Source organism: Leptonotus elevatus, chromosome 16 (assembly GCF_054856555.1).
Source record: "Leptonotus elevatus isolate MCC_2025b chromosome 16, RoL_Lele_1.0, whole genome shotgun sequence".
NCBI classification, from domain to species: domain Eukaryota; kingdom Metazoa; phylum Chordata; class Actinopteri; order Syngnathiformes; family Syngnathidae; genus Leptonotus; species Leptonotus elevatus.
The window spans coordinates 10,605,987-10,887,254 of NC_141254.1; the positions used below are offsets into that span (position 1 = coordinate 10,605,987).

General features: G+C 42.0%; 19 protein-coding genes, 2 long non-coding RNA genes, 1 other non-coding gene and 1 pseudogene across 53 annotated transcripts in view; 10 read left to right on the top strand and 13 right to left on the bottom strand.

Annotated features, from left to right (window-relative positions):
- Nucleotides 1-361: 361 nt before the first annotated feature.
- capn5b (calpain 5b) lies at nt 362-37,254 on the top strand. Its single transcript, XM_086099072.1, has 13 exons — nt 362-556; nt 5,755-5,928; nt 10,363-10,494; nt 15,867-16,075; nt 23,290-23,482; nt 24,035-24,228; nt 26,610-26,687; nt 27,888-28,083; nt 28,271-28,393; nt 28,521-28,717; nt 29,649-29,770; nt 29,907-30,043; nt 30,761-37,254. The coding sequence occupies exons 2-13, from the start codon at nt 5,764-5,766 to the stop codon at nt 30,941-30,943; spliced, it is 1,929 nt and encodes a 642-aa protein (XP_085955198.1). The 5' UTR covers nt 362-556; nt 5,755-5,763; the 3' UTR covers nt 30,944-37,254.
- ompb (olfactory marker protein b) lies at nt 13,788-14,306 on the bottom strand. Its single transcript, XM_086099157.1, has one exon. It carries the CDS (start codon nt 14,304-14,306, stop codon nt 13,788-13,790), a length of 519 nt encoding a protein of 172 aa, XP_085955283.1.
- A 2,334-nt stretch (nt 37,255-39,588) lies between the features above and the next one.
- myo7ab (myosin VIIAb) lies at nt 39,589-62,968 on the top strand. Of its 4 annotated transcripts, XM_086099067.1 has the most exons (51): nt 39,589-39,804; nt 40,892-40,966; nt 42,139-42,206; nt 43,106-43,219; nt 43,323-43,475; nt 44,514-44,531; nt 45,004-45,188; nt 45,599-45,720; nt 45,923-46,065; nt 46,336-46,449; nt 46,551-46,704; nt 46,989-47,065; nt 47,149-47,268; nt 47,625-47,770; nt 48,551-48,761; nt 48,833-48,968; nt 49,255-49,361; nt 50,361-50,402; nt 50,717-50,854; nt 50,927-51,085; nt 51,169-51,261; nt 51,514-51,608; nt 51,725-51,809; nt 52,425-52,643; nt 53,565-53,882; nt 54,055-54,264; nt 54,354-54,530; nt 54,914-55,003; nt 55,117-55,244; nt 55,352-55,478; nt 55,621-55,740; nt 55,837-56,010; nt 56,117-56,344; nt 56,481-56,651; nt 56,712-56,829; nt 56,916-57,042; nt 58,239-58,408; nt 58,479-58,669; nt 58,735-58,859; nt 58,941-59,098; nt 59,571-59,724; nt 59,795-59,950; nt 60,029-60,134; nt 60,665-60,778; nt 60,842-60,929; nt 61,009-61,115; nt 61,217-61,402; nt 61,467-61,583; nt 61,657-61,740; nt 61,901-62,020; nt 62,426-62,968. In XM_086099067.1, exons 3-51 carry the CDS (start codon nt 42,189-42,191, stop codon nt 62,516-62,518), a joined length of 6,606 nt encoding a protein of 2,201 aa, XP_085955193.1. In that variant the 5' UTR covers nt 39,589-39,804; nt 40,892-40,966; nt 42,139-42,188; the 3' UTR covers nt 62,519-62,968. The 4 variants fall into 4 exon arrangements, with proteins under 4 accessions (XP_085955193.1, XP_085955195.1, XP_085955194.1 ...); XM_086099069.1 differs by lacking the exon at nt 50,361-50,402; XM_086099068.1 differs by lacking the exon at nt 44,514-44,531.
- A 1,594-nt stretch (nt 62,969-64,562) lies between these two features.
- On the bottom strand, nt 64,563-75,801 carry gdpd4b (glycerophosphodiester phosphodiesterase domain containing 4b). 2 transcript variants are annotated; one of them, XM_086098841.1, is made up of 15 exons: nt 75,705-75,801; nt 73,907-74,101; nt 73,721-73,824; nt 73,541-73,634; nt 72,304-72,363; nt 69,863-69,961; nt 69,680-69,773; nt 68,225-68,370; nt 68,025-68,107; nt 66,878-67,028; nt 66,495-66,719; nt 66,206-66,363; nt 65,985-66,132; nt 65,132-65,214; nt 64,563-65,061 (listed from the first exon to the last, which is right to left on the bottom strand). In XM_086098841.1, exons 2-15 carry the CDS (start codon nt 74,030-74,032, stop codon nt 65,013-65,015), a joined length of 1,620 nt encoding a protein of 539 aa, XP_085954967.1. In that variant the 5' UTR covers nt 74,033-74,101; nt 75,705-75,801; the 3' UTR covers nt 64,563-65,012. The 2 variants fall into 2 exon arrangements, with proteins under 2 accessions (XP_085954967.1, XP_085954968.1); XM_086098842.1 differs by having other exon boundaries at nt 73,907-74,067; nt 75,705-75,796.
- Nucleotides 75,802-77,047: 1,246 nt separating this feature from the next.
- On the top strand, nt 77,048-80,682 carry LOC147160685 (aquaporin-11-like). Its single transcript, XM_086098843.1, has 3 exons — nt 77,048-78,004; nt 79,108-79,224; nt 79,304-80,682. The coding sequence occupies exons 1-3, from the start codon at nt 77,413-77,415 to the stop codon at nt 79,408-79,410; spliced, it is 816 nt and encodes a 271-aa protein (XP_085954969.1). The 5' UTR covers nt 77,048-77,412; the 3' UTR covers nt 79,411-80,682.
- Nucleotides 80,683-81,781: 1,099 nt separating this feature from the next.
- Nucleotides 81,782-95,116, bottom strand: rsf1b.1 (remodeling and spacing factor 1b, tandem duplicate 1). Its single transcript, XM_086099010.1, has 15 exons — nt 94,955-95,116; nt 93,432-93,523; nt 93,223-93,315; nt 92,909-93,114; nt 92,750-92,847; nt 89,046-92,395; nt 88,662-88,946; nt 87,625-87,729; nt 87,468-87,547; nt 87,331-87,385; nt 87,069-87,252; nt 86,784-86,997; nt 86,000-86,208; nt 84,344-84,523; nt 81,782-84,252 (listed from the first exon to the last, which is right to left on the bottom strand). The coding sequence occupies exons 1-15, from the start codon at nt 95,106-95,108 to the stop codon at nt 83,717-83,719; spliced, it is 5,841 nt and encodes a 1,946-aa protein (XP_085955136.1). The 5' UTR covers nt 95,109-95,116; the 3' UTR covers nt 81,782-83,716.
- A 589-nt stretch (nt 95,117-95,705) lies between these two features.
- LOC147160687 (F-BAR and double SH3 domains protein 2-like) lies at nt 95,706-115,250 on the bottom strand. The gene is made up of 20 exons (XM_086097783.1): nt 115,021-115,250; nt 112,508-112,605; nt 111,299-111,344; nt 109,237-109,313; nt 107,875-108,019; nt 107,363-107,496; nt 106,559-106,613; nt 106,358-106,486; nt 105,503-105,625; nt 105,328-105,423; nt 102,495-102,611; nt 101,389-101,487; nt 100,958-101,110; nt 100,750-100,884; nt 100,418-100,501; nt 99,460-99,643; nt 98,113-98,342; nt 97,340-97,556; nt 97,206-97,270; nt 95,706-97,051 (listed from the first exon to the last, which is right to left on the bottom strand). The coding sequence occupies exons 1-20, from the start codon at nt 115,039-115,041 to the stop codon at nt 96,968-96,970; spliced, it is 2,292 nt and encodes a 763-aa protein (XP_085953909.1). The 5' UTR covers nt 115,042-115,250; the 3' UTR covers nt 95,706-96,967.
- Nucleotides 115,251-115,832: 582 nt separating this feature from the next.
- Nucleotides 115,833-120,935, bottom strand: LOC147160688 (solute carrier family 22 member 4-like). Its single transcript, XM_086097784.1, has 11 exons — nt 120,701-120,935; nt 120,189-120,371; nt 119,844-119,947; nt 119,603-119,757; nt 119,104-119,275; nt 118,476-118,608; nt 117,018-117,112; nt 116,735-116,949; nt 116,377-116,559; nt 116,159-116,294; nt 115,833-115,973 (listed from the first exon to the last, which is right to left on the bottom strand). The coding sequence occupies exons 1-11, from the start codon at nt 120,905-120,907 to the stop codon at nt 115,904-115,906; spliced, it is 1,653 nt and encodes a 550-aa protein (XP_085953910.1). The 5' UTR covers nt 120,908-120,935; the 3' UTR covers nt 115,833-115,903.
- Nucleotides 120,936-122,129: 1,194 nt separating this feature from the next.
- Nucleotides 122,130-127,894, bottom strand: LOC147160689 (solute carrier family 22 member 4-like). The gene is made up of 12 exons (XM_086097785.1): nt 127,617-127,894; nt 127,097-127,279; nt 126,744-126,847; nt 126,503-126,657; nt 126,192-126,363; nt 125,571-125,696; nt 125,266-125,269; nt 123,490-123,584; nt 123,204-123,418; nt 122,860-123,042; nt 122,624-122,759; nt 122,130-122,346 (listed from the first exon to the last, which is right to left on the bottom strand). The coding sequence occupies exons 1-12, from the start codon at nt 127,821-127,823 to the stop codon at nt 122,277-122,279; spliced, it is 1,650 nt and encodes a 549-aa protein (XP_085953911.1). The 5' UTR covers nt 127,824-127,894; the 3' UTR covers nt 122,130-122,276.
- A 191-nt stretch (nt 127,895-128,085) lies between these two features.
- LOC147160690 (solute carrier family 22 member 4-like) lies at nt 128,086-133,784 on the bottom strand. The gene is made up of 12 exons (XM_086097786.1): nt 133,578-133,784; nt 133,060-133,242; nt 132,708-132,811; nt 132,467-132,621; nt 132,156-132,327; nt 131,535-131,660; nt 131,241-131,244; nt 129,434-129,528; nt 129,148-129,362; nt 128,804-128,986; nt 128,568-128,703; nt 128,086-128,290 (listed from the first exon to the last, which is right to left on the bottom strand). Exons 1-12 carry the CDS (start codon nt 133,782-133,784, stop codon nt 128,221-128,223), a joined length of 1,650 nt encoding a protein of 549 aa, XP_085953912.1. The 3' UTR covers nt 128,086-128,220.
- A 1,617-nt stretch (nt 133,785-135,401) lies between these two features.
- Nucleotides 135,402-143,953, bottom strand: LOC147160691 (solute carrier family 22 member 4-like; annotated as a pseudogene).
- Nucleotides 143,954-154,980: 11,027 nt separating this feature from the next.
- On the bottom strand, nt 154,981-155,052 carry trnae-uuc (transfer RNA glutamic acid (anticodon UUC)). Its single transcript has one exon. It is a non-coding gene; the product is annotated as a tRNA-Glu (tRNA).
- A 954-nt stretch (nt 155,053-156,006) lies between these two features.
- Nucleotides 156,007-159,004, top strand: alox5ap (arachidonate 5-lipoxygenase-activating protein). 2 transcript variants are annotated; one of them, XM_086098822.1, is made up of 5 exons: nt 156,007-156,185; nt 156,262-156,328; nt 157,433-157,503; nt 158,031-158,112; nt 158,725-159,004. In XM_086098822.1, exons 1-5 carry the CDS (start codon nt 156,116-156,118, stop codon nt 158,888-158,890), a joined length of 456 nt encoding a protein of 151 aa, XP_085954948.1. In that variant the 5' UTR covers nt 156,007-156,115; the 3' UTR covers nt 158,891-159,004. The 2 variants fall into 2 exon arrangements, with proteins under 2 accessions (XP_085954948.1, XP_085954949.1); XM_086098823.1 differs by having other exon boundaries at nt 158,733-158,853.
- On the bottom strand, nt 158,924-162,802 carry medag (mesenteric estrogen dependent adipogenesis). Its single transcript, XM_086098821.1, has 6 exons — nt 162,642-162,802; nt 161,804-162,102; nt 161,004-161,107; nt 160,800-160,918; nt 160,572-160,724; nt 158,924-159,170 (listed from the first exon to the last, which is right to left on the bottom strand). The coding sequence occupies exons 2-6, from the start codon at nt 161,995-161,997 to the stop codon at nt 159,156-159,158; spliced, it is 585 nt and encodes a 194-aa protein (XP_085954947.1). The 5' UTR covers nt 161,998-162,102; nt 162,642-162,802; the 3' UTR covers nt 158,924-159,155.
- Nucleotides 162,803-166,667: 3,865 nt separating this feature from the next.
- On the top strand, nt 166,668-213,666 carry fryb (furry homolog b (Drosophila)). 9 transcript variants are annotated; one of them, XM_086098053.1, is made up of 65 exons: nt 166,668-166,806; nt 180,882-181,075; nt 181,701-181,754; nt 181,862-182,001; nt 182,908-182,998; nt 183,078-183,157; nt 183,341-183,421; nt 184,398-184,566; nt 184,636-184,728; nt 185,067-185,165; nt 185,967-186,068; nt 186,154-186,257; nt 186,636-186,744; nt 186,821-186,907; nt 187,176-187,480; nt 187,920-188,027; nt 188,273-188,513; nt 188,871-189,035; nt 189,166-189,252; nt 189,339-189,598; nt 189,785-189,974; nt 190,131-190,255; nt 191,167-191,224; nt 191,300-191,391; nt 191,631-191,803; nt 192,076-192,236; nt 192,326-192,436; nt 192,561-192,715; nt 193,077-193,176; nt 193,349-193,520; nt 193,685-193,947; nt 194,149-194,295; nt 195,699-195,867; nt 195,976-196,066; nt 196,138-196,220; nt 196,379-196,529; nt 196,950-197,053; nt 197,435-197,526; nt 198,165-198,258; nt 198,334-198,553; nt 199,158-199,309; nt 199,611-199,798; nt 199,879-199,973; nt 200,383-200,581; nt 200,642-200,863; nt 201,067-201,265; nt 201,333-201,430; nt 202,461-202,631; nt 202,702-202,842; nt 203,038-203,223; nt 203,320-203,484; nt 203,986-204,060; nt 204,140-204,313; nt 204,999-205,007; nt 205,662-205,856; nt 206,764-206,904; nt 207,088-207,296; nt 208,053-208,257; nt 208,365-208,514; nt 208,586-208,684; nt 208,925-209,008; nt 209,475-209,492; nt 209,623-209,733; nt 210,435-210,673; nt 210,749-213,666. In XM_086098053.1, the coding sequence occupies exons 2-65, from the start codon at nt 180,956-180,958 to the stop codon at nt 211,005-211,007; spliced, it is 9,030 nt and encodes a 3,009-aa protein (XP_085954179.1). In that variant the 5' UTR covers nt 166,668-166,806; nt 180,882-180,955; the 3' UTR covers nt 211,008-213,666. The 9 variants fall into 9 exon arrangements, with proteins under 9 accessions (XP_085954179.1, XP_085954173.1, XP_085954177.1 ...); XM_086098047.1 differs by lacking the exon at nt 166,668-166,806 and adding an exon at nt 175,336-175,925; XM_086098051.1 differs by lacking the exon at nt 166,668-166,806 and adding an exon at nt 175,336-175,925 and having other exon boundaries at nt 199,188-199,309.
- Nucleotides 213,667-214,474: 808 nt separating this feature from the next.
- On the bottom strand, nt 214,475-216,281 carry zar1l (zygote arrest 1-like). Its single transcript, XM_086099024.1, has 4 exons — nt 215,571-216,281; nt 215,021-215,113; nt 214,773-214,847; nt 214,475-214,703 (listed from the first exon to the last, which is right to left on the bottom strand). Exons 1-4 carry the CDS (start codon nt 216,171-216,173, stop codon nt 214,560-214,562), a joined length of 915 nt encoding a protein of 304 aa, XP_085955150.1. The 5' UTR covers nt 216,174-216,281; the 3' UTR covers nt 214,475-214,559.
- A 1,467-nt stretch (nt 216,282-217,748) lies between these two features.
- Nucleotides 217,749-236,816, top strand: pds5b (PDS5 cohesin associated factor B). The gene is made up of 35 exons (XM_086097896.1): nt 217,749-217,874; nt 222,073-222,200; nt 222,270-222,473; nt 222,547-222,633; nt 224,452-224,549; nt 224,636-224,762; nt 225,137-225,217; nt 225,292-225,432; nt 226,478-226,593; nt 226,675-226,769; nt 227,006-227,151; nt 227,225-227,376; nt 227,858-227,971; nt 228,048-228,129; nt 228,221-228,269; nt 228,363-228,502; nt 228,595-228,710; nt 228,776-228,881; nt 229,897-230,057; nt 230,276-230,399; nt 230,542-230,700; nt 230,967-231,035; nt 231,898-232,034; nt 232,106-232,229; nt 232,297-232,501; nt 232,566-232,680; nt 233,697-233,829; nt 233,929-234,048; nt 234,167-234,229; nt 234,286-234,431; nt 234,507-234,579; nt 234,747-235,156; nt 235,638-235,718; nt 235,833-235,932; nt 236,274-236,816. Exons 2-35 carry the CDS (start codon nt 222,093-222,095, stop codon nt 236,304-236,306), a joined length of 4,215 nt encoding a protein of 1,404 aa, XP_085954022.1. The 5' UTR covers nt 217,749-217,874; nt 222,073-222,092; the 3' UTR covers nt 236,307-236,816.
- A 725-nt stretch (nt 236,817-237,541) lies between these two features.
- On the top strand, nt 237,542-246,074 carry kl (klotho). Its single transcript, XM_086097897.1, has 13 exons — nt 237,542-238,478; nt 239,332-239,762; nt 240,944-241,023; nt 241,103-241,265; nt 241,790-241,895; nt 242,332-242,478; nt 242,569-242,804; nt 242,890-243,085; nt 243,747-243,925; nt 244,444-244,551; nt 244,628-244,733; nt 244,817-244,943; nt 245,349-246,074. The coding sequence occupies exons 1-13, from the start codon at nt 237,651-237,653 to the stop codon at nt 245,681-245,683; spliced, it is 3,042 nt and encodes a 1,013-aa protein (XP_085954023.1). The 5' UTR covers nt 237,542-237,650; the 3' UTR covers nt 245,684-246,074.
- A 1,103-nt stretch (nt 246,075-247,177) lies between these two features.
- Nucleotides 247,178-249,755, bottom strand: rfc3 (replication factor C (activator 1) 3). Its single transcript, XM_086097898.1, has 9 exons — nt 249,583-249,755; nt 249,078-249,215; nt 248,923-248,990; nt 248,593-248,690; nt 248,341-248,522; nt 248,086-248,222; nt 247,812-247,910; nt 247,508-247,577; nt 247,178-247,431 (listed from the first exon to the last, which is right to left on the bottom strand). The coding sequence occupies exons 1-9, from the start codon at nt 249,667-249,669 to the stop codon at nt 247,240-247,242; spliced, it is 1,071 nt and encodes a 356-aa protein (XP_085954024.1). The 5' UTR covers nt 249,670-249,755; the 3' UTR covers nt 247,178-247,239.
- Nucleotides 248,019-250,035, top strand: LOC147160700 (uncharacterized). The gene is made up of 3 exons (XR_015097354.1): nt 248,019-248,227; nt 248,306-249,016; nt 249,105-250,035. It is a non-coding gene; the product is annotated as an uncharacterized LOC147160700 (long non-coding RNA).
- A 431-nt stretch (nt 250,036-250,466) lies between these two features.
- stard13a (StAR related lipid transfer domain containing 13a) lies at nt 250,467-271,303 on the top strand. Of its 8 annotated transcripts, none has more exons than XM_086098577.1 (16): nt 251,298-251,413; nt 252,065-254,358; nt 260,051-260,093; nt 261,567-261,638; nt 263,871-263,952; nt 264,019-264,082; nt 264,533-265,776; nt 266,248-266,418; nt 266,942-267,101; nt 267,240-267,438; nt 268,220-268,433; nt 268,538-268,652; nt 269,135-269,395; nt 270,012-270,229; nt 270,354-270,536; nt 270,603-271,300. In XM_086098577.1, the coding sequence occupies exons 6-16, from the start codon at nt 264,050-264,052 to the stop codon at nt 270,706-270,708; spliced, it is 2,904 nt and encodes a 967-aa protein (XP_085954703.1). In that variant the 5' UTR covers nt 251,298-251,413; nt 252,065-254,358; nt 260,051-260,093; nt 261,567-261,638; nt 263,871-263,952; nt 264,019-264,049; the 3' UTR covers nt 270,709-271,300. The 8 variants fall into 8 exon arrangements, with proteins under 8 accessions (XP_085954700.1, XP_085954703.1, XP_085954699.1 ...); XM_086098576.1 differs by lacking the exon at nt 260,051-260,093 and having other exon boundaries at nt 251,344-251,413; nt 252,065-252,095; nt 254,111-254,358; XM_086098575.1 differs by lacking the exon at nt 260,051-260,093 and having other exon boundaries at nt 251,347-251,413; nt 252,065-252,095; nt 253,210-254,358.
- On the bottom strand, nt 264,072-269,332 carry LOC147160702 (uncharacterized). The gene is made up of 3 exons (XR_015097397.1): nt 269,117-269,332; nt 268,202-268,444; nt 264,072-266,415 (listed from the first exon to the last, which is right to left on the bottom strand). It is a non-coding gene; the product is annotated as an uncharacterized LOC147160702 (long non-coding RNA).
- A 2,776-nt stretch (nt 271,304-274,079) lies between the features above and the next one.
- The window catches only part of nbeaa (neurobeachin a), a 65,052-nt gene continuing 57,863 nt past the window's right edge, over nt 274,080-281,268 (top strand). For 7 of the 12 annotated variants that reach the window (XM_086097907.1, XM_086097909.1, XM_086097913.1 and 4 more), the window contains exon 1: nt 274,080-274,729. In XM_086097907.1, coding sequence (XP_085954033.1) covers nt 274,448-274,729 — 282 coding nt within the window. In that variant the 5' untranslated portion in view covers nt 274,080-274,447. The remainder of the gene's footprint in view (nt 274,730-281,268) is intronic. The other 5 variants (XM_086097908.1, XM_086097917.1, XM_086097910.1 and 2 more) reach the window with 1 other exon arrangement.

Below are 281,268 nucleotides of genomic sequence, written 5' to 3' on the forward strand. Positions count from 1 at the left end.
TGGGTTAGGGTTAGCTAAGCAGGCTAGTTCGTCGACACGGTATTGGTTTGACTTTATAAAATATTATTTGGGTGTTTATAGATTTATTCTCACTAAAAATACAATTCTTATTATCTTTCTCGCCTGAAGATGGGAGTGTTTTACACAGTTTTGCATGGGTCCTTTTTCTACTGCGTCTTTCTTTACCATTTTTTTTCAGGTGGAATGCAAAGCTAAATTGACTGGAGAGCCACGGTGGAGCCAACTTCTGTGTTTTGTACATTAAAATGTTTTACATTTTGAAAACGCAGCAGACTTCCGGTGTCACCGCGGAGTGATACACGCCGGCTTGACTCAGGCTTTTCGGCGGAGGAGGAGGAGAGCGGTGCTCCGGCGGAGGAGAGGACCAGGCAGGCAGGGAGCGAGCGAGGCGAGGAACCCCGGCCAGCCCCCCTCCCCCGCCCCCGGAGAGAGCGAGAGTCGGACCCGCTGGACTCCCCACCACCCCCTAACCCCCGGAGGAGGACCCGAGAGAGAGAGAGGGAACCGCGTTGCCACGGGAGAGGCCTCGGTGCAGGTAACCGAGCGCTCGGCGTCGCGCGCCCCGGGGGCGCAGGTGCTCGCGAGGGGGCAATGCGACGGCGGAGCGGCTCGGTAAATCTCAGGAGAACCGCGATGCTATTGCTTGATGCTTCATTTTTTGGTACTTGCTACAAAAACAAAACCCTAAAGCATCCATCATACATACACTGCGCATAATGTAGCGGAATATATGAGCACTAAGCTATCATTTCTACGCATCATATGATGTTTTTCGAGCATACGAAAAAAACCACACACTCATAACACACACTCTCATGATATATTTTTGCAAGCACATATTTTACAAGAGAGAATATCTCACCACACACCGCCGAACAAAAACGTCACAAAAAGTACTGTTTTTAACCTAGCCTTCATTTATCGCTGAAATTCTTACCTAGTTGCTGTTTTTGTGCACAATCTTGTGACATCATGAGCCAAGGAACTAAGTTGAAGTGAGTTGAGGAGGGTGATTCAGACAGCTGTAGTGCCTTGCCGCCATTTTATGACGTCATGGTGCCAAGGAGCTATGTTGAAGTGAGTTGAGGTGTTTCATTCAGACAAAAGTGATGCTTGAGTTGCTTGAGTTGGCTTCATGGTGACAATGAATTGTCAGAGTAAGCAGTTGTTAAAAAGTAGTGCTTTGGTGCCTTCTTGTGGCTTCATGTTGCCAAGCAGCTATGTTGAAGTGAGTTGAGGAGACAAAAGTAGTGCAATCGTAAACCTTTTTAGTAGTGATGGGAAAATGAAGCTTCATGAAGCACTGATGATAATTTTTGAGAGCACCATCTGGAGGAGTAAAACAATAATATTGCAAGTGCTTCATGAAGTTTCATTTTCCCATCACTACTTTTTAGTGGGGGTCTTGCGAATAAAAAGTCATTTTGTCACCCACTTTTTGTAATGTCTTTATTGACCTACCTGGTTAAATGATTTTTTTTTATTAACTTTTTTTTTCTTCCCCTTTTTCGTTTTGTCTTTCACTAAAGGATTTCTGTGATATTTTGCAGCCACCTTCCTCTGTGGTCCACAAGCAATGAATTAGTTATTCCACTAAGTAAGTGTATTGTTGTGCAGAGCACTGAGAGAGGAGAGGAGAGGTAGAAGAGAGGGGGGGAGGACAGAGAAGACCCATTTAGACCATGCGTAGAATTACGAGTACGAGGAAGGAATTCGGCATTTGGCTGCTGAGGATACTTTTTAAAAAAAAATTATCTTAATTTCATCAGTGAAAATAAAGCTAAAATGTGTTTAATAATACGAATAGAACAAACAAAAGGATGCGAGGGCTACACTCAAAATACAAAACATTATGAAAAATAATATTTAAAAAAGTTATGATAATATAGTTCACATTGGTGGATTTATTTTTTCTTGGTCTCATTTCATTGAGCGATGCCCCGTTTTTGACGCCGCCTCCGTTTTATGCACCCGGGGTCCCTAATTGCCATTTGATCCCATTCATTAGGAAAATATCAAATTGAAATGCCCCCAAAGTTTAATGGCTTCCACTTTGGTCTATAATTCATTGCCTGGCCGACTTTAGTGACTATCGACCGGTTAGTTTTTGTGCCGCAAGAAAAAGTGTTTGTTTTTTTTGTATTAATGAGCAGTTTGATCAACTCTGGCATGTTGTTTCTTCTGTTATTTAAGAATTCCTCTACCAATAGCCTCTTACACAGAGATCAGACTTGAGGAGAATAAAGTTGTAATTTATGAGAAGTACATAGTCATTTCTTTTGGGAGTTTAGGGATCAAAATTTGTAATTCTCCTCATATTATGACTTTTTCGTTGTAACAAGAAAATGTAACGAGAACCATTTCAAATGTTCATGAAAAAAGCTGTAGTACGAGAAATACGTCGTAATGCTAGCTTAGGGCTATCACACAGTACAAAACGACGGGCTAAAGGAATATTGATGTTTCAGTAATTATTTGGTATTAGTGGTACTAGATGCAGACACATTTTATAATAATTAGGGCTGTAATGAAAACTGATTCGAATCTGAAAATCGGTTTTGTTTTAATCGATATATCGAGATAGATATTAACCGACTTTTATTGGAGAGATCTGCACCCCTAATAACAATAATACTTACAGGCATATATTCTTTATCCTTTGTGAATAACGAATAATATAATTGCAGCTTTTGTGTTTCATCATCAAATCTGTGTAGAATGTTTGTATGCATCATACTGCCCCCTGGTGGCCAAGATGCACACTCCAAATGGCCACCACTATGCCCATTGAATTATCATGATGCACAAACTGTTTGAAAAAATCTTTTAAATGATCTTATCACGACAGTAAGTGGTGAGCTCTGTCAAATGTTGATATTAAAATATGCGAGGCAATTTTTTATTTGCTATAGTGCTGCAGTACAGGGTCACGTACGCGACACGGGTCAATAATGTGAGGAGGATTTGAAGGCCCCCTCTGATAATCAACCAGATCGGTTTTCGGGATGAATTTGGCTTTGGCTTGTGCGGGAGATCACCGAGCAGCCAGGCAGTTTCAGGGCCAAGCCTGCAGTTGGGGAGATGATGATGCTGCAGAGGGCGGGAGAGCTCAGCACGGTGGGAGGATGGGAAGCCTGGGATAGCCCACCTCCTCCTCCTCCTCCTCCCTCAGTTGCGGGGTAGATGAGGTATGATTTGCTAGAACCCGCCTTCATTCTCTCTCTCTCTCTCTCTCTCTCTCTCTGTCTGTGGTGCATTACTTCTCCCTCTTCACTTGTGTGGCTTTAATCAGTCTGTCAGCGGAAGCAGACTCAATCAGTCACCCCGGCACCACCACTGTGCACCCCCCCCCCCCACACACACACAATTAAACAGCAGAGCACACTCGTCCCTGATCTCTGACCAGCCGGAATGTGACGCTGCCTGCTGTGCGCAGTTTTGATTTCACATTTGTTATAATCACCCTTCCCAGCGGGGAAAATTGCCGTTACGCAGTTTTTTGTTGTTGTTGTTTGTTTGTCACGAAAGCACCAGTCGCGGCTTTAAGCCTCCGACACTAGTTGTACTGTAACGTGACCCGTTGGAATATGCTTTGTCGTTCTGTATCGATGGATATGAATTATTTGTGTTGTGTAATTTGTAATTTATGTATGATTTTGTGGATGCAAATAATGAAATCATTAATTCCAACAAAGCAAAAAAAAAACTGACCGGAGCATTGATCTTTGCGGGACTCCACATGTCGACAGTTCTTGTCTTATTAAGCATCTTGGTATTCACGAGGGCCACATTACGGAAAATGTACCGATTAGTTGTACTTGGCTGATAGCTTCAAATTCAGTTCACTATTCACGAGACTTTTAAGAGCTTTACGATCTAGCAAGCTCGAGTCACACTTTGTCAGAGTTGCGTGCGCATCTCTTGATTAACGGCTGCCGTCTGACTGGCTGCGTTGCACTACACTATTATGTCCACCGCACGGAAACATCTGTTCTCTGAGCACTTTGATTCCTTCTCCTGACTTCCAGGTTCTATTGATTATTGATGGAAAGGCTTAAACGTCCACTTTGATCTCTCTGCATTGCAGCAGGCTGATGTTTTTTTCTCTTCTCTAAATCACGAACAGAGAGGTTATTTAAAGTGGAGATTTTTAAGGGGAAAATAACTAAAAGGATGCAACAAATAGTCAATTTGTAAGTTCAGCCTTTTAAAAGGCAATGGATTTTCCGATTCGCTCTTCGCAGGTGATGTTGTTGACCATAACGACAGCATGCTTCTCCTCCGTGGTGGGCACGAGCCAAAGCAGGCACTCAGCCATCTGTCAGATTTAGCCTACGACTACAAATCTCACTAATCTCGCAGGGAAAATACTTTATTGGCCAGTATAGGAAACCGGGACACACACTTGCTGATTTATCATTTTTCAAAGTCAGCAAAAGTCAGATTTTCAAATATTTCTAAAAGATTATTCTTACTGATTATCTTGTGGCGTGGAGTGCGTTAAGAGTGTCTTTTTTTCCTCACCGAAAAAGCAGTGTAAACCACACAATCGGACCAAATTTGAACATTTAAACTCCCTCGAGATTAAAGTCGGCAAAAAATCTGATGTTCAGATGTCTCTAAAAGATTATCCTGACGGGTTATCTTGTGGTGTGGGGGCAAGTTAAAAGTGACTTTTTTTTTCTCACCAAAAGCAGGACACGCCAGACAATCGGGCCAAATTTGAACGTTTATACTCCCTTGCGATTGAAGTCGACAAAAATCGGATTATCAGATGTATCTAAAAGATTATTCTGACTGATTATCCTGCGGTTTGAGTGCTGTTAAGAATGTTTTTTACTCCATAGGTTCAGAAATCGACAATTGTAAATGCTAAACAAGTTCAATATTTACGATTGCAAATTGTTAGTCGTGTGGTCCTACTGGTCAGTCTTGGTATTCATATATATAAATATCGTTATAGGTATGAAGTACCCATTTTTGGGGGGGGTCTCATTTATAAATCGGATAAAATGTTATCCACTTATCCTAAACAATGTCTTGATTGAGTTGATGGATTATTAAATGCACTAATAGAACATATAAATAAACATCATGGCGGTATCCAATGAATTGTCCGGTTGGAAATCCAATCTTGTTAGTATCAAATTGATCCGCCGACGCAAGCTCGATCATCCAGGTATGACATCAATATTGAAATTCATGAGATTGACCCATCGCGTTTGCCGGAGACGAATTAGGTGAAATGATAGAGAGGTTCGTCCGTTATCGATCGGGGACGGCTCCATTGTAGCGCAGGCCGGCCCACATTCCGCCTCGTGTGTGTGTGTGTGTGGGGGGGGGGGGGGGGGGGGCTGATCAATGCGGACACGTCTGCCTCTCTGCATAGCTGTGATAATTAGGCCCTGGTGGACGTCCGCAGACAGATTAATCATCGGAAAGCCAGAAGATTCAGGTACTTTTAGTTCCCGCTGTGACGGCTCACTGTGGAGGTGTCAGTCAGGGAAAATGGCAAAGAATAATGCACAATGGGGGGGGGGGGGGGGGTTCTGTGGACGGTTCTGGGCATGTGGGATATTGGGCTGTTTGGAGAAACTGTCTCATGGTAGTCTTGGAAGAACCGGACAAAGTGGAAAGGGAAGTCTAGGATTTCTGAACCCGAATAAGAGAAAGAAGATGTATCCAATCATGTGACTCAAGTCACCCAACTGTGCCTGTTGATGATTCTTTCAGAGCTGCAGTATGTTCGCGTCGGTGAAGGCCTTCGAGGGGCAGCAGTACTCCACCCTGAAGAGGCAGTGCCTGCAGAGCGGCCTGCTCTTCGAGGACCCCCGCTTCCCCGCCACCGACGACTCGCTCTTCTACCAGGGCAACAGGATCGGGCGCGTGGTGTGGAAGAGGCCGCGGGTGAGTCGCTCGAAAAACTGCTGGTAGAAACAGAACCATGTTTAGAAAGTCCATCTTTCTTTATACTGCAGTTTTATTCTCCACATTCTCCACTTTGCTATAGCGCTCCTCTCGGATAAAATTTGTCTCCTTACCTTGGCTAACAGACCCAAGATGCTCTTAGCAAAATTAACTCGTTCACTGCCATTGACGGCTAAATACGTCAAAAATTCATTTGAACTATTTCTATTAGTTTCATATTTTTCCACTTTTGTTAACAAGAGTATGAAAACCTAGAAAAAAATGTATTGTACATTTAGAACAGATGTAAAATTTGTGACTAATGTTGAGTTAACAAGTGAAGTCATGTGATTAATTACAATTAAAAAAAAATAATCGCCTGATGCCCCTAATGAAAAAATAAAATAAAATATTATTAAAAATTAGGGGCATCAGACGATTAAATTTTTTATTTGTAATGAATCGATTAATCACAAATTGTATATCTGTTCTAAATGTACAATAAAACAATCGAGGTTTTCATACAATTGTTAACAAAAGTGGAAACTAATAGAAATAGTTCAAATGAATTTTTGACGTCTATGGCCGTCATTGGCAGTGAATGAGTTAAGCTTGTCAACGTTGGCTTGTCCTGGATGCATTTTAGTACTCCACTGTCTCCACTTTGCAGCCGGACTGCCCTCTGTCTTGCTGCCCTCAGTCTCCTCTTGAATAAAATGTATAAAAATGAGCACACATGCCAGTGTTGACTTATCTAAAACTACACGGCAAAAATAAGCACGCACGCTAACGTTAGCTTATCCTGCGTCTTAGCTGTGGACGCTGCAGTCTTATACTCCGCTCCCTGATTACCATTAAGTCAGTCACCGTCAAAACAAGCTCCTGCAGAAGTCCTATTTTTTCTCTACGTGTTGTGGATGGAGTAACCTCCTTCTGCAGCGGCGACAGGCAGCGTGCATTGCCATGGAAACTGGGTCACACAGATGATATGTTTTGGTCTGCGCGGATGTCAGTCATGCGGACTGAACGCTGTGAGACGAGTGCAAGGAGAAAGAAAAAGAAGCAGGAGGAGCCTAACCGAGCACATTGTAGCATTTTTACATGATAACATTACACGCAGTTGATTTAGCCTGGCTATTTACACGCCATGATTCCCTCTATTCATTGCTTAGATTAACTCTCGCACGAGTAGATAACGACTGCACTCTAGCAAGAAGGTTAGACTAATGCACCTTTTAATAACAAAACCCATAATGAGCATCATGACCAGAACAATAATGGATATTTACCACACGATTTCACTCCAGCATGCATTTGTTCCTCGGGAACCATTAAGCACGTTTCCTCGTCTTCTTCCTAATGGCCAGTGAAAGCTCGCCGCCGCTGCGGGAGGGCTCGGGGAGAGTGCACAATAATCAACTTTAACAGCAAACTACTGTAGCAAGTTGCAACCCAAAGAGAAGCAAATGTTACCAACACTTGGATTTGAAAATGCATTTATTTTGTTACATTTAAAATGTAGTACTTATCACAACAGGGGATTTGCAGTCTGAGAGTCTTGATGTCATCTGGCCTTTTGTGCAAAAACAAAAAAGATGTATTATTTTTCATAAAAGGTGAGTGAAGGCAAGAATAGTATTTTTTTTCATTAAATTGTTTTCATTTTTTTTAATGATTTTTTCAGGGTGGATATCTGTGAAAAAATTTACTAAATTAAAATTTGAGGAGTGGATTTTTTTTTAGAAAAACTTATAGTTTTCATTTAAAACATGTTTTTGAATTGTTGTTTTCATGAAAAATTATTTTTGGTGAATTTTTCGAAATATATTTGTTTCATTACTTTTTTTTAAGTTATATTTTTTGTTACGGGTTTTTGGGGGGCTGAAAAAATTGTTTTTTCCCCATTACGTTTTAAATGTGTGAGAAAGGTATTTTTGAAAGATTTTTTTTGACACTGCAGTGTGCTAAAGAGGTCTGTTATCTTTCTGCTCTGGATGGTACAAGACTATTATAGACCACAGTCTCCACTTTGCTGCGGTGTCCCATTGGCTTGCTGCCCTCAGTCTCCTCTTGGATAACGCCTGCTAACATTACCTATCCCGTTCGTCTACACTTTGTTACTGTGTCCCATTTGCTTGGGTTTTAACCACCAAAACCTTTTCCACACCCACACTTTACCCCACTCTTGGTCTCCTCTCGGCTAACTGTTCTTCTTTCCATGGCAAACTTTCTACAATGTTGTATGGTACCAAATTAATCAATACTGCCAGTCTTGGTAATTGAGGCGGATGTATGTGCCATAAAGTTGTTGTCCATTCCAAGCTTGTCCTCCTTTATCCGACTGGTGCCCTTTACAAATGTTTAATGAGCACACGACCGCGCACAGTTGTTTTGAAAGAAAAAAAACTGCCACGCCCGAGTGGGAATATTTAGCTATTTTTTGCGAGTTGAATATGTGGTTGGCACTTCCTCTCCACGGGGCTGATGGATGGCGCCAACTGCAAAGCCGCTCGACAGCTTCTCAGCCGGCGGGTAAATGATTAGACGGCGCTCGGCCGCAGTGTTCGCATTACTTCACTGTCTACGGAGGCCGCGTTTCGATCGATACTCTATTACTCTTCTACCTGAGACGTTATCCCCCCCCCCCCCCCCCACCACCGGATGACGGGTCGCCGGCCATGGGGAGCCCCCTCGTCTTGCCTTGCTTCACTTCGCTTCCGCCGCACCGCGACAATCAATGCTGCTGCAGACAGAAACCTTAGCTGTTCTACAAACATAGTCATTGTTAGGCTGAGGGGGTTCAGCAGGGTTGGCGGGGTGTGCCTCGGTTTTGCCGAGTCAGCGAATGACCGACCTTGGCCGCGTTGCTCTTTTTTTTTTTGTACATCCAAGCACATTTACATGCTCTTTGAAGGCCGGTGTCGATACAGGGATAGCTTCATGTCACACTCACCTTCAGTCCGCCACTCTGTCGTCATCTTCACCAGTGTGCCAACGGGAATAGCAATTACCTGTAGCAAATGGTGAACCTTGCATTTTTAAGTAGCTTTAATTTTAGAACAAGAGTGCTGCAGCTTTACAGTATGTAAGATCATCAGAAAGGAAAACTATAGAGTAAGCCGAAGACATGTTTCATTTTGTTAAACATAGTATTCACCCCATCTGTCTGTCTGTCTGTGTATCTGTTTGTCTGTCTGTCTGTGTATCTGTTTGTCTGTCTAGGTTAGCTAACAATCCCGGTGTCTAGCTAGCTAGCTAGTTGTCTGTCTGTCTGTCTGCCAGCCAGCTAACAATCTAGTTGTCTAGCTAAGGACCTATCTAGTGCTGTCACTATCGAGTATTTTTAGAATCTATTAGTCTATCAATTATTCAGTCGATTAATTGACTAATCAGATTCATCTTCATTTTGCATTAATGTGCATTACAAAAGCATTTTTTCCCCTTATTACTGTTTCTTAATCAGTCATTGGTGGTTATTTCGTACTTCGTATTCGTATAGTGATTATTATTATTATTATTTTAAAGGGGATTGATGTTCTACTATGTTACTGTTCCGGTCATTGGTTTCCAAAGTAAAAACAGATGTTTGCAAATGTCTTATTTTGATTAAACACTGAAGATAATCACTTTTCTTTCATGAAGGACTACGGGAATCATTGAATAATTACTGTTGATATGCTGAAACCAGAGGATTTGGACACTTAAAAAAAAAAAATGGCTCCAAACAATTACTTGTTTATTAAAGTAGTTGATTAAATTGATTATTTGTCGATTAATCGATACATTTTGACAGAACTGTCTGTCTGTCTATCTATCTATCATCCAATTTGTATTACTTTTGGTACCCCAAAAATGTTCCTCTTCGGACGTTCCACCACAAATAACCTCGGACCCCCTCCCACCAAAATCCAATATCATAAATACATTCTGTACACTCAACACACAAAAACAGCATGGAATGTTGCGGACAAAAAATGGAGGACTGTGTCTCTGCGAAATGGCGAGGTTCTGACCCCAACTGGCACATTTTGTGTGTGTGTGTGCGTGCGTGTCGGTGTGTGTGTGTGCTTGAGAGAGAAAAAACGCTGCAGCAGCTTACTGAGCACCACGTTGTTAGCTGTAATGAAAGACAGCGTGTCCGCACAGAGGCTGAAAATGGACCCGGACACGCTCAGTAAATGTGATTTCACAAATGCATTTAAGGTCTCCTACACGTCAGCATAAGACGCACAATGGTCTCGCTCGCCTCCATTAACAACCCCCCCGCTACTCCCCCTTGTTCGCCTCAATGTGCAGTCGGACCTCCAAATTGGAACGGCCCAGAAGTGGTACAGAAATTTGCCATATATTTGCGGTTCACTCCTCAAATATTTGCCACGGCATAAATATATACAAAAACAAAACTAACATGTTTGCATGTGTGTGTGTGTGTAGGAGCTGTGCGAGGACCCTCACCTGTTCGTAGACGGCATCAGTGCACATGACCTCCACCAGGGGCAGCTGGGGAATTGTTGGTTTGTGGCGGCCTGCTCCAGTCTGGCCTCCAGAGAGTCGCTATGGCAAAAAGTAAGCACTGCCTTCCTTTGAGTCCTACTCTACTACAGTGTCAATAACAATTACGTATTCTAACTGTACACATAGTATTTTATTGTTTTTAAAGTGGAAGTCCACCTTAAACATTTCTTGGCAATAATATGTTATACGTCACCTCACTAGTCTAAACATGACATTCATATTTATATTACATTTGTGGAATATGAGTTATGAAGCAAAATCCAATAATTTTTATCCATCTCACGGGGCGGCCATTTTGCCACTTGCGGTCGACTGAAGATGACATAAATGTTGCTCAGGTCTCAGGTAACAACCAATCACAGCTCAGCTTCAGAAAACAGGTGAGCTCTGATTGGTTGTTGCCTGAGACCTGAGCAACATTGATGTCATTTTCAGTCGACAGGAAGTGGCAAAATGGCCGCCCCCTAAGATGGATAAAAACGGCTGGATTTTGCTGCTTAACTCATATTCCACTAACACAATATTAACCAGAATACAATGTTTAGACTAATGGGGCTGCGTAGAACATATTGTTGTAAAAATAAAAAGGGGTTGACTTTCCCTTTAAGATTTGTTCACTGATTGTTTATCCGGTAAAAAAAACAAAAAAACATTATTTTTCTTTGTTATTCTGATTAATATTCCTGTTGTGGAATGTTAATAATCAAGCAGCAAAATACACCCGTTTTTATCCGTCATGGGGGGCGGCCATTTTGCCACAAAAAATGACATCGCATTACCTAAGGACTCAAATTGCGAACGTCACCTGACCAAACGCAGAAAACAGGTGAGCCATGACACTCGTCACTTGAGCCCAGAGGAACTGTGAGGTCATTTTCAGTCAACAGCAAGTGGCAAAATGGCCGTCTTGGGATGGATCAAAACGGCTGCATTAGAACATAGAACATATTTTAATGGTAAAAAAATATAAAAAATTGAATTGACTTCCCCAAGGGTAAAAAAATAGCTGATTTTTCTTATTGTTGTCATGTTAAAGAACTACTAAACAGCAAAGTATCGTAAAATAATCAATTGTTCTGCCTGTAATTCATATCTTTATCTTTAAATATGTTTTGGGGTTATATATTCTATAAAAGAATCGTCCGATTGATCCGTTTTCGGAATTCTGTTCTACCAAATGTCAGACTCGACATCTGCCTCAAACAATTCATAATGGTCAGACCCTTAGGACATGTGATGGTTACTATCCATCCGCACCCTGGGAAGAAATCCAAATGGGAGGTGCAGGGAATAATTTGTAGAGCAGATGAAACCATAAATTCTAACCGGATCATAAAAAGCCGAGTAATTCAAAGTATTGGATTCTCTTTTTAAATGGCGACCGGTCCGCCGGGCATCTTCTTGCTTAATAACAACATTTTCCAAAAACACGGCTCATTTGTTTGGCTCCTGCTCATAAATTATAAATACACACACACACACATTGTGATGTGAAAAAATGAGACCAAAATAAATCATTTCAAAACTTTTTCCACCAATAAAGTGACGTATAACCTTGATAATTGAAAAAACTTTTTGTGAGGGAATTGAGTGTGATTATATAAATGAAGTAAAGTTGTTCTCGGAGGATTCCCCCCCCCCAAAATTCCCCTTTTTATTGCCTATTTACATATACTTACTTATTTAGTTACATGTACTTTATTTACACATACTCAATTGGCACACATGGCTTTGTTCAAAATTAACCACTTAAATCCAAACCCAGCAAACACTTGTCATCATTTAAACATGCTCAAATAAAGTTCAGATGTTTTAGTAGGCTTTTCCTGACATTTTTTGGCTTACTTTGCTCTGGCTACTCAGATACATTTAGTTCGTCACTTAGTTCCTTAAGTTATAGTTACTTGAATACAGTTACTCGACGACATGTCTGGGTCTTGGCGGACTTCAAATTTAACCAATTACATTTAAACATGTTAACTGGGACTCAGCACACACCTATCAAGTTCAGAAGATCTAGGAGGCTTTTCCTGACGTAGATAAATACGTAACAGTCGCGTCACAGGGAAATCCAATGATAGTCCAATGCAGTACTTCGAAAACTATTTAAACACTAAGTACCAACAAAAAAAGTGTTCAGTGTTCACAGAGACACAGGTTTTACTCCTAAAAGTGTATTTAATGAGAAAGCCATTGTAACATTATGCACCGTTTGAACAATTAAATATGGGTGGGGGGGGGGGGGTGACTTAAATAGTCATTCAATTGTTAAATACAACTGAACTGTACTTGGGGGCAGCCTATACCACACTTTGAAAATCAGTGATCTTAACTAGTTAGTAACAAAACGCACACAATGGAAGGTTTCATTGCTTTACTTAATTACAGTTACTTAGTGAGTTAATTAACTCATTCACTCCCAGCCATTTTCACTGAAGCAACCCCCTTCACTCCCGGCTGCTTTACTGGATTTTGACTGATTTTGCAAGGCCCACATAATATTGTGTTCTATTGCTATAAAACATGGAACCTACCAAAAGAAAGATTAGAGTCTCTTCGTTCATCATCTGTTTCCGTTTTGCAGCAATTAGCAATAGAATATAGCTAAGTTTCATCATTATTCACAAACCTGTTGAAAACACTGGCAAAAAGAGCTTGTTGCAACATAGCCCTGGTTGATCTCTTATACTCTGCTGCCACCTGCTGGCCGTTTTTTTGTAATAACTACTATTGCTTTAAACTGCATCAAAGCCTTCTGTAGGCTCTAGCGTTAAAAACGTATAAATACGTTTTTGGGAGCAAATTAGTTAAAGATACTTGGTTACAAACTGGGGACGTGGCTGGGTTCAAAATGAATTATTCACATTCAAATTACAGTTAAACGGGAGTTAGCACACACCTGGCATTGTTCAAAGTGCCTCTGATTACACCAAAATAAAGTTCAGCGGTTCTAGTAGGTTTTTCCTGTCATTTTTGTTTTGTTTACTTCCTATAGTGACTTGGGTACAGTTCTGAGTTAGTTACTTAGTTAAAGGTACTTAGTTACAGTTACTTGGTTGCAAACTGAGTGTGGCAGTCTTTAAAATGAACCAATCACATTCAAACTCATGCTAAATGAGAATTAGCACGCACCTGCCTCTGATTAACCCCAAATAAGGTTAAGCTGTTCCAGTAGGCCTTTGTTACTAACTTTGCTTTAGTTATTTAGTTATGAATTTAAAGCTACTCAGTTACAGCTACTATGTTATTTACTTAACTAAAGCTCTGTGGTAAGCTACCGTTACTTAGTTAGAGTTAGTTACAGTTACTTGGTTACAAACTTTGCCAAAGTTCCAAGGAAGGTTTCAGCAGTCCCCCGTAAAGGTGATGGCGCAGTCCATCGTCTCGGGGCTGCATCCCTCCCCAAAGCTAAACAGGAAGTACATGACCTTCCGCACCTTGGCCAGCTCGGCGATGCGCTCGCCAAACTCGTGCGCATCGGCCTCGTAGCACTTTGTCCCCGCCTGGCGGGCATCCCCCGCCTGGCGGGCGTCCCCCGCCTGGCGGGCGTCCCCCGCCGCTCTCCAGAAGACCCCCGGGGGCTCCAGGAGCTGCCGGGTCATCAGGTGGGTGAGGTCGGGCGTCCACAGCTGTGACGTGGCGGTGATGGTGAGGGAGCCCGACTGAGCCAGGCTCACGGTCCAATGGGAGAAGCGCAGCGACTGCTCGGTGAAGTCCAGGCGGTACACGGCCTCGTTGGGCTGCAGCAGGCGCTCGCCGTCCTGATGTTTCTGGCCTCGCTGCTGCAAGGACTGGACCCGCAGGCGCATCACCTCGGTCAGCTGGGGGTCCGGGCGGAAGGGCAGCTCCAGGGTATTCGCCATGAATGCCAAATTAGATTAGCGGCTGAATAACAAGCTCCACTTCGGAGAGCTCCTTTGTGTGCACTAGATGATGACGAAGGGCGCGTCTTAACTCGCAGAGATGCCTGGCAACAAGATCTAATGACATTTGGGTTTTGTCCTCAGGGGGGTAGGACGCTGCTTGCATTTGTTTGCTTACTCATTGGAATATGTGACACGTACACCAGAATACAACTTGGATTGTCAATAAGCCATCAGGAAATGTTTAGTATTCTGCAAATTGTTGGCTCGGTTTGGGTCACAAAACCATCTTGACTGACTTCTGCCTTGGCGGTTCTGGGTTAATCGCGGTTTGGAGGCAAAGCTTAGTCAAGCAAGGGTAAAAATCCAGCAGGTTTTGGTGCAAACTCCGGATTTGTATTAATCTCCCTCGTAAGGCATTTTGCAATTTTCTTTTTATTATTTTTATCGAGAATATTTGTTATTCAATATTTACGTATGTGCTTGATCTTAAAAAGGAATGGATGTCCGTAGTGGAAGTTTTCATTGTAGAGTGTCTTTTGGTTAGTTGGTTGGCTGGTTGTTTGGTTGGTTATTTAATAAATTAGATTGTAGGGCTGGGCGATATCGCCCAAAAATAAAATCTCGATTTTTTTTCTGTCACTCATGACGATTACGATTTTAATCAATTTTAACCCAATAAATCCAACAAACATTTATTTTTAAGGTTTCAGTTATTCAAAAACAATTACTGTGCAAAATGTTCAGACAACAATAATGCATACTGATTCTGAGTCCGTTTTAACATTCATAGTTAACGCTTAAGCCACAATTAAGTAATTGGAAGTTATTGTAAACCACCCATCCAGCATACTGTCACTTGTGCAAAATTACAACTCACAATAACATCTGCATGCAACAGAAAAAAAAACGTTTTTAATCATCCAGAAGACAAAAATTTTCAATGATTCGATTAATCAAATTAATTTGATTTATTGCCCATCCCTATTAGATTGTTTATTCATCTGTCTGTTATTATGTCATTTTGACACCTCTAATTCGATACATAGTCAGTCAGTCAGCTGGTTTATTAATTGGTTGGTTATTTACCTTTTTTTTTTTAGGTTGTACATTTTTTGTTCGTAAACCCAATTGATTTTATTACTTACTATACTTAATCAGTGTTAAACAGGCCATTTCCTCATCTTAAATACTGCAAGGAATAATCACTGACCAGTAAGGCTCCAGACTTGGAATTTGGTCTGAGAGACTCTTCGATGTTTCTTTGTTTAGCAACAGAGCTCAGCAATAAACTACTGTTGGAGCGAGGCATTTATTTGTCTCTGCCTGCCATCTAATTGGGGAATGGCATCTATTAGAGGAAGTTTTGTCTTTTATTTCAGTTCAGATAGACAATTTGTTTCAAGAGAATCACAACTACTAAATGGAGGCTCCGTTATTACCTTTCAACCTGTTCCAGCTGGATTTATGAGTGATGGCTGCGAGGCAATAAAACTCTGACATGATTCACGATCTGTATTTATCCGTTTGGCTAAAGCGAACTCCCCGTTTCCTCTTCAGGTGATCCCCGACTGGAAGGAGCAGGAGTGGGACACGGAGAAACCCGACTCGTACGGCGGCATTTTCCACTTCCGCTTCTGGCGCTTCGGCGAGTGGGTGGACGTGGTTATAGACGACCGGCTGCCCACCGTGGACAACCAGCTGGTCTACTGCCACTCCAACGACAGCAACGAGTTCTGGAGCGCGCTGGTGGAGAAGGCCTACGCCAAGTTAGTCTACTCAACATACACTCAGAAGTGGACAAAATAAAGCACTCCCTCCAATAGACACCTCCCTTTTATCCTTCATTAGACACAAAAAAAATAATCGCTTATTGTTATCGTTTATTGACATGCTGGACATTAAAAAGTTAATTGCTTTGTTAACTGCTGTTTTGTTGCTAGTCAGAATAGCAATAGCAGATATTTCAGATGGATTGAAGTGCGGATATAAAAAATTGTTGGTTAGTTAATTTGTTTTTCTTTATTGATGTATTTTGGTTGTGTGTTAGCTATTTAGTCCATTTGATAGCTTATTAGTTAGTTAGTTGCTAGGATATTGTTAGAGTAGACAATATTAAGTATTGTACTCTTTGCGTGTTCAATTAACTGAATGGTGAATTTCTGTTGAAGAAGTTCCTTTGCAAAGGTATTAATTACCAGAAGCTTCTGATTCACATAAGACAAGTCACCCAAGCAGTGCTCTGTTCAAATGTGATGCTTTCTCTCCAGCCCACATCGTTATTTATTCACAAAGAGGGTTCATAAAAAGGTCAGCCCACAACACACCTGGTTACAACTAAATGAATACAAGAGAATCCGTTCCCATGGGTATAAATCAGATTAGAAAAAATACAATAATAATAAGCCTGACTCCCTTCCGACATAGCAGAATTCCCGGGACCTCCCTTTAGATTACGAATGAATAGACAGACCCGTTGCTCTTTCTCATGAAAGTAACACAGATAAGAATATAGGTCTATTCATACAGCCATACTGAGTTAACTAAATCTAAAACGGCTAAAATATAATTTAAAACTAAAAAACAATGTTAATAACTCATCATTCCCTCATTTGAGCTCTTGAGAGCTCAACACATTAAAACATTTTTTTTTTTCAATGGTTGTGTGGTAAAAATAATTATCCTTAAAACATCCCTTTAGCAGAAGAGGAGGTAGTTTAGCAATCATATGACATTAAAAAACAATTTGATACATTTAAAAGATTTTTAGTGGAATAAGCATAGCATATGTGAGGCTTAACATAAAATGTTGTTCATTAAAAAGTGTCGCAATATATCGGCAGACGAATATGTGTTCTTTGAAGCCATCTTGTGATGAAGTTCTTTGAAGGTCTTTTTTTTTTTTTTTTTTTTAATGAAAAGAATGTCGCAATAGTTCGTCTCTTCTTTAAGAATTTGGGGTAGACTACCCAAATTCTTCGATTTGTCACGGGATTATTCTGCCCGAAAAATGTGACTCTTCTTGGAATGATTGCCCAAGAAAAGGCACTTGACTTGATCCGTTGACTGATGTCCTCAAACGGTGTCGAATGATGTCGAAACGGCCGCTCCAGAACGATCACTGGGTCAGCTGACGTGGCTCCAGGTCGGAGGTGATAAGATTGATGATCATCAGTTGATGAGATAGCCGAGCCTGGCACGTCTCCGGAAGCCTTGTAGACCAGATGTGGAATTTTCTCTGTGCAGAGAACTGCACAAGATTTCCTCACCAACCCCCTGGGGCCGTTCTCCTGAGTGCAGAAACTTTTCATTTTTAGTTTCTCATAAACTCACATAAATTTTATTTGGAGGAAAAAACCCTGATAGTTTTTGTTAGTTGGGATTAATAAATGTTATTTGATTAAGATCCGTAGGTCCTGTGCTGTTGGAACAGGAAAAGATCTATTTTTGTGACATTAAAATAGAGCCCAGCCCTTGATTGAGTTAAATGACATTCGCTCATTCATTAATATAAGACAGAGCTTATAAATATTTATCTTTCAAATAGGTTTTGTTCAATAATAGGTAATTTTTTACCATGACTAAATTTGTTCTAAATTTGCATAACTGTGCCTTTCATATCTCTTATTCTCTTCCCAGAATCCCATGACCGGCCGAATCCTGGCATGCTGGGAAAAACTCACATATATTCATATTATCTATACTCTTTTGCAAACACTGGGCTCCAAACATTACATTTTTCACATGTGATTCTGAGATAAAAGATATAATATAATATAATTACCTTCATTCGGCAAATATGCATTATTGTCCTTGCTTGCTTCAGACTTACTTTGCGATCGATTTCCTCTGGTAGATTTCTTCATATTCAAACTGTGGATTATCACTTTCAAACTCATCCTGTCAATTGGAGTGTAGGCCGATACCCCACAACCTTTTTAATTTCGTTTTTAAGTTTGATTTTAATTTTCTAACTCGTCTACATTGGTTAAATTCTTAAACATAAACTCCCTCATTTGACAAAGATCCACTGATTTTTTCAAACACGTCAAGATAAAGGGAGGACAAAATAGAGACCTCATAACTCAAAAAACGTCATAAATAACTCAACCCTCTAAATCAGGCTATGAGATAAACAAAAGAGCTACAAAACACTATAAAACTAAACATAAGCAGATACAACTTAAGACACTAATATATGATGACTTTGGGACCATAAAAAATAGAGGTAACCATATTACTCTAATTCTCCTAGAGTCCCGAAAATTATTTAAACTGCCAATCAACCTCACCTCTTTTATAGATTAGTGGGGCTGAGGATAAAATCACACAAAATTCACAAATATCTACCATTTCCTAGATTTAATCAAACTAAAAATCATCTTCAAACTGCTAATCTTTCACATATTAGCGGGGCTCATAAAAAACACAGCACACAAAATATTTCTGGGATTTATAAATCACAGTGCTGTTAAAAAAAAAAATCAAACTTAGCCATCAAACTCTTAGTTAGTCTTTTACTTGTTACTACTCATTTTATTCTATTATTTATTTTATACTATAGCTGCAGCTGGACGAAGTCCAAAAAAGTTCCTCACGGGGAAAATAAAAATATATCATATCATAACATATTAATAAAATTCCCATTGTACCAATTCAGAAACTGATTCTCCCAAAAATATAGGCAAAAATTTAGTAGGCTATAGATTGAAATAAATTTTCTCAATCCCTCATTTCAAATTTACATATGTCGTTTTCAATTTCCTGAAATATCTTGCTATAGATCACAGTTCCCCACTCAACACATTAAAAATGCCTTGCATATCACTATGTAGCATTTTACTGAATGGATCACATCTCATTCCGACCACCAACTTTCTCAGTCCAGACCCCCAGCAAAAGGCAGGACGGCAGCTGTTGTCAATGTTCAGTCCTGGCCAGCATGGCGGCTGCTGTGGCAGCAATGTTCAGAGCAGGCATTTAGATTTCCTCTGGATGCAAAACAGCCATAGGGGAGAAGTCACTAGAATGAGGCGTATACACAGTCACTGGGCATTGAGGAATTTGAACATCATGTTTTTCTTAGGCACAGGACGAGAAGACTGTTGCTCTGCGGCTTTTGACCTTTGATCTCTGCCACATCCATTCAGACGCAGTCTGCAATGTGGATCCGATGACACACAGTCTTTCTGAGAGCTCACCTGATCAAAAAAAATGCACACTCGTTGATACAATGCATTAAAAATGCCAGACTGAGGATATGGGATCATAGCAAGACAGTTCACTCCCTGCTTTCTCAAAAATGTTTCGTAAAAAACACAGCCTCTTTATTCATTTCTTTTTTCTTTTTTTTTTTTCAATACCCCTTCAAATAGCTACTAGCCATACAACGTATCAGCAGCTGGGGCGCATCAGTGAAGGCCATCAAACCCTCATCTGCCTTGGAACTCAAACATCAGTTTCTGAAATGACACACTCAGAAAAAAAAAATATTAAAAATCATTATCAACATGTCAATTCCAAAAACATTCATAACTCCTTATTCAACTATCTTACTTCCAGCCACAGCTATAAAGATGTAGGCATAATTATATCAACTCTCAAACAAAATGCCATTATTTTATCATTACTCTTTATTCATTTGTCCCGAAAAGGGAAAGTTAACAAATTAACCATCGTCATCAATCATTAAAGTGTAAAGATTTATTAGCTCAGTCACTAAAAAAAAATAAAAAATAAAAAATAAAAATAAAACACTAATTTAATATTCTTTTTTCAAAAACTCAACAATATCTTTCAAATACTATTACTTATTTTATATTGTTTATCATTCCTCTCTTACCATTTTGACAAAAAGAGTCCCATTACGAGGACACATTATGCTCACAGCGCACAGCCCAGCCCCCACCTTTTTTTATTCTAACCTAGAAACGGGGGGGGGGGGGGGGGGGGTCTTAACATTATAAATCGCAAAACCTATTTTATCCCATTCCCATTAATAAAACAAACGCCACTATCACAACAGTCTCATCTCACACAAAAACAACACCAAACTTAGTTAAAAATATCGATGAAAAACAAACAAAATCACATTTATCACTCACAATGACAAAAATAGCCCCCACCTTTTTAGAAGCTAGGTCACACACTCAAATGCATACGCACACACTCTTCAGTCATTATAAAATAATAAACGGTGTTATTCCTTCAATTCGTTGTCTACAAATCTTATAGCATTTAAACCGCAGCTTCGTACGGTAATTTCAATAAACGGGTTAACTTCAAACAAACCACCCGTAAACAGCTCCAAAAATACTGGAGTCATTTTAGCATCAAATTCAGCCTTTTTTCATTACCAACAAAGAAAATACAAAAGTCTGACATACCATTTTGTCCAGCGAAAGCTTTTTATACAATCGATCCACAGTTCGTTTTTTCATTGTTCATCGACGCTTTTATTTTTCCCTGAACCGGAAGCGCATTCAGGACAAACCATTCTGTATCCGGGTCGAAATCGCCTCCATTTTGTTTGTAGTTTTTGATGTATACATTCGGTTTTAATACAGTGACGTCTCACTTTTAGTATTAATAGTTCAATATGTTAACACATATGGCCACACACAGACAGACATAAGAATTACGTGACCTCTCGTTTATACACAGCAGTTACCCAATCCCGCTGAGCTAAACTGTTCTCCCTTTATTGCAAAATTTTTGCAAGGCGCTTATTTTTCAAAGAAATTGTCACGTACCATCGAACTCAACCGTGGAACAAAAGGAATTCAAACGGGAATCCTGACCTCAAAACTACATATTGTAGAAGCGCCTACAAAATAAAACAAAAGTTACACGTAATCTCTCGATTGCAAATACAGTGATACAAAATCCAATCATCGCTGTAATCAACCTGGACCCCTTTCTGTTCAATTTCAAACAGGCGCTTTTTCAAATAAAAGACATATTACGTGATAGGACTTTTTCAATATGAGCCATGAACAAATATGATACTCGTCCCCAAATCGGCCAAAACTGCTTAAAAAACAGAAGCGCGTACCATAATCTTCGCGATCCTTAGTAAACAAGAAAGACTTGTTACGTCATCCGGCAAACCCTTTTATTCAATATATATTATGGTCTAAGGATTCTTCATAGCGTTGACGAAAAACAAAACAAATCAAAAAATTAACCGCTATTTCTTCCTGTACAAAAAAAGCTTCATCACTTCGAGTCTGCATCACGTCACCTTCAAATGCACCACTCCACGACGTGTTTAGTTCAATATCGTCGGAATTATCAACTCTCTAACGACATCAAACTATAACTTATTCACACAGATCTCATTTTAAAATTTAGACAATTTGGAAGACGAAAAAAACAGCTGCAGCGGACCAGACAGACACAACCTCTTCTACGTGGATAACAGTCTCCACTTACCATACTTTATTTATTTAGGCCTAGAAGTTCCGCCCGTCCTTGAACGCCGCAGCTTGTTCCACGTCAGAATAACACCATCCGTTTGGTTCAACGGAGGAGACCATTCGTTATAATTCAGCGTCGGCGGTCACCATTTGTTAGAGTAGACAATATTAAGTATTGTACTCTTTGCGTGTTCAATTAACTGAATGGTGAGATTCTGTTGAAGAAGTTCCTTTGCAAAGGTATTAATTACCAGAAGCTTCTGATTCACATAAGACAAGTCACCCAAGCAGTGCTCTGTTCAAATGTGATGCTTTCTCTCCAGCCCACATCGTTATTTATTCACAAAGAGGGTTCATAAAAAGGTCAGCCCACAACACACCTGGTTACAACTAAATGAATACAAGAGAATCCGTTCCCATGGGTATAAATCAGATTAGAAAAAATACAATAATAATAAGCCTGACTCCCTTCCGACATAGCAGAATTCCCGGGACCTCCCTTTAGATTACGAATGAATAGACAGACCCGTTGCTCTTTCTCATGAAAGTAACACAGATAAGAATATAGGTCTATTCATACAGCCATACTGAGTTAACTAAATCTAAAACGGCTAAAATATAATTTAAAACTAAAAAACAATGTTAATAACTCATCAATATTTACTTTGTCTAATAGTTTGTTAGCCAGACAGCTAGTTAGTTAGCTAGCTAGCTAGCTAGTTAATTCATTTCCATATTCTGTTAGTTTGACAAATTTAGCATGAGTTAATTTGTTTTTTCCCCCACTTAGTTTGTTCATTTGTCCGTTCGTCCGTTAGTTTGTTGGTTTGCAAGATAGTTAGCTTGTTTGTGGGCAAATTTTTGTGTTGGTTAGTTTGTTCACTTGATAGTTAATTTGTTTGTTGGTAAGTTCATGTTTTAGCTTGTTAGCTCATTTGTTTGTTTGTCAATAATTCAGAGAGTTAGTTAGCTAGTCATCTAGATCAGGGTTGGGCAAACCCGGTCCTCGGGGGCCGGAGTCCTGCAGGTTTTGGCTGTTTCCCTTCTCCAACACAACTGAGTCATATGATGTCATGTCTGGGAAGATCTGGTTTTGGTTGAGGGTCCCGATTTGTCCTGAGTGGGTTCCAATCCGGGCCCTCAGCCACTTGTGCCTGGCTCCAGGTGTGGCTAGTTACCCAATTAGTGTGGGTGTATTTAGTTCCCGGGTGGTGATCAGTCGGCGTGGGATCATTGCCGCTTGTCACGGTCACCCCCGGAGTTCTGGCTGTCATTTTGATTTTGTATCTTTCAGTTCGTTGTTTAGTTAGCATTAACCAGTACCCTGGTTAGTGTTTTCTGTCAAATAAAGCACGCCAGTTTCGCCCGCACTCCTGCTGTGGTTCTCCTGCCTCCCTGCATTTTGGGTCCTCCACTTTACACGCCGACAGACACCACGCCGCTCCGTGACCACACTGTAACATATGGTCTGCTTGTCAGCAGGCTCGGCATAAGTTTGCCCACCCCTGATCTAGATAGTTAATTAGTTAGAAAACAACAAACACCCTGAATTGTTTTTATGTCAGGGTGTACGGCTGCTACGAGGCTCTGGACGGCGGTAACACGGCGGACGCTCTGGTGGACTTCACGGGCGGTGTCTCAGAGCCCATGGACCTGCTGGAGGCTCAGATGGCGACGGACGAGGCGGCCCGCAACCAGCTGTTTGAACGAGTCCTCAAAGTGCACAACCGAGACGGCCTTATCAGCTGTTCCATTCGGGTAAGCGTGAAAGAACGAACGCTTTTAATTTCTCTGCAGCCTTATTGTGCCTTCCGACTTGTGAAGTTGTGTTATTGTCTAATGCCAAACATGTCAGAGAATTCACATTATTGTGATACTGACTGAACTTGAGGTGAATTGCAAAATAATAGTGCTCTTTGATATGCATGAGTTTTCATGCCACCTTATTATTGAAGACTGCGAAGAAATGTACTTTTTCCCATTATTCTCATTATTGTTATGCACAACGTGACTCGAAGGTGGAGCGTAATCCATGAATTTCCCTATTCAATTTGGCTAATTTCTCCCCAATTGTTTGAAATGCACTTCACCTTTCACAGAACAATGACACAAGGAGAAAGTAACTTCATTGCATAAATAAATAAATAAAAAATGATGGGTCCAAGTAGTCATCCTTGCTCAGCAAACGAGCACCGATTTCTTATTTTGGTCACGTTTGGCCATGCCTTCTTCTGTTTTGAAGGACTATCTTAACGCCTCAAATTGAAACTTACAACGGTTAATTCGCTAATTATTTTGGTGGTTTCCCAGGCAACCACGGTGGAGGACATGGAGGCGCGGTTGGACTGCGGCCTGGTGAAAGGCCACGCCTACGCTGTGACCGACGTCCGGAAAGTGCGGCTGGGTCAAGGACTGCTGGCATTTTTTAAGTCGGAGAAGCTGAACATGATCCGCATGAGGAACCCGTGGGGGGAGAAGGAGTGGAGCGGCCCGTGGAGCGACAGGTAATTGGTGGGAATTTTTTGTGAGCTACTTATTTCTGAGAATTTGTCGTTTCAAATTTTGCCAAATTGTGATGTCACAATCTGGCTAATTTACAAAGTACCTTCCCATTATGCCAAAACAAGAAGGTAAGCAGAGCTGCAGTGACTTTTTTTTTAGATGCACCGATTAGTAACAGTCTTTGCTTCTGGTAAGCAGAATACATTTAATTGTTTGTTGAGGTTGTCAACATCAGTGTTTGGAATGTGTCCATTGCATGTGCCATGTTTTCAGATCTGCTAATAGGCAATTGAATGAAGTGGACTTGAGGTGCTGCCTTAATGAGTGAAAATTGTGGGATTGCTAGTGGTTCCTTTTTTCATGAGACAGCACCAACTCTTTGGCTTAAAAATAGCGTGTAAATCTTGATGGTCTCAGCTGTGCTTCTACAAGTATAAGCTTCTCGCATAATCACAATACCCTAGCTCCACCCTGAAAATTTGTGTCAAAATAATTGTTAATCCTTGTGGTAGTTTGACAAAAGTATTTCCAGGAGCTGTTGTGAAAAAAAAACCCCACTACATCACATTTTTCAAGCTTTTCCTGGCAGAAGGGGAGAAAGTGGTTCAAATTTCCATCTGCACTCTGCAGTAAACAAAACATTGATAAATGAGCCTGCAGTTGAGCCATCCATCCTAATCGCACCGCCCTCGAGGTGGGTCTGACCAGACGCATGTCTCCAGCGGCACAAACAAGCTCCTAATCGTTTTAAACGCGACCTCGTTTGGACCCGCTCCAGCTCCACCGATTCCCCTCATTCCATTTTCACAAATGTCAAAAGCGCCCTTGCTGCCTCCAGTTTGACTCCCCTGTTTGCCAGCAAAAGCCACGCGATCCATACGTAACCCACACTGTACCGGGAAGCGAATGCTGGATAGACCATGAAAAACGGCAAAGCAATCAAGCTAATGGGTCACAACCGCACTAGACTGTACACTCCAGCTCAGATGCTATTCCCCCCGTCACGCCACTCCCAAAACAATTTGGACAAACTTTGTCAAAGCCTTGAAAGTAGTGGTAAACAACCTGTGGGCTGAGGGGCCATTTACGGCCCAACATGCAATTGGAACAAGGGACTGCTAAATTCATTTGTTCTAAAAACTACAACTTACTTTGACGTAGAGTTGTTATCATATCATGTCTATGTAGTTTATATTTAATTTCATTTAAATTTTGATGAATTGTTTAACGCTTTATTTTGACAAATTTTTTTTATTTAATTTGGATGTAATTAATGTTTCATTTAATTTGGATTAAGGTTTGATTTACTGTAATTTTTATTTAATTTATATTTATTTTGATTCACTTTAACTTTGATTTCATCCTGTTTATTTGGCAATTACAATTTCATACATTTTATATTTTATTTTATTTATACAAATTTTAATTTGTGAAGAAGAGAGCATAAAAATTCATTTTAATTTTATTATAAGTTAAATTGGATTAAATTTAATTTTAATGTAGTTATTTGGATTTAATTTAAGTTGATATTTGAGTTCATTTAAATTGGAATTAGTTGTTTAGTATAATTTTGAGTGAATTAATTTTTTATTCAGTTTTGATATGAAGTTAATTTAATGTAATTTTTACTTAAATCACAATTAACAGATTTAAAATATATATTATTTCATAGGGGAAAGGGGGTTGTTGAAAACGTGTATTGGTAGTATATCCCAACTTATTCAAGAATTGAATGCAATCATAATGGCCGTGAATTATTTGTAGATTTTTGCTATTTGCGAGTTCCACGGTATTAATTCAAATTTCAAATCAATGTTATGGTTATATTTGAAATATATTTTTTAAGCACTTATGTCTCTTTTAAAGCAGCCACACCAACAACATTAGCGCCTCAACCGAAAGCGGTTTTCCCTCCGGAGGAACTCCTCATTCCGGCTTTTATTTTCCGCATTTCGCCCCCGCCCGCCGCCCATCTTGAGGGAAACGAGTAATCCCCGAGATGGAAGTTGTTCCCTGGACAGCGCTCTGTCTCAGAATTGTTAGTTACCAACCTCTCGCAAAACAAAACAAGGCGTCTGGTAAAGTGGGATAATGGAGTCTGAATAATTGAAGAGGTCTACAGACAAGAGGCTTATTAACAAAGACGGTCGGCGTTCCTCCTGCTCACTGGCGCTCTCACGGAATAATCTATGTGCGCTTTGATGAAAAACCTGTTACTTAAGGGCTGTGAATCATCACCGTCGAGCTTCCACACAATTGCCCTTGATGCTTAGCGACGACGCTCTTAATAAACTCGCCCTGGCCGTCAGATTGAAAACATTCACATGATGCAATAAAATGCAACTGAACGTCTTTTTTTTTCTTTTTTTTTTCATTGTTGCAGTTCGGAGGAGTGGAACAAGGTGAGCAAAAGCGAGAGGGAGAAGCTCGGTGTCACCGTGCAGGACGACGGCGAGTTCTGGTGAGGAAAACAAACAACCCTACAACTTGTACAGATCCCCCCCAAAAAATAAATACGTGCCACTTGTGCTATTATTTTTCTCAGTCCATTCTGAAAATATTGGAGTATTTCTGCAAGAAGATGAAAGGCAAGCTAAACAAATGTGCGGTGGATATAAAAAGTCTACACACCCCTGCTATTACTGTGACCTATAACCTGTTCAAATGTGGTTGCACAAGTGTGCACACCCTTTTGTAACCCGGGATGTAACTGTGATCACATTAGCCAATCACATTTGGGGCTGTTTTTCTGAGTGGAGAGAATTGTGTTCCAAATATCAGTCAGTGTTAAAACAAACTCTTCAGGCTTCTGATAGAAATAAGCAAAAAAATAAATTAAAAAAATAAAAAAAAAGTCAGGAAAAGGCTTTTTTTGTTGACTTTTCGTCCCTAAAAGTTTTTTGTTGTTTTTTTTCAATTCAGTTGAACCAAGTTTGGTCACATAAATGGTGGACAAATGTTGATGTTTTTATTTTGGTCCTGGCATTTGAACAGGGGTGTGTAGACTTTTTATAGCCACTGTATTTGCATGGTGTCTGGGAATTTCTGTGATATGCTGTGAATTGCAATTTTAAATTATTATTAGATGTCCTGATCACATTTTAAGTTTCTGCCGATATGAAAGGCTGCATCCAAATTGTCTTAATCCGTTTTTTTGTTTTTTTTTAATAAAGATATCCCAACATTAGAACATTTTATATTGCTGTAAGTTTGCAGTGGATTTAAATCAAGTAAATAAATAATATATTTCATTCTTAACGTGAGAATTTAAATACATTCAAAAATCAGAACTTTTTCAGCCGATACCGATCATCTGAAAATCACGTGATTGGCCCCAATTTCAGGACAACTGTAATTATTATTTTGAATTATATTGGATTTGAGTTTCTTGTTTAGCAATAAGAGCTGAAGTTTTCCATACAACACTCAGTTCTCTCGCCATGTTTCGTTGGAAGCAATTGTCACTGTCCGCCAATTATTAAATTAAAATTCCGATTTTCTGGATGACGTGTTTGCTGTGTGAAACTCACAACATTATGCAAGTGGATAAGTAGCAGGTTCTTTGTTATGAATCTGACGTTGCAATTTTCCAGGATCCCTTGAACTTTCCTTTGCTTGCTGGGTTCTATGATCTTGTTTTTGCCCTCTGGGCTCTCTGCAGGATGACGTTCGACGACTTCTGCCAGTACTTCACCGACCTGATCCTGTGCCGCCTCATCAACACGTCGTACCTGAGCATCCACAAGACGTGGGAGGAGGAAGTAATGCGGGGCTCCTGGCTCCACCGCCAGGACCCCCTGCGCAACCGCTCGGGCGGCTGCATCAATCACAAGACCACCTTCCTACAGAACCCTCAGGTGCCGTGCATTACATCTTATTTCCTGCCATTTGCTTTTCATCTCATTACCATGTCATGTTATTTGGATTTCATTTTAGCCAGCATTCTGATTTATTTTTATTTTTTTTTCAAAATGGTTCAGCCCTAGTTAAGAATCACTGCACTCAAATGAAGCATTTTGTATGTTACCTCCGTTCTTCCTCTAGTACGTGTTTGATGTGAAGAAGGTGGAGGACGAGGTGCTGATCTGCTTGCAGCAGAAGGAGAAGAGAGCCACGCCCAAAGAAGGGAAAGGGGAGAACCTCGCCATAGGCTTCGATATCCACCAGGTAAAAACAGATCACGAGCAGACGAAAGAAAGCGATCCCATGTAAAGCTTCTGCAGGATTTAACAAAAAAAAAACATATATGCACTCAAAGATAAATATTGAACATCCTTGTGCTTTGGTCACTCAGGTGGAGCTGAACCGCAAGTACCGCATGCACTCGGCCCAGCAGAAGGTGGCGGGCTCCATCTACATCAACTCGCGCTGCGTCTTTCTCAGAAAGGAGCTGAAGGAGGGCCGCTACGTCATCATCCCCTCCACCTTCGACCCGGGCCAGCAGGGAGAGTTTCTGCTCCGCGTCTTCACTGACGTGCCTTCGGACTGCAAGTAAAGCCCACGCGCTGAACTTTCTTTGGCAAATTAAATCATTTGGAATAAAAAAAAAAAGAAGCTATCTTAACATCCATCCATCCATTATCTGAACTGCTTATCTTCTAATGACATTTTTGTTTTAATGTTAACCAATCGTAGAATTGTTTTTTTTTGTTAAATTCAAACTAATAGATTTGATTTGTATTTCTAATAATTAAATTATAAGTAAATCCCAAAAAATAGTTATATTAAACCAAAACTATAAATAACATTGAAAAATGAAAAAAAATTAAATTACATTTGTCAAATAAATACATTTATTATGTTTTATTTAATTTTTTTAACTATTAGTATTGTATTTATATTACTGTTATTTCTATATTTATTATCTATTTTAATATTATTTATTAATTACCGGCTTTCATAAAATATTTAAGTGAAATTACTCAATTTTAATTCAAATGAAAGTTGATTAATAAAAATGGATTGTTTAAAAACAGCGAAATTAGTCATGAAATTTAGTTAAATCAAATGTATTACATTAATCAATTTGTTAAAAAAAAAAATCCAATTTTAGTCCATTTTTATTTAATAAATGTAATGACTAAACCATAAATTAATGGTCCCACTTTGAGTTTAGTTTAACACATTGCACCACATTGGACCTCCAGAGTGGAACACCCTAAAACTTTATTTTTACTCAGGGGGCACCTTCAAATTAGGAGTGTTTTGCTATTCTTTTTTCATTATGGCATATAGCAAAATAGTGACAATAACCGCAGATCCGAAAATGGATCTTGACATTATTTCCTATGGGTGTCAATGATTTTTGAAATCCAAACAACTTCAACATTCCAATGACTACCATTGTGGCCAACCTTAGTTTAGAGTGACCTCTGCTGGCCGGCTGTACAATGACACACATATTCCCGGTTGATGGCTTCAGAGAGCTGACCCTGGACGAGCCTCCTCAGACATGCTGGACGGGCATGTGTGGCTACCCTCAGCTGGTCACCCAGGTCCACGTTCTCAATGCCCAGGGTCTGCAGGGACAAGATTCCAATGGAGGTAAACACACTTTGGTCCATAGTTCATTAAGTGCGGTAAAAAGTTAAATAGACCTGAACTAAGTCATTGAGTATGCAAACTCCATTTTGACAAAAATATGTGTATAGACTATAAAATCTCTGTCTTGTTTCTAAAGTGGTGGACCCGTACGTTATCATCACATGTGAAGGCGAGAGGGTCCGTTCGCCAGTTCAGAAGGACACCCGGTGCCCCAACTTTGACATCAAGGGTCTGTTCTACCGCAAGAAGCCCAAAGAGGGAGTCCACATCGAGGTGAGGCCCGACCCCTTGGGCACTTTGTCTTTGGTTGAGTCCGACTATTAGCTAGCTAGCAGGATAGGCTAACGTAGAAGCCTATTCTTACTTACTAAATCCTACAACTTAAATCAACATTATAATTATTATTATATATATGATGCTGGCAAAAATGATGTATAGTAACTAGCCATTCAGTGGCTAGCATGATATGCCATTGCTAACGTAGCAGTCTACATTTTCACTTGGCGCTCCTTCTTGTCCAATGGCACTATGGATTCTCACAGTAGACATTGGTCACAGAAGATCCAAATCACAAGCATATGGCTGCTAGCTAGATACCTAGCTAGCAAGAGAAGCAAATGATTAGCCTCTTTAGATTCTAGTTTTTGCTTACTTACTTTTCTTTCCTATCCACGCAGAAGTACTTGGATGTTGGTTGAGGTTAGGAAAGGCGCCACGATGAGATTTTTTTCAAAATCCTTTGTTTGGTCGATACTGGCAATGGCTGAGAATCCTGTCAACCTGACAGGAAAGGGAAGGAAAAAAAAAACACAAAAGAGTGATAATTACCATATGGCGGCTAGCTAGCATATTGACATTCTAGATCTTGACTTACTACTCTTGGTCAGTGTTTCTTTTTCAACCTGAAATTCCTCCTAAGCTTTCTCTCCTTCTTTTCTTTGCTTTCTTTTCACTTCCTGTCTCTCTCTCTCTTTTTTCACTCGGCGTCAGATCTACAACAAGAACATGATCGTGGACACCTTCCTGGGTCAGGTGGTGATGTTCAGCGACCCCAACGAGCGTCAGGAGCAGCACACGCTGCACCTCCGCGACAAGGGCAGTCGCCAGGACAGCGACCTGCCCGGCACGCTCACTGTGCGCCTCATCACCTCCACCATGCTCACCAACATCTGACTCACCCTTTTTTCTTTTTCATTCGCTTTACGGCCGTTTCTCTCGCCAGTTTTTTGCTACCCCTTTTTCTTTTTTTCTATGGAGCCCCTAAAGTGACATGGGTGGGAAAAAAGGTTAAATATGTTTCTCATTAGGACGAGAAACTTTCTCATCCTATTGAGAAAGTTTCCCGTTAGAACGGGGGGAAATAAATTCCTAATGCGAAGCATATTTATTATTTTGTACCCCCTATATCACTTTAGGGTCTCCGCAGTTTTCCCCTACCTGTTTCTGCCCCAAAAAATTCCTCCTTCCATTTTTTCTTACCCGTTTTTCCCACCAATTTTTCCAACCTTTAAACTGACATTTTAATGGCCTTTATTTACTTTAATATCTTTCTTCAGTGTTGCCGCTTGTGTTGCGTCGTAAGTTTTGCAGCTGAAAAAAAGGCCAAAATGGAACGCTTTATCTCTCTTTTTAGTTTTTTTTCTTTCAATTATTGTGTGAAATCAAACCCACATGAGATGCACATGTGCTACATATGCAGACATTTGTGCACTCGCATGCATGTGCCAACGTTTTCCAAGGGCTATGCATTGCCTTAAGGCTGCGTCTGTCTTGTCTTTCACGTGGATTTGGGTTGGTTTTTGGCTGTCAGTCGTCCCTTGTCTGTCTTGGTGTTGACGTGGCCGCCATGTCTGTTGAGGTCAGGGTTTCCCAAACCTTGGCGCAGACGCCGCAATCTGCCAATTTGAGCGTGTAGCTACGCCGATTTTACAATGTCGGTCAGACTTTCGGGAACTTTTTAAGCCCTCCTGAAGGCCCTTGCGCACCACATTTTGGGAACCCTTGGATAAGAACTTTTGACTCTGCAACTGGTTTTGAGTTCCCCTCAGTTTGGGAAACCCTGGTTTCTATCAAGGCAGCATCCCTCTTCAACCTGTATCTGCTGACACTATATTTTGTGTCCAGTCTTTGGCGAGCATGCGCCATGGTCCCCCGGCCCCCCTTTGGACGCAAGCCAACAGCCGCAATTGTGAAACCTCGCTTTTCCCTGTCTTCCTTCACTCTCAAGCCGAGACACTTCTCTGCCCAATGCTATGGACGACCTTTGAACCACATGGCCTGGAAAAGACATTTTTTTTCACCCGTGCTGCACATCTCTGCGGTCGTAGCTTAGCAGCCGGCGCCTGTGCTCGGAGTTGTCGTCTCCGCCCCTCCCCCTTCTAAACAAGTGCTTTACGGGACTAAAGAGCAGCCAGTCAGACCCTCGCTCCTTTGTAACCCTTTCCAACTGGCACCCGGGCCCGAGCCTCGCGACGAACCGCCACCCCCTGTGCCACATCATCTTCTTAACGGCAACACCACTGCCTGACACTGTGTGCGTGCAACTTAATCTTGTGTCTTTGGGCGAATGTATATCTGTTGATGTGAGCAAAGGTGTGAAACAGGCAGAGTTCCCATTATTGGGAGTGCACACCTTATACTTTTGTTGTTTTTCACTGGCGGGAACCATGAAGAATCAACACAGAAGGAGAAAACTTGCCAAACAAACTGTGCCATGATGGTTTCAGTCCTGGTTTGCCTCAAAAAAAAAATGCAAGTTTGTGGTCCTTTTCATGGATTTTGCATCAATACTTTGAATCCTGATGATTTATCCTAGGGATGGGCATGCAATTTAGCAATCGATTGATTGATTAGAAATGATTTCAAAGGGGACGAGAGGATCTTTAGGCCCTTTCACATTTCCTGTATTTCTGACGTGATGGTTTTACCAAGACTAATCTGGCATCATTTCATAACTGGCCCTTTAAAACTGGATGGAATCTTTTTCCGGAAGATCTGAAATTTCCGTGGCTTGAGAGGTCGTATTCGAGCTGTAACAAAGGTGGGACAGACACCATGTCTGTAGACCCTTACACTGCTATCTATCTAAGCTGTCTTTTTTCCTTGTCGTTGTTCAGACGCGGAATGGAAGTCGACCCAGCAATTTTCCGGCTTCTGAGGTAGTATTAGATGTTGTTGAAAAGGCAGGACTGCCATGTTGCTGTTCTATACAAACAGACTCGACCGGGCAATTTTTCCGGCTTCTAAGGTAGTATCAAGGCTGTAACAGAGATGGGATGACGTCTGTAGCCGCTTTTACTGCTTTTTATTTTTTATTTTTTATTTTTTTACCCAATTATGTCTTTGTGGTTCTGGCACAATGTCTATAAATGCTGGTAACATTTTGCCAATTCAACCTGGCACGTTTCTATTTTCAGAGATAGTATTCGTGCTGTAACAGAAAAGACAAGATACAAGGAAGAGATGGATAAATGTCTGTTCTTCTGTTTACGTCAATTTACTATTGTTGCGGTGTTTTGATGGAATGAAAGTCGACCAACCAATTTTTCGGTTGTATCATAGCTGCAACAAAGGCGGGACGACGTGTGTAGGCCCCGACACACTGCTTGTAAACATCGGCAATTTACAGACTACTTTCGTGCCTTTAACAAAATTACGTTCAACAGCAACATGGATTAGAAGTTGACCAGATGATTTTCTGGCTTCAGCGGTGATACCAAATCTGGACTACAGGCTTTTTATAAAAGGCGACAGCGGATACATGTCCGGGCTTCACTTTGCTGCAATCTTCCGGCTTTTTACACGGAATACAAGTGGCAATTTTATGGCTTTGGGGGGTAGGCAGGACATATCCTGACTCTAAAAACATATAACTTTCCGTCAAATGTAAATCACCACAAGAAATGTGCGTTTTTCGAGGTAGTATCCAAGTTGTCTCCAAGTTGAAGGCGGGTAAATGTCTTACGTGTTGACGGTAAGCTCAGAAGCTGCAGTTTTGCGAGATTTGTTTGGAAGTGGCTCCTTTGGAATGTTGGAACTCCTGTTTCGATGTCTGCGTCAAGATAATCAACAATCAATGCTTCTTAACAACCAATCAATCAATCGATCTCTTTGCCCATCCCTAACTCTCTACAAACAGAAAAATGAAAGTGTTTTTTTTTATGTTGAATGTAAGACAAACATTTCCATTTCACTCCTTACCAATTTGATTTTTTTTGTACCCACCCGCCATTACTTGAACTGTTAAGACACTTGCGCGGCATTTATTGTACGTGAGCGCACGCGTACACACTTTTGCTGTACAGCAACTTTACAAATGCATGACTCGTTTTTCCACCATATCCACAGCCTTGTACTGTACCGTCAAAACTGTATGATGATGCTTTTTTCTTTTTTTCCATGCGGTAATGGTAGTTGTCGAGCATCCAGCATGGCCGCCGCCACCGTCACGTGATCATATCAGCGGGCTGGATTGATGCCATGTGCATAGCGATGCTTTCGTGATGCCGTTTAGGTGCTAAATCATCCCCCCCCCCCCCTTTGTCGTCGTTATGTTTAAAAAATGGACGGAAAATGAGGGTTCCGGCAACCAATGTTCTGAGGCTGAAGTGTCCTTGAGGAAGGTGCGTGGATTTTGGGTGCCAAAAAATTGATATATGACAGTTGGCTTTGCTTTAGCCAAATAATTGCCCTACTACCAATAATATAAAAAAAAAAATGGAGGTAGATTTATTTAGTGGTTTACATTACAGCTGGGTAAAGACTCCAAACAGTTATTACAGACTGGGATGTTCTGCAAATGTGGCAGACTCAACTGCAGATGGCATGAGGCATTTATTAGTGGCAAGGCTTTTATTATTTTAATAATGTTAAAGAATGTTGCCGGTTTATTATAACCCGCTAAACTGGAATTTAAAAAGAACAACATTGTGGAGCGACCGCCTATCAAACTGCTGGAATGCTTGCTTGTCTTTAACGTGCCATCTTAAAATGTTATTTAGTTTATGGAATTCATGTATATTTTTATATTTATTTGTATTTTTTTGTGTGTGTATCCTTTTCTTGATTTGTATGGATGCGATATGCCAATTTTACAGCTAATACAAAGCGTTGTTGCACAGGAAGAAGTATAAATGCCATGTTGGCAAGATGAAAAGTTGTGATCTTATGATTATTAAGTTGTAATCTAATAGTTGTAAAATATTACACGAATAAAGTCACAATTTTACGAGAAATTTATTAGAATATTATGGGAACGTTATCACAGTAGAAAACCAAGTCATAGTAATGAATCTTGGAATTAAAGTTGCACTTTTAATATTACGTTGCCATATTGTTTTAGTTTAGAGTAATATATTTTGCTATAGTCATTTCATTATTATTCTGTGATCACATAATATTTTTGACTTGTTCTCTTAACTTTACAACTTTTCTTCTTGTACTCCTTCGTAGACGTGTACGATATTTGGACAGATGGAGAAAAGTACTCATCCCGATCTGAAAAACTAAAAATGTGAATTCTATTGTTTTTAGTTTTGACAAGATGTTTACGACAATTTGTTCATTTCCACTCGTCGGCCGCATTGTGAGTGGTCAGGATTTCACTGTAATGTATAAAAAATTGTCGGGACTTTAACGTACGTATAAATCTTGCCGCCGTGACTTTTTATACGAGAATGCCACTGCATGTAGCAAAATCAGCTTTGAATCCATTGCAAAATATCTATATTTATATTTTGGGGCTCTTGAAAAAAAGCTACATGGCAGTGCGCTTATTGCTACTTTAATGAACACAGCAGGCTCGTGTCGCAGTCTCGCATGCATCCGGACGATATCCTGTTTTTGTAATTTGTTTTTCTATTCAATAACTGGTCGTGTGTGTGTCATCGTAGTAGCGATTATCCATGTTTTGATGGATGCTACACAGGCTAGCGCTGATGCTGTTTCTCAATACCTCTGCTGGTCATTCAGAGGAAATGCGGACATTGCTAGCTCGAGTGATCTTTGTGGCTTCTTCCCCACTCGGTTGTTACATCTTGTAAACAATAGCCACGATGCATCCTGATGCATAACAACCACACAAAACTGACTTGAAATATTTGAAAAGAAAAATGTTGTGATTTTAGAGGAAATATAATACAATAAAGGCATAATCCATCCATCCATCAATATTACGGGACAACATAACGTGTGTTGTTACAAGGAAAGCAAGTCATAATTTCAATTGTTCATAGATTTTTTTTTACTTTCCTCTACGTTTATTTGAAAAATTTCAAGAGAAATGTCACTAATTAAGTTTTAATATAATGAAAAAACTGTAGCATTATTATGAGATAAAAGGCAGTCTTACTTTTTATACTTAATATTGTAATTAGAACTTTTAGTATTACGACTGTTATAAACAAAAAAATTCTCCGGTTAAGATAACAAATAATTTTCTCTTGAAACCACGACTTTCGTGAAATTACATTTCTCGTAAAATTACAACATTACTGCTGCAAAATTACATTACTGTCTTGAAATTGTAATATTTTACTCGTAAACTGACATGCGAAAAATATTTACGACAATCCTTGAAAAAGTACATATTTTTCTTGTAAAATTCTGATGTATTTTTCTTGAAATATTTTTGCTCTTACACGATTAAGACTTTATTGAAATAACAATTTTTGTCCTATTGAAATTATTAGAATTACCCCCCCCCCCTCCACACACACACACACAATTCATTCTCTTGAAAATACTACTTTACATTCTTAAAATTACCACCACTCTCAAAAAAATTCGACTTTATTCTCTTGAAATTATTTTGTACAATTGCGACTTAATTATTTTGAAATGTTGACTTGATTACGCTGATCTCATAAGAGGACACGCATTGCTCGCTCGCTTGCGTGCCGGAAAAGGGATTTTTGCGGCTTTCGTCCCTCCCTGTTGTTCATCCTGCTGCACTAAAACCACACACACAAAAATGGGCGGTGACGTCATCGTGTTGGCTTTATCATAACGGGAATGAGGCTTGTGATTGTTCTTGTACTTTTCTTCTCTGAGACTGGAAAACTTTACTGCATGGTGACACTTCTAAAAGACCTTTTATCAGTATTTTATAGCCTTGATGATTTTATATATCTCTATTCAGCACATATATAAATATATATATATATATATATACAGTATATCTCTATATCCATAGCCACTTTACCTTGCGTTAAAGCCGGTATGATTAGCTATCTAGCTATCGGAGAGCTGTACTTGTCCGATGTGTATTGTATGCTTCTTTGTGTCGTCTCTGTTTATTTACTCAATTATTTATTGTTTTGGCCTTTAAATCGATGCCCGTGCTTTGACTTCTCGGTTACACTGTGCTCATTTTATAGCTACGATCTGAGAAGGAAAAAAATCATGTTTTTTTTTTGTTTTGGTTTTTTGCATTTGTATTTAATGTCAACTTGTGGCATGACTTTGAAATAAAAATGAAAATTGTATTCCTATGGCTTTTTTTTTTTTTTTTTTTTTTTCTTTTTTTTTAGAGCTCAGTATTGTTCATTCGGAAATGTCATCATCATTGCTCTTTTTTTTTTTTTTTTTTTTTTTTTTTTTAAATATATATATATATATATATATACACATATATACATACATATATACATATATACATACATACATACATACATACATACATTTTTTTTTTTTGTGTGTGTGGGTGAGTATGTGTGTGTGCGTGCGTGCGTGCGTGCGTGCGTGTGTTTGTTAGCTCACCAGAAAACCTATTAGGAAAAAAAAAAATCTCATACCGTTCACCTAAATCGAACACCAGGAGACCCGAGGGGACCGAAGAAAACCAAGGAAGGTGAAATCCAGCACCGACCAGACACCCCCCACCAGAACTCCTCCCCAGCCCAAGAAACATCCAGACCCCAACAAATCCAAAAAACATAAAATCAGGGAGGCCTCAAGAGACCAACGGAGAGACCGAGAAAAGGAAGGAAGGACAGACGAAGCCGCGTGAGATCCGAGACACCAGCCTCCACCGATTCAATAACCTGAGGAGGAAACAGATTGTGTCTGAGTTTCGGTAGATGCTGGTGTGGTGGATCTGGCATGCATGAAAATCTCCACCAAAGAGGGGAGCCGTCGACCCCCGCCGGAACAGAGCAAGCGCAACACCTCAGGGCCCCCCAGGCCGCGGCAGCGCCAAAGGACGACCCCCGGGCCCCACCAGGGCCACCGGCCGGAGAGCAAACCCAGGAGCAGGAGCGCCCCCCGCCCCAACCCGGCCCGCGCCCCCGGCCCAACGCAGCAGGACGGGGCACTGCAGGCCCACCAGGCACCCCACCGGCCCCCAACCCCCGCCCCCCCACAACCCCCCGCCCCCCATCCACCCCCGCCACCCACCCCAACCCAGCCCCAGCCGCCCCCATGCCCCCAATCCCCCAGACACCCCCCACCCCCAGCACCCCCCACCCCGCAACCCCCACCACCGCCCCCCCCCCCAACAAAGCCGCCCCCCCCCGACCAACCGGCAGCCCCCCAACCCCCGACCCCCAGCCCCCGGGGACCACCCGCACCCAGGCACCGGCGCCGAAGAGGGGCCGGGCAGCGGAGCGGAGAGGGCAGCCGCGCCCACCCCACCCCCCGCCGTGTGGAAGGACGGAACACCGGGGGCAGAAGGGGGAGATGGGGGCACCGGAGGGCGGCCGACACCCCCGAACCCCAGGCCCAGCGGGGGAAGGCCCCGGTCGTCACCCCAGCGTTCTTTGTGAAAATTAACCCCTGTTACTGAGTCCGCCAGCTCGCGGACTGGCGAACTCTACCCCTAAACCGTGAATGTGACCCCACCCAGTGTATATACAAGTGTGTGTGTGTGGTGCATTAAAATTAGGAGCAGGTGAACCGGAGCCGATGGAAATGATATTCCCACGCTCCGATCCACCCGCCACCCAAGCATGTTGCTGAGTGTATGTGGTGCATTAAAAAAAAATAGATAGGGCGGGGGGGGGGGGGGGGGCGGGTGGCGACACGGACAGGGGACCGCAGCACTGCTCTATACTGCGGCCCCCAACCGATGGCACCCCCACAAGCCCCCCCCCCCCCACCCACAAGTTGTGTGGTGTATTAAAATTGGAGGGGAGTTGTAGGGTGAAGACGGTGTTTCCACCCTACCCCACCCCCCAAAGTGTGTTATGTGCCCTATATGTCTATAAAAGTGTATTGTGCAAACCTAGTGTAGTGAGTTAAGAGGTGTGACCAGCGGGGCCCCCCCCCAACCTATGGCTTTTTTAATTGTATTTAATATTTTTGCTTGACCTGAATTAAGACAACAACAAAAAATGCAAATAATAATAAACATTTTTAGGTTGCGCTGTCCACAAAGAATAATTTGCAATGTTGACCAGACAAGATGATGAGAGTACCTGAGTTGTGGCTAAAAGTTCAAGCAATAATCCTCCCAGGTGCTAGCGTGTTATTTAGGCTTGTATGCTAGCTAATACTATTGATGGGAAGGTGGTTCGTTAAATAATTTAACAACTGAATACAATTGTTTATGTAACATGGGTTTGTAATTGTGTACATCCTAGATGCATGGTGTTGATGCTTTATGATCCTTTAAAGTGCTTTGCTGCCATCTTGTGGCAGCTATACCAAATTACAAACCACTTTTGCGTAACATTAGTACTCACTTTGTGACTAAAAAGTCAATTTTCAACAAAACGTCTAAGTTTGCTTAACAATGTTGTACCCTCATCACCCCGCCTCCTCCTCCACCTCGTCCTGCAGACTCCACCCACCGCCTTCCTAATCAGGATCAGCAGCCATGAATGAGATTCAGCGAGAGTCTGGAGGACTCCTTCGCTGACCTGCACCGGAAAACCACTCAAAGGACCCCTCAAAGGACCCACCGCAGTTTTCCAAATCGGATTTTTAGCACAAGGTCCCGTAAGGCAGAAACCATCCGTCTTCTCAACTGGGACTGTGCTTGTGGATAAACCAGAGCCCACCAGAAGTGACGGCAACAGGGGTCTTCATATTGAGAGGTTAGTGGAGGGATTTGATGATGTTGGTTTGTTGGGTCATGACTGAAGGATTTCGCTCACCACCATGCCACAACGAGCAGTTCTCGCCGGCCTTGGTGGCCTCAGCTTTAGGCCAAAGCCTCTTATGCTGGCTCTGTGCTCATTGGCCAGCTCTTAAAGGAGACTTCAGTAAACTGCATGGAGGCCTCCTGTAGAACTGAAAGAAACTGTCTTTTATAATACACAAAATGCTTTCCAATTCAATAATGAATGTTGAGCCGTCACCAATTGCTACCGAACGTTTTGATACAGTATATGAACAATCCAAACTGATATTAGCAGCGAACAACTGCAATTTTCTAGTTTTAAAATGCAAAAATTTTTGTGTTTTATGTTCTCCTTCACTGCACCCACTCACTCCGGCTTGGAAAAAAGCTGGGCCATGATTAGCCAGCTTGTGTCATGTGGAAAGACTCAGAATGCACGCGATTGGCCTGCGCCTTTCCTGCACAAGATCTTGAAAACGTTCAAACAAAAGTTGCACATTTTGGTATACTGTATTTATAATTATTGTGCATATAATATTTTATAGACAATAGTCCTGTTCTTTCAGTTGAGTGTTTTAATTTTAGTTTTTATGAAGTAGAGCTAATAACAATGATGATGAAATATTTACTAAATGTATAGTATATGTTGTTTCCTCCAAATCACAGCTGACACAGCACATTTGCTATTAAATGTTAAAATAACCATAAATATTATGATGAATGGTATGTTGTTGATAGACTCCAGCAACCCGCAACCCTAAACAGGACAAGCGATATTAAAAATGGATGGATAGATTGATAGTTTTGTTTCTTCTCAAATCACTGACTAAACATCCTGTGTGCAATGACAATAATTCTGACAGAAACTAAGTTCACCATAATCCTCAACATTGTGACAAATCAGAGTAAACACATAAATATAAACATACACAATAAAGTAGTTTGCCATTAATATTTTTAGATTAATTTGACTTGGGTTTTTTTACATCTTAATAGAGCTAAGCTAACTGTAACAAACATCACAGTGTTACTTTTTTTCTTCTTCTTTTTTTTTTCTGCAGAGGCGCCCATGGACGACAATGGAAAGTCTTAAACTGGCTCAGTCAACAATGAAAGTCGCTCACGCATCCAGCCATGTGAGTCGCAACTCTTCCACATACTTGTCATCATGTGTTAGTGTAGCATCACACACTCACACGCAGATTAGTTGCTTCGCAAGATGCCTATTGAACATATATGATTGATAATAATTAGCATGTTGCTAACTATGGAATGGCCTCACGAGCTGATAATAAAAACTAGACAAATCCCAGCAAATATTTTTGAAAGGTTTCACTACGTGTTGCTAACCTAAAGGATGACATTTGTGTGTACAACTCTTCCCACTTTGGCCACAATTAAGTGGAAAATTCTGACAATGCTGAAAACTAGCATGCTAACACCACCATGGTAGCAATTCTTGCCTTAATGGACAGGTGCTAAAGCGCCTGCTAATGCTAGCAGAGGGTATGCTAACATTTCAGCATATCCGTCTTATTCTAAGCCGTTTCAAAATTAGACAATAAGTGGCAAAAATAGATTAGCTTTTAGAATTCTTATCAAATATTACCACTGCATTTTTGGCACTTGCAATTGTAATTGTTTAAAGTTTTGTGAACATAAAATTGAAGTTCATGTGCATTGATAATAATAGTAATAGCTTAGCTTTCTATAACGCATTTTAAAGGAGCCAAAACATTTAACAGCAACTCATAGAGAGCTAATTAAAATATTGAATATGCTAGGAGTGCCTTGTTTGTTGAGAGTAGCTAGTGTTAAGTTTTTAAAAAAATGGCAGGAAAATAGGATTTGGTTTATTTAAGACGATGTGCATTTATTCGACATTGTTCTAATTTTTTCTTAGCAAGAGTCCAATATTTCAGAAACCTACACGTTTTATTCATTTTTAACTGTTATTTACGGAATTCCTTGCTCACCCTTGCATGAATACTGACCAACGCTAAACTTAAAAAACATCACTTGTGTTGTAGTATTTATAAGTTTTCTATATGGCTTGAATGGGGGAGCAAATCATTGAGCAGTCATGCTAATGACTGTACAGTAAACTATGCTTGCTGCTTAAGTGGTAGGATTAACTCCAGGAATCCAATAAGCCCGTGGTGGCGCCACCCCCCCCCCCCCACCCCGTCACACACACACACACACACCCCAACACACACAAATGTTTTCTTCCACTTCTCAGTCATGTTTAAAATGTTATGTTTCTAATATTAAAAACCATCAATATTAATATAAGTGCACTTTGCAGGGTCCGCGCATGTGACGTCTGATGTCCTGCAGTCAAGCCGACACTGAGCCATGGTCATTCTGCAGCAGGTACGTCAGCAAGGAAAAATAAAAAGTGAAAATGTGGTCACCCATGGCGCTAGCATTAAAGGATGCAGTATATTTCATAGTGTTTATTTAAAAAAAAGAAAAACTCAGATGTTTTACCCGCAAAAAATAAAAGCACATTTAAAAAATAATAATAATAATATTCAAAAAATCACTAAAATAACTTTGTTGAGGTGATTTGAAGAGTTTTATTTTAAATCTTTTTATTCTGATTTTTGATCATTTTTTGAAGAACACAGTCATATTGTCAAACAATTACCGTATTTTTATCTAATAAATCCAAACGGTCCATAATCGCCGGTGTGTTTGACTTTGAGATGGCTCTTTACTTTGGCCGACTGCGATCCTAATCTCGAAGTCAATTGAGTCCGACTGAAGCTGTCGCTCACTATTTTACTCACCGTCACATGCACCTCCTGCCCACCCTGAACCTCCCCAAACAAAGCCAAATTTGCCTAAACCCCGATAAGCACGAACCAATTACGCTATCAGCCAACGATAAGATAAAAATATGATAAAGTCGGATGACGTTGGCTACAGGGAAGGACAAGAACAAATGGAAAGATTACGAAAGGGTCCTTTCTCTTACAAGAATTAGATCAGAAATCTCAGGATAAAATCTTTGCAACATAATTGACAATATTCAGTGATGCCTTGATATATGAGGGACCTGCCTTTTTTTGCTTTGACTTGCGACAAGAATTGTGAGATATGATGGCAGTGATCCGTATGGACAAATTTGAAATTATGAACGTTTCCAGTAAATTTCCTTCAATTCACATTGATTTATATTAATTCAAATGGTTTTTTAAAAATATATTTTAAAAAAATTTCTGGAGTTTGACATGACATTTCGTGTGTAACCTGACTGTCTCTTCCAGGGCGACTATGTGTGGTTGGACCTCAAAACGGGACGGGAGTTTGACGTCCCTGTGGGGGCGGTTGTCAAACTGTGCGACTCAGGCGAGATCCAAGTGCTGGACGATGAAGGCCGGGTGAGTTGTTTTCAATGATCTTCTCAAATATGTTTAATGGTGTTTACTGCAGTACTTTAGAAAGCATTGCTACAAGAGGGTAGTAATCCCTCCCTCCTTGCAGGAACACTGGATCTCCCCTCAGAACGCCAGCCACATCAAGCCCATGCACCCCACCTCCATCCAGGGGGTGGAGGACATGATCCGATTGGGCGACCTCAACGAAGCCGGCATCCTGCGCAACCTCCTGATCCGCTACAACGAACGCGTCATCTATGTCAGTAACAACCCCACATACAATTTATGCCTAATTTCATATACACGTAGCACATAAAAACGTTTGTAGTCGCTATCTGTTAGCCGCCCGACTACATTCACTACAGCTGCTAGCCTGACTATTAAGCTCTTAACTCAGGTTAAGCTGTTTACTTGTGTCCACGATGCCCTGCGGTTAAGTGTACTTGCTACTATAAATAATTGACATGAAGTACGCCCGCACTATATAACGATAGCATATATGCGTTTGTTTAAAAAGCCCGTTATTACTACAAAGGCAATTAAATGCATGATATGCAAATCCTAAGGAAGGAAAAGAAAAGAATATAAAAATACATCTCAGTCATCATTTACAATATGATTATTTAGTTCAGTCATTCAATTCAAACCGTGAAACTCATATATAGACAAATTCAACAACGTAAAAATTCTTTTCAGAAGACCAATTTACAGCTAATGTCTAAAAATTCCTTTGTTATTTGGTGTATTTGTACAATTATTTGTAATACTATGTTAGCAGTATATTACAATTTATGCTAAGTGAAAGTGGAATTTGCAACTAAATAATAATGATTATTATGTAAGCAAGAATAGACGACGCACACAACTGTCGTTCTCGAATCCTACTATGCCAAATGCACGTAATGTAAGCTTGACTTTGATACTGTGCTTTGGTGGGTGCTGCTGTTTTGGTTAGTAACAGAATTTAAATGGGCTCAGTAGTCAAAAATAATATAACAACAAATGGCAGTTATATATATAAATGTTCCATATGTCAAAAATATGACCTGAGATCATTACACATTCTACATGGGTTTTTTTCCTGATGAGAAATGTGAGGTTTTTATTCGAGAGAGGTGCTTATTATTCGTCTTATATAAATGATGATCTTATATGATCGTATATTTACATAGAGTCCATTAAGACTAAGGTTAGATTGTGTACGTTGTTTCTAACTAATGAAGTCATTGAATATCTTCAAGTAGAAAATGTATTTATGTAATGTGTCTCTTGGTTGTTGTGTTTTCTCCTCATGTAGACAAATTGCGGTGGAAGGGTGAGTATGAATGGTCACACCGCGCGTATGCTAATCTTTAACCTTTTTGCCAGCTTCGCCTCCTCCTGCTAATGCCTTGATTATCTCATGCTGAAAATTTTGATTTCCCTGTAGTTGAATCACATAAAATTGAGGCCTTTGAAAATGATTTGTTGTTCGCGCTAATGCCGCTTTAAAGAATTGTAGCTCATAGACATGACAAGCTACTGGAATTAATTCACGTCATTTTATGATGATTTACTTTACGAAGTATACATGGTGTATTGCCCTGCAAATGACATTTTGCTACCCATTGAAATGTTTTTGCTAAATTGGGGTGGTATGGGACCCCGGGGTTTGCACGCCACTTACAGCAACACAGAAAAAGGCGGGGTAGTTATATATTTTACAGATAGTAATCTTTGTGTCCCATCTGGGGATTGCTATATAATATTATATGAAAAAAATTAACTATTCCGTCCTGTGTTGGCAGACGTACACCGGTTCCATCCTGGTGGCTGTCAACCCCTACCAGCTGCTGCCCATCTACACGCCCGACCAGATCCGTCTGTACACCAACAAGAAAATCGGCGAGATGCCGCCGCACATCTTCGCCATCGCCGACAACTGCTACTTCAACATGCAGCGCAATAACAAGGACCAGTGTTGCATCATCAGGTGCGTCTGTCATTCAGCCTCGATGTGTTTCCATGTCAATCTAATCTCCCCGAGGGATTCAGAATCTGTTGTATTTTAAACTGTACCCAATCAGATTACAATTTTGTCCTCTCGTTAGTTGGTCAGGGCAAAACTGCACCTTTGTATAGTATAGATGGTTGCTATAACAACAACATGATAATGGTGGAATTTAGTGTTAATTAAGTCGCATATGTCCCCAAAGCCCAGGTACCAAATGTACGGGCCACGAATCATATAACCCTTGACTCCCAGTCAGAATCCTGAAGAAAGGAATTTTCGGAAAAGGCCATTTGAGTTGATCAAAAGCATATAAATCCTCAAAATTAAGTTAAAATGTGGAATAAAAATCTGTAGTGTGGCTATGGCCTGATATTTTCTGCCGGTGGCAGCGGTGAGTCCGGAGCTGGGAAGACCGAAAGCACCAAATTGATTCTTCAGTTCCTGGCGGCCATCAGCGGTCAGCACTCCTGGATTGAGCAGCAGGTCCTGGAGGCCACGCCCATCCTGGAAGGTAAGACCGGCTCATTTTAAATGCCAAAGTTTTGAAGGAGCGGTCCTGTGTCATATGAATCAGTTACTTCTTACCACGCACCTTCATCCACCAACCACAAATTGTATTTTCACTCGTGGAGGCACCACTTCATCATCAAAATGTTAACTTGACATGCATTTTTTTTTATTTATCTAGTCTAATCTAGTTTTTATGTATTCAGCCTTCGGTAATGCCAAGACCATCCGCAATGACAACTCCAGCCGCTTCGGGAAGTACATCGACATCCACTTCAACAAGCGAGGGGCCATCGAAGGAGCCAAAATAGAACAGTACCTGCTGGAGAAGTCCCGTGTGTGTCGGCAGGTGGGGAAAAAACACATTAGAAATCATTGTGTAATCTCACTCACATTCACGTTTCACTATTTGCGAATTTACGGTTTTTATTTGTGGTTTTATTTTGGAACTTATTCTCCATTATCTACTGAAAAACTCAACAATGTTCAATTTTTAGTGCTCTTTTTTAAACGCCGTCAGATGCTATATGACGTCGTTGTTTTTCACTATTTCTGGAAGTTCATTGTAAACTTAAAGAATCAGCTTGTGAGTTTTTATCTTTTTTTTGGGTGTCTCCAGGCACCAGATGAGAGGAACTACCATATTTTCTACTGCATGTTGAAGGGCATGCTTCCAGAGATGAAGGCCAAGCTCGGCCTGGGTCTGGCCACGGACTACTCCTACCTCACCATGGTGGGTCTTCATTGCATTCCTTGACAGATCGATGTTTCCAATCCTTCTGATCCAAACCTCATAAATTCTGTACATGTTTAAAAAATGTTTCAACCTCGCAGGGTCAGTGCACCAAGTGCGACGGTCGCGACGACCTGACCGACTACTCCAGCATCTTGGCAGCAATGAAGGTGCTCATGTTCACCGAGACGGAGACCTGGGAGATCTCCAAGTTACTGGCCGCCATCTTGCACATGGGCAACCTGAGATTTGAGGGCAAGTCACCAAACTCATAAGCCAACTGTTGTTGTCGTCTATGTGAATCTGCATTGGGGGTCTTAAGAAAAGTGAGACCAAGTAAATGCTGTAAGGAGTTGAGAGCAAGACTTTGAGGAGTGGAGACCAAGTCATGGCAAAAACTTTGGGTGGGCGGCAGACCAACTTAGGACTTTAAGGAGTCAGACAACTCATAACAGACTTTGATGAGTTGAGGTCAAGTGAAGACCAATATTTGAGGAGTTTTTGACTTAGAATTAAGTATTTTCTCCTGTTTCCATCAGCTCGTACATACGACAACTTGGACGCCTGCGTTGTCGTCAGATCACCTGACTTGGTCACGGCTGCTTCCCTCATGGAGGTGCATAATTTACCAGCGTAAGCAGATGTGAAGTTGTAATGATGTCGCCGTTTTAATTTCCGCTCTCTGCCAATGGTCCCCAGGTGGAGCCCAAGGATGTCATGGTGTGTTTGACTACTCGAACCCTGATCACACGCGGTGAAAGTGTGGCTACACCTCTCAGTGTGGGACAAGGCCTGGATGTACGGGATGCCTTTGTCAAGGTTTGGACCTTTAACGAATGTAAAACTCCCAAAGGTGGAGGAAGAATTCAAACTCTTATTTCGCCGGCTTAGAAGTCCTCAAGATCTCGATCATAGTTGACTATACACCTCTTTGTCATCTTTGCATCTTGTCGTCTTCTTCTGAGGTTGGAAAAAGTAACGGGCCTATCTTGACAAAGTAATGACTAAAAAGTCAGAATCAATGCAGTCGAAGGAGTAAAAAGTCATCAGAAATACAAATACTCATTTAAAATACAGTAACAAAGTACAGTGTTTGTACTTCAGAACGTCCCACCGATGAAAACATCACAGCACTGTATAGATGGTCTGAAGTGCTTTTTTTTTTGGTCCTGTAGGGTATTTACGGCAGATTGTTTGTGTGGATTGTGGACAAGATCAACGCCGCCATATATAGACCGCCGTCCTGCAATGACAGTACAATCATGCGTCGGTCCATCGGCTTGCTGGACATCTTTGGATTTGAGAACTTTTTCGTGAACAGGTCAGTTTGACTGGAGGAAAGGTTTTTCATGACATACGCTTTGAGCTGTTAAGTCTAAGTAAAGACTGAGACTTTGAGGAGTCAAAGTCGGGATCAAGACAAGACTTTGTGAAGTTGTGATGTCAAGGCCGAGGTCAACGCAGGTCGAAACCATTGAGGCTAAATAAAGACCAAAACCAAGGATTTGAGACCAAGTCAAGGACCACATTTTTAAGGTGTTAAGTCCAAGGTATAATCAAGACTTTGGGGAGTCCACACTGAGTCCTGACAAAAACTTTAAGGAGATTAGACAAAGACAAGAATTTGTGGAGTTGAAACCAAGTTAAGGCGAAGACCAAGGCAGGTCAAAACCATGACTTTGACGTGTTGAGAACAAATTGTGACCTTTGGGCAATTGAGGTGAAGTCGAGTTGAGACCAAGATGAGATCCATTGAAGCCAAGTCGAGAAGTGTTGGGACAAATCAAGAGTGGAGGAGTTGATACCAAGTCAAGACCAAGACTTTGAAGAATGGAGACGAGATCAAGACTTTGAGTCAATGAGAACAAGTCAAAACCAATAATTGGAGGAGTTGAGACTAAGGTAACGCCTGGAACTTTGTGGTGATGAGTTTATGAATAAGTTAAGACATTGAGACCATTGAGACCAACTCAATACTAAAACTTGAGTAGTTGAGAGCAAGTCAAGACTTTTAGTCAAGATATGACTTTGACAATTAGAGAGCAAGAAAAGACTCGGACTTTGAAAAATGTTCACGCTTTTGTCACGACTTTTATCGCAGTTTTGAGCAGCTGTGCATCAACTTTGCCAACGAGAACCTGCAGCAGTTCTTTGTGCGTCACGTCTTCAAGCTGGAACAGGAAGAGTACAACCTGGAGGACATCAGCTGGCAGCACATCGAGTTCACCGACAACCAAGATGCGCTGGACATGATTGCCAACAAGCCCATGAATATCATCTCCCTCATCGACGAGGAGAGCAAGTTCCCCAAGGTTCAACAAAACCAAAAAAAAATCATCTGATATGTAGTAGAGTTGATTGACGAATCTTTTTCCTCTGCCAGGGAACTGATGCCACAATGTTGTACAAGCTCAACTCACAGCACAAACTCAACTCCAACTACATCCCCCCAAAGAACAGCTACGAGAGCCAGTTTGGTATTCAACACTTTGCCGGTGTGGTGCATTACGAGACTAGAGGTAAGTTCGGTCTTGTTGAAGTTTTGTTTTAGGATTGCAACTTCAGCCAAGAATTAGCTCTGTCTTCAATTTTGGATAACTTATAGGAATATTTGGTAGAGCAAACAAATGAAACACAAGTGCACAAGAAGTCCTTTAGAACTATCTTTTTCTTAAAAAAAAAATTAAAAAAAGTCAAATTAATCAAGAAGGCATAAAAATAATGTCGAAAATTATATATTTTTTTCCCTAGCAGGTTGTCCTACTATAGTTGTGTTTCTGTGATTTGTTTTTGTTCGCCTTGAAGGCTTCCTGGAAAAAAACCGTGACAGCCTCCACACGGACATCATCCAGCTCGTTCACTCGTCCAAAAACAAGTTCATCAAGCAGATCTTCCAGGCGGACGTAGCCATGGTGAGAAGAAAAAAATATGTCTCCCAACAAGATTTCTTATGACCTCCTTTTTCCCCCACTTTTGAGCTTTAGGCAGATGCTGTTGAAGCAGTGGTCCTCAGTTAAGAGGCAAAGAGCTCTCAAAAGTTGCGCACATTAAAATAAGACTACGGTAAAGTCTTCAAGAGTTGCACAGGGTAAAATAAGATTAACAGAAAATCCCATAAAAATTGCGCAGGTTCAACAAAGACTTATGAAAGCCCCCAAACGTTGCTCATGTTAAAGGTAAGACGACTATAAATTCATAACCATAAAAGCAGCAAATCTAGCACAGAAAATAAGACTTTTGTCAATACTCAAAAATGTACACAGCTTTAATGTAAGGCTAACAGAAATCCTATAAAAATGATTCAGGTAGAAAAAACGACCACAATGAAATTAGAAAGAAATTCCATCATACCTTAATGTTAATCATGCATTTCCTAAAAAGTTATGCGGGGTTCACAATAAAAAATCTCCCCAAAATTGTGCAGGTTAACATATCGGCACCCTCTTAAAATAATTGCCTAAGTTTGCAAAAAATATATTTTTTGCCTAAATCATCTTCTCATGATGCGAATGGTTCAATTTTTGGTGTTTCCAGAAAAATCTAAAAAAACAAAAACTTTTTTTAGGCGATTATCTTAAGAAGGCGTCAATATGATGTTACATAAATCCCCTAAAAGTCAAGAAAATCCCTTAAAAATTGTGCCGGTTACAAGCAAACTACTGTAAAACTCCCAAAAGTTCTTCATACTAAGTTTATTAAACTTTTTTTGAAAAGTTGAAGAGAAAAGAAAAGACAAGTTGTGGACCTGCATAGAAAGAAATCTGGGTCCAGATCCAGACCAAGGACCTCTGTTGTATCGTCTCTAGTGACTTTTGCTTCCCTTCAGCTTTTCTTTTCTTTTTCTTTTTTGTTACTAATACCGCCAATCCCTTCCTCCATCAATCTGCTGTCTCTTCACTCTTTGCCATCAGTTTCTGTGTGGCTATCAGCAGCCCAGCACGCCTGCGCCGAAGGTAACATCAGTTCTCTAATGCGTATTTGATTCTTTTAAATAAAGTCCAATGATCTGTAGCCCCCTTCTTTATTTCACAGGTGGAAGTTGGTGTTGATTTTTTTCCCATTGAAATTCCCAAAGAATTTTGCAAACTCTCTGACAGACATTTTAATTTTCTATGACAAGCTGTCAGAGATTTTGTTGTATTTCCTGTGTTGTGAATTGTAGCGTGTTTCTACAGTCAGCGTGTCTTCTTGTATTTTGTGATAAACACAAACAACAACATGCGGAATAACAGCTGCTCAGTTTTGTTATACTTGTGTTCCTACGCAGGGCGTGGAGACCAGGAAGCGCTCACCGACGCTGAGCAGCCAGTTCAAGCGTTCACTAGAGATGCTGATGCGCACGCTCAGCGTATGTCAACCTTTTTTCGTTCGCTGCATCAAACCCAATGAGCTCAAGAAACCCATGGTGAGTTGTACAAGTCTTCACTCTGTCCTTTGTCATCAATCATGTTGACGTTTGTTGCGAACTCTCTTTCAGTTGTTCGACAGAGAGCTGTGCATCCGTCAGCTGCGCTACTCTGGCATGATGGAGACCATCCGGATCAGACGGGCCGGCTATCCCATCCGATATTCCTTTGCAGAGTTTGTAGATCGTTACCGAGTTCTTTTGCCTGGCGTCAAACCCGCGCATGTGCAGGTGGTTAGCATTAAAACATTGTAATGTGGACACAGCTTTTTTGGGGGGGGATAAACCAAACCGTATGATTTTTTTCCATCCAGGAGGACCTGCGAGGAACTTGCCAGCAGATAGTCCTGGCCAGATTGGGAAGACATGGAGACTGGCAGATCGGTAAAACCAAGATTTTCCTCAAGGTAATTAAATACCTGAACGGTAGAATTTTATCGCAATTATTGGGACGGTGGGTTTTTCGTCACTGTGACTGGCGTTACAAATGTGCTTATTGGCTGACAAATTGGAAAAAATTGGATTCAACATTTGGCTTTGTGCTTCAATTGAGGGTTGTTTTTGTTTTGCTATGAAAAATAAAAGCGACACTAAAAATGTTGTTGTAAGCTTCACTTTCTTCATTTTTTTTAATCGTCTGACGTCCTGTTTCCCATCAGGATCACCACGACATGCAGCTGGAGATCGAACGGGACAAGGGCATCACCGACAAGGTCATCCTCATCCAGAAGGCGGTGCGCGGACTCAAGCAGAGGTCAGGACTATGCTGGAAATGCTTTCTCTTAAAATCCATTATTATTATTATTATTCTCTTCCTATTCCACATCAACATTCCTTTTTTTTTTAATGCTTCTTCCGGCATTCTATCAGGACCAACTTCCTCCGACTGAGGAGTGCTGTGACCGTAATCCAGAAGCTGTGGCGCGGTTATCGCTGCAGGAAGGACTACAAAATTGTAAGTGGGATAAGTGACGAATCAGCAATTTTTTTGTGGACTCTTGGAACATGAACAGAGGAAGGTGTTTGATATATTTAGATTCAGAACAAAAATCAGTGTCGGAGTTATGTATATCCATGGAACATAAAAATTGTTGAGTGACCGTGTCTAAGTCTACTTGAATGCTATTTAAAATTTTCCCTCCATAATCACTAATGCATCATTCTTTAATCTCAATGCGATGTGAAGTCACTTGTAAGATAAACGGCATTTGGCGCAGAATCAATGAGGTGGAGAAAGAGGATGGACAATGAGAAGGCTCTGCCTTACTCTGTTAGGACCCTCATAGCTTCAGGTTTTCTCTCTCTCTCTCGAGGACGTCTGACTGATATTTTGTCAACTTCTCGCCGCGCCCCTAAGGTGCAGCTACTTGTAGCATTAGCAGCCATGTTTGTTCCGGAGACAACGAGCACTGACAGTTCTTTAGTGGAGTTTGGCTGGACAGTGTCGAAAAGAAGAGCTAGACGGTCCAGCAGCTTTTATCTATTCTCTCGTCCGTCCACATGTTTTTTTGGGGGCATTCCTATCACTCTCCAATCAGCGCTAACACGCTTGCTTCCTCACACCTTCCAGATGCGCCGCGGCTTCCTGCGCCTGCAGGCCGCCTACCGGGCCAGGAAGTACTTCACGAGCTACTGCGCCACTCGCCGCTGCATGGCCCTCATCCAAGCCCGCTGCCGGGGGTTCCTGGTCCGACGGATGTTCTGGCAGCGTCTGCGCGCCGTGTTGACCATCCAGGCTTACACCAGGGGCATGATAGCCAGACGCCTCGGCCAGAGGCTCAGGGCGGAGGTAAAAACACATCATTACGTTTACTACAGCTATTTGTTTCACGTTAGAGTGCCGCAAAGACCCGCCTATTACTGCTGAAGGGACGTTATGTCCGAAAGCCAGACTTGTATTTGCTTTGTGCTCATTTCCAAAGTCACATCAAATACCTTTCATCTATTGACTTCCTTACAATAGTGATAATTCAAAACATTTGATTGATTGTGAGGCTTGTTTGTAACATGAAAATTATTTCTTACACTTGCACAGCAAGATAAAGGGCAACATTTTGTACAGAAAAGCAGAGGTGACATAGGCAGAAGCAAGAAAACCAAAATCATTCACATAACTACACTAGGGGAGGTATCAGAAGTGTTAATTAAAAAGATATTTAACCAATTTTTTTCCATTTTTGTTTTTAGCCCAGAAACCTATTTTTGCTAAAACGTCATTTGACTGAACTGTGAATGTGAATTTATTGCATTTCTGTGTTTCTATGAAGTTTTAACCAGTGTTACGTTTTATTTATTTATTTGGCTTTTCAGCTCAGTGACGACATTTTATTTTCTAATTGAGTCAGTATTTATTTTTCAATGCCTTTCTTCCTTGTGATTCTTGCACGAATCTTGGTGTGTCACCACATAACCTTATTTTATACCTTTTTATTTTTATTATACAGCAACATTTTGTATGTGAGCCACAAGTGTGTGTTGATTTTCCCAGTGGACAAATGCCTCTTTGTTTCCTGTTATGACATCAAAGCTTGAATAAATATTGTGTACTTTTTTAACCGTGGTTTAAATGTCCGTTTATTATCAAGTGGATCATGAGTAGCTTTTAGGATAATTGTTCCGAGAGAGGCAGCGGCGCTTTTCCAGTTCCGGCACACAGGGTGAGTTTGGCGAGTTCCTGATATTGAGAATCGTTTCAACCCTCGCCGCACAGCTGCAGCATCGCCTGGAGGCCGATCACCAGCGCCTGGCCGAGGAGGGGCGGCTCCGCAACCAGATGACGGCGAGGCGCGCCAAGGCCGAGGCGGACCGCAATCACCAGGAGCGCCTGGTCCAGCTGGTCCAGCAGCAGGAGGAGCGTGACCGTGAAGAGCGGGAGGAGACGCGCAGGAAGAAGGAGCTGCTGGAGCAGATGGAAAGGGACCGCGAGCAGCCGGTGGATCACTCGGACATGGTGGACCGCATGTTCGGATTCCTGGGCAACCCCGGACCGCTGCCCAATCAGGACGGACAAGGCCCCGCCGGCTTTGAGGTATGGAATCGGTCAATTGTTAGTTCGGGGACGAATGGAAGCGATTATTTGAAGTGAGGTAGATATGATGAGGATGTGATTAACTTGAGCGAAAGAAACTGTAAAGTGGAGAAAAAAAACCATCAGGTTAAAAGATGCAGATGGAATTTACTGTTCTCTACCTTTTGCGCAGGACTTAGTGAACATGCCCCGTGGCGAAGACGCAGAGGTGGAGGTGGTGAACGAAGCTCTGCCGTTGCCCGACGAGGAAGATGAGGATCTGTCGGAGTACAAGTTCTCAAAGTTCGCGGCCACGTATTTCCAAGGCGTCTCCACCTACACCTACATCAAACGACCGCTGAAGCAGCCGCTGCTCTTTCACGAGGACGAAGGAGACCAGCTGGTGAGACTGGAATTGCACACGGAGCAAAAGTCACATCTGCCAAATGATAACTTCCCTGATGTCTTGTCCTGTTCTGTTCTGTCTGCTAGGCCGCATTAGCCGCGTGGATCACCGTGCTACGATTCATGGGCGATCTGCCCGAGCCCAAATGCCAGCTGGTTCTCCATGACGGCAGTGAAAAGATCCCCGTCATGACCAAGATCTATGAAACCCTCGGCAAGAGGACCTACAAGAGGGAGCTGCAGGAGCTGCAGTTTGACGCAGAGGTGAGGGACATGTAATCCAAAATGTCGGAGTAGTAATAAGACGAGCGTATTTTTATATATATATATTTTTTTTTAATATGCTGAGCAGATTCTTTTTATTATTTTAAGTCAAGCATTTTGTTATATAAATTGAGCAGATATTTTTTTTTATAAATTGAGCAGATTTTTAGTTTTTAATAAATTGGGCAGATTTAAATAAGTCAGGCAGATTTTGTTTTAATAAATCAAACTGATTTTTTAAAAATAAATTTTGCTGATTTTTATTTTTTAAATAAATCAGGCATTTTTGTTGTTTTTAAAAAGTTAGCCCATTTTTTTTAATTTTAAGTCATGTTGATTTTTTATTTTTATTTTACATTTGTCATTTTTCATTTTAACTACAGAACAGCTCCATAGACAGCCAGAAGAGGAACAGTGTCCGGCACAAACTTGTGTCTCTCACTCTGAAGAGGAAGTCCAAGATCACTGAAGAGGTGTGGACAGTTTGCAGGATTGTCTCATCCAGGAAGTGCAATTACGGCCACAGATGCTTATGAACACATTTGACATCCACAAATAAATGCTTGCCGGTTTTTAAATATCGTAGGTGACCAGGCGGCTGACCGAAGGGGACTACAGCCTCCAGGGGAACAGCATGCTGGAGGAACGACCTACCTCCAACCTGGAGAAACTTCACTTCATCATCGGAAATGGCATTCTAAGGCCCGCCCTCAGGTGTGACCACTCTCCTCTGATATATGTCTGATGCACCACTGACATGCCATAAACAAATAAAAAGGGATCCGTTTGATCGATTTCAATCTCAATTTGTTCCCCTTTAGGGATGAGATTTACTGTCAGATATGCAAGCAGCTCTCTCAGAATCCGTCCAAAAGCAGCCATGCCCGTGGATGGATCCTCTTGTCTCTCTGTGTCGGCTGCTTTGCACCCTCGGAGAAGTTTGTCAAGGTATGACATGAAAACCAAAAAACAATGGTTGGGTGAAACGGTAAACGGGTAGCGGTTCCCACGCCTTATGGACCAAGCAATCTCTGTCACGATCAATTTGAACTTTTAAAGGCTACAACAAACTTTCTTTGGCTCTTGGCAGTATTTGCGGACATTCCTGGTGAACGGCCCGCCGGGTTATGCTCCGTATTGCGAGGAAAGACTGCGGAGGACGTTTGTCAACCGCACACGGACGCAGCCGCCATCTTGGTTGGAGTTGCAGGTAACTGAAGAAGTAGACGGAGGCTAAAAAGCAAATAATAGTTTGGTTGGCGGTTCATGTTTTGTTAGAGTGTCTGAATATTTCTTTGTCCCGCAGGCTACAAAATCAAAGAAACCCATCATGCTGCCAGTAACATTTATGGACGGAACCACCAAGACTTTGTTGGCGGACTCGGCCACCACAGCCAGCGAGCTTTGCAACGCTCTAGCAGACAAGATCAACCTCACAGATCGCTTCGGCTTCTCCTTGTACATCGCTCTCTTTGACAAGGTACAGCGCTTACTTGAGACAAGCCAATGACAAAAACTGGAAAGCCTCAAGGTCAGACAGACGACGATAAAAGCTGAATATCAAAATTATGAATCTGCCGTGTCAGGTGTCATCGTTGGGCAGCAGCAGCGACCATGTCATGGACGCCGTCTCGCAGTGTGAGCAGTACGCCAAGGAGCAGGGCGCCCAGGAGCGCAACGCCCCCTGGAGGCTGTTCTTCAGGAAGGAGATCTTCACTCCCTGGCACGACCCCGCCAATGACTACGTGGCCACCAATCTCATTTATCAGCAGATCGTGCGAGGGGTGAAGTTTGGTGAATACCGCTGCGAGAAGGTGAGCGGCTACCGGCCTCATCCTCAGCATCTTAATCTAATTCTTATCTCTCAGAACTGATCTCATAGTTATCCTTCAAAAGTCTGGATCCTTGTTTTGGTCTTGTCTCCACAAGATTTTGTGCTTTCCCCATAAGGAGGAGGATCTCGCCGAGCTGGCCTCTCAGCAGTATTACGTGGATTACGGCATTGATATCCTGCACGATCGCCTCCTCAGCCTCATCCCCTCCTACATCCCCGACAGAGAGATCACCTCCGCCAAAACGACGGAGAAGTGGGCTCAGCTCATCGTCGCCGCCCACAAGAAGGTAGCGCTCGACCGAGGTGACGTTGCTTTTGCCGAGTCATAATCGTGAACGTCCGTCCAGGGACTGTACAGTAAGAGGAGGCCCAACACGCAGAAGGTGAAGGAGGATGTGGTGACGTTTGCTCGACTTAAGTGGCCTTTGCTCTTCTCACGTTTCTACGAGGCCTTCAAATTCTCGGGTCGGTCACACAAAAAGTTTGCTTGACCACTCTATGCGGAGGATTTCTCACTGCGCATTCTTGCGTCTTCATGTTTGCGTTCACAGGGCCAAGCCTGCCCAAGAATGACGTCATTGTTGCCGTAAACTGGACCGGCGTTTATTTTGTGGACGAGCAGGAGCAGGTCCTTCTGGAGCTTTCGTTTCCAGAAATCATCGCGGTCTCCAGCAGCAGGTAGCATGCAAGAAATCTTCTGATGATGGATGGCGTCTTATTCTCTTGAGCAGTGTTCATTTGGACATGACATTTTTATTTAGTTTAGTTAGTCTTTTGACTAAAATTGATGAAAGTTTTTGTCACAATTTAGTCATCTGATTGTATTTTAGTTTTAATCTAATTATAGTAGACAAAAAAAAGCGCAATTTTAATCGACTAAACTGACAATTTCGTTGATGTTTTCCTTCAGCATACATTTAAACTTTTATATAGAAAACTATAACTAGTGATAGACCGATATGTTTTTTAAAGCCAGTTGCCAATAATTGATATTTCAAGCCGATATTCATTTACAGTAAAAGAGAAAATATTGGTGTCAAAATTTTTTAAAATTATATTTTCTTTTAATTTTAAACGTATAAAGAACTGACAGCTTTGTTTAAAAATTATAACAAAAATTGCAGGGAGCTTCCAGGGTCATCAGCATGTGTTAAGCTAAATTAAAAACTAAGCAAATAAAAAGTTCCCTAAAGTTTTCTACTGTAAATAGTTTTCCAAAATGTCATCATAATTTCTTAATTTTATTTTATTATTTTTATTTTTTAATAAAAAGTGTAGGGAGTTCCCAGTGTCATCATCATTTTTTTTTAAATAAAATGTTCATTTAAATAAATCCGTAAATAAAAAGTTTGGCCGATAATCGGTCTATCCCTATTAGAAAACAGGTGAGCTATCTATCCCTATTAACACATTGACATGACATTTGTCACTGTAGTTAAACACACTAAACGCATTTGACACAACCGTTTCTTTATTAAACTTTGTTTCAATGAAATACTTTGAACTGACAATATTATGTTTTAAAACTTAGTTTTCACCTAAAAAAAAAAAAAGTATAATTGCCTGAGAATAATCTTACAGCTGCACAATGAATGGAAACATTTGAACATTAAATTTGAACAGTTTTTGAGTGGCTTTTTTCTCCCACCTGTTTCATTCCTTCTTCTGATTGGATTTTGTGAATTTTTGTCACTGTGTGGTTTTCGTTTTCGTCATTGATGAAATTGTCAGTCAATTTAGTTAGCGGCATCGTCTAAATGACTGGCTTCTATTTTGCGTTCAATTTCATTTTTGTCAGAAAAAAATGTTTGCGATGAAAAATATGACGAAAATTATCACTGCTCTTGAGGTTTATGATGTGCGGAAACTTGCAGAGGAGGAAAACTCCAAGGACAGAGTTTTACGTTGGCCACCATCAAAGGAGATGAATACACGTTCACGTCCAATAATGCAGAGGACATCAGGGACCTAGTTGTGGCGTTCTTGGAAGGTCTGAGGAAGCGGTCCAAGTTTGTGGTCGGACTAATGGACTGTCCCAACCCTGGTGAGAATCCACAAGTGCACATCATCCAACACATGCTAGCTGACTGCCACGTATATCTTTCATCTCCTAGCAGGTGCGGAGTCCACATTCCTGAGTTTCTCCAAAGGGGATCTCATCATCCTGGATGAACACGACGGGGAGCACGTGATGAACTCCGGGTGGGCTCACGGGATCAACGACAGGACCAAACAGCGAGGAGACTTCCCGGCCGACTGCGTCTACGTCCTGCCCACCGTCACCCGACCTCAATACGACATTGTGGTGAGTGAGGCCAGACGAGGTGACGCCGATCCAGTCTGATTGTTTGCCGCGTTCATCGATCAAAGGCGCTGGTGACCATGACGCCGGATCAGCGGCGGGAATCTGTCACGCTGTCCCAGACGAGCCTCGCCGACAGCGAAGACAAAAGCAAAGCTTACACCTTGGAAGAGTTCTCCTACGATTACTTCAGGTTCCTGACTTTTCGCTTACGTCATTCATTTTTCAAGACACACTTGTGATCAATCATCCTCGTCATCCGTGATGTCGCCAGGCCTCCTCCGAAGAGCACTCTGAGCAGGGTGATGATCTCCAAGGCTCGAGGGAAGGAACGTCTGTGGAGCTGCAGCCGGGAGCCTCTCAAGCAGCCTCTCTTCAAGAAGGTCATAGCCCACGAGGAGCTTTCCCAGGAGGCCTGCCAGGCCTTCATGGATATCCTTTAATCGAGGATTACCTCCATCACACCAAAACAATCTAGCGCTAGCCAAGAGCTAGAGATTTTTTTTTAGGATAGTTTGACTGACAGTTTATATATATAACTACACATACAGTTCAAATGGTACAGGTAACATCAATTTCAATGCACATAACCTAAAATCACAAATTACATTTCATATTGAGGCACTTCAAGCCTATTTGTGAAGGAACTCAAACATGTTGCGTTCCACTTCATCTGGCCATTCTCGTGGGTCTTAAACATAGCTGGCCAAAAACATGCCTAATTATAATTAAACCGCATTAAGAATTTAACCACCAGAGGGCGCTGGAACTGCACAAATGGAAAACAACCTGGTCTTTTTAACAGATGTGCTGCTTTTAATATCAACGACGACATTGTGGCAGTTTTAACATTGCGGATATTGCCGTAATGGTTACATCGTTACAACCTTGACTGCAGCCCTACCTGTGATGAAGTACATGGGCGATTATCCCTCCAAACGAGCGCGCTCGGTTAACGAGCTGACCGATCAGATCTTCGAGGGAGCGTTGAAGGCCGAGCCGCTCAAAGACGAGATCTTCTGTCAGATTGTCAAACAGCTCACCGACAATCACATCAAGTAAGTTCAGCCAACAATGGCCGCTGGCGCTAAGAGTGCATTTGTATGGACGCGGCGTCACGTTTTCCAGGTACAGCGAGGAGAAGGGATGGGAGCTGCTGTGGCTCTGCACGGGTCTGTTTCCTCCGAGCAACATCCTGCTGCCTCACATCCAGAAGTTCCTCCAGGCTAAGAAGCACTACCCTCTGGCTCCGGATTGCATGCAACGGCTGCAGAAAGCCTTACGGTGAAACACTCACTTCAATTATCTCATTTCCGATCCTCCTGCTCCAATGGAGCTCACTCGCTTTGTAATTTGTGGTAGAAACGGGTCAAGGAAATACCCTCCTCACCTGGTGGAGGTGGAAGCCATCCAGCACAAAACCACTCAGATCTTCCACAAAGTTTATTTCCCGGATGACTCGGACGAGGTGAGTGTTAAGGTTTTAAAATAAGCAAATATCTAATGCTTGGCTTGTGCGTTTGATAGCCAAAAATGTTGCTTTTAAGTGGAAGTCAACCTTAAACATTTCTTGACAATAATATGTTATATGTGACCTCACTAGTCTAAACACGACATTCGGATTCATATTACATGAGTTATGCAGCAAAATCCTGCCATTTTTATCCATCTCAGGGGGCGGCCATTTTGCCACTTGCTGTCGCCTGAAGATGACATCACAGTTGCTCAGGCACCGACCAATCATAGCGCACCTGTTTTCAGAAGCTGAGCTGTGATTGGTTGTTACCTGAGCAACTGTGATGTCATTTTACTCAACAGCAAGTGGCAAAATGGCCGCCTTCTGTTATAGATAAAAAACTCATATTCCACTAACACAATATTAACCAGAATAACATATTTAAACTTGTGGGGCTGCATAGAACATATTATTGTCAAGAATGTTTTTGGGGGGGTTGACTTCCCCTTCAAGTGTTCATTTTGGTCCGTTTACATTCGCAGGTGTTTGAAGTGGAGTCGAGTACCAAGGCCAAAGACTTCTGCCACAACATTTCAGGACGGTTGTTGCTTAAATCATCGGAGGGTTTCAGCCTTTTCGTCAAGATCACAGATAAGGTACGATTTTCCGGCGTGTAAAAAGCTTTGAAGTTGCGATCATTATTCCCCGTTAATTTGTAGGTCATCAGCGTGCCGGACGGCGACTTCTTCTTCGACTTTGTGCGCCACTTGACCGACTGGATCAAGAAAGCCAGACACGTGAAAGACGGTAGAAAAAAGACATTTGACCAACTTTACCAGCTTAAATGAAAAACGACATAACAGTGTTAACCCGTCTGCGTGTGCAGGCGTGGTGCCTTCACTGACCTACCAGGTGTTTTTCATGAAAAAACTGTGGACGAACACCATGCCTGGCAAAGACTCCATGGCTGACTCCATCTTCCACTACTACCAAGTCATTAAACTCTCATATCTTAATTAGGGTTCAACAAAATTATTATTTACTCGCTTGAGAAATGCAGTTTCTCCAATGTCAATTCTTGGTCTTTTGTGTAGGAGCTGCCAAAGTACCTGCGAGGTTACCACAAGTGTTCCAAGGAGGAAGTGCACCAGCTGGCGGCACTCATCTACAGGGTGAAGTTTGAGGAGGACAAGTCTCACTTCCAGAACATGCCCAAGATCCTCAAAGACCTCGTCCCTCAGGACCAGAGCCGGCATCTGTCTGCCGATGACTGGAAGAGGGTGTGTGGCAAACCCCATTGTTTGTGTTTTACCTTCTGATTGAAGTTTTTTTTTTTTTTCCCAGTCTATCATGTCGGTGTTCAACAAACAATGTGGAAAGACGAGAGAAGAAGCCAAACTGTCCTTCCTGAAAATCATCTACAAGTGGGCCACGTTTGGTTCAGCCTTCTTTGAGGTCAAGGTACAAACTTGCCAATCACTGAAAGGTCAGACCTTCATGGAATGCCGCATTTAAAACATTTGTTTTGATGCAGCAAACCACTGATCCAAATTACCCAGAAACCCTCCTGATCGCCATAAACAAACATGGAGTCAGTCTGATTGACCCAAAGTCGAAGGTAGGTCCCGTGCTTTTTTTATTGAGGGCCATACCAAATTTGGGTTTGGGATTTTTCAAAAGACCTCCTCTTGGAGTTTTGTTTTTAGAATTGGATGATGAGAAATGCTCTAGTTTTCACACCTGTGTTTTTGTTTTTTTTACGGGGTTGCTTCCTGTAGGACATCCTGACCACACACCCCTTCACCAAGATCTCCAACTGGAGCAGCGGCAACACCTATTTCCACATCACCATCGGCAACCTGGTGCGAGGTAGCAAGCTGCTGTGTGAAACCTCATTGGTAAGTGTCAATATTACCTCCACCAAGGCTCAACCGTTAACAAAAAAGTGACTCAAAAATATTTCTATGTGCCACAATTTGTGTGTTTGTGGTTTTTCATTCATGTTATCAGACTACACAGAAGTGTAACGTTTGAGGAAAATAAGTCATATTTTTGTTTGTACGTTACGAATGGAGTGTAAAAAAAAAAAATCATAAGTTGTGTTAAATAGCAGACTACTTCCCAACTCCAAAAAAAGAAGATAAGTTATAAATAGTATAAACACAATATTAACTTGACATTTTTGTTTTCATGGTTACATGAGCCAGTTTTCTAGGGTTTAGATTAGCATTAGCATTTCAATTGTGAAAAATGCTAAATGTTAAATGCTCATCCCAGCTCATGTCAACTTTGATCACCCCCAGGGCTACAAAATGGATGACCTGCTAACATCCTACATCAGTCAGATGCTAACCACCATGACCAAACAGCGAAGCTCTCGAGGTAGCAGCAAGTGAACGACCGGTGACGCCATTTTGGCCCTTAACACTCACTAGTTGCCTTCCACTTAGCTTTTTTTTTTTTGTTTCCGTAGGGCGTGCGGCTAGTTGACATTTCATGTTACACAATGGTATTTATGTAGCTCTTTTTCAGAACATTGGAACGATTTTGATAGTTTTGTTTTTAGCAGCCTGAAGATGTTTTAGGAAGCTAGATGGCTAGCTTAAATCCGTGTTGCTTCCGGAAGCTAGCAAGCTAATCCACTTGAGAGGTAAGTCAGTTTTGTTGACAAGGAAGCAAACATAACGCGTGCCACAGACTTCACCTCCACATATCATGATATAGATAATCAGTTTTATATATATTTAATTGTTTAAATGTACGTGATTAGCAAGGTGTTTTAAGCCCCCCCCCCCCCCCCAACATGTTCTCATGTAGATGTCAATAAATGACTTCGTAACACATCAGAGCATGTTTTTGTTTCTAAATGAGGGCTTATGTGTAGTTTACTTTTATTTGCCAATTCGCTGCGTCTTACTGTATTGGTAATATTTTTGATCTTGTGTCGCTAATAAAGCCTTAGTCACATTAAATGCCTTAGTAAAAAATAAATTCTAATTAACCTCATTTGTAAATTGATGACATCGGCACATCTTAGTTGCCATTGAAGGAAATTCCCCTTAAGAAAAATACAAATGTACGATCAAATTGAAATAATTTAGCAAATTGTTCTGGACATTGATATGATTGCTTATTTACTACAATTTAAAAGATTAAATGACTAGAATTTGAGGACCACTTTTGTCCCTGAGTTTTTACTCGGTCCGCGCGACAGTCCACAGTCCCATTAAATTAAAACATGGCTGTATTTCATGTATTTGATATTTGCTAAAAACCCACACCAGTTTCTTTGTCCTGTCACTAAAGATCAGCCAATAAACATTTTGAGTAGTTCAATATCTTATCAAATTTGGAGCTCAAATTTAGTTTATTTCGAGTTACAAGCAAAAGGCATCTTTTCTTACAAATGTAAAAAATCACTTGGCAAATTAAAAAAAATCCATTAACAAAATAACACTCAATAAAGTGAAATGAACATATGAAGCACACAATGAAATGAAATGTAGGACTTAAGCCGGGCGGTTGCAAGGTTGGTTAAGGAGCCAGATGGGCTGGGTTTGCGAGGATGGATATTTGCCCCACTGGTGGAGTAGCGACGCTGGACACGGACCAAATGTCACACAGCTCTGTAATATTCACACAATTTCTGTAACAGTACAAACGTTAATACAACATCATGTTATTTATTTGGTTTTATTCTGGAGACACATCGCATGGCAGAAAATGACTGACCTGATTTGAGCTGAATGTACTTGTCTCCTTCCAGTGACAATTTGGCTACGTTCACACTGCAGGGCGCGATGCCCAATTCGGATTTTTTGTTAAAGCCGTGTTGCGTTCACATTCCATAAAAAGATCATAATCTTTTTATGGAATGTGAACGCAACACGGCTGTGATGTACGGAAGCATTGCATTCACTTAAAAGAAAAAAAGTCCTGGTTTTTTTTTTTACACATTTTTTGGGGGAGCTTTGTTTTTTGGAGTATTTGTATTTTTTTCTGTTTTATTGATTACCCCCCCCCCCCCCCGTCCCGTTTTTTTGAGTATTTTTTTGTTTTGTTTTAAAAAATATATATTTTCCTCTGTTTTTCTGAATCTTTTTTTTTTCTGTTTTTCTGAGTAATTTTTCTCTGTTTTATAAAATTATTTTTCTGTTTTTCTGATTTTTTTTTTAAAAGGGTTTTCCCTCAGAGATTAGAGAACAAACCACAATACAGTATACACATTCATTCCTCTATTGAGAGCCGGTAAGTAACATGACCATCTTATTGCATATGGAGGTATGCGGGGAAGTGTCCGCTTCAGCTATTAGGGAGTCTGCAACAAGTCACTTGGAGTTCAGAGGTAAAATAAAAAAAAATAAAAAAATAAAAATTTCAGTTTTTGGGAAAAAAAAATTGCCTGTTTTTGAATAATGTTTTTCTGAGTAATTTTCCCTCCTGTTTTTCTGAATACTTTTTTTCAGCCAAAAATATTCAGTAAAACAATTTTTTTTTTAAACAATTACAAAAATTATCAAAAAACAAAGCTCCCCCAAAAAATTTGTTAGAAAAACAGGAGTTGTTTTTTTTTTTTCAAGTAAATGCAATACGCTTCCGTACAAGTGTGATTAAATTAAAGACAAATAAAAAGTTAACACTGTTACTCAAAACAGCTTTGTATATTCACAGAGCGCATATCAGGCTTTTGATGACGTATGAATCGGATGCGTGCGGATGAGCTTTCACAGTCCAGACGCATCGCATACATATCCGATTTATATCCACATACGAAAGAGGCCCAGGTCGGGTGTGAAAAAAAATCAGAATTGTACCGTTCACACTGCATGAAAAAATCAGATTCTTGTGAGAAAAAAAAAATCGCAATTGAGCTGCAGTGTGAATGCAGCCCTAAAATCCTGAGTGGAGATCAAGGTCCGCCAGTCTTGTCGCTCTGTGCCTTTCAGTAAACACAACACAACAACGGGTCAAGAAATATTTTTTAAATAAGCTGCAAATAACAATTTTACCAGTGAAAGGTGAAGACGGTTATGACCAGCATCAGTGACAGCACGTCAGTGACCAGCCACATGATCATATATTCATCAGGAGTCTACAAATACACAGTAGTCAGGTAAATAAACAATTTAAATATTCAGCAATCGTGTTTAATTTATTTTTATTTTTGATCATTTATTGATTTTGTATTAGATTTTTCAATGCCACATTCACTTAAGAACCGTGGTTACGTTTTTTTATTATTGAAAAAATGGAATGCCTCAGCTGAATTGACCAAAAAAATCCCATTTAAAGGCTTTCTGCGTTTCCATAAATGTAACATTTTTATACATTTCTCCAACACTGTGTGATTTTGTAAAATGTTTAACCATTTTACAGAACATTGATAACAGGGATGTTTATTATTGTTCTCAAACTGGCAGAAAAAAACAAGATGGGGGTTTTGACCCTATTTCTGGAATATTAAGTGAGGTGCATCTAATATAATTGAGTAAATAAATCAATGCCTTACACACTGTTTGTGGTAAGTGGGCAGTGTTCAAATTATTTAAAACCTACATTATTAGTGTAATGTTTCATATTTTGCACCCTCAAATGTGAAAAATTAATAAATAAAAACCCTTCAACACTCTTTGCTGAAATAGTTATTTAAAAATATATATTAAAAAATTGCCCCAATTTACATAATAGTTTAATTTTGTTCCAAAAATAAAGATCTCCTTTAATACATAATTAATTTAACGTATTTTTGTAATTATTTTGTATTATGGTTACTGATCAGCTTCTCATGTCAAAAAAATGTCGTGTATTTATCTCGTGAGCCTTGTTCCCATAAGTGAAGTGAGATGAGTGCGTTTGAATGACCATGAGGAAGAGGGGTTTCTTCATGGCTTTAAGACGATGCGGGTCGTTGGTGGTGACCGAGTGGGCCCCCGAGCACCAGGCCAGCGAGTAGAGCCAAGCCTCGCTGATCACGTACAGGTTGGTGGTGATGTTTGCTGCGGCGTAGTGACTGCAAAAAATATTCATTTTTTTAAAGTGATTTAAAAATAATAATAATTCAACGTGTCACAGCACGTACACACCTGATAAGCTGGACCGACATGGAAGTGTAGTGCAGGTTAAGCCTGGAAATGTTGTTGCTCTGGAGGTCCATTATGGAGTACGCTGAACCTGATGTCTGCTGAAAATCAACTTCCTGTTCCTGTACGAAATTGCGACGCTCAGATTGCAACCACAGCACCTGGTGAGTGGACACCAAAAAAAAAAAAAAGCCTCAAAGGTGAAATTAAATCGAGGTTTTAAAATTATTTTGTGTATATGTACAGTCCTCTCCAAAAGTATTGGAACGGTGTTGGGTTTTGGGCGCGTCACCTGCGAGGGCTTAATAGACGACTCGTGCAGGATGACGTCCAGCGTACGTTCAATCCACTTATTCCGGTACGGGTGACCCTTGGAGGGTTTGTAGAGGTCAAAGATGACCAGCTTGTCAGTGCGGGCCGCCAGCTCCAGGAATTCCAGAAGCGTGCAAACGGACTGCTCGCCCGCCCGCCGGCGATCCTTCGCTGCTAGCGAGCTCACCGTGCCGTACGGGTCCGTCTGTTTCGGGCCCAGAAAACAAACAGAAGAAACCGATGAGCTTTTCCGAGTTTACTTGCTGATTTTATTTTATTTTCAAGAATTTTGGGGGGTTAAAAATGTAATATATAAATGCATTGAAATTTGTCTTTTTTTTATAATTTTTTATGTCGACTCACGGAAAGGAACCAGGCGCCCGCGTTGAGTCTCCTCAGTTCCAGCCACGAGAACATGTCAGACCCCCGGTCGGCGTGGTTAGGAAACACCTCGTCAACATTGGTGGTCCGCTGTAATGTGTGGTCGTGCATCAGGAACGGAACGCCGTCATAACTGACAAGAACATAAACACAAAACGAAAGTGCGTTTGGATTAACCTGTAAAGTGGATTGGGATCAAGCCCTGCCACAAAAAGCGAAAATCTGCAGGTAACTTGACGCCTCCCGAAAATTTTTATTTGGCCTTGATGCCAGAAGATGGCGGCAAAGTACTTTTTTCTATTAGTCATGGCTTTGGCCTGACTGCATAAACAACAGTTGATAGAAATGTATTGTTTTTGATGTACCCTAAAAAAAAACAAAAAAACATATTAACTCATTCACTGCCATTGACAGCTATAGACTTTAAAAAATTCATTGTAACTATTTCTATTAGTTTAACTTTTTTTTTCCATTTTTGTTAACAAGAGCATGAAAACCTAGAAATATATATTTTTGTACATTTAGAACAGATATAAAAATTTGTGATTAATCGTCATGCGATTAATTACGATTACAAATTTTAATCGCCTGATGCCCCTAATTTTTAATAATCTTTTCTTTAAAAAATAAAATAACATTTTTGTTTAATTTTTTACAAATCTTTTTTTTTTTTAAGATTATTAAAAATTAGAGGCGCCAGGCGATTACATTTTTTTATCATAATTAATCGCATGACTTCACGAGTTAACTCACAATCACAAATCTGTTCTAAATGTACAATAAACATTTGTTCTAGGTTTTCATGCTCTTGTTAACAAAAGTGGGGGAACTAATAGAAATAGTTCAAATTAATTTTTGACGTCTATAGCCAGCAATGGCAGTGAATGAGTTAACATAATTAATCCGTTTTGACTTCATGATTTTATACTTCAATCCCCATTGACATTGTGCTGTTGCTGATGTACATGCCATGGCCACAGGGGGCAGTAGAATACTGACAATACACAAAAAAAGGCCTTATGTTCATTATCTGTAAATTCAGTAAAGTTGTTTTTTTTTTGCCATTATTTTTCACATAAAAAAACAAGCTGTATTTTTCCCATCAAACTCATTAGAGTCACAAACTGACCTGATGGTGACGTCCGTCTCCAGGCATTCACATCCTGCCTCCACCGCCTTCTCGAAAGCCATCAGTGTGTTTTCCGGAGCCATCTGAGCGCGAAGAATAGAATACATATTCAAAGATATCAGTGTTGCTCAAACTACAAACCAATGGCCTGCCGTGCCTTTGTTAAATTTACACATCCAATTAGCGAGGTCCACGCTCACCATGGGGGCTCCTCTGTGGCCGAAGAGCGCCGGCGGAGGGCCCAGGGTGTTGCGCTCTCTGATACATGGTGAATACATACCGAGAGGTATCAAGTAGAGGGCCAGCAGGACGCTCAGATACACCACCAAAATCAAGTAACGCTTTACTGTCAAGTACACACACATAAAATGTCTTTTATGCAGTCATGACGTGTTCAAAATTAACTTGAATTCAACAAAAAAACGTTTTGTTTTTTTTATCTATTGTAAAATCAGAACATTTGCAATTTTTATACTTTACAAAACCATACAATAATTAAAAATTTATCCTTAATGATTCAGTCCACGTTGTGCTGCTAGTGGATTATTTATTTATTTTATTTTTTTATTTTTTTGCAGGTTGACCTGAAGCAAGGGTTTTATTATATTAAACAATAAAAGTATGACAATATTTTAGTTTATATTTACATTTTACCCAGGCACTTAAATTAACTGCCAATGACGGCTATAGACGTAAAAAAATTCATTTGAGCTATTTCTATTAGCTTAACATTTTTCCCACTTTTGTTAACAAGATTAAGAAAACCAAGAATGTTTTTATTGTATTAGAACAGATATAAAATGTGTTATTAACCGTGAAGTCATGTGATTTATTACGATTCAAAATTGTAATCGCCTGATGCCCCTAATTTTTAATAATAGTTTCTTAAAAATAAAAGATTAAAAATAAATAAATAAATAATTACAATTAGTTTATTTATTTATTTAAAAAATAAAGTATTTTTAAAAATTAGGGACGTCAGGCAATTATTATAATAATTGTAATTAATCACATGACTTCACTAGTTAACTCACGGTTAATCAAAAATTTTATATCTGCTCTAAACGTAAAAAAAAACCATCTAGATTTTCACACTCTTGTTAACAAAAGTGGGAACAAAATGTTAAACTAATAGAAATAGTTCAAGTGAATTTATGACGTCTATAGCCGTCAATGGCAGTGAATGAGTTAATCAGCCCCTTGCTCAGAACAGTGGGACAAATGCAGAGGTGAAATTTGGTTTACATGACAAAAAAGACACTTTTTTAAATTTCATTTCATTCCAGTCTTAAATGCGCTCGGGGTGCGTCAATCTTAGGTTAGCTTAGCAATTAGCATGTCTTGTAGCTTATCCGTGGCCATGGGGGTGATGATTTTAATATGTTAACTTTAGCCGCACTAAGTAGCTAGCTGAAGCTAGTTGCTAGCTAGCATAAGTAGTAAGCCTCCAGACGTGCTTTGAGATTGGTCATTGTCCTTGTAACGTGCTGTTAGCCCGTGTTTCTATAAACTTTACGCTGTATGTTAGCATAAAGGTAGCAGAGGCTATGTGGTGGTGTTCAATAACATTAGGTCTATTTGTGTTTGTTTTTTGTTAGTTTGACTGTAAGCTTCTTCAGCTAAATGTAGCAAACAATTTGGAGCCCACAACTTACTTATCTTAATCATGTTGAAAAAGTGCAACGCCACCGGCCAAGCCAGCACCGTCATCAGTGCCACAGCGCCAACATGAAGGTACGGCGCAGTCACCTGTTGGCACAAACAGATTAAAAAAAAATTAAAAAACGAGCACTAAATACATCATGGCACCATGACGGCGGCGGATGACGAAGGGTCACCTGGAAGGAAAGTCGCACCGTGAGCCATTCCAGGGCCCACATGTCAGACAGGACGGCCGTGGCGGCGATGGCGAACATCAAGCTCAGCATCACGCCGATCTGACCCAAGAGGACATAACATTAGGGACAGCGAAGCGACGGGCATGAATAATTGACGTTACAAAGTGAGGCATGAAAACAGAACTTTTTTTTTTTTTTTATTAGGCAGGCTATTATGAGCCATCCTGTTTTCAGTCAGACAGACCAATTTAATTATGATTATTGAGGTGCAGCCATATTTTCATATCTCAGAATTATTCAAATATTTGGGCAACAAAAAGCACACATAACTTTATCCTCTTTTTGGTGCTCAAACATTTTGATATACATCAACCACATTTTTTTATTTTATTTTATAAAAATTCTATTAAAACTTCCCTGTGTCAAAGACAAGTATATTGTCAGGGTTGCGGGTTGTGGACCCAAGTGGAGAGAAGCAACGCAAAACCGGGATGAAGTCACCAAAAAAATAAATAATGATTTTATTCAAGCAAAAGGCAAAACTGTGTCAAGAGACAAAATCAAAAATGTCCAATGTCAAACTTGTGAGGATACATTGAAACTGGCTTTCGTGTGGGCGGGGCCTAAATACACTGATTGACACAAGAAGACACACCTGGGTGAGACAAGTGGCTAAGGGCACTGATTGGTCAACACACGGGGAAGGGAAGACACACACAGGTGGAAGTGGTTGAATTTTTTACGTCTATAGCCGTCAATGGCAGTGAATGAGTTAATCACAATTAGTTTGGTAATAATTGATCATTTAACGAAACGATCATTTATTTTTGGGTACAAAACAAGAAAAATGTTTTAATGATGAGACAAAATAAGTAGCTAGTTAGTAATAGTTATTTTTGAATGAAACAAAATGTATTAAATGTTATTGGTATTTTAAAATTTAAAAAAAGGTGCAAATGTATATATTTAAACAACTCAAAATTTGCATTAATCTTTTTTTTTTTACGATTATGCTGATTTTGTTATTGTGGAGTGTAATAATTGAAATTGGAATTCAATTTCAATGACTTGCACAGCACTATTATTTTATTATATTATAGGCTAGTATTTTTCATTACATTTCCCTGCTTCAAAGACAATCAAATACATTGCATCTGAAAAGATTCTAAAGATATAAAAGGTATTTTAAACTTTGATTACATATCAACTATTATTATAACTATCAATAGCAGTTAATGAGTTTCTCAATTAGGTTTTCTTTTCATGTTTACTGCGGTGGTTGTCGTCCAACCGCTGTCTGTATGGAAGCGACATATTCTCATCTACTCATCACTATGCAGCCCGAGTGTTGCCTAAAACGTCAAAATAAGTCAACCAGTTCTGCTCCGGTCGTGATTGGGAAGCCTGGACCCATCGCGCGTCTCGTTTCAACCTCACTTTCTGGTTAGCTGATAAGAGTTCCATCTCAGCCAGGTCATCATTTTCAGCTCTTTCTGACAAAAAAAAGTGTTTTCTCTCCTGATGTCACATAAGAATGAAAGTGATTGCACGCATCATCCGCAAGTCATAAGACTTCATAGATTAGAGATAAGAGGTCCTTTTATCAGGGGTCAGCAACATGTTATCATATAGCCCCGATGACCCCGGGTCGGGCGGCCATGTTGGAAGAAGAGCTTGCCTGTGATGGGACGTTCGGGTGAGTCTGTTTTTTTTCGTCTTGATTTTGTTGTTTTTTAAGAGTGAGTCAATGTTATGCAAGTAGCAAATGTTTCTCATCAGTGTTCGCTTAAGGGGACAAACGGTCACAGTGACTCCAAATGTCATTGTTAAACTGTGAGTGAACATCTGGCTAACATTTGCGACCTCGAACGAACCCCGACGTTCGTTTCCTTCCAAGAATGGCAAACTGTGAAACAAGCGTCTTTCGAAGTGTTTTGAAAGTGAGGTCACAAGGTCAGGTCCCGTTCACTCGGTAGTTGAAAAGGTCGTTGACCCCCTTGTCCTAACTGGTCCCCTCAGACTTGGGTGACAAAAACAAGGAAATGAAAAAATCCTGCTCATCAAAAAAAAGAATTTCTTGACTTTGACTTAAGTAACTGAAATTGAGGTCATTGTCAATTCAATCCTGCGTTTATTGTTTGCCATTTGCAAGATAAGTGGGCGATGTTAACAAATTACAAATACAAAAAAAAAAATTGAGTCATTTGAATGACACATTTGAAAAGTAGTGAATCATGGAGCTAAAAATAAATAAATAATATCGGGAACAAGACAACAATGAGAAAAAAAAATGGAACATTGCCTGCGATTGAGTTTAAAACGGTCAAACAATTTGCGGACTTTGAAGTCCTCAGTCACGTGGCCTGATAACGAAATGTTACAATCTGGTGTTATCGCGCTGCCGTGATTGCCAGGTGAGCGCTTTCGTGCTGTCGGTGTACCTTGTGACTCCAGTGTAACGAAAGTCGTTGGCGCCGCGACAGCAGACACACGGACAGCAGCTGCAAAGACATCGCCAGACGTTATTGTTTTTCTCCAAGCCTTTAGCTTGAGTTTTTTTACGCACTTATATGGACTTAAATATTTAAATACAGTATATGACTATCCATCGGGGTCATCCAAATTTGGAGCGCCCTTATTGGGTTTCAAAACTAGGATTAGGGTTTCAATTTGGGGTTTCAAACTGGGGTTGGGGCTTCAAAATTAAGAATTTAAACTTGGGTTAGGGTTTTAAGAAAGGGATTTTAACTCAAGTTAGGGTTTTAAACTAGGATTGGGGTTTCAAATTGAGGTTTCAAATTAGGGTTGAGGTTTCAAATTAGGGTTTATAACCCAGGTTTGCCTTTTAAAGTAGGGTTTTAAATTGAGGTTTCAAAATAGACTTTTAATCTTGGGTTGGGGTCTTAAAGTAGGGTTTTAAACTAGGGTTAGGGTTTCAAACTCAGGTTAAAGTTTAAAATTGGAGTTTCAAACTATGGCTAGAGTTTCGAATTGGGCTTTACAACTCAGTGTGAGGTTTCAAATTAGCGTTTAAAACTCTGGTTTGTGTTTTAAAGTAGGGTTTTAAATTGGGGGTTTCAAATTAGACTTTTGATCTTGGGTTGGTGTCTTAAAGTAGGGTTTTAAACTAGGGCTAGGTCTCAAACTAGGATTAGGTTTACAAAATAGGGTTTCAAACTCAAGTTAAAGTTTAAAATTGGAGTGTCAAACTATGGCTAGGGTTTCAAATTGGGGTTTACAACTCGGTGTGAGGTTTTAAATTAAGGTTTCAAAATAGGGTTGGGGTTTCAAATTAGCGTTTAAAACTCAGGTTTGTGTTTTAAAGTTGGGTTTTAAACTAGGGTTAGGGTTACAACGTAGCTTTTCAAACATTAAAATTGGAGTTTGAAATATGGCTAAGGTTTCAAAGTAGGGTTTTAAACTTGAGTTAGGGTTTCGAATTCAGATTACGCACCAGGGGTGTGCAAAGGGTGGGGCAAGAGGATGAGCATCGACTTGAGTGGGAGCTTCCATACCAGCATGCATATAAAAAAAAGTTGAATAGAAATAGCATAGAAATAAGTCATGATGTATATTTTCAATTAATCAGATGATTACTCAGTTGTGGGTATTTTATTCTGCCAAATATCAGAATTTGCACCAGCCTCAAAAATCTATTTTGCAACGTCATCATCTCACCATAAGCGCCGCCATGTAGGAGAATAAGACGGCAGCGATGACCAGCAGCACCAGCGACCACGCCCACCAGAAGCCCAAGTTGCCATAGGTAAACCTACCAATTACACACACACACACGCACTTCGTCTCCGCCAACAGGAAGTAGACCGCATGCATGCAGGAAGCTGCCATTTGCACTACCAATCAAAGTTATTGTAGTCATTCTTTGCTTGCGTCCAGAAGTAGAGGAAGAGCAGAGTGAGGCAGAAGGCCGCCGTCAACGCGGCGAAGCTGGCGCCTTCCCACTGCACACAAACAGGAAACAGGAAGTACACGTTGGCGGGCTGGTAAAGCCGACGTATGCAAGTGCGCCGGCGGTCCGCTGACCTTGCTGCAGCAGCAGTCACCGGGCCGCACCGGGCTCCCCTGCCGCCGTCGCCACCGGCAACTGTACAGGCCCAGCAGACATGAGGTCAAAGGTCGCCGCCGCTCGACGCGCGACACAGACGCCATCGGCCTCAGGAACTCGCTGACCCCGTGGCGGCCATCTTGATCAAAAAATGGTTAAAATGGGACAAAAACCTGAAAAGGGACGTAGGATGTAAAACTGACGGCTGATATCAGCACTTTTATAAAATCTGCAATTGGCTGATTTTTTTGCCCTTATTGTTTGAACAATGAACACATTGCGACATAAAACAATAATGAAGATATTGGAAAAATGGGCAAAAATTAGCCGACAAATATTGAAGGACAAAGTATTGTAAAACAGTCAAATGGGCTGCCTGTAATTCATATTTTTTTAAATATAATTTGAAAAAATAATAATCGGCCATTTAATTGATTAGCGGAATTTTATGATGCCAAATATCAGGATCAGCATCGGCTTGTTGGCCCAGAAGTTTTTGAGAAATTTCACCAGAGCAAGAAATATGCTGTAAAAGTCTCAAACTCTTAATCCTATCAGATATTTTTGACAAAGGCGTGCGACATACATTCCACCAAGACACTTGGGAAACTTTTTTAAATTTGTCGTATTTTGTTTCCCGACTTGTGTCAAATAAACACATAATAGGAGATCGTTTTTCCATTTCCAATTTTTCAACAAAAAACAGGCGATGACTTGTTTTGTTCGACGGGGAGAGCAACACTGCCCCCTAGTGGAAGGAGGAGGGAATGGCGGCCTGTCCACATCTTGAAAGCGGAATGGCGTTTGATTGGCTTATACACAAACCTACATTCAGTATTTCACAAGCACAATTCAATATTTAGAATTAGTCATGATTACTGAACGCGCAGCGTTTAGAAAAACATGTAAATTGCAAATATATTTGTGAAAATCTTCGATATGTGAATAATTTTGAGACAAAACAATATAAGAGGGGGCTCCTGGGATTTAAACAAAATAATACTCACATAAAAGCAAAGCCTTGATTGTTTTTTATAGAATTACATATAATAATAACAACCGTTTTGTCGGCCACTGCTTGCTGCAGAGTAAAATATTTACCGAATGTTACGTTGAGTCACTGTCAATTTGAACGTCATACATACGTAAAAGGCTTTTAGGACAACTTCGCATCAGTGCTGGTGCGATCAAGTTAGTGGACTGCATCCCTGAATGCACATTAAATAAAAAAAGGACATACAAGTACTCAAATACCTGTAAGGTTCCTCTTATCTAAATAGTCTGTGCAGTGCAAAAACGTTTTATAGCAGATGTGAAAGTTGAAACTGACGTCATAGTTCAGATAAGAGTTGTCACATGGGGTGGAACATAATGGATACTTTATAGCCGCATGAAGTGTGTCAAATGTTGTCAAATGTAATCATTGTCGCTGCTTAAGTCACCAAATTCCATCCAAATGTCCGTCATTTTAACGCATCACTGAAGCGGACGCCCATAAGCATATTGGTCGTCAAATGAAATGTTTCGACTTGTCGAGCCAACCTCCGTTCTACTTTTCATTGTTCTATTATGTCTAAGCCGAAATAAATTCACAATGCTTGTGAATACATATTTTAATCTGTTGCCCTCGAACGCTTGTTAGTTTAACGCAGAGTTGCCATTCTTTTTAAAATAACAAACTTTTTAAGTGCGAGGTTTGCTGACTAGGCGAGGTAGAAAATGACCCTAAAGGCGCAGTTTATTAGGAAGTGGACATGATTGAGGACGTGTTCCTACCTTTTAGGCGGTCGTCGCCACTTTTTGCAGCCGATCGGTCGGATCCTCTAATTTGGTTAGCGGACAAGTCCAGCAGACGATGCTGCGTCAAGCTCACGGAGGTAACACAATACCGGAAGTCGAAAAAGCTTCGTCGGCTACTTGGTCAAAGGTTTCACTATAAAAGTAATTTTTTTATTTTTGAAAGTTAATACCAAATACGATTATACAGCATGACAAATGAATCTTTTCAAGGTGAGACATAAAATTAAATTTCCTTCTTTCTAATCATTCCACCATAAACCTTAACTTAATAGACGCCGTCTATGCGATTTGGGTGGTATCAGTCATAGTGAAGTATTGCTAATAGAACAAGCGTTATAACACACGTAATAAACAGGACACAATTTACAACCTCTTGCTCATCCTACCTGTTTAAACAATACATCAGCTTTACAGATACTAACCGAGTGCGAGTGCTATCAGTCATAGGAAAGTAATAATAATGGTCACTAAAACAGCATTATATTTGGTCCCTTCACAAACACTTTTTTTTGGGGGGGGGGGGGATTATTTCAGGAAGCTGAGGACATCCATTCACGGAAGGAGATATCTTCACTGCCTCCTTCATGTCAGCTTCATCGACGGGTATCCACGGTTGCTATCAGTCATAGTAAAGGTACTGTAATGTGTAAAAATGTGGCGAATAAGTGCCTATTTGAGAAAAGGTGTTTTATCTATTCAAGTGGATGACACACCTGAATGATAAATTGAGATTGTGGTTAGCCTCAAGCTAGTAATCACGTAGACACGTATTCCTGTAGGAGTATTCCAAGTATGCATTTTGCTTGTCTCAACCACACTTGGAAAAAAAAAAGGTGATCAAGTTTCAAGTATTGCACAACAAATAACACAACTTCCTTTCAGCGTTTACAAAAAAAATCTTTCTTCACTCTGTGTTTTTGTCCATTTTAATGTCGTAACGTTTGTCTGAAATCCTGAAGATGAATAGTTGACCAACTTCCACAGCGGAAGGCAGTTATGTTTCCAGAAATCTAGCCGTGTTTTAAGCATTTGAAATGCTATTCAAGTGTTTTGGGATCATAGTTCCATGGTACATTTATAGTTTGAACCAGTCACTTACAAGTGTGACTACTAGTGGTACTCAGGCTCCCTCTAGTGGTATGCAGAAGAACAACAACCCAAGTATAGTTCAGTAGTATTTTAATTTTTTAGTACAATCAGAGGTGTCAAATCCAAGTGAAGAAAGTAAAAACCCTGCCAAAGCTTGGAAAATTTCAGTTAATTTTCATGCCTATAGAAGCATTTGTGGCGACAGCCAAACTGGGGCAAAGTTTTTACTGGACTTGGATTTGACATCTCTGTTAGTAGGGTTCTTTTTTTTCACCTTTCTTTATTAATTTCACTTAAAAAGAACAAGTGCAGTTGGCACACACACGGGGAGGGGGAGTATTAATTTAGATAAGTCGCTAGTAGTAAGCATGTTTCAGGAAAAACGTGTGTGAATCAGCGGGTGCCAAACCGCGAGCAGGCGGGGGTCCACTCTAATTAAAGTAGCCAACTATCTTTTATTTTGAAAGTCTTTGCCTCTTACTTCCCGTCACTTAGAAAGTACCGTGGCGGGACTTAAGTTTGCCATGTGGAGGAGGGGGCCGTGGTTGTGCAAAACTTTACAAACTAACCGATGAGTTGACCACAGTCGACAGGGATGAACGACGTGTGGGTCTCCGTGGCGGCGCTGGCCGCCGCGGTTCTCCTCAGCGAGCTGGTCCGCCGCGCAGCCGCCCGCTACCTGAGCGGAGTCGCCGGAGTTCTGGCGCTGGAGGCGGCGTCCACCTTCCAGCTTTGCTGCTGCACACACGAGCTCAAGTTGCTGGCGGACTCGGCGCGGCTGGAGCCGGCGTACGGCCTGACGCTGGGCTACGTCGTCACGGTCGCGCACTTGCTCTCCTTCCGCGGCGCTTCGTGTAATCCGTGCGGCGTTGCGGAACGCGCTTGCCGGGGGACCTACCGAGTCGGCGCGGCCTCAGCGTTGGTCGCCGGCCAGTTCGGCGCCGCGTTGGTGGCGCGCTACGCCGCCGCCTCCGCGTGGTCGCTGGGGCTTGCGGAACACCACGTTCGCCACCGGCGCTTCGGCTTCAGGTGTTTCGACCCGCTCGGCGGCACCATGCTGGAGGCCGCCGCCGTGGAGCTCGGCTGCGCTTTCGTCATCCAGGCGGCGGCGCTTCACATCCACAAGGTGGACGACAAATTGCGCGTCCACGTCTTTGCTGCGCTAATTACTGCGCTGGTATACGCAGGTGAGTGCTGGTGACGTCACGCGCAGCGGTGAGAAATTTATACCATTTTGAGAGTTTAAACACGGGACAAAAATCCTTAATTTGCCTTTCGACATGTTTTGTAAATAATTAATTTGTGGCGCTGTGTTGAAGAGCTTTGTTTGGGCCGTAGAAAAAAGTACTTTGGCAGCATCTTGTGGCTTCTATAGAATATTTCGCTTTTTGTGAATAGCGAAAATCCTCAAGTATTTGATTTCCTTAAAAAAAAAAAAAAATTGCAATTGCCCCTTGAAGGTGCAAGATGGCAGATCTGCACTACCTTTGTCTAAAGTCGATGCCTAATAACACAATTGTTAAAGTCATCTTTAACAATTAAATCGTTTTTCAAAAATATTTAAATATGACTTGGCCCTAAAAGGCTAATGAAATGAAACTCCTGAAATTTACTAATATACACGTGAAGTTTGGGAGGTTGTTCTTTCCCCTGCTTGTTTTTAATTCGATTTAATTGATTGGAGCATTCATTTGCACTGACTCACTTGAGCACTTACTCATTGTTTCTTTCGGGTGAAATTCCCCAAGGTGATTTCATGTAGTTTCACTTTTACGCAGGCGACACATTTTGAAACCTAAAAACAAACGTGTTGCTTTCTTTTCAAGCTTTCGTCTTTGCTTTTCAAAACAAAACCAAAAGTTATTTTTTTGTCTAATACAATATTGTTGCAAAGTAAAATGATTTTTTTTTTACTGCAAATTTTATAAGGTCGTTAAATCTCTTGTGGAATAAAAAGATGACAAACTTGGCAACAGGTAAAAATGTTCAGATTTAATGTCTACACTGCAATAAATAAATGGGCAAATAAAGGTGAAATTAACATGCCAAGTTATTGTTTTTTATGTAATATTTTATTTTCTATGAGCATTTTTATTTATTTTTGCCATCTTTCTTAGGCGAGCTATGTTGACATTTTAAGGAATCTTGCCAAGTCCAATTTTCTTGTGTTGGGCTAAGATAATTTTGTTGAAATAATATCATCTTCATTTCATAAATGATGTGTATTTTAAAACCAGTTTTTTTTTTTTGCAGTGCATTAATAACAAGCTCCTTGTTTTTTTGTTTTGAGGTGGAAGCATTTCTGGGGCCGTGTTTAACCCGGTCCTGGCCTTCTCCATCAACTTCCCCTGTAGCGGCCACACCTACCTGGAGTACTGCTTCATTTACTGGCTGGGACCCGCCTTGGGTATGCTAAGCTAACAGCTCATTTGTTTGTTGATGAGTTTTGCTGTTTTGCTACTTAGCAGTTGTGTTGTCGTCCTCAGGCGTCGCCAGCTGCGTCCTGTTCTTCGAAAAGATTCTGCCGTTCCTCTCGGGGACAAAGACGGCGGGCCGAGGCGTCAACGTTGCCCACAAGCACAAATCGCACTAGGCAAATGTTAGCACTTTGTCGTACGACAGGTTTGACTAGCGCGTTCAAATACACGACTGTGTACTTCGAGCTACTTGGGAGGATAACAGTTGTGTTGTCATTGTTGTAGTGGGGTCAAATGAGCGATAGTAGTTGTGCTAACCTTCTAATAGCGCTTTAGCTGCAAAAACGTTAGCTACGAAGTTAGCTGTATTGGAACTAAACTGTTTTATTTACACAAGGAGAAAGGAAAACATTCACAAAATGTACTTTTGACGTCACAATAGTTGGAAAAGAAAATAGTGGTTTATCGTACTTTCCTGAATTTGAGGTACTTTCTGGTCTGGTTAAAATGTTGAGTTTTCTCTCATTTGCAATCAAACATGTTAATGACATTTATGTAGATTGCAATAATTAAAAACAATTTAAATTTGAGATGTTTTGATTAAAATGAAATATTTTTGTTGTTCACGACTCGCATTCTGTTTAAAATTGAGATTAACTTGGAATGAGGAACGTTTTGAAAATCAAGCTTTAGTTTTCTGTACTAAAGTGGAAACTCGTTTTGATGCCAAAGTTGGCAATTTTGTGAAAATCCAACGTTCACACAAATGCTTAACGTGAACGACATGAATTTTTTTGTGAAAATTAATTTATGGGACTGAATTTAGCTTGTGGTTTTCTGACTTCTGTGCATATTTGGAATCTTGCTGTTAAAATGTTTATTATTATTTATTTTTCTTGTCAATTTGTATACCTCTTCTTGTAATACTGTTTTTTACCCCGCAAAAGGTGAGCCACAGTAGTGGAAACAAATGTTGTACTACTTTGTAAATCTAACTTTTGACTTGCTAACATTTTGGATTGGCATTCAGTTTCAGTCAAAATGAGGATTTCTTCGTTTTGACTCACTCAGAATCTTATGGTCAACAAGATTTTTCTTTTCATTTCAAAATGTGTCAGAAGATTAATGTGAAAGTGTCATTTAGCTACTTGAAGTCAGAAGTCTTTTGCCTACTAGTGACTCTGAGATGAGAAATTTTGCCCCGAAATCTAGTAAGCACCCGATGAGCCTTTGCCACTAATTGCTTAGTTTTGCATGAGTATTTTTTTTTAATCAATTACTTTTAATTTTTTTGTTTTCCCACTGATTGACATGCCAAAACGGTTTTTTTTTCCAGTTGGCTTGTCCTCGTTTGTGTGCAAAGTGAGTTTATGATTAAATGTTTTACTCTGGAAAATGCTTAATTCATAATTAAAATGTTTACATCATGATCATTTCATTCTTTACCACCCTATTCTGCCGCCGCCTCTTCATTTATTGATATAATATACTCTGTCCCCAAAGATCTCAATTTCTCCAGTGACAAAATAGATGTTTTTGTGTGTTCTGTAGGACAGAAAGGAAAAGGTAGTCAAATGTCATCTGCCTACACAGCATCTAACGTGGTTACACAACGCGACCTTTACACCTCCGTGCTGTCCTCGACATTTAACACGTTAACGACTTTGGACTCAGAGCTTCACAAAAATCTGTAATGGTTTTAAAATGTTTCTAATTATGTTTTGTATGTCAAAACAATCGTGCATGAATGCTGTGAGCCACTGTTCGTGCTAGGCTAATAGTTTAGCTTAGCGTGCAAAAACACAAGTGAGATGCTTGGCAAATTCCGATGACACGTTCTTAACCCCTAGTCGACAGCAATAGAAAGCATGGACTTTCACTCGCACGCACGCACGCACGCACATACACATACTCACCCACATGCAAAAAAAACAAAACAATGATGATGACATTACCGAATGAACAATACTGAGCTCTTTTTGAGAAAATAAATAAAAAATAAAGAAAGCATGGACTTGCTTTTTTCTTTATTTTTTGCAAATTATTTAGCAGATAAAAAAAGTCATCAAAGTGTAAGAATTTTGGGAACATTTTCGAAATGAGTGCTTTTCATTTTCATTGGACATCAACAGTACGAGTTATTTAATAACTTAGAATTTAAATATATGTATTTTTAAGTAAACTGTAAAAGCGTTTTTTTATGCTTAAAAAATTATTCTAATAACTTAATTTATTTTATTTATTTATTTTTAACAAAAAAAGTATACTGTAAATGCATTTAAAAAAAAAAAAAGCTTAATAAAAAGAAATACATTCCTGCACTGAAAGAAAATAAGAATAAAAATTGCTGACTTAAAAATTCACGGACAAATTCCATTCAATGGACAGCAAAAGTATGAGTTATTTAATAACTTAGAATTTAAATATATATTTTTTTTAAAAAAAGGACAAAATAATAACAATAAAGAAAACCTCTGTGTAATGAAATAAAAAAACAAATTGTGCAATATTTTTTGAAATAATGCGGTTGTGGAGAAAAAAAAAAGGTAAGCTTAGAAGCACTTTTATTATGACAAATGTACAAGATCATAAGAAATAACAGTTAACAAAAAGGGGGTCCGCTGGGTTCTATACAGAAGGATTTCGGTACTTTTTCTCCCACATTCAATATGAGGTAACGGGGAAACAAATCCACTTGTCTTTTTCATCAACTGTGTTCCCATGCAGCTTCTGCTTACTTCAAAGATACAAGTTTAAAAAAAAAATAATAATTTTTTGTTTTCCTCTGCATGTCGTGATGATAAATAGCCGTAGCAAAGACCATGTTGGTCCTTGGGCCGTAAATGCCCCCCCAAGAGCATTTTCATCCGCCCTTGCCCATGCAATTCGAAAACGAGGTACTCTTATATGAACATATTAAAAAAAAAACACGAAACAGGAAGACAATAATACAAAGAAAAACAAAACAAAATGGAGTTGGTTACTTATTAAAAAGTTTATACAAAAAAAATAATACTCTTGACTTCTTTTTTCTTTTTTTTTGCCAGACCACACGCAATGAACACGTACATACAGTAGAACCTGAGAAGTTCACACACACAAAAGCATTGCAATTTGGACCTCCCACTCAAAATCTCTGCTTTTTCTTTGGCTTTTTAGGCATTATGCCACGACAGAAGAAGTGTGATGATACTCATCTTGAAATGGAAATTAACAGGTGTCTGCTCAGTTCACATGACCAATGGGGTAGTTGCCACGGACTTTCGCGTTTCACGCAGCGCCGTTTCCGGCCACTGCTGGCCGCGTTCCTCCCACCGCGCGCGCTCCGGCCGTTGGGCGTCTCACCTCTCTGAAATGCTTCGGACAACTGAGACACACTAACTACAAGCTCGCACCCGTCGACAGGAACGTGCAACCTAGGGGCACGTACTGGGACGCGGCTCACACGTCGCAAACCTGAACCGGAAATACAGCTGATGTGTGAAACCAGGAACTCCTCTGTGACATTAACCCCATAAAGTTATAGATTACATACCTACAACGGTACCTATAGAACACCACTTACATTTAAAGAACACATTAAAAATGAATACTTATGTGGGGTAACTAAAATTTCTTTGCCTCAGCTAGCTACTAGCACTAGCTGCTAAGGGCTCGCTGTTGCACTCATTATCGTTCAATTAGGCAACGAAGAATGAAAATAAACACTTGTAGGGACTTTACATGGTCTTCTAGTGGCTCAAAGACTTCTGAGAGGTGTTGAATATAAGAAAGAAAATGACTTATTTGGGTACTGACGAAAAAGTGCTAACATTAGCTACTAGCCCTACCCGCAAACTAGCTTACTGTTATAGGCATTGTCATTTTGTTAGACAACAAATAAAAAGATGTCTGGTATGTAGATTATAAGAAATGCTTTGGAAAGAAAAAAAGGTCTGGAGACAGGTGTTAGCTTTAGCTGCTAGCGCTCTTGGGAAAATGGTGTGCTCCACTCCAGAGGTTCCACCGTATACAAAAATATCCATTATATAGTAGAAAAGAACATTACGAGAAGTATAGATAGCATTATTGAGATTGTGTTTACTCTCAAAACGTTTACAAAAAAACAACACAGACAACAGATGGCAGTTAAAATATTTTGTGTACAATATACAAAAAAACTAGTCATCTATCATTTTATATCAGCATGAATACATTCACACCTTCACATATATGCATGACACCTTTTTAATATTAGCGTAGAAAAACTAGGGAATAGTGTGTTTTTTTCTCTCTCACCTTTCCTCGTGGAATAACTGGAAACCGGAGGTGCGGGAGCATGTGGAGAACAGGTGAGAGGGACCTTTGTTTTTTTTTTACATGTTGACTTGAAGAGGGTACAATAATAATAATAATAATAATAATAATAACAGGAATATAAAAATACAATAGCACAAAAAATGAAATCGTACACCTTTTTTTTTCTTTTTCTTTTTTTTTTTTTTACAATTGTTCATTATTGCAGACATAGTCCACGAGGTCTGTAACGCCCAGCAGGTCGTCTTCGTCTTCGTCCTCCTTGGCAGGTTGTCCGTTGCTACAGTCCATTTGGTTGGTTCCCTTCGACTCCTCGGTGGGCTTCTCCTCGGAAACCTTCTTCTCTTCCGGAACCTTCTCCTCGGCCGTCTTATCCTCTGTGGCTTTCTTCTCTTTTGGTTTCACCTCCTCCTCCTCCTCCTTCACTTCCTCCACCTCCTGCTCCTCCTCCTCCACCTCCTGCTCCTGCTCCTCCTGCTCCTCATCGTCGTCGTCCGAGTCGATGCGGTTGACGCGTTTACGGATGGGACGGTCCTCCTCTGAGGATTCCTCTGAGTCATCGTCCGAGTCTTCTTCCTCTTCCGACGCTCTCCGGCGTTTCAGGGCCAGACGACGGCCACGCTGCTTCGAAGACTCTTTGTCCCCGTCTTCATCCGAGGAGTCAACTCGCCGTTTGGACAGCCGGTCTCTGGAGCCGTCCTCGGAATCTCTGGAGAAGCTCGCTGGGAGATAAAAAGCAAGGAGGAGGTCAAGAGAAGCAAACTTGGTTGACTCACATGATTATCACTGATGCCCCCCACCCCCTTTTTTTACCTTCACTTTGCGAACTTTCCAGGCGTCGTTTGGGTTTGTTTTTCTCCAGATTGGTTCCAGCCTGGGATCCTTCCGATTCGGACGTCTCGCAGTAGTTGACCTGAGACTTGTGACTTCGCCGCGAGCGCCGCCGGCTCACGTCAAGGTCGCTGTCGCTGTACTCGCTGGAACCTGCGCTCGCTGCAGAGATACACGAGGGTTCAAACAGTTTCCGTGTCCATTGATGGTCTGCTAAACAGGCTCCTCCCTTTATGACTGCACCAACATGCTAGGTTTCAAACGCCATAGACTAGTTACTTGAGTGTCGTAAGATAACAAAAAGGGTAATTACACAAATATTAGGACAAGGATACAAATGGATTAAAGAAAAAAACAAGACAGAAAAATTGTATTATCAATATTTAGCCCGCAGAGGCGGTGCGAGGTTGGGGTCCCACCTAATGACGTCACAAAGTGAGCACCCGCTCGTTTTCTTGTAGAATTTGTCATAGGGGGGCGAATGGAGGAAAACACAACTTCTGTGATGGTTTTGATGAGGAATTAGCATTTTAACATGGCGACAAGTTCCAAAACGTTGATTTTTCACATTACTGTCCCTTTAAGTAATGTGAAAGGGGGAAAAAAGTGGAGAAAATATACTCAAATAAAAAAAGAAAAATTAAGGAAAATTACATCTTATATACGAAAATAGAGATTAAACAATGCATTACAAAAATATTTTTAAATAATAGCAAATCTTATGTAAAAATCATGCAAAAACCGGTACATTTTTACTTTTTTAAAGACACTTTTAAAAAAATTACATAAAAAAAACAAAACGTTTTTTTATTTTTCAAATGTCAGACTTTTCATCCAATATGGAAAAAATACTTAAATCCATAAAAAAAATCTATGTGTTTTGACATAAAATACTAGTGCTGTCAAAGTTAAAGCAGTAACTGATTAATTAATCATAAATTAATTTTGACCATAGATGATCCTTTAGCGGATGGCTACATTTAAGGTAGCACAGGTTGTGTTTGAGCAATAAACATAATTACATGCATTAAGGTAAAGCATTAAATAACTGCTTGCGTATCACATTTAGAATATTTGTTCACGTCAAAATATTGGGGTCATTTTTTTCCATTTAATATTATGCAAGTAATTAACTGATTAGAAAAAGAGGAGGATATGTGCAGTGGATCAAAAAATATTGAAGACGTCCTCATAACATTAAACGTCAAAAGAATTAACACATAACCGGTCGCTTCAAATTTGGCGGGAAAAAAATGTTAATAAAAAAGCGATTAATCGATTCAATCAAAATTCTAAGATGTGATTAATCTGATTAAAAAAATAAAATTGACAGCTCTATAAAATACACAAATATGAAAAATACAAGGGTTAAAAAAGTTACAAAGAATACAAAATATGACAAAAATATTTAAAAACAAAAAAATGTAGACAAAAAAAACTTTAAAAACATGAAATACAAAATGACCATATTTGAAAATGATATAATATGGTATAAATGTTTCATATTATTCATATTATTTTTATCCAATAATTTATGTATTTTTGTTATAGTTTACATTTTTAAAAGTGTTTTTTGACTGTAATACTAGCCTCGTGACTTGTGTTGTTGTGAATGAGTGCCACAAAGCGGGTTCGTACCAATTTCCTCTTCGTCGTCGTCGTCGTCCGTCTCCACTTCCTCATCGTCCGAGTAGCCTTTGGGTCTCCGCCGCTTTCGGGAGCTCCGTCGTCGCTGAAGCGATTTCTTGTTGCGGGACTTGGACGAGCGGCGTTTGCCGCTGCTGCCGCCGTCGGAGTCCGTCTCGGCCGGCGTCTCGTTGCCAGACGCCACGAATTCTTCCTCCGAGCTGGAGGGAAACAAAACGGTTGAATAGACATAATGAAAATTGAGACCAATTTGAGAATTTGCTGCTTTTAAAGTCAGAAAAGCACAATTATTGGATGTTTCGAAAAGATTGTGAACATCCTGTGATGTGGTGTGTTAAAATAGATTTTTGTTGTTGTCATGACCTGCTTGAAAAAAGGCCGCACATTAAACCTGTTGAATATCATTTAAACTGGTAATTAGGCCATATGTGAGCATTTTTCACCCCTTTCGATCAAAATCAGCCAAAGCCCGATTATTGGATGTCTCTAAAAGACTAGCCTCAGGTGTGTTTAAGAGGTTTTTTTCTCAGGAAACCTTGTTTTTAGATAAGCTAACAGTTCTGCTACTGCTCTTCTTCTTTGTATTTTCTTATGGCACAATGCTGCCTCCCACAGGCCAGTATTGGTACTACAACAACACCTAATGAGGTAAATGTGGTTGTGTGTGTTGCGTTTGTCGTCTGGAATACACACAAGGGGATTTCTCCCGCCGTCATGTTTGGCTTCTCTCCAATTTTCAAAAATGGGCCGTAAGTGCGCGTGTAGGCCGCTTTACCTTTCACTGAGGCAGAACTCGTCCTCGCTCTCGTCGTCGTCCGCGGTGCTGTCGCTGTCCAGGTCGTTGAGGCGCCGCCGCTTTTTCTTACGCTGGCCGCTGTTGGGCCGAGGCGGTTGACCGTTCTCCTTGGCTTCCTCCGACTGGATGATGGTGGCCATGTCCTTCCCCCTGCTCCCTGTGATGTTGGCCATGTCTTTGCCGCGGCCGGCTCCTGTACACCGTTGGCACGTTAGGACATCAGACACGAATCTCGCTGTCCAAATACTTTTGCGGAAAGCTCACCTCCTCCCTCGGCTTCTTTCACGTCCTCTTCGATGGCCTCCTCGATGGCCTCGTCAAACTCGTCGAATCTGTAGCTGATGTTCTTCTTGGCCCTGGTGGAGCGTCGCCCCCAGCTCTTACGCGGCTTGGCCTCCTTCTTCTTCTCCTTCACAATCACCTCCTGCTTCTCCTCTTCCAACTCCACCTAAGACCAGAAGAAAAAAATAATAATAATCAGGTCAGGGACTCAACCGCGAGTTTGGCGGCCTCGTTGCGTCCTTACCGAGGGCGTGATGATGTTTTCCAAGCTGATTCCGACATAAATGAGACGCTCTTTCCTGGAGAACGTCAGGAAAAGCACAACATCAGCGACAGACACTTCAAGTTTGATGAAATGCCAACGCAACAGGGAGGTGTCACCTTCTCTCCGCCCGTTGTTTCTTCTTCAAGGCGGCGTCGAGGTTTAGCAGTTGCTCTTCCAGTTTGTCACACAATTTTTTCTACAGAAACAGTCACAGTTTAGTACAACAACAACAAAAAAGCACCTAACATGCTCTTCTTTGTCATTGAGACGTACATGTTGGCAGGGCGGGCAGAACCATTCTCCGTCGGGGATGATCATGAGGGGCGGCCTCAGGCAGGCCGTGTGGTAGCCGCTGTCGCACGAATCACACAGCAAGATCTGCACAAAAACAAACAAATAAAAATCATGAAATTGCACATAATGACAGACTTATTCAGAAAGATTTTAAAATCAATTGAACATTATGCATATTGTATATTTTATGTACTATATATTAGAAATAATATTTTATTATACTTAAAACATTTTCATTATTTTCCATTAAATGCATTATTTTGGAGTGTAAATGTATTCAGTAAAATCAATTAACTTAAAAAATGGCTGCATTATTTCCATTAATTTAGAATTTATTAAAATACAATGTACCTGTAATTAAAATGTGTTCTGTATTTAGTTATTTACACGTGTATAATTTAATACAATTATAACAATTACTAAATAGGTAAATTAACGACTTAAAAAAAAGGTATTCTAATATTTAATTGTAATTGGTATATGTTAAATTATTTATACTAATTACAAATTAGTCATTTAAATTCCATTTTAGTCTTTTGCCATGTTATATATGCTATATTTATTTAATTTCATTTCACATTTAGTTTTTAATTATTCAATTACAATTAAGAATTTATTAAAATTCAATGCACAAAATATTTTTCTTTCTTTTTGTATTTCATTGTTAATTAAAATCCATTTGATTTCACTTTTATTTTTTACAGTTTGTTTTACAATTCATTTAAAATTGGTGTATAAATAAAAATTCTAAAACATTTCATTTTATTTTATAATTAAATTGATTACATTTATCAAATTAAAATGCACTGTCAATGTTTATTTTTATTTATTATGTATTTTCAAATAATGAAACTAAATTTGTTTACATTTTAAAATTAAAATGAGCATTTTCTTACTATGGAAATGCTAAAAATGGCAACGATGTCATTATCCTTCCCATTGTGTGTCACTATCACTTCTAAATGTCACAAAATGGCGGCTTTGGTTGAGCTGGCAGCGAACGTGCGTCTGCTCACCAGTTCTGGATGGTTGGGAAGCCCGCAATGTTTGCAGGGGTCGTCGTTGGGCGGCAGGTCGTCGTCGCTGGACGTGGACGAGTCAGAACTGCGGCGTTCTCGGTTGCGTCGGCGCCTCTTGGGCCCTCGCTCCACCTTGTAGTCCTCGTCGCTGTCGTCCTCTTCTTCCTCGCTCTCCTCGTCCTCGCTGGACTGCTCGTCGCTGTCGTCGTCGTCGTCTTCGGAGCCTTTCCTTTTGTGGCGGCTGCGCATGTTGGACCAGCGCGCCTTCCGCCGCTTCCGTCCCTTCACACCGAAACACAAAACGACTTCAATCAGCAAAGGCGTTACAATTTTATTTATTTATTTTAATAAATGGGAAAGGAAGTGAGGAGGAAAACTCGCCTTCGGTTTGGGCTGACCGTCCTGATCCACGTTCTTTTCTTTGGGCTTCCGCACAACAATCTTCACTTCTTCCTCCTTTTCTTCCTCCTCGTCTTGTTTCTCCTGAAGCTTGTCGACCTTCTTGTCTTGGACCTCCACAGCCTTTTGCGTGGGTCTGGAGATCCTGGGCGATCGTCTCAAGGACATGCCAGTGCCACCCGCGTTGGTGTCCGATTCCGAGTCGGCCTGCTTGTCCTCCTGCTGAAGTTTCAGCCAGCGTCGGTGGGCCGCCATTTTGGCTCGACTCCGGCCGCCGCTTTTGTCCGACCGAGCTTCTTCGCCGCCATTTGCCGCATCTTTCTTGGACTCGTCTTCCTCGCTTTTGTTTTTAGCTGCCTGGTCGGTGTCCGCTTCTTCGCCGTCACGTCCCGCCGTCGCGGTTTGATCGTCGGGTTTTGTCGTTTTGGATTCTGTGTCTTCTGAATCGTCCTTTGGGCCGAGTTCATCACTTTGGAACTTTGCATCAGGCGAACATTTCGACTCATCGTCTATATTTTTGCTTTTATCCGTCTCATCTTTCTCTGATGTGTTATCGTTTTTGGAGAGTTTTTCCGTTGTGGAATTCTTTTCGCTTTCTTGACATTTGCTGACGGTCTCTTTCTTGGACTCGCTTTGTTTGTTTTTTCTTTTAGCTGCCTTACTTTTGTCTTCCGATCGCTCACTTTCCACCAGAAGCTTTTGATCACTGGATTTCAGATTTATCGTTTCATCGTTTTCTGTATCGTCTTTGGGACAAAGTTGATGTGTTGTGGGAACCTTTTGGCTTTCTTGACATTTCTGTTTTGTGTCTGGCAGAGCTTGGTGGCCATTTTTCGTCTCCTTCCCGTCTTCTGATGGCTCGGTTTGTGCTGACGTTTTGCCGTCACTCTCCTCTGTCGTCTTGAGGTCACCGAGTTTGGCCGTTTTGGATTCATCAGAAGAGTTTTTCTCCGTCGTCGTGTTACTTTGGAAAAGTTTTTCCGTCTTAGAATCCTTTGGACACGTAAGCTTTGAATCTGATGGACTCTTGTCTTCCTCATTTTTGCTTTCCGGTGGTGTTTTGCCGCCACTCTCTTCCGTCGCTTTTTGATCTTTGAGTTTCGTCTTTTTGGATTCATCGGCAGCATCTCGCTCTGTTGTTTTGGAGGAGAGCGTTTCCATTTTCGCCTCCTTATTGGATTCTTCCTCATTTTTGCTTTTAGTGGCGACGGGTTCGTTGCTTTTGCTCGGGTCTTCTTTTTTCTCCAGAGTTTTGTCGTCATTTTCTGCAATCCTGTTTTGGTCAATGGGTTTCACCGTTTTTAATTGATCAGGAGAATCTTTCGCCATCGTTTTGGAGAGTTTTCCGGTTTTAGATTCCTTTTGAGATTGAAGTCTTGCGTCATGTTGAGCTTTGTCATCACATTCTTGTGTCGCCTCAACGGGTTTTGCCGTTTCAGATCCATCAGCTGCATCTTTCTCTGCACTTTTGGAGAGTTTAGCCCTTGTGGAATCCTTTTGACATTCAAGGTCACCGTTTTCTGACTCATTCCTGGACTTGTCTGCCTCGTCTTTGCTTTGCGTTACCTCATGAACAACGGGTTGATCGCTGGTTTTCGACATAGCCCTGATGTTATGTTCTTGGGTCACACTTTGAACGTCTGGTTTCATCCTTTCGGACCCATCAAGAGCGGCGTTCTCAGACGTATCGCTTTTGGAGAGTTTATCACTCGTCAATTCCGTTTTGCTTTCTTGACATTTGACGTCTGGCAGATCTTGTTTGACGTTTTCCGTCTGTGTCTTGGACTCGTCTTCTGCACTTTTGCTTACAGCCGCTAGAGTTTTGATGATGGCCTCTTCGGTCACGTTTTTGCCACTATGTTGTATCGTTTTAGCTTTTTCTGTTTTATCACATGTGGTTTCACTTTGGCTTTTGCCCTCTCGAAATTCAAGCCTCTTGTTGTCATCCTCGTTTTCCGCCGATGGGTGCTCCACCTCCATTTTGTCAGCCTGTTCAGAGTCCGGGTCCATGATTGAGTTTTCGGAAGTTTCAGGCGCAAGCGTCTTAGGTTGCTCATCCTGATTTGATTTGTGCTGGTCGTCTTTGGCAGCGTTCACAGTTTCTTCTGCGGATTTGGACGGCGAGTCGTCCATCTTGGCAGCGTCACGACACCGGTTGTCTTCAGAGGTGTCCGACATTCTTGGCTTTTTGGAGTCAGTCACAGAAGCGCTACTGGTTTTCGCACTGTCGCTAGGAGCCATCTCCTGACACAACTCCACCGTGTTCACCTTTTTGATTACAGACGACTCAGACGATTCTTGGGATTTCTGGCTTGCAGGCTTATCTGCCTTTTTAATGACTGTCAAGTTTTGGCTCCCCGCAGCATTTTTTTGCCACTCTTCCTTTTTGGTCACAGATTTGTTCTTGTGCGATTCCTCCTCAGCAGCCTGCGACCAATCCATTTCACTCTCACACGTGTGCTTTTCGGATTTGCTCGATTCTTCTGTTGACGTGTCCACACAATCCAGATTTATTTGAGCATTTTCTCTATCTTTTGAATCACGGTCTTTGACCTCTTGATTTGATTTGTCCTTATTCTTTAGAGTCGTGTCCATGTTGTCCTCCATTGGCAATTCTGTGCTTTTATCTGTTGGCTTGGGCGCTTTTAAATTCCTGTCTAGTTCCTGATTGGACGATTTGTCATCAGCTTCTTTAGAACAAGATGTCGCTGCTGCCTTCTCTGTTGCTACACTATTTTCCTTGTCAAGAAGCGTAACTGTGTCCTTCTCCGGACAGCTAGAATCCTTCTGTTCCTTTGTGGATGCCAAACCCTTTTCACTCAAACGAGGCTGGAGGCGTTCTGACGTGGGCTGAACTTCACCATTGACGTGGTCGCGCCCACAGTGTGTCTGTTCGGACACGGCGGCGGGTTTGGCGTTGTCCTTGAGCGGAGACACCGGCGTGAACTTCATGCCTCTTTTTTTCAGTGGGATCTTGGCTTGCTGCTCGTTCTTCATCTGCTGGATTTCATCCACGCTCTTCCGCTTGGCCTCTTCAGGGGAGGACTTTGGAGCAGGGTCCCCGCTCTGCGTCTCCGCCTTGGCTTCCGACGTGTCCATCGGCTCTTCTTTGATAGTCTGGACTTCATTTACTAAACCGTGATCCACCGACTTCTGTGACGTAGCTTCCGCTATGCCGTTCACTGACGATTTTATCTCAGACGTCTCAGATTTGAGCTCATCTGTGTGATCCAGTTGTCCATTGCTCTCCGTCTTTGGTGACACCTGGAAGGCCGCCTTGGTGGAGTCTTTGCTGTCCTCATCAGATGAGCTCTCATCTTTTTTTACTTCACCTGAAAATAGAAAGCTCAGCTTGATTTTTTTTCTACTTTGTTCCACCAAGAAAATAGGTTTGTGTGGTCCAACCAAATTCACCAAAGTCCAGGTCAATTTTTGATCTACATTTTAGGATTTTCCTTCTAAGATTTAGTGGTCAATCAATCATCCAAGACATGATTTTCAAAACAAGTCAAGGATATGACATTCAAAAGTATTTAATATACATTAAAGTACATAACTACATATGTATTTAAAAAAAATAGGAAATTAAAAAATTTTAACGTTTTTGGAATTTGATCCATGAGCCATAGAAAAATATTATTTTTTTCAAAAAAAAAAGTTTCATAATAATAATAATAATAATATACCTGCTTTGTCCATTTCACTTTTGGTGTCTCGCTTCAAGAGCTCGGGATCAATATGCGTCTTGAGTAAAGCCACCACTTGAGCCAAGTCATTGCGATCTCTACGAGAAAGAACCAAACAACCATCAGCATCAACTAAACACCGCCTCTTCTTCCTCGTACCTGACGATGCATTTCCACGAAACGCCGTCCAGGTCGTCCTGTTCCTCCACGTAGAGGCGAACGTTGTTGTCCTGGTCCAGCTGGAACCAGTACATCTGGCCGTCCTTGTCGCGGCCGATGGGCTGCAGACGCATCTTGTCCGGGTCCTCCTCATTGATGGCATTCTTGAACTTCAGGTTGTCGTCAAACTGACACTCGCACAGATACTACACAGGCAAAATATGACATTTTTTTATGCATCGTTGCAGATATTTGCTCTTGGCATTTTTTGTGGAACTTGAACAATGTTTGTGTGTTTATATTTGTTTGTTTACTTTAAGGATGGCTGCCTTGCTCTCCCATGTCATGCTCTTGTATCCTTTTTCTTCCAGCTCCCATGCCCACGCCGTGTTGAACTCTTGGCATATCTGCAACGGAACCGCAACAAAAACATTTCTACTTGCAGTTAGATTGTATTTTTTCTTTTTCTTTTTTGTGTGTGGACATTTTCACGTCAGTTTAATACTGCTTTGTTTTTTTTTACCTTGACTAGATATTTTTCCCATCTGTCTGCTGACACTGACTTCCCGATCTTTCTCAGCAACTTGACGTGAAGATCAACTAGCAACTTAGGAACTAAACAATAACACATGTTTAAAACCAATACAGAATTCACATGTTGCTGCAAAGCTCTACATTCTGAGGAATTATACAATAAGACTAAAACAAATTTGTGAATATTATCCAGTCATTTTTGAATGTGACATGAGAGAATGCATATATTCAATTATTGTAATTTAAGACTGGTAGTTAAAAATGGAAATCTGACTACTATACTCATTTGTGACAAAATTGACAATACATTGAAATAAGAATGAATGTACATTGATTAATGTAAATGCTAAATATGAGAATTAGTCTAATATTTAATCAAAAATATCCACAAATGTAATCATTTCAAGGCTCTATATAAAAATGAATGTATTCATTTAAAATATATTTAAAACATTTCGAAATGTAAATTAATTAAAGGTGAGATGTACTAGTTTATTTTATGGTATTAACAACAACAAAAAAGGATATTTGACTAATAGCAGAATAACTAGAAATAAAACAATAATATAGGAGGTCCCAAACTAAATAAAAATTCAGAAATTAAATAGGGACAATTTAACATTCAACTAATTAATAAAATAATTATTTAGGCAATTATAAACGAATAAATAATAACAAATATTTAAAGTACTGTACAGAAAATAAAATAAAATAATTATAAAATAAATTACAATATGATTTAATATAGGAAGATTTATTTACTCAATATTTAAAAATGTACAGATAAAAATTTAGTAAAAATATTTCTAGATAATTAACACTTTCATATTTTTGTTACTTGGCTCTTACACATCATTGAAAATATATGAACATAATCACGTTTTCAATCAAAAATCCCTTTTGTAGTTCGCAAGACCCGTCAATTTCACCACAATGTTCTCCACAGGAAGTCCTTTCACTGCGTTAGAACCAAACGCTAACGGCAGCCTTTAATTTGGCGGCACGCACCGGAACTCATCCGGGCGAGCGGCTAAGCAGCACTTAATTTGGTGTTTTAACAGTGATTAAAGTACGGCTTTCTACTTCTATGACTGGCATTTAAACACACTGGCACAGTTGAAACGCCCACGACGCTTTCGTCAATTAGCATCACCGCAGCAACCCGGAAAATGCGATTAAACGAGCGAGCTAGCTGTACGTGTTGTATTCAGGAGCGACGAATAAAGGCTTGCAAAGCGGAGGGGGAATGAAAAAGCGTAAAAAGTGACACAAACACGCGGTTAATTCGGTCAATTAACATCCAACTAAACGCGTCCTTGCTTATGAGCTCACATATGATCTCAAATGTAAGATCCCGTGTTGGTTAAATGTGCATTAGACTGAAGGTAAAGGTGAGAGAAGCACACAATAACACAGCATTGCTAACGTCGCTAGCCCTGTTAGCTCAGTACCAGCGATTGAAGTCTCTCCTCCTGCCTCCTCCCCCTCCCGGGTTCTTTTCGCGAGCCTTACCTGAGGATGTGTCCCGCAGGTATCGCTCCAGCTGCGGGAAGGTGAGCTCCGGCAGGTCCAGCTGCGCTCCGTACCGGTCCAGAAAGGAGCAAATGACGGCGTAATTGGGACACAGGACAGGGGGACAACTCGCCGTTGCCGCCGAAGCAGCCATCTTTTTCCCTCCACACCAACCTGTCAAGTGCGCAAGCGTCCGGGGAACGCTCAACGGGACTTCCGCTGGTGACAAAATAAAATACAGGAAGCTAGAAGACAAAGCAAAACATCAAAATAGTTCACCTGACACCATACCATGCACAGTAATACTACCTACACAAGAGTAATGATAATTATAAATTTCACAAATTAATAATACTTGGTCAGTCGAGTGTTAGTTATGTTTATAAATTATTCACCAATCACCAAGCAAAGTGTTGAAAAAGGCTTGCGCTCTGTGACGATGCATTGTGATTGATTGGCTCAACAAAAATCATTTTGGGGGTTCCTGAAAAGTGATGCAATGCCAGCAATATTTACAGTTAGTGTATTTGGACTAAATAATTGCAAATGTATAGTTAAAAAATAAGTTATTTAAATTAATTAAGTGGGAATAATGATGTAATTGCCTTCATTGAGTAATCAAGTCAATGCAATAGATTAAAAAAAAAATTATAACTCAAAAGTATTAAGAAATTACAATACATTAAAACATGAATTAAAGGAGGAATGTGAATCATGCAGACAGACAAATAAAAGAAGTAACCCATTCATCCGCCTTTGAAGCTATTCTTTATTTCACATTTATTTGTACACAATAAATACTGTTAAACATCCACTTGTGTGTAAATATGACGATTGGCAGTCACTGCAGCGCTAACACGGTGAACACGGTGGAACCAAACATGGAAAATGTAGCGCGTTAACTTCTCTAAACAGGGAAAATACACTTTTCTCTTTTGTTTTCCTTATTTCAATACAAGAGGGTAAATGCAAACTTCAAAAATAAGTTTGATGTCATTCAGATCTCAAGGAGATCAACGAGAAAACAGCAACGTGGCTGACGGATATCTTTTTTCTTTTTTTACTCACCACGCGGACCGAGTGGAACTATTTTTTTTTTTAATCCTAAAGTCTAAAAAACAAAAGAAACGGAATAAAAACTTTGCAATTATTTTGTAAGGATATCCATCTCCAAGCTCTCTGTTAAACTATTTCAAATGACAATAGCTTCTCTATAAGACACTAAGGGCGGCTATTTAAGGCTAAATAACGCAATACGACAAAGTATTCATACCAATACAGCTGGTAAACAAAATCAGAGAAATGCTGACAATCAAAATACTGACGACGACGAAGACATGAAAAAGTGCTTCATTGTGTGACACACACTTAAACATTTTACAGCTGAATCACTCCCTCCATTCATCAACTAAGGCAACTTTCATACAGAAACCCTGCAAAATTGCCCCATCAGAGGACTAAACAGGTAGCGGCACTTTTTCCGCCAGAACCTGGTGAAGCGGGATTTAACCACTTTCAACACTGATACAACACCCTGCGAATAGAATTAGACGATATCAAAACAGCGAGAATTGCTTTCACTGTTCGATATGAACGGCACCAAAAGGCCAAGGACGCTTGGGAATGGTGGCGTGAGGGGATTCGTTTTCACAAGAAAGGTCAGAAGTGAAGGCTAAAGGGAGTTTAGAAACTTTAAATTTCTAGAAAGCATTCTATTCTTTAAAGAAAAAAAAATCTTCCTACTCACATAATTGCCACTTTTTTTCTCCTTCTTTTAGTGTTTGAGTTGGGGGGTGGGCAGGACCAGCCTCGCACCCCACTCCTTAAACCGATGTGACATTACACTAGAGACTCAGAGAGCTCGTCGGCCCATTTTCTCACATGAAAAGAAAAAGTATTCAAATCAAAACGGAGATGTGATGAGTTTGAAGTTGAGAAAGGCACGTTTGTTTGTTCTTCCGGCAAAAGCGCTGGCTGTGTGAGGCGTCCTCTAGGGGGCGCCCTATCTCCGCTTCACACCAGCGTGATCTCCACCTCCTCTCGCCGCTTCACCTGCCCTCGGGGATGCTGCTTGGGGGGCGGCGGGGCAGCTCGGACCTGGGGGGCCAAAAAAGTCCCGTTTAGTCATAATTATCCAATAGCAAGACGCTGTGAGAAGAAAAATTGGAAAATTGGTTTTGAGTTTAAAGACGCGAGTGCATCGACTCGTACAAAATCGGATGCAAAAGGGGCCTCGGGGTATATTACTCACAGGTCGGATGGTGCCAGATCCACTCTCTGGGTATTTGGGAGGTTGCGGGGAGCCTTGTGCCGGACCTAAAAAGATCAAAATCCACATTTAGCAGAGTTCAGTTTGATGACTTTTTACGATGGGATAAGACGTACTGTGAAAGGGGCTCTTGTGCGGCGTGGTGGGCGGTGGCCGATGGTGCCCGTTGTGGTAGGCGGGCGGCCGTCCGATGGGCGAGGTGGTGGCGCTGCACGGGCTGGACTGGGGCGACAACGACGTGGTGGGCGTCTGCAGGGGGCTGCTGTGGAGCGGCCCCGAGTGGAAGGGGCTGTGAGGGGAGCGCTCGCAGTGGGACGGCGTGCAGGGGGAACACTGAGACATGGGGGGGGGAAATACTTAAATGACAAAAAAGTTGCCGACATTTCAGGATCAACTTTAAAATGCAACTGCCGATTTGCAGTTTGGCATTAAAAAAAAATTATTTGCTCAAAATGTTTGCGTTTTGTGCTGTGGCCAAAGCAATTTAAATTTCACTTTGGCGCCATCTGATGGTAGACTGGAGTTGTTAGACTGAATAAATTGTAATGGCTTTTTTTTCATCCTCAAATGCGTGTTATGCATCGTTCAAAGTGATCCTCCCCGTTTGAGGTGCTTTGCCACCATCTTGTGTCATCTATGCCCAAGTACATCAAAATCCTACAAATATTGATGATAACCTTTGCGGATTAGTGGCGTGAACATGTACGGAATTAATATGCCTGTATATAATAATATTGATCATTCATAAATAATACAAACATGTTTTAATGATAAAACGGTTAAGATTGCTTGGCAGCAACTACCAGAAGGTGCAATCAATTCAGGCCCGACTGGTTTGCTGCCCTAAGGGGCTGTTGTATGAATCACAGCAGGCGGAAAATCTTTCTACCTGATTGCTGCTGCCGTCTCTCTGCCCGTCGCCGTTTTCGCCTGGCCCGCCGGCCAGGTCCTCTACCAGGACGGCGGGGAATACGCCGACGACGCCGTTGAACTCGCCCTCCCAGAAGCCGTCATCCTCGTGGGTCTCTCGGCTCAGGATGCGGATGATGGCGCCCTCGGGGAAGGAGAGCTCGTCGTCCGTCTGGCCAGCGTAGTCGTACAGGGCCTTGGCGAATGACACTGCGGAATAAAAAAAAAAGATTATGATGAAAATATGGAACAGCCCAAGACCTACAACAAAAGACTCTTGGAGCCATATGTTAAATCTAACAGGAAGTCCACCATTTTGAAATGTATTTCAAATTTGGCTCGACGTTCAGGCTACCAGTATTAGGGGTCACATTTGAAAGAACTCGGAGTGTATTGAAAATGTGAGTGTTTTCATGGAAAAATGTCCAAGATGAAAAGAATGTCTTCGAATGCTGTTTGAGATAAAAAATGATGCTGATTTTGATGGTCTAAGCATGCAAATTATGAACACGGATCAGTCAGGACTGGCAGGAAAAAAAATCCTTATGTTAACTCATTGACTCCCAGCCATTTTCACTGAAGCAACCCCCTTCGCTCCCGGCTGGATTTTGACTGATTTTGCAAGGCCCACAGAATAATGTGTTGTACTGCTATAAAAACATGGAACCTACCAAAATAAAGATTAGGGTCTCTTCTTTCATCAGGAAAAAATGTTTATTTTGTATCTGTTTCTGTTTTGCAGCAATTAGCATCAGAATATAGCTAAATTTCATCATTATTTACAAATCTGTTGAAAAGACTGGGGAAAAGAGCTTGTTGCAACATGGCCCTGGTTGCTCTCTTATACTCTGCTGCCACCTGTTGGCCATTTTTTCTAACAACTCCCATTGCTTTAAGCGACCTCTTCATGTCAGAGGTTGCATCAAAGCCTTCTGTATGCTCTAGTATAAAAAAAAAACATATGTTTTGGGGACCATGGCAATATTAAAAATAGAACGTTTTTATGCGTTTTTGGGAGGGAAGGTGAAACTGTGGGTGTTTCATGAAAAATGCTCAAGATAAAAATAATGATGTTGCTGGGGCGATGAACTGTTTGCAATGAAAAATAATGCTGATTTTGATGATCTAAACATGCGTGAAAACCTGTCAAATTTTGAACACGCATCAAATCAGGCCTGGCAGAAAAACACAAAAATCCTTATGTTAAAGACTTGTTGAGCCACTTTCAAAAAAAATCTGATTCCAGGCTGCGAGGGCCCTCATAGATGCTCGCAGCGCTAGTTGTGATTTGAAAAGTTATTTTACAGGCTGTGTCATTCACACTTACCACTCGAGTCTCCGTTGACAGAGCCGGTGGGAAGCTCGGATTCGGGTTCGGTGGAGTTGCTGGAGGAGTGTGAGCGTGCGTCCAGCGCGGCCAGGGACTGCAGCATGCTCAGCAGGCTGTTGGAGGACGGCAGCTGCAGGTATTTCTCCGGGACGTAGCCTACCTGGCCGCTACGGTTTCTGGCCTGGGGAGAAAATACAGTCAGTAGTGGTGCAACTGATCACAAAATTCACGATTCGGATCGGATCACAAATTTGAGCCACGGATCGGATCGTTTTTCGGATAATAAAAAAAAAAAAGAGATAAATAATACTTTGTTTTCATTTATTTAGTGAAACATTTTTGCCCATTATTTTTTCTCTCAAAATTTCTAATATAGACCTTTAGGATTTAGGAACACAACTTTAAGTGCAATATGAGGCAGAAACATTCTTATGTTTGTATTTATGTATTTAATACAAGGTCTGTGTGTAAAATAACAAATTATTAATGGCTTAAAGTTGTGTTCCTAAAATATAAACGGCTATGTTTGACATTTTGAGTTGAATTTTTTATTTTTTTTTAATAAATGAGGAATTCTATTTAATTTTTATAATTATGATAAGACCTCAACGTGCAATTTAAGGCACATTCCCTTCCTTTAAACATGGAGAGTGAATTACAAAGTAGCCTTGGTCCAGAATATTGAAAAAGTATTCAAGTAAGCAATCAGGTACCAGCTGTCAGACTACTACATCTACACTACTACGACATCTGCCAGACACTCGTTGGTAATGCTAACAGTTAGCCGCTAGCCACTTAACTCTGAGACTTCTGCCTAATCGTTCAACGACGGCGTAAATTAATTAGCGGTTTCTTAGAGTCCTAAATTACCGAACCGACGACAAGTCAATGATGATCCGTTGAACCACTAACAGTCAGGGATGACAAAACGGGGATTTGAGCTGGACTAACTAACCTTCACCCAGTCCTCCATGTCGCCGTCGTCGATGACCTCCAAGATTTCCTGCTCCTCGATGGTCAGTTCATCTGGCTGAGAGGCCTGAAGACAACAATAGAACATTCAGGAGATATCCAAGACCCTTAACCTCAGCGTCCAACTCTCCCTCCGCCGCAGTTCTGCTTGGTGACTTCACCTCATCTAGACGAATGACATTGAAAAGACTGGACAATTGATCACTAAATCATTGGTAAATCCGTCTCACACTGTTCTGTACTTGTCCGATGGTCTTGTAACGAGTGAAAAAATGTTGTAGGTTGGTAACCCTAAGTTAAGTCAAGGGGTCCTACCTTGTAGGAGTAGAGCACTTTGCAGGTCAGCGGGTAGTTTTTCAACGTGCTGGAGGGGCTGGAGCTGCTGTCGTCCAACACTTCGCCACTGTCCTCCGTCTCCTCCTCGTCCTCGCGCTCCAAGTCGGCGGTTCCCTTCCGGAATGGGACGGACGCGTTGAGCGATAAAGAGTGTGAATGAAGTGTTAAAGGAGGATGTGGTCCTTACGGAGAGCGAAGGATCGTGGGCATTGAGGTTGTTCCAGCGCTCGTTCTCCAGCTCCTCCATCACCTGGTTCATGGCGCTCTTCAGCCACGTTTCCACCCCGACGCCCGCCTGCCTCAACAGGTCCAGACGGGCCTCGGCCTTCACCTTGACCGTCTAAAGCAGAGCAGCACGAAAACCAAAATCCCGCGACATGTCAGCGAGTCTCATGAGATTTTAGATTGCTCTATTTAGTTATTTCCTTTCCTCAAAAAGCAAATGAAACAAATAATGAAGTCACTGTTTTGCCTCTTGTGTGTGTGGGTGTGGGTGTGTGTGTGTGTGCGTGTGTATGTGTGTGAGTGTGTGTGTGTGAGATTGTGCTCTTCAACCAGCAGGTGGCGCTTTGGTGTTACTTTGACAGGCACACTGATCCACACACATGCTTCAGTTACCTCTGCCCTTCGCAGACTCTGCCTGGCCACTTCCATCTTGGCCTCCAGCTCCCCGGCGTTCTGCTCTGAGCTCTCCTGAGACCCAAATTCCTCCAGGACCTGCACGCAAACACACATAAATATGACAAGAATAGCTAAAAACAGCCATTACTCCATCTTGCATGCTCAGTGTGACTCATTTCTTGGTTACTGTTTGACACTGGTGTTCTTGGGGGGGGAAAAATTCCCAGATGAGGTCAGCAATCACTTGGCTCTGACCATAAGAGTGACGCCAGTACTATAAAGTCTCATCATGCTCCTCCCACGTGCAAATTGTCATCATTTAGCTGTTGTGTGTTATCAGACTGACCTCAATGTACTCTTTTAGGTGCGTTTTAATGACACTAATATTTAACTGGACCTGGTTTATGATGTATGTAATAATTAGGGGTGTCAAAATTAGTGCTTTAATTTTGAGTTAAAGTTCTTTTACCACCATTCATTTTTTAATTTTTAATGCACGATTAATGACCGCCCCTTATTTGGAAAGCCTGTACTGGGGGAATTCCAATCGCAACACAGCAGACACGTCCACGTCAAAATTCAGCAGTAATAAATGTAATAATAATGCATATATTTGTGGAGACTGGGGTCAAGTTGTATTTTACAATTTGAAAAATGTGCAGAATTTCACAAGTTACTTCACGTTAAACATTAAATAGCTCTTAATAAGAAAAGACAGCACTGAGCTGTCACCAACGTCTTACAAATGCAATTATGCCATCTAGTGGCAGAATAATGACCTCAACACGAATCAAAATTACACAATTATTATGAAATTACTGTATCAATGACTAAAAGATGCGGCCATATTTCTATTAGTTTAACATTTTTCCCACTTATGTTAGCAAGAGTATGACAATTTTGATTTTTTTTTAGAACAGACATAAAATTTGCAATTAATCGTGAACTATAGAAGTCATGCGTTTAAAATTTTGTAATCACCTGACACCCCTAGTAATAATAATAATAATAATGCATTTTATTTAGAGGCGCCTTTCTTGGCACTGAGGACAGTGAAAGTAAAATAAATACATAAAAAGGGGGTGGGGTTATATGTGTCGCACCCGTTGTGTGTGGATGATACTCTTGTACTCTCGGGCCACCCGACTGGCCCACTTGCGGGCCTCCTTGTCCAAGCTGTGCTCCTCTGCCGTGCCGCTCTCTTTTATCAGATGTGTCACCTTGGGGGAAAAATACCAAAAACATATTTATAAGCATTTTTGGAATAACGTAATCATGAACTTAACATGTGTCAATTGAAAGTGGAGTTATGACTAATTGTTAGTAATTATTAATAACTGATTGGACTGTTATGGAGAAACACCCTGATTTCAAAAGTATTGAGTATTATCACATAGGAGCATGTCTCTATTCTAAAAACTTGTTTGCTTTGTGGGGGTGACGAATGTCTGAAGGACACAAAAAAAAAAACTAAAGAGATGACGGACGGTGACAAAGAGGCGGAGTGCTGCTTTGGAGCAGAAACTCTGCACATTCCTTCCAAGAACATGATGTCAGCGTGATGGAAATAGTGGACTACTAATTGACGGCCCGAGCAGCTGTTAGCCGGCATTTAAACAGGGAGGGACCACCACGATCATCATCATCAGGTTTGTCAATGTTTCGGAGCAACTAGAACACAAAACCTGAATTAAGATGTTTCCACATGACAGCACGTGTGTGTGTGTGTGTGTGTACTCTGATGAGGCCCACTCACAATGACTCCTTTTCACACATGGGCTGTTCACAGGGGCCGGCCCACCTCCTGCCCCTCCCTCCTTTTTTTTACCGGATCCCTCCGTCTGGCCAAATCGGCGCGGGCAGGGGAGGGAAGGGGTGGGCGGGGTTTTTGTGTCCACCCTTCATGTTTTCTTTAGGAACAGGCGGCCGCTTGTTGGGACGTCCAACGAAAACAACGCCGCCGTTTGCAGCTCGGACAAATTGTGCAGTGTTTGCAGAGGGCAGAGCGCCACGAAGGAGGACGTGCGTGTGTGTGCCCGACATCAATTAATATACATTACATCAAAGCACGCAGGCCGCATAGTGGAAGTCGTCCGGGCAATTTTTGCCTTTAGTAGGTAGTAGGGACAGACTGATTATCGGCATTTTGTCAAATGTCGTTATCGGCCTTTTCACAAAATCTGAAGGCCGATAAAGCTGGTATCTCACTTAGAGGTGAATGCTTGCCAACGTAGAGAGTTTAGTTGTTGTTTTTCTCCAGAATTTGTAAGATGTTCACAGACGTGGCAAAGGCATTTCGAACATATTCAGATAATTTTTCACTGTCTGCGAAGATCTTTGGAAACCTTTTACGATCTCTGAGAAAAAAACAAAATTAGCTACATTCGCATGCATTTGTTGCTCAGTGACATACAAGGAATTTGATGGATTTCTTTAAATTTCCAACTTTATAAAAAAATATCCTGACACTGGGAAATCCCTACGCTTAATTTTTTTTATTTTTTTATAAATACATAAATAAATAAATTATGTTGAAATTTTGGAAAACCATTTACAGTTGAAAACGTTAAGGAACTATTTAATAATAGCTTATTATATGCTGATTTAGACATTTTTGTTATAATATTTAAACAAAGCTATAAATTCTTTAAATATTTAAAATCAAAAGATTTCTAAGAATTTTCTCTTTCACTGCAAATGGATACCGGTTTGAAATATCGGTTATTAGTCTCCTTGACTACTAATAATCGGTATCGGTCTTGAAAAAAACATATCGGCCTATCACTAGTACAGTAATTTCTGGGCTACAAGCCGCTCCTTTTTTCACTTGCATTCGACCCTGCGGCTAATACAAAGGTGCGGCCTATCCATCAGATCACAATGGGGCGCACTATAAAAGAAGCGCAAGAGCGTCAGGTAGAGCAAAACAAACCAAGTGAGCCCAAATACAGTAGGAGAGACAGAACGAGAGTGAGACAATTTGCTCCCTCGTTATGGAAAATTAAGTAGCGGGAACCCGGTGCGGTAGCATTAAAAACACATGCGGCTTACAGTCGGGTGCGCCTTATAGTCCAGAAATTACTGTAGGTAGCATCAGAAGCGAGACTTATGTAATAATGTATTGTATGTGAATTATAACTTCATATCTTTTGCTTTAGTGCCAGGATAAAAAAGTGGACCTTGTTCCTCTCTCTCTCCGTTTTATTGTATTATCACTTTTCAGTCAGTCAAAGATTGTTAGTGTGAGAGCCAGTTGGTCATTGTTCATTTGACCTAGCCAAAAATAGGCATCAGGTTGTATTTGAACGGTCTCTTTCCACTTCCACTTGGAGCAGGAGCAGGAACAAGGAGAGAAAAAAACACCATGATTGTTCCTGCTTTTATGCTGAGATGACGAAAGCGATTGGCGTCGCCCGAAAGAATGACTTGTTTTTGTCCACGTCCGTCTGAGCACCAAAACACGTCACTGACATTAAAAGGTGGGCGCCTGCGACGTGTGCAAACACGGCATGTTTGCAAAGTGATCAAGGTCCGCGTCGCTGCTTTCACATGAGATCATTGAGTGCCGCTTGTTAAACGACACCGCGCCGCCACGCATTCGCTTTCAAGATGTCAAAAATAACACATAAAAAAAAAGCAACCTCACTTTGCAAATGTGTGCCATGTGCATGTCACTTTGTGTTATGTCTCACATTTATGGTTGGTTTCATTTCATACTTGACATTTATAAGCCCTCCCTAGTTATTAAAGGCTGTTTTGGTGTTTTTAACATCTTAATAATATTAGGCGCATTAACTTCTGTTGAAATGACATTTAACAAAATGTTACACTCAATTTGGACCCTGGTTTGAATTATTCTAAATGCAGTTGATCTCAAATGAATATTTTGTTTAAAAAAAAATCAACCCAACCGGTTTGCGGTCAATGTTTATTTACCGTATCCGCGTCGATGGGCTGGTACGAGAAGTCAGCTGCTTTCTGGAAAACGGCATTCTTCTGCACAAACATCTGCTGATGGAACTCCTGCAGCACCTGTAGTCCATATTTGATGGATTAAAATCAGATGCGATGACAAACTTAACAAGCAATTAAGAGCCAGGAGGCTTCTTACCCCGCTGGCGCTGTCCAAGAGCTTGTTGAAGATGTCATGCATGGCCTGGTAGCTCTCAAGCTCCGTCTGACACAGCGACACCAAGTAATCCTTCACCTGCTCGTAAATCCTCCCATCCAGCACCTGCCCAAAAAAAAACCACACGCTTTATTTCATGCGTTTAATTCTAGATATGCTCCGATACTATACGTCCGCACATTACTCATAAAAATGCACCGATATTACAGATCAGACCTGCGCAAGTTGCGGATTGGCCGATTGATCATTTTCCCATTCGAGTCATCACGTGTCAATGCAGATTGTAAGACAGGAGCGTTTGAATGGGATCTCCTGTCTCCCGTTATGTGTGGATTGCACATGCGCAGAAGTGACGCACACCACATAACCCGAAAGTAGTCCGTGTGTGTGTGAGACATCGTCCTGGCGACAGGAATAATTGGCTGCTTTAATATCGAGTTGTTGGCCTCTCACGCAACAAACGAAAGGGACTTTGCAAACGTTGACGCTGGCTGACCTTACAGACAAACTAGCTTAGCATTAGCCAGCATTAGTGAGGACAAAGCTACAACAAACTAGTTGTAACTTGGGTACCAACACCAACCAGTTATGGAAGTGAATGCTCTTGCCTCTATATTATCTTTGACACACATCATGCTCAATTTACTCTGTCATGTGACCACATGCTCCAATTAGAGATGCATACGCTGTGTGTGTGTGTGGGGGGGGCAGTCGACGCCAGGGAAGGTAAAAGCATTAAGATAAAGTGCTACTAAAGTGCACTCAATTTAGCATTTAATGTTTTGATCAAATTTGATTTCTAATTATAATAAGACAGTGTACGGCGCAGCAGTGTACCTTGAGGGAGTCGCTGAGGTCGTTGTCGTAGTAGCGTTGCTGGTGAGCGTTGGCGGCGGATAACGTGAGCAGGTAGTCGTTGCGGCTGTGGGTGGCTTTGGAGTTGCACTCGCTCCGCTTGGCTTTGAGCTGGAATGCAGGAATTTGCCCAGGAAATGCAGAGCGTGTCTCTCGTATCCTTTGCAAGTAGCTTACACGTACCTTGACAGTTGCCCTCTGCAGACTAGATCTGGACTGAAAGAGGCTCAGCTTGGACCTGGACACAGCAGACAGAAAGACAAAACTTCTTCAAATTTAAGCAATTTTGAAGAGAGTAAATCTTTAACAGGTACAGGCTATCAACCGGTGCAATTTATGAGCCATAGTCAACTGGGGCGGCCAGAGAGTCATTACAGTTTATTAGTTCGTTTTCCATGTGTGGTGTAATAACGCTGGAGTCGGAGCGCGTTTGGTCCCAAGGCTGCCTCGCTAGCACGCTAACCGCTAACATTACATTTCAGAAAATAAGCTTTTCAGGGGTTTGTTTTCAATCATATTAGTAGCTATTGTTTCAGGCCCTAATGCCCTTCCTGTCAATCTTTTGACAGGAACATTAGCTAACAAATGTAAATAGCATTCTGGAGGGTGTTTGTTTACTCAACTGCAGATGAGAGAGGCATTTTTGGAATAATATCAAACAATGTTAGTTTAATATTACAAATTATGTCAAGTGAAAGCAGAGTTTTAAACAAAATTAAATGGACAGTTATGAAAAAATGCTTCAAAAGTGCAATGAGGCCAAACAGGCAGAACTAATAAAGTACACAGTATACTTATTTTACTAAATGGCACATTTTTCAAACATAAAATATGTGAACTAATGGTCTACTGGACTCCTGATCGTCATTAAAGGCACATTTGTTGAGATTTTGACGTTAATATCTTTGATACGAGGCAGGGGATTCCACACATCTGACAGACTGCTTACTTGCTGCTGTTTTGGTTAGCACAAGAGTTGGCTCTTACTTGGCTTCCAGCTCTGCCTTTTCCCGCACGGCCTGTGCCATGGTCTCCGCCTCCTGGTACTTCTTCCTGCTCTTGGTCAGGTCTTTGACCGACTCCTGCAGCTCGGCCTGAATGCTCGTCAGCCGCTCGATACACTGGCGGCGAACACACAAGATGGCAGGATTTTATTTTATTTTTTACATTTGCGGAAAATAAAAGCCTTTCAAAATAGGATAGACAAATTGGATTGTCCCACATTTAATTTAAATAATGACTGTTTAGTTGTGCCACTTGAGAGCAAAAAAAATCTGAACTCTGTCTCTTGAACCATGTGGTGTGAACCCAGCCTAATAAAGGGTTAAGTATTTCGCTTCCAGTGACGTTTTAACAATACTACACAGGCGCACTCCGCGAAGAGGGACAAACAGCTGACCTCAATGGCGCGGTACGGCCGTCCAAACGGTCGTACTTGTGTAACACAAGTGATAGAAACCCGAGCCAGAGATTGCAACTTTCGGACCCCTCGACGTTACCTTGCGCAGTTGCTGCTCCTTCTGCAGCCGGGCCGTCTTGGCCGGCTCGGCGACTTGCACTTTGTAGTTGTCGCAGGCGCTGATCCTGGACTGAGTGACCTGGACAGTCCCCTCCAGATAAGCCCTCCATACGCAATACATGTTCCTGTGCCAAAAACACACACACGCGGTGTTGTTTTACACAGCTGAAGCAACAGTGGAGCGGTTCTTGCACACCCAGGGAGGAAGTTTGTGGCCTAAATGGAGCAACGGAGGAAAAAGTGCAGAGTTTCATGAAGTGCAAGAGGAGACACCTGATCTGCATTGTGTACCCACATAGGAAAGCAATACGGCAGGGGTCCTCAATTAAAAGTTAAAGAGGTCTCAAAGCCTGGATAGATTCATAAAAACATTGCAGAGATTGTTTGCAATCTTTATTTAACATAAAAGTGTTTTTGAGCAGCGATTCCTACAAGTCTGAATTGAGCAGGTTAAAACAAGATACTGTAAATCCTATAAAAGTTGAGCAACCTAAAGTGAGTTTACCGTAAATCCCCAAACAGTTGCGCGAGTTCAAATGAGACTACAGTAGACCTTACGAAATTTGTAGAGGTTGCAAAAGAAGATAAATCCCTAAAAGTTACACTAAAATAATAAGTGTTGGTCAAAATTACCTAATAATTTATCTGAATTTGTATTGAAACAGGGTTTTTGCCGGTATCATCAAATTGAATTTAATATTTTTAATGACGTTTTTAATGCAATTGAACACTAATTTAACGCCCATGTCGTACTGCATATACATGCGCACAAATATTCAATCATGCATACTGTTTATATATCAGGGCTGTCAGTTGGTTATGATTTTTTAAAATTTTAATTAATTACATGATTTCTATAGTTAACTCACGATTAATCACAAATTAATCTCACATTACATCTTTTCTAAGCACAATAAAACATCTTTCAAGTTTGTCACACTCTTGTTAATTAACAAAAGTGGAGAAATATAGTTAGCAAATACAAATGTGGTTGTATCTTTTAGTCCAATGATAGTCATTTTATAGTAAGTAATATACATGAAATGAAGTTACAGTTAAAGTTAAAAGGAGTGTGAAACATTGCGTCATAGATTTGTTGAGGTAATTTTCTGCCACTCGGTGACATTAGGGTTTCATGTTGGATGTTGTTGACAGGAACAGCACTTTTTTTTTTATTCAGAGCAATTGGTATTTGGAACATGAAGCAACTAGCTAATTCTATTTAATGACTTTTAATACTTTTTAGTGTCCCGCAGAAACCCTGCGAAAGGCTTCTACATCTGGATCCAAGCGCCATCCTAACAATCCGCTCTTGTGGTGTCCCGCCCCCCCCACACCTTACCTGTGATCGGCTTCTTCAGATAGGCAGTTGTCGGGCCATTCTCTTTTTAGGTACTGATTGGCCAACTTCTGCAGGGCCTGGAGGACACAAAGTGTGGACAACATGTTCACCTTAAAAACCAACGCATTTAAAAAAAAAATTTTTTTTAGTAACCTCCCATAGGACGTGATAAATTACCACAGACTTGAACTCTTTCACCTAATAGATAGAGATTGACTTGTTTGGAGGGTGGGGGGGACTTAGTTCATGGACACCAAATGGAGCCCTGAAGATATATTAAAATGCTGTCCCTGCGCCAACAGTGAGGTTAACCATAGCAGAAATAGCTAAACAGAGTAAACATTCAAAGAGACAGGCAAAGACGCACGAATGAGGTCCGAGTGGTGTGTCAATGTTTTGAGCATCACATTAATCCGCATCACTCCTGATTTCTAACTGACTTTGGTTATGTGGTGCCGAGGTGGCAGAAATGCCTCTGAACCCGATGGTCCCTGGTGGTCCCGGTGCCAAGGCCGGAGAGCCGCGACAAACCGGCCCATTGTGGGGAGGACGCGCGACCGAACTGGGCTAGCGGACGCTTGTGAATGGGAGGAGGAAGAAACCCAAACAGAGGGGTTCATTTTCAGCGCTGGCTGTGATGTGAATAGCAATCCCTCCTGTTGGCTAAAGAAGCTCACAGGTGTAGGATAGCAGCCTCAAATAAGAGTTGATTATAGCACAAGTACATCTTTCATGCTACAAAAAAAAAAACACCGTCACTCTTAGGCAATGGATGAAAATATCATGATGATTTCCATTTTGAGATGCTTTCATAAACAAGTTGAGTCATTTCACATCCCGTTTGCAGGACCTGCCAACAAAGAGCTCGCTGCGCTTCGTTTCTGCACATTGTTCTTCTCTCCAGAGACATTCGCTGCGTCCCAGTGCGGAGGCTGCATCCTTCGCAAGACGGAATGAGTCACGGCGAACAGACGAGGCGGACGGACAGATTTTAAAAAGGCAACGCGGCTTCCACGTTTCAAGAATTTAGGCAATCAACAATGCCTACCTGGTCAACTTTTGACATGATATGAAGCACAACAGCGTAAGAAAGGCAGCTGAGGCTCAGAGCTCAACTTCATAGCTAAATTGGGTTACTTCAGCTTGCATGTTCACACTTATCCAAACTTTTATCAGGATATTAAACACAACAGCATAACCGAGCAAAACCGAGTCACATGTTAACTAGAGTGCTAATTTTCTGAATCTTCCAACACATCCACTAGCATTTAAACCTGAATAACAAATCAAGAAGAACAGTGAAACAGGAAGGAAGATGAAGCTCAGAGCTAAATCTTTTTACATATAAAAAATTTACTAATTCCAGATTGCGCAATCTCAGATGTCTCAACACTTATTTTTACATTTAAACCTACTTACCTAAGGAAATAAAGCTGACACCAGACCAAATTAGCAGCTGAGGCTCAGAGCTAAACTTTTAAGATCCAGCAAAATTAGGTGACTCCACCTTGAATTTGATTCTTATTCAGCCTTAATTGGATATCGACTACATAACGTATGCGTACGTCCATCCAAAAGCTGCTGATCTGGAACCTCACTCCATTCAACAGCAACCTAAGCTGTTGCGGTTACTACACAAAAATCCTCACGTCTATAAACATGTCGGTGAAAATCGGGCAGTTTTTGCGTAATGGCGCAGACGGCCCAGCAAACAGAGCGCAAGGCGGAAGAAGCGTCTCGGACAAATGGGCAAGCAGACATATCGGGGTTGCTAGGCGGGCCGCAGACGTGCCCCCTCTCTTCACAGCGCCGCGGGACATTCCTCACGGGGCTGTAACGCCACAACACCGCCAAAAGGATTTTTTTCAGACGTCCGATTGACGTTCTGGAAGCTGCGGCTATAAACAACGACGGAGGACATCGGATGGGAACTTGCTTCTTCCTTAACACGTACGAGAACAATTCATTTCCACTAACCGCCTCACTAGCGTGACGTCTGAATATCATAAATAGATAAGACGGGGCAATAAAGATTTACAACATAAAAGAGTGTTCTGCTTACCTGGGCGTAGTCCCGCTCGACAGATGCCCTCTTTTGGCTAAAAGTCCTGAAAAAGACAAGTGGGATTCAAAAAGTCAACAAAACAACTTGTTTTGTCCTGGTGTATATGCACCATTGTTAACTAGTCCCTCATTACCGGTACACTCTACCAAGTAGGATAGGTTTTAATCGCAGTTACCCATGAAATCATAAAACAGTTTAAAGTTTTGTGTCTATCTTATACACATTTTATTGGATTTAAATTGTTAAAGAGCCTCAAATATCTGCAATCAATTAGAATATTGTGTAAAGAATCAGGCGAGTGTTGTTATATTGTCCAATGACAATCAAACATTCGCCCCTCCCCCCCAAAACCAGGTAAAAAATGGCAGACTGTTGCCAATTTTTCTCTCTGTTTAGGGACAAAGGACAAAATATTATAAAACAGTAAAATATTCTGCCTGTAATTCATCTCTTTATTGTTATAAGCGTTATGGGGCCCAAAAAAGTTACTTTGTTCATTGTATTATTATTTTTTAAATAATTGGATAATTAATCAGTTACCTGAATTGTATTCGACCCCCCCCCCCCCCCCCAATCCTTATCAGTCCCTAATATTTATACTTGATCCCAGGCCGTGGTGGCTCTTCCTCCAACTTTAATATTTCCAAGTGCTTCATTTGCTAACTCAAAGCGTCAAATGAGAAAAAGATTGTGTTCCATCGTGTCAGAGCTGATTTACAAGCCGAGGAACAAAGCAGCGGGGACACCCTGTTGTAATTTATAGGTATGCTTGAAGGGGAGAGGTCAGCGCCGCAGGGGGAAAAAGCAGAGCACAGCAAAAACCATCACAAAGCCAGTAAACATGTCTGGACTCGAGCGCCGCGCCTCCAAATGATCTTCCGTGACTTCCTGGGAGCTTCCTCCCCGCTCACTATGTCGTTGCGGCGACGGGAACATCTGGCGGCTGTCCCGTGTCCTGACGCCCAGCTGCTGGGAAGGTTCAGAGCTGCGCCGGCAGCCACAGACAGGAAGTGGCGAGCTGTCGGGCTGTCATGTCAACAGCGGCGCGAAAAACAACACCGCAACCTTTGACTTATCAAGTTTGGAAACGCATTTTCAGAACAATACTATCTGTTTGACGTTTTTTTATGCGAACTTGTAGAAACTCTAACAAAGGAGGTCCTCGGCTAACAATGCAAAATCGCACATTTGCTCGCGACAGCTCACCTCAGGTCCTCCAGGAGGTCACACTCGGCCTGGTGTTTGATATGCAGTCTGCTCAGCTGCTCGCCGTGAATGTGCTTCAGCTCCTGGGTGACCCGGACCTGCAAATGATGACACCGGTGTTTGCCACAGAATTTTATTGATTTCCTGAGTCCAGTTTATGTCTATGGCTTTACACAAATACCCAACTTGGCTTCCACCAATTAAACAAATGTAAGAGGAAGCCCTTCAATTTGTCTTCCTTCTTGTATGTGAGCTCCACAAATAAACTTAGGGCCAAAGAAAACAGCACAAAAAAGGTTAAAACATTCATAAGCCAACCTTTAGGACTTCTATAATCGAAAGAAAAACCCTGAAAAATAACATTTGTTAAAAATAGTCAGATTGACAACAACATAAAAACATTTGAGCCTCCCAACAGTAATGATCCACTCATTTCTATAGTCCTTCATAAAAGCAGATTGATAATCTTTTATGTTTAAATACTTTGGGAAACAATGGCCAAACCAGTAACTGTAACTAACCAGTTTCAAAAAGGTTGGCGAGTACAAAAATAAATCCATCTCGTGTGATATTGTATAACTTTTGTTGAGTGGTTTTCTCATCAATAAACAACACCACCTGTCACATTTTCCAATTTGCTTTACTCTTTGATTTTGTTTTTGTCCAAATCTGCTTTTAAGTTGGTATATTTTTAGTGAATGTCCTTGAAAATGCACGCTGCACAATTCTTTTAGTCCGTGTTAGAGTATATTCTATAACAGGGGTGCTCAAGTTCGGTCCTCGAGAGCCCCTATCCAGCCTGTTTTCCATGTTTCTCTCCACTAACACACCTGATTCCCAATCAGGATCGTTATCAGGCTTCTGCAAAGCTTGCTGATTAGCTGATCATTAGATTCAGCTGTGCTGCAGGAGGGAAACATGGAAAACAGGCTGGATAGGGGCTCTCGAAGACCTGACTTGGGCACCCCTGTTCTATAACAAAAAAAAAAAAAGCAGTAGAGAAAGTGGATAAATGGAAACCCGCCCCTTTTCATTGCCACTAAATGTACAGTGTTTTCCGCTGGGGTTAGGTTAAAAAAATACCCGCAAATAAATGAAATCCGCGAATATAGTTAGCTTTATGTTTCACATTTATTAGAATTTTTTTAAGACTCTAAAACCCTTCACCAAACTTTATGCTCTTGTCTCATCGAGGCATTTTCATTTTCTCACATTTTTCTCTTGTTTAAACATTCTTGATATTCAAACCTTCATAAATTGTATAAAATAGGCACATTACTGTAAAAAAAAAAAAAAAAAAAAAAGCATGCAAAATTGTAAAAAAATATCCGCGAAGCAGCGAGGCCGAGAAAAGTGAACCGTGTTATAGCGAGGGAACTCTGTATAGTGTATTGTATTCCTGAAAAAATAAAGTAAAACATTTAACATCAAATTTAAACTTTAGTTTTAACATTCAACTTTTTACACATCGTGTCAAAATTCAATATAACTTGAGTAAGACTTAGCCGTGTTATTACACTACGAAATAGCGGCATTTATTGGGGGGGCAGCTTGTATTTATGTGGGATTATGTAATTATTTGATTCATTACATTTCAGAATTTTCTTTTGGAACTATCCATAAGTTCAGTGGATCAACAAGCCTCTGGTGCCCTTGGTTGAGAACCAAACCTAAATTGTTACGTGAGCCCCTAATTATGTCTTTACTGTTGCGTTCGTGACAGTTTACGGTGAGTTCCGTTTTACGTACATTCTGTCGTTATCTGAACACCCACTTTAAAATTGAATGGGTTGTTGTAAGTTTTCAACACTTGTGCGACTATACGGTTTTTAATTTTGTCACCATTGATGTCAAAACATGAACCAAACAAGCGTTAAAAAAAAAAAAAGTCCAACTACATTTGCTCGTATATCTCCAGATACAAGAACAGGGCTTAATGCGACACGTATGTGATCAAGTTGAGTCCGCTCTCAAATTCGGCGTGGACAAAAATACAATCTGCGTGTGCTTTAAGGAACACTCAAAAACCGTTATCGCTTCAATCTCGTAGCCGTCCGCTAGTTTAGTGCGGGGGCCAGTAAAGTGATATTTACTTGAACTTAGGAACCGCTTTAAAGAATCACTTGTGCGCCGATGTAACAACTCTGTGGCGTTATTCGTGAAAAACTGAGTTATGTACGGATAAAACGGGGATGGAAAAGTGACGCCGAGTGCAATTGAGAATGTTATTTAATTGGAATGGTAACGGGGGGACATTATAAGTGGAGCTGTTTTCATTAAAATTGTAGTACATGATCTTTTAAGTTTTCTTCGCTTTTTGGGGAGGAGGGATGGGGGGTAATATGTATTATACGCAAAACCATACGATTAGTTGAATAATACGTAAAAGAAAAAGTGGCGTTTTGCCGTCGTGGTCTGGCAACCATTAATTATACACCACTTCGTCGAGTAACGTTAGCTTACGAGGCTACACACAAACTGGTGGGGGTAAAAAAAATAAAAAAAAAGCTCACCTTTCTCGGTGGGGGTTGCATCCTTCTGTCTGGACATAAAAACTACGCGAAAAAGTCCGAAATATTATCGGGAAAAAGTTGGTCCAAGTGTTTCGGCGACGACGGGGGTCGACGAGAAGAATGATAGTCCCAGTAGTCAGGCAGCCATTGCGAGTCCCGTAAATAATGAGCCCGAGCCCCGTTGATGAAAACAGTGCTGTTGCTTGCTTGCTGCCCCAGGGAGCACACTGAGAACAGATAGCATCAATTACTGTGATGACTAAAACTACTTCCGGTTTGTTCTTAAAAAATAAAACGTTAGCTTCAAGCTACTGCTTCCGTGTTGTGTGTCGGAATAGAAGAAAAGGTCAAATACTGTACTATACAGTGTTTGACATGACTCGAAACGGTATAGAACACCTAATTCAATAATAATAATAATAACAATAATCCTACTACTACTAATAATAACAATAATAATGTTGATGCAGGACATGATTACATTTTGAAATTAATTCAAATTAATTGAGATCATTGACTGAATTGACATAGATTAATTATAAAAACATTTTTATTTTCTACAAAAATTAAAAAATAATAATTTTGTGTGTATGTAAAGTTTTTCATTGGCTAGTAGATGGCAGCAAAATTTCAAGATACACTGACATTGTGGCGCCCAACGTTGAGTGGATTTGTGATTTTGTTTTTGTTTTTTTATGGCTTGAAGAAGACAGAAAAATCTGATTACATGATTATTATTCTGTAAATACAGAAACGAAATATGCAAGTTGTCATCCAGTGCAAAATAGTTGAGCACTATCTACAGTACATCCAAGTTATAATCGGCATATTACACAATGCAGGTATACAATTCAGTAAAATCCACAGTGTGGTTACGGAGTTATCACAGCCGGGTTTTGAAGACCGTCATGGATTTGGAGGTTTGTCGTCCACAGATATTAAGACAGGTCATGCTGCAGGCAGGGGAAATCAACAAGAATATTTGTTAGAGAAACGAGGAAATTGGAAAAACAAAGACAAGGGTCAAATCAAAACTATTAATTTTTTATAAATTAAATACAAAATGTTTTCATTATTTGTAACTAATGTTGATGTGTTTATGCCAATTTCTATCAAGATCAATATACCAATATCCCACCTTGGCCTCTTTTGCATCTGTTGAAGGGTCTCGGGGAATGGTTGTTTAAAACTTTCCGGCAGGAATAGCGTGGCCAGGATCGACAGTATGACCAGAATGCCCAAGGTGATATATGGCAGATACTTGAAGTAGATGTCTGTGTGGTACCAACACAAAAGTGGTGATAAGTTCAGACCATCACCCCCCCAACCCGAGATCTTTCAAAAAAAATTGCTCACTCAGCTCTATGAGAAAGGGCGAGATGCAGCTTCCCACTCGCGCCACCATCACGCAGATCCCGGATGCCGTGTTCCGCAGGCCCGTCGGGTACAGCTCGACCGTGAAGGCATACAGCAACGATAAGCCGGCTGAGGCGCCAAACTTACCCAATATCTCCAAAGCCAATGCCAGAGCCACGATACCTGAGGTTAAAGGGCAACGATAGCGGTCCAAGCAAGAACTGTACTTGGTTTGGAACGGCGACACATTCAAGATGACTTAAGGAGCAGCACTGGTTTTGAACTCTAGTGGCAGGTCATACGGACCATAGCCCAACTTATTCACAGCTCAGCTCTTCGATTTTGGTGTGCCACTCACTCTGAGGCACCAGCTGAATAAAGAAGAACGTCAGGCCCATGGTGAGGAAGATGACCACCATGGCGAGGCGTCGTGGCAAGTATCGGATGGCCAGGCTGCAGCTCATGTACGCCGGCACTTCCACTGCGGCGAACAGAAAGCAGCTGATGTACGGATCAACGTCGAGCTGCGACGTGTTGAGGGACAGGCTGTAGTAGCATATGGATATCGTGAACCTGTCGTGACAAGTTGTCTTCAATGCTTGTCTATGGTGGTGGTACTACCGTGATGGGTGTCAACTCACCACACCCAGCACAGGAGGATGGTCGTCATGGCGATCCTTCTTTTCATCACCAGGTCCAAAACAGTGTAGAGCTCTACTGGCCTCTCCTCGTTTACCTACAACAAAATGAAGGCTTTAATTAGAAACAATTTTAGCCGCTACCGTCTACTGTTAGCATCTTTTTATTACTTTGTTTTTTATCATTGTGGTTCTTACACTCGATTCCTTCTTTGCCCTGGTAGCAGCTTGCCCTTAGCCTAACTCTCTCTATTGCTGTTAACATTTTTTTTTTTAATTGTGGTTTTTATACGCTCTCCGACTTGGATTAGCTTGGTAGCTCCTACTAGTTAGACATTAGCAACTACGGTGGCCAGACATCTGGATTTAGGCCGGACAGTCCTGACCCAACATCAGCCCCACCGCCGTTTGTCACAACTGGTCTGTATTGGCCAAGAATGGCTTCAGTTAAAAATCTCGTATGTCATTGGTTCAATAAATGTAAACAAATCTCCACGTGTGGCTATCTGACTATCCGCCATTTCCTCGCCGCCTTCTTTGACAGCAGAGAAAAGGCAGCGCTAGCAAAAATGCCGGACATCTTTTAATATTAAATGGACGAAAGAGCACAATTTCCTAGCCAAAAGCAGTCGAGACTGGTTTCTGCACGCTTTGCCGGTGTGAGCAGTCAAGCGGTGCGGAGAAGCTTAAAGCAAGAGGCGAGCAGCAGGTGTGTCATCATTGAAGACATTTTTTCCTTGGCATTTGTTATTCAAAATAAATTATGTTTTGTGGCAATATAAAAAATAATTGATATCTCAGCTCCTGAAGCAGATAGATACACAATTCCAAAAACATTTCAGAGCTTACAACTGTGGAATTCACAAAAACCTAAATTTAATATTATAAACCTTCAATGTTTTGTTTTTTAATTAACAAACAAATGTCGCATCTGCGGGTACATAACTCCATATATATTTACCTTCAACACTGGAGTGCAGTTGTAATAACCTCGGGGGATCAATTCATCGTCCATTCCGTTACAAGGCCGTCAAAATTTCAACATCCTCATTGTCTACAAACATATTTCTTAACAGTATGTCACTGTCGACTCGTTACACTGAATAAAAAAAAACCACTTGTTAATTTTTTAAAAATATGCCCTATTTTTTTACCTTATGGAAGTGGCCTCATTAGCAACACTCCTGCCTACCTGCTTTTTTGTTTGTTTTTTTGCCATTGGGATTCTTATCCGCTGTCCTTCTTTGTGTATCTTGGCGGCAGCTAGCTCTTAGCTGCTATCCGCTATCAACGAGCTTGCCTGCCTCTATCAGGTATGTGTTTTTTTGTTTGAATTGTGGTTCTTATCCGCTCTTGTCCATGGTGTGTCCTGGTGGTTGCTAGTCCTTAGCCTGCTAGGCTAGCAACTACCCCACCAACGTGAGTGGCTAGCGAGCACATTGACACAAAAGTCAAACTTGCTTGCAACTTGGAATCACCAAAGATCTTCTCTGGTGCGACCACTCGGTTCATCTGGGCAGCTTTTCTCACGATGGCCTCGGCTTCCGTTACTCGGCCTTGAGACAGCAGCCACATGGGAGACTCTGGGAGGATCCTGTCTCACAAACATTGCCAAAACAGCAAGTCAATATTGTCCCTAGGCTGTAACCCGGTGGTGTCCAAACTCGGTCCTCGAGGGCCAGAGTCCGGATGCTTACCTTCTCCAACACACCTGAAGTTCATCAGCAAGCTCTGCATAAGCCTGATAACGACCTTGTTCATTGCAAACAGGCACGTTGGAGCAAGGAAACAAACGAGTTTGGACACCACTGCTGTAGCCAATTTTGTATGCAATACCTTAAGGTGATACTTAAGTGAATGTATCTAGTTGTATCTAAATAGAAAATAACTTTGGAAGAAGTTAGTCACCTACAATAATAACAGAGTAAAACTATATTTGCTCTACTTAGTATCAAAAGCCCTTTTAAAACTATGTGAAGACCCTGTAAAATCAAGCAGAAAAAAGTTTCTAAATACACATTTAAAAAAAAAAATCTCAATAGTGATATTTGTAATATTACAAGACTGCCTGTAAAATCCTTGTGCCTACCACCACAGGGGGATGTTGATGAAACACAGTAGGCCCATGGCCAGCAGGAGTGTTTTCCAGCTCCGGAAGAAGTAGGCAAAGAGCGGCAGCATCATGTAGCCCAAGGCAAACCCTATAGACACACCCATTGACGAGTAAATCACCCGAGCGTTGCCCGTGAGGATTTCTGTGCCTGCACCAAGAAAAACAACTTGTTTGAGTTATGTGTAGAGTAGAACAAGAGTTCTCTGACCTTTTGGATCTATCAGAGAAATTGTTTTTTCTTCCCCCACTGGATTGTGCTTAATTTCTCCTGATCAAACAATATGGTTGGCTTGATAAGAAGGTGGTTGGGGGATCATCGGCCTTAGACTCTTTAGCCTCTGGCTTCTTTTCGATATGACCGAGTGACAGACATCGTCATCATCTAATCGCCTTTTCTGAAATGTCTTCAGTTCAATGGCTACAAATTTTGGGCTGTAAATGAACTAGTAAGAAGTTGCACTGAAAAATAATATACCCAGCACATAGCAGGACAAGTAGTTGGAGATACTGCCCAGACCGTTGCAGAAAAGAAAGAAGCAGAACACCTCCCAGGACGGCGCGGCAATCTGCAGTAGCGTGAACACGCCCTGAATAATCATAGTGGCGAACAGCACCGGCTTACGGCCAAACCTAGAGAAAGATACCAAAACATTCAGCCACAAGTTCGCAACCAGTAACAGCGCAGTTTATGCAAATTCTTAAACCCCAGCAGTTACCTGTCAGAGATCACTCCAGAGATGAAGGATCCCAACAGGACGCCAAGGAAGAAAATGGTGGCGGTCAATGGTTGCTTCCAATGCTGACTGCACACCAAGTCATACTGGAAATGACAATCACAATATCACTTCCGCCAAGCCATTGAAGTCATCAAGTATCAACCGTCTGGCTGTCCACACTTCCAAAAACTTTATTAAAGTAGCTTGGAATTTTTTTTTTTTTAATTGACAATATAGAAAATAACACTCTGATCCAAAATGAGCGTAGTCTGAAGAATGCTTTGAATTAAGAAATAAAAATATTGTTATCGTCATGCATTCATCCTGAGCAAAAAAAACAACAACCTGAGAGACCACGGTGGACTGGTAGACATCAGTGTCATAGACCCAACCATCGGCGCAGTCCTCCTGCTCCAGGCTGCTGAGGTTGACGTCGCGGACTGGCAGCAGCCCATCGGCTGAGAGGTTGCGGAGCACGTCCAAACGGTAGCGGCGACAGCCGCACAGCTGGGGTTCCCCGTCCGTCACCTTGGGAGGTATGTGAAAACCTCATGACATTTTTTTTTTGTAAATGCTGAGAGATAAACGCAATGAAATGAAATGCAATACGGCTAGGCGTGGAAAATTAATATGCCTACTTTCTTTTTGTATCTGAAACAGCATCAGGGAAGAACACTGATCACGACTGATTTCATACAATCAGTTTTAATTTTATATATGACAAAAACATGGTCTTTGCACAGGGAGGAGTGTGTAGACATTTTATATTCACTGTAAGCATTGAGAGGACCATTTCTACAACACCCTAAACATCTCATAGTTTCTTTTTTGGGGAGATAACCAGAGTAGTAGTGTACCTCCAGAGGGACCGCAGCCTGCTGCCACTCCTGACTAAGATTGGCCTCAGGGATCCGGCATCGGTGCTGGGGCGTGTCGGTGAGGAACACAAACGAGAAGGCGCCCATCCCATTGGGCAAGGCTGTGGAACAGAGCAGGAAAAAAACCAACAGCTGGAAGCGACCCCACGTTCCCAGGAAGGCCACGCTGCTATCATAGTGCTGCATGGTCTGTGTCCGAAAAACAAATCCACACGCCTAGTTGGTAACATGTAAGATCACGTAAAATGGAAGATGGACTGCCCACAACAGACAATCGACCTCCAAAATGGGAGGATCCAACCCAGCCTCCACCCCTTGTTTAGTAGAAGTGGAGTTTATTGTGAATGTTTAAAGTCCATGGATCACAGTTTTGTGTGGTTCTTATCACCACTGTCAGGTGTCAATAGGTACAAAAAAATATAGCTGGAGAGCTAGCTAGCCCGCTTGCTATATACTGTAGCGATCTAGCTAGTATAATACAATAGACTTGCTAGATACTCCGACCTGGGCTGGAAAAAATAAACGTAGCCTATTGTGAAATTTGAGTCAACCTTACGAGTTCATTGTGGCTTTGGAGTTTGAACAACTTTTGGAGAGCTTTGAGGAAACTGGTCTACTATACGGCATCTATGGAGGGGTAGCAGTCCACTATCAACATTACTGTGCTGACCTTGATGTTGTAAGAATACTTCGAAGTCTTCTTCAGTTCCACCAACATAATTTCCAATGAAGAAGCAGAGTCTGAGGAATCCGAGACAGGCTCTGTCATCTCTGGGGTTGATGCCGCCAAAGTGGTTAAAATAATCCTTGGTGGCAGGGCCCTAGGGTAAATGAGGTCCACATGGAGCGCCAAAAAGCTCTGGATGTTGTGGGGTTTTCATGGTAGACATGCCCTCTGCTGCAACATCAAATTGACAATGGAGGACAGTGCCTCTGGTTTGAGATTGAGAGTGAGATAGTGGCCCCCTTTTTAAGAAGGGACCGGAGGGGCGGGGGTGTTCCAAATACATCGGTATCACACTCCTCGGCCTCCCTGGTAAGGTCTACTGTAATTGGGGGTGCTGGAGATGAGGGTCTGTTGGGAAGTCGAATCTCAAATAGAACAGTGGACCAAGTCTACACCCTTAGCAGGGTTCTGGAGGATGCATGAGAGTGGACTTGGAAAAGGCATTCACCAGTGTCTCTCAGAGGATCCTGTGGCGGTGCTCCAGGAGTTGGGGGTACTGGACCACCTGATATGGGCTGTTTGGTCGCCGCACAACTGGTGTGAGAGTTTGTTCTGCGTTGCTGACAGTTTCCAGGGTTGGACTGACATTTGTCACCAATGCTGTTCATAACATTTTACTTCTTTTTTTTTTTTTTACTAAAATCAGATGGCTTGTACGTTTTTATGTCTTTTATTCCTCTATGTACATTGAAATAAACAAACAAGTTGTCATCCAGTGTAAATTAGATTAACTGTATACGTATATCTATGTCCAATTTATCATTACGATATATTACACAATACAGTTGTACAATTCTTGTGGTAAAATCCACAGGGTGATAATTGCATTCACAGCTCGCTTTCGACGACCTTCATGGATTTGGAGTTTTTTTGTCCACAGATGTACGAACAGGTCACTCTGCAGTTAGGGAAATAAACATAGCAGTCTCAATGTTCGTGCAACCTAGTATTCACTTTTTAAAAAAGGAAATGCATAATGTTTACATTGTATGTATGCGAATGGACAGACTGATGTTGGCGTGTATATGCCAACTGAAGGGCCTGTTGACATTTACAGTATGTTTATGTGATTGGACAGATATTTTTCTTTACTGAGTATGTACACAATGTTTTATATTATGTCAAATGTTTTGTGTTTAGGATGCAGAGACTGCATAAAAACTAAGACCTCCCACCTTTTCCTCTTTTGAATCTGTTGAAGGGTCTCGGGAAGTGGGCACCCAAAACTCTCCGGTAGAAAGAGTGTGGCCAGGACAGACAGCATAGCCAGAGTCCCCAAGGCGATATATGGCAGATATTTGAAATAAACGTCTGTGTGGCAACAACACCAAAGTGATGACAAAGTCATCATCAACACAATTAAGTCAAACTCACGTTTGGACCCCCCAATGTCCCCCCAAAAAGAACTTACTCATCTGTATAAGAAAGGGAGCAATGCAGCTTCCTATTCGCGAGACCATGAGGCAAATCCCGGATGCCGTGTTCCTCAGACCCGTCGGGTACAGCTCAGCCGTGAAAGCGTACAGCAGAGACGTTCCAGCCGTGGCGGCAAACTTACCCAACATCTCCAAAGCCACCGCCAGTCCCAGGATACCTGAGGGGAAGGTCAACGACAACAATCCAAGCAAGATGGAACACAAGAAGGCTGAAGGAGCAGTACTGGCTTTGAACTACAATAGACCCCCGCTATTCGCGAGGATAGGGAACATATCCCAACTTATTTGGAGCTCAATTCGGCTTCGGTGTGCCGCTCACTCTGAGGCACCAACTGGATGGAGAAGAGCGCCAGGGCCATGATGAGGAAGATAGCCACCACGGCGAGGCGTCGTGGCAAGTGTCGAATGGCCAGACTGCAGCTCATGTACGCCGGCACCTCCACCACAGCGGACAGGAAGCAGCTGATGTACGGATTTGCGTGGAGCTGCGACGTGTTGAGGGACAGGCCGTAGTAGCAGATGCTCAACGCGAACCTGCCAACGTGACAGGTCGCCGTCAATGCTTGGCTATGGTGGTGGTGCTACCGTGATGGGTGTCAACTCACCACACCCAGCACAGAAGGATGGTCGTCATGGCGATGGTTCTTTTCCTCATAAGGTCCAAACCAGTGTAGCGCTCTACTGGCCTCTCCTCGTTTGCCTACAACAAAATGAAGGCTTTAATTAGAAACAATTTTAGCTGCTACCGTCTACCGCTAGCATCTTTTTATTACTTTGTTTTTTATCATTGTGGTTCTTACGCTCGATTCCTTCTTTGCCCTGGTAGCAGCTTGCCCTTAGCCTAACTCTCTCTATTGCTGTTAACATTATTTATTTATTTTTATTGTGGTTTTTATACGCTCTCCGACTTGGATTAGCTTGGTAGCTCCTACTAGTTAGACATTAGCAACTACGGTGGCCAGACGTCTGGATTTAGGCCGGACAGTCCTGACCCAACATCAGCCCCACCGCCGTTTGTCACAACTGGTCTGTATTGGCCAAGAATGGCTTCAGTTAAAAATCTCGTATATCATTGGTTCAATAAATGTAAACAAATCTCCACGTGTGGCTATCTGACTATCCGCCATTTCCTCGCCGCCTTCTTTGACAGCAGAGAAAAGGCAGCGCTAGCAAAAATGCCAAAACGCCGGACATCTTTTAATATTAAATGGACAAAAGAGCACAATTTCCTAGCCAAAAGCAGTCGAGACTGGTTTCACGGTTTCTGCACACTTTGCCGGTGTGATGTCGACGTGAGCAGTCACGCGGTGCGGAGAAGCTTAAAGCAAGAGGCGAGCAGCAGGTGCGTCATCACTGAAGACATTTTGTCCTTGTCATTTGTTATTCAAAATAAGTTGTTTTTGTGGCAATATAAAAAATAATTAATATCTCAGCTCCTGAAGCAGATAGATACATAATTCCAAAAACAAAAAACTGTGGAACTCACAAAAACCTAAGTTTAATATTATAAACCTTCAATGTTTTGTTTTTTCAAATGTCACATCTGCGGGTACATAACTCCATATATATTTACCTTCAACACTGGAGTGCAGTTGTAATAACATCGGGGGATCAATTCGTCGTCCATTCCATTACAAGGCCGTCAAAATTTCAACATCCTCATTGTCTACAAACATATTTCTTAACAGTATGCCACTGTCGACTCGTTACACTGAATCAAAATCCTCCCGTGCCGTCGTCAATCGCGTCATTTATTTCATAACTCCAGCGAATCTGCATCAACCATAAATGCTTGAATAAAATTCCAGGACATGCTACGAGGCCCACGTCACTCTCTCGTGCATATTCTGATAAATTTAATCGGTTAAGAGATCAAGAATTGGTCAAAACAAATCCAAATGACTTATCTTCTCTCCCGGCTTTAACGGTAGAAGCACGATCACACGCTCCCGGGCTTAATGGGTTAAAAACATGGTACTGTAAACGAGTACAGTAGTACTAGTACACAAACATGATCTATAAACCATGCAAAACTTTGTTGATGAAAATACACCGTGAGTCTGATCAACAGTGTTCCCCTCGTTGTCCGCTGGGGTTAGGTTCCAAAAAATACTCACAATAAATGAAAAATGTTTTAAGGCTCTAAAACTCACCACACAGTTTATACACTTTTCTCATCGAGGCATTTACATGTTCTCACATTTCTCTCGTTTAAACATTCTCAATGTTCAAACCTTCATAAATTTTATAAAATGGAAACATTACTGTAAAAATAAAATCAGCGGCCATGAAAAGTGAACCGCGTTATAGAGAGGGAACACTTGTTAATTTTTAAAAATATGCCCTATTTTTTACCTTATGGAAGTGGCCTCATTAGCAACACTCCTGCCTACCACTATCATCTCTGGTTCAGGTGTTTTTTTGTTTGTTTTCTTGCCATTGGGATTCTTATCCGCTGTCCTTTGTGTATCTTGGCGGCAGCTAGCTCTTAGCTGCTATCCGCTATCAACGAGCTTGCCTGCCTTTATCAGGTATGTGGTTTTTTGTTTGAATTGTGGTTCTTATCCGCTCTTGTCCATGGTGTGTCCTGGTGGTTGCTAGTCCTTAGCCTGCTAGGCTAGCAACTACCCCACCAACGTGAGTGGCTAGCGAGCACATTGACACAAAAGTCAAACTTGCTTGCAACTTGGAATCACCAAAGATCTTCTCTGGTGCGACCACTCGGTTCATCTGGGCAGCTTTTCTCACGATGGCCTCGGCTTCCGTTACTCGGCCTTGAGACAGCAGCCACATGGGAGACTCTGGGAGGATCCTGTCTCACAAACATTGCCAAAACAGCAAGTCAATATTGTCCCTAGGCTGTAACCCGGTGGTGTCCAAACTCGGTCCTCGAGGGCCAGAGTCCGGACGCTTACCTTCTCCAACACACCTGAAGTTCATCAGTAAGCTTTGCATAAGCCTGATAACGACCTTGTTTATTGCAAACAGACGCGTTGGAGCAGGGAAACAAACGAGTTTGGACACCACTGCTGTAGCCAATTTTGTACGAAATACCTTAAGGTGATACTTGAGTGAATGTATCTAGTTGTATCTAAATAGAAAATAACTTTGGAAGAAGTTAGTCACCTACAATAATAACAGAGTAAAACTATATTTGCTCTACTTAGTATCAAAAGCCCTTTTAAAACTATGTGAAGACCCTGTAAAATCAAGCAGAAAAAAGTTTCTAAATACACATTTAAAAAAAAAAATCTCAATAGTGATATTTGTAATATTACAAGACTGCCTGTAAAATCCTTGTGCCTACCACCACAGGGGGATGTTGATGAAACACAGTAGGCCCATGGCCAGCAGGAGTGTTTTCCAGCTCCGGAGGAAGTAGGCAAAGAGCGGCAGCATCATGTAGCCCAAGGCAAACCCTATAGACACACCCATTGACGAGTAAATCACCCGAGCGTTGCCCGTGAGGATTTCTGTGCCTGCACCAGGAAAAACAACTTGTTTGAGTTATGTGTAGAGTAAAGCAAGAGTTCTCTGACCTTTTGGATCTATCAGAGAAATTGTTTTTTCTTCCCCCACTGGATTGTGCTTAAGAAGTTGCACTGAAAAATAATATACCCAGCACATAGCAGGACAAGTAGTTGGAGATACTGCCCAGACCGTTGCAGAAGAGAAAGAAGCAGAACACCTCCCAGGACGGCGCGGCAATCTGCAGTAGCGTGAACACGCCCTGAATAATCATAGTGGCGAACAGAACGGGCCTACGGCCAAACCTAGAGAAAGATACCAAAACATTCAGTTGCAAGTTCGCAACCACTAACTGCGCAGTTTATGCAAATTCTTAAACCCCAGCAGTTACCTGTCAGAGATCACTCCAGAGATGAAGGATGCCACCAGGACACCCAGGAAGAAAATGGTGGCGGTCAATGGTTGCTTCCAATGCTGACTGCACACCAAGTCATACTGGAAATGACAATCACAATATCACTTCCGCCAAGGCATTAAAGTCATCAAGTATCAACCGTCTGGCTGTCCACACTTCCAAAAACTTTATTAAAAGTAGCTTGGGAAAAAAACATTTTTAAATTGACAATATAGAAATATAGAAAATAACACTGATCCAAAATGAGCGTAGTCTGAAGAATGCTTTGAATTAAGAAATAAAAATATTGTTATCGTCATGCATTCATCCTGAGCAAAAAAAACAACAACCTGAGAGACCACGGTGGACTGGTAGACATCAGTGTCATAGACCCAACCATCGGCGCAGTCCTCCTGCTCCAGGCTGCTGAGGTTGACGTCGCGGACTGGCAGCAGCCCATCGGCTGAGAGGTTGCGGAGCACGTCCAAACGGTAGCGGCGACAGCCGCACAGCTGGGGTTCCCCGTCCGTCACCTTGGGAGGTATGTGAAAACCTCATGACATTTTTTTTTTTTTGTAAATGCTGAGAGATAAACGCAATGAAATGAAATGCAATACGGCTAGGCGTGGGAAATGAATATGCCTACTTCCTTTTTGTATCTGAAACAGCATCAGGGAAGAACACTGAGATCACCACGACTGATTTCATACGATCCGTTTTAATTTTATATATGACAAAAACATGGTCTTTGCACAGGGAGGAGTGTGTAGACATTTTATATTCACTGTAAGCATTGAGAGGACCATTTCTACAACACCCTAAACATCTCATAGTTTCTTTTTTGGGGAGATAACCAGAGTAGTAGTGTACCTCCAGAGGGACCGCAGCCTGCCGCCACTCCTGACTAAGATTGGCCTCAGGGATCCGGCATCGGTGCTGGGGCGTGTCAGTGAGGAACACAAACGAGAAGGCGCCCATCCCATTAGGCAAGGCTGTGGAACAGAGCAGGAAAAAAACCAACAGCTGGAAGCGACCCCACGTTCCCAGGAAGGCCACGCTGCTATCATAGTGCTGCATGGTCTGTGTCCGAAAAACAAATCCACACGCCTAGTTGGTAACATGTAAGATCACGTAAAATGGAAGATGGACTGCCCACAACAGACAATCGACCTCCAAAATGGGAGGATCCAACCCAGCCTCCACCCCTTGTTTAGTAGAAGTGGAGTGTCACCAATGCTGTTCATAACATTTTACTTCTTTTTTATTTTATTTTATTTTTTTACTAAAATCAGATGGCTTGTACGTTTTTATGTCTTTTATTCCTCTATGTACATTGAAATAAACAAACAAGTTGTCATCCAGTGTAAATTAGATTAACTGTATACGTATATCTATGTCCAATTTATCATTACGATATATTACACAATACAGTTGTACAATTCTTGTGGTAAAATCCACAGGGTGATAATTGCATTCACAGCTCGCTTTCGACGACCTTCATGGATTTGGAGTTTTTTTGTCCACAGATGTACGAACAGGTCACTCTGCAGTTAGGGAAATAAACATAGCTGTCTCAATGTTCGTGCAACCTAGTATTCACTTTTTAAAAAAGGAAATGCATAATGTTTACATTGTATGTATGCGAATGGACAGACTGATGTTGGCGTGTATATGCCAACTGAAGGGCCTGTTGACATTTACAGTATGTTTATGTGATTGGACAGATATTTTTCTTTACTGAGTATGTACACAATGTTTTATATTATGTCAAATGTTTTGTGTTTAGGATGCAGAGACTGCATAAAAACTAAGACCTCCCACCTTTTCCTCTTTTGAATCTGTTGAAGGGTCTCGGGAAGTGGGCACCCAAAACTCTCCGGTAGAAAGAGTGTGGCCAGGACAGACAGCATAGCCAGAGTCCCCAAGGCGATATATGGCAGATATTTGAAATAAACGTCTGTGTGGCAACAACACCAAAGTGATGACAAAGTCATCATCAACACAATTAAGTCAAACTCACGTTTGGACCCCCCAATGTCCCCCCAAAAAGAGCTTACTCATCTGTATAAGAAAGGGCGCAATGCAGCTTCCTGTTCGCGAGACCATGAGGCAAATCCCGGATGCCGTGTTCCTCAGACCCGTCGGGTACAGCTCAGCCGTGAAAGCGAACAGCAGAGACGTTCCAGCCGTGGCGGCAAACTTACCCAACATCTCCAAAGCCACCGCCAGTCCCAGGATACCTGAGGGGAAGGTCAACGACAACAATCCAAGCAAGATGGAACACAAGAAGGCTGAAGGAGCAGTACTGGCTTTGAACTACAATAGACCCCCGCTATTCGCGAGGATAGGGAACATATCCCAACTTATTTGGAGCTCAATTCGGCTTCGGTGTGCCGCTCACTCTGAGGCACCAACTGGATGGAGAAGAGCGCCAGGGCCATGATGAGGAAGATAGCCACCACGGCGAGGCGTCGTGGCAAGTGTCGAATGGCCAGACTGCAGCTCAGGTAGGCCGGCACCTCCACCACGGCGGACAGGAAGCAGCTGATGTACGGATTTGCGTGGAGCTGCGACGTGTTGAGGGACAGGCCGTAGTAGCAGATGCTCAACGCGAACCTGCCAACGTGACAGGTCGCCGTCAATGCTTGGCTATGGTGGTGGTGCTACCGTGATGGGTGTCAACTCACCACACCCAGCACAGAAGGATGGTCGTCATGGCGATGGTTCTTTTCCTCATAAGGTCCAAAACAGTGTAGCGCTCTACTGGCCTCTCCTCGTTTGCCTACAACAAAATGAAGGCTTTAATTAGAAACAATTTTAGCTGCTACCGTCTACCGCTAGCATCTTTTTATTACTTTGTTTTTTATCATTGTGGTTCTTACGCTCGATTCCTTCTTTGCCCTGGTAGCAGCTTGCCCTTAGCCTAACTCTCTCTATTGCTGTTAACATTATTTATTTATTTTTATTGTGGTTTTTATACGCTCTCCGACTTGGATTAGCTTGGTAGCTCCTACTAGTTAGACATTAGCAACTACGGTGGCCAGACGTCTGGATTTAGGCCGGACAGTCCTGACCCAACATCAGCCCCACAGCCGTTTGTCACAACTGGTCTGTATTGGCCAAGAATGGCTTCAGTTAAAAATCTCGTATATCATTGGTTCAATAAATGTAAACAAATCTCCACGTGTGGCTATCTGACTATCCGCCATTTCCTCGCTGCCTTCTTTGACAGCAGAGAAAAGGCAGCGCTAGCAAAAATGCCAAAACGCTGGACATCTTTTAATATTAAATGGACAAAAGAGCACAATTTCCGAGCCAAAAGCAGTCGAGACTGGTTTCACGGTTTCTGCACGCTTTGCCGGTGTGATGTCGACGTGAGCAGTCACGCGGTGCGGAGAAGCTTAAAGCAAGAGGCGAGCAGCACCATCATTGAAGACATTTTTTCCTTGTCATTAGTTATTCAAAATAAGTTATGTTTTGTGGCAATATAAAAAATAATTAATATCTCAGCTCCTGAAGCAGATAGATACATAATTCCAAAAACAAAAAACTGTGGCACTCACAAAAACCTAAGTTTAATATTATAAACCTTCAATGTTTTGTTTTTTAATTAACAAACAAATGTCGCATCTGCGGGTACATAACTCCATATATATTTACCTTCAACACTGGAGTGCAGTTGTAATAACATCGGGGGATCAATTCGTCGTCCATTCCGTTACAAGGCCCTCAAAATTTCAACATCCTCATTGTCTACAAACATATTTCTTAACAGTATGTCACTGTCGACTCGTTACACTGAATCAAAATCGTCCCGTGCCGTCGTCAATCGCGTCATTTATTTCATAACTCCAGCGAATCTGCATCAACCATAAATGCTTGAATAAAATTCCAGGACATGTTACGAGGCCCACGTCACTCTCTCGTGCATATTCTGATGAATTTAATCGGTTAAGAGATCAAGAATTGGTCAAAACAAATCCAAATTACTTATCCTCTCTCCCGGCTTTAACGGTAGAAGCGCGATCACACGCTCCCGGGCTTAATGGGTTAAAAACATGGTGCTGTAAATGAGTACAGTAGTACTAGTACAGACTAGTGCACAAACATGATCTATAAACCATGCAAAACTTTGTTGATGAAAATACACCGTGAGTCTGATAAACAGTGTTCCCCTCATTGTCCGCTGGGGTTAGGTTCCAAAAAATACTCACAATAAATGGAAAATGTTTTAAGGCTCTAAAACTCACCACACAGTTTATACACTTTTCTCATCGAGGCATTTAGATGTTCTCACATTTCTCTCGTTTAAACATTTTCAATGTTCAAACCTTCATAAATTTTATAAAATGGAAACATTACTGTAAAAATAAATTGCACTAAAAATAAAATCAGCGGCCATAAAAAGTGAACCGCGTTATAGAGAGGGAACACTTGTTAATTTTTTTAAATATGCCCTATTTTTTACCTTATGGAAGTGGCCTCATTAGCAACACTCCTGCCTACCACTATCATCTCTGGTTCAGGTGTTTTTTTGTTTTTGCCATTGAGATTCTTACCCGCTTTGTGTATCTTGGCGGCAGCTAGCTCTTAGCTGCTATCCGCTATCAACGAGCTTGCCTGCCTCTATCAGGTATGTGTTTTTTTGTTTGAATTGGGGTTCTTATCCGCTCTTGTCCATGGTGTGTCCTGGTGGTTGCTAGTCCTTAGCCTGCTAGGCTAGCAACTATCCCACCAACGTGAGTGGCTAGCGAGCACATTGACACAAAAGTCAAACTTGCTTGCAACTTGGAATCACCAAAGATCTTCTCTGGTGCGACCACTCTGTTCATCTGGGCAGCTTTTCTCACGATGGCCTCGGCTTCCGTTACTCGGCCTTGAGACAGCAGCCACATGGGAGACTCTGGGAGGATCCTGTCTCACAAACATTGCCAAAACAGCAAGTCAATATTGTCCCTAGGCTGTAACCCGGTGGTGTCCAAACTCGGTCCTCGAGGGCCAGAGTCCGGATGCTTACCTTCTCCAACACACCTGAAGTTCATCAGCAAGCTCTGCATAAGCCTGATAACGACCTTGTTTATTGCAAACAGGCACGTTGGAGCAGGGAAACAAACGAGTTTGGACACCACTGCTGTAGCCAATTTTGTATGCAATACCTTAAGGTGATACTTAAGTGAATGTATCTAGTTGTATCTAAATAGAAAATAACTTTGGAAGAAGTTAGTCACCTACAATAATAACAGAGTAAAACTATATTTGCTCTACTTAGTATCAAAAGCCCTTTTAAAACTATGTGAAGACCCTGTAAAATCAAGTAGAAAAAAAAATTCTAAATACACATTTAAAAAAAAAATCTCAATAGTGATATTTGTAATATTACAAGACTGCCTGTAAAATCCTTGTGCCTACCACCACAGGGGGATGTTGACGAAACACAGTAGGCCCATGGCCAGCAGGAGTGTTTTCCAGCTCCGGAAGAAGTAGGCAAAGAGCGGCAGCATCATGTAGCCCAAGGCAAACCCTATAGTCACACCCATTGACGAGTAAATCACCCGAGCGTTGCCCGTGAGGATTTCTGTGCCTGCACCAGGAAAAACAACTTGTTTGAGTTATGTGTAGAGTAAAGCAAGAGTTCTCTGACCTTTTGGATCTATCAGAGAAATTGTTTTTTCTTCCCCCACTGGATTGTGCTTAAGAAGTTGCACTGAAAAATAATATACCCAGCACATAGCAGGACAAGTAGTTGGAGATACTGCCCAGACCGTTGCAGAAGAGAAAGAAGCAGAACACCTCCCAGGACGGCGCGGCAATCTGCAGTAGCGTGAACACGCCCTGAATAATCATAGTGGCGAACAGAACGGGCCTACGGCCAAACCTAGAGAAAGATACCAAAACATTCAGTTGCAAGTTCGCAACCACTAACTGAGCAGTTTATGCAAATTCTTAAACCCCAGCAGTTACCTGTCAGAGATCACTCCAGAGATGAAGGATGCCACCAGGACACCCAGGAAGAAAATGGTGGCGGTCAATGGTTGCTTCCAATGCTGACTGCACACCAAGTCATACTGGAAATGACAATCACAATATCACTTCCGCCAAGGCATTAAAGTCATCAAGTATCAATCGTCTGGCTGTCCACACTTCCAAAAACTTTATTAAAAGTAGCTTGGGAAAAAAACATTTTTAAATTGACAATATAGAAATATAGAAAATAACACTGATCCAAAATGAGCGTAGTCTGAAGAATGCTTTGAATTAAGAAATAAAAATATTGTTATCGTCATGCATTCATCCTGAGCAAAAAAAAAACAACCTGAGAGACCACGGTGGACTGGTAGACATCAGTGTCATAGACCCAACCATCGGCGCAGTCCTCCTGCTCCAGGCTGCTGAGGTTGACGTCTCGGACTGGCAGCAGCCCATCGGCTGAGAGGTTGCGGAGCACGTCCAAACGGTAGCGGCGACAGCCGCACAGCTGGGGTTCCCCGTCCGTCACCTTGGGAGGTATGTGAAAACCTCATGACATTTTTTTTTTTGTAAATGCTGAGAGATAAACGCAATGAAATGAAATGCAATACGGCTAGGCGTGGAAAATTAATATGCCTACTTTCTTTTTGTATCTGAAACAGCATCAGGGAAGAACACTGAGATCACCACGACTGATTTCATACGATCCGTTTTAATTTTATATATGACAAAAACATGGTCTTTGCACAGGGAGGAGTGTGTAGACATTTTATATTCACTGTAAGCATTGAGAGGACCATTTCTACAACACCCTAAACATCTCATAGTTTCTTTTTTGGGGCGATAACCAGAGTACTAGTGTACCTCCAGAGGGACCGCAGCCTGCCGCCACTCCTGACTAAGATTGGCCTCAGGGATCCGGCATCGGTGCTGGGGCGTGTCAGTGAGGAACACAAACGAGAAGGCGCCCATCCCATTAGGCAAGGCTGTGGAACAGAGCAGGAAAAAAACCAACAGCTGGAAGCGACCCCACGTTCCCAGGAAGGCCACGCTGCTATCATAGTGCTGCATGGTCTGTGTCCGAAAACAAATCCACACGCCTAGTTGGTAACATGTAAGATCAAGTAAAATGGAAGATGGACTGCCCACAACAGACAATCGACCTCCAAAATGGGAGGATCCAACCCAGCCTCCACCCCTTGTTTAGTAGAGGTGGAGTTTATTGTGAATGTTTCAAGTCCATGGATCACAGTTTTGTGTGGTTCTTATCACCACTGTCAGGTGTCAATAGGTACAAAAAATATATACCTGAGAGCTAGCTAGCCCGCTTGCTAGATACTGTAGCGATCTAGCTAGTATAATACAGTGTGTAGACATTTTATATTCACTGTAAGCATTGAGAGGACCATTTCTACAACACCCTAAACATCTCATAGTTTCTTTTTTGGGGAGATAACCAGAGTAGTAGTGTACCTCCAGAGGGACCGCAGCCTGCCGCCACTCCTGACTAAGATTGGCCTCAGGGATCCGGCATCGGTGCTGGGGCGTGTCGGTGAGGAACACAAACGAGAAGGCGCCCATCCCATTGGGCAAGGCTGTGGAACAGAGCAGGAAAAAAACCAACACCTGGAAGCGACCCCACGTTCCCAGGAGTAGACTTACTAGATACTCCGACCTGGGCTGGAAAAAATAAACGTAGCCTATTGTGAAATTTGAGCGTGTCAACCTTCCGAGTTCATTGTGGCTTTGGAGTTTGAACAACTTTGAGGAAACTGGTCTACTATACGGCATCTAAGGAGGGGAAGCAGTCCACTATCAACAGTACTGTGCTGACCTTGATGTTGTGAGATGGTGGAGAGAATACTTCGAAGTCTTCTTCAGTCCACCAACATAATTTCCAATGAAGAAGCAGAGTCTGAAGAATCCGAGACAGGCTCTGTCATCTCTGGGGTTGAAGCCGCCAAAGTGGTTAAAATAATCCTTGGTGGCAGGGCCCTAGGGTAAATGAGGTCCACATGGAGCGCCAAAAAGCTCTGGATGTTGTGGGGTTTTCTTGGTAGACATGCCCTCTGCTGCAACATCAAATTGACAATTGAGGACAGTGCCTCTGGTATGAGATTGAGAGTGAGATAGTGGCCCCCTTTTTAAGAAGGGACCGGAGGGGCCGGGGTGTTCCAAATACATCGGTATCACACTCCTCGGCCTCCCTGGTAAGGTCTACTGTAATTGGGGGTGCTGGAGATGAGGGTCTGTTGGGAAGTCGAATCTCAAATAGAACAGTGGACCAAGTCTACACCCTTAGCAGGGTTCTGGAGGATGCATGAGAGTGGACTTGGAAAAGGCATTCACCAGTGTCCCTCAGAGGATCCTGTGGCGGTGCTTCAGAAGTTGGGGGTACTTTGTTCTGCGTTGCTGACAGTTTCCAGGGTTGGACTGACATTTGTCACCAATGCTGTTCATAACATTTTACTTCTTTTTTCTTTTTTTCTTTTTTTACTAAAACCAGATGGCTTGTACGTTTTTATGTCTTTTATTCCTCTATGTACATTGAAATAAACAAACAAGTTGTCATCCAGTGTAAATTAGATTAACTGTATACGTATATCTATGTCCAATTTATCATTACGATATATTACACAATACAGTTGTACAATTATTGTGGTAAAATCCACAGGGTGATAATTGCATTCACAGCTCGCTTTCGACGACCTTCATGGATTTGGAGTTTTTTTGTCCACAGATGTACGAACAGGTCACTCTGCAGTTAGGGAAATAAACATAGCTGTCTCAATGTTCGTGTAACCTAGTATTCACTTTTTAAAAAAGGAAATGCATAATGTTTACATTGTATGTATGCGAATGGACAGACTGATGTTGGCGTGTATATGCCAACTGAAGGGCCTGTTGACATTTACAGTATGTTTATGTGATTGGACAGATATTTTTCTTTACCGAATATGTACACAATGTTTTATATTATGTCAAATGTTTTGTGTTTAGGATGCCGAGACTGCATAAAAACTAAGACCTCCCACCTTTTCCTCTTTTGAATCTGTTGAAGGGTCTCGGGAAGTGGGTACCCAAAACTCTCCGGTAGAAAGAGTGTGGCCAGGACAGACAGCATAGGCAGAGTCCCCAAGGCGATATATGGCAGATATTTGAAATAAACGTCTTTGTGGCAACAACACCAAAGTGGTGACAAAGTCATCAACACAATTAAGTCAAACTCACGTTTGGACCCCCCAATGTCCCCCCAAAAAGAGCTTACTCATCTGTATAAGAAAGGGCGCAATGCAGCTTCCTGTTCGCGAGACCATGAGGCAAATCCCGGATGCCGTGTTCCTCAGACCCGTCGGGTACAGCTCAGCCGTGAAAGCGAACAGCAGAGACGTTCCAGCCGTGGCGGCAAACTTACCCAACATCTCCAAAGCCACCGCCAGTCCCAGGATACCTGAGGGGAAGGTCAACGACAACAATCCAAGCAAGAGGGAACACAAGAAGGCTGAAGGAGCAGTACTGGCTTTGAACTACAATAGACCCCCGCTATTCGCGAGGATAGGGAACATATCCCAACTTATTTGGAGCTCAATTCGGCTTCGGTGTGCCGCTCACTCTGAGGCACCAACTGGATGGAGAAGAGCGCCAGGGCCACGATGAGGAAGATAGCCACCACGACAAGGCGTCGTGGCAAGTGTCGAATGGCCAGACTGCAGCTCATGTACGCCGGCACCTCCACCACGGCGGACAGGAAGCAGCTGATGTACGGATCCGCGTGGAGCTGCGACGTGTTGAGGGACAGGCCGTAGTAGCAGATGCTCAACGCGAACCTGCCAACGTGACAGGTCGCCGTCAATGCTTGGCTATGGTGGTGGTACTTCCGTGATGGGTGTCAACTCACCACACCCAGCACAGAAGGATGGTCGTCATGGCGATGGTTCTTTTCCTCATAAGGTCCAAAACAGTATAACGCTCTACTGGCCTCTCCTCATCTGCCTACAACGTACAACGATTATTAGCATTTAGCTAACTGTCCTTGATTGCATGTATTCTACACATGCTGGCCACAATTTTCCAAAACAAAACCCTGAATTAGACATGAGTTTAACCACTAGCCAGTAGCCACTACCACCTTTCAACATGCAACTTAAAAAACAACAACAATTTTCATTGTGATTCTCATCTGCTCATTTGGTTGTTCCCTTGTAGCTGCTCGCCCTTAGCCTGGTGTTAGAAAAACATTTTTTGTTTTTCACGTGTTCACAATGTTGATTATCAAACTCAGACAATGAGATCGGTGAAATCAGGATTTATTTTACATAAGCTTATGGACACATGGAGTTGCAGCCAAACGCCGCCATTTTCCCCCGCATGTGTGCCCTTCCTCCTCTGAGCAAGTCACCAATATAATTTCGTGATTCTTCAAACCCCTCCCCGTCTTCTTCGTCCAATCCTCAGCCGTTCTTCTCCTTCCCAGACAGTCACATGATACATCAATACACTCACCAAACTTCCCCCTCCTACAATGATGTTATGCAGAGATCAAGATAATAATTTGAGTTGTTTTTCCAAAGCAGACCTGCTGACGCCTAGTTTAAACAGAGATCTAATTAACACATTCGCTCTGCTCTCAGTACTGTGAAGAGAAAAAAACCCTCTTGCTCAACTGGTTTTGTAAAGACAAAGTATTCTATTTAACACATCACCTTAAATTCCTCCACAGAGACATACTGAGTAAATTAAAGCAATTTTGTCCACTTCTAAATAGTAATATTATAAATCAAACAGTTATAATTAATTAATTCCTTCATTTCACTGGTTAGCAACTAGCAATTATTCCACCTGCCACTACCATCTTCTTACTGCTTAGCTGTTGTTGTTGTTGTTTGATGTCATTGCTCTAATCCGCTGTCCTTGCATTATCCTGGAAGCTGCCAGCTTCCCTTCCACCTGCTGCAAGCATCTTTCAAGCAATCAGCCGGGGTTTTTTTGTCATTGTGGTACTTATCTGGAATCCATTTCACAAAGCAGGTTTAGTGAGAACCCCGAGTCAAAAAACCCTGAAATGTGGGAAACTGCGTCTTCCGTTTCAGAAAGGGAAGTAACTGAAACGAGAAAAATAGGTCATTTAGGCTCTCAGTCAGTTACCCTAGTAACAGAGTCCATGAACTTTAACCTGGTCGGTTGCAGGTTTATCACAATGAACCTTGAGTTTTTCTCTGTCCCTGCCTCCTTTCAGCCACACACAGACATTTGATTTCTTCATTCAGTCCGCTGCTGCGAGTTTTTACGTAAATATGCCTATAGTCTATAGTATAAAGTCCACTTTTATCATGAAAATAAAAGCTGATTGTTAAACGCAGTACAGTGGAACCTTTTGTTATTTCATCAGAAATAACACATACACAACTTAATCCGTCCTCACACAGCATATATTGTGTGTTGCGCTCCGTTTTTTTCCCTTATACCCGTTTGAATAATGTTTTTATATTTCATCTTAAGTCAAGTGCACTTCTCCCCTGCAGGATTGCACCTAAAAGAAATAATTTAATGAGCTACCCTTCAACAGGTTTCCCCTGTAATATTATTGTGATTGCAAAGGACTACATTTAAATTGACGCATTGACAATTGCAGCAACGTTCTCCAACGTCGCCTCCCTCTATGGTGTGCTGCTGCGGTGTTGCACTTTCTTTTTGTTCAAATTCGCCATATGATCACATTAAGATTTCCAGTTGAGAGGGGGTAAAAAAACTGTTTCCCAGGTGCCAAGGTCTTTTTAGTGTGTTGGTAACTCCAGTTAAAACTACTCTGCGTTGATCAAACTAATTCAAATCAGCTGTCCTGGAATCGAAAACGCAGCGTTTCCTATCTCAGTGTAGGTCAACTCGCTGTTCAGGGTTAGTCTGAGTGTTTGTTGAACCTGCCTTGTGAAATGGACCCCTGGTCTCCTCATTGATGTTTACAAACACAAACTTGCATGAAACTTGGAATCGCCAAAGATCTTCTCTGGTGCAATCACTCGGTTCATCTTGGCGGCTTTTCTCACAATGGCCTCGGCCTCAGTCACTCGGCCCTGAGACAGCAACCACATGGGAGATTCTGGGATGATCCTGATACACACCCACACACAGATACACACACAAAGTGACAAAGGGACATTTTACTCTAGTTGTTTAGTCTCTACTCGTTACATTTTTCAACATGACATAAAAGCGATATTGATAGAAAAGCAAAGTACTGACTGGTGAAGATTAAAATTAGAGTAAGGAAGTATTTGTAGTCCATTACATGACAAGATTGCCTGTGACATCTTTGTGCTTACTACCACAGGGGCAAGAAGAAGAAACCTGGCAGCGCCAGCGCCAGCAGCAGCATCCTCCAGTTCCGGAGGAAGAAGGCAAAGAGCGGCAAGATCATGTAGCCAAAGGCGAACCCCAGACACACGCCTGTCGACGAGTACGCCACCCGAGCGTTGCCTGTGAGGATTTTTGTGCCTAAACCAGCAAAAGTAGCTCATTGGATTTATTGCATCATAAAAGGTTTTCATACTTTTTGGACCTAAAGGTGAAAGTAATTTCTGGTTTTGACTTTATTTCCCCTGATACAAAACCCAACAATGCCCAGCCATTTTTCCAAATATTGACTTGTATCATCTTCCACATAAAAGACAGATAATGTGAAAATAAAGTCTGGCTTCCACTCATGTCCCTTTTGTCAAACATGTTTGTTAAATTCCGAGCTTTTCTATTATTAGTAGCTAATGCTATTGCCTGTTACAAGCATACAAAACAGGCAGATTGTTAAAGTAGTCAAACGACATTTCATCACATTTTGAAATCAAAATAATCCTCACAAATCAAATTACAACAATCCAAAATCCAATTACTTTCACTGAGCGGAGAGCAAGACCGCCATTTTGACTTGTGACGTAAGCTAGGAATTGTCCATAGGTTAATTCAAGAAAAAGAGTCAATCCCAGTACTACCCCTTATCTTTTGTTTCACTCCTTAGCCCTCAGATTTGTGCGTTCACAAGCAAGGTGCGTACAGACTTTTAACACGAATCTGGACCTCCTTAGATGTGAAACTCAACCCCCTCGACAAAAATAGCAAGCAAAAAAAGAAGAAGAGGGAAACACAAATTAAAGTAATATTTATGGATTTTCATAGTAATGACATTATTTTATTGTACCCAATGTAAATATTAGTCATGATTTGAGGTGTTAGTAAATGGCCACTATAGAGCTAGGTGACAAGCCGCCATAGCAAATTAGCAACACCGATGCTAGAAGCTAGGTAATGTCACTTCAGAATACTGCGACAAATTGATTTTCTTAGTAATGACACTCGTGGTTTTATTAGATATTGTTATGCACCATTTGGTACAAAAATATTAGCCGTGTTTTGAGGTGTTATATGCAATAGAGCTGGCTGACACGCTGCTGTAGGAAAATTGCAACACCATCCCTAGAAGCTAGGTCGTGATGTCGCTTCGGAATGCTGTGACAAGTTATCATATGCCGCTAGCATCTTTCACTTGTGGTTTTATTAGCTATTCTATCATTTGATACACAAGGTAAATATTAGCTGTATTGGGAGTTGTTAGTATACACTTGCGAGCTGACTGACACGCTGTCATAGGGGGGGAAAAAACACCATCGCTACAAGCTAGGTAGTGATGTCGGCTTTTCATACTTTAGCTGACCGTTCTCAACATCCAGCTGACTTTTTAATCCTGGGTATGTTTAGCTGATAGCACCTCAGTCTTTGTTTTCATCCAATTGCCTTTCTGAAATGATTTATGTACAACAACAACAAATTCTATGGGGCTGTAAATGAACTACTATAACATTCGTGCCCGGCTCGAGCAACACCTACTCAGGCTTTAAAGTCCAGCACGCTGACTGCTGACTCGACTCCAAGGTGTGAATTTTTACTACAGTATGCTTGTTCAGCACAAGATGACGTTATTGTAAAATAATATACCCAGCACGTAGCAGGACATGTAGTTGGCGATATAGCCCAGACCGTTGCAGAAGAGAAGCAAACAGAACACCTCCCATGACGGTGCGGCGATCTGCAGCAGCATGAAGACGATCTGAATGGTTAAACTGGCAAACAGAACTAACTGGTTTACGGCCAAACCTAGAAAAACAAACAAAAAATACTCAAGTCGCAAACAGTCACCTGGTACCTATATCCTGTGAATAGTTTGTCCTCTGCAAGTACCTGTCAGAAATCACTCCGGAAATAAAGGACCCGACCAGGATCCCCAGGAAGAAAATGGTGGCGGTAAATGGTTGCTTCCAACTTTGACTGCACACCAAGTCATACTGGAAGTGCATAATTGACAATGTCACTCCTGCCGAGTAGCTACAGTGACTTTTAAAATAAAATCTGTTTTTGGTTATAAATATGATTTATGATTATTTTAGTAGTAATATTTAGACTTGGAAGAGAGTAAAATAAAGAACTCACTCAAGGGTTGAGGAACAAACTCACGACCTTCAGCTTGGGAGACAACCGATCGACGCCCTGCTGTATGCTAGTATATCGTTCGTGCCAGCTTGAATCTTCATAACTTCAAGACCAAAAAAATCTTGGCGCTAAGCAAACAGTAGAAGTGGCGTAGCTCAGGCGGTACTGCGGCCGTCTCCCAACTTGAAGGTTCCAAAACCCTTGAGTGACTTTTGCTTTTGTTTTTTCCCATTCTTTATTTTACTCTCTTCTGCATGTAAATATTACTCCAAAACGGAGTCTATTTGGTCCCACTCAAAATAGAGTCCAATTTACTCTACAGAATTTACTGTGCAGTCACTATCGTCACCTTCCCCGTCTTGGCCTTCATCCTCATGGGGATGGCTAGTGTTTAAGTTGCTTCAGCGTGTGCTACCCGCTAATGTCAAAACAATGGAACCGGTTACCCGATGATTTTTATTTTATTTTGCCGACTTCCCAAAGTCTATCAAAAGGGTTTGGACTCTTACAACTCAAACAGAGTTGAAAATGTTTTTGTCCTGGCAGGTGGAAGTCTGAAAGGCAAAGTACAGGCTTCACCGAAAATACGAGGTAGAGGTAAGTATCTCGCTAACATGTGGTTGTTGTTAAGCTAACTTTACTGTATCTGTGTAACGTCAACAGGTTGTTGTTTTTTAACTTGCTTTATTAGAATGAGTACCTACAGTTTCTTAACTTAGCTGCAGCTCCTGCTGCTGTCAAAACAGAAGTTATGTCTATTTATTTGTACGCCAATTTTTTTATCAAACATGGCCCTTGTCTGACCTTTTTTAATTTGCAGATTTGAACTTTTCAGTGAAGAAAAAAAACCCGGTGTGAATGTCTCAACCATCCTCTACACTGATCCCCAGTGATATGCTGGACTAATTTTGACAATTGAACAGATGATTTAGCATATTTATGATTTACACACTGAAATACTGCTGACATGTTTTGGAGGGGACAACCATTCGACTAAAAAAAAAAAAACTAATCCCGTTTGATCAGCAAGATCTATTCATTTGGAAAATGTGCTAAATGTGGGCACATTGTGCTAACTGTAGGCTAAATGTAATGTACACAGCTATTTGCACAGATCCACTCAGGCAATTGAGACATGTACTAAGACATTGGCAATTTGATAAAAGCAATGAGAAATGCCATTCAGTTGACACCAATTGTACGGTGGTTTTGGGATTTGTACATGGTATTTTGAAAATGTCATCTCAGTTTCAAGAAATGTGCCAAACCTATGGAGAAAAACTGTAAGATTGCCTATACACACTATAACCACACTGCTCTTTTCTTGATATTTTATTAGTTTTTTAGTCACAATTCTGTAGAATTTATTGTTTAAATTCATTTTTTGGGAACTGTTGAACAGCATCCTTGAGGGTCTTGAAAGGCGCTTCTAAATTTAATGAATTATTATTATTATATGATATGTCATTATGGAGTGAGGCATTTGTGTGACGAATATTCACAAATATAAAACACCCTGTATAGCCTGCACATAATTTGAATTATTGTATAATATATCTATATATAAAAATCAAATTTATTTGATATAAAAAAAAATTAAGTAATGAAAATAGTTACTTATTTGCCTGGTAACGAGTTACTTTTATTATGAAGTAATTAAATTACTTCTTAAGCAAGTAACGAGTAACTATAGCCTAACAAATTACTTTTTTAAAGTAACGTTCCCAACACTGCATTTAACATATGTTTTGAATACAGTCGTTTATTTTGAGCTAGAGCCTATCCCAGCTGGCTTCGGGCAGTAGGCGAGGTACACCCTGAACTGGTTGCCAGCCATTTGCAAGGCACACAGAGACGAACAACCATCCACACACACAATCACACCTATGGACAATTTGGAGTGTTCAATTAACCTGCCATGCATGTCTTTGGAATGTGGGAGGAAACCGGAGTACCCGGAGAAAACCCACGCAAGCACGGGAAGAACATGCAAACTCCACCCAGGAAGGCCGAAGCCTGGACTCGATCTCACGTCCTCTGCACTGGGAGGCAGACGCGGTTACCAGTCATCCATCGTGCCACCCGTGTTAGTCACCTTGTGCAAAAATTTTTTTTTAAAAATGACCTCGGAAACCACAGTGGACATGTAGACTTCCGTGCCGTAGACCCATCCATCAGCACAGTCCTCCTGCTCCAGGCTGCTCAGGTTGACATCGCGGCCTGGCAGCAGCCCACCGGCGGAGAGGTTGCGGAGCACGTCGAACCGGTAGCGACAGCAGCGGCTTGGCTGCGGCTCCCCGTCTATCACCTACAAAGGACACAAACTCAAGACATTTTGTATTAATGCAGAGAGGTGGACGTTCATGCAATACGGCTAGTTGTGTGTGGATAGGCTGTGCCTAATTCAGTTTTGTATCCGAAACATCAGTCCCCCCAAAAAAAGCCAGGAGTAGCCTACTAAAAAAGTTGAAGTTATAAGAGGGTGTGCACACTTCTGCAACTACATTTTCTCAGTTTATTTTATTTTTTACAGTGAATGCAGAGTGTAGTAGTTGTACCTCAAGAGGGACCGCAGCCACTCGCCACTCCAGGGTGAGGTTGGCCTCGGGGATCTGGCATCGGTGCTGGGGTGTGTCGGTGATGAACACCAGTGAGAAGGTGCCCGTACCGTTGGGCAAGATGGTGGAGCAGGGCAGGAAGAAAACCATCAGCTGGAAACGACCCCACGTAACCAGGAAGGCCACGCTGCTATCATAGTGCTGCATGGTACATGGGAAGTGGAACTTCTTCTGGGAAAATATCCAAAGGCACAGTTGTAAATGTGTAAAATATTTCAACAGGATACAAAGTAAATATGTACTCAAAGATTTCAGTGTTAAAAAAATTAATAAAAAACAAGATGTGCAATCCCTAAATCAACACACAAAATACATATTACCCCTATTGCATGTAAATAAATGAAAATACGACTGTAATTGGCTACGGAATTTTAGTGAATAAACACTCACATATGAGCGCTTTAAGACCAATGTCAGGACTTTTTCATTTTTTTTCATTTTTTACACGTGTCATGTTTGGGTTCCGTTTTCCTTGTGTGTTCTCACTTGGTCTTGTTAAGTGTGTAATCCTGCCCTTCCTCGTGTGAACCAATCAGTGCCCTCAGCCACTTGTGTTTTGCCCCCAAGTGTGTCTTGTTGTGTCATTACTAGCGTCTGTGTATTTATTAGTCTCCTGTCTCCCCTCCGTCTGTGTTGGTTCATTGTCTTTTCCTCATGTCATGCTGCCCGTTTTTGCCTTGTTGTCCCCCCCCCCCCATGTTTGGTTTTTCCTTGCAATTTGGATCTCGCTTTTTGTTTTGTAGAAATTAAAATCCCCTTTTTGCACTTCACCTTCGCCTCCTTGCCCTGCTTCCCTGCGACTGGGTCCTCCACCAAACAAAGCCCTCTTGACAGAATGAACTTGAAGGTGCGGCAGACGCGGTTCGTGGACTCGAGGCTTGCTACTGTTAAGTTATTAACATTGTTTTTCAGTTTCAATTTATATTTTAGCCGTTTTGGATTTAGTTATAGCAGTATGGCTCAATGAATAGAATTGTATTATCTGTCTCACTCTCAGAAGAAGGGCAACGGGTTTATTCCATTTGCTATCTTGAAGGGAGTTTTAGTCTGGGGCCGGTCTCTGCCGGTCGGAAGAGGGGAGGCACAGGCTGATGTATTGTTTTTCTCTAATCTGATTTGTATTCCTGGGAACTTGCTGAAGGAGGAGACTTTTCGTATTCACCCACTTTTCAATAAATAATGATGTGCCGGAGTAGACGACACACAATCTGATGGAACACGGCTTCAGTGTCGTCAATTGTTGTCATCAGAAGCTTCTGATAATTATAATACCTTTGCAAAGGGACTTCTTCACCAGAATCTCACCATTCAGTTAATTGAACACGCAAAGAGTACAATACTTAAAATTGTATCTACTCTAACAAATGGTGTCCCCGACGCTGAATTATAACGAATGGTCTCCTCCGCTGAATTCTAACGGATGGTGGTATTCTGACGTAGAACAAGCTGCGGCGTTCACGGATGGGCGGAACTTCTAGGCCTAAATAAATAATGTACGGTAAGTGGAGAGTTTTATCCACGTAGGGAGGTTCTGTCTGTTTGGGTCCGCTGCAACTGGTTTTTCGTCTTCCAAATTGTCTAAATTTTAAATGAGATCTGTGTGAACAAGTTGTAGTTTGATGTCGTTAGAGAGTTGGGATAATTCCGACGATATTGAACTAAACACGTCGTGGGGTGGTGCATTTAGAAGTGACGAAAATGCAGCCTGTAGAGATGAAGCTTTTTTTAAACGGGATGAAGTAGCGAATCTCGTCGCGCTACGAAGAATCCTTAGACCATAATATATATTGAATAAAAGGGTTACCGGATGACGTAAAAAGTCTTTCTTTTTACTAAGTATCGCGAAGATTATGGTATTGCGCTTCTGTCTTTTTTGGCAGTTTTGGCCGATTGGAGGACAAGTATCATAATAGCTCATGACTCTTGGTGAGAACGTCCTCGTACACGTAATATGTTTTTTGAAAAAGCGCCTGTTTGAAATTGAACAGTATTGAGGGGTCCAGGTTGATTACAGTGATGATTGGATTTTGTATCACTGTATTTGCAATCGAGAGATTACGTGAATTTTATTTTATTTTTTGGCGCTCCTACGATTGTAGTTTTGAGGTCAGGATTACCGTATGAATTCCTTTTGTTCTACGGTTGAATTCGATAGCGTGTGACAAGTTATTTTAAAAATGAGCGCCTTGCAAAAATTTTCAATATATGGAGGACAGTTTAGCTAAGCGGGATTGGGTAACCGCTGTGTATAAACGAGAGGTCACGTGATTCTTATGTGTGTCTGTTGTGTGGCCATATGTGTTAACCTATTGAACTATTATACTAAAAGTGAGACGTCACTGTATTGATAAATATTAATACTATTTGCGTAAAATAGAAACCGAAAGTAAAAATAGCCTATAAATAAAATGGAGACGATTTCGACCCGGATACAGAATGGTTTGTCCTGAATGCGCTTCCGGTTTATAGTCGGGATTTGTGAGTCGCAGCCATGCGTAAAAAATAAAAATACGTCGATGAAAGACGTAAAAACAAACTATGGATCGATTGTATAAAAAGCTTTCGCTGGACAAAATGGTACGTCAGACTTTTGTATTTTCTTTGTTGGTAATGATGTAGTGGCTGAATTTGATGCTAAAATGACTCCAGCATTTGTGGAGCAGTTTACGGGTGGTTTGTTCGAAGTTAACCCGTTTACTGAAATCACCGTGCAAAACTGCGGTTTAAATGCCATAAGATTTGTAGACAACGAATTGATGGAATAAAACCGTTTATTATTTTATAATGACTAAAGAGTGTGTGCGTATGCATTTGAGTGTGTGACCTAGCTGTTATTGTTATTGTGTGTGAGAAATGTGCATATGGTGATTTTGTTTGTTTTTCTTCAATATTTTTAACTAAGTTTGGTGTTGTTTTTGTGTGAGATGAGACTGTTGTGATAGTGGCGTTTGTTTTATTAATGGGAATGTGATAAAATAGGTTTTGCGATGTATAATGTTAAGATCCCCCCCCCCCCCCGTTTCTAGGTTAGAAGAAAAGGAGGGGGCTGTGCGTTAGAGCATAATGTGTCCTCGTAATGGGATTTTTTTCTTTGTCAAAATGGTAAGAGAGGAATGATAAACAATAAAAAATAAGTAATAGTATTTGAAAGATATTGTTGAGTTTTTGTAGAAGAATATTAACTTAGTGTTTTATTTATTTATTTATTTTTTTTAGTGACTGAGCCAATAGTCTTTACACTTTAATGATTGATGAAGATGGTTAATTTGTTAACTTTCCCTTTTCGGGACAAATGATTAAAGAATAATGATAAAATAATGGCATTTTGTTTGAGCTGTGTTGAGTTGACATGATTATGCCTACATCTGTACAGCTGTGGCTAGAAGTAAGATAGTTGAATAAGAAGTTATAAATGTTTTTGAAATTGACATAATGATAATGATTTTTAATATTTGTTTTTTCTCTGAGTGTGTCATTTCAGAAACTGATGTTTGAGTTCCAAGGCAGATGAGGGTTTGATGGCCTTCACTGATTACAAACTGCGAACGGGATGCGCCCCAGCTGCTGATACGTTGTATTTGCAAGTATTGCTAGTAGCTATTTTGAAGGGGTATTTAAAAAAAAAAAAAGCTGTTTTTTACGAAACATTTTTGAGAAAGCAGGAAGTGAACTGTCTTGCTATGATCCCATTTCCTCAGTCTGGCATTGCAGGGCATTGGATCTGCCGGGTGCATTCGTTGATCGAGGTGAGCGCCTGGAAGGACCGAAAATGTGTCATCGGATCCACATTGCAGACAGCTTCTGAATGGATGTGGCAGAGATCAAAGGTCAAAAGCCCAGAGCGCAAGTCTTTCTCCTCCTGTGCCTACAGACAGTCGTAATGCTCAAATTCCTCAATGCCCAGTGACTGTGTATACGCCTCATTCCAGTGACTTCTCCCCTATGGCTGTTTTGCATCCAGAGGAAATCTAAATGCCTGCTTTGAACATTGCTGCCACAGCAGCCGCCCTGCTGGCCAGGATTGAACATTGACAACAGCTGCCGTCCTGCCTTCTGCTGGGGGGACTGGACTAAGAAAGTTGGTGGTCGGAATGGGATGTGATCCTTGGTCAGAGATATGCTACATGGGTATATGCAAGTCATTTTTAATGTGTTGAGTGGGGAACTGTGATCTATAGCAAGATATTTCAGGAAATTGAGAACGACATATGTAAATTTGAAATGAGGGATTGAGAAAATGTATTTCAATCTATAGCCTACTAAATTTTTGCCTATATTTTTGGGAGAATCAGTTTCTGAATTGGTACAATGGGAATTTTATTAATATGATATGATACGATATACTTTTATTTTCCCCGTGAGGAACTTTTTTGGACTTCGTCCAGCTGCAGCTACAGTATAAAATAAATTATAAAATAAAATGAGTAGTAACAAGTAAAAGACTAACTAAGAGTTTGATGGTTAATTTTAGATTTTTTTTTTAACAGCACTGTGTTTTATGAATCCCAGAAATATTTTGCGTGCTGTGTTTTTTGTGAGCCCCACTAATCTGTAAAAGAGGTGAGGTTGATTAGCAGTTTAAATAATTTTAGTTTGCTTAACTCTAGGAGAATTAGAGTAATATGGTTCCCTCTATTTTTTATGGCCCCAAAGTCATCATATATTAGTGTCTTAAATTGTATCTGCTTGTGCTTATTTTTATTGTAGTGTTTTGTAGTTTTTTCGTTTACCTCATAGCCTGATTTAGAGGGTTGTGTTATTTATGACGTCTTTTGAGTTATGAGGTCTCTATTTTATCCTCCCTTTATCTTGACGTGTTTGAAAAAATCAGTGGATCTTTGTCAAATGAGGGAGTTTATGTTTAAGAAATTAACCAATGTAGACAAATTAGAAAATTAAATACAAAATTAAAAGGTTGTGGGTTAGAAAATTAAAAACATACTTAAAAACAAAATTAAAAAGGTTGTGGGGTATCGGCCTACACTCTAATTGACAGGATGAGTTTGAATGGGATAATTCACAGTTTGAGTTTGAAGAAATCTACAGGGAACAAAACAAGAGCAGAAGAAAGGTAAGCTTGCAGCGGGAAAGAGGACAATAATGCATATTCGCCGAATGAAGGTAATTATATTATATTATATCTTTTATCTCAGAATCACATTTGAAAAATGTAATGTTTGGAGCCCAGTGTTTGCAAAGGAGTATAGATAATATGAATATATGTGAGCTTTTTCCAGGATCATCATGATTCGGCCGGTCATGGGATTCTGAGAAGAGAATATATGTATGCTAGTAAAATGATTCCTTTCAGGATGGTAAAAGGCACAGTTATGCAAATTTAGAACAAATTTAGTCGTGGTAAAAAATTACCTATTATTGAACAAAACCTATTTGAAAAATAAATATTTACAAGCTCTGTCTTATATTAATGAATGAGCGAATGTCATTCAACTCAATCAAAGGCTGGGCTCTATTGTAATGTAAAAAAATAGATATTTTCCTGTTCCAACAGCACAGGACCTACGGATCTTAACCAAATAACATTTACTAATCCCAACTAACAAAAACTATCAGGGTTTTTCCTCCAAATAAAATTTATGTGAGTTTATGAGAAACTAAAAATGAAAAGTTTCTGCACTCAGGAGAACGGCCCCAGGGGGTTGGAGAGGAAATCTTGTGCAGTTCGCTGCACAGAAAGAAGGATGGAGACATTCCACAACTGGTCTACAAGGCTGCCGGCTATCTCATCAACTGATGATCATCAATCTTATCACCTCCGACCTGGGAGCCACGTCAGCTGACCCAGTGTTCGTTCTGGAGCGGCCGTTTCGACATCATTCGACATCGTTTTGACATCATTCAACGGATCAAGTCAAGTGCGTTTTCTTGGGCAATCATTCCACGAAGAGTCACATTTTCGGGCAGAATAATCCCGGTGACAAATCGAAGAATTTGGGTAGTCTACCCCAGATTCTTAAAGAAGAGAAAAACTATTGCGTCACTTTTTCCATTCAACAAAGAACTTCATCACGAGATGGCTTCAAAGAACACATATTCGTCTGCCGATACATTGCGACACTTTTTAATGAACAGCATTTTATGTTAAGCCTCACATATGCTATGCTTATTCCACTAAAAATCTTTTAAATGTATCAAATTGTTTTTTAATGTCATATGATTGCTAAACTACCTCCTCTTCTGCTAAAGGGATGTTTTAAGGATAATTATTTTTACCACACAACCATTGAAAAAAAATGTTTTAATGTGTTGAGCTCTCAAGAGCTCAAATGAGGGAATGTTAAGTTATTAACATTGTTTTTCAGTTTCAATTTATATTTTAGCCGTTTTGGATTTAGTTATAGCAGTATGGCTCAATGAATAGAATTGTATTATCTGTCTCACTCTCAGAAGAAGGGCAACGGGTTTATTCCATTTGCTATCTTGAAGGGAGTTTTAGTCTGGGGCCGGTCTCTGCCGGTCGGAAGAGGGGAGGCACAGGCTGATGTATTGTTTTTCTCTAATCTGATTTGTATTCCTGGGAACTTGCTGAGGGAGGAGACTTTTCGTATTCACCCACTTTTCAATAAATAATGATGTGCCGGAGTAGACGACACACAATCTGATGGAACACGGCTTCAGTGTCGTCAATTGTTGTCATCAGAAGCTTCTGATAATTATAATACCTTTGCAAAGGGACTTCTTCACCAGAATCTCACCATTCAGTTAATTGAACACGCAAAGAGTACAATACTTAAAATTGTATCTACTCTAACACTACTCAGAGCGCCGCCAGGCGACGCCCGAGTTCATCCAACAATTCCTTTAGTTGCCTTGCGGAGGCAAGGAATTGTTCCTGGGGTGACAGCGCTCCCGCTGGGTCCTTCTCGGTTTGGTTCATTCTGTCAAGAGGGCTTTTGGTTAATACACAGACGCTAATAACACAACAAGACACACCTGGGGGCAAGACACAAGTGGCTGAGGGCACTGATTGGTTCACACGAGGAAGGGCAGGATTACACACTTAACAAGACCAAGGGAGAACACACAAGGAAAACAGAACCTGACATGACAACATGTAAAACATGAAATTATGTTTCAATTGAAATGTATTGCACATAAAATAAACAGATTAAATGCAAATGTACTAAAAAGTTAAATATGATGCAGCTAAATTGGGCCGTGATTTTTTCCCCCCACCATAAGAGGGCGCCCACTATTAGGACGACACTTTGCGAGTCACAGTATGTGATAACATTTGTATTAACGCAGATATATAAAATGGTCACAAATGGGCCAGCCGCAGATAGTGGGCACGCCCGAACCATCGCGATAAACGAGTGTCTCACGAGAGGAAGTTTGTCTTTTGGAGACCCCGGTTTGATCCCGACCCAAGCGTAAGTAAATATCACTTAAATTGTGCAAATGTTGATTTTTGAACATGCTAAATTCAGATTAATAAGAAATTGAAAGCATTAAGTATTTTTATTTTTTTATCTGATATGAAAGTCAATACAAATCAGAACAAGTCATTGTAGGCATAGCCTATTTGTCATTCTATTTTTAGGAAGTTCTAGAAAATCTGACTGTTTTTTTTTTTAAAGATATGCATAAAAAAATTATAAATGTTATTTTCAGTAAAATGATTAGATTTTATTGTACATTTTATTTTATATCTTATATGAAAGTTAACAAATCAAAACCAGTCATGTTGAGCATATTCTATTCTATTGTTAGGATACTCTATAGCAAATCTGCCTATTAATTTCTTAAAGATACACGTAAACATTTTCGAAATGTTATTTTCAGTGGAACTTAGTAGCTTGTTGGTACACTTTAATAGCCTTAAAATTAGCCATAATTTTAATTAACAGCCTTTATTTTAGGCTTTATTGTGGTGAATAGCCCTTAATTTTAGTTTTATTGTATTTAATGTAAACTGAAATTACTGGAAAAAGAAAACTAATTTCAATTCAAGTTTGAACAAATTTTATTCACAGGACATCCACATGATCTGTCTCTTGAGGGATAAATAAATGATAAATGAAAAATAAGGTGAGATAAATAGGTCAAAAGTAGAAAAAAAATGTAAAGGCATTACAAAAAGGTGACACCTCCATCACACAGAACAAGAATGAACATGAGAGAAAGAAAAAACATACTAATGAACATTAAAAAGGAATATTACACCAATACAGAATACCCTGCAGTATTACACAATATTTTACATGGCTGTACATTAACAATGGTCCATGGCCACTATGTATTTGTTAAGCTACCCGAATATCACTGCCCTGACTGAGCCAGTACAACTTTCATAAATAAAAATGAGATCATAATGTTATTGTTTTAATATTTAATGCTTTGAGTTCTATACATTTAAATATTTTGGATTCTATACACTTAAATTGATCAATCTTCATAGATGTTTTTAGTATGCTGCTTTTTCTTCTTTTTTAGCATGAAGTTACATCCTTTCACAAGAGCAGAAAATATTGTTCCTCAATAAAATTACAATTTCAAAGTCTTTTTTTTTTTAAGTGTTGCTTCATGGGTGTAATTTCTGCGATGGGGTACAAATTGCTCATTCATAAAACACAGTTGCATTGCCAAGTCATTTGAGTAACTGCCACATTAAAAATTGCGATGTTAGGTTTTATTGTTTCATTTTACGGTTTTATTTATTTATTTTTCACAAGAAGCTGTCACATATTTCTTTGGGATGATAAATCCAAATGCACAATTATCCCTACTGACACTAGAGGTCACCCAAGGGTACTGAATGAAGCCTCGGGTAGTGACGTTTCACCCCATGCAATTGCATTGCCCATAAAGTGTTTTTAGAGTTAGATGATAGCAATTTAATGTATAGATTTGAAATCAAAGATCTGATTAAAGTTACGATTATAATTAGCAAAAAAAATTGATTTGAAATGAAAAATTATATTAATATTAGTTTTGTTTGTTTTTTTAATTGAAAAACATCAAGGAGGACATGAAAACTTTGACTAGGTAAAAAGTCACAAACTTCATTAAGGTTGCAAAAGCCAACAGAAAATAATAATACTTTTTTTTTTAAACGACTATTCTTGAATAAAATTTTTTTTTTTTGTTAACACACTTCTGCTCCATACGTCAGACCACTTATTAGTAATATAGTGAAAAAAAGAGTAGAATGAAAATATTTACTTGGCAAGTCGCCTTACCCTTAAAATTTCAGGTTAGAGATCATAATTATGATAATAATAATAATTAGTTTGGACTGGAGCCCTGTATGATGATTACAAACTTCATTTAGAGAGTACTTTTACACTCCAGGTGGGAACAAATATTTCCAGAAATCTACTGTATATTGAAATAAAATGTTATTCACCACTAAACATATCAAACTGTCACATTCCGTTCCGTTCCGTTTTCAATTCCGCTTATCCGGGGTCGGGTCGCGGGGGCAGCAGCTTTAGCAGGGAAGCCCAGACTTCCCTCTCCTCAGCCACTTCAGCCAGCTCCTCCGATGGGATCCCAAGGCGTTCCCAAGCCAGCCGTGAGACGTAGTCTCTCCAGCGTGTCCTGGGTCGTCCCTGAGGCCTCCTGCCGGTAGGACATGCCCGGAACACCTCCCCAGGGAGGCGCCCAGGAGGCATCCGAACCAGATGCCCCAGCCACCTCAACTGGTTCCTCTCAACGTGGAGGAGTAGCGGCTTGACGCTGAGTCCCTCCCGAATGACCGAGCTTCTCACCCTATCTCTAAGGGAGAGCCCGGCTACCCTGCGGAGGAAACTCATTTCGGCCGCTTGTATCCGGGATCTCGTTCTTTCGGTCACGACCCACAGCTCGTGACCATAGGTGAGGACAGGAACGTAGATCGACCGGTAAATCGAGAGCTTTGCCTTTCGGCTCAGCTCCTTCTTCACCACAACGGACCGATACAGCGTCCGCATCACTGCAGACGCTGCACCGATCCGTCTGTCGATCTCCCGCTCTAACCTACCCTCACTCGTGAACAAGACCCCAAGATACTTGAACTCCTCCACTTGGGGCAGGACCTCATCCCCGACCCGCAGAGAGCACTCCACCCTTTTCCGACTGAGGACCATGGTCTCGGATTTGGAGGTGCTGATCCTCATCCCAACCGCTTCACACTCGGCTGCAAACCGCTCCAGTGAGAGCTGGAGATCACGGCTTGAAGAAGCCAGCAGCACCACATCATCTGCAAAAAGCAGAGATGCAATGTTGAGGCCACCAAACCGGACCCCCTCGACACTCCGGCTGCGCCTAGAAATTCTGTCCATAAAAATTACGAACAGAATCGGTGACAAAGGGCAACCTTGACGGAGTCCGACCCTCACAGGAAACGAATTCGACTTACTGCCGGCAATGCGGACCAAACTCTGACATCGGTCGTACAGGGACCGAATAGCCCGTATCAGGGGGCCCGGTACCCCATACTCCCGAAGCACCCCCCACAGGACTCCCCGAGGGACACGGTCAAGTTTAAATGTGACAGTTTTTTTCAAACTGTCACATTTAAACAGGAAATTAACACACAATTATAATATTCATGTTTAACATCACAACATCATCAAATCACCTCAAATCATTACCCAAACACTAGGCAAAGATTCAAAGCCTACCAGTTAGAAATTAAAGTTAATCCACTTGCATCATAATAGACAAATTATATGAGCATTTAAGCACATAAATAAAACGCAAATACATGAGATTTTCATTCAAACCACCTCAGTTGCCGATTTGCATCAGTTTATGCTTAAAATAGCTCATGGACGATGCAATGCAACACGAAAAACACAACAACAACAAAATTAAAAAAAAGATGACAAATGTTACTATCAAATCGCTTAATGAGATGTTAAAGTAGAAAAATCCAAACATTGCTGCCCAGCTTGCAAGTGGCGTCGCGATGTAAACGAATGCAGATAGATTCACAGCATTTTTTCAAATAGACCGCATCCTGTTGACTTTTACCCTAAAAAACGTGCCTGCAGCGCCACCGCCCGTCAGTGGCCAAAAATATATTGCGTCGGTATTGAACTAAGCACTACAATTGAAAATGAATGGGGAAAAGTTAAGGGCAGTTGAGCTCAACTATTATTGTCCTCAGAGGCTTCCTTATTCAACGCACGTGTCTTACATAAAAATAAAATTAAAATAAAACACAATTCCCATACCGGGAGTCGAACCCGGGCCGCCTGGGTGAAAACCAGGAATCCTAACCGCTAGACCATATGGGAGATGCGCCAAAGTAAAACATTTTGTGATTACATTACTAAAGAAAACGAATTGACTGGGAATTCACTGTTGATCCACACCCTCCAGCCCGTATATAACGACAAAGTTGATGATGAGGTAAATTATTCAAGGCGAATTATTCATTTACACTTGCTTTTTCCTTACACAAGGTGGTGCAGTTTGACGCCAGGTAACACGTTTCGTTGGCCCTCCCGGGGCTGTTGAGTATTATTAATTTAATTTCATGAATTAATTTAGAATAAATAACATTATGTATTGTTTTAATTATGATAGATTATGTAATTAATCATCACATTATTAGTAAAATCAAAAATACTTGTAGTATTATTATTTACAATTACATAGAGTAAATAAAAAAGACGTGTAAAACATAAATATATATACAATGTATTAATTTATCATTTAAAACGAACTATTTTTTCAGATTTGACATACACATACTTTTTTTTTTACTTCACCTATGAATGACATGGCCCACCAAATGTGCTTACTGCTGTTTGTGTTTTTGTTTTTTTTCCCGAAACAAAAAAGGCTAAATTATTCAGGCAGGAAAAGCCTACTAGAACATCTAAAATAGGATTTGGTGTTAATCAGAGGCACTTGTTTAATTCTAACCACCGTCACATTCCACTTTTAAGAGGACGCCCGTAGTTGTGCAACCACATTATTTACCTCTTTTTGTCTCCCCTTTCAAAAACAACAATTCAATTGAGTTGTACAGGTTATAGATCACATAACAGCGGAAAAAAGTTTTGGAATAATTGATCTTGCTCTCATTTTTTATTTTACATCACAAACATGTGCCATCTGAACAGGGGTGTGTAGACTTTTCCTATCCACTGTATGTCTATGACGCAAATACAAGCCTAATTTGCATAAAGGGGAAGCTCACCAGAGTAGCGCATTGTGTCTTTTTGTCGCTCAGCAGTTGTGCACGTCCCCCGTCCTCGTCTTCATAGTCATCACCACTGTCGTCATCATCATCATCATCATCATCATCATCATCATCATCATCATCATCATAATCATCATCATCCCGTCGTGATGGAGAACATAGTGGTGGAGAACATCTACCTGCTGGTGGTTGTCACCCTGGTCAGCGTGCTGCAGAACGGTGAGCAAGGTTTGACAATCACATCAATTATTGATTGATTTGTTTTCATTTTTCTTCCCTCTGAATCTTTTTCAAGCTTTCTTTGCCCTCAAAGTGGAGAAAGAGTTCAACAGTCCCGCTTTCGAGCGAGTGTCCTGCGCCAAGTAAGAGCCGCTACAATTGCCTTCTACCACATCGATGTGTATAAGTGTTCACTTTTATTTTTTTTAATTTGACTGTCCATGAGTCTTTGTTTTTAATCAAACATTTCAGACACTTTTACAAGACTTCCTGTTTCTTCAGCAGGAAGCAGGTTGTGCCACTTCTTGTGGCGCAAGCCATCTAAACTCACCTTGGTGAAGCTGCAAATCCCCCGAAGCTTATTTTTAAATGTATTTATTTGTGCCTGAGCAGTTTCTCTGTACACTGAGTTGACTGAGTTTCTCACTACAGTATATGATTTTGAGTATGAATTTATTAAAATTTGGTGGAAGTATGGCACAGCAACAAAGCAAAATTAAAAGTCAGGAAAAGCCTACTAGAACTTCTGAACTTTATTTGGCGTTAATCAGAGGCACTGAAAATGGTGTCAGATGTGTTCTGACTCACATTTAACATTACTGTATTTTGAATGTGCGTGATGAATTCAGAACACAACCACATCCTAGGTAAAATAGGGTGTGTACACTTGTGCAACCACATTGGCTCCACCCCCCCCCCCCTCGAAAAGATTTATTGAGTCGCACACGTTGGAGGTCCCGTTAATTGTCAAAAAAGTTTTGCAAGGCTTGATCTTGGCTTTGTTTTTTTAAATCACATGTTATTTGGACAGGGGTGTGTAGACTTTTTATAGTCCCCACATAGACACGTATATGTTATTTTGCAAAGTTACGAATTGTGGACTCAATTTTGAAAAACACTGACTTGCTAAAGGACATCCTGTCTTGCATAACACGTTATCACTTTGATATCATTGTAACTGTTACACAATCACTTAGGTCGGACACTCGCGGATGCTAATGTGAGGGCAACAATGGCACGTGACTTTTATTGCTTTTAATATGATGATATAATATGAGGCACAGCGATTTTGGCGCGCTGTTGCGGGTTGGAGGCGGAACATGAGTAAAATATTTAGTGAAAAAGGTGGTCACATAATGACAAAATGTGGAAAAGGTCAAGCGCTGTGACTACTTTGTGTAAGCGCTACATTAACTATTGTATTCCAAGCTAATTCCCAGCATTGCCTTGGTGTGACTTCCCTGCAGGCGAAACTGCATGGACGCCTACGCCACCTTCCTGGCACTCATGTGGTGCGCCGGACTTTGCCTCAGCCAAGGTCAACCATTAACACGCGCCATCACTAACCTTTTGTCTGTGTGTGTTTATGAACGTGTGCATATTCATGTGTGGGTTGGGTGGGGTCTGTGTATGTGTGTGCATTTGTGTGTGTGTGTTTGTTTATTTGAAGGTAGAATATGATATGCAAACACTAATATTACTCTGTGTGGTTTCCCGTGACCTTGTTTAACACCATCAAAGGGACAGAATAATCGAAAACAAGGACATAGTACATCGCTGCAATTTCGCTATAGTGCATGAACATCAATTCTCATTTGATCAATGAGAATGTAAAATCAATATTGAAGTAAGTATCGGCTAATCAGAGTCAGTCACCCTAGAGTCCAATAAAATGAATGTCATGAGATTAGTGATGTTGGTTAAAGCGGCCCTATTAAAAACACACTCAAGCTTTTAAATTTGCATTCTCAAGAAGCATTTCTCAAAACCAAGAGCAGGGCTTCTTTTTGAGGGGTAGCATTATGAATAGTAATAATAATAATAATAATAATGTGTATTTTCAAGCTCCTGCTGCGTTTGCTGGCCTGGTGTACGTGCTGGTGCGTCACAAGTACTTTTTGGGCTACATGGGACAAACCTCACAAAGGTAAAAAAAAAATGTATTTCTAATTTTTCCACATTCCCAAAATTTCACATTTTCATTGAAATAATTCCTGTCAAAATGCATGGAGACTTCCATGTTCCAAATTGAACTTCAAAATTTCACAAACTGTTCCACTCATTGGAGAAATTAATAATTTGTTATACTGTATGCAAGCCTACCAACCATTAGCACGTTAGCAAGACATACAATAAAATCCTTGTAAGTTCAGTAGCCTTAACACTTTCTCTACTCAGGTTGCTATCTTGTTATATGTTAGCATAGCAACTGTTAGCATGTAAACATTGGCAAAAGTATCTGAGAACAAGCCAAGATCTTGTACTTGTGTATCTTTATCTGTTTTGGTGCTTTTGTTACTCAGTTTGCTATTTTGCTTTATGTTAGCATAGCAATATTAGCAAGTGGGCATGTCGTCTATTCTTGTTCATAATAGCGCCTGAATACAGTCCCTTATCAAGCAGCCTTAGCGCTTTCTCTTTTCAGGTTGCTACACATGTCAACATATTAACAGTTAACATGCTAGCATTTTCACAATTCTTGTTCTTTTTTTTTTTGTTGTGGTTTCACTGTTTTGTTTACATCTACGTTTGCATGAAGCACTCCAGGCTACCTGTTTGGCAAACGCGTGCTGTTCTTCTTGGTGCTGATGTGCGCGCTTGGAATTGTCAACTACCTGCTGGTGCGCTACTGCGAGAGCGGCTGTCATAAGGAACTGCTGGAGACCCTCACCAAGGCCGCCTCCGCATTGCTGCTAATACCTTAGCGGCGTAGCACCAACAAAGACGGACCCAACCAACAAAGTCATTTTTTGCATTTATTTGAACAAGCAATAAATAAAACAGTGAGTATAAAATGTACAAATGATCACGTCTATTATACAGTACGATGATAACAATACCAACAGCATAATGCAGCGTGTTGACTCAAGCAAGCTTTTTAAATCGTCATTAGGTTTTCCTCCTCCTCGAGGCTTCCCGGGAGGCGGCATCCAATCGCATTTTTCCGCCAGAATGAGTGAGGCGCCTCCCTCAGTACAGTTGCAACTGTCAGTCAACAAGAGATGACACAAAATAGCATTAGAATCGTTTGCGTGTGTGTGTGTGTGGTCTTGTTTTTGTTACATAGTGGGGCCAACATTTTGGGATTTCACAGAGTTGTGGGGCCCACCCGTCCATGTGGGGCCATTTTGCTGAGCCCCACAAGTTTAGACCTCTTTTTGAGGGTCAAGACTTGGTTTTAGGTTGAGTTTAGGTTAGAATTGGGTTATGGTTGAGGTTAGGGTAAGGAATAGGAGTAGGCAATCATTTTTGATGGTTGGGGTTAGGTGCTAGGAAATGCATTATGTAAATGAGATGGCCCCACAAAGATAGTAAAACAAACCTGTGTGTGTGGGGGGGGGGGGGGTGTACAACTCAGCATTTTATTTTTTCTTGACACAAAATTGAATTAATGAATCATATAATGTTCATCTCTCAGCATTCACACACTATTTTATACAAAAGAAGCCTGTATTTATATGTAATGCAGAAGAAGTCAATGAATCTACAGTAGACTTGCATAGAGTCCCTCCGAACTACTGTGTAAATGCTGAGAAATGCACACCAACGACATGAAGGACAACGTTTTTAGGTACAATGTTGTAAACAGTCATGTTTGTCTCTCAGCATTCACACAATAACGAAAAATGCTTTTTTTTTGGTGGGGGGGGGGTATGCACAAACGTGCAACGAAGTAGTAATGCTCATCTCTGAGTATTCACCAATTTTTTGGGGACGGTCAACAACATTAGCGTAAATAATCGTCTCTCAGCATTCACACAATAAATTTTTTTTTATGTAGGCGTGCTTGCCTCTCAGCATTCACTTGATTTTTTTAATGAATTAGACCATCACTAGCATTTGTGTGAATGCTTGTCTCTCAGCATCATGCTCATTCATAGCACAAATGCTCACCTTGCAGAATTCACACACAAAAATGATACAATGGAAAGAGTGTTACTCAGCAGCATTAGTGCAAAACAATATTGGTTTTACATTCATGCACTATATAATCAGAATCTGAATTGTGCATTTATTTTAGCGTGAATGCTTTTTTTCAGTATTCACAGTAAATGTTTTTTGATACATGATAAGCCTCATGCTTGTCTCTTAGCATTTACACAAAATTATGTTTGCTTGTGATAAAGTTGCATTGTAAATGGATCAGAATTGTAAAATTACATTAGTGTGAATGCATTTTCTTGCTAGATGTTTCTTGGTTGGTCATCTCCCAGCATTTACACAAAATTATGTTTCTTTGGCCTGCAGTTTCATGACAATCAGGTTCAGAATGGTAACTTTGTTTTTAACCTTAACGTTGGTCTCAGTATTCAAGTGTTCAGACACACAACAGAATGAGTGTAATGTTCAACTCTCAGCATTCAGTGTCAGAAATGCGAATCGAACCTTGAACTTCCTCTTGCTGAATCCCAGCCAGTGCGACAAGTCAAAGAGTGCATCTGTGTGGTATTTGAGCGTGAAGGAGGCATCAAGCCACTCTACCCTGGTTCCGGACATGTTGCGGGCCGCCCATTTGTGCAACGTGTCGGTCAGGTCTACCTGGGGGAGGCGGATTCAACCGTTAGCTTTAAAAAAAAAAAGGACAATTACTCAGCATTGAAGAGTTTGACTCACTTCCACACCGTAGCTCTCACCCGCCACTGACGAGATGGCCCAGTCCAGACCCGCCTCCATGTGCCACCGGACCATCGGGTCGGCACCGCGGAGGCATACGACGTAGCGCTTAGCAACCTCTGCAGGGAATGAGCAGCAATGTGTGTTAACGTGCAATCGCATGCGTGTGATGCTCGTCTCTCAGCGTTCGGCATAATACTGTACCTGTGTTTTCAGGCATGCGCATGGTCATTAGCATGAAAATGTTTTTGGATACCAGGCTCCTCCGGAAGTTGCTATACTGACACAAGTCTGTCACTGTGACGCACCTGTTTAGTTGTTAGGAAAAAAACATGACTTGAATTCATATATTTTCATGTGACATTTTTATCACTTTGTTGAAAAAGATTTTACACTTAAAACATTTATCACGACTGAAACAGAACTTTAAATCTTGTGTTTGCATACAATCATATCAAACATATTTCACTATGCTGAAACAACTTACATTTTTGTGTTTAAAAATGTATCACTTTGACGAAACAGATTTAATTATTATAATGACGCCAATATTTTTCACATGACTAAAACTCAACTTTAATTCTTGTACTTTAATCTCAGCATTTATCACTTTGCTGAATTCTTATATTTTCATGTCACATTTTTCACTTCATTTAAATACAACTGAAATGTGGATGCAGTACTTATGTTGACATTTATGACTTTGTTGAAAAACCTTTACACTTAAACATTAATCGCGACTGAAACAGAACTTTAAATCATGTTTGCATACAATCATTTATGATTCATTATAGTTTGTAGGTTTAACATATTTCACTATGCTCAAAAACAACAACTATTCTTATGTTTAAAAATGTATCACTTTGTAGAAACTTATACTGATGCCAATATTTTTCACATGACTAAAACTCTAATTCTAAAACTTTAATTCTTAATGTCAGCATTGATCACTTTTCATTCTTATAACTTTCGACTTTATTGATTAACTCCGTTTTCAAACCAACCTGCCCAGCGATCCGTGGAAGACGACGCTGCCCGCCGACGTGTCGCAGGGGTCGGCCAGCAGCAGACTGCTGTCAGGGTCCCCGTGGATGACTGTGCGCAGGGGGTTGCTCTCCACCGAAAATCCGCTCGGGGGTCTCCGGAGAAAGTCGTGAAGCTCCGTCACTGTCATCCTTGCCTGTTCGGCTGGTCTCATCTGGACTTCTTGATCGTTCTCGCTATAATGTGACGCTGGCTACTCGGCGCCTCCAGTCGTTTTAAGAACCCCGGGAAGCCAGTGAGAGCGTGCCACTTCCGGGCTCTTGACAAAATAAAACGAAACTTAAATTCTTCCATGTAGGCCTACTTAGACTTGATTAAAGCGTCCTATTATTGAACATTTGGTGAAAGTCTTAATTTAAATGTCTTTAAATTTATTATTTAAGTTTATTTTAAAATCTTGGATTTGATAAAAGCAGCCTCGAAAAGTCTTAAATTTGACAGTTTTTAGAAGAAAGTCATGAATGTCACTAAAGTGGCTTCAAAAAGTCAGTCATTTGTTTAAACCGTCTTAAATTATAACTCCAAAATGTGATTACAGTAAACTCCAGTTGGTGATGTATGTTTGAAAATCTGACATTTACAAAAACAAAAGTGCCGTGTCCTTATTTTGAAAGCAGCCCAAGAGCGTTTGTTTCTATAGCTTCCACTCACGTGTACTCAAGTGGGTCCGCACGCAGGCACGCAGGCACGCGCGCACACAAACACACGAACACTATAACCCCTTCTCACAAATTTGTGTAACCCAGTGAAGCCCCTCCAGCATTTTGTAAAATATTTATAAATTAATTTCTCGTTTACCTGCCAGTTGATAAAAGTTTACGTGTGTGGCTGTGGCAAAAGCCAGTTCGACCCATTCGACCAGTGAGTCACCCGGAGTGACTTTATCTCTTAATGACAACATACTGGGCTTTTTGGCTCCACGCCGTGTTTGCTTATGCTGGCGGGCGTTTGTCTTTTTGTCTCCAAGTATTTGTTTTACTGCCGCCTTTATCTGTTTGCACACTTTGAACTCCTCCTCATTGTAACAACAAAAACGTAGACTCGCTGCTGTGTACTTTCCCACTTGCTATAAGTGTTTTTTTCCTCTCCCTGCAACTAATTGAGGAAAACTTTTTTTTTTCTTTTTTTAAAGTTTCTGTGGTCTAAACTGCTTGACTCATGTGCTCCAGATTACTGCAAGCCATTGAGGTTGTGGCCTTTGAGGGACATTTTGGACCTCAGTTTTGCAAGTCATTACAAGCCTTTCTTGTAAAACCTTTTTCTCTTTAATAAAAAATAAAATGAAAATACAATTATTGTAAAATTATGTTGTTGTTTTTATGTTGACCAAGAGTTTATTTTATTTTTTTAATAAAAAGCTTAAATATTTTTCGTCAAAAAATTATTTTTTGCCCTCCTAAAATGACATATGTTTTCCTCACAAAATTACATGTTGTTTTCCTGACAAATTACTTTTTTTTCTCAGAAATTGCATGCTTTACTTGTAATTACATATGTTCTTCTCATAAAATTCCATCCTTACAAAATTGATTTTTTTTCTCATAAAATTAAATACTTTTCCTGACAACATTACACATTTTCTTTAAATAAAATGTTATTTTTTTCCTCACACGTTTATTTCCGAAATTTCAATATTGTTGTGAGTGTGTGTTTAAAAGAAAGCAAGTTGTTACGCATTTGGCTTTTTCACTGGACAAACAGTGTTGTTACATTTACTGTCCAACAGTGTTCCTAACGGGCAAAGACAATACACATTGATGACCAAACACATAAAGCTTGGTGTACCTAATGTTGTGGCCTGTTGGATTAAAAAAAAACCCATTGTTGTTCATTAATAGGCTATATATTAAATGAAATATAGAAACAAAATTCTCTCAACACAAAGAAAGTTCCCTTTTATATCCATTTATGTGCAGAATCAACCTAATTACTGGTCTCAAACTCTGGTCGCACCCAATCACGATGAAACAAAGATTTTTCTTCACAGTAGTACAAATCTGTTATTCCAGTTAGGAACACAATGTCGGTAATGTTATTAGTGTAAATCCGTTTCCAGTACAAGTGGACCTACAGATGAGAAGACGACGACGATTATTTAGAGGTCCTCTAGGGGTCGCGAAAGCTACACAACAAACGATGACTTCAGTTAACATAGCAACTTGGGGAAGGCAAAACAAAAAAACGCTTTTTTCCCCCTACACGAATATTGATTTTACACCAACGAACGGGCGACGTGTTATAACATGACACACTTAATTAATTAGTAATGCATTCGTCTGTGTTTCTATTTAGGTTTGGTGAGAGGATATTATGTCCGCAGCTAGCCAGCTAACTGGTCTAACTAGCCAGTAGCCACAAACATGCGCCGGAGGTTGGTTCAACATAGCCTTCAAAATAAAACAAATACTACCGAATAGCTGACGTCTTAGTTAGAGCACGAAAATAAAATATGCCACAAGGAGAAGGAAACCATTAGAAAGTGTCGTTTTTGACATCTGTTCTATTTGATGTTTCATTAAAGTAGGACGAAAGGCGTCTGGACTTTATTTTGAAATCCCAAACAGGAAAATCTATCAAACGATTGAATAAGGCTATGGTAATAACGGAACAACGTAAAAAACAAAAACAAAAAAACATAAATGTTTTTTCTCCCAAATTAAAAACTTGGCTATGTATTATATCAGTGCACAAAATGAGCCATGCAATGCATCAGTTGAACACAAAACCAACAAATTATGAATTTCACACCCAAATTAAAAACTTAACTCAATTGATATTTTTACTGCAAATCAATGCAACTTTTGTAGTTTTTTTTTAATTCAGGAATTTTCAGCTACACCTTGGCAAGTTCCACTCTCATAGTTCACTCTCAGTTTCGTAACTCTATTCCTTTTCTTCATTTTTATGTCCATCATTCTTAGAAAAGTGTCCTTAAAAAGTGTTGAAAATTCTTTAAATTGATATAAGTGACAGTAAATGTATTAAATTTGATTTAAAAAAATCTCTCTTAGAAAAGGCTTATTTTTTAAAGGATGACATTAAAAAGTCTGAGCACCCTAAACAGTAAAAAAAAAAAAAAGAAGAAGAAGAAGAAGTTTAAAGCTTTAATAGTCCTAATTCAAATGAATGGGCCCTAAGAATGTTTGATTCATTCCAAGTTGCTATTAAGTTCAAAATCGATGTACGTGCCCTTGCTTAAACAGTCTTACATTTCATGGAAAGGTCTTTTAAGAATTCTTATATTTGAAATTATTATTATTATTATTATTATGGCAATGGCACAAGTTTTTAAGCTTTTCTTGAGAATTTCGTTTAAATAGTCTGAAATGCAGCTTGTTGTACTGTTTAAATTGGGCTACTTGAATAAAAGTCAAAAACAAAAATAAATCTGATGCATTACTCAAGTAGGTCAACTTATTTTATGGACTCAAAATGTTCACCTGTCGTGAATTTTACAGTATGTACACACACGCACGGCACGTATTCACACACACAAAGGCGAAAAAAACAGCTGTGTAACACTGGCCAGTACTGCTTGTGAAGGCCCTGGGCAGATTAGATTGACATGGCAACCCATTGAGGCTAAAATCTTATTGGACAAAAAAAAAGAAAGAAAAAAAATCTAACTTGACTAACAAGAAGCATGCAGCACGCGTGATCCTGTTCTACAACTATGATTCGAGTTGTGTGAATGCTCCTGATAGAGAACTGAAGCCTTGCTCCACTTCCTGCTTTCTTTCAACATTACAGTTCTCTATTTATAGCCACCAAACCACAACTGTGAATGTTCACTCACAGCCGCTACAATATTTGGTGCACCTGCACAATTTCTGATAAGGTTCTTGTGTGTTGGATTTTTATTAAATTGACCAGAAAGACTGACTGTTTGTGATAGTGTTAATAAAAATTTAGCACCATTATCTTTTTGAAGGCTGTTCTTGATATCAGTCATGCTAGCTACCCAATGATGCTGATGATTGATTTTTTAAAATTTATTTAATTAATTTTTTTAAGCGAGGAGCATCAATACAGAATAGTGCCCCCTGGAACTATTTTGGCAGGTAGGTTCAACATTAGTAGACCCACAAAAAAGTCTCAAGAATCCATACTATAAAATTCAAATGCAAGAAGAGAGCCATTTTAGTTTAAGGCTGCCATTTCAGGGTCAATCTTAGTCATTTGGGGTATTTTATAGACAGACTTGTCGGAGACATTTTAATTTTGTTCAAACAAATGGGCCATGTGAAATTGTAAAAAAGAAAAAAGAAAAAGTTTTCGGCTTTGCATGTTGGCAGAACAAGAAAGTCAATTCAGCCCCCAAAGACTGTTTCGCTTAACAGCAAGAAATTAGGTAAACAGGTTCACTATGAAGAACCACAAAAATAAGTCTGAAAAAGCTATAAGCAAATTAAAATTCACAGGAAGTCAGCCATTTTGGTTTGAAGCTGCCATTTCAGGGTCAAGGTGGTCATTTTCATGGGTCCTTTAAAGACAAACAGCCAACAGAAATTTTGTTGTCCACCGTGTTGCCTGAATACAAGTCAGCCCCGTTATTTGCTTGCACAGCTGCTTTGCTTTAAACCCACACACATATTCAGTCTCTCCTTTTCATGCCTGCGGGCCTTTCTTCCATCATTTCACTGACTCGCTCAGCATCCTCCATGGCAGGTGTCCTGCCCTTGGGCCGAGGTGCGCCCCTAGCGACACGTTGACGAGCACCTGCCACCGGCCAATAGGAGACGCCCTTGGTGCCAGTTTCCCGAACGGGAGCCTGTGATTGGTTGCTAGGGGCGTGTCCCAGGCCATCTCGCTGCTGTGTGCTGGTCGGTGCTGTTGTGCTGTCAGCCGGAGCGAGGAGGCGAGACAGACGGACGGATGAACACAAACCAGACAAACATCACAAAAACAAGCTGAATAGATGTCCCGGGATGGCCCAGTGAGCGCACACGTCGACGAAGAGAAGGTACATTTGCGATTTCATGTCGTGTCGGGGGCTGTTTGACGTTGCTTGCCTGCCTTGGCGTTGACCACAAAGGCAGAGGCGGGCTATGTTTTGATGGAAGATGTGACGACCACGGGGGCTCTGTGCTAGCTCGGTGGCTAATGACTTAGCTTCGGCTACGACTGGTATTAGAAAAAGAAACCATTTTGCAACATTTAAGCCAACTACACGGCGAATAATGGCAGCCTGCTGCGAGAGGAAGAAATATGCTACTCGTACATTTGATGATAATGGTGCCGTGACAAAAAGGCAGCCAAATTAGCATTGCTAATTACTAATGTGAGCGGAGGTAGAGTTAAAACCAACCAATATAAAATGATTTAAAATGGGCTAGGCTTTAAATGGGAAATAATTGATTGTGATGTTGATTAGCGTTAAATAATAATATTGTGTGGCAGGTGCATTGATTTTTTTTGGGGGGGGGGGGGGTCTGACACTACAGCCTGCCCACACACAATGACATAAAACTCAAAAAAGTTTTACAAATTGACACAATATATAGTTTAAATGGCCAAAATAACCCTAAAATGGCTGCTTCATACCAAAGTGGCTGACTTTCTGTGTATTTTTATGCGCCTATTCATGATAGACATGTCTACCCAATTTCATGCTGAAGCTGGCTGAATTTAAAAAAATATACGGGAAGTCGTCAAACTCGGCTGTCAGGCTCCATTCACACACAATGATGAGGACTCAAATTCTTCTCAATTTATTGTTGTCCATCTGTGTCGTTAACAAGGTTTAAATTCTGTGGGAGCAATTTGTCTTTGAAGGATCAATTGAAATGCCTAAAACAACCCTAAAATGGGCGCTTCAAACCAAAATGGCAGACTTCCAGTTTCTTCACACATGATTTGTCTAACACAATTTCATGTTGTAAAGTGAAACAGGCTTTGGGCCTGGATTAAAAAAAGAAAGTAGAAATCAGACAAAATCTCTTCAACAGACCCTTGAAAAGGCCAAAATGCCCATAAAATGGCACCTCCATGGCCGACTTCCTTTGCTTTTTGGGGCATGGCCTTTTTTTGTTTGTTTTTGTTTTTTTTTTCTTTCTTTTTTTTTTCTGGAGAGCTCAGTATTGTTCATTCGGTAATTTTACCGATTTGACATATCATCATCATTGCTCTCTTTTTTATTTGATCTTTTTATAAATTTTTATTTTTAATGTGGGTGATTATGTGTGTGTGCGTGTGCGTGCGTGTGAGTGTGTATTCATTAGTTCATCTAAAACCTATAAAAAAATCCCATACCGTTCACCTAAACCGAACACTTCAGAATTCAGCCAGAGTCGTGAGGCCGTCAGGAGACCTGAGGAAGGACCAAAGAAAGGAAAGTGAAATCCAGCACCGACCAGACACCACCCACCGGGCCACCAACCAGAGTCCTTCACCAACCCCAGAAACATCTAAATTCCAACAAATCAGGGAGACCTCAAGAGACCAAAGGAGAGACTGAGGAAAGGAAGGAAGGTCAGACGAAGCAGAGTGAGATCCACAGACACCAGCCTCCACCGATTCAACGACCAGAGGAAGAAGCAGATTGTGTCTGAGTTTCGATAGATGCTGGTGTGGTGGATCTAGCATGCATGAAAATCTCCATCAAAGAGGGGAGCCGTCGACCCCTGCCAGGACAGAGCAAGCGCAACACCTCAGGGCCCCCCAGGCCACGGCAGCGCCAAGGGACAACCCCCGGGCCCCGCAGGGGGCCACCGGCCGGAGAGCAAACCCAGGAGCAGGAGCGCCCCACGGCCCCCCGCCCCCCATCCACCCCAACCCAGCCCCAGCCGCCCCCAAACCCCCAGACACATTATTGTGGGGGTGATAAACTCTTCACAAATTTTTGTAATTCGCTTCCTGGTTTCTCAGCCCCGCGAATAGCGAGGCTTGACTAGTAATCTAATTTTGGCCAGCCACCCCCCACTGCCACCACCATCATCCCCACCTTCTCCCCGAGGCCCTTCATATCACCAGCTGTTTGCCACAGCCTGTCTGCATTGGCGACCCATTTAACTCCATTGTTCTGTGCTTCGGTGACAGTTTGGATCGTCCTTTCTATGTAAAGATGTCATATAATTAGATAGGACAGATGGTGACATAACGAAGGTAATGTTCAGGTTTGACTGACACATTTGAACTATGATGTAATGAAATTGTACCTTATTGTAGAAGAGACGTTTTGTCCAAAAACAGTAAATTCAGCCATTTTGCTTTGAAATGTCTATTTAGATTCAATTTGGCTCCGGTGAACCCCTAATATTTGAAGTAGATAGGGACTGAGCCCTTCCTCAAATATCAATGCCACAAGATGACAGCAAAGTACTAGTTTTAAGATGCTCAACTCACTTGCCTATTTTCTGACATATTATCGATCAAATCAGCGACTGAATCATACTAATTCATGAAAAAATATATAGTCCTCTTAACCTATTACAAAAATAATCATTATTTATTTGCAGTCATATTATGAATAATCTGTATTTGGCATGTAGTTTAACCTGAAGTAGTGTCAGAAGTGTACATCAAACTAGCAGCACCTCGCATTAATCAATACCCAAGAAGTAGCTTTCAGTTTCTAAAATGTTAAATGAGTACATCATTCCCTGTCGTGCAGGTACTGGTTGATTGTTGTTCATTTGCTTTTCTTTCATCATTGAACAATACCAAATAAACACAATCATCAGTTAATAAACAGTAATCAGTACAACATGACTTTGCAACACATTGTAATGCATAAGTAATGCAAAATATTTTTATTATACGCTTATAGGATTAATTAATTAATGGAATAATCAATAGAGTAATCCACTAAAAATATTCTATAGTTACAATTCAGTGAATTTGTTTATTCCTAGGTGTCCTCTTGACTACATTTGACCATTTTGTTTTGAAATGTCCATTTTAAGGTTGCACTGACCATTTCTTGGTGACCCATCATTGGCCCAGTTCTGCCAGATTAGTTTGAAATATAAAATGTTCCCCCTCCAAAGGAAAGCACTCAATTTCATGTAATCTGCAGGAAAAAGGTGTGCACGTGTATAAGTTAGATGCACCTTAACACTGGGAAAATAAAGTTTTCAGTGCGGCGAATTTACTAGCTGCTAGTTGGTAGGCTTGTCTCTGTACCACCATGTATGGGAAGCAATGCTAACAGAGATAACATGTATTTACATCTTTCTTTTTTTTCCTGTATGCATCATGTTGAGTCGATCCACCCAACAGGTTGTGTAGAAGTGGGTCAGTCGCCAATGATGAGGATGATGTAGGTCATCATGAGTGGTTTGTTTGCTCCCACCCACGGGTGCTCATGTTGCTGAGTGTGTGTAAGCCTGTGTTTTTCCAAATTGTTAGTGGATGCAATTCGAGTGTATGACGTTTGCAAAAGTACAGTGGAACCGCAAAAGCCCCTTCGTCTCTGACGTCCTACATTTTAGAAGTGACCCGAGACGTGCATGTACTAAGGAGAGACATAGTAGGTGTTTTAATAACATTTCAGTGGTGTGCTTTCATCAAAACACTGCAAGCATAAATAATGGTAGACATATTTATACAGCATATTTCATGCCATGGTGAAATATGGGTAGCTCTGTCTCATGTACTTAGACACGAACTACTTGTAACCAAACATTAAAAAGTTATTTTAACTCATTCACTCCCAGCCATTTTCACAGAAGCAATCCCCTTCACTCCTGGCTGTTTTACTGGATTTTGACTGATATTACAAGGCCCACATAATATTGTGTTCTATTGCTATAAAAACATGAAACCTACCAAAAGAAAGATTAAAGTCTCTTCTTTCATCAGGAAAAAAAGTAAATTTCTATCTGTTTCCATATTGCAGCAATTAGCATTAGAATACAGCTAAGTTTCATCATTATTCACAAATCTATTTAGAATTCTGAGTAATTGGGTTTTTTTTCAACATGGTCCTGGTTCATTTCTTATGCTCTGTTGCTACCTGCTGGCCGTTTGTGTACTAACTACCCTTTCTTCAGCTGTTTTTTGCAGTAGAGAGGCTGCATCACAGCCTTCTGTATGCTCTCATAAAAAAAAAAAAAAAAAAAACTTAAAAACATATAAATACGTCTTTGGGACACTTAAAACGTTTAGAATATAACGTTTTTATACGTTTTTGGGTGAGTTCATGTTCAGTTGTTTTGTAGGACTTAAGAGGTGGGAAAAGGAGCAGACTTGTATTTAACAAGGAAAAAAACACCTCCACCACCATGTTGTGAACTGATGCCCATCTTTACTCATTGTCATCATTGTTGCTGTGGATGCCACCTGGCACCACATCCCCACTGTCTTCCATGGTGTGGCCTTTCTGGCAGGCAAGTCTACACACACACACGCACACACACACAGGCAGACATCAGACATTCCTCGGAATCCACTCCTTGTCTTAACGTGGCCTCAGGTACTGCAAACGTTATTTAACGGAAGTGTGCTGCAAGTGTGTTTATGTGCGGAGGAATGTGTTGATGTTTATACCCACCAACAATGTTTTGTCAGCATTTCTGTTTAAAGTTTAGAACCCCCTAACCCCCCCCCCCCGTTTCTTTTTAAATGTTTTTCACCATTTACTGAAATTTCTCAATGATCAGTGTATGAATTCCATTGACTAAAATCGGCTATTGTGGTTTGAAGTTTAAATTTTAGGAGCATTTTGTCCATTTCCAGGTGTCCTGTTTATTCAGTGCTGCCATTTTGTGCTGAAGTATCCATTATAGAATCACTTCAGATGTGCACGTGCCTCCTTTTTGTCATGGGTCAATTTGGAGGTTAATTTGTCCTTTCCCCGCGATCTTGGTGACTGAATTCCACCGTTCTGGGTTCAAGTATCCGTTTTAGTAACGTTTTGTTTATTTCCAGAGGCCATATTGACTGAATTCAGCAATTATAAATCAGTTTCCATTTTATGACTATTTGTATTTTGTCCAATTTCTATACTTACTATTCACAAAATTAAGCCATTTTGGTTTGAATTTCCCATTTTAATGTCATTATTGCTATTTCTCAGTCTTTGGCGTACTTCTGATCACCAGTGTTTATCCTGAGAACCTTTAACCTTGACAATAACAAACGCGAGTAATAGAATAGACTCAAGGGGGCACCATTGCTGTGTGTAGAATTGACATCTGCTTGCGTAGCATCAATGCAACTGATCCACGGGGTGGAAACTTGACACTTGACAGTGAGCTTAAATGTAGTTGATGTTTCCAAATTTAAGAGGTAAAAGTAAAAGGTGCTCAGAAAAATAAGTAGCGTACAGATACTAGAACGTATTTGTCCCTCATTCACACCACTGAATATATGTCATGGAAATCAATTCAACCTGCAATGCAATGTAGTGCAATGTAAACTGTTTGCAGTGTGTTGTCATTTGTTACTATGAGGGATTTGACAGCCTGAATTTCACCTGTCAACCTAGTGAACTCCTGAACTGCAGACTTGATGATGTCCCTGAGCCACAAGTCAACTTGTTCGTGCCCTCTTCTGCACTCTTGTTGGACAGGGTTGCCCACTCACCAATCCTGACTGAACTGGTTGTCCATACGTGTCTCTCATGGAGTTATCAAAAAGTTAATGACATAAATGTCTGTGATATAGTTGGAATGTACTGCATTGTAATTTAAGTGAATAGTTTCACATCATATCACCTTGTAATATTGTAAGATATTGAAATTGGAGTGGATCATCCAGTGTCAGAATTGGAGTGAATCACATGAGACCATTTTGCACATTTATAATCACGCAAGCAAAAAAAGAAAAAAGAAAAGGTTTTTGCATTTACATACAAGCGGTTTTCTAAAAAACTATTCCCCATTGTTTGTGTGGTGCTATTGAAAAATTTTCACGTTCCTAGTTCCCCAGTGTCAAGCTAGCTTTGTTAGCTTTCTTCCACTTATAAATCAAACACTGTTTGTGAGTTGAAGGGCCAAAAAGAAAGAAAGAAAGAAAAACACTTAGCACCTGTCTCCCATACTGGGACAGGACACAACCAGTCTTTTGTCAAAGACTTATCAGAAACCTGTTGAGCAAGACTGCTGGCGGTACGGCCTGACTTCATGGCTTAGCTTTCGTTTTGAGCTTCACGGGACTATTACGTCAGTTAGATGAAATGACAGTTGCCACTTGAAAAAAACAAACAACTGCGGATGAAGCAACTGCTGTGGTGGCAGCGGCCCAGTCACCTCCTTTCTTCTGTGCTGTTGACCCGCGAGGAATAAATTACAACTTGTTAGGGATTTTTCTGACCTCTGTGGCGACTATTTAAAAAAAAGAAAAGGGAGAAAAAAGACGTGTGTGAATCAATTTCACATTGTTTTCTGTATGGCAGGAAAGGTGCCTGCTGGAAGGCAATTGTGAAGTCAATCGTGTTGTACACTGCCGGACATGGTGCACATTTATACTTTTTAAAGGTAGCAATTTATCCACATATTGGTAACTTTTGACCTGAGGTACAGTATTTTCTTCAAGATACAAGCTAAGAAAAGACCGCAACATCTGAAATCGTGTTTTTCTAAACATTTTATTTACATTTAAGATTTTCTTTTAAGGCCATATCAGCCAACCTAGGACAAGGAGATCAGAAACAATACATTGGATTATCCTGAGTCTAGTTGTTGACCTTCTGCCGTATGACACGCTGACTAATCAGGTCGAGCTAAGCAAGTAGAGCAGCTTGTCACAAGACTGAGCGCACAAAATAATCAAAGCCAGCTTGACAAACTGACATAAACTGGTTACAGAGGACGATTGCCATCGCCTCCATCAGGGCGTCTTTAATTGATGAGCCGCAATTGTCAGTTGGCGAAGAAAAATAATAATGAGTTTGTACCGCCTCGGCTTTGCAGCACCACACCTTTTGTCCTGTTGCCATTACCTGCCAAACTCAATGCTTCAGTTCATAACATGTAATTTGATGTCATCAGCAAATCAAAAGGCCTGCACGATAAACAGTTTATTAAATGTTTATAAAAAATCATACCTTCTCAATCAGCGTTAAATGATACATTTGTAATGAGTAAAGTAAGCCAATCATCCATTTTAGGTTAATTTTCAGATGTGCTTTTGACAGAATTCTGCGATTTTGGTTTGAAACATCACAATTTTTTTCAACATTACCAGAGATACATTTGACTGAAATAAGCCATTTCGGTTCAAAGCATCAATTTTAGGGACATTTCTTTGCATTTGTAGAGGTCCTCTTTAAATTGTGTTTTGTTTTGAATTGTCCATTTAGGGCTATTTATTACCATTAGGCATGGGCGTATTGACTGAAGTCTGCCATTTATATACAAAGAATCCATGTAAGGACATTTTTTTTAAATTATTATTCCCAGTGTCCTCATAACTGAATCCTGACGTTTTCATTTGAAATGTTCATTTTAGGATTGTTTTGTCAATCCAATGATTTTAATTCCAACCCCGGTTAAGACAGGATCTTAAAAGATACAGCATTTGCTTTTGTCATCACTTTCTAAGAATAATTTCAAACTTGAGCTTGTCTTGAGCCATCAGCATTCATGATTTTTTTTTCCTGTAATGTTTTCCATCTCATTCAGCTGAAACGTGAAGCGGCTTGTTTTCACACATTGGGCCTCTTGGGTGTGACACTCAATGGGGGTGATGTCATGACAATGGTGGCATCAACAGTGAAAAGGCCCCCCAGGGGGTAGGTTTTCTACAGAGAAACAGAACCAGATACTTTTTTTTTGTCTGTTGGTACGTAAAAGGCTCTCTGCAAACTCTTGATGTTTCTTTGCTTGTTTGTGCTAAATTGGGAAGGGATGAATTCTGTTCCTTATTTTTGGGACTGAGTGTTGTTTATTTATTGATAGAACTAGGAAGCCACACGTTCCTCAAAACACTTACTTGTATTCCATACATGGGCTACCTGTATGAGGATAAACTGTTGAGACATTGCTGTGAGAGGAATTGTCTATGCTGGAAGCTTTGCATGTTGTATTTTCAAAAGCTATCTGCTTATCAAGTTTAACAGTCAAAATTGGGCATCTATCCCGGCGTAACGTTGAGGGCTTTTCCTGTTTGTCTTTGGCTCCGTCCCGCCCTCTTTGTTGAGGGGTGTGTGAGCTCCTAGTAACCCAACACCATTAACACGTTGAGGTTACTGTAACTGGCTAAACAGCCTCGACCAGTGAGCGGCAGGAACTCAATTGCTTACTCACACCCACATGTCGCATGTGTCTGCCGTCTGGATCAAGACTGCGCATGCATGCCATTCTATCACACTTCAACACTGCTGTGAGATGCACGGAAAAGAAAAAGGAAGCAGGTGTTGGGAGTAGTTCTTCACGTATGATCTGTGGGAGTGTTGGAAAATCCCCTATGAGTTAAGAGAAAAAGACAGCAAGTGGAAGAAGAAAAGGCAAGGAGATCCACCCAAACATTTTCTCGCAACCAATCACGAGGCGCTCTCGGAATTGGATCCCTCCCTTGTTCACCACCTGAGAGTTGAGGAAGCGCAATTGTGCCTCAGAGAGTTAGAAGCTTGAGAGAGACAACAAAGACCGGGACTGAGTTTTGACAGAAAAGAAGATCTCCTCAGAAAACAAAGAACACATCAGACGCAAACTTTTTGGGAGGAATCTTTTGACTCTGGTGACTTTCTATTGGACAGAACTGGAAGTGCAAGAAGAAGAAAATGTTATAAACACACAAGACTTTGAATTATTCGTAAGTTTTCCAGAACCAGTTTTTTATCGTTCCCTTTCAAGACATCATGCGTCTTCTTCCAGCAAAGGGTGAGTCTGAGGTTTTAACGGCAAACTGATGAGAAAAGGACTTGCCCGATAATGATGTCGTTAGAGGATTTAGGAAGCATCGCCAGCCTCGGGGCTGAAAGCGAAATATCAGACTACGGCGACAGCCTCTCGCTGAGAAGCCAAAGTAAAAGCATGGATCAGGACCTGGATAATCAAAGCCAAAGCCAGGATGGAATTGTCATGGAACGCATTGCCTCATTGCCACTGCCTTTGCACATGTATGATCCCATCGACTTCATCGGGAGATTTTCCAAGTTCCAGTCCAGGTCCAGACGGCGAACACGGATCATCGTAGGTAGGTGGTTGCATGCAACTTCCCTTCAAAGATTTGATAATGAAATGGACACAGGTAAGGACCACCTGAAAACCATTGATGATTCATGATATACCTCATTTGAATGGGACGCGCTCATGCAAATGCACTGAGGTGAAGGTTATCGAATGTTAGACAAATAGTCGCCTGGTTTTATCCATTGCAAAATCTTCTGCTACCTGTTGAGAGCCACTCTCTTCTGTATAACTATGACAGGCTCAAAATATGAAAACATTTAAATTCCTGGCATCTGGCTTAAGCTCTCAACGAACTGTGAGTGAGTGAGGACCTTGTCTAAATATTTGAGCCATTATCTCACCAAGTCAGTCTGCCAAAGATGCGTCATTTCATTTCGATTTGTTTCTCGGTTTCCTGTTCAGTTGCTTGTACACTCGGTTAAAAGAGACAACCACGTCAGTTGATGGCTGCCCCAACAAAAACAGTTCAATATTACATCACAAGGCCCTTCTCCTTCTTCTTCTTCGCGGTCAAGTGCGTTGTTAGCAGGATCGTGACAGAATGTCAGAGAGGTTGCCAGGTTTGATTCGAAGAAATTACTTAACACTTGATCAACTCCAAATTAATTAACGTCAGTTATTTTCCACCGTGCTGCGACACAAAGCTCACGTGAGACGAACAGGTATGCACAGCACACGCCTAATTGGTCGTTTTAAGCGATCCAACCATCACATAGCACGGCAGTACTATTTGAGGTTATCAGATAGCACGGTGGTGTCTGCTTGACACAGCTGGCTCAGACTGACGTGAAGAATGTATGTGTGTGTGTTTTGTCATCGTCAACCGACTGTCAGTTCGATAGTGTCCTATCAACATTGTGTTTTCCCAGACTCAGCTCAATTAACATTGCATCTTAAAAAACAAAGTATATCATTTTGCTTGGCCGTTCCATCTGTAATATTGCTACACCATTCACTGGTGACTCAAACCTTGAATTGCAGTCAGTCATTCATGAAAACTAGATGCTGAATCCAGCACACTGCCTGACTGTCCAGTCGGATTTGCACCCCCTCCTGCTGTCTCATAGACATGTACAGACAGACCAGACTTGTACAGGTGAGGCAAGCAAGGCCCCCTTTGGCAAAATATTTGCTGCTTGGAAGCACATACCTCATGTCAAAGGTGTGGGTAAACCACTGCTTTTCCATCATATAAATGGGCCGTGTCTTTGGCAGTGTTCATCGCGATTGTCTTCTTTGTTCTTTTACAGAACACACAGCTGATTCTACTTTTGTTATCAGAGTCTTACCAGGAATTAAGCTGCTTTTATGAAAAATAGTCACGTCACGAAAGCTGCAAAAATAAATTCCATGATAGAAAAAAAAAATCATCCTGACAAATAAACTTGAGTTAATCAATGAAGCCGAGCTAAATATAAGACTCCGGTAAATGGCAAAATAGCGCACCAGGTTAAATTACAAGCTACGGTCTCTAGGCCTCCATCCCTTTAAACCCCCCCCCCCCCCCCTCCCACACTCCAACTGGCCTCTAAGAGGATTGGCTGCTCTCATCTCCCAACGACATCTGTGTATCGCTGTCCTGAGAGAGCAAAACACATAGGGGCTGGGCGTTGTTTTGCCGGCAAGATATCACAGAGAGCACGCATCCCTCATTCCGCCACTTTCCATCCGCAACGCCTCATCCTGTCCTCCACCGTCTGTCACCGTGGCGACGTAGCCCCTGCAGCCATGGCAACCAGCCAGCAGGATTCTGGCTTCTTCGACATCAGCCTCAAATCTCTGCTCAAGTCCTTCGCCGGCAGTGAGTAACACCCAGAAATGACAGCTCCAAACGCGTGCTGCATCTTGCGTATTTTCAGTTGGCAGTCTTGACAGGACCTTGTCACAGCGTTTAGCTGCTTTACGTAATGCGCTGATAGCAGATGAGGGGTTAGCCGAGGATACAGTTTATACACCTCAGCACTTTGCTATATTAATTACACAGCACTTCATTTGCATCACGGTGGGCCAAGCTTCACATAATTAGGAACAATGAACAAATGAGTAAAAACTAAAAATATAAAAAAACATTTTCATCTACCAAAATAAGATACCTGAAACTGTTTACAAAACTAATTCAAACAAACTATAATTATAACAAAAATGTCTGCCGTTTTTGTCTTAATCAATTTATTTCATCCATAAGCTTTTTGGGTTGATTGGAAATTTATTGTCTATTGGGATTTTGACCAGGTACACGATCTCTAGGCGACCATATTATTTAGAAAAAGCCCAATCTCAGAAGCGTAACAGGATCAGGCCTGTAGTAAAGTAAAAAACAATTAAAATAAACGGAATTTGAAGGAAAAAAATCAAAACGAAACAAATGACCAAATGAAAACAATTACAACCATGACTTGGACTAAACCCAGGAACAAACCTTTGAAATATTCCCTGTTTCCTATTCAAATCATCACCCCCAATTTTGACTAAGGTTTCTTTCAGAATTAGTCTAAGCTCCAAGGTCAAATAGACAGGACGGCAGAAAAATCAAATGGCTTATCGAGCCCAATTGCTGCGTGACAGTTTCACACCGGCCGTGCTAAAATAACAATCACGCATCATCGTGCATACTCACCAACCGAGGATGGTGACTCATGCTCCGTGCCCTGATGGATCCAGATGTTTCCGTGTCTTGTCTAAAGTCTGGATGACATTGCAAATGGAAAGAGCTGGTCTCTTCTTATGAGGAAGAAGCTCAGGTTGCTTGGTGGTGTTTCATAATTTTTTATTTGTATTTTTAAATCTTTCCACTCCGCGATCCAGATCCACCCACATAAACATACCTGACATTTGTATTTGATAGTGAGATAGGGCGCATTACCGCACAAGGCTTGCAAGTCGTGATTCACCGCGAATGTGTGACGTGAAAGATAACTCACCGTAGTTGTCTGTGGCTTCCCCATCAGCTTCCCATCTTCATTGCCTCCTTCCTCTTCCTGGTGTGATCTTAGGGAGTTATTGCTTGGCAGGCACCAACAAAGCGAGCCTGTTGGTTGCTTCTGTTGGTCGGCTGCCTAAACTGGCTGCGGTAGAAAGCAAAAAAACAGAAAGAGATGCAGGACAGCATCTGAGTTGTACATATGTCCAAAAGTTTGTATCTACAACAGAATGGTTCAAAGCAATCACTCTCCGACTGTAGATATTACGACTCGGAAAAATATTGCTTATTCTCATTAGAGTGTGAAAAGACTCTAACAAAATCCGTCTTTGTTCTTGTAAGGATCATACCATTTTTTTCTTGAAAAAAATGTGACTTAATTGTCATGAAATTACGAATAGATTTTATATGAATTTGTCATTGTAACATTACAAATGTTTTCCTTTAAAATAATAATAATTTTCATTCGTATCACATTTAGGGCTAGTTTAATTTTCATTAGTATTGATAAAATTCTCCCCATAACCAAAAAATATGACAATCCCTGCTTTAAAGTGGCAAGAGGGATGTTTCCCAGGTTGGCTAAGTTAACGTAGCCACTATTAGCGTGTGATTTCATCTGCTGCATTTGATTACTGGTGCGGTTTCCTTTATAGTTGGTCCACATGACTTAGTTTTGCACGTCTATATTTGCATGTGTGCACTTGTGTATGAGTAGTGCGGGGTAAGAGGGGGTGTCGGTGGGAGTGGTGCTCTAAAAATAGCTCGCCTCCCCTCCTTCCTCGTGCTTCTCTTTGGACAGTGTTGAAATTCTTCTGGTCAAGCTCCACAAGAAGACTCGGAACACGACTTGGGGACAGTTTGAAAACTCCCAGCAATGCGTTTCCAGTTGACTTTCCAGGCATCAACTGCGGATTCCGAAGTGGAGGTGGAAAGTTGGAGATAAAGCCGAAACTCGGTGACTGGCCTGAAGGTTCACGTGTCTCTTTGGTGCTACACCACCTCTGCTCCGGCCTGATTTATCCAGCGAGGAGATCGTTTGACCACTCCTTGTAGTTGACGGGAGTACTTTCATCCAAGCTGAGCTCATCTTTGCTTCGGCTCGGGGATTAAATGTGCTATCATGAGACTCTCTGGATTTTATTTACTTTCCCTGTGAGATGATGGAGCTTCTCAACTTTAGCTTTGGTTAGCCATGCCGGACAAGCTGGATAAAAACTTATTTCTGATTCATTTATCTCCAACCAGGATCTTCTGTTTTTGATCCATCATGAAGGCTGTACTCTTCAGGCTTTAAGTGCCACGGGTCCCAATTTCCCTCCATCCATTTCCCATTACCCCAGTTTTCTTTCTCGGACCAACTTACCACCTGCACCATGGAAGTGCCAGCAAGGTGGAGCAGGGCTAGTGTCATTAGCTTCATCAAGGGTCTTGGTAAGCCCTCGGGGTGGGGGGGATCATGTGAGCGTATGTTGTGAGTGATCATGTTTCATGAAAACGGGCCTGCCTGGGGGGGCTGACCTGTTTCGCAATTAGTGTTCTCTCACCTCTACACTACCGCTGGCAGAAAAGGTCGCAGTCGCTAACTCACTGAGGAATGACTGTAACAATAAGAAAACACATTTAGTAGTCAACATGCATCACTACCTTTGACATGCTCATGTTCAACCGTGCGATTTATGAGCACCATTTCTTGACTGATTTAGATTTGCCAGGTTTCTCCCTTGACAATCCCGCTATGTTTTTGTGGTTTAATAGAAGTTATGCAGTAAAATATAATGTATGTGGGGGCGCAAAACCTGATACAGAGTTGCCGTTTTCCATCGGAAAACATCAGGGCTCAATTGCTCATGTGCAAGTTCAGTCAACTGTAAAATTTTTTGCAATAGTCCATTCTAGTCGGGTGTGCAATGGGTCTTTGGTGTCTAATGAAGTGTTCCAGACAAACCCCGTGAGATTACTTGTCTGGTATGAAAAAAAAGGACATTGAATAAGTAAACAAAAACAAAAAAAAAATTCTTGACACCCCCCTTTTCCCAGCCTCTCCGGTGGGACTGAAGCCGCCCGTCCCGCCCGTCACAGCAAGCCTGGGAGAGAGAAAAGGCCCTGTCATCATGGCGCCCGTCAACGTGGACCCGGAGAGCAAGCCGGGCGAGTTTGTTCTCAAGAGCCTATTCGCCAACTTTACGCTGCTGTCCGAGAGAAAGATCCGCATCATCATGGCAGAGCCGCTGGTGAGTCATTCCGCATATATAGAAAGATAGAGTGGCTTCTTACAGCAGGAAGTGTGGATCAATGTACTTTAATGTAAATGCAGAACAAACAGCATCTCTATCCACTTGTCAGGTGCTTGGCTCCGTTAGAGTCCATAGCAGGGCAAGCGTATCCAGTATGCACTTGGCAGAGCTACAGTATTTATCTGGACTTACTGTTCTTCTTTTAGTGTAAAATTATGAGGTTTAAAAACAATGAGCGTAATAAATTAAATTCTTGATAAATGTATACAGTGAACCCCTAAAGATCATGGTTAGCAATATGTGAAAATCCACTATATAGACCACTTTTACACTTCCCATGCAATTTATGCACATTAAACTTGTTAGAACATACTTTTTGAAGACATTTTATGCTGTCAATTATAACTTTGACACAACACTGCAGGTATGTTTAGCATTAATTGGCTTTCACATAGTGTAGTCCAACCAAAGTCAAGTCATGGGCAAAGAAATCCGTTGGGTGGGATTATGTTGATTAATAAAGTACTTGTAAAGTTCAAATAACATTTCCAAACACTATAGCAAATGAATTTTTTTTATTTTTTTTATGTAACTCTTAATTGCTTACGTGTTGATTTTATAGGAGAAGCCGCTCAACAAGTCTCTGCAGAGAGGAGAGGATCCACAGTTTGACCAGGTTTTGGCACACGCGACAATGACATCACCAACAACAAACGTGGAACCTGTCAGTCATGCAACTCTCTCTCCTCCCCCCTCCTGCACGCTCCGTGTTTGCATTTGAAGCTGATCAGCAGCATGAGCTCCCTGGCTGAGTACTGCCTGCCCTCCATCCTCAGGACGCTCTTCGACTGGTACAAGCGTCAGAACGGCCTGGAGGACGAGTCGCACGAATATCGACCACGGGCCAACACCAAATCAAAAAAGTGAGGAAAAGCTCATCTTCCCTTTTGTCACACTTTTCGGCTCCTGTCCCTTTAAGAGCCCAAAGAAGTTGTAACTCATTCTAATCCCTCTGTGAAATTCAACACATGATTTCTATTATAATTGATTTCTAATGAAATAACCCCTTATTTAATTAAAAATACATCTACAGTATATAAAAAAATATGTTACTCTTTTTGTTTAGACTAAATCAATACTGACATTATTTCTTGAGATAAATGAATAAAAATGTATATGTTTTGATAAAAAGTAGATAATCGACAGCAGAATTGTTTGCTTCATTTGTAAAAAAAACCCAACTTGCTTTTAATAATGAAATAATTCTCATATTTTGTTATTTGTAATATATTTATTTATAATGAAACAACAATTATGTAGTATTTTTCAAATATTCAAATTTTTAAAAAAAATTCTCAAATTGTGTCTTATTTACAATAAATCATCACCAATCATTTCTTCATATAATTATTTTTAAATGCATTAAAAATAGTTAAATTAATGCAAATTGTTGAACCCATCATGTTATTTTTTTCATCTTACCCTTGTTTATTTCTAAATATTACTTTATGAATAATACTGTACATAGAGTATTTACATAGTTACATAGATACTTATTTTAGCTTTTAATATTACTAATATTTTTTTTATTTACAATGACTCCCTCAACCAAGTGTTTAATGAGATAAATCGATTTTAGAACAATGACTACACATTTAAATGAAGTAATTTTAAGGGCAAAGAATGGAGCGTATATTGTTGTTTCTTATTTTTTATTCATTCCTTATTATTTGTATGTTATCAATATTACTTATTGTTTGATATTATTATTATTAAGGATGACAATGTAAAAGTCAATGAGTATTTTTATTATAACGTGCGTGTCTCAGCGATGAGCAGCAGAAGGACTACTTGCTGGAGCGGAGGGATTTGGCCATCGACTTCATCTTCTCGCTGGTGCTCATAGAAGTTTTGAAGCAGGTGAGTGTGCGCATTCTTTCCCCGCGTCACGCCTCACCTAACACGGCCATCGGGCTCATGTTTTCCACCCCTCATTCAGATCCCGCTGCATCCCCTCCTTGATGGACTTATCCAGGAAGTTATCAACTTGGCCTTCAAGCACTTCAAATATAAGGAAGGGTAAGAGAGTACCAGATTAGGCTGGATTTACATAGCATGTTTCAAAGGGAAGTAAATATGATGGAAATATGCTACTTAATGAAACTCTAACCCCTGGCTTGAAAACCTTGTTTAAAACCCAATAATGTTGTGTATATACACCAAATGGAGGATGTTGTAATACTCATCCAAAGTGTGTCTCAGGTATCTCGGACCCAACACCGGCAACATGCACATCGTGGCGGACCTCTACGCAGAAGTGGTGGGAGTGGTGGCCCAGTCGAGGTACTTCACTGTTCACTTTGTTGTATTTTGCTCTGTATTATTTACGAGGAACATGTCTGTGCATTTGTGCCGCTCTGCCGTGTTTGTGTTTTTTTCTCTCGGTACTGCTGCACTACTAACCCTGCAGTCAAGCACACGCGCGTGCGCCCACACACGCACATTCCCTTTTCCACCCAAACACACACCCACCCACCTCCGCCCATCCTCCGCATGCCTTTCTAAATATAGTTCGGCGCCGCCATGTTGATACACATCTCCCATGTTGTCCGTCACAAACATCACAAACTCAACTAAAGTAGGGATGAAGAATTCCCCACATGCGCCGATACCACCCAAGTACAGTATGTGCAGTATGTACTGCAATATACTGTATATATATATATATATATATATATATATATATATATATATATATATATATATATATATACATATACAGGGTGGGTCTAAAGTATTGCTAGTTTGAAGCAAAGGAAGGAAGCAAATTAAAAAGCATGTCTGAAGGAAGGCAGTAAGAAAGGTAGGAGGCAAAAATAAAAAAAGCAGGTCTCAGGTGGAATGAAGCAAACCCCAACTTGAAATCCTAACCCTAGCTGTAAACTCTAATTTCTAACCCTAACTTTCACCCCTAATCTGAAACCCTAACCCTACCTTGAACCACTTATATGAAAGTCTAGCCCTAGTTTGATACCTCAACTCAGGCTTGACACAATAACTGTGTCTTGAAACCCCAATATAAAACCCTAACCCTGATTTGAAACCCTAATTTGCACACACTAAGCCTAATTTTAAACCATATTTTAACCCTAACCCTGGCATGTAAAACATTTAAAGCCTGTTTACATTATTTCCCTAAAAATAATGAGTGTTGAAGCCATGAAGCATATATAGACAGTATATAATCAGTCTGTAAATGCCTCATGGTTTGGGCTATTTGGGTGTGAGCAAAGGCACACATTTTTTTTTCTCCGTCCAGGTTCCCAGCCGTGAGGAAGAAGTTCATCTCAGAGCTGAAGGAACTGCGTCAGAAGGAGCAGAGCCCCTACGTCCTGCAGTCCACCATCAGCCTCATCATGGGCCTCAAATTCTTTCGCATCAAAATGTACCCGGTGGAGGACTTCGAGGCCTCTTTCCAGTTCATGCAGGTAACAATCGGAAATACATCTACGTGGATCTTGATGTGGTGGAACTAACCTCTTCTGCTGTGTGTTTAGGAGTGTGCGCAGTATTTCCTGGAGGTGAAAGATAAGGACGTTAAACACTCACTTGCCGGACTCTTTGTGGAGATCCTTGTACCTGTCGCTGCCGTGAGTTATTTACTACGAATGATGGCACTTTTTTCCTCTATCTATGCCAGTAACATATAGTGACAGGCAGAGCAATTAAATACTCTCCCACTGGATGGTAGGGTAGATTTTTTTTTTTCTCAGTTGATTTTTAAAACATCAGATGGGCCAGGTCATTCGTCAAGTTAAAATTTGCATGTAATGTCTTGTATAATAACAAAATAACCATTCATGTTGTGCCACGGTGACACTTTTCCTAATGTAAAGTGTGCGCCTTGACTCAATAAAGATTAGGAAACACTGACGTTATCAGTAAGTTTGTCTAACTCTTTAGCCTCTCTCTCTTAACCCTCTCGCAGACGGTGAAGAACGAGGTGAACGTGCCGTGCCTGCGCAACTTTGTGGAGAGCTTGTACGACACCACGCTGGACCTGTCCTCCAGGAAGAAGCACTCTCTGGTGAGCCGCCGCCGCCTCCTCTCCCTCCTCCTCCTCCTCATTAGTAGCAATTTGTCCTGCCACTTACTGCAACATGAGATGCTTATCTCTCGGTGGGGAGGAAGTGGGAGGGCCATCAAATTAGTCTGCTGTATGACAAAGATAGAGACAGATGTTTACACACATACTAACATGCACGCTACACTCATTTACATGCACTATAAGAATGTGTGAACAGCAGAACAAATAATTAAGACAAAATGTTTTCATGGTTACTACTACAAAGCCTGCCTTGAATCCCTAACCGTAGTTTCAAAAGTAAAACGTTAACCCTTGCCTGAAACCCAAATTTGAAATACTGACCTGAATTTAAAATCCTAACCCTGAGTTGAAACCAGAATTTGAATCACTAACCCGAGGTTGACATCCTTGCACCTGATTTAGAAACCCTAACTTGAAGCCCTAGCTGTCATTGGCTCTCATGTAACTATGCTTATGCAAGCTACACATGCATGATCTCGAAAATAAAATGAAACTAAAAATGAACTGAAAATGTGACACCTCCACAATGTCACTCAACATCACTCATTAATTGATTTCACTTCATGCAGGCAACCTGCTTGTCAACATGCGACATCTCTTCATAATTGTTATTGTTGAAAGATATTAAACGCGCTGATAACCGCTGATGTAGCGTTTCTGCTAAGGCTGGGCAACTTGGCCTTAAAATAGTTGAATCATCAACAATTAATGGATAAATCAGTGAAATAAATGATCCCAACCGCATTCTCACTATTGTGCGTGTGTGCGTGTGTCCACCAGGCGCTGTATCCTCTGGTGACATGTCTGCTATGCGTGAGCCAGAAGCAGTTGTTCCTCAGCCGCTGGCATATTTTCCTCAACAATTGCCTGTCCAACCTCAAGGTAAAAAAAAAATTCTTAACACTAACAACAATGTTTATTATTGATTTATATTATTTAATTATTTTTTAATTGTATTTGAATTCAGAATAAAGACCCCAAGATGGCCCGTGTGGCTCTGGAGTCGCTGTACCGCCTGCTGTGGGTTTACATGATCCGAATCAAGTGCGAGAGCAACACTGCAACACAAAGGTGACAACTCATGTTGTGTTGTGCGGCAAGTAATAACACTGGATTTTAAAGCAAGTTTTATAATTAGACAGCCAATGGGCTCTTCAAATGTGTACCGGGAGGTCATTCCATAGTTTGGGATCAGCAAAAAGCCCTATCCTCTCTGAGCTTCTGCTTGGATTTTAATATCTCCAGAATCAGCTGGTAACGGGCAGGAGTGTAGGATTGGATCAGCTCAGAGAGTTAAGGTGGCGTGAGACTTTTTCAAGACTTGAAAACATAGCAGAATCGCAAAATAAACTCTGAAGTAAATAATCCCAAATGAAGGTGCCACCGTACAGGTACATTTCAACATTTTTGTATATTTGTAACACTTTGGTTTGTGCTTCCCCCGCACAGTCGCCTGACATCCATCACCTCAACTCTCTTCCCCAAGGGGAGTCGCAGTGTCGTCCCCCGAGACATGCCGCTCAATATCTTTGTCAAGATCATCCAATTTATCGCACAGGTGTGTAGGATGTTATCAAAGCGGACATTTGTGTTACTACTGTGTTTCAACACGTGCGACATCTGTTTGTGCTCAGGAGAGGCTGGATTTTGCCATGAAGGAGATTATATTTGATCTTCTGAGCGTGGGGAAGCCTGCCAAAGCCTTCAGCCTCAATCCAGAGGTATGATTTTCTTTTATTGGACAGATGTGCTTCTGTTTTTCACCAACAAGGGTTTGGTATATGATAAACAGTAATAGGGTGGACAAAGTAGTCTGGGGGCCACAAGTTTGTGTTACATTAAATACCCTGTAAAGTGAATTCAGAGGTTTGTTTGTAGTAAATATATTCTACTATACATGTTTGAAGGCTATTGTTGAAAACATTGTGAAAAGACTGCTCAATTGTGAAAATATCGTGTTCAACTGTCTTCATCTCCATTCTACCTCAGCGTATGAACATCGGCCTGCGAGCCTTCCTGGTCATCGCCGACGCCCTGCAGCAGAAAGACGGCGAGCCTCCCATGCCCAACACAGGCGCCACGCTGCCCTCGGGCAACTCACTGAAGAAGAAGAAGACCTACCTCAGCAAGACCCTCACCGAGGAGGAGGCCAAGCTCATAGGCATGTCCTTGTACTACTCGCAGGTGCGCAAGGCCCTGGATAACATCCTCAGGCACCTGGACAAGGAGGTGGGCCGCTGCATGATGCTCACTAGTGCGCAGATGCTCAACAAAGAACCGGAGGACATGATCACGTACGTGAGACAATAATTATAGAGTCTATATAATTATATACATTTTTTTTTTTTACAATTTATAACAGTTGCTACTTGTATTTTGTGTTTTACTTTTCTTTTATTGAGTACTGGAAAGTCCCAGAAATAAAAGACAGAGATAGTGTTGAGTGCCCCAAATTATAAGTTTTTCCACCTCATTTAAAAAAAATACTGCAAAAAATAAATAAATAAATGAATTGGTCTTTTTTTTTTTTTGCTTGTTCACGGTCAAATCGGTTTGTTCATGTTTGTAGTTACAGATTGTAACCAAATGAATAAAGCAATATATTTCATACAGTGAAATGTCATTAACATTCCCATTACTCTTAATTGCATTCAAATTAATTATTTAAACATGCAAACATTGTTTTGTATTGTAGTGTTTTTGTACTCTCTCATTGCGTTTCATCTTGGACAGGGGTGAAAGGAAGCCTAAAATTGACCTGTTCCGGACATGTGTCGCCGCCATTCCTCGCATTCTCCCTGACGGATTGTCCAAACCGGAGCTCATCGACCTTCTCTCACGGTGAGCTGGCGTGCGTCATAGGGCCCAATTGTGATATAATTCCTATGTCCAATTTATTTGTATTTTTTTATGACCGTCTAGTTCCATAGACAGTAAAATGCAAACACATGATAATGCTATTTACAGTCATAAAACATTGTGCATATTGCACATTCATTTTAAATAAAGTTCAGATGCATCAACTCAGAGCAAACACAGAACTCCTGCCCTTGTTTAATTTTCTTCCTTGTGTCATCCCGCCGCAGACTCACGGTGCACATGGACGATGAGCTGCGTCTAATTTCCCAGAACTCCCTTCAAAGCCTGTTGCTGGATTTCTCCGACTGGAGGGAAGATGTGCTCTTCGGATACACGCACTTCCTGTTGCGTGAGGTCCAAGACACCCAGCAGGGTCTTCAGGATGCGTCGGTAAAGCTCCTGCTGCAGCTGCTCACTCAGTGGAGGCTGGCGCTGCAGCTCCAAGGGAAGATGCGAGGCGGCGTGGAGGTTCGTCGCCGAAGCTTCTCCTTATTGTTTCCGCTCTGAACTTAGACTTTGGCTATATTTGGATTCAGTCAGTGAATCCACATTTATTTTAAGGGCCGTTTTCTGTGATAGGTGAACATTTTGATTAATGGCTTATCCATTCATTTCAATGGGAAAATATGATTTGAAAAATAGTGTTTTCAACTTTTCAGTTGCAAACACAATGAGTTGCACACACAATGAGTTAAACTTGTATCTCAAGGCAACACTGTACTCATTTCATATTCAGCGCTACCAAATGGCCAACTCATTACATAAGGAGTTATTTGGAACACAGCCTTAGTTTTTATTCATTTTGTCCCCTTTCTGGTCACTCAGGCAAGTCCCAGAATGTCTGAGCGAAGCCCTCACTGCTCGGTGCTGCACGCCGTGGAAGGTTTGGCTTTGCTGCTACTCTGCTCATGTCAGATAAGCACCAGGAAGCTGGCGGTGGGCGTGCTCAGAGAGATTCGATGCCTGTTCACCGCGCTCGGGCATGCAGAGGTAACCACATCTGCAGCTTTACTAACTTCATATTGTCTCTTTGCTTTTGATATCTTACGTCCTTACTTCCTTAATCTTTTAAGACACAGGTCTTTTGTGTCCTCAATCTTTCTGAATGTCTGTTCTGCAGGATGATGACAAACCCATGATCGAAGTCATGGACCAGTTGAGTCCGGCGGTGATGGACAGCTTTGTCCACGTGGCCATCTCCGACTCAGTACGTAACATTCGGACCACCGCCGTTGTCATCGTCCCCTGTCCGCCCTCTGCAGCTTCTTGCTCTGAACGCTTTTATCCCTGCAGTCCACCTTACCCATGAGCCACCACGTGGACCTACAATGGCTGGTGGAGTGGACGGCACGGTTGGTGAGCAGCTCCTACGACGTGAAGAGCCCCAGCCACGTGTGGATCTTCGCCCAGTGCCTGAAGGACCCCTGGGTGCTCTGTCTACATATCTTCCTGCGCCAGGAGCACCTGCCAAAGCACTGCCCCGTTGCCCTGGGCTACGCCTGGCCCTACGCATTCACGCGGGTGCAGCTGCTGCTGCCACTCGTCGACCCCAAGTACGTTATTTGCAACGTGGAAAAAAAGAACAACAAAGCCATTTGACCTTATATTCTTGTGCCAAATGTCGATACCATCATCTGTCATCTTCATCTAGCTTTTCTCAACTCACCACTTGAGAATCACAGTTCTTAACTGCCACAGTCGTACTAAAGCGCACTTGCTCTTTTTTGGTGTTCACATAGCAGCCCAGTGAACGCAAAGAAGACCAGCACGGCCAGCTCCAGTGACAACTCCATGTCTCTGTGGCGGAATTACCTTATCCTGTGTCTCGGGGTGGCCAAGCCCAGCATCATGTCACCGGGACACCTCCGAGCATCCACTCCAGAGATTATGGCCACCACCCCTGATGGCAGCGTCACCTATGACAACAAGGTGTGTGCTTGACCATCATGTCAAAACAAATTCCCGTAATCAGATAATCAGATGTGTGCATGACTTTTCTTGGACTAAATCGAGTGCCATTTCCATGTTGTTTGTCACAGATTCTGAAACTGTGTTCTCATTTTTCTCACTTTTGTGTGGACACAGGTGATAGGCACGCCATCAGTCGCCTGGCTTCTGAAGCAGCTTGTTCCACTGATGAGAGCCGAGAGTCTGGAGATTACAGAGTCTCTGGTGTTGGGCTTCGGCTGCACAAATGCACTCGTCTTTAGGTATGATGCCCAGTATGACTCGGCAATTAATCCATTTGATCAATTATTTGATGTTTGATTTTTGTCAGGCTGCTTTTATATGGCTTGTGTAATTCAATGCACATCCACATTGATGCGCACTAACAAAATGGCTGCAAACCGAGAGGAGCTGGTTTAAAAAAACTGTCTGTTTTTTTCCCCTGTTTTTTTGGGGTTGCTATATTTAGTGTCTTTTCCAGACCTTCAATGGCTTTTTTTTTTTTTACTTATTTTTTATTATTTCCAACACAACAATTCAAAAACAAAAGCAACAAATGATCAGTTCAGTTGTTATTATATAATGTCCACTTTTCCCAGTGATCTTCATGTCGCTAGTTGCAGCCTTATGATATACAGTATGTAAGTCTCTCCATCATGTGAATTTCTTCTACAATGTCCTTCTAGTCCTTTAGTGTAGGTGGATCTTCTTTATGCCACTTTCTGGTAATACCTTTTTTTTAAGATTTTTTAAGCAAAATCTTTATCAAGTAGTGGTCTTTATGAGGAAAGCCCCTCCCATTAATGTGTCCCAAGTAGATCACCAAACCCGCTTATGGCAATTTGTTTCCCAAAATTTTCACAATTTCTTCCTCGGTATCTTGCCAATACTTCAATAATTTGTTGCATTGCCAAAAAATATGCGAATGAACGACAGCTTGCCAGGGTTGGTGAGCCGATTGGAAAGCTTTTTTTTTGTTCTTCCAACAAACATTTTCCATTTCTGAGAATTTTCTTATTTTTTCTTTTTACATTTAAACATCTCTAATTTCATAGCCCGAATGTTCTTGAACCTGTTGACTGGTTTTCAGCTCTCAAGTCACCAAAAATAATTTTAAAGGCACATTGCCCAACTGTAGCATGTCTTCTTCTCATCTTGTGGTATGTTTTTCCAGGGAGCTCATGGAAGAACTCCATCCGCTCATGAAGGAGGCCCTGGAACGCCGACCTGAGGTATAAGAAGATGAGGAAGATCTCGTCAATATCAGGCCAGGCTGATGATGTTTAACATGTGCGTCCGACTTTCAGAACAAGAAGCGACGAGAAAGGCGGGATCTTCTCAGGCTGCAGCTGTTGAGAATATTTGAACTGTTGGCCAACGCAGGAGTTATCAGTGACAGGTGCAATAAATCAACAACAACTAATACTACGTCTGTATGAGATGAAATTATATGCAACCAAATTTGCCAATGTGTGAAGTGACAATGTGATTTGTTTGGGTACTTTTCCTTTTTACTACACATTCCATACCCTTGATCTCCAAATCAAATGCCAAATGCCACATTCATTCACGCATGGTCAGTTTTTGACCACTTACATACTGTAGCTGTAATAATGACATCCACCTGCCGATTTGCAGCACCAATGGGGCACTGGAGCGCGACTCAATGGCACTGGGCGCCTTGTTCCTGGAGTATGTGGACCTGACACGGATGCTCCTGGAGGCGGAGAACGAGAAGGAGATGGACGTGCTCAAAGACATTAGGGCTCACTTTAGCGGCATGGTGGCCAACCTTATCCAGTGCGTGCCCGGTGAGTCACACAATAATACTATAAGTGGCAAAATCGTCCGAAGAAGCTGGGGAAAAAAATTGAATAAAATGTAGTCTTAGTAGAAGAAGTAATCGTGGTTTAAGAGGTAATGTTTTTGTAGCAGTATAGTAGTAGGAAAGAAGTAGTAGTAATTACAATAGGAGTAATAGTGTAGTAGAAGAAAAGTTCTAGTTGTATAAGTAGTAGTAGTAGTGATAATAAACAGTAGTTAGTAAGCCTCTAACACGCTCTCTGCATGTGTGTGTGTGTAGTCCAGCACCGTCGCCTCCTGTTCCCCCAGCAGTCTCTCCGCCATCACCTCTTCATCCTCTTCAGCCAATGGGCCGGGCCCTTCAGCGTCATGTTCACGCCCTTGGACCGATACAGTGATCGCAACCATCAGATCACTCGCTACCAGTACTGTGCTCTCAAGGTCAGCTTTGATGGAAGACCGACCCCCAAGTCGTCTTCTTCTTATCCACCGCTTTTGGGGGTGCTGACATTTCGGTTTCTCTCGCCCAGGCCATGTCTGCCGTCCTCTGCTGTGGTCCGGTATTCGACAACGTGGGTCTGTCCACTGACGGCTACCTCTACAAATGGCTGGACAACATATTGGCCTGCCACGACAAGCGGGTACGTCGGAGTAGGAGAAGCAATAGTAGCGCTATCAATAATAACTAATGGGAGTAGTAGTAGAAGAAATTGTAGTGTCACACATGTTCCAGATTGTTCCTGAGCATGTGTGGTCCCGCCGCAGGTTCACCGTCTGGGCTGCGAGGTGGTGATCCTGCTGCTGGAGCTGAACCCGGACCAGAGCAATCTGTTCAACTGGGCCGTGGATCGTTGCTTCACCGGATCCTACCAGCTGGCGTCTGGATGCTTCAAGGCCATCGCCACCGTGTGCGGGAATAGGTACAGGTTTTTTGATAATAATTAAATTGTAAAATCTATTTAAAATACTGTTGCCTTGATGACATTTTAAATTATTTAATGACTTATTTATTTAGTGTTTTTATTATTTAATCTAATTTCTAGTGAAACCTATTTAAATTGCTGTTGACTTTATGAGATTTATATGATTAAATTACTTATTTGTTCATGTATTTAATGTTTCTTTATTATGTAATCATAATTAACAGTCATCAAATCTATTTTGTTGTACTGTTGCTTTTAGGGCATGTGTAGCTTATTTATTTATGTTGTTTTCTTATTTTTTTTATGATAATACAGTTCATTAAACTCAATTCTAAAAAAAAATGTTTTGTCTGGCTAGGAACTACCCGTGTGACCTGGTGACACTGCTCAACCTGGTGCTGTTCAAAGCGTCGGACACCAGCAGGGAAATCTATGAGATCTCCATGCAGCTGATGCAGGTGCGTTATTAATTTTTATCGTCTGCTTGACATAACAGACATATGATAGGATATGATATATATGATATATAATATGATATGATATGATATGATATGATGCGATGATGCGATGATGCGATGCTGCGATGCGATATGATATGATATGATATGATATGATGCCATATTTATTCAGGTGCTGGAATCCAAGCTGTGCGCATACTCCAAGCGCATGGTAGAGCAAAAGCCTGGCCACATCTTATACGGGACACACGGGCCTATGCCGCCTCTCTACAGCGTCAACCTGTCCCAGCTCTCCAACCAGCTGGCAAGCATGTACCCGGAACTCACGCTTCCGCTCTTCTCTGGTCAGTAATACTCACACCGTTCATAATGTAGTAGCCATTTTGATGTCAGAACTAAAATAAGTAGTTGCTGTGTATCTGGGTGGTTTGATTTCTGAGTGTCACCATCTTCATCATGCTGTCATTATCAGCTATGTAACTTTTCCTGTGTATGTTTTGGGGCACAGAAGTGAGCCAGCGCTTTCCAAGCACGCACTCCAACGGCCGTCAGATCATGCTGTCCTACCTGCTGCCCTGGCTGGGCAACATGGAGCTGGTAGACACGGGCCTCCTTCCGCCCGCCTCTAGCCCCTGCACGCCGGACGAGGAGGTCTCTCGTGGTCCGCCCCCGAGTATGGCGGGCCTGTCGCTCTTCCTCAGGGGCAACGGCTGGGGCTCCCTGCAGGCCACCTCGCTGATGCTCAACAACCTCATGTTCATGACAGCCAAGGTGAGATGCGCCATTTCCCGTCGCTGCTGTTTCCGTAAATTCATACATGCTACCGTGTCACGTTCCAGAAAGTTGTTTGTATCTTGAAAGTGGTCAAAAATCTCAAATTTGCCAGACGATGTAGGTTTTGCCATACCTAAGCATGGCAGTGTCTGTATTTCACAGCTTTTAAAGAGGACGTTGTGTCTTTTGTTCCCGCAGTACGGAGACGAAGTGCCCGGGCCGGAGATGGAGAGCGCTTGGAATGCTTTGGTGTCCAATGAACGCTGGAGCAACAACCTGAGGATCACCCTACAGTTCCTCATCAGCTTGTGTGGCGTCAGCAGTGACACCACACTCTTGCCTTATGTCAGTAAACTCACCCCTTTAACACTCAAACATGCTCATATCGATTTCCAAAACACATACCTTGTAGTAGTTCATGGAGTATTCCTTGTAGAAGTAGTAGTTGTAGTAGCAGGCAAAAATGGCTGATGGCCAGACATTGCGTTGTAATAGGAGTTGTGGTAGTAGTATAAAAAACTGTTCCACAGTAATTGTAGAATAAACATTGGTAGAAAAAGAATAAGCATTATTAGTTGTAATAGTAACAGCAGTAGTAGCAGTCATAAAATAAGTAATAGTAGTAGTAGCAGTAATAGTAGTTGATTAAGTAGTACTAATAGAATGATATGGTGAGTGGTGGTAGAGGAAGTAGTAATAGTAAATTAATAATATATTAGCAGTAATAGTATAGTAGAATATTTAGTAGTAGTAATAGTTGTAGCAATAGTATAAAGTACCGTAGTAGTAGTAGTAGTAGTATTTGTTGTGTGGTATTTGTAGTCAAAGATGTCATGGTTTGAAGTAGTATAAACAGTAATAATAAATAGTGGTAGCAATAGTTGTAGTAATTGTCAATGGGTTATGGTTTGTTGGAGGACCCAATCGCAGGGAAGCAGTCAATGAGGCAGAGGTGATGGACAAAAAGAAATGTAATTATTCAAAACAAAAGCGAACTCCAAATGGCAAGTGAAAACAAAACGTGGGCAAAAACTGGCAGCATGACAGGAGGAAAATGACAATGAACCGACACAGACAGAAGGGAGACTAAATACACACACACGCTAATGACACAACAAGACACACCTGGGGCAAGACACAAGTGTCTGAGGGCACTGATTGGTTGACACGAGGAAGGGCAGGATTACACTTAACAAGACCAAGGGAGACACACAAGGAAACATGACGGTAATAGTAGAAGAAGGACTAGTAGTAGAATAATAAGTAGTTGCAGTATAAAGTAGTAGTGGTTGTTGTAGTACTAGCAGTTTTATTAGTAGTAGGAGGAGAAGAAACAGTGGTGGTAGTATAATTAGTAGTAGTGTAATACTAGTAGTACACAAAGAAGTAGTGGTAGTAGTAGTTTTGGTAAAATAAGTAGTATTTGTAGTAGTAGTTCGAATATTTTTTGTAGTAGTAGTAGAATAGAAAAGAAGCAGTAGTCTGAAGTCATAGTAGTGTAAGACTAATAATAGAAGGAGAAGTCATGGTATAAAGATATAAATAGTATCAACAGTTAGAGGAAGTAGTAGCTGTTAGAAGCAGTAGTAGTAGTAATAGTAGTATTCTAAGACTTATAGTAGTAGTGGTGGGAGTAGAGTATCAATAGTAGAAGTACTAGTCGTTAAGTGTCGTAGAAGGAGTAGTATTAGATATTATTATTATTATTATTAATAGTATCAGCTGATGATCCTCGTTTGTGTTTGCAGATCAAGAAGGTGGTGATCTACTTGTGTCGCAACAACACCATCCAGACCATGGAGGAGCTCCTGTTTGAGCTTCAGCAGACTGACCCCGTCAACCCCGTGGTGCTACACTGCGACAACCCGCCTTTCTACCGATTTGTTGCCAGCAACAAGGCGCCCACCTCGCAGACAGGTCAGACACCGCGTCGCCCTCCTCACTTCCTACGTCACGTTTGATATGACACTTGTGAGTTTCTTCGTGTGTGTGTGTGTGTGTGTGTGTGTGTGTGTGTGTGTGTAGGTACCACTTCCAGCAGCAACACGGTGGTGGTCGGACAGGATAACCTGGCAGACACCGATGAAAGCAAAATGGTCAGGGAGAGTGAAGAGCGGTCAGTATAAATTTATTCATTTTTTAAATTGTGTACATGTCAGCATGATAATAACGGATGTGTGTGGGGAGGTGTTACAGCAGGGCCAGGGCGCACAACAGGCTGGAGTCCCGATACAGCAACAGTTCCGGAGGTTCCTATGAGGATGAGAAAAGTTCGTAGTCTGCTTAGATCACATCATATACACCCATCAGCTAATTTATTAGCTACACCTGTACAATCTCATGGCAACAAATACAAGAGCTTTATCAAACAAACTAACTTTTGTCATTCTTTTTTTTCTTTTTCTCTTTTTAACAACGTTTCCCTCAGCTGACCCTCTCCCGCCGTATGCCGCTTGGCTGGTGAGCGTCCTGGAAACGAACCGCCCTCAGCCGCTGCCCATGCCCATTAACGGCGGCTGCTGGGCGCCGCTGGTGGACTACCTGCCCGAGACCATCACGCCCAGAGGACCCCTGCACAGGTGCGGCTGAAAAAACTCTGGAATGAAACCCGGTCGGATGTTTGTTTCCGCTATGCGCGGAAGGAACGTCGCTTGGCGAGACGAAGGATCACTTGGGGATGGAAGCTGCTGTGTGCAATCTGTTTTGAAAATGCCAGTGGGGAATCAAATCAAAATATGCTATGAACATATTAGTACATTTAAAAAAAAAGGTTTAACCCGCATTTAGTTTTGGAAAAGTTTTCTTTTTAAAACTAACACAAGGGCCAAAAAAGTGATAAATATAATTAATTTTAATAATAAAATAATAATTCATTCACATATTATTTATTCTGGTCAATGAGTTCTTTATTACAAATAAAAGGTTATCAAAAAATTTACTTTTGATTTTGTATGTACAGTATTTGATAACTCACGTGCGTATTTATATCAATTTTTTAGGTGTAACGTCGCCGTGATATTCATGACGGAAATGGTGGTGGATCACAGCGTGAGAGAAGATTGGGCTTTACACCTTCCCTTGCTGCTACATGCGCTCTTCTTGGGTACCAACACACACAAATTCCATCCAATTCTTATGTAATAACCTCACTGATAAGAAAAAAATGATTATCTTGAGTTGCATTGGTATTTGACAGTGACATCATGTGGTAGCCTGTCAGTGTGCGCTTTTACGCTCCGATGCACAAACACACACACAAAGACATGCACATCTCACACGCACATACATACCTGCCTGCCATGTCATCATTTGTGCCAGCAAGAGGCCAGGACGCATATTTTTCACAATTTCGGAAAATGTGTCACAAAATATACCACGCATGTTCACCAGAAAAGTAATGCCCGGAAACATGCAAGCAGTCTGCCATTTTGGTTTGAAGTTGCAGTTTGTTGAATGTTTTTCTGTTTGTGTGTGTCATCATCAGGTCTGGACCACTACAGGCCGGAGGTCTACGAGCACAGCAAGCGCCTCCTACTGCACCTCCTCATAGCGCTGTCATGTAACAACAACTTCCAGGTGAGGGACTGAGAGGCCTTCTCCACCTCCTCTTCTTCCACCCCCCCAAAGGCTACTGCCGCCTTCTTTTCCTATTCTTCCACTTCCACATTGTTTACTCCTCTTCCTCCTTCTCCTCTTGCACCTCCTCTTCTTCATCCGCTTCCCCTGCCGGCTTTTCCTCATCTTCCTTTTTCATCACTTCCTCTTACTCCTCACTTACCTCTTTCCCCTCTTCCACTTCCTTCTCTTGCTCCTTCTCCTCTACCTCCTCCTCTTCATTCCCCTCTGCATCTTCCGTCCCCTCTTCTATCTCCTCCCCACCTTTTCCTTTTCCTCATCCACCTCCTCTTACACTTCCTCCTTCTACTCCTTTTTCACTATCCCTTCTTCCTTCTGTCACTCTTCCTCCTGGACTTCCTCCTCTTTTCCACCTCCTCCTTCAGTGCCCTCCATTTACTCAACCCTCTTCTTCTTCCTCCCCTCCTCCTCTTCTTCCTCATCTGTTTCTCCTCTTGCCTCTTCTACCTTCTCTTCCTCTTCCTTTTTATCCTCGTCCACCTTCTACGTCCTCTTCTTCCTTCTTCCCACCTCCACCATCGTCTCTTCCACCTCTTCCTGCTCCTCCTCCTCCTCCTTATACTGCTATCTCATTTCAGGTGATCGCCTCCGTATTGATGTTGACCAGAGAAAGCAGCGACAACAAGACCCTGACCATCAAGTCCAGCTACCACAGCGACCATCAGCACTCAAGTAAGACCCTCAATGTCCATCCATGGACCCCTAGCCACAAACTACTAGCGACCCATGCTCGTTTTCCTTGGATAGATGTGCCCGACTTCTTGCGGGAGTGCCAGGCGTCCCCCATGGCCGACTCGGGCCTCTGCTCCACGTCCAACTCGTCCTCAGCCAGCCTGGGCGGCGGCAGCACGGCGGGCAGCGTGGGTAACCTGCCCTTGGTCACACCAGACGACATGGAGGACTTGGAGGACGTGTCGCACGATACGGACGAGAAGACCAACAAACTTATTGAGTTTCTCTCCACGAGGTATACGCACAAAGCCCACTATCACTTTGAGTGTGTTTATTTATGATAATCTTCAGAAATAATTTTTTTAAAAGAACACTTTTTTATGGTAAAAGGAGAAAATAAAATCAGCAGAAGGAATTTAATCCAGATTATGAATACTAATAATAAATTGTCGCTTTGACCTGCAAGTTAAATTTACATTTTTATATGATTTTATATGGAATGGAAATTAAGGCAGTGGATTAAAGAAAATCATTATTTAAAAAAGAAGAAAAGGAAGAAATAAAATAAGCTGTAGAAGTAACATTATTATTATTTTTTTTATTATTATCTCTTAAAAAAGACAAACAAAAGGCCAGCAGCAGAGTTAACACCCCCCCCCCCCCCAGTTTAACCTGCAATTTAACAAAAAGGTTATTTAAAATGATAATGATTATTTTTCCTTTTTTCCCCTTTTCTTTTTTTCTTTTTTTGAAGAAGAGGAAGAAATAAGTTCAGTAGATTTGATTTATCAATTGGTCAGTACAACCTGCAAAAAAAAAAAAGGGGGGGGGGTTTAAAAAATGCATAAAGTTTACCTGAAGTAACGTGGTGTGTGGTGCAATTGGTGGTGGGTGTGCAGTGCCTGGAGTACTGTGTTGTTGTTGTTCAGAGCTTTGGGGCCACTGTGGGTGCACGAGGACATCACGCCCAAGAACCCAAACTCCAAGAGCACGGAGCAGCTCTCCAACTTCTTGCGCCACGTCATCTCCGTCTTCAAGGAGTCCAAGTCAGGTGAGGGTGGACGTTCTTTAACTTCACGATTACAATACAGAATTACATTTAACATTATGTTTATGTTTATAATTAAATATTTATTAAATGTATAGTAATAGAAGAAAATAACAATAATGAGGTAAGCAAAGGAAATGTTGTCCTCTTTTTTTTCATGGCATATTGGGCCCATGACATGACGATGGGTTAATGATGAGGTTTACGAAGAAACGTCAACTTTTTGCATCACATTTTAAAGCTTTTGTTTTTAACTGGTCAAGAAGTTTAATGATGTTTTTAATAGTGGTGCCATATTGTGCAGACTTCCACCTGGAGCAGCAGCTGAGCGACGTGGCCCTGCAGACAGCGTTGTGCAGTTCATCCCGTCACTACGCCGGTCGCTCCTTTCAAATGTTCCGGGCGCTCAAACAGCCAATAAACAACCACGCAGTGTCTGACCTGGTGTCTCGCCTTGTGGAGGTGGTGGGCGAGCATGGGGACGAGGTGCAGGTAAGGCCACACAACTCGCAAAACAAACGAAAAACAGACTCGGACTGCTTTCCTTTTGTCATGAGATGTTTTTGTGTCAGGGCTATGTAATGGAGGTGCTGCTCACACTAGAATCGGTGGTGGTTAACCTGGCAGAATGTCTGAAGAACAGCGACCTCATGGCGGCGCTAACCAGGTTAACATCTTTTTCTTTATGTTGTATGAACAAAAGTCTATTGATAAAATTCTAACAGTTGGTATGCTAAGGTACGGAAAGAGAAGAACCAATGGAAAGTGCTGGGGTTGCTACTTCCAATGAGAATTGATCAAATGCTAACATGCTAACAGTTGGTATGCTTACACAGTGATTTTTAACATGTGAACAGTTGGTATTGCCTGCTAATATAAACCTAAGTAAAGGATTTCACACTTTGCCATGTAATTGGCTACAATTTCAGAATGGATAAATTCGACTTCACTGATGTTAAGATGACAAACTGAGTACCAAACTGAATTTCCCTCTTCCAGCTGCCAACTATTTTTAAATGAGCCTTGCTTAAACGCTAACATGCTAATGGTTGTAATGCCATTTGTAACCCTTCCAGGACGTCATCTCCTGACTTTGTGCTGAGCGACAAGCTGATGAACCGGAAGAGCACGGGTCAGCTTAACTTCCCCGGCCCGGGCTTGGCAGGTCTGTCGTCTCAGCGCCACCAACGATCTTATTCGGTCCCCAAGAAGTTTGGCGAGTGTGGCTACCAGTCCAGTGACCCCCCTCGCAGTGCCACCCTGGACCGTATTCAGGTAAGATTTTTTTCTCGATTTTAAAATTTAAAGTGGGTTAACATTACATAAATCTTTTAGGCCTGCCACAGTCACGGGCTGGCGCGGCTGGGTCGGAGCACCGGGTCCTGCACGTCGTCAACCAATCGCATCGATCCCAGTGTCCTCTCGGACCCCGCCCATGTCTCGCACCCGTCCTCCATACTAGCCACCGTCTTCTGGGTGGCCGTCTCGCTCATGGAGTCGGACTTTGAATTTGAGTACCAGATGTCGCTACGCCTCGTGCACAAGCTATTGTCCAAGGTATGGAAATTACTCAACCAGTAATAGTGTTTTATCCCTTCTTTTTTTTCTTTTAAATATTCCATTTGACTCTCAACGTCAGAGAAGGTCTATACAGTTTGATACTTAACAGGACCATTTAGAACCTTAAACCAAAAAATCTCTCCAAATGTCTTCTGAATGGATAGACACCTGAACACGTCTATCTCAACACTCTTTTTCAGGTGCCTTTGGACCGGGCAGAAAACCGCGAGCGTCTGGAGAAGCTCCAAGCTCAGCTGAGGTGGAGCGGCTTCTCCGGCATCCAGCAGCTCCTACTGAAGGGCTTCACGTCCCAGGCCACGTCTGACCTCACTCTGCAGCTCTTCTGCCAGCTCACGCCCGTGTCCCGCGTGCCCGTGGTAGACAGCTCGCAGTCTCTGGGTATGACTAAGTGCCATAACCTCGCATTGCTTCTGCCCAATGGTGCTAACCTGCGCTTGCCCTGCAGGTTTCCCACTTAACGTGCTGTGTCTGCTGCCACACCTGGTGCAGCACTTTGGACACCCCACACAGTTCTGTAAGGAGAGTGCAGAGAGGATTGCACAGGTGAAGTACACATTAACATTTGATTGGTATTTTATTGTAAGGTTTGCTGTACATTTTTGCCCTTAATCAAAGTACAAACTGATTGGTAGCTCATTAAGAAGTTACTTTTACCTTACTGCTTATTTTATATATATATATATATATATATATATATATATATATATATATATATATATATATATATATATATATATATATATATATATATATATATATATATGTGTATTTTTTTTGTAACAATAACTTGGTCTATAAAGGTACTATTCAACAAAAACGTTGTTTCTTCTTTCATGACATACATTTTCTTGAAAAAACTAAAGTAACTTTTTCGAGAATTTTGTTTTTGTTTTTCAAGAATAGTATTGTAATGTTTTTTTTCCAGAATAAAATTTATTTTGGGGGGGAGAGCAAGAATATATTTTTATATAATAATATAATATAATATAATATAATATAATATAATATAATATAATATAATATAATATAATATATCCACCTATCCATCCATCCATTTTCTTAACCGCTTGTCCTCACAAGGGTCGCGGGGGGCGCTGGAGCCTATCCCAGCTGGCTTCGGGCAGTAGGCGGGGTACACCCTGAACTGGTTGCCAGCCAATCGCAGGAATATAATATAATATAATGTTTTTGGGGGGTTGAAAAAAGGCATGATCTATAAGAATAGTTGTACTCTTCCCCCCAATTTTTTTTTGACTTTCTTCAAGAAAAAGCTTTCCCCCCAAAAGAAATGTGTGTGGGCGGGCTCAAGTAAGATCTCTTCTTTTTTCAGGAGAAAAACATTAAAGTTGAGATCTTACAAGATTATGGTATTTTTTTCAAAAAAACATTTTTCAAGAATAAAGGCATAAAAAATTCCTATTATTCAAGAAAACAGTTGTAATCCTTTAAGATTAAAGTCTGATTTTCATTGGATCATCCTACTTTCTCTCTCTCTCTCTCTCTCTCTCTCTCTCTCTCTCTCTCTCTCTCTCTCTCTCTCTCTCTCTCTCTCTCTCTCTCTCTCTCTTGTCAGGTGTGTTTGGTGGAGAAGAACACCAAGCTATCCCACCTGGCCCACGTGATGACACTGTACAAGACACGCTCGTACACGCGGGACCCTTTCTCATGGGTCAGCGTAGTGTGTCGGTACCTCCACGAGGCCTTTTCTGACATCACGCTCAACATGGTCACCTACATGGCGGAGGTGCGGGTACTTTTTTGTACGTGATGTCGACCAATGACGGTGCACTAATGCAAAATATTGTGTTGTGTAGCTCCTGGATAAAGGCCTTCCCAGCATGCAACAGTCCCTCCTGCAGATCATCTACTGCCTGCTCAGCCACATGGACCTGAGCACCGTGCACGTCAAGCAGTTCAATGCTGATGTCACCAAAACCATCGAAAAGTTTGTACAAGTGAGTCGCTACGTGTTTGTTTAAAATACATATTTTTCTAGAATATTTTTCAGTTTAAAATAGGTCAGTTTGACCTGCAACTTAACATTGGTGTTATTATACAATGTGTAGAGATTTTTAGAATTAGAATTTTAGACTATAATATAATACAAAAATTCAGCAGAGGTTGGATGTAAAAATGGTGCATTTGTACAGACGGTGCACTGGAAGGACGCCCTCAACATCCTGAAGCTTGTGGTGTCACGCTCGGCCAGCCTGGTGCACCCGGCATACGGCCATGCCCACGGCGACATCTCCAACCTGGAGGTGAGCCGAGTGTGGGACGGCTCGGCCAAGGCGCTGCCTGGGAAAACCCTGGAATTCACCTTCGACATCTCTGAGGTGGGGCAAGACATACGGCTGAGATGTCATTTTAAGGCCATATCGCGAAAACCCCCAAAGCCACGGGAACCCGTCTTCACCGGCTTCTCCTTGCAGACACCTGTGATCGGGCGTCGCTTTGACGCGCTCCAGGGCTCCGGCGTCAGGGAGGGTAAGGCCCGAGCCATGGCCGTCACTCGCAGCACCTCCTCCACCTCGTCAGGGTCCAACTCCAACACCATCCTGGTTCCCGTCAGCTGGAGGCAACCGCAATCTTCTCAGGTATGCTATGGGCTAACAAAAGTCATATTTTTCACACCCAAAAAAAGAGTACAGTTGTATTTATCAAGACTTAGACAAATAAGTATTATTCAAGAGTCTTACTTTTCAAGGGAAGGATTTCAACCCAAAAATATTTTCAAGAATTTCAGGGTATTTTATATTGGTAAAAAGTCCCGAAAATCTATAGATCTACAGAATAATTTTAAGAAGAGTTTTTTCCCCAAAGAATCTGCATATTTTTTTCAAGAGAGGGGTATTTTTTTAAAGCATTTTTACTAACAAAATAATACAAAAATAAAGTTTTGATTTTCAAGAAACAGTGCAAAATGTGCTCCACATGGAGCAGTCCAGCTCTGGCTTGGGAATGGCTGAACCCACTAGTTAAGATTGACTTTGTTTTGTTAAATTGGTCCTTAAAATCTCACTTTTTTTCATCAGACTGTATGACACTATGTACCCTTTGCAGATTCTTTACTTTCAAAGTTCCATCTCTCCTTTTAGAAGCGGACCAGAGAAAAGCTGGTAAATGTTCTTTCTCTGTGTGGCCAAGAGGTTGGACTGACAAAGAACCCATCGGTAAGCTGCCACACTTTCCTCTGGAACGATGGAGAACGTGTACAAGTACAAAAATTGCTAATTTTTTTGTTGCCACCAGGTGATCTTCTCGTCCTGTGGCGACCTGGACATGATGATGGAAGTGCGCGAGAGCGGCGTGTCGTCGGAAGAGGGCGGCACCAGGGAGGACACGCTGGATGACACCGCCAGCGAGCAGCAGTTCAGGGTTTTCAGAGACTTTGACTTCCTGGATGTGGAGCTGGAGGACGGAGAGGTGAGACCGCGTTTGTTCTATCTTAACCTCTGTTGTTTTCTTATCAAGTTTTTTTGGATACAGAATTCTACTTTTTGGAGAAAAAGTATGTTTTTATGAAAATATTTTCTTTGTATTTAGTGAAAAATATTCATAAACATATTTTTTCAAGATTTTTATCATTCTAATATTGCAAAAATATGCAACATTGTATAAAAGCCCATACTTTTATCAGTTTAAAGTTGTATTTTTAGAGTATAAAGAAATTAAGTAAGAAAAAAAATGTTGAGGTGAAAAAATTTAGATTCATGTTTGGAGATAAAAATATTTTTGAGACAAAAATGTGCAATATTCCAAGAGTAAAGTTCAAGAAAAAGCATCAGTATTATTATGCGAATAAAGTCATAATATTACTTCAGTTTGGCTCTGATACTCTTGTGCTTCATCATGTTTTTGTTGGTGGACCCCTTAAAAACATAAAATGTTTTTTTTCTCGAGTTCTTAGAGATTTTGTGTGTGTGTGTGTGCGTGTGTGTGTGTGTGTGTGTGTGTGTGTGTGTGTGTGTGTGTGTGTGTGTGTGTGTGTGTGTGTGTGTGTGTGTGTGTGTGTGTGTGTGTGTGTGTGTGTGTGTGTGTGTGTGTGTGTGTGTCTCTCTCTCTCTGTCTGTCTAACTGAGTGTCTCATTTTCTCCCCCGTGCTGCCCAGGAGCTCCAGGTAAGTTTTCCTCACAATCAGCATCCACATGAGCTTTTCCTCACACAGCTGTGGTGGTGTTTCTAGCTCCTTTGCCAATGTCGTTGTTGTTCAGAGGTGGGGGACGTGCGTCACATTAGTCTGACTTAAATTGCCATTATTGAGGACTGGCTACTTGCTTGGCTAAACATCTGAAACCTTAACTTGAATTTGACTTGAATTCCAGTAAGTCTCGAAAAAAATTTAAATACATATTTGTAAATATTTGATCAATCTTCATGGGACAACGATGGAGAAATGACAACAAAGTCATCAGTGTTGAATACCAGTGTACATTTACCATCCCCTCAATGTAACTCTACATACTGATAATTATGTCTAAAGCACTGACAACAAAAGTGAGTACACCCGAAAGTGAAACTGCCCAAATTGGGCCCAATTGGTCGTTAGTATTGCAAGGCTCGAGACTTGCTTCTGACTTTCTCCCACCTCTGTCGGTGTTGTCGCTTGGTGGTTGAACAAACCAACGTGTCGGCATTGTGAACACAAATCTTAATACCCGCTTCTCATCCGGCACACATCGTCATGACGCAACGCCGTCTACTCTTGACATTCACCGCCATCACCGCTCCTCCCCTCCCCGCCGGCTGCTGTTTTTGTGTGCGTTCCCTGCAGGGCGAGACGGTGGACAACTTCAACTGGGGCGTCCGGCGCCGATCCCTGGACAGCACCGAGCTGGGTGACCTGTTGGAGGAGAGCCAACATTCAGGCAGCACGCCCAGCCTAGGACACGAAGACCCCCACGATTCCGAGGAGTCCTCCGAGGAAGAGGAGTCCTCTACCAGCCGCAGCCTTTCGCATTCGCAGCTGGTGTGTAGCACCCGCTACCGCAACGGCGCACTTTTTCAGTCAATATGCTTTACAGAATAAATAAGCATCGTCAATAGGGATCAAACCCTAACATAAATAACAAAAATCCACAATTAACTGGCGCCCCTGTTAAAAAGTTTATACTTGCCTATAGATGCCACAAGATGGTATCAAAGCACTACCTTTATCTAAATAAAACTTCTCAAAAATAGAACAATGCTTTTGTCCAAATGAAGATCATACTGTAACTCTATTTAACAAGATTACTTCACACCAAGATGGGGACAAAGCACTACTTTTGTCTAAATAAAGTTCCTCAATTTACTTCAAGCGCCGAGATGTTACAAGATGGCGTCAGAGCCATTTTGTCTAAATGAAGCTCCTTTTCTCACTTCAACATAACTCTTTTGCACCAAAATGGCAGCAAAGCGCTACTTTTGTCTAAATGATGCTACTCAAAATGAGTTCCTGGAAACACAATGGCGCAAGATGGTGCTTTGCTGAACACAAAAACAAATAGTTTTTACGCAAATAACAGTGGATAGTTTCCCTTAAAAAAAAAAGCAATGTTTTTAGAGCAATGATAGGATAAAACTTTTTATCATAGGTTGTTGTTGTTTTTTGCATTTGCTGCAACTCAATTTTAAATATTACAAATCTAGATTAAAAAGTAGAATACAACTTCTTTTTATTCTACATTTTAAATGATTTCATTTAATCAAAACGGCCCCTACTGTCCCATTGTTTAAAAGAAAATATAAAAACTAGTATTTTTAACAATGTACGCATATATATTATATTATAGCATATCTTGAATCCAGTGCCGTGTTATTCCCAATATTTTGGTTACAGGCTGTATCGTGGTACAATTGTTAATTTGTCTGACATTCCCAATTTTCCCTTCCAGACAAATCCATCCCCGTCAGACGAAACCAACCACACGGACTCTCTGTCCACGTCGTACGACACGTCCGCCGACCCGCAGTCCTTCGGCGCCACCACACCGGGACAGGGGGCGCTGCTGCACGACCACCTTAGCGGTCTTCACGTAAGAATCGGCACAATCACACGCATTGCAGGGGTTGTCAAACTTTTGGGAGGGTTAGAATTGCATATGCAAAAATGTCGGCAAAGCATTACTTTTGATTAACTATGGCCTGACACTAGTTTGAGAACCACTGACGTACAGTATCTAAAGTTTCTTTGAATGCATTGATGGTGTCCCGAGCAGGCGAGAGCATGCGGTGATGATGAAGACACCCAGGCTCAGGATGACGAGCTGTCACTGAGCACTAACGAGCTTCCCGCCGGCTCGGACTGCGGCGAGAGTTTTACCTTGGAGCTGCCAGGGCAAGCGCAGGCCCGGACGCCAAATCTGGACCGCCGGCTCGACTACTGCCAACCACCGCTTGACTTTCTAGACCCAAACAGTCTGCCCAGGTCAAGATGATGAACATTTAATTTGGGTTATTTAATTTTTGTGAGTATGGTTGTTCGTCTCTGTGTGCCCTGCGATTGGCTGGCAACCAGTTCAGGGTGTACCCCGCCTACTGCCCGAAGCCAGCTGGAATAGGCTCCAGCAACCCCCGCGACCCTTGTGAGGACAAGCGGTACAGAAAATGGATGGCTGGATGGATAATTTTTTTCTTCATTTTGTTTCAAATGAGTATCTTTATATATTTTTTTATTTGCAAAAAAAATTATTTGCAAAATTTTAATACGTCTTTTTAAATAATCTTTTAAGTTGCAGGTCTTTTTTATATATATATATATATATATAAATGATTTTTTTCCCTGTCAAAATCTGTTTTTGGGCTAAAACTTCTGTTCATTTACATTCAGTTTTTTTCTTCCTTTTGTTATAAAAGTGTCTTTATTTATTTTTAAGTTTGCCAAATTTTAATGTCTTTCAGGTTGCAGGTCTGTTTCTAATTTTAAAAATCTGGAGAGAAAAAAATCAAACAGAACTGAGATGAAAATGAATTTTTTGCTCTTTATAAAAATGTACCTGTCAAAATCTGGATTATTTGGATTGGGGTTTTTTTAGGCTAAAACTTCTGTTAGCCTTATTTTTCTTATTATACTGTACACACGTATAAAGTTTTGTGGGCGGGGTTTTGTGATGATTTCACGTTTTGGCTCACCCGTGCAGAAGTTATCCAACTGAAATCTTGTTTCTCATCACTGCGACGACAGGTTACGTGACGACGTGGACGATCTGGAGGATTTGGGCTTCCCGCCGCCGCCGTCGCCATTTTTCTCCGCCATTTTGGCCGCCTTCCAACCGGCCGTGTGCGAGGATGCCGAGGAGGCGTGGCGCTGTCACGTCAACCAGCTGGTGACCGACTCGGATGGCTCATGCGCCGTCTACACCTTCCAGGTCTTCTCGTCGCTCTTCAGGGTGAGGCCTCCGGAATGTTGCCAGGGTTTTTCCTGCCTCAAATTGAGACACCATTCAAAGCGGAGATTTGCCACCTTTCGAAGTCTTCGTCACCTCTTCCTCTCCAGAACCTCCAAGGGAAGTTCTGCACCCTGACCACAGATGTGGCCTCCTACCTGGGCGAGGGACTGAGGGGGATCGGCTCCAAGTTCCTCAAGTCATCTCAGATGCTGACCACCTGCTCCGACTGCCCAACCATATACATCGATGCCGACACCGTGAGTTGTCCGCACGCGAGCGGCCCATCGGGTCGCTTGTGGACTCTGGCCTCACATCTCATGCTTTTTAGATCATGTCCTACGGCCTCCTGGAGAAGATGAAGTTCAGCGCGCTAGAGCTGCAGGAGTACCTGGACACTTACAACACAAAAGAGGACGCGGCTGTCACGGTAACAATCGCAAGGAACTTTAGGAGTGTTGGGACCTTAGGAATTGTTTTTTAAATATACGCCTGGCTTTGTTTATTTACACAATCTTAAAAAAATACAAATATGGCAGCAAAAATATAAAATGAATACAACCCATGTGAATGTGAGGTAGAAATCCATTACGGGCTTAAACTAACATTTAAATAACAAAAATATACAAAAATATATTTTTGGGGCGTAATATATTGATGTGTTTTTCAGTGGCTACGCAGCTGCAAGGACACTTTTCCCAGGTGCCCCGGCGACAACGTGGTCACCTGCCAGCCTGGAGACTCCGAGAAGAAAGTAGGGAACTCTTGTGTACTCCCTGTTCCCACTTCCTGTTGGTGGTTGGCTTTGTTTAATAACTTTAAGGGGCATATTCTGCATTTTATTTTTTGAGAGTTCCAAGGTCTTGTAACAATGTCTGTTGAAGGATCAAGAATTATAAACATATTTTATTTATTTATTTATTTTTATTATAATTTCTTAGCCACCATATGACCACACAAATGTAGTGGTGTGGTCATATGGTGGCTAAGAAATTATAATAAAAATAGGAAAACAATATTATTTATCAGAAGCTAACACTAGCATATGCTAACACCGCAGTGCTACTTACCTTTAACCTTACTGTAATGTTAGTTTCCAAAAATGCATAATATGTCTCATTTAAGAGCTTTGACAACAGACAACAAAGATGCTGACTGCGTAAGTTGGCATGTGTCTGACTGACGCTATTTTCTTCCTCTAACACGCTCTCACGCTCTAGCAAATGGAGTCTCTGGCCGTAAGTTCTTCTTCTCTTTGCTCCCGCCGAATAACAACACTAATCAATTCTGCACGCACGCCGCAATCACGTCTTGATGTGACCATGTCCGTGACGTCCTGACTGATGTTGTTCTTCTTCACTTTTACAGCAACTGGAGCTGTGCCAGAGGCTTTACAAGCTGCATTTTCAACTCCTGCTGCTCTTCCAGTCCTACTGCTCGCTCATCGGGCAGGTGCATGCGATCAGTTCCGTCCCTGAGGTGAGTGTTTACACTAGAAACTCAACTGGCAAATATTTTGGCACACCTACAGAAAGTGAAATGTAAAAGTAAGCCACAGTTCAATTGATAGACCAATTTGGTTATTTCACGGCCGATACCGATATCGATTATTAGTATTCATTTTCACTAAAAAATACAAACTTCAGCTCTTAAATTTGTTGAATTGTTAAGCGTATGTTTATTGGGCAACTTTTAGGATTCGTAAAATATTGGAGTTAAAAAAAATTGACATTTATGCTTTAAAATTCTAACAAAAAGTTCAGGGATCTCCCAAGGGCAGTAGTGTCTTCAAAAGTGAAATAAAAACTTAAACAATAGCTCCCTATTGTTTTCTACAGTAAATAAAGTTTTCCAAAATTTCTAAATATCTTTCAGTATTAAAATTTTACTTATCTTAGTTATAATTTCAAACAAAAAGAGAAGGTGCAGAGAGTTGCCAGGGTCAGCAGCATCTCTTATAATGTTAACTGAAAAATAAATATTGTACTTTCCTTAAGTTGACACATTTTTAAATTAATATATTTTTAGCCATATGATTCTTCAAAAAGGCCGATGCCGATATTCGTCAAAATGCTGAATATCGGCACCGATAATCAGCCCGGCCGATAATCGGCCTATCCCTAGTTCAATGTAAAAGTCCAAGAACTTGGTAGAACTTCCTTTTTCCATTGTTGTTTTAGCTGCTGAACATGTCTCGGGAGCTGAGCGAGCTTCGCGGCAGCCTGCAGGCGGCAGAGGCGGCGGTGGCCAGCGACCTGGAACACGAACACTCGACCCATTCAGTCCACGCCCACGCTGCCCACATGGCCGCCATGGTGGTGCCCAGCTTCCCGTCATCAGAGGCGGCGGTCAAGGCCATACTGGAGTGTCTCAAGAACCACGAGTTCACCAAGGCCGTCCGCTACATTCAAGAGTGCAGGTATGCAAAAACAAGGAAATGTTAAATCGGATGTGACGATACAAAAGCGACATTAGAGATTTGAATTTGCTCCAGGCGTCGGTGGCCTCACGGCGTTTTTGGCGGCGGCTCAGAGAAGGAGGTCCAGACTCTGCTCAACGTGTACTTCCGACACCAGACTTTGGGCCAGACGGGCACCATCGCCCTGGTGGGCTCCCGTCAGGACCTGGGCCTGATCTGCTCCAAGCTACTGGAGCTCAACGGCGAGATCCGCGACATGATCCGCCGCGCTCAGGGCTACCGCGTGGTCACCACCTACCTCCCCGACTCCAGCGCCTCCGGGACCAGCCTCTGACAGCAGCACCCTGGGAGCCCCCCGAGGAGCGCGGCGCGGCGTACCGAGGAGCCGCCTCCCGTGTGCCTCCGAACGACGGTTCCCAACACCTTCCCCAACCGATTCTAGACTTTTCTACCCTTGTTCATTTTTCAGGAGCGGCGCGGCATTTTGATGCCTTCGCAGGACGCCCACCGTTCGGCAACAAACGCGACAAGCTGCCGACTGTTGCATCGCAGCCAAATCTGCTGGCTTACTCCGACGTGCCGCCCGGCAACCCTCAGCGCCAGTACCTTCCTCGGTCGCCTTCTCCATACCCAGGCCCCGTCATCACCCGCCCCCCCGTCTCAGCAACCGGGCCTCCCGCTTCACCCCATCCTGAGGGCCCAGGGGAGGCCGCAGCATGGGGTTGTTGCTGCCCCCTCGCTGGCGCCGGCACACCCTTGTCTCGCTACCTGGGCAAGGTGGAGCATGCCGCCCTGCCCCTCCTCAAAGCTGGGGGGTTACTGAACTCTGAACCTCCCGATGTCCAAACCTGAGATTCACAAATATGGTGGACCAAAAATGCCAAAATAAAAAATTATTTAATAAATAAAAATGAAAATGAAAACGGATATAAAAAATATAATTCAAAAATGTAATACAAAAAAATAAACATTCATGGCAATAAAAACGACAACAAATTATCTATATATATATATATAGATATATATATACTGGTTAGCACGTTCGCCTCCCAGTGCAGAGGACGTGAGATCGAGTCCAGGCTTCGGCCTTCCTGGGTGGAGTTTGCATGTTCTTCCCGTGCTTGCGTGGGTTTTCTCCGGGTACTCCGGTTTCCTCCCACATTCCAAAGACATGCATGGCAGGTTAATTGAACACTCCAAATTGTCCATAGGTGTGATTGTGTGTGTGGATGGTTGTTCGTCTCTGTGTGCCTTGCAATTGGCAAGTAAAAATATAAAAATAAACATGGAAATAAATATAAAAATAAATATATAAATATAATTAAATGTCAATCAACTAAAACGCACTGCTCTCATATTTATTAATTCATGCTGCAGATGCTGTCCGCATGAAAGGTTATTCAAATGAGGGGCAGTCCTAAGTGTGTCTTGGGTTCAACTATTTACCTATTGGTTGATCGACATCTCAATCTGTCGACAATTGTTGTTTACAGGAACTTGTGACGTGTGACGGCGGAGTCCAACCTAAGACATGCCTAGGACCGCCCCCTCATTTGAATAACAGTTCATGAGGCATTTCATGCTGACAGCGTCTGCAGAATGAAATACATAAATATGAGAACCTTTTTATTGATTGATTGATATTTAAATCTATTTATGTATTTATCGCATTTATTTTTATTTTTTGAGTGTCGTGTGTGGTGAATGCAGGAAAACACCACTTAGGTGATGTTTTTGGTGAGGGATTAGCATTTTAACATTGCTAAAAGCTCCCAAAAGTTGATTTTTCACGTTACTGTCCTTTTAATTTTTATTTTGTCATTTTTGGTCCTCCATAGCAACAGCTTAAGGTTGTACTATTAGGCCAAAAAGTGGCACTAGTAGTGGAGACAAAGTGAATTATTTTACTGAGGACAAAGAGCATACTCGGACCTTAAGCTGGATCTCAGGTAATTAAATGCACAAACGGCTTTCTGGCTTCTTCCACCCGACACCCCTCAGTGTTGACAACGCCCGCCAATCGCCCCATCATTACCCATGTCTCCATTCCGTCTTGCCAGAACCCCTTCTGACTACCTGGGCACAGTGGAGCACATCTCCCAGAGAGTGCCGGCTCCAGAACCCCGAACCCCCTACATCCAAACCTGACACTAATGCTAACCGGGACGCCACGACAACGACGACTGATTGGCATGGGGAAGGTGGACACTGCCTGCAACGCCTCATCCCGGATTGTCCCCATTGCACTAAACGGACCTACAGGAGGAAGTGTTACTTACTGTACAGAGACGCCAAATGCTGGAATAACTTGACCCGAGATGACTGAAACGTCAAAGACACATCAGCTGTCTTTCTGCGTGACTGCCGCTAACGCTAACGGCATCCGTGCCGTCGCCGTGACTCCGTAGCACCTTGGCATTGTCACACCCCCTCGATGCCAATCCCATGTTTTGCCTGGACCTTGAAACCGTAGCAATTTGTGTGTGTGTGTGTGCGTGCGTGCGTGCGTGTGTGTGTGTATGAGAGTGTGTGTCTGCTGACATTCAGCACTGACAAAAAGTGTGTGACTACTGATCACTTCCCGCCCCTCATCAGTCATGTGACCTGCATGCATCCTATAGGGAGTGTTGCAAATATTTATTATTGATCAATCTGAAAAGTTGATCCATTTGTCTGCGCTACTGAAGGAGCTTCAAGCTCACGCGGGTATGTTTTCTTGGTGTGTGTGTGTGTGTGTGTGTGTGTGTGTGTGTGTGTGTGTGTGTGTGTGTGTGTGTGTGTGTGTGTGTGTGTGTGTGTGTGTGTGTGTGTGTGTGTGTGTGTGCGCATGCCAACGAACGAGAAATTGCACATTTTTAAAAAAGAAAAAAAGCTTTTTAGATTGAAAACTGTAGTTGTTTTTGTCCACCGTGTAAATACTTTTACAGCCTTTGTGTGACGTCCTTTTCGGTTCTGTCCAACTTGGTGTCCAAAGTAAAAGTTGAAACAAATCATCCATTTTCTAGAGCGCTTGTTCTCATTCGGGTCGTTTCTAGGTGGACAGCAAAAAACAGCCATTTTCCCTGGTAGAAGCAGCACTTCAAGTGATCCATGAATGTGGCGCATGCAGATGACAAGAATAAAAATGGCCTTTGCCTCTTTAAATGGGTGTATTTCAGTCAGGATGTAAAAAAAAAAAAAGTGTTGCAGTTCTTGATTCTTGGGCTATTTAAGACACCTGACAATTGTTTTGACCCATCCGTTATGTTGCGGGTCAAATTGACCCATTGCAAGGTTGTTCTTGTTTATATAGTGACTGACTCCTATTAATAGTGAATTGGTGATTCAAAGAGGTAGTAAGTTTTGATACTGGATAAACATGGTGCAGGTCAAACTGACCCAGCAACATTGCTGTTCATGTGAAACCAACATAAAAAGGGTTTTAAAAAAAGAAAAAAAGTCTAGCACCTAATTTATTTATTTTTTTATAGCCCTTTTTAGGTTGGGGGTAGCTAATCTTGCCCCGGGTCAATTTGACTCAGGAACATTATGGCTGTTCGTGGGAAACAGAACAGTAACATCACCTAATCCAGTTTCAATCCTCCTGGTTTGGTTGCGGGTTAAATTGACCCATTGTTTATTTGGTAGTGGTTTAGGATGAATTATATTGACCTTGTGAGTTAATGACATTATATGAACTAAATTTATTGGGGTTTTCCATACCCCATTTATGACACTTAAATGGTTTCACATGCCAGGGGTCAAATTGACCAAGTAAGTAACAAGAAGGTTAATTTATGGTAAATAATTCTTAGTCCACACTTGAGATGCACTTAATTTATTCCTAAGAAAAATGACAAGGGGGAGGCAGGCAGAGAGTGCCAATGACATCATCGGCGTCATGACATCACACTATGTACTTGAAGCTGTAGGTGGCATCACAGGAGAGCTTCATGCCCCGGCATCGGCAGCACAGATCCTGGCGGTGAGGCCTGGTCATGTTGATGTGCCTGTGCTTCTTCTCACAGCTGCAGCACGTCTCCGAGCAGCCCTGAAACACAACACAGAGAAGACGCGTAGTATTCCTTCTTTCCGTTTTTAACCTTGCAGCTCTTCCTACCTTGCATATGATGGACTCCACTCTGTAGGGGTTGAAGCTCACCTGACACTTCCGGCAGAGCTGCTTGTAGTACACCTGCGGTGATGCGTTACAATGTAAACACCTTAATGGTAGAATTGGCCAATCACATTCAAGATTAGTTAAATGATTTATCTTGGTCTTTTTTCTTTTCTTTTCTGTATATCACAAAAACCTTGCATTTGAACAGGGGTGTGTAGACTTTTGATATCCTCTGTAGGTGAATTAACCTTGTTAGTTCCAGAGATGCACCACACGTAAGCACTCTCCCACCGGATGTTACACTTTTTGCAGTGGAAGAAGCCGTACTTCTGCTCCAGGAACTGCACAGCACATAGACGCACATTCACATCACCTACAGTACAAACTCAAAATGTCAATGGGTCAATGTGACCCGCTGAATATTTAGTAGAAGTAGAAGAAAATATACATATAAATTGGGGTTTAGTATGTGTCATGTAAATTATTTTTTCCCATGTACATGTTTTTAGTTTTTTCTTGTCATTACGGGCCAAGTTGACCCGAAGGAAATGTACGTACGGGGTCTTGAGAGAGCTATACTTGCATTCATATAATTTTCATATTCTTGTTATGAGTCAGATTGACCCAAAGTTCAAGAAAATACTAAAAAAAATTCCAAGGAAAAAAAACATTGAATTTAAATATAACTTTTGTTTATATGTCTGTAAAAAAGAAAGAAATAAGAAGAATGTATTCAATAACTGTTCATGGGTCACAAACATTTTCAGTGGAATTTGTGGAGAAGGTCAAAAAGCCCACCTGTAAATCGGAGCCCCTGTTGGGACGATGTACGGGGGCCTTGTGGACTTCATCCGGATGCTTGGCCCCCTCCTCCTCTTCCTCCTCCTCGTCGTCACGTGATTCCGACTCGCCCTCGTCCAGCTTGACCCGAAAGCCGCGCTCGAACACCGGCGAGTAGATGGACACCGGCCGGGTGAAGAGGTGCAGCTGCCTCGCCGGAGGCGTGCGGACCACCTTCCCGCCGTCGTCATCGTCATCGTCCTCGTCCTCTTCCACCACCTCCTCCTCCTCCTCCTCCTCCTCCCCCGCAGGCTGGAGGTAATCAACCTCCCCCGGACCGAGCAGCGTCTTGGGCCCCAGGGAGCACTGCACCGTTTTGTCCACTTTAGCGTTCACCTGTACGCCGCACTCCCGAGTTCGTGCACCGGAGGCTGGCCCCGCCTGGGCCAAGATGGCCTTGCACAACTCCAGGTAGTTGAGGCCGTGCGGCGTAACGAAGCGCGCCTCCCGTTTGGCCCAACAGACGCCACCCGGGGCCGGCGTCGGTGCCATGACTGGGCCCGCAGCGGGGGCGCACACCACGCTGTAGGGCGGAGGGAAGGCGGACGGGAAGCCCTCCATCCTGGAGCCAGAGAGTGAAACCGGAGCCAGGCGCGCCCGCTCGGGTTTATAGCGCGTGATTGGACGGAGGGGATTCTAATTAGCTGATTGGGAACAGGGCCGCTTTTCAGTGATCCTTACGTGAGAATCTGATATGTTGCTTATTTTTTTTTTATCTACAATAAGTACATTCAGTTGTTATGCATTTGATTTTTTTGAGATGTTTGTAAATATTTTTCAGGGTGGATTTTTTTTATTTAGTTGATAATAATACATTCCTAGATTTAAGTTAAAAAAGTTTCAAAAATGAAAAAGAAATGATTTTATCCAACTAATAAATACGTTTTAATTTATAGAAATATTTCCTTTACTGTCTGTTCTGTGACGTGTTCATGTTCAAAAGTGTGCATATATAGTTACAGCGGCTTACAATAACATTAAATATACTATTTAGAAATAAAACTAAGGCCTAATATCTAAAATGTTCGCACCATAAAGCAAAAAATATGCTTACATGTATTTTTTGGAAGATAAACTGTACATTTGTGTGTGTGTGAACATGATGAATAACGACTTTAGTATGTTTACGTTTTGCCACTATTGTTGTCGTGACCCCACCCCCCGCGCAATGCTCCCATTTAGTAGCAAATGGTCATCCCTGACAGCAAATACATCATGTTTATCATTTGTGTCGTTCATCTTGCTGTTTTCTGCAGTGCAGAGGATGGCAGCTTCAAAATCTTGTGTTGGAGCGCCCCCTATCAAGCTACCGCGTTTGGCCGGAGACAAAGAAAGTAAAAAAAACGATTCATTTAATTTCCACACTCTACATATACTGTCATTAATATACCTGAACAATTTTGTACGTGCAGTTCAGCGAGGTGCTGCAATTTTAACGTCAAATTGTGTCCTTGGTTGAACACAAATCGCCCATCTGAAAACAGTCACAAAATAGTATTTTGTTGCGTTCAGGTGCCATCGGAAATCGACAGATCACTATGAAAATGGAGCAGTGTTTATCCAGAAAATACTTTTTATTAGTTCTATGCACTCGTAGAACAAGTGTGTCTTACGCGATCAAATCTTACAAGTGAACTACTGTGCTGCAGTAAAACGGCAAGGCTAAACTAGTAGGTATAGGCACTAGCAGCCTCCTACTAGTACTAATATGCTCACTAGCAGTGATTTTGACATAGTAGGACAACGAAACTGCTAAAGAAAAGGACTAGTACGTGTACGTGGATTTTTGAAGCCTCATTCTATGGTGTGTGGGTTTTTTTTATCATTCAAACTTGACATGGTTGTTAACAATGTTCTTCTCTGTGGTATGTAAAATTTACAAAACTCTTCTTCTCTTTACAGGGACTTTAAAACTCATTCACCCGTTATAATGCATAATTGGCAGCAAATAAGATTTACAATGTATTTGAAGTATGCTTTCCGTGTTGGTTATTTGTTATTCATTTTATATATGTCCGTTTTTTAATAAAATATATCTATCACCCTGTGATTTTTATTTTGGTGGTGAACCCTCCACGGTCGACAAACACCCCTGCCACCGCTTCAATGGAGAGCTTCCACTGAGCGCCTGCGGGGGGCGCTGCTCGCCCGTCCGGCGATGCGATGCGGTGAACGCTCGCATATTGGCGCCATTTTGGAGCCAGGAGGGGGGAAGATCGCTGCAGAGGAGGACGGCGACTGAGCACAATTCAACACAAACAGGTAGCGTAACGCCACCATTATCGCCTGCAATTCACTCCAATAAATACTAACGGCGGAGGCACCATAGCCGGACGGAGCGCAGGAGAGAAACCCGGGGGTTGGTGGGCGAGACCTCTGCCGAGTAGCCCCGCTTTCCGTGGCTGCGAGCCGGAGCGCAGCCCGCCTGGCTCGGCTCGGCTCGGCTGCCGCGTCCGAGCCGGAGCGCTTGTGACTCCGCTGTGCGTGATGGTCCCTCCGCACTCTTGAATAAATGTTAGCCTGTCGCGTGCGAGTTCCTCCGAGCCTCCCGGATAGTTAAAGGGTGGAGGCCGTGGGCTGTTTTGGCGTGGAGGTAGCGGCTACCCGCGGGGATGTTTTTGTTAGTGACCGGCCGTCCGCCCTCTCTGTCATCACGGAGCTGGCGCCGTTAGCCGCGTTAGCTCCACGGCTAGCAATGGTTAGCCCCCTAGCAGCTAGTGAGCGAGCTAGGTGGCTAGCCGGATTAGCTCCCCTAGGCTCCCATCTTCCTCACATTAGTAAAAAACAAAAACAAAGCACACTTCTGTGATATTTAATGTCTCAAGTTTTAAGCTTTACCGCGAGTGAATTTGACCCACTTAACATAAAAGGCCAATCTTTTCTGTCTGTTAATATGCTACATAATTTGGCTTTTTCACATCCCTTTAAAACAAACAAACAAACAATCCTATTTTATTAATTGTAATTGACTTCTCACAGCAGTACATTTCAGACACGTACATTTTTATTTATAATATAGAAGCAAGCAGAAAGGCGCAAATAATTGAGGACTTTTAAACAAATGTCAATTTAGTCTACATCAGAAAGAACAGACTGTTAAGATGTGGCATGTAGGTAAATTATAGTGTAATGACGTCACACCACTGTAATTCGTGCAAAGTCAGATGTGTAATAACAGTAGGGGTTGAATGACTAAAGATATTTAGTAGTTGGCTACAGTGTGATGAAAGCTCAGTCAAAGTTGATTGATTGATGCAGACATTGATATTTTTCCAGCACAGTACAGATGTCACGTAAATATGTATTTTGACAGGCTGGCATAGAAACAAATATATATAAATGGTCGAATAGTATTGTATTTATGATAGTATGAGCATCCTTTTCAGTTCTTATCAGGGCCGCTATTGTTAAATTTAGGACAAATTGTATACAATAAACATTGTTTCGGAGTTATCAAAAACACTTGCTGCAAATGTATTACTTTTCATTCTTTATTATTAACAACAGGCACCACTACATAATTGACAAGTGTATTTTGGCGGTTTGGAAAATGAAGTGCTCTTATATTGCTCCTCATCTGCACCACACAGTGGCCAAAGTGCTTTACAAAGGGTTCACTCATTCCCGCACATAGTGATACACTAATGGGCAGCTGCTGCCATGCAAGGCGCCGTTAGGCCCACTGGGACCAAATCAGGGTTCAATGTTTTGCCCAAGGACGCCTCAACAGCCGACAGTCAGAACCTTTGGTCACTGGACAACTTTCTGTATTGACTGAGCCACATCCGCTAGTATAATGCTATGAAATATCTCATATTCTTCTAAACAGCACTGGCTTGATTGCTGTGTGAAGTTGGTGGTGTCATATTTGATCAATGTTTGTCTGATGGTTGGCTGTCAACTTGATTGAAATCAGCACCCAGAAGTTGTGCTGTTTTTATAAATATTCTTACTAGTCATTTTTTTGCTGTTTTTGTTTACTTGATGTGTCCCAAAACTTTTGTACATATATGCAATGGGGTACTTTTGAAGTGAAGCATTTCTGTCTGAGTGTATTTTCACTTTTTTTGTTTGTCCCCTAAATTCAGCCTGTTAAGTGTATTCCGTTTTATGGCCGGTCTGACAACAGCGCTATAAAAGTGAGAGAGCCGTAAAAACGCGACAAAGTGGAGCTACAACGGCAGTCTGGCAAGCCAGTAATAATGATGTCATTGCCTATAAAATTGTCCTCTGATCTGACGTAAATATGTAGTTGTTAAAGTTGTTAAAAAGCAAGTTTAATCCTCATCTAATCCATATTGTGTTAGTTGTCAGTGTAAATGCAACACGCAGTGTATGCTGGATCAGAAGTTGTGACTTTTTAAAACAAGTTTGATCCAAATCCGATCCAGGTTGCATATTAGTCAACGGTCTAATTGCCACACATGAAAGTCCATTTTATATTCACGTATTCTGAATCAAAAGTTGTCTTGTCAAACTAGTTTCATCGAGATGTGATGCAGTTGCGCACCAGTGTAAACGCAGCTCGTAAAATGTCCACGTTCAAGTAAATCAATCTGCAAGATCAGCCATTGGTACGTCAAAATAGTTTAATCCAGATTTGATCTAAATTGCACTTTGGTTTTCAGTGTAAAGGGAAGATATGAGTGTCAAGTAAATGTGGATGCTGTATCATCTGAGCAGCAAACTCAGTTTGATCTCGATTTGATACAGATTGGATGTTTGTTGTCAGTGTAAATACAACATTTAAAAAAAATTAAGAAAAAGAAAAAAATTCCGACATTTAAATGCCCATGTAAAAGTAAATGTTCTTGCTGGATCAGACATGATTAAAAATCGGGTTTAATCCAGATTGGGCATCATTCGTCATTTTTCTTGATTTCAACTTGTAAAAGCTTTGGTGGAGGTCTATTTGAATTTGATGTGACCGAAATGCTTGATTGACCATTTGATTTTTGGGCAACAATGTTGCATCCAAATGAGACGGTAGTTTGGCTCGACTTTGTTTGGTGTTACTTTTTGTGTTTGCTGTTCCTCCCCCAACACACACACACACGATCATCTGACAGCTGATAGTGCATGTGTATCTGCTAAATTTAGTGTAGCAATATATTTAAAGAAATCATTGAGTCACAATATGAATTTTTTCCTCCCACTGATTTATGATCTTCAATATTAATAGATTTTCCCCTTCACTTATAGTAACAGCAAATTACATATTGAGACCAAGTTATTTGGTTGATTAAAAATAATGTATATATATATTTTTGTCCAGTTACCAGGTAGAGGTTTTGTGTAAAATGGCTTGGTCAACATAAGATTGTGGTGCATTAGATGTTTCTGCTTTGCAAAAAAAAAAAAAAATACAAATCTGCAAGGTTTTGCTTCAGGTTTGTTTTGCCACTCATGTTGTCTGTGTTTTAGTGGACATAAAAATGGGGGATGGTTTGGAGCCATTTTTTTAATTTAAAATTGTCTAAATCCTCTGATTTCAGCATATCATCAGTACTTGTTTACTGTTTTCTGTAGTCCTTCATGAAATAATATCTTCTGTGTTTAATCAAAATAAGACATTTTTACAGTTTTTATATTGGAAAACAATGACCGAACCGGTAACACAGTACAACATAACCGCCCCCCTTTTCTTTCTTTTTTTATAACTACACGAATACAAAGGGCGAAATAAACGCCAATCACTGGTTAATAAACAGTAATCAGGTGGAAAATGCTTTTGTAATACACTTAAATGCAAAATTGAAATTAATCAGATTTGTCGATTTAATCAATTGAATACAGTAATTTCTGGACTATAAGCCACTACTTTTTTCACTTGCATTCGACCCTGTGGCTAATACAAAGGTGCGGCTTATCCATTAGATCACAAGGGGGCGTACTAAAAAAGAAGCGTCGGGCAGAGCAAAACAAAGCAAGTGAGCAGTAGGAGAGAGACAGAACGGGAGCGAGACATTATCATTATGGAAAAGAAAGTAGCGGGAACCCGGTGCAGTAGCATTAAAACACCTGCGACTTACAGTCGGGTGCGGCTTATATGTGTAACAAACTCGAGTATTCCCCAAATTTAGCTAACGCGTTTTATAGTCCAGTAATTGCTGTAGTCGATAGATTAGATTCTAAAAATATTGGATAGCGACAGCACTACTCCTCGTTGTTTGCAGCCTTGTTGTTCGTATAAACGGTGCAAATGAACTTTTGAACTACAGAAACTGCACACACTAAAAAATGTCCATAGCAATGAATTCAAATGAATTACACAGCCCGATATTCAAGTTGATATGTTGCCGTTTTAAACAACTTTTAACTTTGGCACCAAAATTATATCGCGTACAGGCGGAGCTGCACTGTGTTTGTTTACGCACTAACCTTGTCTCCAGCCAGGTGTTTTCTCACTGCTTCCTGTTTTCAATCCTGCTTCAACCTGTGCTTGCGTTTTTGTGTTCAGGCAGTGAAGAGCTCCAGAGGATGGCTCACTCTAAAGCTCGAGCCGCTGACGGGAAGGTCACCTACCCCCCGGGGGTGAAGGAGATCTCCGACAAGATCTCCAAGGAGGAGATGGTCCGCCGCCTCAAGGTGCGTCCTTTTTGCACTTTCTCTTTACACTCACGGATCCATTCAATCACTCTTATCATCTCCCTCCAGATGGTGGTGAAGACCTTCATGGACATGGACCAGGACTCGGAGGAGGAGAAGGAGCTCTACCTGAACCTGGCCCTGCACCTGGCTTCCGACTTCTTCCTCAAGCACCCCGACAAGGACGTGCGCCTGCTGGTGGCGTGCTGCCTGGCCGACATTTTCCGAATCTACGCTCCCGAGGCGCCGTACACCTCCCCCGATAAGCTGAAGGTACCGCAACATGTCGTTATTGGGCCGCCTCCTGCTACTCTGTCTTCATTTCGACTCCTTGTGCTCCCCGCAGGACATTTTCATGTTCATCACCAGGCAGCTGAAAGGCCTGGAGGACACAAAGAGCGCTCAGTTCAACAGATACTTCTACCTGCTGGAGGTACGTTCTTAGCATGTTAGCTTTGGCACAAAATGATATCAAACAGAATGAGAGCTGCAAGAGGAAAGTTTAAAAAATTGCTAATTTTGTGCAACCCCCCCCTAAATTTGACTAATTTTATTGAGGTACTGTTTGTCCTAAATATTATTTGAAATGCACAAAAAAAAGGTTTAGGTCTGCTAATTTTGTAGTATGAAGCGGTATAAGACCTGATCTAAGTTATCTCTGCCATCTAGTGTTGAATGGTGATATTACAACTTAAAACTCCAGTCAGTGCATATTCACAGATTTATTTTCGCCAATAGTTAAAGGAAATTTGGGGATTCTTTCCCCATTAACTCCCTGTTTTTCATGGAAAACATATATTGAATGTTTATTGGTGGTTTTTGAAAAAATTTGTTGGGTTTAAAAAAAAAATCCTGCTAGCGCATCCAGTTGAGACAAAGGACACGCCTATTCTTGAGTTACTATTTGTACTGTATATAATTCAAAATCCACACAAAAAATGATCAGGCCTACTTATTTTGTAGTATGCCGCAGTCAGTATAAGTCCAACTAAGCCATGTCTGCCAACTAGTGGTAAATGGTGATATGACATCTTAAAACTACAGTCAGTGCCTAGTCACAGATTTTTTTTTTTGCTTTTTTGGGGTCAATGTTCTGGGATTTCTTCCGCCATTGAATACATATATTGAATGTTTATCGGTGGTTTTTGAAGAATTTTGTTGTGTTTGTAAAAAAAAAAAAGAGAAGTAATTTTATTATTATTATTAATTGATTTTTGTCAGTACAGATGCTTTAAAACTTAATTTAAAAGCAATTTAAATGTATTATCTCACGTTATTTTAAACAATTCTACAACTATAGGCATATAATGATTAAATCTGACTTTTGACACCATGGCGATGTATTTTTTTTTAGGAAATATTAGGTGTTTTGCTGGCTATTTTTCTAACGCGGAAGTAAAACGCCCGGTTCAGTAAAAACCCCGCCTCTCTCCTTGCGGTTGCCGCGCCCCTCCCCTCCGAGCCGGCAGCTTCGAGCACTCCTCTGAATGGCCACGGCAGCCCTTGCACTGCAGTACAACCGCGTCTTCTTTAAATGTGGAAATTGGATTGGATGCTTAATTCTTCAATAAACATTTGAAACAAAACTGCTCCTTGCCGCAAGAAATCGCAGTGGAGGAGAGAGAGAAAAAAAAAACAAGTGGGACTCAAACCTGGGACCTTCTTCTCACAGGGTGAGCGTGCTAACCACTAGTTTCGTTCAGTTAGGGTTAACAGCACAGAAATGTTACTAGTAGTTTATGCTTTGAATTCATTTGGACAGAATGTTTACTGATAAAGGCTACTTTTATCACTATTCTGCGAGCGTGGAGGTCTCAGAGAAAAAGTGGGCGTGCGTTTAGTCCGCAGAGGCGGTGCGGGGCCGGGTCCGCTCCTAATGATGTCAAAAAGTGCCAACAGCTCGTTTTTTCAGGTTGGGAGGGGCTGGTGCTTGGAGAGCAGAATGACCTAGAATTTCTCAGACAGGCGAATGGAGGAAAACACCACTTGGGTGATGTTTTTGGTGAGGAATTAGAATTATAACATGGCTAAAAGCTCCAAAAAGTTGATTTTTCACGTTGCTGTCCCTTTAAAGTCATGATACTGGTCCATGGTGCAAAAAAAAAAAGGTTGGTAACCACTTGTTTACGGCATGTGTTGGTCGCTGTCATCTAGTGAAGTTCTACAGTTTAACGTTTTCATCGTGTTGTTTGAATTACTTGCTAACAGCATCTTGCATCTGTGTTGACACGCCTCCTGTGTTTCCGCGCAGAACATCGCCTGGGTCAAATCGTACAACATCTGCTTCGAGCTGGAAGACAGCAACGAGATCTTCACCCAGCTGTACCGCACGCTCTTCCAGGTCATCAAGTAAGTCCTCGGACCCGCTTCCAGCCCACTTCCACCCAGGCAACTTTGCATACATGAATCTCTGGCCCGCCTCCTTGTTTCCATAGCAACGGCCACAACCAGAAGGTGCACATGCACATGGTGGACCTGATGAGCTCCATCATCTGCGAGGGCGACACCGTGTCCCAGGAGCTGCTGGACACGGTCCTGGTCAACCTGGTGCCAGCACACAAGGTGTGTACTATAACACACAAATGTTCACTAAGCTTCTTTTTTCCATACACTTGCATTTAATGAGCCCCCTGCAGCTGAGAAGTGGTACTGCAGTTCAGAAGTACTCTGGTTCTTTTGGATTTTTTTCCAAAATACACAATCAAGTGATATAATTATAAATTTTTTAATTAATATCTTAATTACCAGTACAAATTATGTTTTAAATGTCAGCAAAGTGGCCAAAAAGTTCTTAAATTTCAGTCCAACGGGTTTCAAAATGGCCTTCAAATGTCTTAAATTTGTTGAAACAGGCCTTAAAACAGCCTTCGATTTGATGGGGGCAATACTGAAACAACCTATTAACTTAGTTTTCATATATTTTTCTTTGCATGCAGAATTTGAACAAGCAAGCGTACGACCTGGCCAAAGCTCTGCTGAAGAGGACGGCTCAGTCCATTGAGCCTTACATCACCAACGTGAGAGCAATTCAAATTCACATCTGTTGTTTTGTGTGGCGCGGATTGGTCGCTAACGTTTGCGCGCGCTTCAGTTCTTCAACCAGGTGCTGATGCTGGGCAAGACGTCTGTGAGCGACCTGTCCGAGCACGTTTTCGACTTGATCCTGGAGCTCTACAACATCGACAGCCACCTGCTGCTCTCCGTGCTGCCGCAGCTCGAGTTCAAGCTCAAGGTACGAGATAACTAAATGGCTTCAGAAGTATGATGTCACTCTTTTTTGATAACGCAAATGTATGGAAAATGATTTTTTTAGGGGCAATAATTATTTTTCCTATTAATATTCGTTTAAAGTTGGACTTTAATTCTTATTCATTTGAAAAAAACACCCTTTGGCTGCCTTTTTGGGAGCAAACTTCATTTACTAGTTTTCTTATTTTCAGGAGCAAGCTTCATTTAATATTTTCTGGTTATTTTCCAGCAACTAAACCGCCTTTGGTTGTGGGTCAGGCTTTAATTCTTATTCTTAACTAAAGATTATTTATTATTATTGTTTCGGTCATTAAATAGCCTTTTGGTGAGGAGGGGCTAGTATGATCTTTGTAAAGTAGTTAAATCGACTTTTTGAAGGTTTGATTTGTACTTCCATTATTAATAAAACAATTAGTTAACTTTTGAAAGGGCTTTAATTCTTATTCCTGTTATTTTTCCCATGATTGAATAGCTTTAGTGTGTGTGTGGGGGGGGCTTTAATTCTTATTCCTACTATCATTCTGGCAACTAAATTGCCTTTAAGGGATGCAAATTCTTACGTATTCTTTCAAGTAAATACTTTTCAGAGGAGTTTTAATTCTTACTCATTTATTTTAAAACATTGCAACATTTAAGGTCTCAGATGCACCGCGCCACTTAAACTTTCTGAGCATCACTTGTTCATCATGACAGAATGCACAAACATTAACAAAGAATTTGCGCTGTGAAAGATAGTTTTGCATTTTGAATTGAAAGTAATGCTTTTCAGAGATTTGGACCCATTGCTAGGAATCGAGGCAATTCACCCCCAGCAAATGTGAACAGGGTACACTCATATTTCTTGTGTGCGGCTTTTTGTGATTGCTGTGAGCGAGATAAAGCTGCCAGTCAGCAAAATGTTGCCAGCGGAGTCTCAAAGGCATCTGGCACATAGAGAAAGCTCATCAATCGCCGTCGTCTTCTCAAATTAATAGCTGCGATTAAAACTTCCATGCAAATTGCACTTCCCTCCATCTTTTTTTGTGCAGAGTAATGACAACGACGAGAGGCTGCAGGTGGTCAAGCTGCTGGCCAAGATGTTTGGCGCCAAGGACTCGGAGTTGGCGGCGCAGAATAAACCGCTGTGGCAGTGCTACCTGGGCAGGTAGATCCCGGAAGCCAAATCCACATTTTTGTTCAGATTAATGATGGTTTCTGACATGAACGCTGTCGCCCACTTGGAAAGGTTCAACGACATCCATGTGCCCATCAGACTGGAGTGCGTCAAGTTTGCCAGTCACTGTCTCATGAACCATCCAGACTTAGCCAAAGACCTCACAGGTACGTGGATTCCTTTTTTGTTGTTGTTGTTTTTGTCAATTAATTGTATTTCTTTATTTATTTTTTTAAGTCTGGATAATCGATTAATTGCCAAAATAATGAACATAACTTTTTCTGGAGTTTTGTTAAGAAAACATTTTAACCAGGCTACTTTGGCTTGCAAAACTTGCCAACTTTGCAGACGTGTTGCTTTAGCTTAAGCTTTTCTGTTCTGCACGTGTCTTCGTTGTTCCCAGAATTCTTAAGGGTGCGTTCACACGACCCAGAGGAGGCCATTCGCCACGACGTCATCGTCTCCATCGTCACCGCTGCCAAGAAGGACCTTTCTCTGGTCAACGATGCATTGCTCAACTTTGTCAAAGAGCGCACCTTGGACAAGAGGGTAACCGAGTACCCGCTGAGCCTTCGAAGACGATCTCGCATGTCACAATCGTATTTTCTGCTTCTCTTCTCAGTGGCGCGTACGCAAGGAGGCCATGATGGGCTTGGCGTCCATCTACAGGAAGTACTCGCTGCAGGGCGAGGGCGGGCGCGAGGCGTCCAAGCAGATCTCGTGGATCAAAGACAAGCTGTTGCACATCTACTACCAGAACAGTATTGACGACAGGTGTGTGTTTGTCAATCGATGAAAACTAGCTAAACTTGGTGGTCAGGGATGGCAGACTGGGAGCAAAATTTGGCCCAGGAAAATAATCGTTGACTGAGGGGAAAAAGAGAAAAGATTTTGGACCTCGATTTTTCCGAAATTTTAAGACTTTAAAGTGCGCCTTATAGTCGTGAAAATACGGTACTGTTCCTGTCACCAACGCCCAACATGAAACACTAAAAAAAAAAAAAAAAAATCTATGACTCAATCTTTCACACTCCTTTTAAACTATTTAATAAATCGTTTTAACTTCAAATAGAATTACTTATAAAATTAACTAAAAGATACTACCACATTTGTGTTTACTAACCACATTTGTCTACTTTTATGTTAACAAGAGAATGAAAAACAATTTCAATGCACATCTACAACAGATATAAAGTGTGCAATCAATTTCTGATTAAATGAGAGTTAACTGTGGAAATGGTGCCCCGTTGTCCAGGTTACTCGTGGAGCGTGTCTTTGCCCAGTACATGGTTCCTCACAACCTCGAGACGGCAGAGAGGATGAAGTGTCTTTACTACCTCTACGCCACCTTAGACACCAACGCGGTCAAGTGAGTCGTCCTCAGTCGTCTGCAAGTTGAAATCAATCAAGCCCCTGTAACCCGACGTTACTTCCTGTCCTTGCAGAGCCCTGAATGAGATGTGGAAGTGTCAGAATCTGTTGAGGCACAACGTCAAAGACCTGCTGGACCTGGTCAAGAAACCCAAGGTAGCTAACTGTTGCAAGCCTGGAAGCAATCTGACCGTTTAGACAAATGCGTTTCCCGTGTGTTTATTTTTCGTCTTCTTGCTGTTGGCAGTCTGAATCGTCCGGCAAGGCCGTTTTCGCCAAAGTCATGGTCATCACCAGTAAGGAACCGATTTGTACTTTGTCAATGTGCCAGGAAACATTTTAAAGAAGACATCTGTCTAATGTCTCCTTTAATATTGTGTGCGTCTCAGAAAACCTTCCAGATCCGGGCAAGGCTCAAGACTTTGTCAAGAAGCTGGCTCAGGTCCTGGAGGACGACGAGCGGATCCGAGACCAGCTGGAGACGCTGGTCAGCCCCGCGTGCTCCTGCAAGCAGGCAGAAGTGTGTGTGGTGAGTCCTTTTTCCACTTTACGACAGCAGTCCCTCTTCCTCGTGTTGTTGCATTTTCTACATTGAGTTTTTTTTCTACATTTTTATCACAGCGAGATATCACGAAGAAGTTGGGCAGTCCCAAGCAGCCAAGCAATCCCTTCCTGGAGATGGTCAAGTTCCTCCTGGAGAGAATCGCTCCTGTGCACATCGACACAGAGTCCATCAGGTAGACGTCGAGTGACGTTTTCGCATGTTAGCGAATTCTAATTCTAATTCTGTGCCTTTTGTCAGCGCTCTGGTCAAACAGGTCAATAAATCCATAGAGGGAACGGCCGACGACGACGAGGAGGGCGTTCCCACAGACGGCGCCATCAGGGCCGGCCTGGAACTGCTCAAGGTAGTAAACAAGTTCTTTATTACAAAAGCAAAGCAAAACACTGTAGAGATCATTACGAAGTGAGGAGTAGATTTTTATTTTTTTTAATTAGCATTAGCATTTTCACTGGTAGAGGCAGCACTTCATTTCGTGTTCAATTTCATTTAGGGAAAAATTAGGGCTGCTCGATTTATGAAGAAAATATTAATCATGATTCGTTTGGTAATAATTAAAATCACGTTTAGGACAATCATTTGTTTTTGGTACAAAACTAGAAAATGTATTAATGTAAAAAATATGAAGACACTAATTGGATCAAACAAGATTTATTACATTTGTTATTTTAAAATAAAAAAAAGGTGCAAATATATACATTTAAACAACTCAAACTCCGTATTAATATTTTATTTTTGTTTACGATTATGCCAACTTTTGTAATTGTAGAGTGTCATAATTGAAATTGTAATTGAATTTCAATTAATTGCACAGCCCGAGGAAAAATAAACTCATGATGATTTATTTTGTTTGCACTTACTATTCTAATGAATGTATGAAATTAGGGTTGCTACTAACAATTATTTAAGTAATTAATTAATCTCTCTTGATTATTTTATCAATTAATCGATGAATTGGATAAAAAAAACATTCAAATTTACGTCCCTTTTTTCAAAAACATTAAAAACATTATTTCAAATTGACAGTGCACAGATTAATTATTGTTCAATTACTATTTTGTTTTGTAATGTGAGAAAAATTGGCAACATTTTTTTTGTTTTTTCCAAAGTAAAAGCAATTGTTTTATTTTGGTTCAAAACAAAGATAATCAGATCTCTTTCAAGGACGATGACCGAAATCTGAGAATATTTACTGTTGAGGTGCTGAAATTCCGAGCAGTTGGACACTTAAATTAAAATGATTTCTAAACGATTAATTATCACAAATAATTATGTATTACTTTGATAATCGATTAGTTGCTGATTAAACTTTATAGTGTGTGAGACGTAGTTGTTTGAGATGTCCTCCTGTTGTCTCCCAGGTGTTGTCCTTCACGCACCCGGTGTCCTTCCACTCGGCCGAGACCTTCGAGTCTCTGTTGGGCTGCCTGAAGATGGACGACGAGAAGGTGGCCGAGGCGGCGCTGCAGATCTTCAAGAACACGGGCAGCAAGATGGAGGAGAGCTTCCCGCACATCAAGTCGTACGTGCAACCGTTGTTAGCGCATTCGCTGCCATTGATGGCTATAAACGTCAAAAGATCCATTTTTGCTGTTTTTGTTCAGTTTCTCCATTTCTATGGAATTTTGCTCATCTTCAACGTTCAGCTTTTCGAAGAGTCCCACATTTTTTCTCTCGTAATCATTGGACACGATTTATTTCTTTATCGCCATCTTTGATGTTTCTTGCCGTCTTGTCTAGTGTCTTGCTGCCAGTCTTGCAGTCCAAAGCCAAGCGGGGCACGCCTCGCCAGGCAAAGTACGCCATCCATTGCATCAATGCCATGTTCTCCAGCAGAGACACACACTTTGCGCAGATCTTTGAGGTCAGTCCATGTTTGGAAGATGTTTGTTCCACACGGAGAACTTGACTTAGCGTTGGTGTGTGTGTGTGTGTGTGTGTGTGTGTGTGTGTGTGTGTGTGTGCGCGCGTGCGTGTGTGTGTGTGTGCGTGTGTGTGTTATGTAGCCACTCCACAAAAGTCTGGACCCAGCCAACCTGGAGCAGCTCATCACGCCTCTGACCACGCTCGGTCACCTGGCCCAACTGGCCCCCGAGCAATTTGCCGCCCCCCTCAAGTCCCTGGTGGCCAACTTCATTGTGAAGGATCTGCTCATGAACGACAGGGTACGAGTCAAGACGCCTTTTTGGAGGCCTTAATGCCAAACTTCAACGGTGCCTTTGTTTTGGTGAACTTGGGCAGCAGCCTTGGACGAGACACTTGTTTTTTGCTGGCTTTTATTTGGCTAGCATAAAAAAAATATTATAATTATAAATAATGATTATATTGTAAAATATATTTATATATATTAAAATACAGATATAAAATATGATATAAATTGGCTAGCATGAAAAGGTATTATAAAGTGGACATTAATATTTTTTGTTTGCAGATTCTAGGCAAGAAGACCACCAAACTTTGGGTTCCTGATGATGAAGTTTCTCCTGAAACCATGGCCAAGGTCAGCGCAAGTCCATATAGCTGGACACAAAAAAATAAGTCACTTTTTTCACAAAAAATAAGTTCTTATTTTTAATTTAATAATTATTTGAATTAATTTTAACAATTGCAATGAATGACCCTTTTCTCATTACTTGTCCGCCCCATATACTGCTGGTCCAATAGGGGATGTGGCTTTTGTCATATTTATGACAAGGGGGCGGAGCTAGGGTGTTGGGATTAAGCAAGTGACTTCTACTTGCAGACATGAAGCCCAAAACTTTGGGAAAAGTCCAAAATTACACCAAATATTCGTACATACAACCCCCCTGCAAGCTTGCGATTCGGCACCTGCGGATTCACAGATTTGTGTTTTTTCCTACAAAAAACATTGAATGTTTATCAGCGTTTTTCAATATATATATTTTTAGCCTTATGTTTTAACACGGTCAGACGTGAAGCTTTTTTTGTTTGTTTCACTGGCCCTGATTTAAAAGCAATACTTTGCCAAATTAATAATAATAATATATGTAGGCGTAGCTGTGGATGAAATATTGAGATGTGCACATTTTGTTGGTGATTTGGAGCTATGGAATGTGCACAGTAGGGGTAAGAAGAGCAAACATTGTATCAATTTGGGTGGATAAAACTCAAATTACTGAATATTATTTATTTATTTATTTTTAAATTTATTATATATTAATATTATCAAATAGTTTTTTTTTTAACAGATTGGAGTTGATTTTATCGCATTTATTTATGAATTTGGCTTGTTGAACGTCAGGGTGCCTGACACAGACACCTGGGGACCCCCTGTTCATGTCAGAGCTTTAGAAAAAAATAAAGTTTTTATGATGATTTTTTTTCTTTTCTTGACGTTTCAGATCCAGGGCATCAAGTTGATGGTGCGCTGGCTGCTGGGCGTGAAGAACAACCAGAGCAAGTCGGGCAACTCCACGCTGCGCATGCTGACGGCCATCCTGCACAGCGACGGCGATCTCACCGAGCAAGGAAAGATGGGGTACGTACGCCGCGTTTACCGGCAACCTTCAAGGCTGACATTTTCACACGCGTCCCCGCTTTCATTCTCAGCAAACCCGACATGTCGAGGCTGCGCCTGGCCGCCGCCTGCGCCCTGCTCAAGCTGGCCCAGGAGCCGTGTTACCACGAGATCATCACGCTGGAGCAGTACCAGCTGTGCGCGCTCGTTATCAACGTACGTAAACTTGTTCAAAATCCTGTTCCTGTTCGCCCGATCACCAACACTCTTTTGCGCCTTTCAGGACGAGTGCTACCAGGTGCGTCAGGGCTTCTCGCAAAAGCTGCACCGGGGCCTGTGCCGCCTGCGCCTGCCGCTGGAGTACATGGCCATCTTCGCCCTGTGCGCCAAGGACCCCGTCAAGGAGCGGCGGGCCCACGCGCGCCAGTGCCTGGTCAAGAACGTCAACATACGGCGCGAGTACCTCAAGCAGCACGCCGCCATCAGCGGTAAGCACATGAGTCACATTTGAGAATGGATTCGATTTGAATGTTGCGCTTTATGATCAAACAGATAAATTGTTCTCGCTGCTGCCTGAGTACGTGGTGCCGTACGCCATCCACCTGCTGGCACATGACCCGGACTACATCAAAGTGCAGGACATCGAGCAGCTCAAAGACATCAAAGAGTGAGTAAAAGTGTCAAGGAGACATTTTTTAAGCCAGTGTGTTACCATGACGACCTGGTGATGCTAATGGAGTGACTTGTTACTGTCAGGCCCGATGAGCCATTTTGAATCGGCACCCCAAAAATGTGCCCATTTTTGCCAATTGTTAGTTATTTCGGAGTTTTTTTTTATTCAACTTATTAACGCATCATAAGAGACATAATCACATTCCGTCATTCCCACAGACAAATAAATCGGACAATTTTGCCCTAAAGTTGACAGTCGTGTGTTTTGCCTGTAATTCGTTGTTGTAATTGTTATTTTATCCATTATATATTTATTTTAAGCAATTAAGTATTTAACTGTTTTATTCTGACAAATATCACACTTGGCGTCAATAAATCCATTTTGGTTGCGCTATAGTTTTTATTTTTTTGGTACTTTTCCAATCCCTTTGCAACTTTGTGTTTAAAAGTATCAATAAAAGGCGACTAGAAACAAATATCGCGGGTGTTTTTCAAAAATGTGACTCCCAACAAATCTTGCTACCATTTGGTCAATAAGAATTTCTGTCACCATTTGTGTCAGACAAAGTATTCCATTCTAACACTTTTTTTTTTTTTTTTACACACAACCTGAAGTAAAAAATCGAATTAAAAATAAAATAAAATAAAACATAAATGTGCTAAACTTTACACATTCAGCTATGAGTAACACAAACGCACATATGAGAAGGATTAATGTCCTTATAACGTCATTAATTAAAAATTGTGGCACACAATGCATTCTGGGAACTGAACTTTTTTTTTAACTATATGTAGGTGACCACCGTTCACGTAAAAAGAAAAAAAGTGTACTTTTTTATTTCAATAAATCGTCTGTTTAAATGCTATTTTTTTTCTGTCAAAAATGTGCGTCTCAAACAAACAACAACATTGTTCGGGCCATATTTATGTACTTGTAATATGTGAATTATTTTAATGTTGAATGCCGTACCAAGTCCATATTTGGTCATCCAATTTGCATTTCCTGGTCAGAGCTCTGTGGTTCGTGCTGGAGATCATCATGGCCAAGAACGAGAACAACAGCCACGCCTTCATCAGGAAGATGGTGGAGAACATCAAGCAGACGAAAGACGCGCAGTCGCCCGCCGACTCCAAATGCAACGAGGTACACGTTGCCACGTCCTCGGTCCTGCTTCCTTTTTTTTTTTTTTTTTGCTGCTTCCTGTTTTTAGCTGACCGTGTGCCGGCAAACTTCCCTTGGCAGAAACTGTACACGGTGTGCGACGTGGCCATGCACATCATCATGTCCAAGAGCACCACCTACAGCCTGGAGTCGCCCAAAGACCCCGTCCTGCCCACCAGCTTATTCACCAAACCCGACAAGGTTGTTACCACCATAAAAATATCTAAATCAGCAGAATTACTTTCCCTGGTCACTTGTTGCCAGGCAGAATTTGGAGCTGAGCCATAGTGTGAAAATCTAAACGCGCTTCTCGTTTCAGAATTTCAACAACACAAAAATTTTTCTTCCGCCCGAGATGAAGTCGTTCTTCACGCCAGGAAAGGTGAGCGCACTTTTGTTGCCGTTGTTGTTTTTCCTCTAACGCCTCGTTCCACGCAGCCCAAGTCGGCCAACGTCCTGGGCGCCGTCAACAAGCCGCTGTCGTCGGCCGGCAAGCAGATCCAAAGCAAAGCGTCCCGCATGGAGACGGCCAGCAACGAGGACTCCTCGTCCAATCCCGGCTCGCCGCAGCGCGGCAAGACCAGGTCTGGCCTCACGCAGTGAAGCGCTGCGTGAAAGTGAAATTTTCCGTTTTAATTTGTGATATTTTGTCCTCGCAGGCTCGACACAACTGAAATCGACCACAGCGAAAACGAGGACTTCAGCAGAAAGCAAGCAGACAGCACTGACAAGGTGGCAACAGGGGGTGGTGTAGTGCTGTCAAAATTAATTATCAAATTAATTGACAACGACTTTAATATTCGCGTAATCATTTGGAGCTATTTTTTACATTTAAAATTGTCCAACAGTAATTGTTCACTGATTTCTGTCGTCCTTTTGATGTCTTTTTTTCCCCCCAGGAGAGCGAGAAGCCTCGCGGTCGCAAGCGCGGCTTACCGTCCGGCGACGACGGCGACATGAAACCCAAGCGCGGACGCAAGAAGGCCCCGGCCGTCAGCGCCGCCATGGAGTCCGAGGACCAGTGGGGGGACGAGGACAACGGGCCCGAGGACGAGCAAAACAGTCCGCCCAAGAAGGGACGCAGGGGCCGGACCCCCAAGGCCGCCACGGCGGATGCCGCGCCCGCCAAAGGCAAGAGGGGCCGCAAGAAGGCGGCGCCTCCGCCAGAGGATGAAGACGAAGAGGAAGATGAGGAGAGGCCCGACGAGGAGGCGGAGGATGATGAGGAAGACGACGACGCCGGAGTGGAAAACGTGGAAGTGAAGACCAGAGCGGGACGACAAGCCAGGACGCCGCGACGATCGCAAAGGTGAGGCTCGTTTGTAGATTGTTGCTCCAAAATTTGCGTTCGATTATGCGTACGACTGGGACACCAATGCTAGTTTTAGTAGCCAGTCTATAGGGTTTTGTAATGTGTGTTAGCAATAAGCTAACAAGTTTGTAAAATGTGGTTTTGGTTGAAGCCTCATTTTGTACAATTGTTCACTATTTGTGGGACTTGGTAGTGCTTTCAACTAAAAATTGTGGGGAGAAACTTGAAATGATATCTTGCACGCAAAATATGGTGTTGCTCGTATCAGGAAAAATGTGTCAGTCAAATTTGACCTTCTTAACTTCATGACCACTTTTGGCCAATTGACGCACATGAAAAATCTGATGGGTAAAAAAAAAAAGTTTTTCTTCTAGGTTTTATGCCAAAATAAATTAATTTACAAGAAACATGAAGTCTCACAGCCATACGAAGACATTAAGACTTTCCGTTTCCGTGTTTGTGCTCTCATCATCATCAGCGCCGACGTGTCCCAGTCGACACCGCAGAAGAGGAGAGGACGACCGCCCAAGTCGGCTCAACCTCCCGCCAAGAAACCAACGTACGAAAACGCAAAACTTGATTGGACTGAAATGAAGAATCGAGTCACATGCACAATTTACTGCTTAATGATTGATTGTTTAATAATTGCTGGATTTTATTTTATTTTTTTCAGGCGTGGAGGACGGTCGAAGGTGGCGGCCACTAAAGAGGACTCTGAGGACGAGGAAGACGAGGAGGACGAGGAAGAGCAGGAGGAGGAGCCTACACCCAAGGTTGGCAAAAAATATCACTCCACCAAGTGTTTGTGTACAATCATGTGACCTAAACACTCCCGGATGTACTTGAATACTTTTTAAAACTTCACTAAATACTCTTAAAACTAAAACTAGTGAAATACTCTCTAAAAAGGTTTTGTTTTTTTAAAATGGTGGGTACCAAAACCGCAAGTAAGTGAAGGTCCACTATATTTTTTTAAATACTGAAATGCTACCCAAGTTCCCGAAAAACTCTTAAATCTACTCAAATACTCACTAAATACTCCGACATATTTCCAGCACGTTCCTGACATATTTCCAACACGTTTGCAAACCTAATTAGCTGTTTTTCCATTCAGGGTCGCAAGAAGGCGGCGGGCCGAAGAAGATGAGCCGGCAGGTGCAAGCAAGGGCCAAGGAATGAAATGTGAAACATTGACAGACCACATGAACTTTTTCCACTTTTCATATGCGGTTCGCCGCCACTGTTACACCGGCCCACACGTGCACACTACTACTTCCTGCATCCTGTTTCCTACTTCCTGTGTTCCTGCCGCCGTGTTGATGTTGGCCACGTGTGTTAGCTAGACGTTCACGTTTCAAAAAATAATAACAAAAAAAACAAGACGTGTGCTTGTAAATAGTCTCTTTTTGTGCATTTCATGTGTTTGTCGTGTTGGATGCTGACTGCAGGGGGCGCTCACCTTGTTATTGTTATAATTAATTATTATTATTGTTATTAAAAAAGATAAGTGTTCCTCCCATTACAGCCCTTCCTCCTCCTCTCTAAGAGATTATTCACCTGTTTTTGTGCCGTCTCCTTTTAAACGTGGATTTTTGTTTACAACCTGTACATTAATAAGACCTTTTTTTACTGTGGATTAAAAAAAATGTACAAAAGATCATTTTAGTATTATTTTACTTCGTTATATAATTGTGCTAAACGCTAACGTTTGATAATTTTTTTCAATATATTGCCTATTGACTTTGTTAATTAAACTAGTCTTATTTTTGAATCCTCACGAATCAAATCTTAAATCATATCTACAATATTTAAAAAGTTAGCAAAAAAATCACCTATCAGTGTCCAAAGGGCTCCCAGCAATGAACACATTTTCATTTTCTCGCTTTATTTTGGCAGCAACTTTAGGTTAAAGTGTAAACAAGCATTTTAACCTGCAGTGAGGGAGTTGATTTCCTCCAAGGTCTAGTTGAGGCCTAACCAGTGTGACATCTTTGACGTTTTTGGAAATTGTATGTTGCATACAATCGGTGCGAGCTTCTGGTGCCTTGACGGTCTCTTTTCTTATCACCCATTCGGCCTGTGCTAAGCGGTAATAAATTGCTAATGGTCATTTATTGCCATTGTGTAAACACACACACACACGCTTCATGTGCACGAGTGTGTGTGTTTTATGGCCAGGAAGGGTCTGTCGTTACTTGGCAACCAGACGCGGGTCGACAAGGACGTTGGAAGTACGACCATGGCGCCCGCAGATGTTTGCCCCCACTTGCCACCAATCAGCCATAAATGGCAAAGCTGTAAATTTGCTTATGGATGACTGATAACCGACCACCATCAATGAAAATGTGCTTATGGCGTGATTAAGGCTCATAACGCCACCTGTGTCACAGCAAATTTGAATAATTCCGTAATAATAATAATTATAAAGGCTTCACCTGGCACTTCCTGTGCTGCTGGACACTTTCCGTCCTCTTCGTCAGCTGCTCTGCAAATGATTGACCGACCGAGCGGAGCCCCTCAACCGGCCGCCTCCTCTGACTCAAACGTCATAGCGTCCCCGGGCATGACGCACCGCAGCTCGGCCCCGAGAGTCGCCATCTGCCGCTGGGCGCTTCTGGCCGCCTGGCTCGCCGCCTGGCTGGCGCGCGCCTCCGCCAAGCCGGGCGCGGGCCTACGGACGTGGGCGCGCTTCCACAAGCTGCCCTATCCGGGCGACGGGGCCTTCCTGCACGGCACCTTCCCGCCGGGTTTCATGTGGGCGGTGGGCACGGCCGCCTACCAGGTGGAGGGCGCGTTCGACAAGGACGGCAAGGGTCCGTCCATCTGGGACACGTTCACGCGGGGCGGCAATCGCATGGCGACGGGCGACGTGGGCAGCGACAGCTACCACAACGCGGCGGCCGACGTGCGCGCCATCCGCCAGCTGGGCGTCAGCCACTACCGCTTCTCGCTGTCGTGGCCGCGCATCTTCCCCAACGGCACCCGCGGGAGCCTCAACGAAGCGGGTGTGCGCTACTACCGCGGCCTGCTGGCCCGCCTCAAGGAGGCCCGCGTGGAGCCGGTGGTGACCCTGTACCACTGGGACCTGCCCGACGCGCTGCAGCGGCGTCTGGGCGGATGGAGCAACCCGGACATGGTGGAGGTGTTCCGGGACTACGCCGACTTCTGTTTCCGGGCGTTCGGCGACCACGTGCGATGGTGGATCACAATCGACAACCCGTTCGTGGTGGCCCGACACGGATATGGCACCGGGGTGGTCGCCCCTGGTGTCAAGGGCGACCCCGACCTGCCCTTCAGAGTAGGGCACGTGCTCCTCAAGGTCAGACAGAAAAACTTTTATTTGGCACCTTAACCTTTCTTGAAGTCCAAGTTAACCCAGTCTTGAAACCCCGAGCCTTGTGTTGAAACCAGGCTTCAAACCATGGTTTGAATTATATGCATATAATTGAAATCCAAATGGAATCATCTTGAAACCCTAATCCAGGTTTAAAACCCTAATTAGAAACTATATTTTAAAACCCATAAATTGACACCCTATATAACGCAGACTTGAAACCCTCAATTTAAAACATGAAACCCTGTATGAAGCCTGAACCGCAAAAATATTTTAAAATCATAACTCAATCTTGAGACTTTAACACAGTCTCAAAACCCTAATTTGAAACCCTCAACCCAGTTTTACAACTCTTTTAAACGCTAAACCTAATTTGCCCTACTTTGAAACCCTGACCCTCTTTCGAAACCCCAACTCTTCTTCAAATCTTAACCCAAGATTTTGAACCCTAATTTGAAATCCTAGCCGAGCTTTGAAACCCCATTTTAGTCTTGAGTCTCTAATTTGAAACCTTAATTTACATCTTTGAAACCTTAACCCAGATTGAATCCCCTAATTTGAAACCCTAATCCAGGTTTGAAACCATAATCTTAAAATTGTGTATACCCATCTTGAAACGCTAACCTAGACTTGAAACCCTAATTTAGTTGTTTTCTTTAATCCTAAAAACCTAATTTGAAACCCTAATTTGAAATCCCAATCTGACTTTAATTGAAACAAGATGTCATCAAAGAATAACATTGGTTCCAGTTAATAACACTGTAGGCCGACTGTGACTATTAGGATAGGGTTTGAAATGCTTGTTGCTGTCTTATTGAATCGATTTTGCATAACGCAGGCTCACGCGGAGGCCTGGCACACGTACGACCGCGACTACCGGCAGCGTCAAGGCGGACGCGTGTCGATGGCGCTGGCGTCCCACTGGGTGCGTCCGAGCCGGACGCGCGTGGAGAGCCTGCGCGAGTGCCAGTGCTCGCTGGAGCACGTGCTGGGCTGGTTCGCCGGCCCGCTGTTCGGCGACGGCGACTACCCGGCTTGCATGAAGGCCCGCCTGGGCGCCCGCCTGCCGGCATTGGGCGCGGAGGAGCGCCGGCGCGTCCGGGGCGCGGCCGACTTCTTCGCGCTGTCTCACGGCGCCACCCTCAGCTTCCAGCTCATCAACGATAGCCTCAAGTTCGGCCAGCAGGAGGACTTGGACCTGCGCATGCTCCTCTACTGGGTCAGCGCCGAGTACGACCGGCCCGACATCTTCGTAGTGCAGAGCGGATGGTAACTGCACTCCACCTTTGACCTCTGATGTCGTCTTCTTCTTCTTTTGTGTGACTCTGGTAATACTTTTACTTACAGAGAAGTTAAAGTAATAGAGTAATAGACTTGGGCAAAATTTAAAGCAATAGAGTAATGAATTGAAAGTGATGAAGTAATCGGCAACATTCCAAAGTAAATTAAACTTGTAGTGTAATGATTAAACATATGAAGTAATAGGAAATGTAATAAATGATTAAGGATCTGGGTAATATTTTAATAGTTGATGAGAGTACTTGTTAAGAAAAGGGGCAAGAGACAGTAACAGGGATTGAAAAATCTAAGTAATGGTTGAAGTAATGAAGTAAAAGTAAAGTAATAGTTCAGGATTAGGGCAATAGTTTATATGAATAGAGTAAAAGTTACATTAATAGAGTAATAGGTAAAGTAAAAGGAATGTTTGTAAAAGTAATAGAGTAACAGTTAAATAATAGAGCAAAAGTAATACTGTAGAGGTAAAGTAAAGGTAAAAGTATTAGATTGAGTCATAGTTAAAACATAGAATAGTTAAAGTAATAAAGTAATTGAGTAATAGTTAAGGATTTGGCCAATACTTAAAGTAATAGTGTGAGTTAATGTCATGACGTAATAGTTACATTAATAAAGTCATACTTGCAAATTGGGACAGTAGTTAAAATAATTATGTAATGGAGTAATATTTAAGCATTAGGCCATAGTTAAAGTACTTAAGTAATAGTTAAAGCAATACTGTCGTAGAGTATTCAAAGTAGTAGAGGAATAGTTAAAATAAGATGAAATAGTTAAGGTTTTGAAGCAATAGTTAAAGTAATCAGGTAACTGTTAAAGTAATTGTCAAGGACTGGGCAATATTTAAAACAGTGGATTAATAATTAAAATAATAAAGTAATCGTTAAACAGCGTGATAGCAAAGTACTAGAAATCACAATTGCTGACAGTGAAGTAATATAGTAGCAGTAAATTAATAGTATTGCAATACTGTAATTGATTAATGAAAGAGTAATTAAGTATTAAGTAATTCATCCATCCATTACCTGAAAAAAAATAGTAGAACCGTATCAATTGAAGTGATGTAGTAGAGCAATAGTTGAGTAATAGCAAAGTCATCGAGTAATATTGAAGTCGTTAAAAGGTGGTGATGTCACCTGTTTCATGCGTGTTTCCAGGTACGTGTCGGGCAGCACAAAGACTCAAGATCCCAAGCACATGTACTACTTGAAGCGCTTCATCGCGGAAGCTCTCAAATGTGAGTGCCGGCCTGCCGGCGCACGCGACGCCTTGCTGATCACGTGTCGCTGATCACGTATGTGGCGGCTCGCGCACAGCCATCGTCACGGACGGCGTGAAGGTGGCGGGCTACACGGCCTGGTCCCTGATGGACGCCTTCGAATGGCACCGCGAGTACGGCATCCGGCGGGGGCTTTACTACGTCGATTTCAACGCGCCCGACATGAAGCGGGAGCCCAAGACCTCGGCCATCTTTTACAAGTAAGCCCAGCACCGTGACCTTTCACACGCCAGATGTGCCGAGTCAGTGGAGGAAGTCGTTGTTGTTACCTTTAGTCAAGCGCGACATCTCATTAAACATTCACATCTAGTTCATGATTCACTCTTCTTCAGTTACTTTGTTACGCGCTCGTCTCAAATGTGGAATACTATTCGTACTCGTTCCTCTTACCGTATTGCCCCGAACTGCGTCCTCCGACGGCCGAATTTGTCGGCGGCATGACGTCACTCCCGGCGCGACTCGACAGCACGCACAGATTTATATACACAAGGATTGTCAATGCTGCGTGTCGGTAGCGCGTTGTCCGACACTCCATTCATGTGTAAATCCGTGCGTGCTGTCGAGTCGCGCCGGGGGGTGACGTCATGCCGCCGACAAATTCAGGCCTTCGGGGGATCCCGGCCTTGTGAATTTGGACACAGGCTATGTGTTGCGTTTGTGTTCTAAGTGACATTTGTTGTATTGTCGTTAGTATTAAAGCACTGATGTTAGTCATTGCCAATAGAAACGTGATCCAGAAAAACGGTTTTCCGGAACTTCCGGAGAACCGTCCTGCTCAGGGAGTTTTCCCGTGTGACTTTGCTTGGGGGGTCTCCGCCAATTCCATCCAGGTCAGTGGCCAAACTTCAAACTTCATCCTCATCATTTATGGAATCAATGTTGAACATGGACTTTTGTGGGTTTTATTTGGCAAGATAGCAACACATGCTATTTTTAATCATTTTTGAAAACGTGTTTTTTAAAAACTAAATATAGCATTTAATTACAAAATGTACTGTTTTCTGTCAAAGTAGTTTGCATCTAGTCAAAGTCAAACCCCTGTGTAATATAAAAGTAGTAGGAGGAGCTTCATTTCGAGCCCTGTCTAGTATAAAAAGTGTTTGTCCGCCATGTTTTGGCGGCAGGGCTCCGTCCCCATCCACTGCAATTTTTTTACCACTACAAAACACTATTACTGTAAAATGTGCAGTTTTTGTTCAAATGTCTTGCACTTCGATGAATGTAGTATTTACACGCACGTGTGCTCTTGCTGCGTTTGTGGGTCAGGTGGAAAGCTCTCCCAGTCAGTTTGCGGACCCCAACGTGTACGTGTGGAACATGGACAATGGTGAGTTGACCCGACTGGAGGGTCTTGTAGCGCCACCTACACAACGCCACGCGCACTGCGCCGACTACGTTAGCATCAGACAGCAGGTGACTCGCAACCGCAACACGTTTGGAATGACTCTATTCTCGTTCCGACTGGCTCAATTACAAGTACAAGTTAAATGTTTGTTGTGGCAGGTGGATGAAATCCAGGCGGTGGGCGTGAGCCACTTCCACTTCTCCCTCAACTGGTCTGCGCTGGTTCCGGCGGGCGACGTGGCGCGGCCCAACGCCACCCTGCTGGCTTACTACCGCTGCTTCAGCCGCCAGCTGCTGCGCGCCAACGTCACGCCCGTGGTCACCCTGTGGCACCACACGCGCCAACGCAGCAGTCTGCCGCCGCCGCTCGACTGCGCCAACCGGTGGCTCAACAGGTACCCGACGTCCCATCCCGACGACTTTCGGCGCATGACTTCAGATAAGGATATCGGTTGATGTGGCATACTGTGTTGCGTTCAGGGAAACGCCGGAATTTTTCGCCGACTACGCGCGCCTGTGCTTCCGTGAGCTGGGCGAGCACGTGAAGATGTGGATTACGCTCAACGAGCCCAACGACGAGATGGTGAGCTACCAGGAAGCTCATCAGATGCTGCGAGCCCACGCGCTCGCCTGGCATGCCTACGACCGAGACTTCAGGCCCGCTCAGGGTGGTCAGGTCAGTGCCTCTCTCTAAAAACGATTGGGTCAAAAATTGCCCAAATTGGGTCAAAAATTTATTATTATGAGTTATTAAAGAAATTTAATTAATAATCCGGAAAGCAACATATTTTTTTTGATTTTTGTGTTATTTTCGTTACCAACTTTTTGGGTTCATTGAATAACCCAATTGAATTGGGTCAAAAATGAACTGACCCAACTTTTTGAGTTATATAATCCAAAACCTTCAGTAAAATTAAATTAAGAATTCAACGTTGAGTTATTTTTATAATTCAAAAAGCTGAGTTGGTCTCTTTTTTTTACCCAATTTGGGTTATTTCTATTACCCAAAAAGTTGAGTTGGTCCCTTTGACCCAATTTTTAATTTTATTTTTTTTATAACTCAAAAAGTTGAGTTGGTCCCTTTTTGACCCAATTTGGGTTATTTTTAGAACCCAAAAAGTTGAGTTGGTCCCATTTTGAACCAATTTGGGTTATTTTTATAACTCGAAAAGTTGACTTGGTCCGTTCTTGACCAAATTTGGGTTATTTTTATAACCCAAAAAGTTAAGTTGGTCCATTTTTGACCCAATTTGGGTTATTTTTGACCCAACTGCTTTTAGAGTGCCCGTTCAGGCCCATCTAGCACGTTCCAGTCTTCACCCGCGTGTTGTTTTCAGGTGTCTCTGGCCCTGCACATGGACTGGGTGGAACCGGCCTTCTCGTACAGCCGCGAGGATGTAGAACCAGCCAAGAGGGTTCTGGACTTCCGGGTGGGATGGTTCGCCGAGCCGATCTTTGGCAGCGGAGATTATCCTCTGGGAATGAGGAGCTGGCTGCGACAGCTCAACTCTCTTGAGTACATGTTCTATGCAAATCAAAATTCACTGCTTACAGAAGGGTTCGGTTTTGTTTTTTGTTTGTTTTGTTTTTTGTTGGCTTTGTTTTTTAAAGAAAACTCAACCCCCTAAAGCCAGTTTCATTTGGCAATGTGAAATTTGGTAGACATGTCTCTCATGAGTAGACCCACATAAAAAGTCTCAAGAATTAGGCCTATACCCAAAAAGACACATAAGGAAGTCAGCCATTTTGGTCTGAGGCAGCCATTTTAAGGCTCGACAAAGTCAGAGCTTGAAAATTCAGCCCAAAAGCCAGTTTCACTTATCAACATTAAATTTGGCGGACATGTCTATCATGAGTAGACCCACACACACACACAAAAAACTTTCAAGAAGCGATGAAAAGACACAGGAAGTCAGCCATTTTTGAAGAGGCGTTTTTTTTTAAATATATTCCAGGACTACTTTAAAGACAATCTCATGATTGTATACGAGACGAACAGACAAACGCTCATTTTGGACATTGGTTGTATTGCAGACTGCCGGTGTTCAACGAGGAAGATCGGCAGCTAGTGAAGGGCGCGTACGACTTTTTTGCCATCAGCCACTTTAGCACCGAACTGGTGACGCACGCCAAACAGGACCCGTAAGAGCGAACGCACGATGCCATGCGGCCAGCATGCTAACGCGCACCATCCGCTGACCTTGTGGCGCGTTGGCAGGTACACGTACACGTCCAAGCTGGAGGTCCAGCACATGATCGACACCACGTGGATCATGTCGCCCCGGCCCGTGGTACCCTGGGGCCTGAGGAAAGCGCTCAACTGGGTGAGGCGGACGCCACTGTGAACCATTTAGAATTTTGCCGACTTTGCAATGGGAATGAGGTTTCACGCTGAATGAAATTGCAGGTGAAGGAGCACTACCCGCGCGTGCCCGTCTACGTGATGGCCAACGGCGTGCAGGAGGACCCGGCCCGCTTCAAGGATAGCCTGAGGGTCTTCTACGTGTACAACTATATCAACGAGGCACTCAAAGGTGACGTCGGCGACCGTCTAATGATTACACGGACCTGAGGTCACTGGCCGTCAATGCAAACACAAACACGTCAAAGTCGCTGAACTCTGTATGTAAGCATGTGACTCACTAGTTTATCTTCATTTCTCCAGACAGACAACAGGAAATGTATTTTTTAACGGCAAAATTAGGTGTTTATATGGCAAAGTATAATATTTTTTATTTAAAAAATGAGATACAAATTACCTTACTTGTGAGTTTTTCAAGATATGAGCAATTTAGCAATTCAGCAGTTCATGACTGGCCAGCAAACATTTTTTAATTTTTTGTAGATAAATTGGGTCGTTTATGTGTAAAAATATGGCATCTGTTTTTGTGAGACATTAAGAATATTTGACGACTAATGTGGAATAACTTTGCCGGCAGCGTTTACCTTGGACGGCGTGAATCTGAAAGGCTACTTTGCGTACGCCCTGAGCGACCAGCGCGACCCGGGCTTCGGCCTGTACGGCCACGTGCACGAGGAGGCGGTGGTGAAGGCGTCGCTGGCCAACTATCGCAACATCATCCGCCACAACGGCTTCCCCGTGCAAGGGGCGCCCGCCCAGCGGTGCCCCGGCGCCGCCCGGCCCTGCCCCGGTTGTCAGGTTCTGGTCAAGCGGCCCGTGGTGGGCTTCCTGACGCTGGTGGGCTCGGCCGTGCTAATTACACTTGGCCTTGTTGTCTACTACGCCTCCAGGAGAAGTAAAGATGCTTACTGATGATTGGCATCTCTGCATTTAGAAGATTCTAGAAGCACTTGAATTTGTTTTCTTTGTAACTTATTATTGTGAGCAAATGTTGATTGCAGTAATCTTCTCGTTGCGTTTTCATGCACTTGTCAGTGTTGTGCTTCATTAAGCCTGTTTCCACCAAGCACTACACTTTGATAGCCTTTGTTTTCTCCAGGGTATGAAAGTAACTCATCTATACCACTTTTTGGTACCCTAAATTGGTGTGGCAAAAATGTCACTCACCTGCAGTTATATGCACTAGACCTGAAAAATACTGCACGGTACTGAAATAATGACTAATTTGTACCACTTAACAGTAGGGATGTAATGATTAATTCAAGCCCGGATTCGATTTAAAAAATATATTTTTGTCTTTGTACAGTTTAGTTACTGCTGCGTGCATACACTCAGTTGAATAAGGTGGCGGCAAAGTACTAAAAGAAAGAACCCGTCAATCAAAAAGGAAAAGTCATGCATTACCGTTGGTGGCCTTCTCATCGCCATAGATATCTATGCTATAAAAGGGGGGCGCTAATGCGCCAAACGTAATTGACAACCGTCAAAAGGAAGTAGAAGAAGACGTAAAAAGTTCGTAGTAGTTTGGATTTATATCAGATAGCATTAGCTACGTCAAAGTTCGAGCAGCAAGATGCACAATAACCAGGATACATTTGGCTCCAATGCGACGCAGAATTCTAGTTAAGGTAAGCCACTTCCGGAGTGGAAATTTCATGCAACCAGAACTTTTAGCTGTCTAAAATCGTGTGTATTTTTTTTTAGAGGTCGACGCACTATAGTTAAAATGACTGCGATTTATTCTTTTATTTTTACATTGATGCATGTTATTCAGCAGGTAAAATCGATTTTCCATACACCCGTCTAACTACCCCAAAAAGTTAGAATTTTATTTCAAACATATTATGTGAATACATATTTTTTGAGAAAAGAATCAACCCCATGTTTATTTCATTGCAAAAATACCCCCCCCCCCCCAGGAAAAGAAAATATTCAGTAGTAGTATTTAAAAAATTATAATTTTTTTCAAGAAAACATAGTTTTACAATATGACATTTGTCTGGATTTTTTTCATTTCAGGAAAAATCTGAATTTTGTAAAGGAAAATAAATATTTTAAAGATTAAAAAATGTTTTCTTTTTTCTGCATTTTTCACAGATGTTTATTAAGTAATTTTTTCAGGAAAAAATATCTTATGAAGTAATGCCAAAAGCAATGACTTCCTGTTACATGCAACGTTACAAATAACTATTACTTTTTGGTATTCGTTTCCATTCATATGAACTGGTGTTCATTATCAAGGTCCCTCACCTGCAGTTTTATTCCAACAAACAAGGATCTACACATCCAACCCTACCAGATCGATTACTTGGAGGAAGTGTGATTAGCATAGCCTAGCGTACTGTAACTAATAAACATTGGTAATTGTGGTGTAATTGTTTCAAGTAAATAAACGTCCAAACAATGTCAATATCAACAAGTACTTTTAATGTTAGCGTGTGCAACTGTGCGTGTTAGAGTGTCCACTATCAGAACATCATGCCGTCCAGTCCGTCCTCCATGAATTTTTTATAGATGGCCATGAACTTGGCGGTGAAGGCCTCCAGGTGGTAAATGGCTTTGTTGCCCAGCTGCAGCCGGTGCTCGTAGTACGCCGCAATGTGCGCTACCTCCGGCTTCAGGTGCCCGTCGCAGTTGTTCAGAAGCTCCCGCACCAAACCCTGTGTGCGAAAAAAAAAAGAAAGTATTACACACCCTGATTTAACAAACTTTTTTTGTTCTGTGTGTAGTACTTGCCTTCATGATGATGTCAGCAGGGATGCAGTGAGTCAACAGCTCGTACAATCGACCTCGGACCTCCAACAATCTGGTCCAAACGAGATGAGTGTTGAACTTTGAATTGTTGACTTAACAACAAAGATTTGTGTTTCTAGTGCCCCCCGGTGGCCAAATCTAGTTCACTGCAACTTAGTAGTCCAATGCAGCAGTGGACAGCATTTCATGACATAAAATATTTATGGCTGGTTTTAATAGTAAAGACCATTGGGGGCAACATATTCGTGTATCTGAAGAATGTCTGGCACCTGTGGCGCCCTTCTACCTTTGTGGGGTCTGCTGGCTAACGATGGAGTTGGCCGTTTCTCGGAGGAACAACTCCCAGTCGGGTTCTGTGACATCCTGGTCCGGCGAGAAGGGGTACCTGTAGGAGGAGGCCGTTGTCACGTCAACTAACAACAATCAACATGTCAGTTCTCAATAGTGCCCAACAAGTCGTAGACACGCGACAAGCACAAAGTAGGACACACAATTGTAATATAAAGTCAATGAAAAGTAACAGGCTCAAGTCATAGACGGTTCAACCATTTGTGACTCACTGCTGCACCCTGCAGGCCTCGCACATCAGCAGAGCTTTACGGAGGTTGCGCCCCGACTTGTCGCTAATCCGCTTGGCCAGTTCGGGCGGTAGGAGGAGACCCTCTTTCTTGCATACCGACGCGAGGACATGACACACCTGAGGTACGAGGTGAAAAACACGTTTTAAGATAAGAAGAAAATCCAAACCTATTCACCTTAAGTCCTCAGCATCCCCTAAAGAGTACACGTAGGACAGACGACCTCCATGCTCTTACCTCCTCCGTGCTGGGCAGGGGAACGCGGATGGCCAGGCAGCGGCTGCGTATGGGCCCGATGACCTTGGAGGTGGAGGTGGAGCAGAGCACCAGGCGGCAGGTGGACATGTACTTCTCCATGGTGCGCCGCAAAGCATGCTGGGCGTCTTTACTCAGGCGATCCACCTCGGTCAGCAGCACCACTGACCAACAAACGGGCAGAAGGCGGTGTCAAACTCGTTTCTGGGGGCGAGTGATGCGTTATAGGCTCACCTTTGAACTCTCGCTGCGTGCTGGACTGGATCTGCTGAGACTGAGCCATGGTCTTGATCAACTCCTGGATCACCACACGGTCTTGGTTGCCTACATCACTGAACAACGATCAATGTGTCAGTTTTAGGGTGTTGGGAATATTCTTACAGTCGAGGGAGGCCAAGAGTCGGCAATCAGAAGTCAAGAAAACACCCAAACCCACAAATAAAATGGCTAACTCGGCCCATTATTTTTCAGCAATATTATCTCGTGAAAATTGATAACCAAATATTTACAAAAATGTGTTGGGTGTACTCACTTTTGTGAGATGCTGTCAAAGTAACATATTACCTGGGGTTCACTTCCAAATGGTAGTTGCTGGCTATGGTGTTGATCTCAATCTTCTTCTTGGAGGGAGCCTACAAACACAAGAACAACCACAAAGGTGAGCTTGCATTGTTGGATTAAAAAAATAATAATAACTGATTGATGACTGATCTTCTCACCACGATGGTCTGGTGCTCGATGCGAAGTTTCTCCACACCGGCACCGTAGAGCTCCCTCAGCAGACACATGATGCGAGTCTTCTTGCCCGCGCCCGAAGGTCCATACACCAGCAAGTGGGGGAAGTCGCCACATTGAACCTAAAAAACACATACACGATTTATGTTGAATATTAAGTCAACAAAAAAACAACACTAATGTACAGGTTGCTACATCACACACACAACATTTTTGTGCTTGTTACATATACATGTGAAGAAATACTCTTAATTTCACCTGGGGCTGGGAAAGTTATGAATTGTATCGATCAATTTGACTTTATCTGGCAATGCGGCTCCATTTTGTTGGGTTGTCAGAATTAAAAAAAAAAATGGAGGCGCTGTTCGACAACAATAACAACAACAGGTTCGAAATCGACAGAAAGCGTCCAACTGTGGAATTAGCTTAGCAGCTAAGCTACAGAACGAGAGCAGGCCAAACTTGTGCCAGTCTTTTCGCCACTCTCACCAGGTTCTTGAGTTGAGAGGCTTGCTCTTTATGGTAGTCGAGTTTGCCGAGCGACGTGGGTCGGTACTTGTCCACCCACAAACTCATTTTTGAGTGACTTCAGCGGCGGCGCTTCTTCGACTGCGAGCTGAGAACTCTTCCCGCGAAATGGTTTGTTGTTCGCACTGCGACTTCCGCTTCAGCTACGGAAAGTCAGTAGAGTCAAAATGTTAAATTATGCGAGAGTTATTTTCCTTTCGGGACATTTTTAACCAAATGTAATATCTATCTACCGACTAAATGTTTATTTTTTTGGTGACACTAATTTAATTGTTAGTTTTAATTACAATGAGCATAATATACTGTGTAAACAACAGTAGGCCTTCACCACATTTCTTTAATTAGTTGTAATATATTTTAGTAGGCCCTATGTTATAGCCTGCAGTGAGTCTTGGTTGTTTTTACAAATGGCAGAAAATATCACTTGAGGTTTCCCCCCCACAAGACTCCTGGAGGATTTTTTTATTTTTATTAATAATATTCAAGATTTGTGTTAATTTGATATTGTATTGAAGGTCCCAGCAGTAATTATGTGTTTGGCTTGTTGCTTAAGTGCTGTCACTTCTACCTGTCACAATATATTGTTTTAATCTACAACAATAATTTTCAGAGTGTGATAGGCGACAATAAGTACAATACAGTTGCATTCAATTGCTGAGAAATTTGCGTTTTCATGTTTAAGTCGGGTACAATGTTTTATTAAATATTATTTTAGATGCATTCTTATTCAGCCTTTATTTCAATATTTTTTTCTGTGTTGCTATACTTGGATGCAGTGTTAACATTCAAACTGAAAAAAAAAATGCCACAATGTTTATCATAGGTGTAAAGCCTCGGTTTTGATGATCACTTGGCCCTACTGCAGACTACTACAGGTCAGTAAAGTGGTACTTTTTTGTTTTTTTTGTACTTGGTGTAAAATTTGTCCTGAAGTATGGCATAGTTAGAATCCCACTCATTTAAAAATAATTTCCAATACAAGGGGCAGCAGTTGCAGTAATCAGTTTGCCTTCTGCATGTTGGTTCACTAGAGATATGAAAGTTGACTTTTAGAGAACCTTGTTAATATTTCAACGTTATCATTTCACGCTGACTCACAAGATGTGTGTTGCAAGTAAAAGCCATGCCCCTGCCTTCACCTTCCCTGAGAGTAAAAATACCCCCCCCCCCACCCGTAGCCACATGTAGCATGTGTGCAGGAATGTGTGCACTGTGCAGCACACAGGAAATATCTGTGCAGTTGTGGCCAACAGGACGACTTTGGGAAATGAGGAGGGACAAGAAGAGGGGTGGGTTTATATTTATACTGTGTGTGTTTGTCCACAAAGGAGGTCTATGTGTGACGTTATCAACCTCTGGGAGTCCCCGATTGGCCCAAACAAAGCAGAGTGTTCATTTCCTGAACAAACGCTTCACAGTGCCATTGGGTGGAGCGCCTCAAAATTAATAGCACTCAGTTACTTTAGGCCTTTTAGCATCCAGGACACGGTAATCCACAAAGGTGGAAGTCAACTGGACTCTTCATTTTTTTTTTTCATGTTTTCTGAAAGGTTACAAAATAAGGCGGTTATGAGGCCGTTGCATTGGAAAAGGGAAATCAGAATTTAAGTAGTTTGTCCAGTGTTTAGTTTCAGCAGGGGGCGCTGTGACCAGCGATGCAGTCTTGCATTGTCAGTGCGGTTAATTAAAAATAATGGTTAGCACGTTTACCTCGTTATTTAAATGAGTTCGTCTGGCATCCATGCAGAGACTAAAATCTACGGCGAGCCGCCCAAACCGCATCCTTTTAAAGGTTTATTCCTTATTTTCCCCTACCACCGTTTATGCTGAGCTCGTCAATGTACTAACCTCAATTTGCTCTTAAATCGACCGCGCACCGGGAAGCGTCATAAAATTCAATTAATTGTGTTCGGCTCAACGCCAACGTCTGGCGGGCTCTTATTCTAGCTTCGTGTTTCACATACCTGTACTCGTTTTAGTATATTGCAATCTGACACAAAATGGCCACTAAAGTCTGACATTTTGGTTTGAAGCTGTTAATTTAAGATCAACAATGTAGCTAGCTCCTCAAGGTAATAACTTGAGAACTTAAAGCTAGTTTCACTTGACATCATGAAATTAGACATGTTTATCATGAGTAGACCCATTTAAAAAAAAAAAAAAGTCCCAATAAGCCAAGCTTTGAAAACAACCCCAAAACAGAAAAAAATAATAATTCCATTTTAGTTTTAAGTAGCCGTTTTTTGGTCAATTTCCAGGGGTAGGCCCTACTTGAAATATGGACTTGTCCAAAAGATTTTGTCCAATTGCTACCAAATTTGATCCTCGGATCCTAGACACATGAACAACATTAAATTGCAAAAATATTTGATTTATTGTCCTTGCATATGAGCGGGGCATGGCAGCTAAATTCTTCTTCTTTATGTGTTTGTTTTCACCACAGGCAGCAGCCAGGACCACCGGCACTTTGGCAGGTAAAAGGACTTGTGCGTGTGTGCGTGCATTGATTTCGTCAAATTGTTTGCATTCCTGCTTTAAGATAAAAGTGGACCTCTAGGAATGTCTCATAGGATTCCCAGCCAGTCAAGTCAGCCTGTCAGGCCTCAACAACCACCCAGAAGTCATGATATACTGTTTCTACTACACTTACTGTATATAGCCTACACACATGTACAAACACACACAAAATTTCACAACTCTGAACTCCGACTTGCCTCCTGGGCCTCATTACCCACGCTGTGCCTCTCCACCACACGCTATCACTGACAGTAACAGGAGTCACGCATGCATGCATGCAATATCATACACACACAAATGAGGGATTATAGAGACTAGTCATACATTATTATCTGCCACTCTGCAAAGCTACCAAGCTGTAAAGCTACAAGGCTACCAGCCAGGGGAGACTACTTAAATGTTACTAGGCTGCCAAAGCTAACAAGCTACAACCAAAGCTATGGGGTTATGAAGCTACAAGGCTAGCAAGCCACAAATCTACAAGACCGTACTAATAGAAATCAGCTCAAAAGCTACAAGGCTAACTAGCGGCAATGCTTAAAATCTGTGACGTTACAAAACAAAAAAGCTAGCAAAACTAGTTTTAAAAGTTAAAAAAAACACAAAAACTACAAAGCTTTTAGATAAAGTCCCCTGAGCTAGCTTAACCTTTCAACGCCGTGAGGTTTACTGTGATGTATGAACATAGCATTATAAATCACATTAATGCGTCATTAACAGTAATTTTCCACTCGACATACGCGCGTCTACGTGAGCAGATCTTGTCACCGTGTCCGAGACCACACAGGCCGCTGCTAAACTGTCATCTTGGGACCGGAAGTGAGCGCAAAAGTCCCTCTATAGGAGACGCAAATAAACATTCTGGAGTGGGAAAACAAAGCCAAGAATGGGGTCCAGAAGCATGCGAATGACTGATTTACACGCCCACACACACTCAACCACAATCTCTCATCATTTTTTTCCTTCTTGTTAGCATTGTAGCATTGCTGATCTTGTACATTTATGGCTTGTTTCCATTTAGATAGCTTATTAGGCTAGTAGGGTTAGCCTTATTTCACTTTAACTCTATAGGACTGCGTCCTGTTAGCATCTTAGCCAAAGACTCCACACTTTCAGTCATATGGATGGATGGCATCCAAACAAGCCATCACATCTTCGGCCTCCTCGTTGTTATTACTGGAGAGTTTGGGGCTTTCCGGAATTCCACGCCACGAGAGGAAAACGACAGCGACTTCCAACCTCCTTGAAAAGGCCAGTGCTTGAAACTGAATTTTTTTTAATTACATTTTTGTTGTCACGCTAACGCGAAGAACAGCAATAAATATCAATATATAGATACGATATGTAAGTTGGTAAAAGACAAGATTAATGATTGTAAAATAAATAGTGTGTACGTGTGTGCGCCGGTGTATGTACTTTTGGGGAATGTAGGTCAAGGTGATTCTCATCTGCTCCTTGAATTTAACATGAATGTTTTCCACTCGGTGCATCCATCTTGTGTGTGTGTGTGTGTGTGTGTGTGTGTGTGTGTGTGTGTGTGTGTGTGTGTGTGTGTGTGTGTGTGTGTGTGTGTTGTGTGACGAATGCGTTGCATGAGCGATGCCCAAAATAGACACCAGCCAGCAGAGATGACGAGCGAGGAAGATGAAGAAGAGGCCTGAGATGGGCTGCAGACATTTTTCCGATAGAGGGGCGTGGCCTGTACCGGATGCCTTTGATCATATGATTCTATGGATAATAATAATAATGACGATTATGAACTCGCTAACCTGGACTCATGTGCAGCTGCTGCCTGCCCTCATAACCAAAGTATTAGATTACACCTCATAACCAATCGGGGTTCAATCGAGAATTTTCCTATAAGTGCAGTGTGTGTGAGAGAGAGTGAACAAAAGTATTGGGACGCACCTCATACGATACTTAGTTTACATGTGGCATGCATTAATTTGGACCCTGGCCATGAACTTTGCAGTGCATCCCGGGTGAAGAAGTTGGGGAACGCCGGCTCAGTATCCGAGCGACGGCAGGATTCCACCCGCTTCGAAAATGACGACCTGGAATTGGACACCCCAGGACCAGGACGTCTGATTGAGTGCCTGGCGGCGAGCAGCTGAGCAGCGGTCCCGGCATTCCTAGGATGGATTCCCGTGAATAACCCTGCAGCTCCAAATTTGTCTTCAACTGGGCGAATCCATGTTTGACGTAGCAACATGAAATCTGGTAAGCATGCCTATCATGAGTAAACCCGCAAAAAAAAAAAAAAGTCCCAAGACGCCATGCCTGAAAATCAGCCATTTTTGGTTTGAATTGGCCAAATGTCTTGAAAATTCAGCCCCTGAAGCCACTTACACATAGCGACATGACATTTGGTAGACATGTCTATTATGAGTAGAGTCGACTCACAAAAAAAAGTCTTAAGAAGCCATAAGCGAAAAGACAGATTAAGTCAGCCATGTTGGTTTGAAGCAGCCATTTTGGCCAATAATAGCTGTCATTTTGAAAATTGGGAATAACCAGGAGTCCTTTAAAGATGGGTGTCGTAACGAATTTTTCTCTGATTGCTACCAAATTTGTACCATTGTTTGTCAATGCTCAATTTGCTCAAATTGCAATTAGTCAACTTGGCGAGGTCCAAGCTTGCCCTAATGAGCGATGAAGTGATTCTGGGCAAAACAGCGATACAAAACGTTTAGCTTTTGAAGTGTGTGTGTTAAATATTTTCAGCCTGTGTTTTTTTGTCGTTACTGTGTATTTTCTGCTAATGACTATCTTTAGATTTGTGGTCTCAAAATGGCCTGACTGTGCGGTGTTTATAGCACCATTTGTGGCTTTGCTATGTAGCTGACAGCCTATCAGTGGCTTTTGGTGTTGCCGTCATTGTTGTCTTCATCGCTCCAGAAGTCAGCGACATTCCGGCCAACAATTCCCAGTGTGGATATTGGAATATCAGGCAAGGAGTTATGGAGGAGTTGGTGCGTGAGAGGTTCTCTCTCTCTCTCTCTCTCTCTCTCTCTCTCTCTCTCTCTCTCTCTCTCTCTCTCTCTCTCTCTCTCTCTCTCTCTCTCTCTCTCTTTGTTTTGTAAGTAAAGACTTTGCTGGCAATGAACACGTGTTTATGTATGTCCACGTGGGATTGAAAGGGGTCCTTGTTTGAATGAGTGGGTGGCTTGACTTGCACTGTGTGTGTGCATGTGCGTGTCAGTGTGAGAGAGGGGTTTTGTGTGAGGGAGTAACAGAAACGGTGTCTGCGTTTGTACGAGTGGCAGTGTTCCGATCCATGTCGCATTGTGTGTACAAGAGAATATTGTGTGAGTGTTTGTGTGCAAGAGAGAAAGTGGGATCAAGTGAGAGGATGTGTGAGAGCGGGCGTGTAAGAGGAAGACTGTTTTTATGAGCGTGTTATAGATTGTGTGAGTGTGTAAAAGAGAGTGTGAGAACGCGCTCGTGCATAAGAGAGTGTATGTGTGAGAGGGAGAGAGACGTGTTGTGTGTGACAGTAAGTTAAAGTGTGCATGCGTGGGAGGGGACGGCAGGGGTCTCATTCACATCTGGCTCTTGTCACACGTCCAGCCACACTCGCGCGCGCGCACAATTTTGCTCTCGCGTCTCAAGACGCGTGCACGCGGACGTACGGCGGGACGGGACACGCAACCAACACACGCGCGATCAAGCGGACATTTAAGTGGCGGGAAAACAAAGAAGAAGAAGTCGTTCGGACGGTGGGACTGCAGAGGTGACGCAGAGGCGGAGGACGCTCACTGCGGTGCGGATTTAGGGGTTTGTTTTGTTTTTTTTAAATCCCGGGGAGGAGGCAGCGGGACCGTCTCGTCTCAGGACCGGGATGCGCGAGCCATGACGAGCCCGCGGAGGACGGCCGCGCCGCAGCTGAGGAGGTCCATCAGCGAGCAGCTGAGGGAATCCACGGCCAAAGCGTGGGATCTGCTGTGGAGGAATGTGCGCGAGAGGCGGCTGGCAGGTCAGCCGTGCGTGTTTGACTCCATTTTGGGTGCTTTTCATTTGATTGACAGCATGCCAGCGTGATTGCGTGACGTCACACAATTAGTCCTCAATGCAGTAAAGTTGTTGCGGTGTGTGCATGTGTGCGCGCGCACGCGTATTTTGGGAAGGTCAATGTCACATTTAGCATGTGTTTGGGAGGGTCATCCCGGGTTTCAGATGCCAGTTTGTCAGCATGCGCGGTCCCTGGAGTGCGCATGCGTGGGACGGTGTCAACTATTCCTCGTGCGCGCCAATGCACCAAGTTTAGGGTGTCAGGGAGAGGTGGGGGTGGAGGGGATTGTTGTGTTGGTGGTAACTTGTCAGTAATTATTTTTTTAATTAAAGCAAGGCAGTTGTCATTTATAGTCACTTAAGGCATTAAGAAATGTTCAATGGGATCTCATTAAAGCGTGTACCTAATGAAGTGACTACTATATTTCATCCCACTTCATTGGTTTCTGTTATCCGGCGGTAACCATGGCAACCAGAGTGACGTATGTTGGGTGTTTAGTCATGAATCTTATTAGCGGATGTTCCTATAGTGCAAGTAGTTTAGCCTACATGCTAGTGCTAATGTTAGCGTTGTTGCCTCCTGCGTGTCCAGTGACGTCATGCGATATGAATGTACAAGTACACGTTGTTTGTGTGTGCGGCATTATTGTCAAAATTCACCACAAATACTTCGTGCACGTGAGTGAAGTTGTGTTACAGTACCTTCATTTTGCCTGTAGAGGGCGGTCTCGTAAAATTTGCTTTATCGGGAAGTCAAATATTCCTTGTAGGTATGTGTGTGAGTGCGCGTGTGCATGGAAACATATGGAATGTCATACTAGAGGATGTGGAATATTGGTCACTTGGAAACAATGGCAACATTCCTGACTAGGTTTGAGATTGTGTGAGTGTAACAGTGTGCATGAGTGTGTGAATGTTTGCAGTACATTGCAGTATGTGGGTGTGTTTTTGGCACAATATGGGCTCAGGTGTGTGTGTGTGGGTGTGTATTTGTGAGTGTGTGTATGTGTGACTGTGTCATGTCTAGAACTATGTTAGTGTATGTTCTAGTACTGTACGAAGTTTGTTTACTAGGAACACACACACACACACACTGACCATTGCTATTGCGTCCTCTCATGTGACCAAAAGGAATGAATTTGCTGGTAACTGCAGGTGAGAGATACCAGCGTCGAATTAAGTGATGTGATTGGTTGCCAGGAAGTAGTAGGCGGGGGCCTCCATTCCAGTGAGGGCATGTCAGAGGAATTCTTGAGGAGTGTTTGCACAGGAATCATCCAGAGAAGTCAGCCTGTTCTGTTTGGGAGTCCGCTATGGAGGAAGAGGAGGCAGAAAGCGAGCGCAGGACCCCCGTGGAGCCCACCATTAGCAGTGAGAGTGACAGCGACAGTGCCAATGAAGGGACGTGCCTGGAGGCCATGACGCCCGACGGCCAGGATCACTACCTGAGGCTGGGCCAGACCCCCCGACGGCGCTCGTCCCTCCGCCTCTCGCGTATCATTGCCCGAAAGCAGCTGCTTCGGAGGCTGGAGCAAGGTAGACCCCCACGGGATCCCCCAAAGTCACCTTTTTGAAGGAGCAGGGATATTTGATTATCAGTACTGTATCTAGATGATGGATTTTTGTCAATCTTGGAGGTTATAGCAGATTTTACATTAGTTAGCTGCCTAAACGGGCTGTTGTAGAAATTTGATACAGGAATCTAACAAAGGCTGCCAAAACGGGCTGTTGCAGTAACTACAACAAGAGATGGCTGCCTGAATGGGCTGCTGTGGAAATTGAAAGAGGAAGAGAACAAAAGCTGCCTAAACTAGCTGCTATGGTAGTTGATACAAGTAAACCGAAGAGGAGCAAAGTCTGCCAAAATGGGCCACTGTAGGAAATAAAACATGAATACAGGCTGCTGTCCAGTTCAAAACAGTATGTGATTAAGACTAGAACAGGTCGTCTAAACGGGTGGCTGTAAAAAATTAAAACTAAATGGGACTACAACAAAACATGCCGTTGTAGAAATTTAAACAGGAATTAAATTGGAATAGAAAAAAGCTGCCTCGACGAGCTGCTGTTGTAGTCAAAATGGGAAATAAACAGGATTAGAACAAAAGCTGCCAAAATGGGCTGCCGTGGAAATCGGAACAGGGGTACAACACCGGCGCCTAAACGGGCTGCTGTAGAAGTCAAAACAGGAACTACATGAAACTTAAAGGCTGATCCGTAAAACAGGAATAAAACAATGGTTGCTTAAACGTGCTGCCTTAGCAATTGTAATGCTACTAGAATAATCTAGAACACATGCTGCCTAAACGGGCTGCTGCTCATTGATTTTTTACAATAGATTAAGCACATGTGTCTCTCTGGTGACTTCAGCCATTGTTTTCATCTGCTGTCACTTCCTCAACTTCCTGTCACATGATGTCTGCTTTCCTCCAGATGTAAACACAATAGAGCAGTAAAGTCGAAGCATCCCGGCGTGCTAGGTCTTGTCATTCCCAATCACTCCACCATGTTGCGTGTTAGTTTAAAAAAGAAAAAAGGAAAGAAAGATGCTGACGGGTGAAAATTGCGGCTCGCGTAAACGAGTTCTATCCTGCCACTCGGCTGTCAGTCAATCGTCAGTCAAATTGTTCCTTTTGTCCAAGTTGGGACATTTTTACCGTGTGCAATCTACACTAATGAGAATTTCATTATACTGTGCGTTATGTGTCCTCACCCAAAGCATGATGGGTAAAAACTATGTCTTATTTGGTCCTCTTTTGAGTGCAAGTCAGGATGACGCCATTGGAGAAATGAAATGTGTTTGGAGCTCCCCTTGCTGGAAGATATGCCTCATTACCTCTCAAAATGTTCTGACCCTTGTACGTACTTGTATTGACGTTGCCTTCAGGAACAGTCCGAAATCATGTATTTTCCTCACGTCTGTCTGTCTGTCCGTCCGTCCGTCCGTCCGTCGGTCGGTCGTTGTTATTGGTCCTTTTCCACACACGACTTTCAAACTCCTGATTGGCCTGCAGGGCCACCTGTTGTTTTGATTAAAATTGTTTTTTGATGGAAAACGAAGGGAAAATAAGAATTCCCAGACTTTTGAGCTTTTGTGTTATCAAGGAGGCGCCTCACCAAAAAAAAGCGGGAAATGAAAGGCTTGCCGGGACATTGTGCGAGGAATTACCTCACACACGCACAGACATACACACAGCCCAGCGGGTTAGGTGGCGGGCGGGATTAACCACCCCATGTGTGTGTCCGCTGGCTAATTCACCTCTTGATTAAATTCTGTGATACTGAGGAGTAAGCCAAGCTTTTGTTCCCACAAACACGATTTTCTTTGATGTTTTAGCCACGTTCCCGAGGGAGGTGCGTCTCTATACGTTTCGCTTTCTTTGATGTTTAAAGGGGAAGTCAAAAGTTTTCTTTACAATATGTTTTATGTGGACCCTCTAGTCTTAACATGGTATTTTGATCAGTATTGTGTTTGTGGAATATGAATGAAGCAGCTAAATTCACACATTTTTATCCATCTCAGGGGGCGGCCATTTTGCCACTTGTTGTCGACTGAGAATGACATCACAGTTGCTCAGGGCTCAGTTTGCGGACGTCACATGACCAAGCTTGGAAAACAGCTGAGCCGTGTTTGGTCGTTACCTGAGCCCTGAGCTACTGTGATGTCATCTTCAGTCGACAACAAGTGGCAAAATTGCCGCCTCCTGAGATGGATATGCGCCTGATATTTAAAGTTTGGTAACCAATGGAGCTGTGACTTTCTATTTGCGTCTGCGTTCCTTTCTATTAAAATACAGGCATACACATTTCAGTGAAAGACATTTGTTGTTAGCATTGTTTATAGCAAAATACCTCCATTTGTTTTGAGAGTTTTGTGTGTTTGTGTCCTGTCCAATAACCACAGGAGAAGAAGTCCAGCTGACTTCCAAGGCGGAGACAAGCCAAGTGTAAGCGAGCCATTTCCTGTGCAGAGGCCATACGGGCTTGGCGACTGTGTCGTGGTGTTGCTAGTGGGAGCTTAGCGTAGCGTAGAGGCGAGGAAGAGGAGGAGGGATGAAGGGAAATGTGTTGCATGTTGGTTGGAGAGTTCAAAGGAGGTATGAGGAGAAGCTGTGACACAGGCAGGATGAAGATGTGGCCCGAGCCATGAAGACATCAAGTAAGGTTCTTGTCTTCTTCTGCAGGCGCGTTGGCTAGTGACGATAATGAGGATGAGGAAGGTTAATGATGAAGGCTCCCGGCTTTGGAAAGGTTGTGGTAACACGGTATTCAGGAAGTTGGCATCATTAGCGGCTTTGATGGAGTTAATGTTCCCTTTTGTCGGACCAGGTCAACTGCTGATTGGTTATTTTTATTTGTGGCGGCTGTTTCTTCTGCCGGGTAGAGTTTATTCATTCTCAGTGGAGCCACAAGGTAGATTATTCATTATTTATTTAATTTTTTTACTTAAATTTAATTCACAGGGTTGGACAATATGTCATTTGACTGTAAATTGAATGAGCTTAATAATTTGCAGGGTTTTAAAAAATATATTCTTTTATTTAATTTACCTAAAGAGGCAAACCATTTTGCTTAATTTAATTTAATTTGAAACATGTATATTTTAATTTGTTGTATTATTAGTGTTTAATAAAATTGTATTCATTTTTTCCCGTTTAATTAAATGTGTAGACTTAATTATACATAACATGTAAAAGATTTTGAATATACTTTATTTTTTGTTTAATTTAATGTGGTATCTATATATTTTTTAGCAATATAAATATGCAAGTATTTAATGTTTTGTTCTGTTTAATCTCCAGTTACGGGTGTAATTTTATTGAATTTGATGTATTTAACTAAATATAAAAAATATTCAATCTTTTTTTGTTTAATGTACAGGCATTAATTCATATTTATTTAAGCTATCTTAAAGAAGGAAGCAAATAATTTTGTTTGTCGCAAACATTTTAGTGCTGTGTAACATTGTCAGCAAAAAATAAAGTGTGCTTAAACTTGCTCATAAACACACACAAACACACAAGAGCATCCATCAGACACGCTAGCGGAAAAAAAGGCAGTAAAACAAGTGGTCGTAAACATACTTAATGGGCCTTGTTGCCGTGGCAACGCAGTGTTACTGGCATTAACGGCCAACTGTCGATGCTAGTTAGTTAGCTTTAGCTGTATCGCTAAAGGGTTAAGACGTCAATGAAAGTCTGGACTTCCGGCCTTCCCACTCGTCGCCTCATTCCTGAAAATTCCCAGAGCGTCACGGCGGAACGTTCCTCCCCCGTCCATCCGTTTGGGATGTCGGGATGGGAATAGCAGACTGTGTGTGTGTGTGTGTGTGTGTGGTCATTAATGTGTTTCTTTGTGTAAGGTCGTTTTTGTGTTGTTTGTATTGTTTGTGTAACGCTGCTTGCTTTCCCGCCTTGCAGAGCTAGAGGCAAAGGAGGCGTGTGATTGGTTGAGAGCCGCCGGATTCCCTCAGTATGCACAGCTCTACGAAGGTAATGGTCATGATTTATTTTTTTTCTGCTATCCCTCCCACTTCTTCATCTTATCCGCTATTTTCACTTCCTGTCCGGAGGGAGGGGATGGGATGGTGGGCGGACGGTGGTGGTGGGGGGGGGGGGGGGTCATGGGAAAGGCCTTGTAATCACTGCTGGGACTTCTTCTTCCTCTCGTTTCCTGTCACTTTCATTCATTTGTAACCCTTAAGGCAACCATTTTGTGACATTCTGACGTGTGTTGAATGAATAGAGGAGGATACCACTTTTAAAAAAATGTTTAAGAGTGAGAAGTTAGATGTAGAAATTTATTTAAATTAGGGATGTCAGGCGATTACAATTTTTAAATTGTAATTAATCGCATGAATTCAATAGTTAATTCACCATTAATCTCAAATCTTATATCTGTTCTAAATGTACAATAAGATGTGCAGTACAATAAAATATTTTTTGTTCTAAGTTTCATACTCTTGTTACCATAAAAGTGGAACAAATGTTAAACTAATATGGCAGCATCTTTTTGTCATTGATACAGTAATTTTATTAATAATTCATAAAATTTAGTTAAAATTAAAAATATGTAATGTACTGTAAAAAAAAGAGTGTAATATTGATTTGTGTTGAAGTCATTTTCTGCCACTAGATGGCATAATTTTAATTGTAAGACATTAGTGACAGCTCATTTTTCTTTTCATATTAAGAGCTATCTAATCTTTAACATGAAGTAACTTGTGAAATTCTGCACATTTTCAAAAGTGTAGAATACTACTTGACCCCAGTCCCCACAAATATATGCATTATTATTACATTTATTACGTCTACATTTTGACGTGGATGTGTCTGCTGCGTTGCGACTGGAATTCCTCCAGTACAGGCTTTCCAAGTAAGGGGCGGTCATTAATCGCCCGTTAAAAAAAATGGTGGCGTTAAAGGAACTTTAAATGAACTCAAAATTAACGCACAAATTTTGACACCCCTAATTTAAATATAATTTTTAGTAGTCCTTACTTTCTCGGTCAAGAAATGGAAGATTATTGCATAACATCACTTTGAGGAAATGAAAAGACTCAATTCTCACCCAGTTCTCCAAAGCATCCTTGCTTTGGGCTCTTTGCCACTACAAGTTGAAATTTTCTGCAAAACTGACACTGAATTATTTTTTTAAGCACCAAGATCTTTGACCAAACCGCATTATTTCATTTAACAAAAATCGACTAGCTTAATGCTAACATATAATGCGAAATGTCATAAACTATGGAGGACCAAAACTGCCAAAATTCAAAATAAATAAATGACTAAAAACGGATGTAAAAAAATATAATTCGAAAATTTAATCTGAAAAATAAATATAAATGGAAATAAAAACAATATATATATATATATATATATATATATATATATATATATATATATATATATATATATATATATATACATATATATATATATATATATATATATATATATATATATATATATATATATAAATAAATACATTTGTATTTAATTTTAGAATTATATTTTTCAAATTCGTTTTTATTTTCACTTTTAGTCATGTATTTATTTATTTAGTCATTTATTTTTAATTTGGTCAATTTTGGTACATACTGCCAGTATGAAATGTTATTTAAATGAGGGGGCGGTCCTAAACGTGTCTGGACTCCGCCGTTGCAAACTGCCTTTCAATGGTCGAGTCTCACCGGCTTGCATTGGAGAACTCCAGTAATCGACGACTATCTTGTCCACTGTCACCACAACTTGCGACTTGAGTTGCTCGACAAGTCAATCAACAAGTCAATCAACAAGTCAATCAACAAGTCAATCAACAAGTCAATCAACAAGTCAATCAACAAGTCAATCAACAAGTCAATCAACAAGTCAAGCAACAAGTCAAGCAACAAGTCAAGCAACAAGTCAAGCAACAAGTAACAAGCAACAACGGAGTCCAACCCAAGATGCTTAGGACCGCCCCCTCATTTGAATGACATTTCGTCCTGGCAGTATGGACCAAAACTGCCAAAATTCAAAATAAATAAATGACTAAAAGTGAAAATAAAAACGAATATTAAAAAAAATATAATTAAAAAATAAAATGTTATTTAGTCATTTTTTATTTATTTAGAAATTTGGCAGTTTTGGTCCTCCATAATAAACAGGCTAAAGGTGATTAGTATAGATGTTAGATGCCAAATGATAATCAAGTGTCACACTTTTCTCTCTCTCTCTCCTTAGACTCTCAGTTTCCCATCAACATTTCTGCGGTGAAAAGGGACCATGATTTTTTGGATCAAGAGCTGGTGGAGCCTCTGTCCCGGTAAGCTTCTAACCTGCTTTTGAACTTTCCCACCGGACCACCCTGAGACCACCGTATGTATTACAGGCGCCTCAACACACTGAACAAGTCCGCCTCCATGAAACTGGACATCAGCCAACCAAGGAAGAAAGTAAGATGTTTATTCATTTATTTATCATTTATCACATTTGAAAACTAGCTTCTTCTTTTTTTGTCGTCGTCTTCTTCATATTCCGGAAATGACCATTCTGTGTCAGTTCTGACCCAAAATGTTCCTGGACCTCCTCCAACCAACTCCATGGTCATCCAAGAGTTTCTAGTTCCGAAGGTTTCTGCAGTCAAAATGTGTGATGAGTTTAGACCACACCCTAAAGTTTCCTGGTTCCACACGGGGGCGGGAGGGGGGGATCTGACAGGGTCTTCTTTTATCCCTAAGCTCCGATAAATTACCTCAGAAGTACAGTATTTATTAATCCCTTTGCCCCAAAAGCTTCTAATTCTAAGGAAAGGAAGTAGGACATTTGGGTCCCCTCTTTTCAATGCTTCATAATTCATAAAGTTCCCATAGCTGAAATTTGTACTAAAATTGGTGAATCCGCAGGGCGAAGACTCAGATGAAGATGACCCGATGGCCATCAGCAAACGTTGGACATTTGAGTGGAGCAGCCGCCGCTGGTCCCGCCTGGAGGACTTCCTGTCGGACGGCGCGTCTAAGGTCCGAGGAGACGGCCCGCGCAGCGCGGCGAGCAGCGAGAGCGCTCTGAGCGAGCTCAGCGAGCACGAGCTGGCCGAGATCTCCTCGCTTCACAGCGAGGACTCCGCCTCCACGGCGGCAGACGCCATGTCGGTGGCATCCCTGTCGGCCTCCTATCGGTCGCCGCCCCGTGACCTTCCGTACTACAACTCCCTGCCCATCAAAGGGGGCCGCCATGGACAGGCGGGACGCAGCAAAGCAAAGGAGTTCCTGCGGCGGATGGAACTGATGCGCACCTGGGGGCCGTCTACTATGCGCAAGAGCGCCAAGCGCAGACCCCCGATGGTCATTAGCGGACCCGTGCTGCAAGGGGAGGAACCCCTGGCCCTGCAGATCCTCCAGTGTACCCCAATCAGCCAGTTAGAGCCAAACCTGGCCAGGAACAATGGCGAAACATCGCCTTCTGAGCTTGGCGAAAGCGGTAACGATTTTGCCGACGACTGCGGCGACCTCTCCAGGATGAACGTGAGCCCCATTCGCGATCCGCCGCCGCCGCGAGCACGGACGGCCAGCAAACGAAGCAGCAGGTACCTGGAGGACATGGAGTTCCCCTTGCAGGGCAAGAGGCCCGACGGACAGAGGAACCAGTTCCTCTCACACGAAAACCTCCTCATCCACGTCCCCAAAGATCACAAGCCAGGCACTTTCCCCAAAGCGCTGTCCATCGAGAGCCTGGCACCTGGGAGAAGCTCCGCCGACCCCACCGTCTCTCGACCGTCCAAAAGCAAAAACCTGGACAACGTCTGGTCTGGTCGTCCACTGTCCAAGCCCCCCTGCCCTAAAGCTCCAAGGGGCAGCAGGGTGAGCGTGTATGACAACGTCCCTGGTTCCCACCTATACGCCAGCACGGGGGACATCCTCGACTTGGAGAAAGAGGACAACCTATTCCCGCACTTGGATGACATCATCCAACATGTCAGTGGCCTGCAGCAGATCGTGGACCACTGGAGCCGCGGCGTACTCGCCGACAGTGAGGACGGAGAAGACGGTGAGGGCAGGTCATCGCCTGTCTCGCTGAACGATACTGACTCCGCCGGGACTGGTCGGGACAGAAGGGATTCCGGCGTCGGGGCCTCCTTGACGAGACCGCGGTAAGAAATGAGGGATGCCAAATTCATCGCAGGTCATATTCTCGTAGATTCAGCATTGTTTATTTGAATTTATTGTGCCCACAAGTTATGGCTTGTGGATTCTGGGGGTTCCGGGGACTCCCAATTTGACAACCATTGGTCTACTCTAGTCAGTTAGTCCACTCGAGGACACATTCACAGGCTGCCAAGGCCAAGCGTTGGCCCAACTCTTGCCTAACGAAGTTCTGCCATTGTTTATTGGTGATGTTTCAGTTTGCTATCTATATTCGAAATGGATTAAGGGACTAACTAGTCCTTCTATATTGTGGATTGTCTATTGTGATAAAATGTAGGAAAATAATCATAAAAAGGCACTGCATCTGCCCTCTATGCCAGATGGCCTGTCCAGCTCTCACTGTACCCCCTTTCTCTTAAGACCATGCTAGCTAATGAGAAAGTCTGAAGAAAGTCAACTTCTGTGCACGTTCTCAGGGTGCGCTGGCCCAGTTTCAGGACATCTGCGCATCTCAACCAGCCGTCTTCGTCACTGCACATCAGCAGCCAGTCGGCCGCTCAGCTCTGCCTGCTGCACAAGTTCTCCTTGCTGCGTCTCACCGCCATCATGGAGAAGTACTCCATGTCCAACAAGCATGGCTGGACCTGGTGGGTACAAAAACATCTCTTTCGGGTCTGCTCACTACTTGACCTTTGCGGCCCACAATATGAAGACGGAATTGGACCCATGCACAATTTTGGAAATGTCAGCCCCCCAAAGCCATCAGCTTGAAATTTGATAAGCTTGGCTATCATGTGTAGTAGACCCATAAATCAAGAAGTCAGCCATTTTGGTTCAAATTGGTCATTTTAAGCTCAGTTGATTTACATTCACACAACCTGATTTTTCTTTCTAATTGAGCCCCGAAAGCCAGTTTCATTCGGCAGCATGGAATTTGGTCAACATGTCCAACATAAGTAGACCTTCCCCTCCCCCCCAAAAAAAATCACAAACGGCATGCTTAAAAAAAAAACAGGAAGTCGCACATTTTGGTTCGAAGTGGCCATTTAAGGGTAATTTTGTCAAAACAAACTCCTTTGAACCAATTGAACCACATATAGGCCTACTTTCCTTTTAATTGTAAAAGCATCTCCAATGAAGACCCATCCTTGCTTCTGTGTTTCCTTTCAGGTCTGTGCCAAAATTCATGAAGCGAATAAAGTCTCCTGACTCCAAAGACAAGAGTGTGTTCGGGGTCCCGCTCATCGTGCACGTGCGACTTTGCGGCTTCCCGCTGCCCCTTTGCCTTCAGCAGGCCCTTGCCCACCTCACACGCCACTGTCTGGACCAGGTACTCGTGGCAACGAGAGCTTGAAAATCGAAGTTATTTTGACTCAAAATACTCGATTTGACTAATAAATACGGCATAATTAGGACTGGCTACTTGTTGACCGTTTTTTCCGTCTTCTCATGTTGACTTCTTCTCTAGGTGGGCCTCTTCCGCAAGTCTGGCGTGAAGTCTCGCATCCAAGCACTGCGTCACCAGTGCGACGCCTCGCCCGATTTCGTGGACTTTGAGGAGCAGTCCGCTTATGACGTAGCCGACATGCTCAAGCAGTTCTTCCGGGACCTTCCGGAACCGCTGCTAAGCAACAAACTGGGAGAAACCTTCCTGCACATCTACCAGTGTAGGTAGCAGGCTGCTTGCATGCTGAGATACTATTGAGCTTTTACTGGCGGTTAATGTTAACACGATCTCGGGCTGGGGGAAGAAGTCGACCAATTGTAATTACTGTATTCCAAAATATAACCTGCCAATCGATTGTAGGTGTTTATCACTTAACCAGTAGAGGGCAGTCATGCACTAAACATGCCCAGAAGAAGACAGGAAGAGAAAGTTATTGACCTCATGTAGCTAACAGCTAGTTCTACCCTTGTTTACACTTGGAATATTGTTAAAGCATCGTCAATACGTGACTTTTAAGACACTATTACATGTGTAATCTAGATATAATGATGTATGTGTGAACTAAATGGTTGTTACGGTTGGTTTACTTGAAGTAGTCGCTAGCACGCTAATGCTAAACGTGATTGCTAATCGTTTAGCTTAGGCTAATTCCCTTGTTTACTCATTGAATAATGTTGAAGCATTGTCTCTAAGTGACTTTTAAGGCACTATTATATGTGTAAAGTACATATAATGATGTGAAGTGTGAACTAAATGGTAGTGTTTGTTTACCTGAAGTGTAATTGCTAGCGCGCTAATGCTAATCGTGATTCCTAACCGTTTAGCATAGGGCATAGGCTAATTATGTTGGTGTGTGCCTATGTATACTTATAGTAGTATCTATATTTATTCCAGTCAATTCACAATTGTGATTACTCGATTAATGGTTAATCAATGGAATAATTGATTTTAAAAAGATTCAATAATAGTACCATGACACATACTTCTCACTACCCCCTCAGACGTGCCCAAGGAGCAGCATCTGCAGGCGGTGCGGGCGGCCATCTTGCTGATGGCGGACGAGAACCGCCAGGCGCTGCAGACGCTGCTCTACTTCCTGCGCGATGTGGTGGGGCAGGTGGACGAAAACCAGATGACGGCCGCCAATCTTGCCGTCTGCCTGGCGCCGTCCCTTTTCCACCTCAGCCTGACCAAGAGCGAGGTGCTCTCGCCAAGGTATGCCATCACTGTACAGATGCACAACGTTAATTGTATACCGACAAAGTATGGGGTATATAATGGACTGATTGACATTCTCTTTTGTTCTGATGATGGTGAAGGTCAATCCAGAGAAAGTATGCCAGTGGCAGACCGGATCAGAAGGATCTGAATGAAAACATGGCTGCGATTCAAGGCCTGGCTCACATGATCACAGAGTGTCAGCGCCTTTTTCAGGTCCTTTTTTTTATGTCTTATTTATGATAGGAAAGGAAGCACCTCTTCAATTATTCTCCACATTTAACTCGCTAACTGCCCCAAAACACTAGATTTCACCCCCCCAAAACACCAATTTGTTATTTGCCCAAAAACTAGTCATTAGTTAATCATAGGACATGGTGTTGACACAATAACCACAACAAAAAATCAACTGCTGTGCTTTAGTTGCTAAAACCCAGGGTCGAACCAGCGACCTTTAGATCTTCAGTCTAACACTCTCCCAACAGCTATTTCAGCCTGGTGTTTTGTGGACAAGCGACTGGTCGCCAGTCAACCAAAGAACACGTATATAGACCAAAAACTGGTCAATCAGCCATAGGACGGTCCAATAACCAAACGATCCAAAACAACTGATTGGTGACCAGTCAACCGCAGGGAACATATAGACAAGCGATGAAGGGACTTGGTCTGCAGTCACTCACATGATGGTCCTCCCACAGATCCCAGATGAGATGGTGAGCCAGTCCCGTAACTCCTACATGGAAGCCGAGCTAGCGGCGCCGCCGCTGGACGAGCTGGGTAAGCTATGCCAGGAGGACATGGACGAAGAGGAGGAGGACGTGGATGACGAGATGGACGAAAGATCCTACCACGCGCATGTGGAGAAGCTGATCCACAACCTTCTGAAGGAGACCAAAGACAAGAGCAAATCATGGATGTGTAGACCGGCAGGAGAGCACATGGAACTGGCCTCCAAAAAGGTTCTCACAGTGAATTGAAAAAAATGCTGGGATACAAACACACTTTTAAATAATTCAAACCCAAAAATGTGTAAAATATTTTTTTTAATACTTCCTTCGCGCTTAAAAACGTTGTTTATGTTTTTTTTTATGCAAGAGCTTCTGACATGAAGAGATGGTTTAAAGCAATAGTAGTTATTACTAAAAACGGACAGAAGGTGGCAGCAGAGTATAAGAGATCAGCCAGTGCCATGTTGCAACAAGCTTTTTGACAGTGCTTTCAACAGGAATGTGAATATTGATGAAACTTAGCTATATTCTAATGCTAATTGCTGTAAAACGGAAACAGATACAAATATATTTTTTGTCCCGATGAAAGAAGAAACTCTAATCTTTCTTTTGGTTGGTTCCATGTTTTTATAGCAATAGAACACAATATTCTGTGGGCCTTGCAAAACCAGTCAAAATCCAGTAAAACAGTTGAGAGCAAAGGGGGTTGCTTCGGTGAAAATAGCTAGGAGTGAATGAGTTAATGTGTTAATTCAATATTTTATTGCTTTTGCTTGTTAGCATTATTGAGGAAAAAAATCACAATGACACACTCTTGCGATCTAACGGGACGCGGTTGTACCTTCAGGTGGGTGACGGCAACCCTCTCCGGCGTTGGCGCGTCAGCACGGAGGTGGAGGCCATGCCTACTGAAGTTCTTCACCGGCTTCTGCGAGAGCGCCCCCTCTGGCAGCTGGAGCTACAGCAGGAGAAGGTTGTGGAAATGCTGGACCAGCAAACGGACGTGTACCAGTACACCTGTCACAACATGGCACCGCAGCCTCGTACAGACTTCGTGATACTCAGGTATGGACAAAATAATGGACATTAATTAAAATCAATATGAATTAGTGACCTTTAGATCTTCAATTTAACGCTTTCCCAACTGAGCTGTTTCAGGTTTGGTCCTCACCTTAACTCTTCCCGTCAGGTCCTGGCGTTCGGACCCTGTTAAAGGCTGGTGCGCGTTGGCGTGCGTGTCGGTGGATCACGACAACGGCCCGCGCACGACGGCAGCGGTACGGGGTGTTGTCCTGGAGTCCCACTACCTGCTGGAACCCTTCGGCATGCCAACTAGAACCAGACTGACACACGTCTCCAGAGTGGACCTCAGGTACGAGAAACAACGCCAGTCGGGATTTGTTCAGACTTGGTTGTCATTTCCTCGTGTGGCCTGCAGGGGGCGCGCTCCGGAATGGTACAACAAGGCGTACGGGCACCTGTGCGCCAACGAGGCGCAGAGGATCCGAGCCTCGTTCCTCAGCACAGTCGAACCCGGCCAGTAAGACCCTCCACGCTGAGCCTCACGGTACAAGAACACGTCCACGTAAGCGCTGAGAAAAGCGCACTGTTGGCAGACTTCTTTTTTTTTAATAGTGGGCTTCTCACTTTCAACTCATCATGGACGATGTCATCATGATGTCATGGAACGTTCTAATTTGTCTCGACCTGAAAAGCTAAAGAAGATGTGAAAAAGGTGGTGGTTCCATATTTCATTGCTGTCATGTCTAAGACATGTGATGATTGCGCTGCTTCTGTGAAGCATGTTGTATGCGTGTCTGTATGAGTTTGTGTGTGTGTATCTTGATGAAAGAGTGTGTGCTTGTGGAAGTTTGTGTGTGTGTGTATTTCTTTCTCTGTGTGCCTGTGTGTGTGTTGTAAATAATAGCTTTCCAGGGTGTCGCTATCATATTGATATGCTAACGTTTAGAAGCAATAATAAGAAACAAATGAATGCTTTAGTGCTGCTGAAGAGGAGCCTGCATCGCCATGGTGATGCTATGATGCAAGTTGCCACAGAATTGCTGTTTTTAAATAAAAGATAAAAAAAATAAAAATGCTTATTTATTTATTTACAGTTTAAAGAATATTTGCTATTGCAAACAGTATCTCAAAAGCAATCTGATGTAATAAAAAAATTCAAATATATAATATGCTGGTATTTTTTCAAAAATGTCTTGGGAGCTATTTAAAAAAAAAAAAACAGTAAGTATTTCAATGATTTGATGATGATGTCATAATTTTTCCTTCCTAAAGACAAAAATGACAATCTGACGTTACAATGTGAAGATCAATGTAAACACAGCGTTTACATCGATGACTCATCTGGATCAGATCGGGATTAAACTTCATCTGGTAAAATTGTGGACAAGAAATTTCACACGTAAATAAATTGACTTTTGGGTTGAAATTAAGTTCTATCAAATGCAGCCCAGTTAAAAAAGAAAAAAGAAAAGTCGTGTCCACATAGGGGCGCTATTGTCCTGCTGATATCAGCTAATACGAATCCTATGTAGACAATCCACCAAATTGTTTACATCCATCTATCATTCAACCACCGAACTATGCAACCACCTATTTTTCATCCTATCTACTATCCATTTGTAATTTTTTTTTTTTAACAATCATATCCACCCCTCATCCACTGATCCATCCATCAGACACGCATCTGTCAGGTTCCAGTCATCCTCTGTCACAACCAATCAGACGTCAACATCCAGTCAAGTGCATGTTGTCCACTTGTGTTACTTCCCGGAGTGCTCGTCCACACTGCCACCACCATCACCACTTCAAACAAACCCTCTTCAACCCCTGTGAGGACCGACCTCTTGATGGATGGATGCAAGAAGAAGAAGCTGGAAGAAGAGTTTCAGCCAATCAGCAGCCAGAGCCAGAACAGAGACACCCTGCAGGAAGAACCTTTTGTGTTACTCAAGACAAAGCTTTACAAGCCTTTGTGTCATGACAAAGAGGAGTGTGACACACGCACGCACGCACGCACGCACACAACAAGGCCAGAGAATTTCAGTGTGACGTCGGCCCTGTCAACAGACTGCTTCTCAGGGAAGCGAGTGGCGGAACATCAAGAGTGCGAGCTGCGTGTAATGAAAATCCATTCAGACCACAAACACACACTTGCTTCTCACTTGTAAATGGGTCTGGCTGCCAGCAGATGTGACCTGCTGGAGGAAGACATGCGCCAGGAAGCACGTGCACAACAAAGGCAAAAAGCAGTGCTTGTACTGTAGGCCCAATTCAATTACTTCCTCTTATTAGTTCCACTTCCAGTACTACGACATGTACTCTGTACATGTCTTGCAACTTGGAAGGTGCTTTGTAGCCTTCATTAGTGCCCAAAAATATATTTTACAATTTTTTTTGTCACAATTAACTCATTCACTGCCATTGACGGCTATAAACGTCAAAAATTCATTTGAACTATTTCTATTTAATTTCCCCCCCAATTTTATTAACAATTGTATAAAACCTAGATTTTTTTCCCATTGTACATTTAGAACAGATATGAAATTTGTGATTAATCGCGAGTTAACTAGTGAAGTCATGCGATTAATTACGATTAAAAACTTTAATCTCCTGACGCCCTGAATTTTTAATAATCTTTTCTTTTTCTTTTTTTATTCATTCACTGCCATTGATGGCTATAAATGTCAAAAATTCATTTGAACTATTTCTATTAGTTTAACATTTTCCCCCCCACTTTTGTTAACAAGAGTATGAAAACCTCAATTTTTTTATTGTACATTTAGAACAGATGTAATTTTTTTGATTAATTGTGAGTTAACTAGTAAAGTCATGCGATTAATTACAATTAAATTTTTTAATTGCCTCTTGCCTTTCATTTTTAATAATCTTTTTTTAAAAACAATGAATTTATGGCAGTGAATGAGTTAAGTATATGTTTAGGAATGAGTGTGTGTACGGTACATGTAAACAGAAATACCCTGACCAGTTGGGAACTGGAATGAAAGTTTATAATATATCAAAATATAAGTATAAGATAAGAATAAAAAATAGTACAATGTTTGTTACGTTAAAACAAATGAGTCCAGTGTTTTTCATTATTGCTTTGGGTAAGTAATGATTATTTTTTGTAAATCAAAATGGAGCCATTATATTATATATAATAATAATAGCTTTAGAATTTTTCAATATGTAATTATTAATTGTCCTCATAAATGTAATGTTATTAATTCATTTTAATCGCTGACTTGTGTTTTGGTTATTTGGGAATTACTTTTGAATACTAATGTCATCTTATTTTGTATAATTTTTTTTAAGGTCTTTTATTAATTTACTGTTTTGATTTTACTATATTTTACTAAACAATTTTACTTTACTGTTAGTGTTTCTTTATTTTTTTTCAGTGTGTCCCCAGTTAATAATCTCCAGCATTTTATTTGATATTCTAAAATATATTTATAAATTATTTTTCTCAGCCCCCCCCCCCCCCCCACACACACATTTTAGCCCTGGGAGAGAGAGAGAGAGAGAGAGAGAGAGAGAGAGAGAGAGAGAGAGAGAGAGAGAGAGAGAGAGAGAGAGAGAGAGAGAGAGAGAGACCTGGAGCCGTGTCTGTTAGTAAATATTTCATTGTATTGTATTATATAACATTGATATACAGTGTAGCATTTAATTATTTTGTTAATTTTTTTAATTTATTGTAATTATATTCACTGTATTTAATTGATTGTGATGTTTTCTTTTCATTTATTGAATCTATTTAAACAGTTTATTGTATTTTAATTCGTCAATAATTGTGCTTATTTCATTTCTCGTATGTGACAGCATCATCGTCACTGGCGCATCTACGTGCGCGCGCACGCGCGCATCGGTACTGAGGACGCGTTCCACCAGCAGGGTGTCCGAGTGCGCATGCGCGGTAAACGGCGGCCCACAGCAGCCAGGGGGCGTCAACATGGCGCTGTTGGACGCTGGCATCGACGTCGACCTCACTCACTGACTGACTGACAGAGAGCGAGCGAGACTTGCGCTTACGCGGCCCCCGAAGGAGAGAGCCGTAACCCCCCCTTCCCGCCGTATGAAGCCGAGCACGGTGCGAGGACGCCCGCGTCGCTTGTGAACGTTCGCTGGCTTCTCAGTGTGGGTTTTCCCGCGTGGTGGATGTGTTTGTCTCCGTCTCCGCCGCCGCCGCCGAGCTTCAGCTTGTAGGGCAGGTGCGAGACACCCGTTCCCGTCCTCTCCTCCGAAGGGAGGGCTGGGAAAATGTCGAGCGAGAAGCCGCTTTCGGTAGCACCGGGCTCGGCTTGCTCGCTGGCGGCCGCCGACCTCTCCTCATCCTCCTCACCGCCACCGCCGCCACTGGCTCTTCCGGGGGAGAGGATGCCGTCGTCCGCCGCCGCCGCCGGCTCCGTGGTGCTGCCGGCCGGCGTAATCAACCCCGCCGTCCCGATCAGGAATATCCAGATGAAATTCGCCGTGCTGGTGGGCCTCATCCAGGTCGGCGAGGTGAGCAACCGGGACATCGTGGAGACTGTTCTCAACCTGGTGAGTGGACCACCCGCCCCTCTCCATCACACACATTGACTCCTCCATGTTTTATTTGACGCCTGGCGACTCTTGTTGAAGGGATGATGTCATTTGTTTTTTCTTCTGTTCAGGGACGCAAACGATTAAATATGAATTTTAATGGATGAAGTAAGCGCGTGCGTCCCCTCCCTCCCTCTCGCTCACTCTCATCCTCCTCGTTCTCATCCTCATCAGGAGCGGCCATTGTTGACTTAATGGCGCCGATAAAAGAAATAGCCCCCCTCCTTTTGCCCTCTTTTTTGGTGCCTGGTGCAGGTGGTGTCAAAATGGCACCAAGGTGGACAAAGGCCCACTTAGCATGATGATGCTATCCATGGTTATGCGTCCATTGTGGAGGATAGGTGGAGGGTCATAAGGTTTTTGGACAGGGAGGGGGGATTGCACAAGCCCCCATTAATGCAAAAAAAAAAAAAAGTGGCACGTGTACCCCCATTTTGTTTTAGTGTAGGTTTTAACGCAGCCTTCACCCTAGCAGATTTTAATGTTGCTTTTTTTTGGGTTACGAAACAGGCAGTGATGCTAAACTTCGCTATGCTACTACCCTTCCTCCGCACATGCATCATGCATGCATGTGAGCGGCCATGTTGTTTTTATCTCAAGAGCTGACCTCAGAGCAGCTGTTTTTCTTGGTTATTTTTTTTCTACCACCCCCCTTTCACCACTGTGGCCTATTTAAGTGAAGGACAGCCAACAAACAGCTGGACTGTACCATTCTGCGAGCACCCCCCCCCCCCCCACTCCTCACAGGTGGACTGACATCCCCCCCGCTCCCCTAAAAAAACAAAACAAAAAAAACGCCGCACAGGCTAATATCTAAACCGCCGTTGGTCGGGGCTGTGCCGTGCATTTAAAAGCAGGTGGAAAGGCGGGGGACGCTGGGGAGAAAGGGGGGTGTCTGAGGGAGGTGGGGGAGGATGAGGAGGTAAAAGGATGCTGCAGTGTGCCGGGGAATCATGCAGACGAAGCGCAGGGAGGTCAGAGCTGCTGCTTATGGATAGTTGTCATCCAAGTGCTTTAAAATGTCTGCCTAAAGAGGCACGCTAAGCGCTAATGCTATCTTGCAAGTGACTAAAAAAGTAAATAGAGCCGCAGTGTAGATGGATGCACAGGTTTGTGGTATTAGCTTCTGGTAGCAGGCCCATAAACATACTATGCTACATGCTAGCAGTCACGAGCTTAGCCGCCGCTGGTAGAAAGTGTGAAAGTACTTAAAGTTTATGTTCAGTTTTGTTCAGTGTGGATACCATTCACACATTGCAGCGACAGACGAGAAAAAGGCAGCTTTGATGGGCAGTGTGAAAGGGGGAAAACCCTTCTGAACATTAAAGTTGTCCCTACTTTCTTCCTGTTCTATTCCTTTCACACACCCAGTGACTCGGGGCAAAGATGAAAGAGGAAAAAAAACCTTAAGAAGATTACAAATGTGCCAAATTACAACAAATGATATTTACAAAGTTAAAAGCAGTCCCTGTTCCCTACTTTCTACCTGTTCTGTGCCTTTCACGCAAAGGATGGCTTTGTCGGCAGCGTGAAAGGGAAAAAACCCGTTTACCTGTGTCGACCTACAAGAAGAAGTGCTAAATGACAATGTTAAAAACCATCCACACCACATTCCTGGTTGCTACCTTTCACACAATTCAGCAGTACATAGAAAGACCACTTTCATAGCAGAGTGAAAAGTAATTTAAAGTTCATACATAAAGTCAGGAACTTCCTGGGAAACCCCATCGAGTCCTTGTCTGTACCTTTCAAAGAGTCGAGGGACATTGCGGAAAAAAAGACTTTATTGACAGTGTGAAAGGGGGAAAAAAACTGTTAGGCCCAACTACGTAAGTTGCTTATGTAATATTCCTGAAATGAGTCCTGAATGGAACTTCTTATGTGCTGCGTCCAGTCGCTAATCAGCCTTGTGAGGGAATGTTCCTTTTCAATTAAAGCAGCCGAAGACAAACGAGAGAGAAAAAAACCTCAGCAGGCCGCGGAAAAATCCGTTATGCCCGCAACCGCACGGGCACCGCCACGCACCACCAAGGACCGTATTGATTCCATCACGTCGGCGTAACTGATGGCCGGTCGGGTGGGATCGCTCGCCGAACGATTTGCCTCCAAACAGGAAGGAAGAAAACCAGGGTGACCCCCCCACCCCCCACACACACACACACACACACTCACAGCTATTAATGTCAGCATCCCAGTTGTCATGGCAACACTGCTCTTAGAGCACTATCTTGCAGACCGCGGACCACCTGCTGCCATCCTGCACTTCCACACTTAAGCTCCCTCCTTACTTCTTCATCGAGACTCCACAGTCTCCACTTTGCTGCATCGCTGGGTCGTTTGCTCCCTCCGCCAAGCGGGAAGTCAAGTAGATTTTTCATTGCTGAAGCCTGAAATAGCTCACATGCTAATATCGTCGTACCCCGTTGCTGTGCCTTAGCTCTGGATTGAAGTGCCGTTGTAATCCACAGTCTCCACTTGTCTGCAGTGGCCCGTGTTATTGTTAACCTCAAGTACAGGGGTTGTTTGTAACGGTTTCCAAGCAGGAAGTTGACGGTACCTTTTCAAGCAGATTTGCCATTGTTGAAATAAGATCCCTAGTTCCCACAGCGCTGCGGTGATCCATTTTCTTGCTGCCCTAAATCTCCTTTTGCATGTAATCACAAAAAATAAGACCAGATGCTAACATTAGCTTACAGTGTTAATATGCTACAGTCTCCACTTTGCAACAGAAGCCCATTTCCTTGTTGCCCTCAATTTATTGTCTGAAATAACAACGCTAATCCCACATGCTAACGTTATTTTAACCCCTTGCTGTGCTTTAGCTCAAAGTGTCAGGATTATACTCCACAGTCTCCATTTTGCCGCAGTGCGCTGTCGCTTGTTACCTCCTCCAAGCGGGAAGTCCGATATTTCATCATGCCATCGTGAAACTAGGTCCACGTGTTAATATCCGCGTAACCCTGTTGGCTGCAGTTCTGGATTCAAGCTCTATGATACTCCACATTCTCCATTTTGCTGCAGTGGCCCGTTTTCTTGTTACCCTCGAGTATAGAGGTCGTTTGTTACCTCAGCCAGGAGGGAAGTTGACCTGGTGCTAAATGTTCAATCAGATTTGTCATTGCTGCAAAAGGCTTTCCTGTTGTCCATAATCTCCTCTTGAATAAATTGATCCTGTATCTACTACCTATTGTTCAAACAGGTTCAAACAAGTCATCGCTGAAGAGAAGTCCATGCTGCAGCACTTGCACAGTTGTTCTGTCGCTGTCCTTAGTCTCTTGTTGGATAAAATGATAAAGCTAATTTTTGGAAACCCTTTTGTAGTGCCTAAAATTGAATTCTGGACACTGCATAATATCATCCATAGTCTCCCAAATTTTGCAGCCGCCTGTTTCCTTGCCGCCCTCAGTTTCTTGACTAAAATGCGTAAAATAAGCCCACAAACAAGTGTTATTTTACCTTTAGACATTGCTCTATTATACTCCACTTTGCTGCAGCACTCTGTCAAGCTAAAATGCTAATTTGTTACCTTTGCCAAGTGGGAAGTTGGCAGATTTATCATGGCTGAAACAAGCCCAAATGTTGACCTATCTCAATGCTGTGCCTTAGCTGTGGATGCCACACTGTTATACTCCACAGTCTCCACTTTGCTGCAGCAGTCCCTACAGTCGAGCGGGCCGTTTGTTACATTATGGTACTTGCTTGCTAGTTGAGCAAATTTTGCCTTTGAAGCTCCCTAGTCTCCAATGTGCTGTGGTGGCCACATTTCTTGTTGCCCTTAATCTCATTTGGAATAAACTGGAAAAAAAGTAAGACCAGTTTAGTTTACTCCTTGGTTTGGTATGTTGTCTCCACATGGCTGCAGTGCCCTCATTCTTCATTTGGATACGATGAGTTTAGCATGTTGTTGTTGTGCCTGAGCTCTGGATGACATGCTATTGTACGCCACAGTCTCCACTCCGCTGCGCCACTCAGTTTTTTTCACTGCCCTTAGTCTCCTTTTGGATAAAATGACAATAATAAGACCGCACTGTTACGCCACAGACTCCACTTTGCTGCAGGGCGGTTTTATCCTCATGTTTAATTTATTAATTTCTCTTTTTGTCAATTGCGTCTCGATGGAAGTGACCCCCCCGCAACCCCCTTCCTCTGCCCTAGAATCCAAATTGGTACGGCCCTGTCCTCTTATGTCATCGTCCATGTAGCGCATGCTAGGATTTGTCTTGCCCTCTCCACACTCTTGAAGTGTTTTTAAACATCAAACAGTAGCACCGTGTATTTTTAGATAGGGAAAAAAACGACTTAATCTTTTTCGTGACTTTGTTCCGCATCTCTTTCCCTCCCGCGTCCGCCCTGCAGGAGGCCTCTCCCCCTCCGGGTCTCGTTATCCTCCGTACACTCTCTCCTCGAGCCAAGGTCGCACACAAACACACTCACAACATATCGATAGGCGCTCACCTTAAGACGCGGTGCAGCGGTGCCTTCACATGCGAGTTTAATATGTGCCGCGTCGACACTTATAACTCAGAACGCTGGGATCTCAAATCATCTTTCTTCATTGAAATGAGCGCAGGTGCCATTAATCCATTTCAGCTCCGCCCCAGCACCAAAAATAAAATGTTTGCCTCTTCAATAAGGAAAACTAGAACTCTATGATATTGTACTTTATACAAACGTAGGCTTGTAACATAAATAGAATGTCATGATTTAATGTGCAATTCGTTTTGCTGCTCCTTCTGATGTGCCCGCCTTGGTCCACCGGGAGGCAGTATAATGCGGGCAGTTATGCAGACGCAAACGAAGAAGAATAGCACATTTTCTACTATTTCTACTGAAATGACGTAAAATGCTGTAATGGGGTAGATGTCACGGACTTCCGACTTCCGTGCCGTTTTCGGCCACTGCTGCTGCGTCCCAAGTCCCAACACTCGCACCCGCACCCCCGACCGTGCACTGTGTTGAGCGATATGAGTGGCTCAGGCTGGAGGTTGCGAGTAAATTAGGTGGAGGTGGCCGCCTCTGAATTTTGTACACAGGAAAAACCCTGTTAGCATTAAGCTCAAGAGCCGCCTTTAAGGTAGCATTCTTCGATTGCTTTCAATACACAATGCATAACTTTCTGTTTTATATTTAGTTTGACCGTAAACATAACTGGAGTGCCATAAAACAGCTTGAAGCCTCTTTTGTGAAAAATTGTCCACCAAATTCAAATTTCTCATTAAGGAGCGTTCGCTTGGATTTGTTACACAAGAGGTGTAAAGACAGAAAGTATTATCTAAATATGGTACAGCACATGAAATATGTCAATATACTAAATTAGTTGGACGTCCATAGACATGAAATACGTTGAGACCAAATGATTATATATACCCCAGCTCTAGTCCCTAAACTAACGGCTACGCTAAGCTTCTTGTTAGCTCCATTTGCGCCATGGTTTCCACACTATTTGGTTCAAACGTACGTAAGGGGGATTGCTTTTATAGTGTGTGTCCTCAGATTGTGTTTTTGTGTGTGTGTGTGTTGACACCCCTGCAGTGTAATGAAACTAAGTGTGTGTGCGCGTGTATGCCTCACAATTGATTAATGAGAGTACAAAGCGATGCTTTACTGTCCTGCACCTTCTTCTGCACTGCACATTGTCTTGTAACACACACACACGCGCGCGCGCACTGCTTCCCTCTTGCAGCCCACATCATTGCCTGGCAGGCCTGATTTTAAATTCATGCTGGCCTAGTTCGTCGTTGTCCCTCGGCTCCGCACGCGCACACGCACGCACACGCATCTGCTTTTCCTTGAAGTATATCGAAGTGTCGTTATTCATCACGCTGCATACTGCAGTGGAGTGTTGATGCTAACAAAGTGGCGCATGCGCGTGTGTGTGCGCGCGCGTGTGTGCGCGCGCGCGATGTCACTGACAATTAATCGTGTTTTCAAGTAAGACACACATGCGCATGTTGGCAGACATGTTGGAGGTGTGAACAATGCAGTAAGCAGCAGGACTGTATGTTCTCTCCAGGAAATAGACTCTTCCCAGTGATTGCAGCTATGAACCCTGCTCACATCCTACGCATGCGCGCGCGCGCGCGTACACGCACGCACACAGTTGTGACGGAATGCTGTGGAAGGTTAAACAAGGACAAAGCTGCAGTGCTATTTGGTACACTGTTTTTATGTTCCGTCAACACTGTCAGGGCGTCTATTAGGGATGCATCTGATAAACAGATGAGTTAATTATGTCAGTCGTGTGTAATTTGATTTAATGTTGGCATCAGGGATGTTGTGTAGTTGCTGTCTGCGGTGAGAACCGCAGAATAACTTGCGATATTAATGTGATATTTTGCCAGCAATAATATCGCAATTGGGGCACCACCGATATGGATTTTTTGAGTCCGATTAATCGGTCGATTATAGACTTTACACCGATCTGATTGGCTGGATTTTATGCAAAATTAATTTCATGCAATTTCAAGGATACATTCTATATTGGGATCATGTAGAGA

What these genes read in the sequence shown, in the direction of transcription:
- gdpd4b (XM_086098841.1), bottom strand. Translation starts at nt 74,032, where the DNA reads ATGGCGTCTGTGTCGCGCGTCGAGCGGCGGCGACCTTTGACCTCATGT. An exon ending in CGTCTATTAAGCCCTCGCAG is followed by an intron (nt 66,364 to 66,494) that starts GTGACGCGCCCA and finishes TCCACTCACCAG; the next exon opens with GTGCTGTGGTTGCAATCTGA. An exon ending in AGAAACCCCTCTTCCTCATG is followed by an intron (nt 65,215 to 65,984) that starts GTCATTCAAACG and finishes GTGTATTTGTAG; the next exon opens with ACTCCTGATGAATATATGAT.
- fryb (XM_086098047.1), top strand. Translation starts at nt 175,661, where the DNA reads ATGATGTCGTTAGAGGATTTAGGAAGCATCGCCAGCCTCGGGGCTGAA. An exon ending in CCCTGGAACGCCGACCTGAG is followed by an intron (nt 191,225 to 191,299) that starts GTATAAGAAGAT and finishes TCCGACTTTCAG; the next exon opens with AACAAGAAGCGACGAGAAAG. An exon ending in CTCATGGCGGCGCTAACCAG is followed by an intron (nt 199,974 to 200,382) that starts GTTAACATCTTT and finishes TAACCCTTCCAG; the next exon opens with GACGTCATCTCCTGACTTTG.
- LOC147160690 (XM_086097786.1), bottom strand. Translation starts at nt 133,784, where the DNA reads ATGCAGCACTATGATAGCAGCGTGGCCTTCCTGGGAACGTGGGGTCGC. An exon ending in AGGCTGCGGTCCCTCTGGAG is followed by an intron (nt 133,243 to 133,577) that starts GTACACTAGTAC and finishes ATACCTCCCAAG; the next exon opens with GTGACGGACGGGGAACCCCA. An exon ending in CTTGTCCTGCTATGTGCTGG is followed by an intron (nt 132,328 to 132,466) that starts GTATATTATTTT and finishes TTCCTGGTGCAG; the next exon opens with GCACAGAAATCCTCACGGGC.
- capn5b (XM_086099072.1), top strand. Translation starts at nt 5,764, where the DNA reads ATGTTCGCGTCGGTGAAGGCCTTCGAGGGGCAGCAGTACTCCACCCTG. An exon ending in AGCGGCCCGTGGAGCGACAG is followed by an intron (nt 24,229 to 26,609) that starts GTAATTGGTGGG and finishes TCATTGTTGCAG; the next exon opens with TTCGGAGGAGTGGAACAAGG. An exon ending in CCTTCCTACAGAACCCTCAG is followed by an intron (nt 28,084 to 28,270) that starts GTGCCGTGCATT and finishes TTCTTCCTCTAG; the next exon opens with TACGTGTTTGATGTGAAGAA.
- rsf1b.1 (XM_086099010.1), bottom strand. Translation starts at nt 95,108, where the DNA reads ATGGCTGCTTCGGCGGCAACGGCGAGTTGTCCCCCTGTCCTGTGTCCC. An exon ending in GGGAAAAATATCTAGTCAAG is followed by an intron (nt 93,316 to 93,431) that starts GTAAAAAAAAAC and finishes GTTCCGTTGCAG; the next exon opens with ATATGCCAAGAGTTCAACAC. An exon ending in ACGGTCAGCCCAAACCGAAG is followed by an intron (nt 88,947 to 89,045) that starts GCGAGTTTTCCT and finishes TTCGGTGTGAAG; the next exon opens with GGACGGAAGCGGCGGAAGGC.
- ompb (XM_086099157.1), bottom strand. Translation starts at nt 14,306, where the DNA reads ATGGCGAATACCCTGGAGCTGCCCTTCCGCCCGGACCCCCAGCTGACC.
- myo7ab (XM_086099067.1), top strand. An exon ending in AGTCCAAGATCACTGAAGAG is followed by an intron (nt 55,004 to 55,116) that starts GTGTGGACAGTT and finishes TAAATATCGTAG; the next exon opens with GTGACCAGGCGGCTGACCGA. An exon ending in CGAGGCCTTCAAATTCTCGG is followed by an intron (nt 56,830 to 56,915) that starts GTCGGTCACACA and finishes TTGCGTTCACAG; the next exon opens with GGCCAAGCCTGCCCAAGAAT.
- LOC147160685 (XM_086098843.1), top strand. Translation starts at nt 77,413, where the DNA reads ATGAACGACGTGTGGGTCTCCGTGGCGGCGCTGGCCGCCGCGGTTCTC. An exon ending in TACTGCGCTGGTATACGCAG is followed by an intron (nt 78,005 to 79,107) that starts GTGAGTGCTGGT and finishes TTTTGTTTTGAG; the next exon opens with GTGGAAGCATTTCTGGGGCC. An exon ending in CTGGCTGGGACCCGCCTTGG is followed by an intron (nt 79,225 to 79,303) that starts GTATGCTAAGCT and finishes TGTCGTCCTCAG; the next exon opens with GCGTCGCCAGCTGCGTCCTG.
- LOC147160688 (XM_086097784.1), bottom strand. Translation starts at nt 120,907, where the DNA reads ATGCAGCACTATGATAGCAGCGTGGCCTTCCTGGGAACGTGGGGTCGC. An exon ending in TATTCAGCTGGTGCCTCAGA is followed by an intron (nt 116,560 to 116,734) that starts GTGAGTGGCACA and finishes CTTTAACCTCAG; the next exon opens with GTATCGTGGCTCTGGCATTG. An exon ending in GCCCTTTCTCATAGAGCTGA is followed by an intron (nt 116,295 to 116,376) that starts GTGAGCAATTTT and finishes GGTACCACACAG; the next exon opens with ACATCTACTTCAAGTATCTG.
- zar1l (XM_086099024.1), bottom strand. Translation starts at nt 216,173, where the DNA reads ATGGAGGGCTTCCCGTCCGCCTTCCCTCCGCCCTACAGCGTGGTGTGC. An exon ending in ACAGGGGCTCCGATTTACAG is followed by an intron (nt 215,114 to 215,570) that starts GTGGGCTTTTTG and finishes TGTGCTGTGCAG; the next exon opens with TTCCTGGAGCAGAAGTACGG. An exon ending in TGGAGTCCATCATATGCAAG is followed by an intron (nt 214,704 to 214,772) that starts GTAGGAAGAGCT and finishes GTTGTGTTTCAG; the next exon opens with GGCTGCTCGGAGACGTGCTG.
- rfc3 (XM_086097898.1), bottom strand. Translation starts at nt 249,669, where the DNA reads ATGAGTTTGTGGGTGGACAAGTACCGACCCACGTCGCTCGGCAAACTC. An exon ending in CCTCTCAACTCAAGAACCTG is followed by an intron (nt 249,216 to 249,582) that starts GTGAGAGTGGCG and finishes TGTGTTTTTTAG; the next exon opens with GTTCAATGTGGCGACTTCCC. An exon ending in CTGCTGACATCATCATGAAG is followed by an intron (nt 247,432 to 247,507) that starts GCAAGTACTACA and finishes TTTCGCACACAG; the next exon opens with GGTTTGGTGCGGGAGCTTCT.
- pds5b (XM_086097896.1), top strand. Translation starts at nt 222,093, where the DNA reads ATGGCTCACTCTAAAGCTCGAGCCGCTGACGGGAAGGTCACCTACCCC. An exon ending in CCTCCCCCGATAAGCTGAAG is followed by an intron (nt 222,474 to 222,546) that starts GTACCGCAACAT and finishes TGCTCCCCGCAG; the next exon opens with GACATTTTCATGTTCATCAC. An exon ending in TTAGACACCAACGCGGTCAA is followed by an intron (nt 227,972 to 228,047) that starts GTGAGTCGTCCT and finishes CTGTCCTTGCAG; the next exon opens with AGCCCTGAATGAGATGTGGA.
- medag (XM_086098821.1), bottom strand. Translation starts at nt 161,997, where the DNA reads ATGAGACCAGCCGAACAGGCAAGGATGACAGTGACGGAGCTTCACGAC. An exon ending in TTCCACGGATCGCTGGGCAG is followed by an intron (nt 161,108 to 161,803) that starts GTTGGTTTGAAA and finishes ACAACTAAACAG; the next exon opens with GTGCGTCACAGTGACAGACT. An exon ending in GCGCATGCCTGAAAACACAG is followed by an intron (nt 160,919 to 161,003) that starts GTACAGTATTAT and finishes CATTCCCTGCAG; the next exon opens with AGGTTGCTAAGCGCTACGTC.
- LOC147160687 (XM_086097783.1), bottom strand. Translation starts at nt 115,041, where the DNA reads ATGCAACCCCCACCGAGAAAG. An exon ending in TCTTGGACAGCGCCAGCGGG is followed by an intron (nt 105,424 to 105,502) that starts GTAAGAAGCCTC and finishes TATGGACTACAG; the next exon opens with GTGCTGCAGGAGTTCCATCA. An exon ending in AGAGTCTGCGAAGGGCAGAG is followed by an intron (nt 101,111 to 101,388) that starts GTAACTGAAGCA and finishes GCTCTGCTTTAG; the next exon opens with ACGGTCAAGGTGAAGGCCGA.
- kl (XM_086097897.1), top strand. Translation starts at nt 237,651, where the DNA reads ATGATTGACCGACCGAGCGGAGCCCCTCAACCGGCCGCCTCCTCTGAC. An exon ending in TTCGTAGTGCAGAGCGGATG is followed by an intron (nt 239,763 to 240,943) that starts GTAACTGCACTC and finishes GCGTGTTTCCAG; the next exon opens with GTACGTGTCGGGCAGCACAA. An exon ending in TGAGGAAAGCGCTCAACTGG is followed by an intron (nt 244,734 to 244,816) that starts GTGAGGCGGACG and finishes ATGAAATTGCAG; the next exon opens with GTGAAGGAGCACTACCCGCG.
- stard13a (XM_086098569.1), top strand. Translation starts at nt 257,463, where the DNA reads ATGGAGGAAGAGGAGGCAGAAAGCGAGCGCAGGACCCCCGTGGAGCCC. An exon ending in GCCTCCTTGACGAGACCGCG is followed by an intron (nt 265,777 to 266,247) that starts GTAAGAAATGAG and finishes GCACGTTCTCAG; the next exon opens with GGTGCGCTGGCCCAGTTTCA. An exon ending in AACAAGCATGGCTGGACCTG is followed by an intron (nt 266,419 to 266,941) that starts GTGGGTACAAAA and finishes GTTTCCTTTCAG; the next exon opens with GTCTGTGCCAAAATTCATGA.
- alox5ap (XM_086098822.1), top strand. Translation starts at nt 156,116, where the DNA reads ATGGAGAACATAGTGGTGGAGAACATCTACCTGCTGGTGGTTGTCACC. An exon ending in GAGCGAGTGTCCTGCGCCAA is followed by an intron (nt 156,329 to 157,432) that starts GTAAGAGCCGCT and finishes ACTTCCCTGCAG; the next exon opens with GCGAAACTGCATGGACGCCT. An exon ending in CGGACTTTGCCTCAGCCAAG is followed by an intron (nt 157,504 to 158,030) that starts GTCAACCATTAA and finishes TGTATTTTCAAG; the next exon opens with CTCCTGCTGCGTTTGCTGGC.
- LOC147160689 (XM_086097785.1), bottom strand. Translation starts at nt 127,823, where the DNA reads ATGCAGCACTATGATAGCAGCGTGGCCTTCCTGGGAACGTGGGGTCGC. An exon ending in ATCAACATCCCCCTGTGGTG is followed by an intron (nt 125,697 to 126,191) that starts GTAGGCACAAGG and finishes TTTGTGAGACAG; the next exon opens with GATCCTCCCAGAGTCTCCCA. An exon ending in CAGATTCAAAAGAGGAAAAG is followed by an intron (nt 122,347 to 122,623) that starts GTGGGAGGTCTT and finishes CCCTAACTGCAG; the next exon opens with AGTGACCTGTTCGTACATCT.